The sequence below is a fragment of the Saccostrea echinata genome, unplaced genomic scaffold (assembly GCF_033153115.1).
Source record: "Saccostrea echinata isolate AGI-Se365-2 ecotype Australia unplaced genomic scaffold, CSIRO_AGI_Sech_v1 ptg000060l, whole genome shotgun sequence".
Taxonomy (NCBI): domain Eukaryota; kingdom Metazoa; phylum Mollusca; class Bivalvia; order Ostreida; family Ostreidae; genus Saccostrea; species Saccostrea echinata.
In genome coordinates, this window is record NW_026889809.1 from 4,122,430 (window position 1) to 4,364,627 (window position 242,198).

At 34.0% G+C, this 242,198-nt stretch overlaps 6 protein-coding genes across 18 annotated transcripts; 2 read left to right on the top strand and 4 right to left on the bottom strand.

Moving 5' to 3' along the window:
• The first annotated feature begins 8,903 nt into the window (after positions 1-8,903).
• On the top strand, positions 8,904-75,633 carry LOC133175039 (potassium voltage-gated channel subfamily B member 2-like). 12 transcript variants are annotated; one of them, XM_061310138.1, is made up of 8 exons: positions 8,904-9,731; positions 25,351-25,392; positions 60,815-61,625; positions 68,768-68,803; positions 69,951-71,027; positions 72,128-72,818; positions 73,354-73,415; positions 74,383-74,522. In XM_061310138.1, exons 1-7 carry the CDS (start codon positions 9,637-9,639, stop codon positions 73,374-73,376), a joined length of 2,775 nt encoding a protein of 924 aa, XP_061166122.1. In that variant the 5' UTR covers positions 8,904-9,636; the 3' UTR covers positions 73,377-73,415; positions 74,383-74,522. The 12 variants fall into 12 exon arrangements, with proteins under 12 accessions (XP_061166122.1, XP_061166112.1, XP_061166111.1 ...); XM_061310127.1 differs by lacking the exon at positions 73,354-73,415 and adding an exon at positions 75,308-75,633 and having other exon boundaries at positions 8,911-9,731; positions 74,383-75,207; XM_061310126.1 differs by lacking the exon at positions 73,354-73,415 and having other exon boundaries at positions 8,911-9,731; positions 74,383-75,633.
• Positions 75,634-86,210: 10,577 nt separating this feature from the next.
• LOC133175106 (WASH complex subunit 5-like) lies at positions 86,211-103,366 on the bottom strand. Its single transcript, XM_061310237.1, has 28 exons — positions 103,001-103,366; positions 102,638-102,744; positions 102,425-102,509; positions 101,992-102,092; positions 100,458-100,580; positions 99,556-99,781; positions 99,343-99,456; positions 99,051-99,228; positions 98,491-98,615; positions 97,781-97,910; positions 97,516-97,628; positions 97,150-97,316; positions 96,002-96,077; positions 95,690-95,809; positions 95,464-95,595; positions 93,370-93,450; positions 92,605-92,706; positions 92,232-92,411; positions 91,948-92,072; positions 91,006-91,096; positions 90,713-90,893; positions 90,550-90,629; positions 89,867-89,970; positions 89,165-89,294; positions 88,755-88,851; positions 88,186-88,342; positions 86,608-86,695; positions 86,211-86,417 (listed from the first exon to the last, which is right to left on the bottom strand). Exons 1-28 carry the CDS (start codon positions 103,223-103,225, stop codon positions 86,355-86,357), a joined length of 3,501 nt encoding a protein of 1,166 aa, XP_061166221.1. The 5' UTR covers positions 103,226-103,366; the 3' UTR covers positions 86,211-86,354.
• A 5,470-nt stretch (positions 103,367-108,836) lies between these two features.
• LOC133175016 (mitochondrial enolase superfamily member 1-like) lies at positions 108,837-120,775 on the bottom strand. Its single transcript, XM_061310111.1, has 16 exons — positions 120,581-120,775; positions 117,333-117,435; positions 116,619-116,734; positions 115,688-115,774; positions 115,444-115,470; positions 115,226-115,266; positions 114,897-114,928; positions 114,555-114,593; positions 113,432-113,514; positions 113,248-113,282; positions 112,949-113,036; positions 112,025-112,159; positions 111,137-111,308; positions 110,927-111,026; positions 110,655-110,736; positions 108,837-109,830 (listed from the first exon to the last, which is right to left on the bottom strand). The coding sequence occupies exons 1-16, from the start codon at positions 120,665-120,667 to the stop codon at positions 109,720-109,722; spliced, it is 1,338 nt and encodes a 445-aa protein (XP_061166095.1). The 5' UTR covers positions 120,668-120,775; the 3' UTR covers positions 108,837-109,719.
• Positions 120,776-120,932: 157 nt separating this feature from the next.
• Positions 120,933-183,230, top strand: LOC133175015 (nucleoprotein TPR-like). Its single transcript, XM_061310110.1, has 62 exons — positions 120,933-121,115; positions 126,537-126,641; positions 126,850-126,923; positions 127,026-127,122; positions 128,169-128,272; positions 128,392-128,505; positions 128,773-128,916; positions 129,047-129,127; positions 130,885-131,041; positions 131,266-131,337; positions 131,431-131,609; positions 131,759-131,971; positions 132,521-132,651; positions 133,552-133,653; positions 134,083-134,167; positions 134,432-134,491; positions 134,791-134,972; positions 135,122-135,200; positions 135,531-135,674; positions 136,046-136,219; positions 136,645-136,785; positions 136,979-137,089; positions 137,250-137,298; positions 137,463-137,573; positions 138,236-138,330; positions 138,589-138,729; positions 139,237-139,371; positions 139,597-139,671; positions 139,927-140,004; positions 140,117-140,227; positions 140,425-140,549; positions 141,482-141,629; positions 141,768-141,905; positions 142,039-142,223; positions 146,469-146,531; positions 146,721-146,783; positions 149,095-149,157; positions 150,460-150,501; positions 153,081-153,122; positions 153,892-153,933; positions 155,422-155,500; positions 155,746-156,015; positions 157,918-158,113; positions 160,356-160,537; positions 160,734-160,852; positions 160,942-161,180; positions 161,279-161,371; positions 161,454-161,507; positions 161,629-161,875; positions 162,015-162,063; positions 162,163-162,300; positions 162,557-162,646; positions 162,835-162,921; positions 163,033-163,128; positions 163,357-163,462; positions 168,159-168,322; positions 168,483-168,583; positions 168,869-168,963; positions 169,086-169,317; positions 172,034-172,110; positions 173,203-173,301; positions 181,735-183,230. The coding sequence occupies exons 1-62, from the start codon at positions 120,944-120,946 to the stop codon at positions 181,959-181,961; spliced, it is 7,467 nt and encodes a 2,488-aa protein (XP_061166094.1). The 5' UTR covers positions 120,933-120,943; the 3' UTR covers positions 181,962-183,230.
• A 212-nt stretch (positions 183,231-183,442) lies between these two features.
• LOC133174994 (tektin-2-like) lies at positions 183,443-186,580 on the bottom strand. Of its 2 annotated transcripts, none has more exons than XM_061310087.1 (6): positions 186,466-186,580; positions 185,448-185,865; positions 185,057-185,271; positions 184,719-184,941; positions 184,387-184,610; positions 183,443-184,147 (listed from the first exon to the last, which is right to left on the bottom strand). In XM_061310087.1, the coding sequence occupies exons 2-6, from the start codon at positions 185,859-185,861 to the stop codon at positions 183,955-183,957; spliced, it is 1,269 nt and encodes a 422-aa protein (XP_061166071.1). In that variant the 5' UTR covers positions 185,862-185,865; positions 186,466-186,580; the 3' UTR covers positions 183,443-183,954. The 2 variants fall into 2 exon arrangements, with proteins under 2 accessions (XP_061166071.1, XP_061166070.1); XM_061310086.1 differs by having other exon boundaries at positions 185,057-185,267; positions 185,444-185,865; positions 186,466-186,578.
• A 4,988-nt stretch (positions 186,581-191,568) lies between these two features.
• LOC133174979 (inactive rhomboid protein 1-like) lies at positions 191,569-220,267 on the bottom strand. The gene is made up of 16 exons (XM_061310069.1): positions 220,197-220,267; positions 218,918-218,980; positions 218,009-218,249; positions 213,085-213,183; positions 211,787-211,848; positions 211,635-211,691; positions 209,455-209,649; positions 209,199-209,310; positions 208,968-209,042; positions 208,522-208,683; positions 208,261-208,349; positions 204,316-204,382; positions 201,034-201,228; positions 195,377-195,477; positions 194,275-194,428; positions 191,569-193,946 (listed from the first exon to the last, which is right to left on the bottom strand). The coding sequence occupies exons 2-16, from the start codon at positions 218,935-218,937 to the stop codon at positions 193,470-193,472; spliced, it is 2,106 nt and encodes a 701-aa protein (XP_061166053.1). The 5' UTR covers positions 218,938-218,980; positions 220,197-220,267; the 3' UTR covers positions 191,569-193,469.
• Positions 220,268-242,198: the final 21,931 nt, after the last annotated feature.

Here is a 242,198-nt window from a genome sequence, read left to right on the forward strand (position 1 = left end):
AAAATAAACATCCTGACTGAGACTTAATTTAAAAGAGAGGGTCAACACCTACATAAAAGTGGTAAAATGACAAAAAACATTCTCCGGCAAACTGAAAAATCTTGAATGTCAGCTGTGAAAGCATGGAAAAAGTCTAGAGAACCATAACAGGCATACCATGGTGCTAAGTGACATTCTGTACTATATGTGTGATGCATGGTTGGGACTCAAAATAAGTATTCACTCTCATGCCCTGACAGTATTTATGCATTTTTGGTCATAAGCTTCTTATTTTTGAAAAATTCTTAATAAATTTTATTTGTGCATTACTTTTGTTAGACAAATTTAACTCATTTCATTATTTCTATTCCTCCACTCCAGTAATAAATGAATCACTTAAGGTGAATAAAATGAAAGTAAACCCAGTCTCTGTAAAATTTAACACTTTTTAAAATCATGTTTTACTTCTTCACATTTTATCGCAGTTGTCGCTTTTGTTGAAAACTCATTCGCAAACCCAGAATTAGTCTTTTCTTGAAAAAATCAGCCTAAAGTGCTTTTACGGCAAAGTCTGTAGACACTATAATTGACTGCGGTCAGGTGGTGCACAGAGTTTAAAGTCATATAAAATAAAAAACCAACATTTTCTAACTTCTTTCTACATGTCAGATGCATAATCCTCCTTTGAAAGTCATAATTTGGAGTTTTGAGGTTAAAACATGACATATTATTAGTATTTTACATAGAAATCTGTATAAATTAATGTCAACCCTGCTTCTAAATTTAAAAATATGTGCTTTCACACAGAAAGTTCATAAAATGACATATTTTGTTGAAATATGCCTTTATAAAATTAAAACTGCTTTTAATATGGGTGTAGATGATTTTACACAATCACCTTCAAGGTATCACACCGGTAATTGTTTTCACTATGTAATTCTATATAGAATAAAAAATCATTAAAAATCAGGTATTCGAATTCATGAAAAAATATTTAGCAGGAAGTGTTAAACGTTACCAGTCACATCAGCTGACACCAAAAAATAGGGTACCTACACGGCATTTTCTGATTTTTTCCATCCGCAAACAGGAATACCCTCAAAACCACGTGTATTCAATGTGTTTATAAACATCCTGTGTGCACCCCAGGAAGTGGCCTCCTATGCCCCGAAAGAAATAGTTCCTGTCAAAAACCTTTAATATTTTACAAAGTACATAAAATATCCTAAGCACAGATACCAAAAATGTAAAAATAGAATAAGGGAAATTAAAAAAAATTCTCACAATAAAAAAATATTTCTTTATTATGTATGGAACTACAATTGACTAAGTTCATTTTGATTGGTCAATTACCGGTGTGATACCTTGGACATTTAAATAGCAATGTTTTAAGTAAGATATATGCCTCATACAATTCTATATGTAAAATTATCAGACTGTTTTCGGCCCTAACGGGCCTCAAACAGTCTGATAATTTTACATATAGAACAGTATTCGGCATATATCCATTACATAAATTCTTTTAAAAGCTTATCCCCCCCCCCTCTGTATATTAAGCAAACTGTGTGCCTCAAATAAGGGGTGTCTGTATCAAAATTGTGAAATTCATGGCCCCAGGGTCAGGGGTTCTGGTGTTAGAGCAGGGCTCTATTCATTATATAGTGAAAATGCATTATTCATTTGAAGTCTTCTCTGCTCTTGGGCATTTAGCAGATAAACTAAGTGCATATGGTTATGATAAGCAAGGATGCATCTTTTCAAAATAGAAATTCTTGGCCCCTGAGTCAGAGGGTCTTGTGTTAGTGTGGGACTCTGTTGATATAGTGAAAATGTATTAATTCTTTGAAAAATCTTCTCCGCTTCTGGGCTTCTAGGAGGCAAACGGAGTACATAGTTGTATTGAGCAAAGGTGTTTTATATTCCTTATTTTTGTACATTAAATGTTCTTCAAAGACCAAGAGATGTGAGAGGAAATGTGATGGGTTTACTTCTCGTGTTCATTACAACACAGTGCTGGATGATGCAACCTCTATATATAGAATGTTGATAATGTTTCATTTAGTTGTACTTTTATTGCGTGTTTTCCGAAATACATATCGTAGAAACATTTATCCTTGAATTCGGTACTTATTGTTTTTTGACAGTCCGGTTACACATGTATAAATTAGAAGCTGACTGGTAACGTTTGACTAGAGGAGGAAAACCTTTGACTTTAATGGAGAATGTTGGATATATGTCAGCGTAATGAATCTTCATTTATTAAGTAAATATCAATTTTATAAATGAATGAGAAGAGAGGCTTCTTTGTTAATTATTCTTGATGAAAACCATTCAGCCACAGGCAAACAAACAGATAAAGATTGAATCTCAAAATTGGTACTATTTTTTTGGTACCTGTGAACTACGAAAAGAAAGAAAACGAAAACTAAAAGAAGGAAGAAAAGACAAGTATTTATGATTTATCATAAAATCTATTTAATGGTCAGTGTACATCTGCAGAAAATTAGAAGTTTGTGTTGGGGGCTTACTTAGTTGTTCAGTATATGTTTAAAAAAGGGGGAGGGGGGTTGTTGATCGATAAATGTACGTTTGGCAAACAGAGCAGAAAAAAACACGTCGTAGATACTCCCCCCCTCCCTCCGGTTTCGACGCAAAATTTCACATTGTTTGACAAATATATTTGACATTCGGATATAATTATACAAAGAAGAGTGGTCTAAACTATCGATTCAAAAGAATGTTTAAAAAGTCTTTTTATTTGCTTTTGACATTGACGTAAACATTATTGTAAATAAAAAGTCGCCCCGCCCCAAAAATACGTAAAATCAGAATCTAGCTTTGCCAGTTGCCACTGATTTTTTTACGCTGACACCCTACAGTTCGATCAGTAGGAGAGAATCAGTTTTGAACAGAGATATTATTATAAATAAGAATTGACAGAGACGTAGATCTAGACAAAATGATGCTTTATGACTGGAGCTCGGACAAGGGCTCTGTTAAGTATTCTTTAATTCTTATGGATTTTTTTTTTGGGGGGGGGGAGGGGATTGAGGGAGATCAATATATGCGTTAATTCGCCAATCAAAGTCCCTCGGTGGATGGCAGTTTTATTACAATTAATATTCTACATAGGCATTAGAACGGGTGTCTACTCTTTATTTGCACGACATACATTAACAATTCAGCCCCTCTTACACTTCTTTTCATAACAAAATACATTACTCAACAAACTAATCCCCCTCCCCAATCCTCTCCCTAAAACTGTTTTGAGTGTATGGCAAAAATATGGATCATTGTCTATAATACCCTCCCCCCCCCACTATATTTACATCTGCCAGTGCAAATAACTTCTACATATTCCATGAATTCTTATTAATGTCAAAAGGAAATTAATACACAATCAACCTTTTAGCCCCGACACAGCCACCCACACCACATACTTAAGTGCTTTCATATCACCCAAGAAATCGATATAATAAATTCAGTATTAATAAAATAATTTTAAACATCCTATTTGTTTCCATTTTAGTATCGTTCCTTTTTTATCGATCCTTTTTTGTTTTCTTTTTAGTATCAATCCTTTTTGTTTTCTTTTCAGTATCGATCCTTTTTGTTTTCTTTTTAGTATTAATCCATTTTGATTTCTTTTAAGTATCAATCCTTTTGCGGTTTTTTAGTATCAATCCTTTTTGTTTCGTTTTAGTATCAATCCTTTTTGTTTCGTTTTCTTTTAAGTATCGATCCTTTTTGTTTTCTTTTTTTGTATCAATCCTCTTTGTTTTTCTTTTAGTATCGAAGCTTTTTGTTTTTCTTTTAGTATCAAAGCTCTTTGTGCTCTTTGTTTTCCTTTTAGTATCGATCCTTTTTGTTTTCTTTTAGTATCAAAGCTTTTTGTTTTTCTTTTAGTATCAAAGCTTTTTGTTTTTCTTTTAGTATCAATCCTTTTTGTTTTCTTTTTAGTATCGATCCTTTTTGATTTTCTCTTAGTATCAATCCTTTTTGTTTTCCTTTTAGTATCGATCCTTTTTGTTTTCTTTTTAGTATCAATCCTTTTTGTTTTTCTTTTAGTATCGAAGCTTTTTGTTTTTCTTTTAGTATCGAAGCTTTTTGTTTTCTTTTAGTATCAAAGCTTTTTGTTTTTCTTTTAGTATCAATCCTTTTTGTTTTCTTTTTAGTATCGATCCTTTTTGTTATCTTTTACTATCGATCCTTTTTGGTTTTCGTTTTAGTATCGATCCTTTCTGTGTGCTTTTTAGTAGCAATCCTCTCTGTTTTCCTTTTAGTATCGATCCTTTTTGTTTTCTTTTTAGTATCAATCCTTTTTGTTTTTCTTTTAGTATCGAAGCTTTTTGTTTTTCTTTTAGTATCGATCCTTTTTGTTTTTCTTTTAGTAGCGAAGCTTTTTGTTTTTCTTTTAGTATCGAAGCTTTTTGTTTTTCTTTTAGTATCAATCCTTTTTGTTTTCCTTTTAGTATCAAAGCTTTTTGTTTTTCTTTTAGTATCGATCCTTTTTGTTTTCTTTTTAGTATCAAAGCTTTTTGTTTCGTTTTCTTTTAAGTATCGATCCTTTTTGTTTTCTTTTTATTATCAATCCTTTTTGTTTTTCTTTTAGTATCGAAGCTTTTTGTTTTTTTTATTAGTATCAATTCTTTTTGTTTTCCTTTTAGTATCGAAGCTTTTTGTTTTTCTCTTAGTATCAATCCTTTTTTTTCCTTTTAGTATCGATCCTTTTTGTTTTCTTTTAGTATCAAAGCTTTTTGTTTTTCTTTTAGTATCGATCCTTTTTGTTTTCCTTTTAGTATCAAAGCTTTTTGTTTTTCTTTTAGTATCGATCCTTTTTGTTTTCTTTTTAGTATCAAAGCTTTTTGTTTCGTTTTCTTTTAAGTATCGTTCCTTTTTGTTTTCTTTTTAGTATCAATCCTTTTTGTTTTTCTTTTAGTATCAAAGCTTTTTGTTTTTCTTTTAGTATCGATCCTTTTTGTTTTTCTTTTAGTATCAATCCTTTTTGTTTTTCTTTTAGTATCAATCCTTTTTGTTTTTCTTTTAGTATCGATCCTTTTTGTTTTCTTTTTTTTTTGTATCAATCTTTTTTGTTTTCCTTTTAGTATCGATCCTTTTTGTTTTCCTTTTAGTATCAATCCTTTTTGTTTTTCTTTTAGTATCGATCCTTTTTGTTTTCTTTTTGGTATCAATTCTTTTTGTTTTCTCTACGTATAAATCCTTTTTGTTTTCTTTTTTTTGTATCAATCTTTTTTGTTTTCCTTTTAGTATCGATCCCTTTTGTCTTCCTTTTAGTATCGACCTTCTTTTTAGTATCAATCCATTTCAGTATCGATCCTTTTAATATCGATCTTTTTTGCTTTCCTTATAGTAACGATACTTTTTGTTTCCTTAGTAACTATCCTTTTTGTTTTCCTTTTAGTATCTATCCTTTTTGTTTTCCTTTTAGGATCGATCCTTTTTGCTTTCCTTTTAGTATCGATGCATTTTGTTTTCGTTTTGGTATCAATCCTTTTTGTTTCCTTTTAGCATCAATCCTTTTTGTTTTAATTTTAGTATCGATCCTTTTTTTGTTTTCTTTTTAGTATTATTCCTTTTTGTTTTCTTTTTAGTATCAATCCTTTTTAGTTCACCCTAACGAAGTTTGGTGAGCATATGTAATACCCTCGGCGTCGACGTCCCAGGTTAAAGTTTTTGGAGTAGATTTCTTTTCAAGTACTTCTATGCCCTTTATCAATCAGAGGTGCATGGAGGATGCCTCTAGTGTGTTAAATTGTACCAGTCAAGGTTTCAGATGCTGCAATTTCAGCTAAAGAATGACTAGGGTAATGTATTTGAGGAGGTTAGAGTTTTTGGAGCAGGTTAAAGTTTTTGGAGCAGATCTCGATTCCAAGTAGCTGTAAGACCTATGTTGACCAAACTTGTATGGATGATAAATCTAAGGATCACACTACCAGGCTTGCTTCGAATGCTTGATCTGTCCTACATTTTCCAGATGAGTGACCAGATCAAATTTTTTGGAGCAGATCCCATTTCCGAGTAACTATAAGTCCTATGTTGACCAAACTTGTATGAATGATACATCTAAGGATGCACACTACTGAACATGCTTCTGATGCTGGATCTGACCTACATCTTCCGGATGAGTGACCAAGTTAAAGTTTTTGGAGCAGATCTCATTTCCAAGTAACTTTAAGTCCTATGTTGACCAAACTTGCATGGATGATATATCTAAGGATACATACTACTGGACTTGCTTCAGATGTTGGATCTTACCTACATTTTTCGGATGAGTGACCAGGTTAAAGTTTTTGGAGCAGGTCCATTGCCAAGAAACTATAAGGCCTATCTGAACCAAACTTGCATGGATGTTGCATCAAGGGACGAACACTCTCAAACTTGCTTCGGATGCTGGATTTGACCTACATTTTCTGGATGAGTGACTAGTTCAAAGTTTTTAGATAAGTCCATACCATAGTAAATGCAAGCCCTTTCAGACCAAAATTGCATAAATGTTGTATCTAGGGATGCACACTACTAGATTATTAGTTTAGTGTGAGACTTTGCTTTACTTAAAGACAACGTTCGTTGAGGTGAGCTCTGTAATCTCTGATAACCTGTTTGTTTTCTTTAAGTATGAATCCTTTTTGTTTTCTTTTTAGTATCGATCCTTTTTGTTTCCTTTTAGTATCGATCTTTTTTGTTTTCTTTTTAGTATAGATCCTTTTTGTTTCCCTTTTAGTATCGATCCTTTTTGTTCCCTTTTAATATCGATCCTTTTTGTTTTCTTTTTTGTATCGATCTTTTTTGTTCTCTTTGCTTTTCGTTTCCTTTCTTTTTTTCTCTCTCTCCCCCCCCCCCCCCCCCGTAATTTACAGGTACCGCTATACCGTAAGAAATCTTACAAATCATGAAAGATTTAAATGATAAAAAATCTTAACTAGGACATTTAATCAGATATGTTATGCGTTCTATTAGTTCCAGCTATTAGTATTAAAATTAAGAAAAATATATTCTACCGAAAAAAAAGTATATTTGATATTCAATTAGTGCAAAACTTGTTTTGTACTTTGGTTAATTTTTTTTTCCATCAGATGCACGTGTTTCTGTAAAAAATATTAGTAATTTCGCTTTGCATTATAAATATCCTGACACTGCTAAATCAGATTGCTTATTTATTATTCTAAAACCCTTTTCATTTTTGGTCCTGAAATCTGGGGTATTATATATCAGTATTAGTCTTTTTCTCTGCTGAAGGTAAAAGGAGCGGATTTGAACATATGGATAGCAAAAGGAGACTTAAAAAAAAGAGCTAAAATGTGAAGAGATTGCTTGAATGACGAATTTTCAAATATTCTGTATTTAATCACATTAAAATCCTTAAATAAAGACATCCTAGAGAAGCAGGGATGTGACCACAGAATATAACTTATGACATACCTTCAGGTACTGTTGTCAAGAGAAGCAGAAAGATGACATGGCCGATTGTGTGTGATAGGAACATATAACAAGTCTGATAACTGAAAAGAGCATTTGTAAATCCCATAACAAGAAGTATCCACAGATAACTTTAAACAACAGAGTCACGCATATGTAGGTTAAAATCGACCAGCTTCTTTTCATCTATGTTTGAAATTTAGAATACTGAATAAAAAGTTCAAAATGCCGTAAAAAAAATTACAGAAAACTTTAAAGCTATATATGGCGTATCTGAGCTGAAAAATAATAAAATGAGATTGGGCATAGATATATATGTACGTGATACAGGTTATTTACTTTCAAATTAAAATTTTCACCGATTTTGAACTTGAATAACCTCACGTTTCTATAGCTAAAATGACTTTAAAAGTCTATTATTTAAATGTGGAGTCGGTAAATAAATCGGTTATTGTTTAAAAGGTTTAATATCTGAAACGCGATTGATTTAAATTGTATAATTTACTGGAAAGTCCTAACTTAATATTAAGTAAAAAACAAATAGAAAGATCTTTTTAATTTTGGTTATCTGAACTTATCAAAAAATACGCCATATATGACTTTAAGATGTCATTTTCAAATTCAAATTACAATGTACTAGTAGTTTCTTGAGAGAAATTAAGCTGAAAATTCAAGATATCGTCTTTAAAATTCAAGAAACGAATTTGGAAACTTGAGATTTATCTTAAACGATCATACTCAAGTTGCTACGTTGAAAATTCAAGACAGGATCTTAAACATTCATGAAAATTTTCGTTTATCAAAACACCACCTTTGATTTTCAACATTTAGGGAGAAAATGGCTGCTATAAAGAAAATTTAACGATTTGAGTGTTTTTCACCCTGCTATCCTTGTAGTTTTCATTGTAGCAACATTACCATTTTCAGGTATTAATTAATTCCAGATAACATTCTGATCATGAGTAAATTTCTAAGATAACGGTTTACAGCGTACATTGACATTCTACAAAAGTCCAAACATATCATTGTCTGGATTTTAAACTTCGGTTCGATGGCAATAATTTTCGCCATGTTTTCATTAAGCAGTGCTTGACAAATAATTTAATAAAATATCGAAACAAACTGAGCTTTTCGAAATGACGTTGATAGTGAAATAATCCCAGAGGCCCAGCTTTGTTTTTAAAAGCTTAAGTTTTAATGATTCCCAGATATTCTCCAAATCAAAAAGCTTCCACTACCTGAGAGTATTAATATTACATAAAACCAAGAATGGAGGAAGTTTCCATGGAAACCAATCAATATATCAGCGGTAAATGAGAACAGGTAATACTTTTTTTTTTATTTTACAGAGCTTCTGCCATTGGCTCAGAGTAAAGCAGAAAGACATGCCATCAGACATGACAAGCACAGGTATATCGTCTGCCTGTGACGCATAAAGTCATTCACAGTACTAGGGGGGAGCGCGAGAAGAAAGCTTCTTTGAACGGAAGTTCAGAAGGCCACGAATCAAATGAAACCTTTCTCAGACTTAATAACCAAAGAATCAAGATAGAAAATCCCTTCATATCTCCAGTTCGATACTGTTCAAACTCTAGCATAACGCGGTTGGTTGTTGACAGTGTTTTATACGTACTATAGAGATGTGATGAAGGAGTCACTGATAGTCACAGATTAATATTATTTATTTTGTCCCTTATGTGCATTGTGTTTCAGAAAATATCATGGAAGAATCGTCACAGGGACAAGTGAGATTCAACCAAACAGTCTGCCATTTTAGAAGAGTGTCACTGTGAACACCAAATTCTGAAATGACAAGTCAGGCGCTTTTTGCAGCCATAGAGGATCGTGTGGCCAGCCAGGGAGAAATATTCCCAGCTCTTACGTTGAAAGCTAATGGCTTGAATAGCAGTGATCTTAATATCATCAACAAACTTGGAAAGATAAATTTGTCTATAAGCTATATGATCATCAGGAACTTCGTTGCTTTAGATCCAAACGACTATTAGGAAAATAAGTGGTATATAGGCATCGGGAAGTTTAGCAACTATCGGTAATTTAAAATTTAAAAGATTCCACGATATCATTTATAAGGGTGTTGAACTGTTTTCAAGTTACAATGGAGTTTTTAACACTAAGTGATTAGCTATTGGATTCTATTATTGTACTTGTGAACCATATTTCAAGAAAGTTGTTACGGAATATGTAGCCAACTTGACGGCAATGAAAAATCCGGAGAAAGCCCAGGTCATGTTGCTGGAGAATTTAAGGATTATCTCCGAACACAGGCGTCGCTCTTTGGCCGCTGACCACTACAGGTAAGTCTGACTATACTTATGATCAGTGACATACCTTCCCACATTTTGTGAATCAAACAATATTGGTCAGCGTCTTGCTAATTTTTAGCCTAAGTCACAGTCCTAATGAAAGGAAGGCTGGAGACACATGACATTGCAAAAAATGTTCCAGGCATTTACAAGAATAATTATTTAACTGATATACTAGAAAGATTTTTTTTAAAAGCCATAAAATACAATACATGAAATCTTTTTATCGTGTAAGTACATATCTTAAAATACTGAGAGAGAGAGAGAGAGAGAGAGAGAGAGAGAGAGAGAGAGAGAGAGCCAAGATAAAAAAAATGAAAAGAAAAATCGCAAAACACAGGTACACCAGGTTAGTGGTGTAAGATTCATTGTAAGAAGTAAATGTGTACGTGACGAAGGTCGATTCCAGTCACTGACACAGGACTGGTTTATTCTGAAGTTGATCCCCTCATTACGGATTGAATATTGAAGCACGCTCTTTGTCTCTACAAAATATTTTTTTTCTAATTCCCTTTTAATCTAGAGGCTGAGTTGTCTTACTCTCTGGAAGCCCATTGTCTGATTAGACTCTGATATAAAGTTAAGAATACGGAGATGTGTATGTGACAAGTACTGGTGTGTATCGTGACATCTTTGTACTTGCTTTTATCTATCTGAAAACAGAAACCATAGAATATTATCACACTGAAAAATAATAAACGCAAAGAACAATATTCTGCATTGTTAGAGTTTGTGATGGCACGCATTATCAACCTGACAAATTGCATTACGCCTAATACCAAACATTATCAATAGTGATTTGTCCCTCGACAGCAGTGGTAATATCTAGCTATATCAGCTGAAGTAGGTATTTATCTCAGGGGAAAAAGCAAAGCCTACCATTAGTAACATAGGCTTCATCAAATACTTCATTAAATACAAAAATTCCAATATTCTCTATAATACAAAAAAGTCCTTTCTGAACATTTTCTTTTGAATAGAAAAAAAGGAATGCGTTTAATAATTGAATAAGCATATGTATCATATAAACCGTCTGCGTATATTAACCATTTCACGTTAATTTGCTTGAACTTACAAATCGCATAAGGACCTCTTTTAAAAAGGTACATAATGATTTTATTGGTACACACACTGTTCACAGAGTATGCCTGGTGCTTACAAAGATGATATGAATACAATCCAAGTTATTAAAAATGCTACTACCGATAGAAACATACACATTAAAATGATAATAATATAAAACAGAAATTAAATGAGAGAGAGAGAGAGATCGATCCATTTTTTAGAAAAGAATGCCATGTTTTGTTAGGGTTCAGTATTTGGAGGTGTGAGTATGAAGGAATTCATCTGTATAGAATATGGAGAATCAAAGAATAGCTACACAATCGCTAATGTCATTAGTTCAACTTTCTTCAATTTAGAATCGCTGCGCATTAATTTGCTCTTTGATAGACAAGTTGTTTCGTAAACGGGAACAAATATCAAATAAGTTTATATTGATGATGTTCGCACCATCGCATTACAGACATCATTTATTTCATCAGGAAATTGCGAAGAGATCTCCAAAGTACGCTGTGCTATATTCTAAGCTTATGAGAAGTTTGCAAAACTCTTTCCAATACTATATTTCAAATGTTTTGGCAGTTTGATATTTTGAAAAGTAACTGCTTAAATTCATTGCACTAAGCAACATGAGATAAACTGTAAGGCAATCCTAATTAAATTGTTATATTCATTCGTTTTAGCATTTTTATGCCAGAGGCTTACAGGGTTTAATTAACCACCGTATATACTATAGGTGTTTGGCTATTTCAGCCCTAAAGCACCCTACGACTTTGTAAAACATTAGATAGCATTCCATCATAGACTTTGTTTAATTTTGTAATTTGCAAGTGTTGCCAGCCAAATATTTTGGTAAAGTATTAATTCAAAGCACCAGTTTCTTTGATGACGACCACCGTTATCAAAATGTGATTTTTCTGGGATGGGGTATTGCTCACGGTGTTGTTTTAAATATTACTAAGGACTAAATGACAAAAAATGTATCTTGGGAATATTTTATATATTTTGAGTACTAGTATCTTTATCAAGTGTTGAACTTACACATTGTTTAGTAAAGGTGTTTGTTCTATAAAAATAAATGTTATTTTGTGATATTTGCATTTTCAAATGTCTTTGTCTGATAATACTACAAATAAGAAAATAGCTTTATATCTCCATAATGTCATTTGCTCATCACGTGCCTTCTTGCTGTGCACATGTGGCATAGTATGTATTACTATGCAGGGCTTGCAGACTTCCATGTCTAATAACTGAATAAAAATAACGTAAATATTTCATTTTTTTAAATTAAATCAATGATAAAGTAGAAAATTTTAATGTAAGGAGAAATGGTCTAGATTTTTGGTTTTATGACGGTGATCAAAAACATGTAGTTTGCTCACGTGAAAAGGTAATACATAAACATCTTCGACGATTCTGCTAATACTACGGGGTGTAATTTTCCGTCTACCACTAATTCTGGACCAACCGTGAGTCTCCTCTTATTGTTGAACCAGCAGGTTCATAAAACCTCAAACAAGTCAACACGCGTTATAGTTTTTGTACTTTAATTTATATAGACTTAGCCTGTAATATACTTTTACATGAATTTGGAATATATATCAGCACCGAAAGTCTGATTCCAACTGACTATGATTTTTTAACAACAAAACATAGATAATGAACAAAGATCAAAATAAAAGGATTAACAGAAATATATAAGAAAATCAATTATTAAACAGATATTGAGCGACTGGTGACATTTTACCGGCATGTATATAAAAGAATTAAAGTAGATGAAAGATTAAGTGTCGATTAATATAAACAAAAGTCAATTAAGGGATTAAGGTTCATAAACCCTCTGCTCACTCATATAAAATGTTTCTTTAACTCTTATGATTTTCCAAAAGAAATGTATTTTTTAAGTTAAATCCAAACAGTTATAGCATAGCTTGCGGTGCAAAATTGGACAAAAAAGACACTTCAACTTGACATATTTATAAAAAAAAATAATAGACATTTATGTCATTAAGAGTTATCTCTCTTATCAGAGTATCGATGAACCTTAAGTGTCCATCAATGACTGTGCCTCGGGTAGGATTGAACAGTATAGAATTTATAAAATTTATCACATTTGCCAAAATATACGAAAAGTTTTTATAACAATTTATACAAAGTCCGAAAAGTTAATTTACACTGTAATTTATAACAAGTCATAAAAGTCGTACTTTACGTCGTAACACTTGAACAATCGTAAATCAACAAAAATGAGCAAATTTTGAGTTGATTTGCTGTTTCCAAACTGTGTTGCTGTTAATACCGTTTGAGACTAATATAATTAGGTTGTTTTTTTTATGTGTATTTTGTTGCATTTAAATTTGATTTAAATACAGACCCAATGACTGAGATTTTCTATTCATTAACTGCCTTTTTGAATGTAGAACTCTATTAAATCTGTTGCATCCTTTGTTTTAGAAAGAGTTGAATATACGTGTTATTTTTACCACATGCTTATCGTTCCAAGAAGAAAGCATACTATAATTAAGGCAGGTGAATATGGAGATAACGAACAGTAATCAAGCTCAAAAGTCCTTTGAAACAATACAAATCGGGAATAGAGCCAGCATGGACCTCTAAAAAATATCAGGATCAGGTGCCATGGAGGAGTGAGCATCCCTTGTCGATCGGTGAAACCCACCGTGTGCATGCTCCTTGTCATAATCGGGCAAACGGAAAAATCTGTAGACAATTCAGTGTTTAAATAATGACCTAAATAACATCAGTCAGCATTCGAGTAAATGATAGATTGTGTTTGCTGACAAGGCCATTGTATCGTACGGAAGCCCAGTTAGGACCTATCAAAAATATTTTTGAATTCGATATAACGAATTGTCGAATTCATTATAACGAATTTAATTCGTTATTACAATTTCTTTGAATTTGTTATAACGAATTAAATCAGTTAAAACAAATTTGTTGAATTCGTTATAACGAATCAAAAATTTGTTATAACGAATTAAATTTAATATAACGAATTCTAAAACTTGTTAGAACGAATTAAATTCGTTAAAACGAATTCTTGAATTTGTTAAAACAAATTAAATTCGTTAAAATGAATTCGACAAATCGTTATATCGAATTCATATATATTTTTCTATAGGCCCCGATTGTTGAATTTGATAAAACGCATATAATTCGTTATAACAAATTTTAGAATTTGTTTAAACGAATTTAATTCGTAATAACAAATTTTTGAATTCGTTATCACGAATTCAATAAGTTTGTTATAACAGATTAAATTCGTTATAACTAATTCAAAGAAATTGTTAGAACGAATTAAATTCGTTTAAACAAATTCTAAAAATTTGTTACAAGGAATTCAAAAATATTTTTTGATAGGTCTTAAATGGACTTTCGTAGTATCGACCATAGAACTTGCGAAATGATGCCTTTAAACGTGACTGTTAATTCTGATATGGTACAATCAAAATAAACGTTTGATAGATAGATAATATTTATATTTTACTTAATCGGTGCATAACAGAAGGTTTCCATACAAAGACATGTGACATGACTAACGCTGTATCATACTAATCAGTCAGAGGAGTGCTTTTGGGTGTGCATGTTTGTTAAGCTTTCGTTTTTGAAGAGCATTTTTCTAAAGTTTTTCAAAGTTATGGGAAAATTCATATGTAGAAGCAGTCAGTTCTTGCACATACAAATCTTTAGACATCCATTTACATAATCGACGTCCTCGGAGAATTTCTTAAGTCATCACGGCTACAATTTGTGGTCTTTGAATAATATGATTAACCTCAAGTTTATTTTGTCTGTTAATTTTGGTTTGTTGGAATTCTTGATTTGAATATTGAGTTTTATCCAAAACGCCACCGAACAAATACGTTTGATATACGCCGACTTTTGAGAGCTTTCGATTACTTCTTGGACTCGGCGTAAGATTTGTTGTCGTTTGTGTATTTGGGAAACACTCGTGCATGCAAATCCTTCCGAAAACAACCACTTCTCGTGTAGAAACGAAGTCCATCTTAAGCTATATATGGCGTATTTTTGATAAGTTCAGATAACCAAATTAAAAAGACCTTTCTATTTGTTTCATTACTTTATATAAAAAATAGGACTTTCCCGTAATTACATATTTTAAATGAATCGCGTTTCAAAAATATCAACAATTTAAAACAATAACCGATTTATTTATCGACTCTACAAAAATTAACTCCGCCTTATTTGATTGCCTGACTATTTAGACAAACAATAATGGCGAAATATGAGAACGAGGGGTAGACCATCGAACGCAAAGCAGTTTTTCAGATTCAGAGAGAAAAGCGACTTCCAGATAGGTAGATATGAAGAGAAATAAAGAGAAAATTATGTTATATTAATAATATGATTTACATTAATACCTCTACTTCCATCATGGCTTTAATGCTGCATTTTCCCGCAGTCATGCGCGTGGCGGATTTTATTAATATTCTTCAAAATTACAGCAAAGTTTTTAGTCAGTTTAACTATATAAAAGTTCAAAATAAGTGACAATTTTAAATTTAACGTACATAGCATGTTTCATGTATATTTACACTGATAATTTTTTTTAGCTCAGATACGCCATATATAGCTTTAAAATCAGCTTGGTGATTGTAAGAAATGGAAATTATGAGATTAAAAAATAATATTTTCTGGACAAAGTCTTTGCATGAGGTATAACCCTTATATCCCTTTGTCACCCTTTAGCATGGAGAGAGAGAGAGAGAGAGAGAGTTGTATTGGAACATTGATGTCTACTGAAACTTCTCTAAGAACAATATATCATCGAGTTGCAGGAACAGTGAAATGACATCATCATCATCTGCTGCAGATATATCATATAAGTATGTAATGCAAGATGACGTTAATTTGTCACATGGATGCAAAATTATTAGACATGTCAAGTGAAATCATATGCTCCCATTTTTACATTACAAGCCAGATATTTCTGTTCAGTACATTTACTTTGTTCTATAAACTAACATGCTAAATTGTACATGTATAAGTGATAATTAAGAAAGATAATTTACATAGGATCTGTTTTAAAACTTGCAATATCACTTTATATAAGTACTTTGTACTCGATGATGATGAGGATGATTTGATTTTCTGAAGGTTGATAAAGATTCAAAATAAATTATAGATAAAACAACAAAGTATACATGACTAAAATTTATAGAGACATGTATATTGTAAACACTGGAATGAAATATGAAGATAACGAACAGTATTCAATCTCGAATGTCCAATGGAACAATACAAATTTGGAGCAGAGCAAACACGGACCTCAAAATTTAGAGGTGGGATCAGGTCCCATGAAGGAGTGAGCATCCCCTGCCGACCGGTCACACCCGCCGTGTGCTCCTTGTCTTGATCGGAAAAAACCCGGAGAAATCCGTAGACAGTTCAGTGTATAAATATAGCCTAACAATTAGTATGAAAAACGCCAGTCAGCATTTGACTCAGTGATAGGTTGTATGTGCTGACAAGGTCATTGTATCGACCATAAAACTTGCGAAATGATGACTTCAAACGAGACTGTTGATATCCTTGTTTCATCAACATGTTTGTTAACAGCTTGCCTCTTTTAAGAAATTGTTCATACGTAAAGCATGCTCTTGCGTATCGAATCAACTGAGAGACATAATCCTTATGAAGGTGATAAGGGTATATTGCTACATAAGTAAGGTTAGTCGACGATTGAAAAGTTGAAGACATCAAGTTTATCATAAAGCTTTGTTGTTAGGTTACAATTAACGTCTTTTTCTAGTAAAATATCTAAAAATGAAACAGATGTGTCAGACTCTGTGGTATCTTTTATTTCAAGTTCACTGGGATATATCGAGTCGACATATGAATGGAAGTAACTATTGTTAATTGATAAAACGTCGTCGATATATCGAAATGTCGAATTGAAGGCCACAGCAAGTGTTTTCTTCTTCTCATGTAGAAGTTTTTTTGAAATAAATTCTGCTTCGTACGAATACAAAAATAGGTCTGCTAATAACGCAGTTGGTACCCATGGGAATTCCAACAGACTGTTGGAAGACCTGATCTCCAAAAACTACAAAGATATTGTCAATCAAAAACTCAAGCATCTTTCTGATTTCAACTTCAGAGTACTTGTGTGTACAGTCAGAATGTTTTTTAATTTTGCAAATGACCAATCTTTCATGTAATCACTCCTAACTGGCAAGTTTTGGTATTAAGTGATCTTTACCAATCCAAGATATCTAATTGAGTCCCAAAGAACATTACTTGTAGAGTAGGCTTTCCCCTCTAAAATTTTTCCCCCGGAAAATATGCATTTCACCCACGGAAAAATGACTCTAGAGTAGGATTTCCCCTACGGAAATCCCACATCAGATTCAATTATCCGGGGGGTCCTACTCTGCAGTAATACTTGTAGAGTGCGATTTCCCCCAAAGTCGATCCCCCTGCCCAGTAAAATATCTTGGCTGTATTTATTTAAGGGGGAGGGCAACATATTGTTACAAGTGTCCCTTCTTCAAATGGCGACAAGTTCCTTTAATGGATTTTTTTCTCCAAACTACATGTACATATTGATGTGTAAGTGTCTCTCCAAGATTCTGGTATTTAAATATCCAAAATAGCTGCCGTTGCCGTGGAGCTAAAAATGAGCCATTTACATGTATTTCAATTGAAAATTTCCAAAAACTTTAAGAGAGTATTTGCTCTCTGCTTTCAAATAACATATTAGACCACTGGAGTCGAGAGGACATACTCATGCTTCGGCTTGCAAAAGCAGTGTTTCTTGTATCATTTCGTTTTTGGTTTTTTTTTCTTTTGAAGAACTACTCGATTCAAATTCTCACAAAATGATATGTGAAGGCTATCAATAAAATAAATTTTAGAATTTTCCCAAATACTCTTTTGTAAAAAGTGTTGATCCATGGATAAAATACTGGGCCTTTAGAGGGCAGAAAAATCATCAAATCATCAAGGTTAGCCTGATATACATTTTAAAATCCGTGAACAAACGGGTTCCGCTGCGCCGAGAGAGGATGTTGAAACATCGAGTCTTATTTTTAGCTCATTTCAGCTGAAAGCTCAAGTGAGCTTTTCAGATCACATTTTGTCTGGCGTCCGTCTGTCTGTCTGTCTGTAAATTTTTCACATTTTTAGACTTCTTCTCAAGAACCACTGGGCCAATTTCGACCAAACTTGCCACAAAGTATCCTTGGGTGAAGGGAATTCAAATTGTTCAAATGAAGGGCCAGGCCCTCTTTCAAGGGGAGATAATTAAGAATTGGTGAAAATTTGGTGTCATCTTTGAAACATCTTCTCAAGAGCCATTGGGCCAGAAAAATTGAAAATTTTGTTAAACCTTCTTAACATATTGTAGATTCAAGTTTGTTCAAATCATGACCCCCGGGGGAAGGGTGGGGCCGCGATAGGGGATTAAATTTTTACATAGGAATATATAGGATAAAATTTTGAAAATCTTCTCAAGAATGTTACATTCTAAGATGGAACATCCATTGCAAGCCGGGACAATGTTGGTTTCGTCATTGCTTGGTAATAAGCCTACAAAATGAAATGCTATGAAGCTGATCCATTCAATGAAGGGAGGACCTTGGCAATAGATACATTTTCATGGGCTCAGTCTATTTATTAAAGTAGATCGTGACGTTCTTCGCCTCATGCTCGGCATAAGGAAGTATGTCTATTGATATCTTAAAACCGAGGCCCTGAATCACACCATACGTCAACAAGATAAAGAATCCATACTGCTGTCATGTTCTAAATTTTTGTATTTACTCCCACCCGATAAATTCAAAATTTAGAACATGAAACTGCATTGAGGCAAACTAAGAACAGTAAAATGATGAAGTGAAAATCTTTATTAACGAACAACCATGCCCTTTTGGACCACTGGCGACTATGGAAATCGACATCGAATTCAAAAGTCATTTTGTCATGCGTACACCTTAGGGAAAACCTCAGATGACAAGGTTGCAATAGAATCCACACCCTTTTCGGTTTTCTGCTCGATCTCTGGGGCCAAAACGTATTCCAGATTTTATGTAAATTGATGTTTTTACAATTACTGAAAACTTAGAAAAAGATTCATTATCAATTAGACTTTATTGAGTCCTTGAAACCTGGAAGTCATAACCCTTACAGCGCATCGGTGTAATGTTGATAATCGAATGCATATCTAATTTAGCTACTCTTGTGTATAATATTGGAGATCAAAGAACAACGAAAGAATGCAGGTAGCGACAAGATACCAAGCTCTCTTAGGATATTGTGGGTACTTGAAGCTTTAGATTAAAGTTCTCATCCTCAATTTACAAAGGCTTCCAACTGTTGTGTGTTTCAGTCAAATATTCCGGTAGTTCACGAGACAATAGGAAATCGGATATCTTTTCATATACTTCAATACATACTGTGTTGTTGCAGAATGTCTTGCTTAGGAAGTATCAAGTAAAAAAGTAACGCCCCACTATTTCGTAATTATCTCTCTATTAGGAAAAAGATCTCGTAATCTCGAGAAAATTATCTCGTCGTTTTTATGACAAAAGATCTCGTTATTTCCAGAAAAGGTCTTGTAATTATGAGAAAAGATCTAATTATGAGAAAATTATCTCGTAATTACAAGACAATGAATACATATTGGGCGCGTGAAATTTCTCTACACATGTGTAGTATAAACATTTTTCTTTCCGTCTTTCTTTTTAAAATGCTGATTTAGATAATGGCGGGTCGAGGATTTCAAGAAAACGTAGGAACGAAAGTTTTTCCTATTTAAATTATTCCATTTACTGTTAAACCTCCCCAATCAGGAAGGGAACCTCTACCCTCCCGATCCATTTTAGTCATGCATGTTTCAGTCTGTCCGAAGTAGTGTTGTATTTCTTATTCATGCAGCAACTGTCCATGTCCTCTGAAAACGGAGGATTGCAGTCCCACCTACCGGACTTTTCAAAACAAAGGGCAGTGAACTCTTAACCAAACAAAGAACAGTAATTCTTGAATTTAATAGTTTATGAACCGCACGCTGATATCTCAACCAAAAACAATGAAAGAAATAACTCCAGATAATGTTTGATAAATGGTTTTTTTATTAATGTTATGATATACGTGTAATTACCATCAAGAAGGACGTATACATACTAACGGGATAGGCAACTTTCGCTAGTCTCGCGATATCTCGTAAGTTGCGAGATTTCGTAAGTCAATTTTAAAAATAATTTATCTCTAATGTTATGAAATATTTCTGAACAAAACCTTTATTTATCCGTAAAAAATTATTCAAGATTTGTTGTTAGCACTCTTTTATACTCCTTATCTTAGTGTAATTACGTTGTATATTCAAAACCAATTCAATTCAATTTATTCACTCAAAAACCATGTAAATGGTACATGAGGTACATAAACTTATAAAGCATATATACATATAATACAGTGGGTCAAGCAAAAGGTGAGATTAATTCAGCTAGCTAGGGAGAACAGACCATACTATTAATCTTACTAATAAATGTACATAATTTTTTTTTCAAAGAATCAACATCATTTTGGCACATAACTTCACAAAACTTCATAGTGTTTGGCTTAGAACAAAATTTTTGGTTCAAAAAAATTTTCCTCGGTTGGTTTAAAGCATTACATTCTAAAATATAATGATATTCATCTCCTATCTGATTTCTATCACATAAGCTACAAAATCTTTCATTTCTTTGAGTACCATTCCATCTACCTATTTCAATTGGAATTAAGATGGTGGTTTGTGGTTCTAAATTTAACTAAAGTTTTTCTAAATTTACATGATAACAGTGTTAAATATTTTTCGCACTCAAAATTGGTTTTAAAAATTCTATAATTTAAACTTTTTGAAGATTCTTGAACTTCACTATTCCACTTTTGAATATACTGATCTTTTAATCTTTGTTTGACTGTAGCAGTTATCCATTCTACATTATAGAAATATTGCTCATACCATATATTTGATAAACTACATCTGTCAAAAATATTTTGTACAAATGAAATCCAGGAGTTTGTCATTTCTCCTTTATCATATTGTTTACGTAAATACATAAATACAATTCTACACAATTTGTTTCCTTTTCCATACACAAGTTTTGCCCAGTATTTTACCATTCTTGAGTAAATATTTATATATAATGGAAACCGTCCAGTTTCTCCATAAATCATATAACTTGGAGTAGTACTTTTTAAATTCAATATATGTTTCAGAAAACGTAAATGTACTCGTTCAATAATATCAATATTTTCATAACCCCATATTTCACAGCCATATAACAATACTGGTAAAACTACTTTATCAAACAGATCCAATTGACATTCGAAGGGTAGATTAAATTGTCTAATTTTACGTATCACACTATACAATCCCTTTCGTGCTTGTTCACATAGGTGTTTTCTTGCTTTACATAATGAGCCTGTACGAGAAAATACAATTCACAAATAATTAAAATCTTTGACTACTTCTATGACACTGCCATTATATGTAAAAATATTTTTTGGTTGTCTACCCTTTGAGAAAATAAGTATCTTTATTTTCTTAATATTCACACACAACTTCCATTTTTCACAATATATGTAAAATTCATTTAATGCTCTTTGAAGATCGTCAGCCGTTTCCGCAAGTATTACAGTATCTTCGGCATAAAATAAAATAAACAGTTTCATAAACAAAAACAGCTCATCCTCTATACCTTTGCTAATGCTAGACAAACCGACAATATTCTTTTCTATCAAAAAATCTTCCAAGTCATTGATATACAATGAGAATAAGAAGGGCGATAAGTTTTCACCTTGTCGTACACCAACGTTACAGTTAAAAAATTCTGAAGACACACCATTCATCTGTATTCTAGATTTGATACCATTATACATATTTCTAATAAAAGTAAAACATTTACCGTTTACCCCACTTCTGAAAAGTTTACACCAAAGACCATCTCGCCATACTGTATCGAATGCTTGTTTGAAATCTATAAATGCACAAAACAATTTTCTTCTGCTGTTAATTAGTGTCTGCGATAAGAATTGTAATAATAAAATATTGTCCAAAGTAGAGTAACCTTTTCTGAACCCAGTCTGGCTTTCTTTAATGAGTGTGACATCTTCTGCATAATTCTCTAGCCGATTACTTAAGATTACCAACAAACCAACACATACCCCTAATCGGCCGTATTTCCGAGAATTCGGTATTTGGTGGTAATTTGCTTTATATAAATTATATTATTTTACAACGTATTCTTTAATATTTCTTAAAAACCCATTCCAATAAGCAAAAAAGAACAGATTACATTAATCACTGTTTATCAGAAAATAAGATTTTTACTGGGAATAAACGTTGTGTTGTGTGTGATGTTTTGGGCGAGTGAACATGGTACTGAATTTTAAGGAGTTGCCTATCCCGTTAGTATATAGGTTCCTGTCATCAGGCATGAATTACCCTTACCTGCTGAGTTCGTTTATATGATAAGCACGCTGATTTATATAAAAACTGCAATTATGTAGTATTTAGATAACATTTTAGAAATGTTGAATTAAACAATTAAAAAAAAAAACAAGATGTGTTTGTGAAACACTGATGCTCCCGTATGGGAACTTATAGCAAAGGTTAAACTTTCTCAAATGCAAGTCACAAGGATTACATAAGTGAAGTATGAAAGCCCTAGCACCAACGGTTCAATAGTTATGGCCAAGGTTAAAGTTTTCCAAAAGTAGGTCAAACTCCAAGGTCAGTGTTAAGGGTCAAAGTTGTTGGTATCCAGAGGAAGGTCTTGTCACAGGGATTACATATGTAAAGTATGAAAGCCCTAGCACCAACGGTTCAATAGTTATGACCAAGGTTAAAGTTTTTCAAAAGTAGGTCAAACTCCAAGGTCAAAGGTCAAAGTTGTTGGTATTCAAAGGAAGGTCTTGTCACAAGGATTACATATGTGAAGAATGAAAGCCCAGCTCCAATCGTTCAAAACTTATGGCCAATGTTTAAGTTTTTTTCAAAAGTAGGTCAAACTCCAAGGTCAAGGTCAAAGGGTCAAAGTTGTTGGTATCCAAAGGAAGGTCTTGTCACAAAGAATACACATGTGAAGTATGAAAGCCCTAGCACCAATTGTTCAAAAGTTATGGCCAAGGTTAAAGTTGGGTAAAATTTTACAAAACTGGGTCAAACTCCAAGGTCAAGGTCAAAAGGTAAAATATGGTGGTACCCAAAGAAAGGTCTTGTCACAAGGAATACACATGTGAAATACAAAAGCCATAGCTCCAACCAATCAAAAGTTATGGGCAATGTTAAAATTTTTGCGGACAAACAGACAAACAGACAGGCAGACAGACAGACGGACGGAGAGGGCAAAAACTATATACCTCCGAATCTTCGATACGGGGCAGTGGCGGATTTAAGGGGGGCGCACCCGGCGCGCGCCCCCCCTAAAATTGTCAAAGTTAGCGTAATTCATAGTTTCGTCGAGAAAATGTAAAAATTTCTATTTGGTAGACCTCATTTTTACCCTACAAAATCTCTAGAATCCAGACCCCCTGCCTACTTTTGGCGCCCCCTCTAACTTCAAATCCTGGATCCGCGCCTGCGGGGGTATAAAAAAGTTTATTTATCTTTTTATTATTTCATCCGTTTAAAATCATACTTAATCATTTCATTTCTGAAATGTTTTATTCATTTATTCTTCTATGTATATTAATTTTTTTTAAAAATTATTTTGTCATTGCAATTGGAATTATAAATTCTTTTAATTCTTCATTCATGCCCCCCCCCCCCCCAGTTTCTGAGTATAATATTTTGTTAGAGTAAATTTTCCTTAAGATGCCCCCCCCCCAACTTTTTGCTCCTGCACTGGCAAATCCCAGTATTTGGATAGTTAATAAGTGTCTTTTTTTTTGCTTGTCAGATTATTTTGGGAATTTCCCCCTACTTTTTTTTGGGGGGGGGTGTCAGATTTTGGGGGGGGAGTAAGCCCCCCCCCCCACACACTTTTGAAATCGTTGTTAAGGGCCTGACTCTTATGGCCAGGTGGCATAGTCCTATTTTTTTAACAATAAATGTGTTTTTGATGAACACAGAGGAAATAGTTAAATCGTGATTCGTTGATAAAATATTCCTGTAAACAGGTTATACAGCATCAGAAGCGTCTATTAACCAGTCCTTTCTAGCTTGCTGTCAATCTAGCTTCTTATTTCTTACAGTAGTAATCCACTTCTGTGTTTGTGTTCATAATTCAACACACAATATCTGCTAGTACCTTTTAACGTATTTGAATACAAAATATGATTCACAGAAACCTTAAACTAATTTTACATAATACAAGGTATGCAAATTTAACACCGTACTGTTATGCATTTACGAAGAAGATTTTTGTTGTACAACTCCATGTAAGAAAGAAGGAAAATGATTAGTAAAATGCATGTTAATCATCAAACATCTGAAAGATGACCTTCATGTAAATTTACATGCAAAAGTAATTTTGTGTTTTGGACAATGACATTAGTACATGATATTTTGAGGATTAAAAATATCAGCCTTCTGCTCTATCACACTATAGAGCACAAATCATTGGTGGATGTTGGTATTTTTCAGGGGTGGGGAGATCCAGTTTAAAAATAAAAACTTTGCTCCATCATTTTTTGACAAGCTACAAATAGGTGAATGGCGAACCATTTAAGTCTGAATCATAATATCTCACAAGGAAGATTATCTTTTTGTAAGACTTTTACAGGGTTGTGGGAGGAAGGTTTCCAAACTTATTTTAGTGCGCTTTACTCTTTACATTTGCTTAAAATGATTTTTTCTGATTCAGTCTATAATTTTGTTCAAATTAAAGCATTCTTCTTGTTCAGGGGTTTTTGGTTTTATGTGGAAGATACAACGTACAGCGTAAATTCTTCGTGAAAAAATTGATATAATCTGCATTACAGGTACTTGTGAATCGATCTAATCAAAAAGCTTCATTTGAACTTTTCATTCATCCGAAAAAATGTTTGATGAAATATCCAAACAACGACTGAACAAAGTAATACATGTATGTAGGACTAACAGGTGTTTAAAAAAATTCAAGAAACTAACGGATTACCGGGAGTAGAAATGCTACAAAACCTGTAACCTTAGTATGAACATTTAGGAAATGCATGAATACTTCATGCTAATGTAACAACTCGAAAATCTTACCAATTAGTAAGTTTTAATTCTGAATTCTAAAACTTTGATGTAACATTTATATTTACTGCAACTCAGAATGTCTACCTTGAATATCCAAAACTTAATTCTTTACAACGATACAAATTACTTACATACATGGTGTGCCCTATAGAAGGTCAAGGGTCATCGATGATTACTGAAATATAACACTTTATTGTCATTTGGCCTGTTTCGGTTTGTACATACATGTACGAATGCTTTTAATGAGAGTAGCGACAAGGGCAATATTATCAATACATTGTGGAGTATTATATTCCTTCTTTTTCTCTCTTACTCTTAAATACAATATTTACAATATGCGATTTTTTTTCTTTCTAGACGAATGACTTCTGTTCCATTGCCCTTCAGCAGTTCACATGCGTAAGTAGCTACTGTTGATAGTTGGTGGGGTATACCAATACAGTAAGAGAGACAACTCGTGTTTATGAGAGTATTCGATATACGTGTGAGTAGTATAAAGGAGAAGTTCGTGCGGTACTCCTTCAATCGATGAGGATTCATCGGTACAGATATTTACCCTAAGTACAATACATGCAGGACGATGTCATATCAATTAGACAGCACGTGGGGGAGGGAGATGTTCAGAAATCAGACAGCACATGGTGTGGGGGAGGTATCAAAAACGTGAAAACGGCTGTAGATTTTTTAACAAAAAGAGATAAAATTACGTAATTCTTCTTGGCACTTATTTCTATTTTTAAAGTGCTTTATTAATTCTTAACATCTTTTTCCAAAAGCCATAGATCGTCGATATAAAGAAACCAAAATTTTTCATTAAAATTAGTTAAATAATTGAAAGAAAAACTCCTCTCTCTCTCTCTCTCTCTCTCTCTCTCTCTCTCTCCACTGTGGAATGTTTGATCTTTGTAACTAGACGAGATCGTAACGGCTTATAGTTGGTGAGCTGTTATCACATGACGAGGGTTACTTTTATGGCGTTTCTTTTCCTTCTCTATCTCGAAATCTGACAAATTACGTTATGGTCAGGTAAGCCCTTGTATCGACGTAAAATGCCGGTCTTCTTTCCGCCTGCAGCCAGAGATGAAAAAGAAAAAGGTTCGATTTGCGTCGAGGTGAGTGTAAACATTCCTGATAATCCTCGAGTTGATGGGATAATTTATTTTAACTATTCTTTATTAATTAGTTTACTTATACATACGAACATCGTTACGCAGTTAGATGTAATATATATTAAAGACTGTGTCTTAATCAGACGCACGTACGTAGTTAGATGTCTAATGTTTTTCTTTAACATGTCGGATTTGTTATTGTCTAAGGATTTTACAGAAGAGAGAGTCTTGACTTTTTTATGCCTATACATGATTTTGTGAATTTTTTCAAATGTCTAAATAGCCATTTGTCACTCAATGATCTCCGTTTTAAAATGCACTTTGTTTTAATGATAACGTATTCCTGGAATATATACTTGGCAACCACAACAAACGTTACTTCTCCACCGATCTGCACCAGAACTGTTGTTTAGATTTTGTAGGAGCTGTGCTAATTAAGTTTACAGAATGGGATGATATATCTTTATCATTACCCCCTCTGTGAATTCTATACGGCATATCATCTCAAACTAGGATATCGCTCTCGTTCAGTGAGCTGCATAAGTAGACGAGGAATGATATATAGTCAGACCTGTCTTCAAAAATTTTGATAAAAGTGATGAAACCAGGAATCATGAACGACTGTTGTCGGTGATTTAATTAAATTTTATTTTCTGTAACCCCCCCCCCCCCCAACACCAAAAAGTAAACCTGATTTTCAAATAGGCTTAACCTGAAGGATCTACAATTGATACGGAAGCATATTTCTATAAAGTTGAAATGAAAACAATGCCATACAAAGAACGATTTTTTTCGCCACCTCCTTTTCAATATGATGTTTATTTTGAATACTGAGATTTTGTTTGGATAGTCTTTCTTGTATCAGCATTGGCCGATAGACATCGGGGCAAGACGGAATCGATTTTATAAGTAGAATATGATAAGCAGGCATTTTCATTTCAAACTCCGAAAGATTTTTTTTTTCATTTTTTTAAAACAAGATTTCTAGGAAATGTTGTACTGTGTCATCTTTGGAAGTTAAAGTGTAGGAAAAAAGTGACTGACATCCTGAAACATTTGGGAGTTTAGTTTATCGGAATGATGCATGTGAGTTGGCAATCGTGTCGTGGATATCAAAATAGACACTAATACTGGACATCGAAATAGACACTTATACTGGACATCGAAATAGATACTTATACTGCACATCAAAATAGTTACTTATACTGGACATCAAAATAGACGATTATACTGAACACAAAAATAGACGTTCATACTGAACACCAAAATAGACACTTATTCTGGACATCAAAATAGACATTTATACTAAGCACCAAAAAAAAAAACAAACAAACAAACAAACAAACAAACATATATATTGGACACAAAAATAAACATTTATACTGGACATCAAAATAGACACTTATACTGAACACCAAAATAAACATTTATACTGGACATCAAAATAGACACTTACACTGAACACCAAAACGGACACTATACTGGACATCAAAATAGGCTTTTATAATAGAGACTTATACTGAACACCAAAATAGACACTTGTACTGAACACTAAAATAGACATGTATACTGGATATCAAAATAGACACTTATATTAAACACCAAAATAGACACTTACACTGAACACCAAAATAAATATTTATACTGGAACATCAAAGTAGACACTTATACTGAGCACCAAAATAGACATTTCTACTGGAACTCAAAATAGACATTTATACTGGACATCAAAATAGACACTTACACTAAACACCAAAATAAAAATTAAACTGGACATCAAAATACAAACTTATTCTGAACACCGAAATAAACATTTACACTGGACATCAAAATAGACATTTATACTAAGCACCAATATATATATATACTGGACACAAAAATTAAACCTTTTTACTGGACGTATACTGATACAGTGTGTCAAATAAATTGAGTATTTAGTAAGATTCTAAATTTTTATTATGACCGGGGTATATTATATTTGGGCTAATAAGTCATGCAAAATGCCTATAGCTCCAAATATGTAAAAATCAAATTCAATTTGTGAAATATGAATTTAGAGATGATTGATTGTATGTTGTTTTACTTCCCGTTCGAGAATTTTTCACTCATATAGAGACGTCACCATATACCGGTGAAGGGCTTCAAATTTAGACCTTTACTCGGCACTCAGGGCCATTGAGCAGTGAGGGTTCTTTATCGTGCCTACCGTGACACGGGGCCTCGGTTTTTAGGTCTCATCCGAAGGACCCGCATTTTTCACTTCAAAGTGCCGAACGCCTGGCGAAGGAACAGTTTCTACCTATTTTTTATCGACTTAGGTCAGTCGCGGTCGTGATTCGAACACACGACCTTTCGATCACGGAGCGAGCGCTCTACCGACTGAGCTTATCGTGACGGTTAATTTAGAGATGAAGGATGAAATTAACACTTGCGATATTGTTGCAAAGTTTGGTGATTTACATAAAGAAAACATTAAGTGAAATATCTATAAAAAAAAGTGATATGATTTAGATTTAATTTTTTCACTTCTTTATTTGATGAACCATGGGCTTTTTTCTCAGCTTGTTTGGCCATCTCCTTTCTGATTTTGACCTTCCCTATCACTCTAAGCTTCATTTTTTTTTTCAAAAATATCTTAATTAAAATTCTTACAAAAATCCATACTGGTGAGGGCAATTCAACAATGTCTCAATTTTCTGGCCTTTGACTTTCCTTAAGACTTTGACCTTCCTTTGAACGTGCACTTGTTATCACCTTGAATTTTACTTTTCAAGTTTTTTTGTTAATCAATCAAATCAGATTTGTTACACTGATAGTGGTTTATCTAATTGAATTCCACAAAGATTACTTGATACACTTCCATATACAGCTAGATAACTGTGAGACATTTCAACCATACCTTCTTTCGATATATATAAATCTGCTACATATGAGACAATGAGCTTGAAACTGTGAGACTTCATTTAGCTTTTTTAGATAGGAAGAATGAAAAACAAAAGGTGACACCTACACTGAAGGTTTTAGTACTAAAGGTTTAAGTTCTGTAAAAAAATTTGAAAATTATTTCCTCTCTCATTATATTTTACCATTTTACCAGACCGAAGAAACAAGGTACAATACTGCTCATGTTACATTCAAATGTACGGTACCAACAAGCGGAGGTATTTCTAAGGACACGTTTCTAGTCTATTATGTATAAGTTTTGGCAATACGTTCCTATTCACTCCTATATTCAACATGTTTCAAATCATATAAAATTGTTGTTGACAATAATCTTTGACTTTAGAATCATATAACCGAATTATTTAACGAATGATGTGTATTCGAATGATTTGCTCATTTTTCAGATTTCTTCTTGCTTTTTTGTTTACAAAAAAGGTTCATAGTATTAATCATAGATATCAGGGAGAATCTGGTTTAGGCCTGGTTTAAATAGGTGAACTTCAGAGTGTCAGATTTTAATTTACCGCCGTATATATTGTTTCGTCAACGTCATTGTAAGGTAGCAGTTGTTTCTATTTTCATCTCGATTTCTACAAATAACTTGTAAAGAACATATTTTTGAAACAGATAAAAAATATCTGTTTCTAAAATAGAAACAAGAAAGCTATAATTTTACGCAGTTAACTTCAAACAGTCTATCAGAGTTTCCGATATATGTTGTTATTGGTTTTTATTAATGTGGCAATGAACGGTATAATAATTTATATTGTTACGTAGAGAAATTTTTTAAATGCTACAGAAAAAGAGTGCAAGTTCAATCTTGGATCCATATAAAGGAAGGAACCGTTATTTGTTAGGCTTTCAGCAAACGCGATGGAGAAAACGCAACCTTTGGTTTAAAAAATATCAATCGAAATTTGTTTGTGAGTGCTATTACCGTTGTGACTGAGTCTTATTTCTTGGATTCTAAAGACATGAAGTGTACATCTCAGATGTTTATTGCCAGTCTAGGTATTGAACAAATGTTCGGGCGTCTCCATACTGCCAAGTCTCTTCTGCTACAGGAGATGTTTTGTAAGACGCAACGTCTAATTTATTGATTGCAGGCATAGAACCAAGAAAAAAGCGGTATGTAGATTTTCATTTGGGTTTTAATACAGAAAAATCAATTTTCCTCCGTAAATAAGCGCTACCCTGGGATTAGGATGTCAATGGGCCCTCCTATGACCTTTTCAGATTTGTCTTTTGAGCCGAATAAATTCGGTCTCTTAGGAATTTGTTCGTCGATAAGATATCCAAGACTGATTCAGTAGTGCGTTTGTGTTCTTCAGAAAAGTCCTGTTATTTAATCCATTTAAGAATTTTTTCCCTAATATTACTAATAAGAAAGAGCTTTCGTTGATCTTTGCATGCGTGTAATTAAAAACCATACTAATGGAAAGCTTTTATTGCTGGAACAGTTTTCTCGTATCAGCTACATGTACATGTAATTATTACCGTTTTCTTGTATTGCTCTTAGTAAATAGATAGAATATAAGAAATGACGAGACTTGGCTACTTGGGATAGTAATGCCAATCTCTCGTCAGATGTTCTATGGCTTTGTTCTTGTGTAAAACAACGGCTACATACTAGGATATGGAAAATTATCTACTTAATGGGAATAATCAAATCTAGGCTGCCATCGGTTCTTCCCTTTAATCTTTTCTGTCACGGAATGTATATTGAATATGTCCAGAAAAAAATAACATGTCGGGGCCTTATATCAACGCATATTAGAGACCATCAGCACGGCACAAATCAATAGCGGGTGAATTCAGCTAAGCTTCCGTTACATGTCTGAGGAGTAATTAAATATGGAAGGATACAGTCCAAGAATGAAGTCAAATCACACAATTAGAATACAGACCTTGTATTTGATTTTTCTTGATGAGCTACATACTTTTCCAATCTGAGCTTAAAGCTATATCATGCAAGGAGAAAATAAAATCGTCGGGTGTCAAACTCTCTAATATAAAAATTAATTGAAAAAGACAATTATATCTTCCTTTTAAAGAACTTCATGTTACATTCCCAATATCATGATTCTCGACACGATTGAAAGCGTGGTCTTGATTTTGTACTTATCGTGGTGATCGTATCAAATCGTATCAGATCTTGAGTCAGTCATGGCAATTGTATTGATCGTAGAATTGTTTTGACATGTAAAAATGTATATAAAAAAAAAGAATTCTACGATTTACACGATTAATGTTTAATCGTGATCCTCGCATCGGATCGTATTGTCTCATAGCAAAGCACAACATATCGCATCTAATCGTAGTATCAATTCGTGATATCAGGTTGATATAAATTGCGATGTCCAATATTAACATAGAAATCTATTTGGAAACCTTGGTTCCTTATTAAAAGGAAGTCATCTTATTCAGACTTTTAAGTGTTTACTACCCGGTATATTCAAAAATATAATACCATCTACATATGCATTAAAAGGGCACTCCCATATATCTTTGATAGACCTAACCGAAAGAAGAAGGCACCGATCACCGTTTCTTTCGTTTTAATTACTTTAGTTACTCAAGAATTTATTTTTTTCATATCAATGATCAGATTTCAATTCTCACCAATGGAAATAATGTATTACATTGTCATTCATGGTTTCATATACGTGTACATGTATATCCGTGTATACCCGTCGTGGTCCAAACATAACTCTAATCGTGATCCAGATCGTGAAAGGCATTGCAACCACAATCGTATTCTATCGCATCATCGGGCATCGATACCTAATTAACGGACTGTAACATAAACGTATCTGAACGTATCAGATCTTGCCAAAACAGGAACCCTGATCATGATAATCGTATCAGATCGAAATCCGATCGTGGTTTTGATCGGGACAACCCTATCGGGACGTATGTGAACGCATCTTAACGGTGTCAGATGGTGTCACGGGAAACCTAACAACCATGATCGTATCGCGATATATAGTATAAGAACTTATCGAATCGCATCACCTCGTGTCAAAATCTGAAGTTCCAGAGCAGTTCTACGATCAGCTACGAATTTAAAGAAACATTTGAAAATACATACATGTATTTAAGATTTTTAATGTTTTGCTTTTATTAAAACTTATGATAACATTTCCTAGACCACCAGTTGTAAAGACACTCAGCGTGTATGTCGTCTAGGTCAGTAGGTAACCGCATACTAACTACTATAAGAGTGCAGTGTTACATCACTGGATTTGCAGAAGAATCAACAAATATTTGAAGATTTTTTTTCGGCTTTTGCTAAAAACTTTTAAAAGCTTTTTAAAATTATTATATGTACATGTCCGAATGTAACACCAATGTTGGTCATAAAAGTGAGTTCTCTTCTAGATTCGAATTTTTAAATGTATGGAATTTTTTAAATCAACCTCCAGTCCTCCATATTTTTTTGTCCCCGCTTTCGCGATGGGACATTAAATCTCATTCGTCTGTCAGTCTGTCTGTCACAAAAACTTTAACCTTGGTCATAACTTTTGAATGACAAGAGATAGGGCTTTCATATTTCACATGTAGATTACTTTAGACAAGACCTTTCCAAACATACTAGGAGTTTTGACTCCGTGACCTTGACCTTTAATTTTGGCCTACTTTTCAAAAAAAAAATTAACAAACTTCAACCTTGGTCACAACTTTTAAATGAGAAAAGATAGGGCTTTCATATTTCACATGTACATTAGCTGTGACAAGACCTTTCCAAACATACTATAATTTTTAACCCCGTGACCTTGAAGTTTGATTGATTGATTGATTGTATATTGTTTTACGTCCCATTCGAGAATTTTTCACTCATATAGAGACGTCACCATATACCGGTGAAGGGCTTCAAATTTTGACCTTTACTCGGCACTCAGGGCCATTGAGCAGTGAGGGATCTTTATCGTGCCAACGCCTGCCGTGACACGGGGCCTCGGTTTTTAAGGTCTCATCCGAAAGACCCGCAACTTTCACTCCAAAGTGCCGAGCGCATGGCGAAGGAACAGTTGCTACCTATTTTTTATCGACTTAGGTCTGTCGCGGCCGAGATTCGAACTCACGACCTCCCGATCACGGAGCCTTGAAGTTTGAGATAATTTTCAAAAATTTTAACAATGGTGATGATAGGGTGTTCCTATTTTACAAGTGCATTACCTGTCTCAAAAAAGTTTTCGAATCTGATGTGATATTTGACCCTGTGACCTTGGCCTTGAAGTTTGACCTAATTTTAAAAAAATTAACATTGGTGATAAATTTTGAGAATGATAGATGATATGGTGTTCATAATTGACAAGTAAATTACCTGTGACAGAATGTTTCCGAGTATGTTATGATATTCGACCCCTTGACCTTGAAGTTTGACCAAATTTTCACATTTTTTCATTGCTACTAATTTTTGAAGGAGTGAAGATAGGACATTCATATTTGACACGTATATTACTTGTGACAAGCATTTCCAAATGTACTATGATTTTAAATCTCAAAACTTTGAAGTTTTACTTAATTTTCAAAAAATTTAAAAATTGCTGAAAACTTTTGATAGAGAGAAGATAAGGAATTACATTTAACATGTTGTTTACCTGTTTCAAGACCTTTCCGAATGTACTCTGGTTTTTGACCTAGTGACCTTGACATTGAAGTCTAATCTAGTCTTTTTCAAATTAATTTTACATTGGTAATAACTTTTGAACGAGAGGAGATAGGGCTTTCATATTTTTACCCGTACATTACCTATGACAACACCTTTCAAAAAGATATATCATATTTTACTTCATGACCTTGAGCTAGAATTTTGACCTTTTAATCAAAATTTTAATTTTGGCCATAACTTTTGCTCCAGAAGAGATAAGGCTTTCATTTTTTTTTTCACATGTGCATTACTTGTGACAAGATCTTTTGGATTGTATTATGATATTTGACCTCATGACCTTGATCTTGAAGTTTGATGTAGTTTTGAGAAGCTATAACCTTTGCCATAACTGTTAATAATGCAATAATTTATGTCTTTTTATGTATGATGCACAGACAAGAAAGGAAACACAAATAGGACAGTTACAACATGCTATAAATAATTGCATTCTAACCACTAAGACACCGAAGCGGGGGACCATAATTCTATGAATTTGCTTGTTTTTTGCAGAAATAGAATTTAGAGATAGACACCCTAAACCCCTCAAACGTGTGTAAATACTTGTAAATGTTTAAATTGTAATGTACTTGTTGGGTCCTGCCAAAATTTGTTCCCCTATCTCCCAGACCTTGTAGGGAAAACCCCAAGGAGGTGTTCAACAGAGATGATTGCCTACTTATTTTGCAGTAAATATTCAACAGAGGTACAATATTGCCTACTTATCGTGCAGTAAGTTTAGGAAGTTTATTCCTCAGTGTCTTTTTTTTTTATCTTTTATGTACTTATAAAGATCCCACAAACGATCACTTTCTATAGCATTTATGATAAAATGACTACGATATAGAATGAATCCAAGTGATAACAGACTTCTCTCTAGTTTGATTATGTTTGGAAACTAAATATGACATCTGTACCGTATGGGAAATGTGGATCTATTTTCTGCTGCACAGTGTTTCATTTCATGGACACTGACTTGTAGATTCGTCATCGTCAATATCGTTATTAAAATCGAGACCTGTGAGGACTGATTGAGTCTGGTCGTATATCATTGTCAGGACTACTTTACTTTGTCTGTTGTATCGATCTCCAGATCTCCGTTACTGTCTATGTATAGCTAGGCCATTCATTGTAGCAGTATAAATGGCTGTGATCGATTCTCTCTGGTCGTTATTAATAATCATCCGATGAATTATGATGCTTGTCATAATCTGTAATTGTTATGGATGGCTTATTCAGCTAAAATTCTCCTTTCTGCTCCACGAAGAGTAGAGAATAACTTACCATGACATTAGTAAGTAGACATATTACTCTTGTCCAGTGTCATAAATATAGTACAACGTTGTTATCTTGTTTGTTGTCATTAGACTGAGTTGGTATTTAACGCTAGCTCCCACGTGGGCATTATAAGAGTCCGAGAATAAAACAGTTTTAGCAGAATTTTACTTCCGTATTGCTAAAGATATGCTTCTATTTGTGCTTTTTATAGAGATATCGTCTTAATTTTGCATACCTTGGACTAGGTTCCTTAAGTATTATTTGTAGTAAATTATCATTAATTTCAACGCGTGTCGACATATTTATTTGTAAATTAAAATTTGAAAATATTTACCATTAATGGCCTCGAATGTTTCTCGTACGCGACCCCGTTTTAACGAAGTGAAACTTGCCTGAGGACCACGTGACATTTGCTTTAATCTTATTTATACTTTACTGTATTTCTCTATAAGCAAAGTTGCCCTCATAGTCACACAGTGTTTCAATGCCATATATATGGGGTTTTTCTACAATATTTATGAAACTACAGAATAACTATTTTTGCCTCGCCGCTAGTTACACTACGAAGGAGAGTACATATAGAGGCAAACACGGTCTCATAACATCTAGTTTCGGTTGTTTTTCATGACGATCATATAAGTACATGTAATATCAGATTTATATAAAAATTTGAAATCTTAACTGTGGACAAAGAATTTTCCAATAAATCTTTTATATGGTACTGATTGTTAGTGCTGATTACAATATCATATCCTACAATTACTCCATATATACTTTCCTCGTCACCTTCTGGTTTAGTTAGCAATGTGATGGAGACGTGCAATGGAGACTATTTTGTTGCCCACAAGGATTAATTTTTAGTTGTTTCGACTTAAAGAGACATCACTTTACAATTTTTTTTAAATCTCCGATACAGAAGAGTTACATTTCTATCCCCCGCCATGAAAATGGCCGGGGCATATAGAGTTTGTCATGTCCTTCTTCCGTCCTTCTGTCCCGCTTTGCGTTTAGCTCAGTTCAAAGCTCAGTTTCAAAAAAAACTATTCAAGATATTTTTATCAAACTTCCTATGATGATAGATACTGATGTAAGCTATTCAACTGCATCATTTTTTGACCTTGACCTCACTTTTCTTAAATAAGTGTTAAGCTCAGTTTTAAAAAATCCATTCAAGATAGTGTAATCAAACTTCATATACTGATACACACTGATGTAAGCTATTCAACTGCATCAACATTTTTTGACCTTGACCTTTCCTTTGACCTTGACCTCACTTTCCTTAAATTAGTGTTTACCTCAGTTTTAAAGAAAGTATTCAAAATATTGTTATCAAACTTCTTATGCTGATACATACTGATGAGAGCTATCAACTGCTTCAACATTTTTTTACCTTGACTTTTCTTTGACCTTGACCTCACTTTTTTTTTAAATTAGTGATTAGTTCAGTTTTAAAGAAACCATTTAGGATTGTTTAATCAAACTTCATATGCTGATACATACTGAAGTAAGCTATTTAACTGCATCAACATATTTGAAATTGACCTTTTCTTTGACCTTGGCCTCACTTTTCTTAAATTTGTGTTTAGCTCAGTTTTTAAGAAACCATGCATGATATTTTTATCAAACTTCATATGCTAATACACATTGATGTAAGCTATTCAACTTCATCAACATTTTTTCCCTTTCCTTTTACCCTGACCTCACTTTTCTTAAATTAGATTTAGTTCAGTTTTAGATATACCATTCAAGATAATTTTTATCAAACTTAATATGCTGATACGTATAAGTGAGAGCTACTCACCTGCATCAAAAACTTTTGACCTTGTACTTTCCTGTGACCTTGACCTCACTTTTCTTTAATTTGCATTTTGCTCAGTTTAAAAAAAACATTCATGATATATTTTTTTTTATCAAACTTAATATGCATACATTCTCATTTGTAAGCTACTCAACTGCATCAACATTTTTTGATCTTCACCTTTCCTTTGACGTTGACCTCACTTTTCTTTAATTGGTGTTTAGCTCAGTTTTAAAGAAACCATTCAACATATTTTTATCAAACTTAATATGCTGATACATTATTAGTGAGAACTATTCAACTATATCAAAAATTTTTGACCTTGCACTTTCCTGTGACCTTGACCTCACTTTTTTAAAAATTGTATTTTGCTTAGTTTTAAAGAAACCATCCATGATATTTTTTTTATCAAACTTAATATGCTAATACATACTCATTTGTAAGCTATTCAACTGCATCAACATTTTTTGATCTTGATGAAGGACACATGGTCACATGACTTTGTTAAACTACGTCATAGTCTCCATTTATATAAGTGCAAAACGTGTAAAGCATCAGTTCTTGTATAAATTTTTGACAATTTTTTTTTCTTTAATTACCATCTTATATTAAAAAAAAGTTTAACATTCTTGTAAACATTAACAAATTATGAAAAAAGATTTATCCACTCCTCTGTTTCTTTAAACTGCACGTCCAACAAGTCGGTGACGTCATACACGGTCTGCTAGTACAGCAAGATCATATTTGGTGAATACAAGGGCGGTATTATTATATAAAAACAGATCATAATCGGTATATGATGAAGTATTTTGAGAAACGGGGAACACAAAAATTATTTTTGCATGGCTGATGACGGAAATCTTATGTAGGTATATCTTATTTCGCCTATTTAGCTTACGTGTGACGTCATAGTTGGTTTTTCCCCAAACATGACAAGTTTTTGTCCTGCTTATGTCGTCTTTAACGATGCCCTGTGCAATATTGAGGTCAGCTTCACCATTCGAATTTTTTTTTTACAGTTAATCAATAATTTGAAGGACTTGCATTTCAACGTAAATTTAAACTTGAAATATCGAATGATAGGATTTTTTGTAAATTACGTTTTTTGTTTAAGTTGTCTTAAAAAGTTCGTAATTTTCCATATCCAGATGCAGTGTGATAGATGAAACTTATCTTTTCGAATTTTAAACCCATTTCATACTCTGAAATATTTTATAAGATACATGTTCACTTACATATTTTTTATATATGCGCTAAAAATCCAAATATGGACAGAGTAATGAGCCCGGAAACATGTAGAATTAAAACTCCACTTAGATACTGTACTGTAGGGCACAATATTTGTCAATCAATATCTCTAAAATAAGGTAAGAAACCTAATGATATAACTGCTTTAAGATATGTGGGACATACTTAATACGAAATATACAAAATATAAAAAAAATTGAATGACAAGTATTTTTTCAGCTAAAGGTCCTTCTTCCCCTTAAATTATGTGGCTTCAAACATGAATTTGTTTAACTAAACGGATATCTCTTCTTTTCTGACATAGGCACCTATTTAAAGGGACCTGGACATTGTTGCATAGTTTGTAACTTTAAATTTCTAATTTTATTAAAAATAACTTAGTTTTATGAATTGCAACTTACACGAATACTCTTAGAATTCAATGACAACGACACCTGAGTTTGTAAACAGGGCACGAGCTCTGTTATTGTTTACGTTTTACCGAGTGCGTTCAATTTGTTCACTCTGCACACATCACTGAGCACGGACTGACAATACTGGTCAATTGGTTTTGCTTTCTCTCTACTTTCTGGATTATAGTTTTAATATTTTTCATTAATACACAACGAATTTTTTCTACATTTCTTAAGTATTAACCACTGCGCCACACGGATAACTTCTTAACTTCTCAATGTAAAAAAAAAAAAAAAAACCAACAACAAAAGCAATAATATTTTTACGATGAAAACGTTTCTGATAATTAAGCGACCGAAATGCTTGCAGACCAAGTAAATTAGTTTTCTTTGTTGACCAAAAAATTGCATCAATGGCAATGATAAGTGTCCTTATTAAACTAGTTTTCTACTACATGAGCGACCATGTTCAGTGTTTAGACTGACTCCATCCCCACCTTTGTATGGCCTATGCATTTGCTCTACAGACGAAATCTTTTACATCTAACATTCTGATCAATTCTGAGACCATGTAGAGTAAAGGATTTCGAAGAGACACACAACCATAGCCTTCAATAGCACAATGTTAAGTTTAATAATTGAAAAAAAAAGCTTAATTCTAGTTGCATTTTATGATCACCATACAACGTTGTTTAGAACATTGTGCAACAGCACTTTGAAGACAACATTAATTATTGAATCTTTGGTTGTGATATGACATTTTGCAATATCAGGGAACTTCATTTTGAATATTTTTAAATCTGCATAACATAACTGTTAACTTTAACTCATAATTTTTAGCTTTAAAGTCAGTTTATTAAACAACACTTTTATATTAAGTTAGTAGGTGTTGACATGGGGTGCTATATTTAATGCTTTGGATATTATGAGAAAATGGTTATCAATGAAACATTGCAAATATTTCAAGCCATCTTTGATAAGATTGATACAGGTGAATTTATATGTTAAAATATTATCAAACATTGGACTTTTTGATCCATAATGAATTTCAGAGGCCAAAAGGTCACAATTAGAAATGACAAGAATTGATACCAAAATAGAAGTAATTACCATCCGGATAAAAAGTGCCCAATCTGGCTGAATGAGTCTTTTGGATTTTGCTTTTCGGGAACTTTTGATATCAGGTTTATTAATCCGAACGAAGCAATTTCTCAAAGAAGCTTTCTTGGTGTCTTGGTCAATAGCTTTATTCAATTACCGAGTCCATTTCTGAGTTGACTAGCCATCATCTGATATATATTCATATATATATGTATCTATAAAGATGTGCAACACAAATAATTTTGGGCTGGAATGCACGGACAATTTCATCGCGGCGGGTAAGTCTGAACTGAAGATATTTGCTAAACTAAATCGTTGAATTTGTAGAATAAAAAAATAGAAGTAAGAATATTATAGATGAGTGTTCTTGCCACACTGTCCTGTGTAAGTATATGTTTCAAATATCTCATAATCAAGGATTGATGAATACAAGTATGTAATTAATAAATATGCGTGCATGTCAAAAACTCAGCCTGTAAATTTTGAAACATTATTCTCTTCGAAAATGCGCGCTAGATGTTTAAAAAGTACAAAAAAATTGTATAGTTACTTTCCAGGTCTTCTATTACTTATCTTCAATATCAGAAATCTTGTTTCAAATCTTATCCCATCCTTGAAAGTAAATCTATTTCAATCCAACGACAAGAGCCAAACTCGTGCACATTTTACGTTTTGACTTAAAAGTCATTTAAAAATATCTTGAATAATAATTGATTTTAGACTCGCTTGACCCCGATACTATTTCTGTATGTAATGCAGATTCAAATTGAGATCAGAAGTGTCATTTCTCAACTGGTGGATACTAACTGGTCACTCATCTGTAAAATATAGGTCTGTTGCAGTAAGCAGTATGAATGATGATTTGTATCCCAAATTCCTTATTTCTGCTTCACAGATTTCACAGGCAAAAGGGAATGACAATATATCTAAACTTACTTCAGAAAATATAGGTATAATAATGAATACTAAGAGGCCACTTGAAAGTTAATTACAAAATAATGGAAACCTGTGTGTTGCTCAATACACTACTGTATACAGACGAATTTTTACCCCGTTTTATTTTACACCCTTTCGTAAATTCAAAATTCAAAACTGATCGAATTCAATAAATATACTTGTATATGTTTAAAATAATTTCTCTGGGCAAATTTAAAACGGAGGCGAAATCGTTTGCAAGTGTTATAGGGCGAAAAATAACTTTGTATACAGTATAAATTATCAAATATTAGTCACGTCACAGAGCACTTTAGGAACAGCAGGGCATAACGGCAATATTGTAACACACAGAGAAAACATTAAATTAACAATACGAGCCTCTTGTTCTTTGATATTAAGTTTGCACTTAGTAAGTTGATCAACTGTATTTCTGTTTTTTACATTGTCATCATCGTTGGCTATTTCTTTTGAAATATTGAGAGAAAGTTCTGAGTTCATGTTTGCAAGCCAATATCCGTCTAGCTGTAGATTTAATGCTGCGGCGGCTATCTTTGTTAAACCACACTTAGGGACCGCAGAGGAATGTTTCCAGTCCGTTTCATTACTTATGTGAGTTCTTCGATAGGCAGACTAAGCAAGTATTCAATCATGTAGCAGACTTTTCGAGGGGTTCTCTACAAAAAAACAAAAACAAAAACGAATCAAAACAAAACAAACAAAAAAAAAACAAAAAAAAAAACATATATACTTTGTATCGAATGTTTTTTGTTTCATAATGAGATTCAATTTACCCTTAGTTTGCAAAGAAACAAATTTTAAAATCAATTAACGTTTTTATTTGAACTTTCTTAAGTACATGTATACTCTGTACCTTTGCGTTTTGAGGGTTTTGATTGTATTTAAAATGTTCCTACTATCGTGGAATGATGACATTGAACTGTATCACTGTCCAAGACATTTCATTTAGTGCATTTCCTTTATCCCTTATAATAATTGAATAGAGATTTTTTCCTTCTTGCCATGCACACTTTTTGGTAAATATTTACATTTGCAAATGTTTTCTTTTATATAACACTATTAAAAGCAACGCGTATCTATATCCATATATTTACATTTGCAAATGTTTTCTTTTATATAACACTATTGAAAGCAATGCGTATCTATATCCGTATAAACACGGGTTCCTCGCGTCATAAACGTTCGACGTAATTTTTCAGTGACGTCATAAAGGGTCGACGCGCAATCAGAGGATCAAACACGTGCCGTTGGGTTTGAAAAATAAAACGTTTCACGCGTTAAAGATTATAATCAGGCAAATATAAAATATGAATAAGTCACAAATCTAAATATAAGTAATAAGGTATCATTTTTAAACATCTATCGGGCTATAAATACGGGTAGGTACGAGATCAAATTTACCATAAAGCCCTTCGGGCTTTATGGAATTTGATCTCGTGACCAACCCGTATTTATATCCCGATAGATGTTTAAAAATGATACCTTATTTCTTAAATAGAAACAATAATTTATCACTTTCACGTGTATTATTGCGTCATGGTTATTTTCACGTACGTCATCAATAACAAGATTCTCAATTTTGAGTTTATTCTCAAGCATGGTTTCCAAAATTCTGACCAGGACACGATTTCAATATTTCATCGCCTAACCTTGGCTTTTGAGATATTATCTTGAGCCAAGATCATGACATACCTTTTGGAAATGAGCAACACCTCACTGAAGTTTGAATTCATTTCAATCATAGGTTTAAGACTGATATTCTGGGAATATCTTCTTTATTATATCATTTCAATCAAAGTTTAAGACTGATAGTCCGGGAATGGTTTCTCTAAAACATTTTAATCAAATGTTTTAGACGATAGTTCAGGAATAAATTCTCCGTTTCATTTCACTCAAAAGTTTAAGACTGTTTGTTCGGGAATGGTTTCTCTTATCATTTCATTCAAAGGTTTTTGGATTGATAATCGGAGGATGTGATTTCTTTTCATCATTTTTAACTAATAGTCTAACATTTTTTACTGTTAGTCTGGGGATGTAATTTCTCTTTAACGTTTTTAGCTGATGGTCCGGTGATTTCTCTGGTAACCTAACAACCAAGCTTTATGATAAACGTGATGACTTCAACTTTTCAATCGCCAGCCTCCCTTACTTAAGTAGCAATATACCCTTATCAACTGCATATGGAGTTTATGTCTCAGTTGATTCGATACGCATGCTCAACAATTTCTAAAACGAGGCAAGCTTTTGACAAACAAGTTGATGAAACAAAAATATCAATAGTCTGGATTAATGTCATAATTTCGCAAGTTCCATGGTCGATACAATGGCCTTGTTAGCAAATACAATCTATCATAACTGACGTTTTTCATACTAATTGTTAGGCCATTATTTACACAGTGAATTTTCTTCGAATTTTTCTCGATCATGACAAGGAGCACTTGACAGGTGTGACCGGTCGGTAGGGGATGCTTACTCCTCCATGGTACCCGATCCCACCTCTGATGCTTTAGAGGTTCGTTTTGCTCTGCTCCTGATTTGTATTGTTTGAATGGACTTTTGAGCTTGAATACTGTTCGTTATCTCCATATTTCGTTTTAACTGCTAGTTTGAGGATGTGATTTATCTTTATCATATATAACTGACAGTCCGGGAATGATTTTTCTTTATCATTTCAGTTAAAGGCTTAAGTCTGATAGCTGGGAATATGATTTCTTTACATATCATTTTAAACTGATAATCCGGGAATATTTTCTGTCTCATTTCAATCGATAAGCCTGAAATAATTCCTCTTTTGCATTTCAATCAAAGGTTGTACATTGATAGTCCTGGGATTATTTCTCTATTTCATTCCCCAGAGAACTTCAACATTGAGATGTAACCCTTACTTAAAAGGAAAAAAAGACACACATATGCGAGGTCATGGATACAAGCTATCAAAGTCTGAATCCATTCCAGTCAATTAAGAACTATAGAGTTATGGCCAAAACATTATTTTGTGGCAAATACACATACTGGCAGCTTGACAGACGAACCAACACCATAATCAATATGTCCCAGGTAAATCTGATTGAATGTTTTCATGAAGAAAAAGTTGCAAATGCAGAAAAGGAAATGACTCGCATTAATTTCATTTTAATGAGACCAATATAGTCCGCAATTAGGATATATCGATGTGTTGTAAGTAAAAAAAAAAAAAGGTTCAAATTCGTTAAAACGTACTTTGTCATGAAAAAAAGTTTCTTTCAAAGCGTACTTTGAGAGCACTAAACGATCATGTTGGTAAACAAAGACTTCATCAATATTTATCATCGAAAGACCTCGAATGTCTACTGAGGTGACACCCTTTTGACGAATAGGTCAAAGGACACACTTTTCTGTTGCATGAATTGTATATCATTAAACAAAATTGTCCTGATTCTATCATACATTATTTTACTTTGTTATACCCTTATAAGTAAATATCTTTCTATATATTTATTACTAATAAAAAGTCCAACAAAAGAAATCTTTATTGCATCGGTCTAACAATTTCATTGTTAACCGGCCTGCCAGTACAACATTAGAATGTTAGACCTCAACGTCACGGCTACGTCACAAGTAATTAATCGTCGTTCAATATCGGCGACACGGAAATAGCCAAAATTTAGAGCTGCAAGAGTTGTCGTATGCTATTTTAAAGACAGAGACACGGGAAGAGTATGTTTTGTGATAAATAATTTTTGTGATATAATGATTTTTTTATTAATTTTTCATTAGCTGCTATTGTTTTATTTTTATTATTCGAGTCAAAATTTTACATATAAAGTAATTGATTATATATTGATTAAATCTGTTCAAATGTTTTCATTTTAGTGTTTATCTGAAGTGAAGGGTATAACAAAACAGTTATAGACTGGGATTCGGGCCTTCGACCTCGGGCTACATTTTCACCTTAAGGTCCAACAAATCATATGTTGCCCTCATGCCCAATCAATATCTGTATATTCATATATTTATATATGGGTACATCTACCGACCTCGTCAAACTGATACATATATTTCTTTTACTTCAAGATCCGAGATTTTAAATTTGGAATTTCGGAATCATCGATCATAAGATCATATTGGGAAAGAAGAAAAAACACACTTGTGTTTTTCTATTGAAATATATGCGAAATTGCGAACAATTTCACTCTTAAGTGAATGAAAGAAAGAGCTTAACTGCAAAAAAAAAAGCCCAGATATTTTGTCAAAATTTGCCTAGAGTGCTTTTAAACAACAGTTAAGGAAAACCAAGATTGGAAAAGCCAACTTTAAAGTTGGAATTACCAACGTAAATGAGTATAATGTAGCACTAATACGCTTCCGTAGTTTTCAGACAGTTATTTTGGTTAAAGTATCAAATCTTTGTCATTGGCGAATATAATCTTTTTCTTTGCTTGCTAGTAGCCGGGAGAGGAAGAGACGAAACTATTTTTCTGTTTTACAGAATAATTCTTCCTTCTTGTCAATATAACGTTGATTCTTGTTTGATACCGTGCGAGATTCCGCATCAATTATGCAACACAATAGTTCCTTAATTCTTCACTCTTGTATCAACGTGCGTAATATCAAGATATCTAAATTCAATTAGACTGTGATAGCGTGCTCAGTTCCTAGGCGTTCTGGGAGTTCTCTAGCATCAATAAGATTTAACACAATCACTAGATAGATGCCCAATGCATAATTTACACTTCCATGAGCTAGTACATCAGACATATGTTTTGTGCTGATGAAGATTGTATTGAAATTAAGAGAATAGACTTGAAGCGTAAGTACCGAGATTATTTCTAGGTTTTTTTTAAATATACTCTGTCATTATTTTTGACACACATTGTACACTTTCTATTAATGTGAAAAACTGCTTCGACTATGTTTCTTTTAAGTTAAACAGATTTTATTGGTAACTGGTTTGAATAACGCTGCCTTTGTTGATTTGGTTGATGAAGCTTTAATGGACATTCATCAAATTTTAACTAGTTCAATTAAATCAAAGAAAGCTTCCTATACATCTGCCTTTTTTATATAGAGACAGACACATGAATTTGTAGTTTTGAATTGTTTGCACAAAATGAAAAGATTAGTCTAAAAATAACTAACATTTAACCTTGAATCGTCACAAAACATTTGAGTCAAATGGCAATATTGGGATACATAATTCATGGTAATGTTTGGATTAAGAATTATGTGCCTAAAAGTGGTTTTAACTATAGTTTGATCTCGGATTGTGGACGTTGCCCGCGTGGCGCAGTGGTTAGAGCGTTTGCTCTAGGGTTGAGGAGTAAGAAGTTGGTCTTCACGTCGCGAGTTCGAATCCATTGTGAGACGGAAGACCGGTCCTGCGGATGAGACCGTATAAACCGAGGTTCCGTGTCGCAGTAAGTGCATGCTGGCACGAAAAAGATCCCTCACCACTCAAAGGCCGTAAATGCAAAAAACAGATCTAAATTTACAGCCCTCCACCGGCAAGTGGGGGCGTCTCAATATGAGTGAAAAAGTTCTCGAAAGGATATTGAACAAGCAAACAAACATATTGTTGACAAACGAGATGATGCATGTAAGCAAGCGACCGCCGGATAAGATATAATGAGTTTAAGCATAATACATGTATCAACTTACTAGAGTTCCAAACTACCGCAGAAATTGTACTAGAAGCCTGATATATGACCTAGATTTAATGTTTATAATCTGGAACAAGATTGTTGAACAAGTTGTTTGACTGTGATCAATATCAAAATGTCTGGAATCGATTCGAAAGTACGTATGAACAAGCAATACCCCATTTTTAGCAGTTAACGATATAGTGGCATAATTCTTTGACTGAAAAGTCCGAATTATTTCCATCTTTCTGATGTTATTCCTGGTGAATATGTCTTGTCGTCAAATTTTTGAAAAAATTGAATTTACACTCATGCATATATTTTTCATTAGTTTTATTGCTAATTTGGACATGGAAAAATACACATATCGTTAAACTATTTTCTGAAAATAAGAAATGATTCCATTCTTTATTGTCAATTGCATTCAGAAAAGACCCTGAAATCACCACATAATGGGCAAATTTCGTGTAACAATGTTTCGCGCAAATGTATCCAGATTAAAAATAAAAGAAAATAGGAGTTGCCAAAAAGATGAATTATTTGTGTGAGCACTGTCTACTCGTCTAGAACAAGGTTTACTAAATTTAAGCAATGTATATTCGTTCTTTGTTTTATTCCGTAAGTTATTATTTAACTCATCGGCGACTGCATATGTTTCAAAGGTTCAATGTTTTTTTGCAAACCTTTGTAAACCAAAGATATGTTTATGTAAAGGGTGTTTACAGTGATATAAACTAAATAAAGGAATTCAATAAAGCAGTTTAATTGAGTTACAAAATGGCTCACCAAATTTTCCTTCTTTCATATTTAGTTCATGTTAACGACCTCAGCTTGGAAACAATCCCAAGTCAATGCTAATTGCATTGTTTTTAAAAGTATTTTTCTCTCGTCTCATTCCTTTTATAACAACATTTTTTAATTATTAAAAGAGTTTATCACAAGTATAACAACTGATGATATTATTCCATAAGCCAGATTTAAAACCCGCTACACTTTTGGTCACTTTCAGGAGGTGAGCAAGACGGGTTTTAAATCAAAATATGCAGCAAAATGCAACATAAACGAGTGTCTGTTAACAATAGATAAAATGTTGATAAAGCTGCAAAATAGTAGTCTTCAATTTTGATGCATGTCAATCTCGCGTTCGATCCTGGAACTTAAAGTAATGCTTCTTTAGACATATCTAATTACGTGTAACATCTGTTTTATAGTTCCGGAATAGCAGCTTCGAATTTGAGATACGTATTAATATTCGATGCTTTAATACTCCTGTGTGTTTTTTTTTCAGTATTGTACAACTTAGATGATTTGAAATTGTACACCCTAAACTGTTTGTCGCCTTTCTACGATTTTTGACTCAAGCAAATCTGATTTGAGAATTACTTTCCTCTTTTTCCAATGTTTATCCTGCTTAAGTCCTCAACTGCCATTCGGGTTGAGAGTGTACATCATTAATTACAACCCAGATATTTGTACAATTCCTTTGTTACTTTAACTGTTTAGGTCTGACGTGATTTACCAAGTGCTTGATATGAATGGATATTGTAGGTTAATGAGTTAACTTACATAAATGACCTGTCTAGACTACACCTTAAAGTTAATCAGTCAGCTCATGGTTTTATCTCACATGATGTCCAGCAGAAACTGAAATACAATTCTTTGCAAAAGTATCAAACATTTTCAGATGTATTTTCTTTGAAATTTGAAATGGGTATACTAGTAATTGAATGTACAGAATGTATACTTGGAGTCATGCAGAGAAAGGATAATTATCGTCATTATTTTTATCTGACCTCATCAGAATAGTAGCATCGGAGAGACGATTTCAAGAAAAGAAACAAATTACATGTTTAAATTGTTAATAGCCTGGTAATATTCTTATTTCTACAGAATCTTTCTGGCGTGTGATTACATGTTTGGAGGGCTCTCTCGCCGATTACATTCACTCTTGACAATTATGCTTCAGTGTGCTGTGTTTCGCGTCATCATTGATTTTCCTGCATAAGCTCTAGAATATCAGCAATATTTAAATCCAATCGAATCTGAACGTAGCTACGATAATCATTCTTTATGATATATAATTATTTTGTATCTTACGTAATTCGCATCAAATCAAACCTCGAAAAAATATTAATTACATACCCTGTCATCGGATAAAGAAAACAAAAATATCTATCACATAAGTTTGTCAAATATGATTTATTGTTAATAAGTAATTGAAATGATTGCAACACAGATGCTGTAGAAATTAATGACTGTTTAATACTTGTCTATTTATACAATAAGTCACGGTGCAGTGATTTCAGCAATGACTGAATATTGATTTATTTAATTTTATGCCATTAAGTGACAGGAGATATTTTTACCCCCAGAATATGGACTGATATTGACAATCGGCGAAAATAATCGTTATGTAATCGGTTAATCTGAACCTCGATACCGATAACTTGTCAAAGCCCCACGGAAACCTGACATAAAAATTCAGTTGTCGTCTGCCAGCCACATTTCAAAGTCACATGACCCGCGTCATTATGAATACAGGAGCCATGGAGCTAGTGACGAACTAGAAATTCTTCCAAGAAAATGGTGTGATGTTAAATAATTGATACCAGCTCAATATGGAGGTTGACATAATGTGACGTGTTCTTCAGAAAGAATCAATTGTATTGAGTCTGTCTGTTCGCTTTATTGGATTAGGTCATGTCGTCTGCTTGACCGTTAACCTGTTAAAATCAAAATAATCTCTGTCACATTAAACAGATGTAATCTTCTTCAGTTATCGAAAAAGTTGGATTCTGTGACACGGTTCTATTTTCTCGACTTTAAACTGGCAGCTCAATATAGAGTAGAATTTCCAGCAGAACACGGAAGGTCGACAATTTTTTCCAACATCGTTTGGCACGAAGTCGCCGCAGAAAGTACCCTTAGTGAATTGTGTACTGTAAGTTTCAATATTTCCAACATCACAAGGATTTACGTAGAAGACAAACGTTTGAATTGCGCATTTTAGTTTTCTTTTTGTCTTTCTTTTCCGTTTGCCTAAACCTGTGAGCATGGGGAACTATGTAATGGTTTTTGCCAATTGGTCCAGGATTTAGTCTGCTGGCTTATTTAGTGTACATTTGCATGATACGACCTTAGTAAGTCTGAGTGGGGCATTTTGTTTTAGACAAACACATACACAATATATATCCATGATTCAAGTTGGAACCTGTGCTGTGGCCAATGAGGGGTATGTAGCTATTAAATTTTAAGCTTATCTTAAAAGTATCTTTTTTCTTTCTTGCTTTAGTTTATTTGGAACCCTACTCGCATGGTTGCTATGCTGCTTTCTTTATTCGCCTTTCAGATTCAGCAGTAAATATTAATATTACTGAATAATGGTCACCAAGAAAATATTTTTAGCTTTGCAATGTATTGATGCTTATTTCAAGACTTAATTTCGCCATTCTCGTATTTCGTCTTCGGATTATAACTGACTAGAAACCGGGGCATATACATTATAAACATCCTCTTCTTATCGTAAAATTCTGTATGATCTGAACAATAAAGATTTTCTGATTGTGAAGCACTTCACCGAAACAAAATCTTGTTTATAGATATGCTCCATGTACAACAATCGAAAATTAAGTGTGTCAAGAACAACTTTTGTTGCATAAGTTGATGAAAAATTGCTTTCTTATTCTGAGTTCATTTTGCAAATAAAATAACCAAGATATTTAACAAAATGTCAGAAGACTATAAATTCGAAATATTATGGACCACAAACCTTTTGTGAACATGTAAAACAAAAATGATCTTTCGATGAATATTTTTTTTGTGTATGGCTTGAATCTAATTGATGCTGTAAAGTTACTGGCAGTTGGAGATAAAATGTGGGCTACATCTTAAATTGGACCTCGTCATTGCGCTAACTATAACCGACTTGGACGGATTTGCCCCCCGTCATTTCGCTAACTATATAACCGATTTGGACGGATTTGGACCTCGTCATTTCGCTTTAACCGATTTGGACGGATTTTTCGCTTAAATGGGTACAGCTTGTAGCAAGCTTACTTACTTAAGTTGTAATCATGAGGCTGTCTTTATCATAAATATGCCAGATTTCCTTTTTGGTCTATCAAGTAAAACAAATTGCGTTGGTTATCGAAGTGAATAACACGATGTGTTTCTGAAAAAAAAACAACTCTGTCCCGTTATTTCTCCATCTGCTGAACAAAATCAGAATGCAGTCGATGCCGAGAAAATATTTTTTTGTTAAGATGGCATGTCATTGTCCAGAATTGATGTAATAAAACGATAAAGATTATAGGTTTTTATCCTCTTCAATGATTGATGAACTGTCAATTACCATCACTGCTGTGAATTTTTCAAAAATGAAAGCAGGATAGTATAAAATTTTAGTTTCATATCTTTTTTTATATGTGGGTAGTTAAAGAAGTGAATGAGGATAGCTGTAAAAGGGAGATACATGTAATTTAATTTGGAGGAGAGGTGTTCATTTGTCCAAGGTGTTACCCCTTATCATTTGCCATCAAATGAATTAGAGAAACAATCGATAGTTAGACGAGCAGTCGAGTACGAGGACTACCTGTTCAGTATGTCTTATTGATTTTATCGTTATAGTCGATGCATTATTAAAATATTCCACTTGTGGTCCATAAAATTATTTGTTGAATATCGGTTTATTAGAAAATGACAAACATATATTGTATTGTCCTCCCTGCTTCAATAGAACAAAAGAGGTGTAAAAATAGGGTGTTCTGTAAAATTAATGTTTTATCCTACAGTAATGTATTTTTCCAAATTACGCTTTCAATAATAGGTCAAACATGAACGTGTTAATAGCTTGGAAGTACAACCTAAATCAATTTTATACCCTTCCAGTCCAAATCCTGCTCCTGAAATATTCAGCAGCAAGATTGGCTGGCATAATTATCTCCCTGATAGTGTTATGTTTAGATAGAAAATATCATAAATTACATACATGTCGCATATATATATGGGTTTTCACAAGTTTTGCATCCAAAATTATTTTTGTGAATATCTTGATACGTTTTCCAATATCTTTTAATTAAATACCTACTATTTATGCTAAAGAAATGAACTTCAGTTTTGAAAGGTCTGAATATATATATGACCTGATACTTTAAATGTGTCTGGATAAACTGTATCAGGTCTTATAATAAAAAGGTGAGGATAACGAACAATGATCGATCTCAGTAAAACTACATACAATACAAATCTGTGAACGGGGCATAAACACGGAACCTTATTTAAAATTCCAAACATTCATTATTTTCTGAAAAAAAATATGAATCTGACAAATTTCAATGTTTTAGGTCAAAGTAGTGCCGTCCTACTCCAAGAGGTAATGAACTACTTTAAACTTTTTTCGATGAATCTTGAAATGAAATGCAAGTAAGATCAAATACTGTACTTAAAACCTACTCAAAATTCCTTGCAAAAAAGTTGCAAAGGGATACAGCAACTGGCCAGATGTGGAGCACTCAAAACTTGCTACAGAGATGCTATATGCCAAGTGAGTGAAACTTATTCATTTGAGGATCAGAAGGTCGAGGTCAAAGACTGTGATAAGCGTAGATTAACTCAGACATGACACAATGTAACTCTCTCTCTCTCTCTCTCTATATATATATATATATAAAATACAGATATAGCCCTTTCAAGTTCTCGGTCGATATGCTTTTCTGCGAAGTCGAAATATCTATGGATTGACTGAATGAAAGGGCTACATTTGGTACAATATTTTTTACAGAAATTTACAAAACAAAAATTTGAAAATAATGGGAACAAACCACAAGTTTTCGCTTTTGTCTTTTTTTAACAATCAGAGACTACTGATGAAAATAAATTATGCTTTTTAATGTATTTGTGTATCCTTTATACTGAAAGACTAAATAGTATTTTAGTGAAGGTACTAATTAAAAAGGCTACATTTGTTTTATTATATAAATTTATGAAAGACATATCTAACATTCACTAATCCTTATTAAAGGCATTGCCACGTCTTACCAATTATTACATAACATAAATTATAGGAGTTGAAGTGTAATAATTTTAACAACAGATTTACAGCATACTGATGACATTATAACAGATCTACAGCATACTGCTGACATTATAACAGATCTACAGCATACTGATGACATTATGACAGGTCTACAGTATACTGCTGACAACATAACAGATCTGCAGCATACTAATGACAACATAACATATCTACAGCATACTGATGACATTATAACAGATCTACAGCATACTGATGACATTATAACAGGTCTACAGTATACTGCTGACAACATAAAGATCTACAGCGTACTGATGACATTATATCAAATTTACAGCACACTGATGACATTATAACAGGTCTACAGTATACTGCTGACAACATAACAGATCTACAGCATACTGATGACATTATAACAGATTTACAGCATGCTGATGACATTATAACATATCTACAACACACTGATGACATTATAACAGGTCTGCAGTATACTGCTGACAACATAATAGATCTACAGTATACTGATCTACAGCATACTGATGACATTATAACAGATTTACAGCATACTGATGGCATTATAACATATCTACAGCATACTGGTGACATTATTACACCATACTGCTGACAATACAACAGATCTACAGCATACTAATGGCATTATAACAGTTCTACAGCACACTGATAACATTATAACAGATCTACAGCACACTGATGATATTATAACAGATTTACAGCACACTGATGATATTATAACAGATTAACAGAATACCAATGACATAATAACAGATCTTCAGCATACTGATGACATAATAACAAATCTATGGCATTATTACATATCTACAGTATACCGATGATATTAAAACAGACTTACCTCATACTGATGACATAATAACAAATCTATTGCATTATTACATATATACAGCACACTGATGACATTATAACAGATCTACAGCATACTGATGACTTAATAAAAGATCTACAGCATACTGATGACATTATAACATATCTTCAACACACTGATGACATTATAACAGATCTACAGCATACTGATGACATTATAACAGATCTACAGCATACTGATGACATTATTAAAAATCTATAGCATACTGATGACATTATAACAAATTTACAGCACATTGATGATATGATAACATATCTTCAGCACACTGATGACATTATAACAGGTCTACAGCATACTGATGATTTAATAAATGATCTACAACATACTGATGTAATTATAACAGGTCTACAGTATACTGATGACATTATAACAGATTTACAGCACACTGATGATATTATAACATATCTTCAACACACTGATGACATTTTAACAGATTTACAGCATACTGATGACATTATAACAAATGTACAGCACACTGATGATATTATAACAGTTCTACAGCACACTGATGACATTATAACAGATTTACAGCACACTGATGATATTATAACAGATTTACAGCACACAAATGACATTATAACAGATCTACAGCCTACTGATGACATAATAACAAATCTATAGCATTATTACATATCTACAATATACAGATGACATTATAACAGGTCTACAGCATACTGATGCCATTATAACAGGTCTACAGTATACTGATGACGTTATAACAGATCTACAGTATACTGCTGACAACATAACAGATCTACAGCATACTGATGACATTATAACATATCTACAGCATACTGATGACATTATAACATGTCTACAACACACTGATGACATTATAACAGGTCTACAGTATACTGCTGACATTATAACAGATCTACAGCCTACTGATGACATTATAACATATCTACAACACACTGATGACATTATAACAGATCTACAGTATACTGATGACATTATAAAAGATCTACAGTATACTGATGGCATTATAAAAGATCTACAGCATACTGATGACATTATAACAAATCTACAGCATACTGATGACATTATAACAGATCTACAGCACACTGATGACATTATAACAGGTCTACAGTATACTGCTGACAACATAACAGATCTACAGTATACTGATGAAATTATAAAAGATTTACAGCATACTGATGACATTATAACAAATCTACAGCATACTGATGACATTATAAAAGATCTACAGCATACTGATGACATTATAAAAGATCTACAGTATACTGATGGCATTATAAAAGATCTACAGCATACTGATGAGTTTGCACTTTATACAAACACCTTTTAGGACTAACGGAAATAAAGGATAAGTTGAAATCTTCAGCTTTACTGAATGGAGGCTTATGTTAATTTAATCCTCTCATATGTGTTATATGATTTGGAAATTGATATTGATTAACAAGATAAGTTCATTTATATCCTTTCCAAAGTCAGATAACAAAGTTGAGTCAAAATAAGCTTATATTTCGTTGGAATCAATTCTATAAAATAAGATTATTTTATTCTAGTTATCAGCAAATGCTGCATTTTAATTATGTCTACATTTGTTCTTTTCATTCCATTTATCATCTAACTGTTGTCCCCTGGTAAAGTCTTGTCGAACAGGTATACATGTACATACACATATATTTAACAGAGATTTATCAGCCTATTTTGGGAAATGCCATTTTTTGGGGAATTGGGAAATAATTATCGGCTTTTTGATGAAATTGGGAAAAATTTAAAATGTTGCTTAAATCATGTATTCAGGTGTAATTCATTTAATATTTCAGCATGAACTCTAATTTGGGCAACCAAACAGACAATTATATATGATCCAACTTCATACAAGATCAATTATGAATAACAGACTAATAAAAGTAAAATTGACTTCAATGAGTATAAAGTGTTTATACAACTTAGGGTAGTACATGTGTGTATGAGATTCCACTTTAGGTCATTACGTATACAGAATCTGTTTCTGGAAAATATAAACCTTCTGCAAGTATATATTTTCTCAAAGTCCTCTTTAATATGTATTAATGCATTGAAAATATTTTTTTCTATTTGAAATAATGCCTACATTCCTTACCATTCACTCGTAGATCAATTGAGTATGTAGAAATAACTTAATAAATCTATATAATTACACAATATCACCATTTTCAGAAAAACGGAGGAAATTCGGATTAAAAGTTGGCGATGTTTTTACAGTGTTTTTAAACATGTGTTATGACTGTAGCTTTGCTAAATGACTTAAATAGATGAAAATTACATACAATCTGACAATTTTCCTTGTGTTTTTCCAAGATAATTAAATATAAAAGCATTGTTCACCAATTGGGAAAAAATACTGCCAAATTGGGAAAAACTGAACTCATTTTCAATTGGGAATGGGGCCGAATTTCGGCCCCTGAGAAGGTACTGATAAATCCCTGTTTAAGTATGCAAAATTTGTGTACAATCATTACGTCACTTGACTGGTACCATATAGAAAGGAAGGTATACTGGTATCAATATATATAGAAGGTTAAAAGAGGACATGGATGTAAATGGTGTATTTACCCCCACCTCAAGAGAAATTTAAGAAATGTGTCAAAATTACACCGGAACCATAAATGGCCAACGAAACTACTCTTTTGTGCGATGAGAAGATTTCATGATTTTGTGATTCAATGATGCATTAAAACAAAGTAAAATTCTCTCAGATACTAAATGATTACCGTCTTCCTTGGAAGACTTAATACTGCAAACCTTCAAAACCCAGCTTGCTTGTCTGGCTTGAAGCTGATCAGAAGCGTACACAATTCTGTTGTAACATCGATACAAAAAGTAATCTTTTTTAATCTTATATCAATATCAGCGAATGTCTATCCAAACATTACCGAAGGACTAATATATTTACTTTATTCACATAATTACTAAACCAAAATCAATTTTTGGTGCTGTTCTCAGATAGGACAGGCCGGGATGCTTTAGTTCAACCACGCGATGTTAATCATCGCTAATGGTAGGTATTCGGGATCCCATCTCATTCATTTGATTGATATTTACAAACCACTCCCGGGAGAAATTACGATCATTTTACATATACCGGACATCATATAATTATAATTATTGCTGTAGATGTGAACGAAATGACATGAGGTCTGATTGGAAATGTGAGTTGATATTTTTCCTCCAATGTGTTGTTTGCTAGAGGAAATTTTCACTTGTGAGTACATTTCATTATGATATATTTGATTATTTCATCCATTTCAGACAAATGTTTTTAATTTGCATAATGATCCCTTTTCACTAAATAAGAGTGTATATATTTTTTTGTTGATTCTTCAGATGTCAACTCTCTTACATTACTAAAACAAGTTTATTATTACATTTTGTATAAGAGATGATAGGTAAAATTTGCAAAAAGGTGTTACTTTATTAATTTTACCTGTAGTTGAGGATAACTATATATATTTATGGACTCTTTCAGTAGCGAATATGGTTTGGTATTCACCAGGAAAATATCAATATTGACCTCGGCTTCTAAATATTGGCCTTGACTTCCGAATATATAATATACATTGTTATATAGACCGGGTTGAATAAATAAGACATTGAAGGGTGCATGGTGACACCATTTCTATTAACGAACTTCCTTCGCAGAAAAATTAAAAAAATACCCAGATTATAAGATGATACTTCTGTGTATTCCTTTCGTAGTGTGCAAGACAATGGTTTTCAAGGGTTAAAAATTTTTCAATGAAATATTCCTATAGAACCAATAAGGAAAAAATCCTTTCAAAAAATCTATGGAATATTTTTTATCGTTGTTTGAAAATGAAAATGGTAAAATTTCAATGTCCGTTAATAACTTATAAATATACAAAGATATATAAGATCCTTTAGTGACAACTTCGAGAAGTTCAAAACACCTCATACATCAACATGTATTATTCACATCTTTTTAAACCTATAAATCTTACAATAAATCCTTTATAAGGTGGCAGAGGGTATTTTTTCTTCAATCAAAACATTTGGCTCATGTTTTCCATAATATATGTATGAGCTGATTGTGAAATATGTTTTGAAATTTTTTAAAATTCTCTTTGTATGGAACAATACACTATATAGCTTGTTCTATAGTTCCTTGAGGCATTTGAAGCTTTAAAAACATGTACAACTTACATACTGGGCCCAAATGATGACAAAGGAACGTCTCAAATTTTCATGAAAATTTGACCTATTTTCACTATTTCACCAAATCCGCAACAGCTTCCAGACCTGTGTAAGTGCTCGTCGCTATCACACAAAATGCAGGCCAAGACCTGTGCATACCACTGAACAGCAAGACATAGCGCGACCATCTTCCTTTCAAGCTACACTTCATCCCATGAACCCACCCCGCTTTTACGAGGATGCCCCGGATTCATGAATGATTTTTTCACTTCGTTCTCGTATTTCCAATCCATATCCTATAAATGAGAGTACATCTATTGATACTTAAGTGTCATATATCAGTAAATTTTACAAGACCACCACTTCCTTAAAAAATGTACGCATAAATTATTCTAGTAATTAAGACATCTAAACTATGCATGAGTATGAAGATAACGAATAATATAATCAAGCTCAAATGTCCATAGGAACAATACAAAGGAGCAGAGCAAACACGGACCTCAAAAAACATCAGAGGTGGGATCAGGTGCCATAGAGGAGTAAGCACCTTAAGTTTCGTATGTTTTGAAATATTTGAGATTCTTTATTCGAAATAATCTTCTGCCACCTAAAGAGTTACTCTTCTGTTGCTCCTCTTACAGGGGAGAGAACTGCTGCTGCTTAAGTCTCACTGGTTGTTAGAGGAGTCTTATCATGGATAAGTCTACAGAGTAATCTAAGCTAAATAAAACTCAAAAATCGGTTCTTATCTCAGGAAAGTTTTATGATCCTTAATTTAAGCATCATAATAGCAATGCTACTATTTTTTATGATTCTTGTACCATTTCGAACAATTAACCCACACAGTTTTCACTAACTTTGTTATTCGTGTTTCCCGCCCCGTTGTACCTATGTTGCTATTTTTAACATTTTGTTCTGCATAATAGATTGTATTGAACGCTTTAGTCCCAGTGTATTCTTTTAAGATAGAGCATCTAAGAAATTTGTTGCTTAGGAGTTTCGCAAATAATTCATTTAAAACAAGACCTTATACCTAAATAAGGTCAAAAATATTTTGAAAAGGTTCACATGCGAAAAACTGAAACTTTTTTTGAAAATGAGTTTCTAAATTGGCGTGGGCGAGGATAACGCGTTTCCTAGATGGTCGTTATAGTAACAAGTGAGTAGAGACCGTGCGGACAGATCTTGATAAGATGAGACGGGCTTCCGACTAGCGTTTGTTGACTGGTTCTAAGAATCATTTCCCGTCAATGTCGGAATTTTTCAAATCGATAAAATACAAATCACCTTGTAAATTGAGCCAAAATCACCTCTGAAAGCGAGGCGACATAATCACCGAACGTGGTAGATATAGCAGCCACTGGCAATACGATTTGACAAGTGGGTGCAGTCTTCAAAGGAAGTTTGATGACGTCATAATAAATTATATGTAATGTTTTCTTCTTTATATAATAATTAAATTCTGAAATCACTGTATGAAGACGAATAGACTGGATTTTACTGTAGCGTTGAAGTAGAATTATTCGGGCCACGTGTAATATCTTTTTTTTGGAATACCTCTTCGATAAGTCAAAATCGCAAAATGTATCACAGAATTATTTTATATTATTGGGATTGTATATATTTTTTTGAATTCAAATGCTACCTTTACAATACATTTTTTGTAAACTTAAATAACAAGGAATTTGAAGGTGTAATAATATTAGTTTAATTAGTTTAGAACGGAATTCGTAGTGTATTACACTGTAGCTGCTATACATATAGTGTTTACTAATGTCTTTGGCATTTTTCCCCGTGTTATGCACAAATTGATATTGAAAGCTTTAGACGAGAAAATTACAGGAATGGATTACATAATAGCAAGGATCACTGTTATTCTGCAACTATAACTAAGGTTCTTTTTGCGGTCATATTAGATGTATGCTTCGTGAGAAATGCAAGCGCCAAGTTAGATCGGAATCTGGGCTGCGTTTGGTACGTATAGGCTTAGGTATACAAGTATGGTTAAGTTTTACTGTGTACCACGCGTCACGAGTGCGTTTTATTTCGCTCCGTTAATGTCTTAGTGTGAATCAAGTAGCATCGATTTCTGTTCTTGTTATGCAAGTGGTCTCGCTTTCAGTGGCTTACGTCAAGTGTTTAGGTGAAAATCTCGCACACTGTAAAATGTTGCATTCGTAATGTTTACGATGATATTTATTATCGATTTTTCTTTCTCTTTGTCATGCTGGAAATCTACAAACTGACGATAGATTTTTAGATATATGCGTGTAGATTTTTAAAGATTTAATGTAATTGTTGTGGAAGACATGCATGATCCGTAAATATGAAGTAAAACGAGGTACGGTTCTGTACCATACTACGGAGGTTCCCAAGGTACAAAGTGGGTAATTAGTTTGTTAGATTTGCAATGAAAAGGAGGGAAGTTTAGATAGGAAGGCTTTGTAGGTAAATCAACTGGCCTAAATGCGTAAAACTTGATAAATCTTAATCTGTATTTATAGTAGGAAAGCTGAATTTACGACTGATTTAGAAAGAAATATTTTTTTTAAAGGCAACGGTCAGAATATCATATCTAGTCAAATTATTGTTATCAAAGAGGAGGCCAAACCGTAACGGAGTCACACTGGACAAAACTTCATCCTAACAATGGGTCAGATTGGTGAAGACGTTAGGCCAAGCACTACAATCTAGCAGAATCTGCGCCGGCAAACCTAAAGCCTAGCCACTATTCGCCAAGACTATTTTGTAGAACACGGTTGCAAATAATAAATAAAAAAATTAAATTAAATTAAAAAAAAAACAGCAAAAAATTATGGCCCAAAGTAATAAACCGTCATATGAATATATCATCCCAGCTAATCAACACATTACTTTAAAACGTATTATTTTATCACTGCCAAGTACATGTTGTTCGTGATAGATCTGTATCTCACAAATTGCTGAGAATGAACGCGGGCATGCGTATATCAGCATAGTCGCGTTTCCCTGCTGAGACAAGTGTATTAATTAGAGTGCAACACTGATAAACAGGAAAATCTTTTGTTTCGGTGGAAGCATTTTTAGAAGTTACACCGTACCAAAGAACAATATACTTCAACAAAACATTGTATATAAAACCACTGGACTGCCGATGTATAGCGAAAAATAACTAATGACTGGAAATCGATATACCATGATGCGCGTGTTACTAACTCCCCATCACGAATGTGTAGAGGAGGCCTGTAGCCGTGTTTCTAATGTTTACACATTCAATGGGACCTGTTTCAGGTCATAAATCGAAGGAAATGCATTACTTCCTATTCTAGTGCAGCCTCGGATTTCTGCGACAAAATTATTGTTTATTCTGGGTGATTATTAACATCGATCAATCTATAACGGGAACAAACGCCTGACGTCTACCTGTTTACCTTGTGTTTTTTAAATTTACACCAGGATGTTTTGCTTTCTTTGTGAGTAGGATATGACATCATCGTCTATCTCATATTGATGTCAGCTCACTCATAGCTCTAACCTACTTTCAGTTGTTTTGAAGATGTAGATATTGCGTAAGCATGACATATGCTCTTTGCCTTTGCAGGTTTGGGTCTCAGATGTCATGCTTCTTATCTGATTTGTTAATGTACTTTGCAGGTCTGGGTCCCAGGGACACGAGGGCGAGTCGGCAGCTTCACTAGTCCATCGAGTGTCATCACGGCGCAAGCGGGAATCCAATGTCAGTGTGGACCATTTCTCTATCCGGAGACCCCGTGACAGTCTGAAACCTGAGGTAAAGATAGCTCCAAACCCTACCATCACGTCATATCCGCCGGCAAGCACTGGCACCTCAGATGCCGAGAACTCGCCGCTCATCATGGGTGTGCAAGGTGGAGAGACGGGTGATAGTCCGGGACGGTATTATCCAGATGATAAGAACGATGGTCCCCCGGACAGTGAAACCATCATGAGGAGCAAAAGAGTATCCAAACGGGTGGTATTAAATGTTGGTGGTGTAAAGCACGAGGTTATGTGGAGAACATTAGATCGCATGCCACACACACGTTTGGGGAGACTACGCTCCTGTAATACACACGAAAGTTTGCTGGAAATCTGTGATGATTATTCGCTGGAATGTAATGAATATTTCTTTGACCGACATCCAAGGTCTTTTTCTTCCATTTTAAACTTCTATCGTACGGGTAAACTACATTTAGTGGAGGAGATGTGTGTGTTGTCTTTCAGTGATGATTTGGAATACTGGAATATCGACGAATTGTACTTAGAATCATGTTGTCAACACAAATACCACCAAAGGAAGGAGCATGTGTACGAAGAAATACGTAAAGAGGCAGAAAGCCTGAGACAACGAGAATCGGACGAGGATTTCGGAAATGGCATGTGTGCTAAATGGAGGAAAAAAGTCTGGGACTTGCTTGAGAAGCCCCAATCTTCAATGGCTGCTAGGGTTGGTATTATTTATTGTAAATGGAGAACTTTATCTACTTTTTCTTGTATTTCGATGTGTTTATTATTCTGACACTGTAATTAACTATCTTTCTCGTAATGCGTTTACTGGTGATAAACACGGGAGAACAGATGCTGAGATAGGCCTCTGTTATTTGACACCTCCATACTCTCAATCTGTTAACGAGTGATAACACTCTAAGCAGGGAGCCTGTCCGTCAATGTTTTTCATGTAAACCAATTGTTCTCTAATTCCTTTCTTTATTGTAAATAGTATTATTTCTTTTTAAAGAAATCGATGAAAAATCCTCACTGTTACTTGTTCAGTCGATATAACAAAAAAATTATAAAAAAAAAAACTCTGAAAATTTAAGAAAAGTTCTGATGAATGCAACAAACTGCGCGTAGGAGGGAAGACCTATACGAATCCTATCAATTGAGATGGGAAATGTGTAATTTCACCGTATAATGATGGGAAATGGTGCAGAGCAGATTCTCTGGGGGTCAGACGGTGATGTATAGAGTTAAGAAAATTGTCATTCCTCGATGGCTCCCCGTCAGAAAAATCCAGTTGCAAATTAACCAATTAGCTGTGTATTGGAAACAAATTGTGAGCTGGAATTTACTTTTGGGATAATCTGGAACTATATGTAATGGGGGTTTATTTCCCTAGCTAGAAGAACATACTCACTGAAATTGGCCATCTTGTAAAGAAGATTGCTGAAAATGTGAATTATTGAACCCTGTTGCTCAGCTATTGTTGTTGTTCGTGATTTATTATGCTACGTTTATTAATTTGCGTTTGAAATATGTGTTGGCATAATTGAAATCAATACAACGGTAGCCCCTGCTTCTTTTTCTATGTATCAATTTTCTTAACTTTCTAGAAATGAGAGTGTTGCCTTTATTGTAGAGAAGTTAGGAATGATTATATTATTCATTTCCCGAGATAGATCTAACTCATTTCTTGGAAATATTTTCATCTTAATTTAAGTAGAACTAATAAGATCCAAACTCTGTTTCCGTCTTTTGGCAGATTTTCCATAGAAAGAACTTTGACTAAGAGATTTCAAGGGCGAAGCACAGTTGCTTCGTTCTGATAATTATTTTTGCACGTGTTTATGATTTTTCTTGCCCGAATTACCTCCACTAGACTCCCCCACTTGTTTACGTTATCGTTTCATGGTTAAACAGCAGTGGCACAAAACAGCTAAAGGCAGATGGCAGTTATTTTCATCTTCTCTCGCTCTGGGTTTTCAGCTTGGAATACCGTATAAATGCTCGTCCTGTCTAAGATGATCGATTTCTTTCTTTTGTTTTTATCCTTGAATTTATGAGAGGAAGGTTTTTTTTTTTTTATTTTTTCTAAATTTATAAATGGAACCATAAAATGCACTCATTGTCTAATTCCAGAATTGATATGAAAAGACTTATCAGGAACTAAGAGAGTTTTAAAACAAAAACTCTTTCTAAATTCGTAAATGCAAACCCCTAAAGCACTAAATACCTTTTAGTACCTGAAATGATAGATAAAATGATCTTACTATGAAGTCAGATTAAAAGTTCAGCAAGATTTTCAGTGTAAGTAAATAAAAATGTATTATTTTTTCTTGTAAACATTAAAAAAGATAAATAATATCTTGATTTAATTTTGTGTGTGTGCGTGGGTGGAAGCTTGCTGGGTTACCGTAGTCATGGTAATGGTCCGTATAGGAATATGTCTGACAGTTGTAGAGTTCCAGACGTTTTACCATGATTACGGTTCATTGTGATTTCAGAATGGGTGTCAGTCTCGGAAACAACTGTATTCTGGTACTCGCTAGTATTTCTTTACCCTGTAGTTTGAACTGTATTTCATTTAAGTAACACATCATATACAGCTGTATACAAAATAAACGATTCACACAGGATTCAGAAACAAGTTATTCCAACTTATATTTAGTCCGTTTCCTTAAAGTTTCTTCCAATAAAAAGTGCACATTTGTTCTTGTGACATTTGTAAAAATAATTGAAGACAAAAAGAAAGAAAAATATGAAGTAGTAAATGAATAAATATTTGAAGGGATATTTTAAGTATATATACACATGTAAAACAGTCGAAAGACGAACGAACAGACGAGTTTTTAAAATTGAACAATATGGCCTCAATACAAACAAATGTCTTTTAGGTGCGGAAGTAAAATGGTGTATACATTTTAAAAAATATATATTAGTATTCCAAGAAAAAATTCCCAGTTCTTAATGAGTCAATAGTTTTTTGTTGTTTTTTTTAACATCTTTGAAGAGAGGATTTCAAGTAAAAAATGTGCTGTTGTTAAAATTTTTGCACAAATAACTCAATTTTAATTATCTATTATGTGTATTTTATTAAAAAAAAAACACCAAATATACTAGAGTTAAGTCTAAGGCTTGTGTATAATTGCGTTTATCCAAATAGAAAATATTTTGGAGATTTTTAAGCGTTTAGGCACGCGTTTTTAAATTTGATATTGGAGGATTCTACTTGCACGTGTTGGAAAATCGTTCCAAAGCTTTGTAGTGGACGGAATAAATGAATGTGGCTATTAAAAGTAATCGTTGTTTAAACAGTTTGCTCCGTCCTACCTTAATCAGACCCGGAACATACTGCAACCTAATTATCTCAGACATGCTTCCTTCCTCTAAGTCATACAATGGTCCATTTTCCGTCCCTCTGAAATTAACTTCGATAGCCCATTTGAAGATTGTGTTATTTCTCTGTACCTTAATATGTATATTTGCATTTAGTACTAATATATCATAATATGTACATATATTAGTACCAAATACAAATAACTTAGGTTTGATGTTTTGCTTTCGAATTCAATTACTTCTGCCTCTAAGATCATCGAGGTTTCGATCTCTTGTGTTCACTGTTAATATTAGCATGGATAGTCATGGACAGAAAACTATTGCAAAATGTTTTACTGTGTCAACGTATACACTGTAAGTTTAGATTTACACCAGCCAGCAATTCGGATTAACATGGATTTCATTTAACAATTACAGAGATTGTAAAAATGAATTTAGACTTGTGAAGATCATACCCATAAATTCACCCCTATATCAACAAAATAAGTGGTTACTTTCGACTTGTTTCTACAATATGATATTTGTTTACAAGCTAAGAACCTTTGATATTGTAGTGGCTCTGGGTCTGTAGAACTTGAAAATGTTTTCTAGATGTATTTACCTGGGTTTTTTTTAATAGGGCTCAGATAAGATTTTATGAAGGAATTTTATGACTGTGAACATTATCTGTTGCAACTCTGGCAATACAATAATAGCTATTTTCAAAGCTTTTCTGCTCACTGTTTCGTGAAAGGAGACGTTTACAGAATCGGCTGTCGCTATTGCCCTTTCCACGATGAGTTAGAACATCATTAGGAGACTTATTATATTACGCTATGAGAGTAATAACTTTGTTACATCATTTCGCCTCAGAATTACTGACTGAACATTATCTCGTTACCGATATATAAAGTGCAGACAGATATTCTGTTTACATCATCATGATCATAGGTACATTTGTTTTGGCTCTTCTGAACGTGTTTATGACTTTGGTATTTGGAAGGAAGGCATGTTTCAGTACTTATCGTGTCTCAGACCTCAGTATTTTTATTATACACGGCTTGTGTGGTAATTCCGCAGTAGACAGTCTTCACTAACGATATATAGGGTATTGTTCCGGTTTGTTAGTCTGAGAGAGAAGCCATCTGTGGTCAATGTCATGGAATTCATTAGGATCAGTGCTGGAGAGACTGAAATTTAATTGGCAAATCTTAGATTTTATTCAGCTGTAAAATTATTGACATTATTTTGTTCCGTGGACAATTGGTTGGAATATTGCATCGTTCAGTTCGAATCATAATGTGTATCTAAATATATTTGCAAAACGTTTTAATTTCTTTGATCTGCAACTTGAATCTGAAATTTATTTGCAGTTTTTCGTTTTTAAAAATGTTCAACGATTTAAAGTTGTTTCCCTCTAAATCACCTTGTTTTCGGTCATTTATAATTCAGGGGGGAAAATGGAAATTCGATAAGATAACGGATGAGTTTGTCGTTTAAATCACTGATACTTTTTTGAATTTAGAGTAAAAATACATTTTTGTAATCAAATATTAACATCACTCTTCACAAAAATTCAGATAAAGCTAAAACAACGGAAGATCTGTCATTGGAAACTGTAAATACATCAATCTGGCATCATTGTTATCCTGCAAGCTGCATTTTGTAACTTCCATCTTTAATTATAGATTCCCATCATGAATTAATAGAATACCTTGTGTTTTCATCAGACAGGCTTTCGAAAATCAACACACATAAACCAGATTTCTGATCAATGTTCCATCATAAAACAGCATGCTTGTCAAATTAATTTGGAGCGAGCGGAGATTTTATCTAACATTAATCAATTTGTCTTTCAGTGTTGTTTCCTATTTTCTTTGAGATGTCTTAGTACAAGTCCTTTTACTTGTAATAATATGTACTGTGATTTGATTCTGTTTTCTTACTAGTAAAAAAGTGATTTTTTTTCTGGCAAAATAGAAACACTTAAATGAGCCGATTTGTACCTTTTGTGTAAAAAATACAGTAGAAAACTCGTTACTTTTACACCATATGTAACCTACAGTGTCATCAGAGTACATGTTAAGTTTTGAGAAAATCCACGTCTTGGTATTTTTTAAGGTCTGTCTCAAAATGAGGTACATTCACTGATGATAGGATTTCATATTCATTCTATAGCAAATTATACGATACTATGGATACTTTTTGCTCAACTGCCTGGTTTTCAACGAAAGCATTTCAAAATGTCAAAATTTACGAATGATTCCTATTTTTTATGGAGTACTACAAAGATTAGGGATACTAAAGATTCGTACAGAAAAAAAGATAATTGTCAAATTAGTAAATTCCTTTGTTTAAAGCTATGTATGGCGTATCTGAGCTTGAAAAATAAAAATACCAGATTGAGTGTAAATATACATGATATATTTTATTTACGTTCAAATTAAAATTTTCACCGATTTTGAGCTTGAATAACCTCAGGTTTCTATAGTTAAATTGACTTTAAATTGTCTGTTATTTAAATGTGGAGCCTGTAATTAAATCGGTTATTGTTTTAATTTTTTAATATCTTTGAAACGCGATTCATTTCAATTGTGTAATTTACAGGAAAGTTCTATCTTTATATAAAGTAATAAAACAAATAGAAAGATCTTTTTAATTTTGATTACTTGAACTTATCAAAAAATGCTCCATATATGACTTTAAATTTTCCGAAGCAGAACTTTTATACTTTCTTTCTTTTAAATCAATTTCAATGACTTATTTTAAATAGTTTCAGTTTATCATAATGTTTTAAACAAGCATTGACGATGTCCACTAATTTATAAATTAAAGATTCGGTCAAAAAGTAATTTCTGTAAAGAACTTAATTTTTAATTTCTTTGTATCTTCAACCTTTTAATTTTTTAAAATGATTTTAATTTTTTTTTTTAAAAGCGTTAATACATTGTTTTTAACTCTTCTGCTCAAAATATTGTGAAATGAAAACCCCAGTCGGCCGAAAAAAAAATCCGGCAATGAACTATCAGTAAATATTCTGGAACTTTAAAAAAAATTACATGAAAACGCTACATAAAGAAGAGCCCCGATTGATCAGATTTCATATTTGGATATTTTACCAGAAAAAGACGATAATAGATATCTAACAACAAAGGTTAATGATAAACGTGATGACTTTAACTTACTTATGCATCAATATACCCTTATCACCTGCATATAGGGTGTATATCTTTCAGTTGATTCGATGCGCAAGAGCATGCTCTACGTATGAACAATTTCTAAAACGAGGTAAGTTATTGACAAACAAGTTGATGAAACAAGAATATCAACAGTCTCGTTTAAAGTCATCATTTCGTAAGTTCTTTGGTCGATACAACGACCTTGTCAGCAAATACAATCTATCAATAAGTCCTATGCTGACTGACATTTTTACATACTAATTGTTAGGCCATTATTTACACACTGAATTGTCGACGGATTTTTCCGTTATTTCCTGATCAAGACAAGGAGCACACGGCGGATGTGACCGGTCGGCAGGGGATTCTCACTCCTCCATGGCACCTGATCCCACCTCTGATGTTTTTGGAGGTCCGTGTTTGCTCTGTTCCCTATTTGTATTGTTTTAATGGACTTTGAGCTTGAAAACTGTTCGTTATCTCCATATTTCATCTGGCCAATGTGAAAAGTTAAGTACAACATGCTGTAAAGGATATCACTAGAAACTGTTACATGTTCTGTTGTTTTAAGCGTTGTTAATTACATTTCGTCAAGGACAAAGAAGCTGTAGATGATAACTATGTGCTAAAATATTGGTGTTAAATAATATATCGTATTTTCAATACTTGTTTCAATATGTCGATACTTGTTTCAATACTCAAGAGGAATGATTTTAAACAGTTTGATCACTTTACAAGCATTACTTTGATAAAACTTAGAAAAAAAGGACGATGCTGAATATTTTTAACTCTGCATTGAAAATAATATTTTCAGGACAGTTTGACATATTTTAAGTGTTGTATATATCCCGTCCAAAGAAGAAAAATTAACATATCCGATGTGTTGAAATAGCATGTGACTACAAATCGATCAAGTATTTCATGGGTGTTATTTTTTTACTGGTAAAACTATAATGAATGAACTGAAATTCAGAAAATGTATTTAGATAAGATAATGAATTCTGTTAAAATAGTAAAGGTCACTTCGATATGACACTTCTGAGCTGGTCCTTTTTAGAATTCTTGAATTTGAACATCATGTAAAATTATCAGCTTTAGGGGGCAAAACATTCTGAACTGATATTATAATATCTAGACAATTTCAGACTATTGCAAGTGATAGAACAAGTCATTACTAGGTCATACTGTGGAACAAATGATAGACGGGAACACAAACTTTACTATGATATTATATAATGTGTTACCCGTTTCTCGATATTGGCATTTTTAATGTAGAATGAAAATTTTGTTTTTAAAATGAATTGTTCCAATAGAAAGAGTTTCCTGGGAGAAAAAGATTAACTGCAAAGAAAATGACAATTTTGGGATTTCATTTCAGACTCCATTTGAAAAATTCTGGGCCTACCTGGGCCAGGTATAGTACACAAAGCCTGTGTGTGTTACCACATCCCTAAGAGCTCCATACAATACCAAACGTATCGTACACAGATATGACAATACCAACAAATAAATGCCGTTTACTAACTGCTAAATTTCAATGGATTCTACATCCAATTTCATAAGGTTCATTATGAAGTATTCTTTAGGTCTTCTCGGTATTGTCAGATCTCTGTACATATATTTGTAGCAGCTCACCCAACATTCACCATAACTAAAAAAGAAAAGAGCGTGATTTTGATCCAACTTGAAATAATTAAGTAGTTGATTTGATAAATGTGTCTATATTCTTTTTCTTCTAACACATTCTGCCGTCACAAGCTCAGAATGTTTACCTGCATAGAATGGCATTAAACAAAGGCTCACTCTTTATTTCCTTATATCGAGTATATAATGCATGAATGTTTAGTTATTTTATAAACTGAATATATTGCGTAGTTCGAAGGCTTTTTAGAGAGAGAGAAAAAAATATTCATTCAAGTTAAATATGTTGAAGCCGCCTATAGCTTGCTGATTTAGTGTTAAGTTTTGTACCTATCCCTTGTTAATTGTTTCTGGTTGATCGCATGTGGTTATATTTCTGTCATATATAGTAGGTCACATCAGAAGCTGAGCTTAGAGAGTAGGCAGTAGAATGCATTGTTCTTCTCAAAATTGTGAAAATTGAAATCATCATTTGAAGATTCAAAAATAAATGTGCAATTAATTTCTAAAAATATCAAATGTTCTTTTCTTCATAAATACTGTAATTTGTAGCTCAGAATAAAGAATTCCCTATCATCTATATATATATCTATGTATATATAAACGTTCTCATCATACAGACACTCATGTTGTTGGTATTCCTACAAAAATCTGCCGTTGTTTACAACAAATACATGTACACTAAAAGACTATTATTTTTATGTTTGGAGGAAAGAAATTAAAAACAAATAAAGGAATTACTATATTTCAGCGTATCCCCCCTCAATCGTCGTTTTGAAGTTTTTGTTGTAAATATAGAATTTCGGAAAACATAAATCAAAATATATATAACTGCTGATAGGTCACGATTTTTTTTATATGTTTCCTCATGAAGGATTTTGCAGTATAAAATCATTAAACTGGTCTCTGTTTCTTTGTAGGTCTTAGCAATAGTGTCCGTACTGTTTATTGTGCTGTCCACCGTCGCCCTCACACTTAACACCATTCCTAGCCTTAATGAGGACAGCGAAGCATCCAACGACCTGGAGATCATAGAAGCCGTGTGTATATGCTGGTTCACTCTAGAATACTTAGGAAGGTTCTGGGCTTCTCCTAACAAGTGGAAATTCTTCAAAGGTCCCTTAAATATCATTGACTTATTAGCCATCTTGCCGTATTTTATCAGTTTGGGGTTGACGGAAACTAACAGACACACAACAGAGCAGTTCCAAAACGTTCGTAGAGTAGTACAAATTTTTAGAATTATGCGAATTTTACGAATTTTAAAACTTGCGCGCCATTCAACAGGTTTGCAGTCATTAGGATACACGCTGCAAAGGAGTTACAAGGAACTAGGTCTTTTATTAATGTTTTTAGCTATAACTGTATTACTGTTTTCAAGTTTGGCTTATTTTGCCGAGAAAGATGTAGACAAAACGAAATTCAAAAGTATTCCAGAGACCTTCTGGTGGGCTGCTATCACCATGACAACCGTAGGATACGGTGATATTTATCCAATGACTACACCGGGAAAGCTGGTGGGTGCTGTGTGTTGTATTTGTGGTGTGTTGGTCATTGCTCTCCCCATTCCTATTATTGTCAATAATTTTGCCGAGTTTTATAAGGACCAAATGCGAAGAGAGAAAGCCTTGCGAAGACGAGATGCTCTGGAAAGGGCGAAGCGTACAGGGAGCATTGTGTCAGTGCATTCCTTTAATATAAGAGATGTGTATGCTAGAAGTGTTGACCTTTTAGACGTTAATGTAGAATCAGGCGGTGGAAGGGGGTCATGTGACAACGGGCACAACTGTGATGTTGGGACTGTCAAAAATGACGGCAAATGCGCGAGTGCCCCACAATTCGTGACGAATTCGTCCGAGGCGGCCATTAAATCATCGAATGATCACTGTGATTTGAACAGTCTTCCTGACTATAAATGTGCAACAAATATAATAGAGACGGAGGAGGGTACAGGCCCGAGGACCTCCTCTAATCCAGCTTTACATTCGGAACATCAGGTATTCTTCTAGCAACTTTTTCATTTTTTTTTCTTGCTCACAATAAAAACTCTCGTTTGTAAACAATTCAATCAAATGACGATGCTAACATAAGATTCTTAATGTACATATGTCTTATAGATTGCTTGCTTGCTTTTAAAAGTTATCGGTTTTCTTCTTCTGTTATCTTCTAGTGCATTTAATCTATGGACAGAGGTCAGATTTTCACCATGCCTTATATATCCCTTACTCCAACAGATAATAAAAGGCAATATATCTATACTAAATGAGACTTTCCTGCTGTTTATAGTTTGATACAATTTATTTGTCGCAAATTTGATACAGACAACTTTTGGAACCTAATAACAGGCTCTGGTCTGGGAAACAAGATGTGTTCTTTGGCAAAAGATTCTCATACAGTGCTGCAACAAGATGCTGACGAGTTACCAAATTAATTAGAAAAGAACAGATCAATTACATTTACAGTGGGCATGGTGGAGGTTTATTTCCTCATGTTTATAAGAAGAAATTCAATAATAAAGCACAGTAGAGGAGAAAATCAATTTTCTTTCAGAGGTTATCTTTTAGATTCTTTTTAACATTTTACACGCAGAGCTTTCCACTGATACACAGCTTGAATATTGATCAGCTCTAATGAACTGATCTTTTTCTAAAGAAGTCACATGTTAATACATTTAATTATCCTGAAATGCTGGGAAAAAAATGTAGCTTAAAATAATCAGATTTCAGGAGGAAGATACCTAAAGCTTAAAATGGTTATATAGTACAGCAAACAGGCAACTAGATAAAACATATGTATATGGAATCTGCATGTTTAAGATAAATCAAGCTTATCTCTAGTAATCTGCATGACACCTCCCTCAAATCCTTTGCACAACTTTAATTAACGGTTTTTCAATCTTATTACCAAACGGGTTTTGCTTTCTCAACCTTTCACCTGAACAAGTAAATTATTAAAAGAACTTTTTTCCAGTTTTTGAAAGAAGCTTAGGCTTCAAATTTTAACAAACTGCATTTTTTTCATGGAAAAAAGGAAAAATTACAATGATACAAAATTTCCTCTCTTTTTTGTGAAATAACTTTTATCTTAATTCCTCCAGGGAAAGCTTGAATACCCACCAACTGCTGAAAATCTCATGCATGCGCGTTGTACCATTGAATTAAAACCGTTAATACGACAGAGCAGCAACACAAGCACTGATACATTTAATAGCTGCTTGACTCACCCCTCAAGCCCCGGAGGCTCGGGGGCACAGGGTCATCTACAGAATAATTGCAACAGACATAATGTTTACGTAAACCCATTGGAGAATTCCAGACTTAGTTCAGTTTTTAATTTGACAGACAGTAGTTCTTGTAGCAAGCCGTTGGATTTGAATGTAGATTATAAATGTTCCGAGAATGTATTTACAACTGACAGTGACTCTGTTCAAATTGTTCAGAAACTAGAAGATGGATATACTACAACTTGGAATCGCAGTGTTCTTCCAAACAATCAACCAAGTCCTCCACCACGGCTTGTGCATCAGAAGAGTTCCGAAGAATCACCGAGAGCACCCGAAAGGTCTCTTCTCAAACGTCACAAATCTGAGACGGGTAATCGACAAAGCAATGTTTCTGGAATCAAGGAACGGTCCTACTCGTCTTCTGATAACATACATGACGAGAGCTCAAGCAAATCAAAAACTGCTAAATTTCGTAAAGCGGTGTCGTTGGCCAGTAGACTGCATTCAAGTCCTTCAACTGGTCGGAAATTAGCTAATTACCATTTAATTGCCAATCCACAATCAGGTATAGTCTTAGAATGACGACGTTGTCTTTAAGTATGCATATTTAAGTGAAGGAGCTTACATGGAAAATGCAAATGTACAAAAGGTATATATATAAAAAAAAAAAAAACAATTAAAACATGTATAATTACATGTTGTAAAAATCCTGTGAGGAAAACCTCGATTCCTTTTCTTAAGATACTTTTCCAACAAATACAGGCCTTTTGGAAGCGTTCATGAATGATTTAAAGAGAAGTCTGGTCAAACATGTGTCTAATTTGAATTGTTAACCTGCATGATTTCTCTGCTACAGCGCTCCGGCTTTGGCATTTTTCTCTGCATTATATCTTAACTAACAGCATCTTCATAACAATATGCATATTTTTGTTATTCATGTCAAATGTGTCTGTAGTTTGCCATGTTCAAAATTTTTGAAAGTATCATGCATATATTCATAAGTTCACCAAGTTCATGACAATGATGATTTAAAACCAAAAAAAGAAAACCCACCATAGAAATGAATTTAAATGGAACACCTTTTAACTGTTTGATTCCAGACGAGAAATTCCTTCTCTACTAACAAGCAGACGACAGAAGAAAAGAGTGTGATGGGTTTCAGGTGTAGTACAGCGTTGGTGTGACCTTTGACCCCACTGTATTCTAGTTCCCTGGCTTATCCCTCTGCTTTCACTTGCTATGTCTGCACTCTATACCTGCAATTTTTAGTCCTGTTTGATCTATAACCAAACCTTAAAAGTACTTTTGAGAATAATTCGTACAATAAACTTTATAATTATAAGAAATTAAATATTCTTTGTTCTTTTAGGGTTATAGTTTTTATTTTAAGTTTCACAGAGCAGCTTTTTAACTCCCTCTCCTAGCCCTGCCCTTTGGAGGTAAACCCGCAGCATGTGTGGTGCCGTTCGACGGTTGTAAGAATAGGATGTTGTATTCGGCTTTTAGTCGTGGTCACACCAGTGTTTTGTGCTTTCCTGAAACTCTTTCATGTATGATTATATTGCGATTTTGTCTTTGCCTTATCAATGTTTCCTTGTATCACATGACTTAAATTTATATCTCAAATTTGCATCGAAATTTTAAGTTTTCACTTCTAAAATCTGCATAAAAATAAATACTCAAAATTGATTTACAAAAGTTACGCTCGATCATTTTACCATCTTTTTCCCCATAGAAAAAACTGCTTTTTCTGTCAGTTATAAATCCTTGCGAGTGATATCATATTTCGGATTACACATATGAGTTTCTATTAGATTATTCTTTTTCATAATATCTGACAATAAACGACTTTGATAAGCCCATGTAGCTTCTTGAAGCGCATGTCAAATTCGTAGAATCGCTGTAATGTTGGATATTTTGCTTCACCATCCTGTAGGTCTGCTTTATCTATTCTGAGGCAAAGATTTTTATCAATTGAGTATACCAAAATTGTTGACATTTTATTGTTTGTGTCAATTTGCTTAAAGGATATGGATGTTGTTATATGCTTTAAGTATCTAGATTCGGTAGATAGAGTGTCTTCTTCCAGTATTGTCAGTAGACATTATTATTATTTTCATTTTTTGAAGGTAAACCCAGTGAATGCGGGAAACTTCAAAATGGAATAACTACTGATTGTGAAACTTGTACTCCATTCGATCCCCCTCAACCAGTGATGAAATCTATACTTAAAAAAGATTATAACGTCACTTCCGGTGATGACACTGAAACGCTTTTACAAAATGCGTCCAATGATTGCGACGTATTTCAATGGGAAAATTCCCCAGAAAACACTTCCACAAACATTACACACTCGTTATGTTTACCGGAAAGCGATCTTCCCTCAAAACAAGATAATGGAAATAAAGAAGACACATTTCCGGTGAGAGAAAACAGTGATGCAAACACACTTCCGCTTTCTTCCTCCTTTAATTCATGTGGGACCCCTCAGACGGATAGGTTTGACGATTATAGTTTATTTGACTCTTCTGAAAATCGTGGTGAAGATGAGCTTGAATTTAGCGATAGTGTGGCGAGTCCCCAAAAGGGAAACTGCTGGAACAGAGATAGCGGGAACTCTTTGCCATGGCAGAATAACGATACAAGCCCCTCCGACAATTTGGATATCGAAGAAAGCATGATAGGATCGAACTCAATGGGACGATCCCCATCGGATGATAATAGTCTTTCATCTCATAACTTAATACATATATCCCCTATTGAAAATAATTCAAATACAGATCCAAAGATGGATTTACAACAGACTGGCTTTGAATTTTTGACTGAAAGTGATTTAAATGGTCAACGAAAAGATTATGAAGTGGACACACTGTTAAATAATATTGGACGTCTGTCCTCGGACGAAAGTACCGAAATTTATTCCCAAGAAGCGAGTGGATAAGAAGTGTGCATTTGTAAGTGATGTGAATGTGGTGTCCATATTGTTTACAATCCATTCATTAGAGTGTGTTACAGATTACGATTTGATGTTTTCGATTCTGTTCTTCTTTTCAGACTTGGAAGATAATCTTCATTCGTTCTCAAAGAGAAGAATACAACTTTGTAATTTTTGCGGTCGATAAAAGAAACATTTTCAGTATTGTTAAAATCTTTCTTACTAAATTTTATTGCACATTCGTTGTTACGAATTTATGACATTGCATTGCAGGGGAATTGTTTCTTTCGTATGTGATTGTTACATTTTAAAGTAATACATGTTATTTGCACTTTCCTGCAATGTTTGATAGTTTATTGATTATTTGTTGTATAAATTTGTACAACGCCATCTTGTTCCTTCTAGAATTCAGAGCGTGCAAAATGAAATAAAATTGTTCAATTTGTGCGTTTTAATCACTTCTTTAAATACCAACAGCTATTTGCCTGCTGTTGGATAATCATATATCGCCCTATGCCAGGCACGTTGAGCGTTATTTGATTCTTCTTAATGTCAAGATCTGCCCAATTCTAGGACATGACATTTGTAGCAGTGCTTGCTCTCAGTTCGATCTAATGAACCGATATGGAAGTTCCCTGAATTTAGATGATTAATTCTAAAACTCCTTGATTTTCAATGTACAGTTCTGAAATCTGTTATTATAGGATAAAAAAGCTATTTTATGAATTGAGAAATATGTGTAAGAATGTGAAAAATATTTCAACCTATACCCTTAGTTCCTTTGAATGTAACAAACACGGTTTTGTGTAAGGCAAATTGGTTTAAAACTTCTAAATTCATTTCCACAAGAACAGTGAAGGCTGTAGTGAGATGTATATTCTACATAAGTTACCTGAAGAATTTATTACGGATGAACTGAGCGTAGAGAAGGAGGCGGTCCGTTTCTTTGTACATGACGTTGACTGGACCAGCTTGATGACAAAGAAACTGAAAACCCAAATGGCTCATTAGAAGAGATTCGCTTTTACTGCTGGTTCATCCACTCGGAATTTATTTTATTTAGTAGTCCTTAGAGATAAATATCATTCCCGACAGGTGTCGCTGTTGAATAATATATAGAAAATATTGCTAAAGGAAATCTGGACGTATATACAGTTTTGCATCAAATGTATATTTAGCGTCTTTTCTATAGCTGAGGCCATGTTAAAGCTTTTCGAGAAAGTCCATGTCCAAATACATTCATTTCAAGTACCCTGTAAGCAGTGCGTACACTAAATTGGAATGGTAAATACGTCTAAGATGCACTTTTTCAGTCGTGCATCGGATGTTGCCTCTGGTAGTAATTAAAACCTTTTGAAGAAGTCTATCGTAAAGTACTAAAAGTCTTAATGAGACCAAACTCATAAGTTGATACATCAAAGATGCTTAATATGTCTTGTTTTGGATGTTTTCCCAGTTTCCCAGATGTCGGTATGTTGTAATCCTCGGAAAGAGAAACTAAACCCTGCGCTTCTTTACTAAATCGTTCACTACACAGAGAAACTTCTAACTGTTTTGTTTTTCTATTTTCATTTAAACACGATTATGAAGAATACCAATGTATGAGACGATTAACACTAGGAGTACGTTAGACTGAGTATTTGCAGCAGGTGACAAAAACAAAAGCAAAAAAAAAACAAAAAAAATCCTTGACAAATACATATGAGTATAGTATTTCTCTCAAATCGATCACACAGTCAGGTTTTATTCCCGAATTTATATGCAAAATTACATGATGTTCAACCACGAATGTAGTATTGATAACTAAATTTGAGTAAACATACTTGCTTTTTCGCATTAAGGTATGTCACTCGTCAGCTTTTCCCTTTCGAGAAAAATTTAGTCAGAACCTATTTATTTCAAGTCCATTTTTATGACGTATTTGAATTAAACAATACAAACTATACAATATTCAATTTAAGAACAGCTCACAAAATTGTAAAGCAGCAAGAATCATGGGGGACTATTTCTAATGGTGGAAAGATATTTAGAAGAAATTTTTTTTCAAATCTTCACATTTATTTGGTTAATATCTTGGTCCTATATATTTCTATTCGGATTTTTTTTTTCATTATTACCGTTTATCAGTTTTTTTTGTTTTTTTTTTTTGGGGTTTTTTTTTTTTTTTTTTTTTTTTTTTTTTTTTTTTTTTTTTTGCATGTTGAAAAGTTTGCGAAAAAAGGGTAGGTTTGTACAGTTTTTATTTTGCGTTTTCCAGGAATATTAAATATAGCTTTCAATTGAAATTTTTAAAACAAATTTTACACATTCACTCAACAGACTTAATTTGCCAAGAAATGAAGATATATTTAAAAAGTCAGGATAAAATTTACACAGTTTTTCGCCAGAAAATCGGATACAATATCTCAAAATGTACACAATGACCCAAATTTTTTCCCATTATTTTAAATTACACGATACATTCATACGATCAGCACTAAGGTTATAAAAGACTTGATACATATGGCATGTCAAACGTTGCAATATTCGATCTTCTCCATTTGTATTGTATAACTTTCCATTTGTATTGTATAATTTTTCATTTGTATTGTATAATTTTTCATTTTGTATTGTATAATTTTCCATTTGTATCGTATAATTTTTATTGTATTCTATAATTTTCCATTTGGATTCTATAATTTTCCAATTGGACTGTATAACGTTTATTTGTATTCTATATTTTCCATTTGTATTGTAAAAAAATTATTTGTATTGTATAATTTTTCATTTGTATTCTATATTTTCCATTTGCATTGTATAATTTCTTATTTGTATTGTATGATTTCTTATTTGTATGCGATAATTTTTCATTGGTATTGTATCCGAGGATTGTTTATTTATTTCGTTACGAAGGATGTCATTGGTCACTAGCCTGTACAAAGGTTTCAAGTGCCCAACACAAACTTAGTCTAGTACCCTTCCAACAATTCCGATCGCGCACTCTCTACAAACACAATCTCGGCTCCTCTATTTGCGTGCATGCTAAGGGACGACCAAACCCGAAAACCCAGTTTCTTGGGGGGGGGGGGTAGGTACCACCACTCAAGGTTAATTTATTTATTTTCTCAGTCAACATTTCTATTAGGACAGATTATTTATTTTCCATCTGCCAGCGCTCCCTTTTAGAATCCAATGACCGTCTAACATGCAAGCAAATACATATGAGCCGAAGGCAATTGTTTCCTATGCGGGGCACCCCCTACTTATTATTTTTACCACAGTGGTAAGAATAAGTAAGGGTGCCCCGTATACGAAACAAGTGCTTGTGATATGAGCCCAATTTGTTTGAGCACCCGGAACATCTTCAACCCTATACAGGCTGAAACTTGACCAATAAAATCCTTCGTAACGAAACAAATAAACCATCCATGGATACAAATGAAAAATTATAGAATACAAATAAAAATTATACAAAACAAATGAAAAATTATACAATACAAATAAAAATTTTACAATACAAATGAAAAATTATACAATACAAATGAAAAATTATACAATGCAAATAGAAAATTATACAATGCAAATAGAAAATTATACAATGCAAATAGAAAATTATAGAATACAAATAAAAATTATACAATACAAATGGAAAATTATACAATGCAAATGGAAAAGATCGAATATTGCAACGTTTGACTTGCCATAGATACAAGAAAATAATTTATTGCCTATCTACATTTTTAATACCACAAATATGATATTTTTAGTGCAAAATTTTCACACAATACTTTACGCGCATTAAAGCAGGATTTAAAAAAAAAAAATTAATTAAACTATTTTACGTAACATAAGATTACATTTATATTTATTGCAATGATTACATTTGGTAAAATATGATAAAGGTTAAAGTGATTAACTTAAAAATAACAATTTAAAGTGCAAAGAGGTCAAGTTAATTGTATCGTTGCTTAGTAAGATGTACACTGACCCCAATCTCTCTCTCTCTCTCTCTCTCTCTCCCCCCCCCCCCCCCGATTTTGAGTCGTGCTATATGAGTAGTTACTAAGTGTCTAAAATATATTTCTCAAAAAATCATTAATATAACTTATAACGCGAGTGACAAACCTGAAATATTCTGTTAAAGTATCCATCAACGCCATTCAATTTTGTATGATGTCATGAACCTTGAGGATCGGTCCAATTTGAAAAGAACTGATACAATTTCTAGATGAACTGAATGCAAAGAGTCCAAAACACTGCAGCTCGTTTAGTTACAAAATCATCGAAACAGGAGCACTTTACTCCTGTTCTAGCAGACCTTTATTGGCCTTCCGTTTATTTTTGGCCACAATATGAAATATTGACATATGTTTACCAATCGCTACACGGGTAAGCTCCATCTTATATAAAGGATATAAAGCAAATCCCCGATAGCCTTGTGTTATAGTGCCTATACAGCAAATCCCTGGTAGCTTTGTGTTATAGTGCTTATATAGCAAATCCCTGATAGCTTTGTGTTATGATGCTTATACAGCAAATCCCTGGTAGCTTTGTGATATAGTGCTTATACAGCAAATCCCTGATAGCTTTGTGTTATAGTGCTTATACAAGACATCCCTGATAGCTTTGTGTTATAGTGCCTATATAGCAAATCCCTGGTAGCTTTATGTTATAGTTCTTATACAGCAAATCCCTAATAGCTTTGTATTATAGTTCTTATACATCAAATCCCTGATAGCTATGTGTTATAGTGCTTATACATCAAATCCCTGATAACTATGTGTTCTATTGCTTATACAGCAAATCCCTGATAGCCTTGTGTTATAGTGCCTATACAGCAAATTCCTGATAGCTTTGTGTTATAGTGCTTATACAGCAAATCCCTGATAGCTTTGTGTTGTAGTGCTTATACAGCAAATCCCTGGTAGCTTTGTTTTAAAGTGCCTATACAGCAAATCCCTGATAGATTTGTTATAATGCTTATACAGCAAATCCCTGGTAGCTTTGTGTTATAGTGCTTATACAGCAAATCCCTGATGCTTATACAGCAAATCCCTGATAGCTTTGTGTTATAGTGCTCCCTGATAGCTTTGTGTTATAGTGCTCCCTGATAGCTTTGTGTTATAATGCTTATACAGCAAATCCCTGGTAGCTTTGTGTTATAGTGCTTATACAGCAAATTCCTGATAGATTTGTGTTATAATGCTTATACAGCAAATCCCTGATAGCCTTGTGTTATAGTGCCTATACAGCAAATTCCTGATAGCTTTGTGTTATAATGCTTATACAGCAAATTCCTGATAGATTTGTGTTATAATGCTTATACAGCAAATCCCTGGTAGCTTTGTGTTATAGTGCTAATATAGCAAATTCCTGATAGATTTGTGTTATAATGCTTATACAGCAAATCCCTGATAGCTTTGTGTTATAGTGCTTATACAGCAAATTCCTGATAGATTTGTGTTACAGTGCTTATACAGCAAATCTCTGATAGATTTGTGTTGTAGTGCATATACAGAAAATCCCTGGTAGATTTTTTTTTTTTATAATGCTTATACAGCAAATCCCTGATAGCTTTGTAGTATAGTGTTCCCTGATAGCTTTGTGTTCTATTGCTTATACAGCAAATCCCTGATAGCCTTATGTTATAATGCTTATACAGCAAATCCCTGATAGCTTTGTGTTATAATGCTTATACAGCAAATCCCTGGTAGATTTGTGTTGTAGTGCTTATACAGCAAATCCCTGGTAGCTTTGTGTTATAGTGCTTATACAGCAAATCCCTGATAGCTTTGTGTTGTAGTGCTTATACAGCAAATCCCTGGTAGCTTTGTGTTATAATGCTTATACAGCAAATCCCTAATAGCTTTGTGTTATAATGCTTATACAGCAAATCCCTGATAGCTTTGTGTTATAATGCTTATACAGCAAATCCCTGATAGCTTTGTGTTATAATGCTTATACAGCAAATCCCTCTTAGCTTTGTGTTATAATTCTTATACAGCAAATCCCTGATAGATTTGTGTTATAATGCTTATACAGCAAATCCCCGATATCTGTGTGTTATAGTGCTTATATAGCAAATCCCTGATAGCCTTGTGATATAGTGCTTATACAACAAATCCCTGATAGCCTTGTGATATAGTGCTTATACAGCAAATCCCTGATAGCTTTGTGTTAGTGCTTATACAGCAAATCCCTGATACCTTTGTGTTATAATGCTTATACAGCAAATCCCTGATAGCTTTGTGTTATAATGCTTATACAGCAAATCCCCGATATCTTTGTGTTATAGTGCTTATATAGCAAATCCCTGATAGCTTTGTGTTATAGTGCTTATATAGCAAATCCCTGATAGCTTTGTGTTATAGTGCTTATATAGCAAATCCCTGATAGCTTTGTGTTGTAGTGCTCATACAGCAACTCCCTGATGCTTATACAGCAACTCCCTGGTAGCTTTGTGTTATAGTGCTTATACAGCTGTACTCTGCATTTCTCCTTTTAAAGATCAAATTCGTTGGAAGGATGAATATAATGATTTTCCAGATTAAACTCTCTATAAGGTCTTACCATATAGCCACTCTTCCGCGGAAAGAGGGGAAGGTAGTCTCACTATTTAGCCAGGCCCCCCCTTCATAGCGAGATTTCCCCCTTTCAATTTAGTTTCTGAATAGTTCTGTTCAGTCTTGTCTAACTATACAACCAGCCATTCAGGGGGAGGGGGGAGTCTCACTTGATAGCAAGTCTTTGGAGGGGTAGGGAGGGAAGGGAATTTCACTATGTAACCAGTTTACAACGATGACTCACAATAAAGCCAATCTTCCGGGGGAAGTCACTAAAGGGGAAACTCGCTTTACAGCTACGACAGTGAAGCAGCACATTTTATGAAGCTTTGTTTTAGTATTTATTGTTATTTAGTGATTTTTACCTATTCGAATAGGTGATATCACCTATCTAAAGAAGTGATATTACTCATTCAAATTGAACTCGTGATATCACCTATTCGAAAAGGTGATATAACGTTTAAGAATTTGTGATATCACCTATTCGAATTGAATGTATGATATCACCTATTAAGCTATTTGAATAGTATATTATCACCAATGCGAACTGGTGATAACGTTTTGAATTTGTAATATCATTTATTCGAATGATATCACCTATTTGCATTTCATACAACATTAAAATAATAAATGGTCCCTTCCTCAAGACAATCTTGCTTCAAAGCAAAGTAAAGGATGAAATTTTAAAGGCTTTCGAAGAACAATTTTATTTTCTTAGCAATGATGCAAATATGATGATATTGATTTCGTTACTCTTAAACAAACTTTTTAAAAAGGATAATAAAAGATTATCTAGACGTAATTTGAGCCGCATCCTCTATTTCGGCATGGATTGAACTGAAGATTTGCCGTAAGATCTCCTTTTTGGCACAAAAGGGGGGGGGGGCACTGTTCGTATGTTATATGTACACAAAAAAGGGTTCATGGATCAGCCCGATTTACACATGAAAAATTAAATTTCGATTGATCCTCTGTGCTGTAGTCGGAGACAATGAAATATGGAGATAACGAACAGTAATCAAACTCAAAAAGTCAATTGAAAGAATATAAATCGGGAACACAATTTAAAACACCATATGTTATCGATCCCTGTGATGGTGTATATATTTTACTTGGAGTCAGTTTTGCTATATTTATTGTTTATGTTAAATATTTACAAATAAACTGAAATTTTAACTTCCTGTATAGAATAAATGTATAGTCTTGGGAGCATTTATTTCATAAATAATTTGAAAAGGCGATATTACCTATTCCAGTGACGTAGCATCGTTTTTGAAAGTGGGGGGACCAACCTGAGGAAAAAATTTCAACTTATCTGAAAAAACTTGACAAAAAAAAAAAAAAAAAAAAAAAAAAAAAAGGAAAAAAAAAAGGAAATTTGTGCAAAGTCGAAAATCCTATTTGGGGCGGGGGGGGGGGGGGGGGGAGTTTCATATCTTTTAGTACCTTTTTTTTTTACTCAAACACTGCATTCCCCTTATATTACCCTTATTTTACAATACTGCAACCAAAAGTGGGGGGCCAACCGGACTTTCAATGAACATTTCCTATAGAAAAAACTTATGTCTGGAAAAAAAGGGGGCAGGCCCCCTCTGATACTACGTGCCTGTATTCAAATAAGTGATATCACCTATTCAAAAAGATATCACCAACCCCTGGTATTTGATTTGAATAGGTGATATCACTTATTGGAAAAGGCGATACTTTATGATTTATGATACGAGTATAATAAAAGAAACATATGATTTTGACCCATTATATCACTTCAAGGGAATGTTTAGCCCTTGTCCTCTCAGCTCTGTGTAAAATCAAAAAAAATAAAAGACTCGATATTTCTCATCTATTATAATAAAAGGACCAATCCAGGGTATAACATGAAAAAATATTTTTTTGAAAAAGCCAATAAATTGAACAAAGGATATGAGTGCACTTAGAAAAAAAAAGAAGCAAGATGTGTTTGTGAAACACTGAAGTTCAAGGCCCAGGTTAAAGTTTTTTCAAATGTAGGTCAAAATCCAGGATCAAGAGTTCAAAAATGTTGATACCTTAAGAGAGGTCTTGTCACAAGGAATACACATGTGAAATGGCCCTGGTACAGCCTTTAAGAAAATATGGTGAAAGTTAAAGTTTTTCAAAAAGTAGGTCATACTCCAGGGTCAAATTCATGAGGTCAAAAAATAATGATCCCAAAGGTAAAGTCTTGTCACAGTGAATGCACAAGTGAAATCTGAAAGTTCTAATAGCAACCTAGGCCTTTCAAAAGTTATAGGCAAGGCCCAAGGTTAAAGTTTTTTTTCATATGTACGTCAAACTCCAAGGTAAAAAATGTTGGTACCTAAAGAAAGGTCTTGTCAGAAGGATACACATGTGATATATAAAAGTTTTTCAAAAGTAGGTTCAACTCAAAGGTAAAGGTCGAAAGGTAAAAAATGTTGGTACCCAAAGAAAGGTCTGGATACATGGAATAAATGTGAAACATAAAAGCCCTAGCTCCAACCGTTCAAAAGTTATGGCCAAGGTTAAAGTTTGGTAAATTTTTGCAAAAATAGGTCAAACTCCAAGGTCAAATATTTTGGTACCCAAAGAAAGGTCTTGTCACAAGGAATACACATATGAGATATGAAAGCCCTAGCACCAACCATTCGAAAGTTATCGGCAAGGTTAAAGTTTTGCGGACAAACAGACAGATTAACAGGCAGATTAACAGACAGATAGAAAGACGGACCAAAAACTATATATCCCCAAGTCGGCATAAAGAAATTAATATCAACAAATCTGGTTATCTTTAACATCATAAACCTGCGGTTATAAAGCAGTGTTACGGATGTTAATGCTTTAACGGGATTCATTTTTATTGGAATAAACCTAAAACTAACCTATTACATGTATTCGTTTTCTGGTTTTTAGTATAGAACGGTAAATATGATTTTTGAAATGTGGCATGAACTTGGTATTCAGTTAAAGTTTCGGGGGAAAATCGATACGGAAATTAGTGGTTACGAAAATAAAATTTCAGCATTTCATGTTCTAAATATTGGCAATAGATTTAATTAACGTTTGTTTTAAAGATATTACTCATAACTTTTTAGCATTACCTATCTGTAGGTAAGTTCTAGTGCATTTTCAGATCTGCATAGTTTGTGTACAATTTAAAACAAAACCGTTACGGAATTTAATCCATTTTCTACGACATTATATAATTTTCAAATGATACAGGATCCATGCATTTCTTTGCGAGATGTTTGTTTTATATAAAACTTTCTTTTCAATAACTCGGAATGCTTATGCAATTGAACGTTTGCAGTGGAGTACGTTTTTAAACATAATGTCATTACATTACATTTATCTTATCTTCACTTGGGTAATTACATGTATTCAAGTATTGCAGGATTTCAAAACATTTGCTTACTAAAGAGATATTTCTCGGAAAAGATAACAATCTCTAATAGAAGATAGAGAAACTGAAATTCAAGCTGAAATATAGAACACCGTATACGGGGTGTACTGGACTTTTGGACAAAACATTAAGATTAAAATTAGAAGAAAAAAAGACTCATCAATGTTAGAGTCATCTATCTTAGCAGAGAGTCCATACCTCCTTAATAGTTGTGATGTCAAAAAATAAACTATCAGAACTACACTGGTGGTCATTGTGATTTATATAGTAGTACACCAAATTAAAGATCTTACATTCATAAATATTAAAATAGCAGTACTTGTACTTATCTTGTACAAAGGAAAGGGTTGATGTAATGGTTTGTTTTGTTACACATTTAAAATTATAAAAAGACGCAGAGCGTTCAAAACTTTACATAGAGATTACCGTACAAATTTCCTTGTGCAAAATAAAACAGCAAAATTTGGGGTTCCGCCACTCCCCCTTAAATCCGCCTTTGTATGTGCAAAACGATAAAGTGTTTATGCCGCACAAGTTATGCATGTAATATAATTTTTTGTCAATTCATATTGGTCCTATTGGACACTTAAGTAAACTCCTTTAGTGTAAAAAGAGAACATATTGACGTAAGCAATGGTCTATCAATTTTTTTTTGAGTAATGTTAATGTACAAATTTACTTAACAGCTGCAATATGTTTCGTGTGTTTTGGGGCTTTGCCGTTTTCATTCGCCTAGAGACCATTCTATTGGACAATAAATCAGAACACTGACACACAGAAAACCCAAGTTTTCTCCAGAGGGTAATCCATTCTCTTTTTCAGTGAAAAAGAAAGCTTCTTAAAAATATATGTGAAGAACATCTGATTCCTGGCCTGACATTTAACTGTCCCAAGAGATATTTGTACATTCTCATTCTGTCATTAAATTTCTAATCCTTTGTGTGGATAGTTAAAAACATAGTCTTGACCTGAAACTACGTTTAGATGGACATGTATTCTCACCACAAAATTAAACCTTTTTAGAGAAAAAGTCAAAAATCTTTTCAGTTTTTTTCTCCATTTTCAATTAAGAATATATCAAGACAATTCTTGTATTATTTAATATCTTTCTTGCAAATATATTCATGAAATATCTATATATAACAATATAGAAAATATAAAATATAAATTGTCTGGTAACAATTGCAGTCTCTTATTGCACACACTTCTGTTTATCACACGTTTTTCTCAAGGTGCAAACTGACTCCTGTACTCGTCAAACAGATAACTTGGAACGTGGGCCTCAATCACCTGAAAAGAGTGATTAAAAAAAAAATAAGCTGTGGTTCTATAATTCAATAAGGTGCCAATATAAATTCTGTTTACCATTTAACATTTCCTACATCTGTCAATTTATATCTACAAATGATGTATGTTTTAATTAATGAATTTTTAGAATGCTAGTTGACCAACAAACAACATAGCCCCCAGTATAACTGACCTTTCTTGATAGTCCACTGAAATAAATAAAGTCTTCCAGGAAAACTAGGGCATTCAGGACATCCTGGGACCCTTCCTGTGTCTTAGACCTGAAAATCATATCAAAACTTGTTAAATCTTACTAAATTCTGGGATATCTTATTCTTTACCATCCAATTTAGCTGAAAATGCAATGAATGCATATAAGGTTTAAATGGCTACCTCATTTCTTTATTTTTAAGTCAACAGAGTCACTTAGGTGACCTATTGCGAACTGTTTTCATCCATCTTCAAACAATGTGTGTCATTCATAAACTTTTGAACATTTTCAGCTTCTTCCTTGCATCACTGAACCAAATTTAACCAATTTCAGCCTAAAGCATCTAAGGGTGAAGGGAAACCAAAACTGTGAATTTCATTTTCCCTGCCCCTGGGTATTTAGTAAACAAACTAAGTGCATGGTTATGATGAGCAAGTGTGCCTCTTCCATAATTGTTATTCATAGCCCCTGGGTCAGGGGGTTCTGGTGTTATGGCGGGACTCTATTAATTATACAGTGAAAATTTATTACTTAAAAATTTTCTTCTCTGCCCCTTGGTACTAAGTGAAATGCATTCTTTAAAAATTTTCTTCTCTGCCCCTTGGTATTCAGCAGACACACTGAATGCTTGGTTATGATCAGCAAGGATGCCTCTTCCAAAACTGTGAAATTCACAGTCCCTGGAATGGTTCTGGTGTTAGGGTGGAACTCTATTGATTATTTAATGAAAATGCATTAATTTTTTTGAAAATCTTCTTTGCTCCAGGGCATCTACGTGGCAAACAGAGTACAAATGAAGTTGTAATGAGCAAAGGTGTTTTTACCAGGTTTGTGAAATTCTGGACAACTGGGTTAAGTGTTCCGGTGCTGGGCAGGGCTCTATTGATCTTAAAGGGAAATTTTACTCTACTGAGCAAAGTTATTCCCCTTTGCTACTCATATACAATAATGAATCTCTGTAAATAAAATAATTGATAGGTCAATTGAACAAAAGAATTATACAAGATTTTTTATTGTATAATACAAAAGTACTTTTCATAGTTTTATATGGCCAGGTAGACTTGTAAATAATAGATAAAGAAAATGAGACAAAAATAATTTTGTATAATACATGTTCTTCAAAGACCAAGAGAGGCTAATGTGTCAGGGATTTTGATGGGTTAACTGTATGTTCAAGTACTAATGTGTTGCTTAGCTTGTATGGTGAAAGTGACAAATGGCAATGTACTAGAAGTGGCAAGTAAAGGCAAGTCAATAGATCTACTTTCTGTTCCTGAGTACTAGATTAACTACTAGATTAACTACTTTGTTGATTCCTGGTCATCCTATTTCTCTTGCTTTGGGGCAACATCACTTCATCTATCAGTTTATTTTGTTTTTGTTATATTTCTATATATCCTTTTCTGTGTTATATTATACTGAGATGACCCTTAAGACCCTTGGGCCTTGTTTTTTAAATGACAACACTTCCTTACTTTGAATATACCACTCCATAGCAGGTTAAGATGATAGATAAGCTTTCTATAGTAAGGTCTCTCAGTTATTTAAATTCTTCCTCACCCTGGCAAAGCATCCACTTGTGACCTGACATACTGTCCCAGAAAGGCTAAAAATATGTCTGTATTCTCCTTGTGGTACTGCTTCAACAAAGTCAGACAACCAATCACAAAGGGTGGGGCATCCAGGTGGTCAGTCGCCTTCTTACTGACCAGTCCACCTGTATCAAATTTGTTACTATAAATAGCATTCAATGTTAAATTTCTACAGAAATTCAATTTTTATGGAGTGTTGCAGCTTGAAAGAATTTTTAAGAAATAGAATTGCAGAGTATTTCTATGATCTACATTTAGCACAGACAATATTGAATAAAAGGATTAAGAAGTTTGAATGCTACATGTAAATGCTCAAAGTGGAAAATGAATCAACTTTTACATGATGATTCTTTTTTGAGATAAACTCTTTTCCCTTTTGTCTTATAACTTAATATTACAGACTCTGTTCACTTCAAAAGAGCAAACACTTCGTTTGGACAGTTTTATTATTTAAGATACAATAAAGAGATATATTTTATTCTTGAATTTGAAATGAAAACACTGTAACATAAGTTCTGTGTAGTTGTCAATACTTACTGATAGTTCTGCTGTATGTGAGCTTTGGAAGATGGGATATCACTAACAGAAAGTTGAAGAAAGAAAAAAATGGAAGCCGTTTTGTGGTAACATATATCTGAAAAAAGACAACAAAAGTGTCAGCGAAACTTGACATTCACATTTCTGTAAAAAATATTTCTCATTAAGAAATGTTCTGGAGTATATATGTATATGTAATATGTCTGTTATCTAATTAGCTTTTGTTCCTGTTTCTGATTTCTGTAAGATTTGATAAATCAATAAGAAATGTTTTTCTCCAGGACAAATAGTTAAGAATTTCTGACACTTTATGACACATATCACTGACATTTATGTCAATCCTAGATCTGGATAAATCTTCTTCTTACACTTAATGAAATTAATGAAGTGAAAACTGAGATAACACATACCTTCTGTAATGGATCATGAAAACCAGCTGATTCTAAATAAGACGTTAATTCAAACATCAGAGGGTTCTCTTCCTTGGGATAGGGTAAAGTTGGATCCTGGTAATGCCTCTCAATGTCTGCTATAAGGGCACTAAAAGTTGTGATTGTAAAAATGACTTTAAATTGCAGCCCATTGATATTGTTTCTGTTCATTATTAGATTTAAGAAATGAGTATGCATATGTAATGCCAATAATTATTTTCATTGTTTTTGCTAGCCAATAAACCAGATTTGCAAAATGTAAATGATGATTGTAATATTCTAGATTTATAAGGGAAATTTAATACTGCAAAGCGAATATTTTAGCAGTGTGCTAACTTGGCTTATTTTAGCAGTTCGGAAGTAGACCGCTAAAATTGTTATTGCTTAATTTGCACCCTTGCATAAAAGTCCTGAATGCAAGAGAGATAATTTTTTATCAGTTTGATGTGAAACCTAATGTAACTTTCATCTAGTATTGGTTTTATTTGAACTCTTGCATAATTTGATATTCAAACATATAAATAAACAAAATAAACTTCCTCCCTTTTGCAATGCCATGAATCCCTGTGTCTGCCAAAAAAAGTTCTGCCAAAATTATTGGCAAACCTTGAGGAAGCAAAATGCCAAATTTTACACCCGCTAAAGAAATCCGTTATATGGTATAAAAATCTTGTTCCTCACTCATTCATGGTTTGAAGGGCACTTGAAAATATTTTTGAGTCGAACTTGCAGGACGTGCTTAACTCATGTTGGATCTGCCTCCTCAGTAGCTGCATCTGTCCTACCTGTAAAGTATAATAAAATAATGTGGCTACAGGACTGGTAGATCACATAATACATCTGTACTACCTACAGTATTAATTATAATAAAATAATGTGACTCCAGGTTGATCACATATACATCTGTCCCACCTGTAAAGAAAATTCAAATAATGGGACTCAGGTACATGTGTATCAGATATGCATCTGGCCAACCTGTTATGTTAAATAGATCCCCTATAATCTCCACTCTAAGTGTGACTGATTGACCATTCAATGCCATATCTGGGGCCCGTTTTACAAAAGAACTTACAACTAAGACCACAAACTTCATTTGATTGTAAAATTTTGCAAAATTAATGATTCTGTTTAAAATTGCTAGCGTAAAAATGTCTTACAACATTCCTTTTAAAAAGATTAAAACCATTAATTTTCAATATAATGTAAATTTAAGTTATAAGCAGAATTAAATTTTGGTCTTAGTCATAAGTTCTTTTATAAAACGGGCCACTGATTCTTATTCATTGCAGATTTTGTGAATTACCTTGCACTCTAAAAGTCAGTAATTAAGTTGGGTAAACAAAAGAGTTTTAAAACAGAAATACCTTCAGGATAATATCAAGAAATGCTGGCCAAATTCTGGTTACTTTTGACATCATACTAGGGTAGACCTTCTGTGGATGAGCTGAAATAAAAATCATTATCATATAAATATACTACATGACAATTATCTGATGGACAGCCTATATACCAAAATAATTTCCTGACCTACGAGAGTCTTGACATTGCCCAGACTCTTGGAGAATGCATCCATTAGGTCGTGATATTGTCTGTCTTTGGCATTGTTTAGTAGTCTAGTACACATCATCTGGAAAGTCTGAAGCTCCTTCACCATCATAAAACACAGTAAACGGTCTAGTCCTGCCAGACCAAAACTCCCAACTGACTTCTATAAAGAGAGGTTTATAGAAATTTATTCCAACAGTTATTGTATCATACCATAACATCTGCATTCTTCAATGACTCAATATTTATTCTGGGAGAACAAAACTCGGGCCTACCTGTAACATCTGAAACAGTGTTCTGTTGACTTGTTCGGCTTTGGTTTTTACATCATACCAGGCTTTCATTTGATCAATATATGCAGTGATTCTTCAAAATAAAAAAAATAATAAACAAGAGGCCCAAGTGCCACAATGCTCGCCGTAGATCAAAATTTTCTTTTTGACAAATGAATATGCATGTGTAGATAAACTAGAAATAAGTCTACAGGACACTGAATTCCCCACCCAAGGTACATTTGTATAGCAATAGTAAAAAAATACCTTCCTTCTTTGGTCGGAGATTGATTCATCCCATCTATTATCTTACAGCTAAAGTCTCATTGTTTCAAGTTCATTATGTCATATTAAAATGACTTATATATTTTGAATTTGAAACGGAGGTAACAACAAAATGAAGGAATAGTTAGGTCAAGGTCATTAGAAAGGTCAAGGTAAGAAAATGATGACACAATTGAACAGCTCTCACCAATATGTATCTTAATATATGAAGTTAGGGTAAAAAAATCTTCAAAAGTGAAGTTCAAGGTCATGGAAAAGTCAATGTTAAAGTCATGATTTGTCAAGGTCTCAGGAAAGGTCATGGTCAGAAAATTATGATACAGTTGAATTGCTCTAATCAATTTGTATCTTTGCATGAACTAAAATGATTCTACATATATAAACTTCAAGATGATATCAATATGACTGCTGCCCTCCTCTTCTTGAAATTAAAGATTAAGATTTTTCCAGTATATTACAATAAAAAAATTTTGCCCTTCTATTGTGGCCCCACTCTAGCCCCATGAGTCCTCATTTAATAGAACAAACTTGATTTGACACTAAATATGGCTGCTTATATATATCAATATGACTAATAGTGGATCTGTTGTTTTTTATCATTTGCATGAAAAATAATGGGGGAAAGTACAAACTAAATAAATGTATTAGAAAGTAAATTACCTTGGATCTGTGATCCTAATAATTTCCCTGGCCAGTCTCCCAATGAAGTTTACACTTTCATCGACAGGAGAAAATCTGGGGATAGGTATGGCAGTGGACTGATAAACACTCTGCCAGTCCAATATCTACAACAAACACAAGATTTTTTATCGTCATAAAACATGCCAAAATCAAGGCACAAATGATTGTTTCTAGAGACAAAACCTTTCTTTGATCCAAGGAAACTCTTGCCAATTTTTTTTTCAAGGAACAAAATGACTGTTTTTCAGCTGACCATGACTGACCTTTGTCCTGAGGAAGCTGTTACACTCTTGCTCTACATTGTAATTGATGATTCTGGACACTTCCTCCTGCCAAATCTTCAGACCGTAAATGTTGACATAGTCCTGAATGTACTCAAATGACCTTCGGAATCCATCCATAGTTTCCCCAAGGCCTTGAAGGCGAGGCATCAGCTCACTCACCTATCAATAAGAAAGACACAGTTTTACCATACATACTCTATGAATATTTTACTTTCTGACAACATAAAGCAAGACTTAAACATGAAATAAAGGCTTTTTTCTGATAAATGAATTTTCTTTACTTATCCTACCCCCCCCCCCCCCCCCAATATGATTTAGTACATACTTCATGGGGTATACATATACTCCTCACCTTAGCCCTTGGATTAAACATTAGCCCTCTGTGTAGAGCCATAGCCACCTGTTGTACAAGCTCCTTGCGAATTCCATCTTCTAAGAGTTGCTTAGGATCTATCTGTAAGATGGAGTAAATGAAGAGTTGCTCAGCGGTTACATAAGATCTATCTATAAGGTCAAGTTTATCAACATTACTTTAGTCCAAAATATCTCAGGTTTTCCAGGCATTTTTAATGATTTACATATTTGATGTGCCAGGAAAGCATCAGAACTGGCTTTATGAAAAGTGGAAATTTTCCAGCCCCCGACTGAACTCAATTTTCGATATTTGCAAAATTGAATTTCAAAATGTCAAACTCACAGTTTATCAATAGCACAATATTACTTGTTGTCACCAATATTGCTTAAAAGAAAATATCACTCCACATTTTGATACAGGTCTCACGAGATTTCAAAATGTATGAAATCAAAACAAACCTCAACAGTTTGATAAAATGCTTTCACTAGACACTTTATATTACAGAGGAACAAAAAAAAAGCGATACTGGTAGGTACTAGAAGCATTGTACTGTTGATAAGATGTGAGTTAGACATTTAATTCGGTTGGCATGTATTGAAAATCAACCCAAGAATGCCACCTTTGGTTGGAGGCGGCAAATTTCCACTTTTCATAACGGCGCAATAAATTGATAACTATACTAAATCCTTCAAATATTACTTACAGGGAATAACAATAACAATTTTTTTTCTATTTAAAATTTCTGTCAATTTCATTACTGACCTTTATTATACCAACAAGTGTTGTTTTCATCATCAAAATTCCCTCAGTAAAAACGGATATAGCATGTGTGAGCTTGGCTACCTGGAAAAGATAAGAGATACTGAAATGATATACCATTAACAAAATGTAAAGATAAAAACTTGCAATACTGTCTAGATTTCACTTATTGTGAATGCTTCAACTCATGATAAAGCTGCATTTGAAATTATTTTCATGTGTTCAATTTTCAATCATCAATATATTCTCTTTCACATGTACATCAAACACAAGCTAAAAGATTTAGTAAAGATGTCAAAAAGTAAACAAGAGGCCCATGGGCCACAGCGCTCACCTGAGTAACTTTGGCCTTGCTGTTTTTCACCTGATTTCTCCCCCCCCCCCCCCCCCCCCCGTACTTATTGTGGTCCTGCCCTACCCCCAGGGGTCATGATTTGAACGATTTAGAATCTACACTACCCCAGGATGCTTCCACATAAGTTTCAGCTTTTCTGGCCCAGTGGTTCTTGAGAAGAAGATTTTTAAAGATTTTTCCTATATATTTCAATGTAAAACTTGGATTCCCTATTGTGGCCCCGCCCTATCTCCGGGGGTCATGATTGAAACAATTTAGAATCTACACTACCCCAGGATGCTTCCACATAAGTTTCAGTTTTTCTGGCCCAGTGTTGCCTGAGAAGAAGATTTTTAAAGATTTTTCCTATATATTTCAATGTAAAACTTGGATTTCCTATTGTGGCCCCGCCCTATCCCCGGGGGTCATGATTGAAACAATTTAGAATCTACACTACCCCAGGATGCTTCCACGTAAGTTTCAGCTTTTCTGGCCCAGTGCTTCTTGAGAAAAAGATTTTTAAAGATTTTTCCTATATATTTCAATATAAAATTGGATTTGCTATTGTGGCCCCGCCCTACCCCCGGGGGTCATGATTTAAATAATTTAGAATCTACACTACCCCAGGATGCTTCCACATAAGTTTCAGCTTTTCTGGCCCAGTGGTGCCTGAGAAGAAGATTTTTAAAGATTTTTACTACATATTTCAATGTAAAACTTGGATTTCCTATTGTGGCCCCGCCCTATCCCCGGGGGTCATGATTGAAACAATTTAGAATCTACACTACCCCAGGATGCTTCCACGTAAGTTTCAGCTTTTCTGGCCCAGTGCTTCTTGAGAAAAAGATTTTTAAAGATTTTTCCTATATATTTCAATATAAAATTGGATTTGCTATTGTGGCCCCGCCCTACCCCCGGGGGTCATGATTTGAAAGTTTTAGAATCTACACTACCCCAGGATGCTTCCACATAAGTTTCAGCTTTTCTGGCCCAGTGGTGCCTGAGAAGAAGATTTTTAAAGATTTTTACTACATATTTCAATGTAAAACTTGGATTTCCTATTGTGGCCCTGCCCTACCCCTGGGGGTCATGATTTGAACAATTTAGAATCTACACTACTCCAGGATGCTTCCACGTAAGTTTCAGCTTTTCTGGCCCAGTGGTTCTTGAGAAGAAGATTTTTTAATGACCCCACCCAATTTTTATATTTTCTTGATTATCTCTCCTTTGAAGGGGACTTGGCCCTTCATTTTAACAATTTACACTCCCCTTCACCCAAGGATGCTTTGTACCAAGTTTGGTTAAAATTGGCCCAGTGGTTCTTGAGAAGAAGGCGAAAAATGTGAAAAGTTTACAGACGGACGGACAGACGGACAGACGACGGACAACAGGTGATCAGAAAAGCTCACTTGAGCTTTCAGCTCAGGTGAGCTAAAAATGATTGTCATTAATGAAATGTAACTTTTAGATAACTGTTAACCAAATTTAATTCGTTTGCAAGAAATATCCGCAATTTTCGCTACCTTCTTTTACTCACGAATATTTCTCACTATTTATTTCATTGTGTATTTCTGTAGAAAAATTCCTTGGTCGTGAAAATTAGTCATCGTGGATAGATTTTGAACTGATAGATGGCAAATAAAAGTCATGAATAATAGTTGGTTTACAGTATACAGAGCTCCTAATTTTTCTCTGTTGACTTGACCTTTACTTGCCCTGATGACCTTTCACTAATGACCTTTAACTGATGACCTTTCACTGACCTCATATCTTTCATCCAGTTGAGCATACTCCTTCATTTTATCCTTCTCCAGTCTAGTGGGAACTTCTTTGATCTGTGTCGTCTGCAGGTTTATGATTTTAGCTAGAAGTCCAAACATGGTCTGGGGAATGATCTTTTAAAAAACACACAAAACGCAGTAATTTCACCTTGTCTATCCAATTAATCAAGCTTACAATTATTGGAATATAAATATACAAAATATTAACCTGTAACACTTTTCTGACATAAGCCACGAGTTCCCCTGAGTAGTACTGAGACACACTGAGTAGATCTGGACTGTTGGCTTGGTTAATTCTCAGAAGTGGTAGATCTAGAGCTGAAGCCATCTGATAAAAAACACAGAAATTATTAACATCAGTACAATGTCCTGTACATGAACTGGATACAAAATAAAGTTTAGATAAAGCATTCTTTAAGATCTATGTTGTATATAATTAAAATTGTATGTACTAGGAAAATTCTCATTCCCACTCTATGTTTAAACGTATTGATTATACCAGGAGTACTGTAAATCTTACCTTAAGAAATGTTGCTCTGAGTTTTATGACTAGAGAAGGATCCTTTTTGATGCCTTGCTGCATATACATTGTATAACTGTAATAAATATTATATAAATATTGCATGTAGTTGAGCGTTACATTGAAAATTTTCACCCCAAGAAAACCATTGTCAACCGAGGTGAAGCCGAGGTTGAAAATGGTTTTCGAGGGGTGAAAATTTTCAATGTTACACTGTTTTATACAAATGCATATAACAGTGAACCTTGTGCGCATAAATTTTGCGCAGTCACTATTTTTTTTAATATCATCCGTCGTCAAGCAATGTTGACTGTTGCTATGCTGGAGGGTGTGGCTTCATCATTCAGCGGGTAATAGTGTTTTTTAACAAATGTTTCTCAATGAATCAGATTCAACTAATTTACGTGAAAGTATAATATTATATAAATAGTGCACGTTTTTGAGGGTAACAGTTGAAATTGACACCCCAAGGAAAACCATTGTCAACCGACGCGTCAGCGGAGGTTGACAATGGTTTTCCTCGGGGTGTCAATTTCAACTGTTACCCTCAAAAACGTGCACTATTTATTTTATTATACTGAATGTCTTATTGATTTCGGATGTCATTAAAAAAAAATTCGGAGATCGTCGTTAATTTCACTCTTAGAAAGCTCACAAGCTCCCCGCTTCTATTTTTCTCAATAAGAAAGCTTTGGAAAAGATTTACCAACCTCTTTATTGTTTGTTTGCTACTCAAAAAGTCCTTTATCATCTAAAGTTTGCACTCGCTAGGATGTTTTGTCTGTCGTTTGTTGTTTTCAAGTAAGCTACATCGGACGCAAGCTTTTATTGATGTCGTTTATTCGACTTCTTTCAAACGCACAACTGACATTCTGAGAATTCTACAGTGAACCGTACGCGCATGATTTGAACGCATGTAACATTTTCGTAATGTTACCTGTTGCCAAGTGTGTTGCTAATGCTGAGGGTAACATTACGGATTGTTATATGCATCTAAACCAATCAGATTTTAGTATTTAACATGAAAGTATAATATTGTAAAATATAACACAGGTATTATAATCATTATGATCAAAAATAAATATTGTATAATATATCATCCATGCATTATAATCAAAGAGCTGTAAAAATCTGCCCTTGATATATACCTATCCATGATGTCCCAGGCGTAGGACAGATCTCCTACAATCTGAACCGTTATGAGGACCTCCTCTTTAATGTTGATGGTTCTAATCATCTGATGTAGATATTTTCTGGTGTCTGCTAGAAACTGCTTGACCTGCAGGTTACTCTCCAGTTGATGGAACTCCTGGACCTAAGTATCAGAGAACAAAAAGAGTTATTAAACACCTTTCTAACAGCAAAACAGAAAACAATATGATCAAGTTCCTGACTTCAATAAAAGTAGCTTTGTTGGGGCATTAAAGGAAGCATGCAAGAACAGTCAACAATCAAAAACTTTCACATATTTAAGGGGGATGTGACCTGGTGACCAGCCATTTTGAATAACTGACCTCCTCCAGAGCCTGAATCAGCTGGACAATCTTACGTCCTGCCGTTGTGGAATCATCATAATTAAGGGAGGAAATCTGCTTAGCCATTTCTGTGAACCATGCTTGTAAATTGTCTAAAATAAAGTTTGGTTTTTGGTAAAGATAAAAGTATTCTATAAATCACAAGGATTTCCTTATTTGCTTCCCTGAAATGTTTTAATTTTTTACTTTTACTATTTAAAGAACCTTAATTACAGAAAATGTGCAAAATCCTTTAATAACTGACCATTCTTTTCGACTCTGGTGAGTGGTTTAGTTCCGGAGAATACTTCACCAAGCTCAGCCATTCGTTCGCTGCCTTCTTTCTTATGGTCTTCCCACTTCTGCTGTTTGTCTACCAACATTTGCTTGAACATCTGAAACATTAACGTTTGATTAGACTTGTTTCACTAGACTACAGCTGTATTTGCAATGCCATTATTACATATATTTTTTAGGTTTGCACCTCACCTTCCATGGACTTGAACAACTGGACATATTTCTGTGGACAGTCAGTAACAAACCTAATGTGTGTTTTGTTTTTTCGAGGAGCAATAACAGTTAACAAACCTAACATTATCAATTACAATTAAACAATTTTTTCCTCTGTGCAAATTTTCTTCACTTGACAACTTGTTGTTAAATGATTATGTCACTGACAAGGGGCGCTACTCTAAATTTAATCGCAGCATTCCCAAATCATTAAGGACATAATAAATTTACTGGTTCCTTTTAAAAGCGAAAATAGCACTGGCATGATTTTTTCTTTAAATGTGGATGATGTAACATTTTATCTGCCATGTTGCTGTCCAAATTTTACTACTCGCCGTCCAGTGAAATACTGCAGGCAGGCACATGACATCTTTTACCTGTTGACACAGCATCACTCTAGTCCGAGGCCAAATAATTTAATTTTCATTTCTAGACAAACCACATATATGTTTATGAATGACAAACCTCCTTGAGTTTAAATTCAAACTGCCCAGTGTTGAGCAGAAGCTGGAACACAGCCAGAGGGTTGTACTTGGAATCCACCATGACTTGCTCTCTGAGAGCTTTACATCTCTTATTTTGCTCAGCACCTGTTACATAAATACTGAATTTTAATTTTTATTCTCAGCTGATTGTATTTTTTTTACTACTTCTTAAACCAATAAAGGAAATATAGCAGTAGAAAAGTTATTAATAGTTAGGTTTATAATTTGCACAAAATGGCAACATCCATTTTTCATCTGAGGTACCTATCAAAAGTTTATCTGTAGGAAAACAGGGTTTGGAAAATGGCAAAACTTTCTAAATTTGTTAAAAATTAGTGTTTTTGAATACATTCAACTGAGTTTCATATGTGTAAAATCCTTAAAGTAAAGCATTATTAATGTTTAATGAGCAATAGTAACAGATCTAAAATCTATGTATTAATTCAAATGTTACATGCTACAAAATACCGGGTAAAAGAACCAACATTTTCAAACAATGGGCAGCAGATTATACACAATTCTTTTTAATAAACAACTCACTTGGTGAGAGTCCTGAGCTATGTAACATCAGCCAGCGTAGAGCTACATTACTGTCCCTGAGAACATTCATCATCTTGGGAATGTTATCCAAAACAAATTCTTCTGTCAACACCCCTTCCTTGAGGTACTTGTCAAGGGGAGCCATCAACTTCTGCATTTTAGTGGCATATTTCACAGACTGTATAGAAAAATGCATGATATGTTTATCACAGTAAATCAGCTGGATCAATTGTACATGAATCATTTCAGCAGGCAAGGTCAGACCAGTCTCACTAGACAACAACATACTCACCTGTTCTCGGACATTGGAGACTTCTAACGTGTTGTTTAGGGCCGTGCAGGCTGCTCTGTATGGTGCCCAGGCATCGAGTAAATTAACAGTCATACCCATGTAAACACCTATCACCTAACAAAACAATTTTTATTGAAAATACCAACTAAGTTAAAGAAATCTGATTGATTCCATAAACTTAAGTGCATAGACCATGACATTTGGAGTATTTACCCAGTTATCTGGGAAGTGTTTATCAACAATTTCCCTCATTTTTGCCTGCTGGTTGTGAAGAATTTCGGGGTCAAAGTAGAGGATGACATAGAGCATGCTGGCCTGTGTGGCTAATGCTGTGGACCGATGCTCAGGGAGGGGGTAAGCTGAGATCTGATTGTAAATGTCATCTGAACGTAAACGACCAATCACCATGTTCACAAACTCAGGGTTTATGGGAACTCGGCTGAAAATTGATTAAAAATAATTTGACATCATATTTCAATTACTTTTCAGAGAAATATAGTAAAAGAAAAAAGTTAAGTGATTTTCAAATGGACTTAAGATATGTTTCTGCAAAAAGTCATTAAAGAAAATATATGGATACATGCCAAGTTTTGTTGGTTTCCTGCCAAATTTCTAATATTTCATAGTAAAATTTTACGGTTATAACAAACTCTGAAATAACTAATTTATTGATATAATTAACTGATTTTGTGTCACATAGAGGTTAAAAATAATGAAATTTACATCTTTATTATGGATTTTTAAGATCTCAAAATTTAAAAATATTGAATTGACATTAATTTTCATAAGTATTTATATTTGAAATTCAAATCATCAGAAAACTTAAGTACCTCGAGCTAAGTTTTGTATCTAATGCTTCCCTGAACATACACTATAGTCATGCTTGGAGGAAAGCATGTTAATTGCAAATTCACAAATACACTTTTACAAATTTCTTACATGGATATAAAGGATAATAATACAAAGTAAATTCACATGTCCTTAGGACTTCCCCATGACCAAGTTTTACTGTACTTAGGATATTACAAATTTTTTAATCTTTTCATTTTTAAAAAAAATAATAAAATTATCAGATATTGTATTTTCATGTGATTAGTTTTATGATGAATTGTTACTTGAAATAGGATTCTGGGTAATTTGGTGGCCTCCTGGCGGTGGCAGTGTTCTGGAATCCTGTACTACATAACAGCTTACAGACATCGTCTATGTTAGAGTCACCTGCTGCTGCCTTCTGAGCACTGTGTAAAAGACAACGATTACTCAGCATATGTCCACTCAATACCCTGGAGTGATTGTGCTAAATTTTGAATACATCAATTTATGTACAAGTACAATATACTGAATTTAACTTGTACAATACGCAAATATATGAAAAATGTTATGAATGGTGGCATTTATTGACTAAAATGAGCAGTTCGAGGTATCCATTTTTGGTTCCTGCATTTATAATTTCATGCTAGATTTAACCACTTTTGGACAGATGACATTATCACACAAAACATTGTTGATATATTTTTACATATGTGAATTAACCTTAACATAATAAATATGCCTGAGGAGTTTGCAGCGATTCCTTTCAGTGATATGAAGTGAATATCAATAAAAACTGTAATTAATCTAGAACAGTGGGGAGTCTGAATTCAGAAGATCTTTATTTATTATATTATATAAAACATTGTTGATATATTTATGTATGCATGAAAGTATTTCAATGTATACTATAGAATATGCACCTGGTAAGTATAAAGCAAATATGTTCAGCTGTATGAAGAAAATCAATAGAAAACTGTAATCTGAGACAGTCAGGAATGGGAGTACTAGATTTACCCCCTGCCTAAAAATTCCCATACAATACATGCAAGAGGTTACCATATTTTCAGTGTTTTGATTTCCTCAAACAATTAAATAACTAAGTTTGTTATGACACTGACAGAAAAATTTACCTATATCTGTAGTAAAAAATTAGGATCCCCTCCAACCCTTACTTTGCTATAACTCTGCTACAACACTAATAGGAAATCCTACCTATATCTGTAGTCAGAAACTAGGATCCGCTCCCTTACTTTGTTATAACACTGCTATAACACTAATAGGAAATCCTACCTATATCTGTAGTAAGAAACTAGGATCCACTCCCTTACTTTGCTATAACACTGCTATAACACTAATAGGAAATCCTACCTATATCTGTAGTAAGAAACTAGGATCCGCTCCCTTACTTTGTTATAACACTGCTATAACACTAATAGGAAATCCTACCTATATCTGTAGTAAGAAACTAGGATCCACTCCCTTACTTTGCTATAACACTGCTATAACACTAATAGGAAATCCTACCTATATCTGTAGTAAGAAACTAGGATCCACTCCCTTACTTTGCTATAACACTGCTATAACACTAATAGGAAATCCTACCTATATCTGTAGTAAGAAACTAGGATCCGCTCCCTTACTTTGCTATAACACTGCTATAACACTAATAGGAAATCCTACCTATATCTGTAGTAAGAAACTAGGATCCGCTCCCTTACTTTGCTATAACACTGCTATAACACTAATAGGAAATCCTACCTATATCTGTAGTAAGAAACTAGGATCCGCTCCCTTACTTTGCTATAACACTGCTATAACACTAATAGGAAATCTTACCTATATCTGTAGTAAGAAACTAGGATCCGCTCCCTTACTGTTCCCTCAATCTTGTTATCTATGATGATCAGCATTACGCCATAAAGAAAGAGGGATTCGCACTAATAAGAAATATAACCATGAATATTAACAGTGGTAATGGCTTCAAACAAAATCAGAAAATCAGAAAATTGTTTGTCCAAGTTGGAACTCAAATAATGATGAACAACTACAAAAATAATTTTTTGAATTCAATAAAAAGAAATCGAGAATATATCAAGTCTTAATCTTTTACACTAACTCATGCTTCAGTATATCAAAATATAAGGAAAAAAGATATCTTTAAAAAAAAAAGTTTATCAGAGGTAAAATATTTCAATAAAGTTTCATCTTCTTAAGAATCTCTCACAACAACATATTCTTGTTCATCATACATCATGCCATAAATTCTCACCATTAATTGTTTTCCATCATCATTTAAAAGAACACTTTCTAATGTCTGCTGAATGTAAACTCCTTCATCCAAATCTTCCAAAAATCTAGCAGGATATGAAATCAATTAAACAAAATGTAATTTACCTAAAATCTGAAATTCTAACAGTGAAAGAAATTCTTATCAAAGAAAACAAAATGAAATGAGCTGTTATAGCAGACCAGGGCTTGTTACCTGTTTAAATCCACAACATATTTATGAACACTGGCAAATGCTTGGTAAAATCTGGTCAATATATCAATATGATTCTCGCGAAATTCTTCATCTAAATCTTGGAGTTCCTACAATGAGAGACAATCTTCAGCATGCAGAGAGAATGATCAATTCTCTTTATATAAAAATATTTACAACCATCTTTAAAGAGATTTATTTCAACAAATATGCTTTATGATTGCTACCTTTCTTGAAAAAAAAAAAGGATCCTTATTGAAATTTGTGTACAGATAACAGTAAATATTTTTAACTAGTTCTTAAATTGTTTTTAAAGAATACTTTGTCTGGATGAAATTCATTTATGGATAAAGCAAACAGACTCACAGGCTTGCTGTCTATCTTGTTGTCGTAATACTCTTGGCTTTTAAAATATGCAAAATCAAATATGATATCTCCATATCTTAGTCTGTCTTGCTGTGTTTCTAATTTAAACACTGGGGGTATAAACTCCGCTAAACGGCGCAGCTCGGCAATAATTGCGTTTCCTCTTGAAGCTAACCGCAATATATTTTGTCCACAGGGATTGTTTTCTGCCAGATAGTCTGCCATCGCTTCACCCTAGTTGAAGAAATTCTACTTTCACTTTCACCAGGGGGCGTATTCGTAACTCTTTCTTAGATTAATCATCTAATGAAAAAGAAATAAGTAGATCAAATATTCATCCTACAAACTTTATATTTTTTGGTTCTCTATAATCAGTACACATTAGATGAATTTGTAAAGCACTGTCATAACTCATGTGACAATTTCATGATCATCGTCTACGCCACCTAACGACAGAAAAGACTTCCGGTTGAATCAAAAATGAAAATCAGTTAACTCGGTCAAAAATAACGTTTGAGCAGTAGAATAAATTGTACCTGTCTTATTCGATCATAATTTTTCTAGCTGAGATTTTTCAATGAATTTTTGAAATTTTTTTTTTTTTTTTAACAAACCATAATTTTTATTCATTTTTTTCCATTTATATTTATTTGATTGAGGTTCATGCCAAGTTTGGAAATTTTCCATCAAAATGAAAAGGATCAGTGCACTTAAGCTATGAGAGTTGGATCCCGGTGCTTTGTCAATAATAAATTTCCGAAATTTATAAACTTTTTGAATCAGAATTATTAAACAATATCTTAAGAGCAGGGTTTGATATATTATATCACATAAAAATATTAATTAATGCCGAGCGACACTGGTTTTTGCGACAGGGGTCTAGCAGTTTTTTCACATTTCTATTGTTATTCATATGCATACCAGTTTTCAACAACATTGTTTACATCGAGCCGCAACTTGTCCATTCTTCTCATTTGCACAGAATGTGTATTTTGATTTAAACTTATACATATCCAAAGGGCAATGTTGGACAATTTGCGGCTCATGTGTAATTTTTTTAAAAATTCTCCAAACTACGCTCGGGTTAGCTACTAAATTAACAGGTCACCGAGTGTCAACCTATTTTGACCTGTTTGATATTATAATCACTTTACTCACGTGACATTCCACTGTTCGATATGCTTTCATTGTGTCTATCAATGGACTTCAGGGCTGTACACACGGATATGTATTTAAGTACAAATTCTGACTATGTATAGACTTTTAATACGGTGAATCCTAAGATTTTTCGAATCTTATAAAACTGTATTAAGAATAGGGCAATGCTCTATTTCTTAATACAAGTCTTAACTTACCTTTCATTTTTAAACCAATCAAAAGTACTCACATTGTGGTCATCCTATTTTATCATAACAAAAAAAAGCACGTGGTAAATAATGGTCGACTTTAGCATGCAGTAAAGATATCGAAAAACTCGTTGTTTTATGGGAAGAAGATCAAAAGGAGTAACTACATGTGATTGTAAAAGTTGCTCAAATGCAGCGTTATCTATTCTAAAGAAGTTTTTATAACTACTGGGGTCTTCTCTTTGCACCTCATCTAGCGATGAATTGTGTGCACCAAGTACATATACGAGTGTTCCGCCGCTGTTTCCATTACGATGTGTTTTTTTTTTTTCAGTTTTAATGCAATGCATAATACGATAAAAGAAACTACTAACAGAACCTCGTTTTCCATTATTGAGAGAGAGAGAGAGAGAGAGAGAGAGAGAGAGAGAGAGAAAGAGAGAGAGAGAGAGAAATATTGCGAGGGATACACGTAGAAATCCCTAGAGTCTATTAACAATCTAATAAAACGTACAAACGTGTGTACAGGAAAGTATTATTATACAAATATAATACTTGTATTATACAGTAACTACAAATCTCACCGTTTGTACCGGCCTGAGCAACTTCAAAATAATGAAGAATTTTGCGAAAATTTTATTAGGGTCTTGTTTTGTTTTGAACATATTTTATTGAGTACATCAAAAGGATTGGAAACAAGTTCTTTACAACTTACAAAGTTCCTCTCCTTATATATAACAATTTGTCATGCAAAATAGAAGAAAATAATACAATTAATACAAGTGAAAAAGCAATTAAATAGCATATCAACTAGAAAATCTACATGTTTCGTCAATAAATTTATGAACAGCAGCAAAAATACTGTTATTTATCTGTAAAGGCAAATTAACATCACCACATAATAATAGATTTATATCAATAGTAACCAATTCAAGAGTGAACAAGCGATTAAAAAGAGTACCATGGTTTGTCACGAGGGCGAATGGTTAAAGTTTGTTCTGGTATGCATTCACGAACACAGGAAAGGAATTCTACTGTAAAATTTTCAGCTGCAAGGTCTATATAGTTTTAGCTTCGTTGATGTTTTTGATCCAATCACAATTTTCGATAAGAGAGTTTAATTTTTTGAAATCTGCATTTTTATAAGCCCACACTTTACGCTTGTACGAACGATTATAATTTATACTGGAAGAAAGCGAGATATAAGTTACTCTATGGTCACTAACGGAAGCGTCAATTGTTAGAGTGCCCGATTTGCATACTTGAATGTCAACAGATGTTAGATTTAGGTCAAGGAGCGTGCTGGACGTGTGTGAGATTCTAGTCGGTTCATGGATATTATTAATAAGATTATGTGTTGAAATAATTTCACGAATTATGTGTGTTTGTGGAGCACTAAGAAGATCAACATTCAAGTCACCTACTATTAATATTTTATCCGAAAGTTCGCCTACTTTGTCAATGCACCATGTGAGTTTTGTCCAAAAACTACTATCCGAGTTTGGAGGACGGTATATGCAACATAAAAAGTATTTACAGGTATTGTTATCTATTTCAATACATATACACTCAATGTCAGGGGGTTCAAATTCGTGGCGTCTAAAAGCACGTATTTGATTAGACAAATAAATCATAACGCCGCCCCCGAAACAGTTTCTGTCTTTTCGCAATATTGTGCTAAAGCCGTCCAAATGCAAGTCCTCGTTAACAACTGTTTGGTCCAAATGAGTTTCGGTAAAACATAATATATCAAAGTCATGAACGAAAGAATTTAAATAGCCTAGTTTGTGTCTAATGCTACGGATATTAAGATGTAGAATGTCAAGGACACTTTCCATAAAAGGACCCGGATTGACCTCAATATCCCCGCATACCAACAAAATAAAAGTAAAAAATTGTAAATAAAAATTAATAAACACAGATTTTTGATTAATGACTGACATGCCGCAAACGAGTTGTTTGAGCATATTTCTGAATAAATGAAATATGTACACACCTGGAAAAACCAAATATGAATATGTTTTATATGTGCCTCTACTTGATAAATAAAATAGACCGATTGCAGCTCGGTATTGCTCGACTGAATTACCCATTATCAATCTTGTGATACATGTAGTTTATAAGTAAATGGCTGCAATCTGTTGCTGCTATAAAAATTTTGACTAATTCAGAAATGCCAATTACTGGGTTCTCAAATACACTTGCATGACTTAGGGTCTTAAAGTTTACCTTGTCTTCTTTCACTAAATTGTGTTTTTCGTTTGGTATTTTGAGGGAAATTCTGGTACTGCCAGTGCAAATCAAGTGCACGATTAGTATGTAGCTGTGTTAGCTTATGTCGGCTCTGTATTATGGTCTGCAGGCATCTACATCCCTAAACACTAGTATCATACCTGACAATATTTGGATTGCCGAAATGAAAGAGATACTGAAGACATAAGCGAGTGATTATCGATATATTTTCGTTGACCATGTTTTTTAATCTGAAATATACTTGTTCCGTCAATAAAATGTTAATTTAAATTACAGATAGTTTGTATTTCTTGGAGTTTTCATGTTAACCTAGCGACTCAAATTTAAGTTAAAATTTTATATTTCATTTCCGAATGTTATTTATCTATACATGAATATAATAAAATATGTATCACCGTGAGTACTACATACATGTATAATTTGATTCACTACACGTTTGTATTACTCTACGTATTACATGTACAGTGAATTACGATTAAATGTAGTGTGACTTCGAAGTCATGTACATGTGAATCTTTCTTAAAACATACATTCATTCGTTGAATTGAAAAGCATTCAGCATATAAAACGAAAAATGATAAAGCTAAAGAAAAAAGAGGGGGCGTTTTTTATCATATACGAAAACTTAAGATTGATCTAATTCGGTGCTAGGCATCAAACATATGGTTACGAATCATGAAAATGATCAATATGTATGGCCATGAATCATTTATTATTTGTGTGAATCATGAAACTACACAATCTTTCTCTCCTCCATTTAAATTCATACTGTAGAATCAATCTGGAAATAATGTGCAAATGTTTACATTCCACTTCCATGCGATTTAAATATCTCCGCCCATTTGCGGGTACCTTTAATTCGAAAGTGGTCCAGTTCAGATTTCCGGAATTTAAGGCTTATACATGTTCTTTTCAATGACGTTGTGTGGAATTATAGCAATATGTTTAACAAAAAATTCGAAGTATAAATATCAAAAGCATATGTATGCACAATAATCATAGATTAATTTAGCAATATAGTCTAATTTAAGGCTTAAAAAGGGTGACCGAAAAGGCTCCAAATGACACTCTAAAGTGCACTCATTCTTTCAGTGAAAGAAAATTGTACAATTTAAAAAAATATGTTGTTGAAAAAAGGCACATGGGCCACATCACTCACATGAGTCCCCTTGGCCCTCCTGTTCTTCATCACAAGATAAAAATAAATTCCATCTTTATATATATTCACATAAAAAATTCTTACCCCCTATAGTTGCCCCACCCTAGTTCCAAAGGTTCAAGATATCACCCCATGTTAAACTTTGATCCCCTACTGTGACCAAAAACCACCCCCAGGGGCCATATCATGATCTGAACAAACTTGAATCTGCACTACTTGAGGATGCTTGCTATTAATATCAATATAATCACGTACAGTCCTACTGTTCTCAAAAAAAAAATAATAATAATAAAAATTCAAAAATATTTTCCTATGTATTTCCATGTTAAACTTTGTCAATTGATCCCCCTATATACAATGTAGCCCCATTCTTCCCCTGGGGGCAATGATTTGAACAAACTTGAATCTACACTATGTAGGGATGCTAGTCCATATGAAACTAATAATAACAACTTTGTTGTTCCCATTCTAAACTTTGATCCACTATGTATTGTGGCCCACACTACTCCCAGGGGTATGAAACTAGTGTATCTGCACTACCTGAGAATGACTGCATCTTAATATTACAAATAAGGGCCTTCCTTCCCAAAGATGAAAATTTTTAAAACATTTTCCCCATATATTTTGGTGTTAAAACTTTATTCCCCTTTTGTGCCCCCACCATTACTCATCCTGGGGCCTTAATTTCAAAAAACTTAAATTTACACTATGTCAGGAAGCTTCAGTATTTAAGTTTCATCTTTTCTGGCCCAGTGGTTCTTGAGAAGTTTTCAATGAACCCACCAAATTTTCACTATTTCTTTAAAATTATCTGTCTTTGAAAGAGGGCATGGCCTTCCCTTCATTCTCCTTAACCCGAGTATGCTTTGTAGCAAGTTTGGTTGAAATCAGTGCACTGATTATCAAGAAGATGAAATTGTGAAAAGTTTACAACGACAACAGGGCCAATGACAAGGACGACAGACAACGGACAAGCTCACTTGAGCCTTTGACTCAGGTGAGCTTAAAAACAAAATAAATAACAAACACTAGGAATCAAAGAAAACTAACATTTTATTTAGTGAATTTATTGCACAAATTCAAATTGGGATTGAGCTGATATAAACTATTTAAAATAATCGCAAAAATATAGCACCTTAGTTAAAAAATTTAGTAATTCACGTATATACAGTACACAACATAAATTTTATCACAGTTCATCAAAATAATTTGAATAATTTTCTTACAAAACCATACATTTGTTCATGTTCATGTATGCAAAAGATGGAAACATGTTTTAAAGCTTAGAGGATTGTATAGTACAAAACACCCCACATATATTCATGTACAGTGTAGATAATTAAGGAATTCAAATGCATTTGAAAGATTGGCAGAATTGAAGATATCATACTCTATAAATATGTACTGTTGAATCATTTTAATTTATGGGGGTCAATGTTTCCTGGTCATTGATGTTATTTTCTAGTAAATAACGTATCCCAAAGATTCAATGAACCGATACATTGACAAAATTAATGTTTGTGGGGAGATAAATTCATGGAATCCACGAAAAATGGTCCCCCAATGAAATATGATGATTCCACAGTATTTGTTTTCTTTTTCATTCACAACTTAAATCTACATGTCTTGAAAATAAAACAACTTATCCATTGTTCTGATACTTGGAGAGATGACTGTGACAGTAGCTTGTAAATGTACAAAAATTAATGATGCTTAAAACAAATCAAGTATTTAAAACAATTTGAGAAACAAAATGCACATTTCATAAATGCTCATACAAATGAAATGAAATTTCATTAACAAAAATCAGGCACTTAAGTTCTTACAAAAGTTATTGATACTAATTCTGATCTGGTTATGTATGTAAAAAAAACACAAAATCTGAAAATAATTTCATAATGATTGTAATTTTTTGTGCTGATTGCACCTATCATTAATTACACAGTCCAGACTGCATTCACTCATTCCTGTTGGAATAACCCTTCCTTAAACATTCGCTGCCATTCAGCCCCCTCTGGGTAGACAAAGTCAGCCAGGGATTGGTCCTTGATTCCCACCACATATCCTGGTGTCTAAACAAACAGATATTATGGACATTATCTAAACTTTACAATAAAATGCTTTTTTTTGTTTTTTAATGCAGCAATGAACAGTTGCAGCCATTGCAGATAAATACATAACACATATAAACCTTGAAAAACAGGCTCTTACTAGTTATTAAGGTATTCAATGTATAACGACCATATTTTGTACCAAATAAAAGAAAGGTCCGAAATGATTAATCATGGTAACATTTTGAAGATGTTATGAAATAAACATACCCCACCAAAGGAATTCACAAAAATTTAATTACTGTCCAATTAATTGCACCTTAAATTTTACATTGATGTTTATGGGCAGCGCATGTTTTATTAAGATATTGTAAAAAGTAATGTGAATTTCATACAAATCTCTTGGTGAAAATACCGGTATGCATAGACTCTTTTTTTATTCAAATATGAAATAAAATGAATCATTTACCACAGATATTTTGACAAAATTATAATTTTCTTCTTTTCATCAAGGGCAAATAACTCTTCAAAAACTTTTCAGGTGCAAAATGATCATCATCTATTTTGTTATCAGTCATGTGAATTTGGCTCATTTCACTTTCATCGTTATCTAGCAATGTATTTTTAACTAGTTTAAAATGATTCAAAATCCCTTCTTTATACATTGAATACCTTAAGTGTTAATGGATGGATTAAGGGAAGTGGGTTTCATAAGAAATAAAGGAAAATTATTCAGTGGATGAAAATAAATCACTTTTAGGATTTAAAAAAATCTTCATTACAAATAAAATATCATATGAAAATAATAATGAGTAGCTGAGGATATATTTGTCCTGAGAGTTTACCTTAGGTGCCATGTATCTTCCTTCTTTTATAACGACTGGTGCCAACATGTGCTCGTGGAGGTGATCAGCAAACTCTATCATTCTAAAGGGAGGTAACACAATATCTCATTATACTCATACAGTGTGTAGGGCAAGTTTGATGAACTTAATGACGGACATAGTTTATGAGAATGATTTACAGTAACCAATTTACAGTTACCAATATCAGGTTTTCTTGTTGAAGTAAACTTTTAAGTTGACAACATGAAAATTTTCATTGAAAGATGACAAACCTATTTTCCATTGTCCCTGAAACAGAGATGAAGTCAAACATGGAGAGATGTTGAACAAGTTCACACAATGCCACGCCCCCTGCATGTGGACAAACAGGCACTGAAAGGAGGAAAGTGGGAGGATTAGAAAGAATTATCAATTCACATCCCCCCAAAAAATGTTGTCAAAATTATGATTTAAGAACTGAGCTTTAATTTATGATGACAAACCACTGTATTTGGCAGCCAGTAAAATTACAGCGAGAACTTCATTGACTCCGCCCAATCGACAGGCATCAATCTGACAATACTGCATGGCCTTGGCTTTCAGAAACTGTTTAAACATAACTCTGTTTTGACACATCTCCCCAGTGGCAACCCCGATACCCAAAGGCACTAGAGCCTGAAAGTAAGATTTATATTTAGTTATATCATGATAGTCATATTTTGAAAATCTCTTGAAATGTGCTCAATTGTATATGCTGTACATGTATTGTTTAAAAAAAAAATCAAAACTTAAAATTACAAAATACATATGAATATTATGAATTGGAAAAAAAGCAATTGACATATATTTTTGTTTCTGTAATGTCACAAACTATTAGGATTTTCCCTGATTTTTTTAAAAAGAGGACAAAATGCACAAAGTTTGTTTAATTTTGACTTGCTCGGGTACTATATTCACATCTTTCACTGAGATTATTTTTTTTTTTTTACATATTATATCAAAAGATTTAGTCTGAGCAGATCTGAGCTTGATAACTTTCAATCAAAATCCACTATTTTAATTCTTTCAAAATCATTAAAAGTTTGAATTTGTCATTTTCTTGATGTCCTACCTAACTTATGACATCACGGTTGATGAAAATATTTAATATTTTAAAATCTATAAATATCCCCACTGGTTTAGAACATAATTAAATATTTCTCCATCAAAGCTTGATTTTGGGGACAGATATTGTATTGGCTATTACAGAATATATAGTTGCTTCTTTTCTACTGTGAAATAACTAGCTTATGATGATGACAAGGATAAAGATTTATCACTTTCTGATGTTAAATGAACCAAAAATAATACATATATTTCAGCCATTTATAGACAAATAAGTGACCTCTGACCTCTGCGATGGCAGCATGACCCATGACATCATCAGGATTGGTAGGCTCCTCTATCCAGAGAATCTTGTAGTCAGCCATCTGCTTCATCCAATCAATGGCTTCCTGTACCTCCCATTTCTGGTTAGCGTCTACCATCTGTCTCAAACAGTCAAATTATATCTATAGACAAGTTTGTTATTACTGGAAAATATCCAATATATCTAACACATGGTAATCAAAGGTTAAGAAGCTCATCTCTACAAATGTTACCTATAAATAAAGCAAACTCTCATGAAAAAATAAATGCAGTGGTAGTTTGATAGTCTGCTAGAAGTGTCAGTCAAGCAAGTTTGGTCACCATAGGGCTTATAGTTACTTGGGAATGAACCTGCTCCCAAAAAGCTTGAAGCTGTACACTCATCCAGAAAATGTAGGTCAGATCCAATAACCAAAGCAAGTCTGGTGGTGTGCATCACTATAGCTACACTGTATATGCATCATTAATGCAAGTTTGGTCATGGTAGTATTATAATTGCATGAGAATGGACCTGCTCCAAAAAAACTCCCACAAAACATTGAAGCCTAGTCAATCAGTCATCCAGAAAATGTAGGTCAGATCCAACAACCAAAGCAAGTTTGGCAGTGTGCATCCCCAGATGCATCATCCATCTGAGTTTGGTTCAGGTATGGCTTATACTGCCTTATACATGTAGCTACTTGGGAATGAACCTGCTCCAAAACTTTAACCTGGCCACTCCTCCACAAAATGTAGGTCAGATCCAGCATCCAAAGCAAATCTGGTAGTTTGCATCCCTAAATGCATTGTCCATGCAATTTTTAGATATTCTTATGTACTTCCAACTCTGAATGAATTGTAAAGCACTATAAAACCCCATTTTCACACCTCATAAAAAATCTCCTCTAGTCATTGTACAATGTACTTGCCAGAAGCATGTCCTCTTTGATTGTCTCCCTGAAGATTTTGGCACGTCTGACATCATCTTTAACATCTCCTCCTACTTTCATTTTAAATCTGGACAGAGAAATAAATCAATACCATTACAATCTATTTAACTGCCTAAATTCACTGATTCAAGGAGAATAAAGGAGTAGATAAACAATTCTGCAATAATCACATTAGAATGAAATAACAGGCATGCAGAGCAACATTAAAACAACAAAGATACATATATTTCATTGTATAAGCTACCAAACTTAATCCATAATAAAAACTAATTGTATACCTTGTCCATCCTGCTGCCATGGCCTCTGTTGCAAGCTATATATAAAAACCAAACAATAGAATTTCTTAATTTTAAAATGCATTGCCATATTAAATTGTCACTTCTAAAATTTTTTTTTTTTCTCATCTTGACTAAACTTATTAAAACACTTCCTAACACATTGATACCTATATTGTATATATACCTTTTTAATTTTCTCGTCCGAGTACCCCAGCCATCCACAGGAAGTGGTGTAGGCGGGGAAACCTTTGGTCAGGAGCTCCTCCTCTACAACAAAGATTATCTTCAATATGATTGGTACCGAGTTCTGTAAAATATATTGCAAAGGAGAACCATTTTCTTGCATGAAATGCGAATAATCTCAAATCATTATGCAATCTGTATATTATGCTAGGAAGTTAGGAACAATGTCTACCTGATCTTCTGCATTGCATCAATAGAATATGAAGTATCTGTGAAATCACAAAATTTCATGGGGGTTAAATTTTCTATGCTTTCATGGTATGAATAGACCAATGAATACTACAGAATTTCAAATTACAGTATCATGTTTTTCTCTTCAACCATGAAATCAAACCCCTCATGAACCAATATTTTTCCTCAAACCATGAAAATTTTATCCCATGAAAATAACTTATTTTACAGTGTAGAGCAGATCAACAGAGAATCAAAATACAGTAAAATTCATTTTATCATGATGTTTATACAAAGTCCTGGGGACCTGTGAATTCATTTTACAGTATCCATAATTCATTATACCCTTATAACAATTTTTTTTTAAGTTTATATGGCAAATTTTAATACACACTTTACTTCAAGTATGACTACCAAATATTTTTGGGGAATTATTAAATACAAAACTTACATAATTTTGATTCGTTATATCAGGGTTAAATAACCCCCAAAATTTTACAAGAAATTGTAAAGAATTTTGCCAGTGATCCAAAAAAAAATTTCACTATATTCATAAATTCACTATGTCTGTGTTCAGTCTGATTAAAATCATACCTTCCACTAGCTCCTTTATTTTGATGGTCGCATGGAAGGACCTTCCACGTAACCATCAAAATAAAGTCTGGAGCTAGTGGAAGGTTTGATTTTAATCAGACTCATCTGTGTTAGTACTAAATGAGTTTTACTATAATATTTAGTACAATTCATAAAGAATTTTTATTTACAGTGTACACCAATAATCAGATTACTGGGTGTGCACAATATTGAATTTCTTGTGATTTCTTTTTTTAAGAAATCTACTATGTTCAGTACATCTACTTAATAATAAATACAATATAAAATTGCACTGATACCTCTTGCTTTCTTTCCATCTTGCATTTTTTTCAAAATCTCTGAAGAAAAAAATAAAACATCTGATTTATAAGAATTAAACTTTCAATGAGATACAATAAAAAAATTCTTGATACAATTACTTTCCTCATTTTCTTTCAGTTGACAATAATGCTTCAGTCCTTGTTTGGAGATAACAGTAAAAAGGGATCTTAATTTGGATCAAAGAAAGTTGTCAAGGGAAAGTTTTGAGGTCGAAACACAAAAATTTACACATGCAAGGAATACCTGATACTGCTTTGATATATGGGTAGAGACAATGAATTATATTTGTTAAGTAAAGGACAATTGAAATGGTGCATTACCTATAGCCTCCTCTTTAGTCAGAGAATCAGACCTACAAAGTTTGGTATATATCAGACGATTTCATGGCAGACACCTACTTTACTCTTACCGATGAAATTCTTAATACTGTATACAGGGAAATTTTTGCCCCCATTTTATTTTCGCCCCTTTCGCCCTACTCACAGGTGGGCGAATTTAAAACGGGGCAAATTCAAAGAACACAGTATAATTTCTTAGACAGAACTGTGATTGGGCAAATTTAAAATGGAGCAAAATTGCTTGCAAGTGTGATAGGGCAAAAATAACCCTGTACAGTAGCCATGTTATGATATTAAGTCTATTAACTTACATATATCTGAAATCAATGGTAGACACAAGCTTTTCTGGCTCCTAAAAGTTAAGAAATAAAATAAGTATAAAAAGTATGATCACTAAAATACAGTTAAAATGACATGTATTTTGAGTTTCCTTTCTATACATAACTGCTTTAAGTATTTGACTGATGAGCTATGAATACATTTGTCAGTGGATTATTCTATGCTCGATTCTATTCTGAGAGAGTCTTACCATATCTACCAGCAATTTCCAAAGAGGCTGAAAAATATATAAATAAATAAATAATAAAAATTAATATATAAATACATCCTATCAGTATGAAAAGTGATGGAGTCTAATGCATAAAATTGACATCAACTTTTACCCCTACTGATTATTTAATCATTAGAAGTAGGAATAATGTGATACATTTATTATGTACTACAGACAATCTTTGTTACTATGAATTTTTGAGCATTTAATACAGATATAGAACCTTGTTTTCCATTTTGGCCCACAAATCCCACAAGGCATTTACAATGGCTGCTGTTGCAAGGTGAATCACTCCTTTCTCCGGACCAAGCTGGAAATAAATTCAATGCTTTCAGACTATATACCCAGGAATAGAGTAGAAATGTTTGGATAATAACTTATCATTTTAAATCAATTTTAACATTTTCATAAAAATATTGTTGATACACGTTTTTCTCCATATTATATTACAGAGACATATCCATCTGATTTAATCATCACTGAAAATTTACAGTGACTTGCCTATCTGATCTGGTCCTCAATGAGATATAGAAACCTACCCATCTGATTTAGTCCTAACTGAGAAATAACAGGGACTTACCCATCTGATTTAGTCCTCACTGAGATATTACAGTGACTTGCCCAAGTAATTTGGTCCCCATTGAGAAATAACATTGACTTACCCATGTGCTTTGGTCCTCATTGAGATATTATAGTAACTTACCCATGTGATTTGGTCCTCATTGAGAAATTACAGGGACTTACTCATGTGAATTGGTCCTCACTGAGAAATTACAGGGACTTATTCATCTGATTTAGTCCTCAATGAGAAATTACAGGGACTTACCCGAGTGATTTGGTCCTCATTGAGAAATTACAGTGACTTACCCAAGTGATTTGGTCCTCATTGAGAAATTACAGGGACTTACCCAAGTGATTTGGTCCTCACTGAGAAATTACAGGGACTTATTCATCTGATTCAGTCCTCATAGAGAAATAACAGTAACTTACCCATCTGACTTGGTCCTCACTGAAATATTACACACATTTACCTATCTGCTCTGGTCCTCACTAAGAAATAACACAGACTAACCAATCTGATTTATTCCTCATGGAGAAATTATATAGACTCGCCCCTCTGGTTTGGTTCTCGCAGAAAAATTACACAGACTTACCCATCTGATTTGGTCCTCACTGACCAAAGACTGCCAGAAATTTCCAAAGTCATCAAAGATCTCTGTGAGTTTTTTACCCACTAGCATCTTTTCAAAAACTTCCACTGCACAACAAACTGAAACCGTACATATTGACAAGCTAGAAAAATGGAAATTAATAAAACCTCACTTCTTTTGTGAAGAAATGCAGACAACCTTTGATTTTTTTTTAAAATTACTAATCAAATTGTGTGTGATATATCTATGAAATATGGATATTAAACAAAAATAGACTTTCTTTTATCAGAAAGTGAAATGATTACAAATACATGTACCTAAAGGCATTCTTCTAAAGTAAAGGAAGGTACAATTACACTTAAGTATTTCAAACACTGATAAATCATATACTTAGCGATATTTTGAATCTGATGTTCATTGTATACAAGTTAATGTTTTCAAATTTATCAAAATATCAAGAACCAGCTCTGATATACATGTATAAAACCCTCAGATCTCAGTCTGTTGACAGTACTGAGAGCTATCAGTCTGATTGTATATTGTGCTGCATTGAGGTGCATAAAGGTTTGTCATGGTTTATTGAAGGATTCTTACTAAAATCTAAATACATGTATTTCAATGGACATTTAATTAATTATAACCATTTTCATTTAATCATATGAAACTCTTTACAAATCTCTAGTTATTGTCCAAATTCTCACCATCAGTTAGGCCTACCTATGTGGTTCCCTCGTCCTACAGTAAATGTGGTGCCATTACCCTGTAGATCAGTGTCTGTCTGTATGGTGACATATGGACAGGAATAATCAGGGGCTTTGTGCTAAAAGCAAAAAGCAGATCAACAAATCAGTGGATGGTGTGATGCTATGCAGACATTTTGGACTGAGTTACATTACAGGTTATGGTGACATGGTCAGAGTAAACTGAGTTTTACCAATGTTTGTCCCTCTTCCATTAGCAAATGTTGTTCCATAAGCTGTGACATCTGAGTCAGTTCTCAGTGTCACATATGCTGCAGAATAATCCGGAGACTTATGCTACAAAGCAATATGCTGTAATTGACTTGTGAAGTCTATATATATTTCTAGTAGAATCCGTCATCCTGATTTGAGTTTTCTACTTTACATTACATGTGTACCAGTATATCTATTTCCTCCCACTAAGCATTCAAGCCCCAACCAAAATCCCTTCTTTTATTGAATAAGCCCCCCCCCCCCCCCTTCTGACTTAAAAATTTAAAAATATCAATAAAATTATTTTTAAAATTAGATTCCGTAATCCTTACACTTTGAAGATTGTACACACTAGTCCAGGGATATGTCAACTACCCTCCAAAATGATACACGTCATAATAGTTACATGTGTTGCATATGAGAATTATGATGTGTAGTGTGAAATCATCCTTGTTCAGGGGGAGAGGGGAACCAATGTTTGTGGGTCACCCTTACCTGCTTATTTTCTTTCCAATGAAGAACAACTTTGTCAATGTATTAGTTCATTAAATCTTCTGTACAAATGAGTTAACCACAAATTACATCCCCACAAATAATAACTGTCAATGTATGAGTTTGTAACAGGAAAGGAGAAAATGTGTGACTGGACCGGGAATCGAAGCCGGGACCCCTGCATCACTAGTCAGGTGCTCTACCAACTGAGCTACCCAGGCCAATATCCATGGCCCAAACCATTACAAGTTCATGGAATCTTCCATATATATATCCCTGATTTACACACAAAATTAGCATCACAACAACCAGTAAAATTGTGATTGCCCACTCACATTGACCCCCGCAAATTAAAAAGACTCCACTGTATATGTTTTATAATAGAATTATTCCACTGTATTGGCTGATCTATCTGTAATTATTACTATTATAGCTACATTAAAAAAAACCCAAAAGACCCATGGGCCACAACGCTCACCTGAGTAACTTTGACCCTGCTGTTCTTCACCAGACTTCCCCCCATGTAATACATGTACCTATTGTGGCCCCATCCTATCCTAAGGGGTCATGATTTTAACAATATGTAATCTATTCTACTCCAGGATGCTTCCACACAAATTTCAGTATTTCTGGCCCAGTGGTTCTTGAAAAGGAGATCTTTAAAGATTTTTCGTATATATATTTCAATGTAAAACTTGGATTCCCTATTGTGACCCCACCCTACCCCAGGGTTCATGATCTTAACAATTTAGAATCTACACTACCCCAGGATGCTTCCACATAAGTTTCAGCTTTTCTGGCACAGTGGTTCTTGAGAAGGGAGATTTTGAATTTTTTTTCTATATATTTCAATGTAAAACATGGATTCCCTATTGTGGCCACACCCTACCCCCGGGGGTCATCATTTTAACAATTTAGAATCTACACTATCCCAGGATGCTTCCAAGTAAGTTTCAGCTTTTCTGGCACAGTAGTTCTTGAGAAGGAGATTTTGAATTTTTTTTCTATATATTTCAGTGTAAAACATGAATTCCCTATTATGGCCTGCCCTACCCCCCAGGGGTCATGATTTTAACAATTTAGAATCTACACTACCCCAGGATGCTTCCACATAAGTTTCAGCTTTTCTGGCACAGTGGTTCATGAGAAGAAGATTTTTTAATAACCCCACCCTATTTTTGCCTTTTCTTGATTATCTCCCCTTGTAAGGGGGCTTGACCCTTCATTTTAAGAATTTAGCTTCCCCTTCATCCAAGGATGCTTTGTACCAACTTTGGTTAAAATTGGACCAGTGGTTCTTGAGAAGAAGTTGAATATGTGAAAAGTTTACAGAAGGACGGACGACAGACAACGGGTGATAAGAAAAGCTCACTTGAGCTTTCAGCTCAGGTGAGCTAAAAAGACTTGCAATTTTGATATTAGCTTCAGGGCTACCTAACCAATATGTTCATAAGAGTGTGTAGTTCAGTCTACAAAACATCAGATTGGAGGTTGTGCTCTAGTTATTTCCAATATTGAAAAACAGCCCAGAATATTAGCTATTTGGAAGACTAAATTTTCTAGAAATGAGAAGAGTGATGCAATTCATGATGTAATACATATACTAGAAATTTTTTAAACAAAATTATTCTGTAGTGGTTATTGGTCTGGGTATAGCTTAGTATGAGCAGCATCTGAATAAATGCAGGGGGCCCAGATTTTATTCCCAGTCAAGCCCCATATTTTCTTCTTGTCTTTGGTGCCATGACCAGGATTAGAGAATGTACATGTACTGATTTGGGTTGTGTGAACCAGGGGTGTCAACCTGAGTGGTTTAGTAATCCAGGTTCCAGTCATAAATGCTCACCTTTTCCAGTAACATTTGGTGTTGTTACATTCCCTGGATTTGTAGTTGAGAAATCCTGCTAGGGGCTAAAGAATCTGGGTTGTGTGTCTTTGGGATTGAAAACAACTTAAGGAGGTAGGAATGTGGTGGTTTGGGGATCAGGATTGGTCTAGATAGCTCATGGATATCCACCTGGATAGCTCATTGGTTAGAGCACAGACTAGCAAAGCAAGGGTTCCGGGTTCAAACCCAGTCCACATGGTCCAGCCACAGATTTTCTTTTCCTCTTATAACATGTTATAATACCCTGGTGTAACCTACATTGACTTAAGCGCAGAAGAAAAATTTCAGGAAAATCCACCATCTAAGTATTTTTAGGAACTGTTTTAAAACACATGTACGTAAATTTACTGTAGGATATTATACATGTTATACAGAAATGATTTTTTTTTTATCTGCATGCATACATCATGCACATCAAAGCAAATCATCAAATGTTACTACAATATCATAAATAATAGAAAATTTTATCCAAGTTCTATACCCATAATACAAAATAAGAAGTTAATATTCTTCTTTCTTTATCAAAAGTCATTAAGCTCAGCTAAGCATTAAACAGTTAAATGTTACAATGATGACAGAGCAGGTATTTCCACATTATTTTCAAAAAAGAATTATTTCCCATACTAATTTACCATTGCATCTGATCCATCCTTTTCTAAAGACGTTGGGAATCTTATATCTTTCACTGTCACTGCTGTGATTTTTGTTGGACGTGACATATTTTGGCTTTGGGACAAAGTCTTGATCCTTATTCAAAAGGGGGTGGGCACTCGAGTAACATGTAAACTAGTTTGTAAAATGTTTCCATCGAAAATTTAAAGTTTGGGGATAATATCAAAGCTTTGCCATAGGTTATTCATATCATTTCCATATGGTAAAATTTTCTACATCAAATAAGAAAAAAACTAATTTCACGATACACAAAATATCGAGTGTACACATCTAGTTTTACCCAATTCTGCTTTCACGCGTGTAACTCTACTTCCGTCGCAATCATGGCGGGCATTGAAAATTTTAGACCACCTGATTTGAACAATATTTTGGAAGAACATGAATTAAATCAGTTGTCTGGTGGTGTGAAAGAGAAAATCCAACGTGCATTTACATCTAGAACGGCACAGTACGAGGAATTGAAGGTTAAATACGAACGTCTTTCAGTTACTTCAGGTATTGGACGTACGAGACGCCGGTGTATGCATTTCTTTAATAACAGAAAATGTGCACATAATTTCATATAGGGGCGGAACGATACGATAAAGTGTTATGTTGTATACGATTTTCTATATAAATTGTGTGTGACAGTGTCTCTGTTGGGATGAAATGAGAAATTCTCTATCAGAATGTGAGAGAATAAACAGGTTGGGAACAATTCCCCTGTAGAGAGATCATCTCGCTAGAGCGCGATTATCCCTTTCTAGCGGGAGAAAATACATCTCGGAAACCCGAGATTTATATTCCGATTCCATCTGTAAATGTGTTAACTACCGGAAAAAGGAAAACCGGAAGCATGTCGACCCATTTGTTAAAAAATTATTGTCTCATCTCAATATAATTGCTTTAAAATATTGCCTCTACTGCTGCATACCTTGGAAATTTGAATAAGATCATGCACAATTGTATAGACTTTCTTCGGAGGACCACAAGTGATAAATATCAGTACGAGTAAACTTGTTTATTGCAGATGTACGTGTATCTTTCGCCTTATTTTTTTTAATAACCCCGTTTGAAAAGCTGGGGTATAGAATAGAATAGAATAGAATAGAATAGGATTTATTACCAAATCAGGGCCCAATGGGCATAAACATATAACATGTATAATTACAGATAAGATAACAGACAGAATACAACATATAATGAAGAGCAATTCTTCCCATTTAGTACATTGGTGGTGTTTTGAGTTTCACATGTAGACATAGGTTGTCTTTATTTAAGATATATTTGTACTCTTAATTGATACAACTTAATGTGCAATGATGTGCATTACTATTACTAATATTATACATATAACTGAACACATAAAAAATGTCTGATACATCAACAAGAGGCAGCAAGAGACGGTGCTAAAGGATATACAGAAATCCACTTCTGCCTCATGTAGAATAAACAGATACATAATCTATGGAAATGAGTATTAAAAAATAATAATAATAATAATAACAATAATAATAGTATAATAATAATAATAATAATAATTAAGAAAAAAAAAATTGTATGTTGAATGGCATGTGTAAATTACATTAAACTGCAATGGACAGCAAGAGTCAGTGCTGAAGGATAGTATTATTATTTTAATTAATCCACTTCTGCTCAATGCAGAGTATACAACAACACACGCATATTAACAACATAACATACTGTAGTATAAGTATTAAATCAAAGTACATGTAAGTAAAGTATAGTGATGAGGTGTCCGTCAGTTAGTGTGTCTATAAAGTTGTCTGTCCGTCCATTTCCGTACCCATCTCTTATCAGCAACTCCTCTAATACCACTAAATAAAATGTAATGCTACTTTTACAGATTCTTTTTTAAATTGTGACCTCCTAATTTATATTTTTTCGGACAGATATTTGGACTTTCCCATAGCAACAAATGAACTTACTCATTATACATGTACACATGTGGGAGCAGGAGTAACATTTCGTGAGCTCATTGCTACACTCGTCAATGTTTGCAGGATCTTCTATATATTTGTTCTTTTGTATATTTTACCCTTGAATTAAAAAACCATCAGTGTAAATTTCGGTTTTTCGTCTTACATGAATAACTCAATTTAAAAAAAAAAAACAAACATTAGATCGTACTATTGTATTGCTCTCAGGACATGACTGTACATGTTGTTTTGGAAAAATCACAAATTTTCGGCGGCGAGAGACGGTAGATGGGGGGGGGGGTGACAATTGCAAAAAATACAGTAGGTAGGTTATGTGACTATAATTCTTTAGATTTATACCGAAGTTCAAAAACAGATGCATGGTAAAAGTTATCAACATTAACCATAATTATTCAATTCACAGCCAGTTTAATTTAAATAGTCTTATGGGTGACCTTCAAGTATGACTCGACTTACAGGAAGCCATTTATAACCTGCAAATCATCGCTTGTACGTGACGGCCCCCCTTGTTAATTCAATAAAAAATATAATTATAATTTTGATTGTAGGAATAATAAAATGTTAATTAAGAAGTATCTCACATAGTGTTAGTAAATCTTCTTTCTAAATAAATACGTATCTTTAAAAGTTTTTATTCTCTTGGGCAATTTTTATTTATTATTTTGCGCAAATTGTTTTGAAGCCCTCCCCCCTCCTTTTTGAAAAAAAAAAAATATTGTACGGGCCTGGGTTCTCCTATGCAACATCTGTATTGTAAAGTATCCAATCCACTTAAAAAATCTACACTTGTTATGCAGGATCCCAACATGATTCCAACGCATGTGTCCTCAAACGTGGAACTGTTCATTGCCACCAGGAAAAAAACGTTAAGAATTTATGTCATTGAAATACGAACACAGAGCCTACTTCTTCAAACTAACACAGCACGTGGAAAGCAATGATCACTCAACAATTTCGCATTTTTGTTCTCTCTGTGTTATAAAAGAATAATTCATACTGAACTGTTTTGTGCTCTTTATCAGTTATGCTTGACTATGTTCCTATGAATATTGATGAGCTAAGACAACCAATGAAAATTTAGATCACCATTTGACAGACGGTTATTATCCATTGAGAATATCACGCCTTAATGCAAGTCCAAGGTTACCATATATCAACATTTTGTACTACGTGTATGTCAATATCGGCTAGACTTAATTTAAACTTTTTTAAATTGATTTGTTTTCAATAAAATTTAATTATTAAATGGGGAATCCAGCTTATATATACGTAGTTGTTTTTTTAATCATGACTTATAAACAAATGTTACAACCCTGTTGCGTTTCCATACTTCTTGTAGTCCACCAAAGATCAAATATTTAAGCTATGGTCATGGGTTTCTGGAGAACGTAATTATTACCTTATGTGCACGAAGGGAAAGCTAAAACCTTAACGAATATAATTTGGATACCTATTCATATTTTATATTGCTTCATAAACATATATAACTGTAAATTTTAAAACCTTTGCAAAAAAATGCACGATTTACACTTGATTTTCGCTCCTATTCTCACATGCAGCAGTGATTGTCTTAAATTTCTAGCCCTGGTTGTCAGTTTTATGTAGGAAATTCAAGCTTCAATGCAGCCTTCTCCCGGATTTTTAAAAAGCACAAGATTTTTGATTATTTTGTAATCAAAACAACAAAACACCTGTTTATGGTAATGTTTATTATACCGCTGTAGAGGGATAATCGCGCTCTAGCGAGATGATCTCTCTACAGGGGAATTGTTCCCAACCTGATAAAAGGTGAAGATTATTTATTGAGTTCACAAATACATTTATGTAGCATTTAATAAGCGCACAATATAATAAGCAGGTTGGGACCAATTGCCTGCATGGGATATAATCACCCGTTTGGGATATATAATTTCCAAAATGTGTTGATATGTTGTCGGTGCGACCATTGGGGTGAGTGCATTATTCACTTAATTTTAAGATCCGCCTCTTCAAACCACATGAGACATTTGGAATGTCTAAACTGTGACGTCACATGACGTATGTTAGCTGCATTTCCATAAATGAAGTTTGAAAAGTGCAAAAATTTTAACAAAGAATGTTTAAACTACTGTTTGTGTGAAATATCCATTAAATAAAATTAAGCAAGTTTATTTTTTTGTGAATTTTTAATTGTTGTTACCTCGCGAACGAATTTAACAGCGAGAACAACAAGTCTTGCATTGTGGGTCCAGAGTTACTGCGTCAAAAAAAATCTATTGAATGAATGTGCAGTAGTCTGAATTTTGATCTTTTGTATGTTTTGTAATACTATCGCATGGAATCCTGGTAGCGAAGGAATTCTGGGAATGTTGCACAAGAAAATTAAAGTGATAAATGTATAGATTTCATTCCAAATTTCCTCTGTTCTTACACGTAAGTCTGTTGAGCTTGCTGCACTCGCTATAATCCTTCAGACTGTGAGATTGATCCCCAAGAAGTTTAGGATCTCCCAAGGGATCAATTTCCTAAATGATGGGAATAGAGAAATCTTGTTAACCAAAAGTTATTGCTTTCTAAAATTATTTTTATGCAGATTTACTTATTTGCACTCTAAATTTATATCCCATTTGGGTGATTGGTCCCAACCTGATAAAAGCAGCATAAGATAATAACGAGAATCACTTTTATTAGGTTAAATTAAAAAGAAATAGCATAAATTTCGTAAAATGTTATATACTGTGATGAACAGGTATGCTGTGTTGTGCCCCAATAATATTTTTTTGTGTACTGCAGTAGACCAATATATCCTTACAGCCCTAATATTTGCATCGACTTATCTGTAAGTTATGTACTAAGGCTGTGTATATACTGTATCAGGGAATGCATTTTAGCATTAATGTTTCAGATACTACATGTTACTCGTGAATTCCAGATCAGAGATCAGATTTAAATTTCAGAAAGAGGGTTATTCTGAAGTGCTTATTTATTAGAGATTTGCAAGTTTGAAGCCTTAAATTGAATACAATTTAAATGAGACTATTTTTTTGTGTAACTGTTTGTTGAAACATGTTCAGTAAGCATTTCAATCTTAATCCCAAGCAGCTTCAATGGGTAAAGTCAAATAGAAATATACTGTCTTATCCTTAATCTTACATTGGAAGGTTAAAAGTCACACACTCAGTCAAGATAAAAGACGTCACATTATGGCATCGTTCATTAAAGTTTGGAAGTCTGTGTTCATGTACTGAGGTTGTTAGTTGTTAGCAATATCAAACAATTTTATAAGGATGGCCTAATTTTATTTATTAAACATACAAGAGAATAAATCAGTCAAATATAGGATTTCGTTATCCCACTTCTGACACCAATGTAGTGTTAATATATATAATATAATATTGTATAATACGTCTGGACTCTGCAAGGTCTAGGGGGTAACTAATTAAAACTATTTACATTATTTATAAACACTATCAGGATCTCGATCCCGATCGTAAATACATCGAACATCACTACATTCCTCCCCTTCATATTTGGAAGTTTATATACATATGATCATAAAAATATTTGTCTTTTAAAATATAAAAACAGCTTACATTGTTTTAAAAATTGCAATGTTGAAATAAAAACACTTACTTATTTATTAAACACAACAAAAATTGACAACAATCAGACGATCCGACTGTTTATCAGCATCATTGATGTGCAACAAATAATTATAAAAAATGTCATCAAACTTTAAATGATAATTTGATTAATTTTAAAACCTTTTAATAAAATATCATATATTTTTTTAAATGTTGGACCTTTCTTCCCCCTTTTTCTTATTTTAAAATTCTTCAGGAATTAAAGGAAGCAGGGACACAAACACAACATTACTAATGTATTAAATCAACAGTATGCAAACTATACTTTCTATAATGTGTAAAACTTTGGGCAGAGCTTAAATTTGATAACAATTAGCAGCAGTTATAACTTTAATCTCTGAATTTCGTCCTAGAACAAAGACAGTTAGAAGTGGAGAGCCAGTTGGCAGAGATCCAGGGAAATTTAGAAAAGCTTGCAGCAGAAAATGCTCAGTTAAAGACAGAGTTAGCTGACACAGGTACTAATTAATTTGTTTTTTGAAATAGAAAACAATCATTTTTTGTCAGGAGTTTTTGTACAAATGAAAAATTCTTGGAACCCTCTGGAATGAAATATGACACTCTAGATCTGAAGCTGGGTACAGTCTAGCAATATTCCAAGTAGACAAAGTTCATTAGCACTATTTTTGTATGGTATAGTTATATAATTACATATTAAATTTTTAGTTGAAAAGTTAACAACAGCAACAGAAAAGTTAAAGTCAATCCAGGAGGAGGAAAACTCTTCTCTCTCTACACAGGTATCTGTATTGAAACTATTGTTAGAGTTTGTGTTTACTTTAATTCTCTGTGTGGAAGCTGAGGCTAGAAACTATCTTAATTTCTTGTTCTCTTTCTTTCAGCTCCGTTTGACAAAAGCAAATGAAACTCTTGAATCAGAGAAAAGGGATTTGACTGTTTTACTGGAAAAGAGGAGTAAAGAGATAGAGAGACTAAATGGTAGGGATTCCTTAATTGTGATCTTTAAGGAAAGTTACCTGTACCCGTAAATTAACTCTTGATTATCATTAATTCTTGTAATCTCTGCCTTCTTGGAGTCCTCTTTGCTTTTGTCCACACAGCTACTTTTGTGTATCCCTGGAACTCTTCACAGTACATGCTTTTGACATCTCCAGTCTTTTTAAAATAACTTTTCCAAACTTTCTGTTCATTATGTTAATGATTTTCATACACCAAGATCCTCTGTCTTTTGCCAAGAAAAGTCATGCAGTGGCATAAACACACAAATATTGTAGCTTCTTGACTACAGTCTTTGGTAATCAGATCATTATTTTCTTTACCTTTTTATCTGGTTTAGCTCCTACTAATAATTTTTGTAACAATTAAAATCCCCTTTGAATGCAGTTTCACAAACTTCAGTGATATTGTTACTAAAAGTATCTGAATCAGAATCTCCATTTTGAAATTCTGTCATTTTCCAAGTACCAGTTCTGGAAATTCTACTTTTAATTTTACTTTCACTCAGCTAATTCTTCAAATTTGATGAAAATTCTGTGAAAGCCTTCAAGGTATCTTATTTAGCAGCAAAATTCCAAATCAGTATCTCTGGAAGGGGGTGTTTGTGGAAAATATTCCCCATTTTTAGGTGGGAATTATTTGTTGAACTCTTAATTCACAAAGTCTTTTGCCCATCAAAATCTAAAGGTAAATCCTTATCTCTCAAACATCTCAAAATCTAACATAATAAAGGATTTCATTGAAGTAAAACCCACCCAATCATAAATAAAACCATAAAGAAGGAGTTTAACTAACAGTAAAAACAGTTCATAAAAACTGTCACAAAGCAAGGATCTGTGCCAACCAGTACTCATGAGATGCTCTTTTAAAGTCCTCAGTCCACTAGTGCACAACCACAATCAGCTTCAAAATAAACAAATACATGTACATGTTTATAAAAAAAAAAAAATGGGGAAAAAGGTAATAAAAACCTAAACATCCTATTTTACATAGAATCTGAATGAGTTACACATGATTTATGATTACAGAGGAATGGAGTAGTTTGTCTGACAAGTTAGCTCAGGCCAACAGAGAGAAAACTGAGGCCCAGGCTCAAGCCGCCGAGTTCCAGAGCCAGGTGGTGACATCACAGGTAAGGTCATCAGATAAAATCATACAGATCATCCCTGACTGGGGATTATGTATCCTGATTTTTGTGTACACCATTACTCTGAGAGTTGATTCTTTAGATTTATACACATGATGTTGTAGTTTACACAGAAGAGGTTAGAGGATGAGAAGGAAGCTCTCCAGAGGCAGATTGATCTGTTAAACAAGGACTTGTCAGAAAAAACTCAGCAGCTGTTTAATGTCAGGAAGGAACAGGTATGGGTTGTACATCTTTTTTGTGATGAAGAATCTTTCTTCTAACACGTTTTAAGATGTTATAGTAAACAGAACTAAGAAATATTTTTAACAATAAACATTAAACTATTTTAAATTACAGATACTAAATATTCTATCTCAAGGTGATAAAAGAAGCGAGAAAGCACAAATTTACTGATTATCTACTAAATTATTCATCTATGTGACTTACTTATAAGTGTTAAATTTGTATATACATGTATCTATTATGTTTGTTTTTATACAAAGTCTGCCAGGAATTTGGACCTACAAAGTCGCTTAGAAGAACAGACAGATGAAAATCAACATCTCCAAAACACGATAGATGCACTGAGAAAGACTAATGCAGAACAAGTCAAAAAGATTGAACAGTACATAGAAAAACTGCAAGATGTAAGGATTCTTAATTTGTTACAGATATACATGTACATGTACAATGTTGTTTGTACAACAATTAGGATAAAAAATTCTGATTTTCAGTATGCATGTATATTTAATACTGTTATTTTTTGTTCCATTTCAGGCCCATAACAATCAGGTCCAGGCAGATGAACAATTCAGACAGGAACTGGAGGCCAATCAGAAGTTATCTGATCTCTACAAGGTAAAAAATAACACCTGTTACTTATAAATCACAGATCTCTACAAGGTAAATAATAATGCCTGTGACTTATAAATCACAGATCTCTACAAAGTAAAAATAACACCTGTTACTTATAAATCACAGATCTCTACAAACTAAACAACACTTGGTACAAGTATTTATAAAGGCAGATCTTTTCATGGTTAACAACATATTACTTATAAATAAATCTCTTCAAAGTTTACAATGCCTGCTTATTTACAAATATTTATTGGAAGGTACAGTGCATGTGCATTAACACGTATTTCACAATTTAAATGCACCGTACCAAAGAATAATCTTTGTTTAACTATACTAGTATATGTACATGTACATAATATCAAGCTTGATTCATACATGTACATGTAGCAGAAAGGTATGTAAATGATTTTCCAGTCTTTAGCACTCAAAAGAAACTGTAAATATACATGTAGTCATTTCAAGGTACATGTATATATACCTGAATAGTGTTAAATCCAGACCCTAAAAAGGGCATGGTAATCCAATGATCAAAAGGGCACTTTATGCCACGACAAGTTTTCATGAGGGCACTTTTTAACGTCTTTGAAATTACAAATATTTTCTTTATCATGTTTATGTACTTAAATTATTATTTAATGCTGAAATCTTTCGTTATACAAGTATCTATAAGAAAAATGTATAAATCTGTCAGCTTAATTAATTTAATACACACTGACAGGGCAATTATTGCCAAAATTTAAATTCAAATTTTTTAATCAAGAAATTAGTATGGTTGTCAAGGTTATGCTTAAAAAGTAATAGGTGGGAATCTTTTTGTCACTTGCTCAAGAATTATTTTAGTTTGGAGTATGAATTTTTTTCCCTTGCTTTAATATTGTTATTTGTGTATGAGGTAAGTAACAGAACAAAATTGCAAGGGGGGGGGGGGGGCTACTTGAATAATAAATGTAGAAGGCATTCTCTTTATTTTGAAAATAATCTACCAACAAAATCAAGTGAACACTGATCATACCAAAAAATTAAACTTGAAATAATATATAAATTGGTTAAAACTTTTTTCTGGCTTAGAAACATTAAGCCTCTGGGTGTCAATTCAAAAAGTTAGAACACAGAATCATTGAACATGAAAGAAACTAACTTCATACTTTGTTGTTTCCTACCCCATTTCACACATAATATTCAGTTTGTTTGTTTGTTTGTTTTTTTCTTGGTACTGTACATTGTAAGTTGACTTCATTCATCAGCAGTTTTATTTTTCACATTTCTTCATCTACTCTGTTTTTTCTACTTTCAAGTTAAAAAAAAACGATCCTAATTTAAAATGTGTAACATTTTAATTTACAAATTAATCTATCTTTGACATTGGGCTAATTCTTGCATAATCAATGCAATCAAATGATATTTTCTCCTGTTATCTCTTATACCCTGACAGCCTGAGGCATGTTACCTGGCCAGGTGGCTGTGTGCGTTCAAGCGAGAAGTGATTTCCTGTCCTGAATTCACACTTTGCATGCATTAAATAAACAAAGGGGCTAATCAGCATGCACTGAATAAACAAAGCCGCTAGTCCATCTTGCCTCTGCTGGGCATATTTATTTATTTTTGCAAGGAAAAAAGGGCATGGCGCTGGAAAAAAGGGCATGGCGCCGCGCCCTGCTAGTTTGCTTTAGATTTAACACTAACTGAACATGTGTAATTGCCCCACACATTCTGTGCTACATGCATTCATGAGGGAGGTTTTTGTCTGTGTTGATCAGGGCCAGGCCTCAGACCTTGAAGAGAAGTGTAAGGAGTTGATGGGGGCAGTGGATGAGCTGAGGAAGTTACTGAAGGAGGCCTCGGTCTCTTACACAGAGCTCCAGAACCAGCATCAGTCAGACGTAGAACAACTCAACGTAGAACTCACAGACAGAGGTACAGTAAGGGTGGTGATTAAAAGTGTAGGTACATGTACTTAGTAAAAGTTAAATAATTATGTAACATTAAATGTACAAATATACCTGTACATGCATGAGGAGAATTTCTCAAACTGAAATTTTCAAGACATTGTGGCATAGTAACTAGTTACATGTAGTTGCAGAGTCATGAACACCAGTTGTTTAGTTTCATTGTTCAATGTATGGTTTCCTCTTTTACAGAAAACCAAATACAGAATTTGAGAAAGGAGTTGGAGAATGCTAATGAACTTATTGAGGAAATAAAAAAGAAAGGTAACACAAAATGTAGAGAAGATTCAATATTTATAATTTTAAAACAAGAAACTCTGACACGTATGTGACCTTTCTCATGTCATTATTGTGTAGCTGCCACCAGTGAACATGTGGAGACTCTCTTCCCTAACGCAGCAGCCACAAGTAAATTAGTAAATTCTGGAATGTCTCTAACACAGATCTATAATGAATATATGCAAGCCTCCGAAAATCTCTACTTGGAGAAGGAGGAAACCAAACGACTCAACAGCTACATTGACACAATACTCCAGGTATTATGCTGTTTTTCTCTGAAATATTTGTCAAAACTAAGCTTTTTAATTAACCAAAGATCAACATGGAAAACAAAGCAAGGTTTCAATAGAAAGTATCTACCGGTAAAGAGTTATTAAATTTATAGCACTGTGAATTTTTTTTATAGGAGATAGAAGAGAAGGCTCCTTTGATCCGTAAACAGCGGGAGGATTACGAGCAGTCCCTGGAGACGATAGAACAGATGAACAAACAACTGGATGCTGCGTTACTGGAGAGTCAGAACATGAGGATTGAAGCGGATGAGGCCAACAGAAAATATAATTACATGAAACGGGAAAATCAAAAACTACAACAGCAGACTGAAGACTTGTCAAAACAGGTTAATAGGAATATTTACCTCTCCAAACAGTTGAGGAATATTTTCATGCCCCTGTAATCGGAGATTTGGGTCACATATAGTTTTTGGTCTTTCTGTAACAAAAACATTATAAATCTTGGCCATAACTTCTGAACGGTTGATGCTAGGCCTTTCATATTTCACATGTATATTTCTTGTGACAAGACCTTTCTTTGGGTACCAACGTTTTTGACCTTATGACCTTTGAGTTTAACCAGCTATTGAAAAACTTGAACCTTGGTCATGAGCTGCCATAGGAAGCATCAGTGTTTCATGAGCATACCTTATTTTTATTGTAGGAATTTCATAGAAATTTCATGAACAGACCTTAAATATTGTTTAATTGTAGGAATTTTATAGAAAATTTAAATTTATCGTAATGTATTATTACATTTATAACATAAATCATTTTGATTTAAGTGATATGTTTTTTCAGGGAATAAAACGTCTATACAATCAGTCATGCAGTTAATATATAGTGTTAGTATTTTATCTGGTTTGGAACATTTACTAGCTGTTGTTTATTTATAGGTGCAGTTTCTAGTGAAGGAGATTGAGGAAGTGAAGGGGAGGAGAATCATACAAGAGGATGACATTTCTTGTGTTGACATCTCAAGCACCACCTCATCAGAAGTCATCTCAGGTCACCTGGTTACATTCAGGTAATCTAATGTCAGGTCACCTGGTTACATTCAGGTAATATAATGTCAGGTCACCTGGTAACATTTAGGTAATCTAATGTCAGGTCACCTGGTTACATTCAGGAAATGTAATGTCAGGTCACCTGGTTATATTCAGGTTATCTAATGTCAGGTCACCTGGTCACATTCAGGTAATCTTATGTCAGGTCACCTGCTTACATTCAGGAAATGTAATGTCAGGTCCCCTGGTTACATTCAGGTAATCTAATGTCAGGTCACCTGGTTACATTCAGGAAATGTAATGTCAAGTTACTTGGGTTACATTCAGAAAATAAAATGTCAGGTCACCTGGTTACAATCAAGTAATCTAATGTCAGGTCACCTGGTTACATTCAGGAAATGTAATGTCAGGTCACCTGGTTACATTCAGGAAATGTAATGCCATGTCACCTAGTTACATTCAGGTAAAGTAGTGTCACCTGGTTTCATTCATGGTTAATAGTGTCAGATCACCTAGTTACATTCAGGTAAATAGTGCCAAGTAATATACATGTACTGTAAATTCAGGTCATTTGGATACATTCAAGTAATACAAGGACATATCAGGTCATTTGGTTGCATTCAGAATTTGTAGTTTCATGTTAGATCTCCTTGCCTGATGTAAAATAGGAACTCAGCTTGCTGGTGCATATTGACATAAACAAAAAAGGCCTTATTTTACCACAAAGAACTTGTTATGCATGTAGACATACAGTACATATCTATTAAAATTTTTCATATTGGACCCCCCCCCCCCAATAAAAAAAATTGTGTACTTAATTGTGTAACAGATTTATCAAGAATTGAAACAGGGAATTTTTTTACAATGCATACTTGAACATTTTCATTGGTTTTAATACACATACATTTATTTGTTGACAGAAACATTGAGGACCTACAGCGACAGAACCAGAGATTATTAGGGGTTGTCCGAGATCTCAGTGAGAAGAGAGATGAGGAGGAGAGCCTGGCCGCAGAGGAAAAGTAAGGTTAAATGTGGATAGGAGGGGACACAGAAGAAAAGTAAAATTAAATATGGATAGGAGGGGGCACAGAGGAAAAGTAAGATTAAATGTGGATAGGAGGGGAACAGAAGAAAAGTAAAATTAAAATGGATAGGAGGGGGCACAGGGGAAAAGTAAGGTTAAATGTGGATAGGAGGGGGCACAGGGGAAAAGTAAGAGTATTGTGGATAGGAATGGGTGTCAAAATAATCAATTGCAGATAAAATGAATACACTTCATGGACATGGATATTAAGCTAGAATATAACTTTTTTACATCAAACAATCTCTTGAATTATTTGAAGAAGGTTTATTGGTAAAATTCAGCTACTTGGTCATTAATATCAAATAGAACTGATCAGCGCAGAGTTTAAATGATGTTTTATGTGCCTGTATTATGTATTTTACAGAACTAAAGATCTGAAGGAGCAGCTAGAGAGAGCCCTCAGTGAGATGCAGGAACTTAAGTCAGCCAGGGACAGACAGGCTACCATGGTTTGACTTTAAAATTCAGTTTAAACGACAGCTACATATACTGATAACTGCTTTTAAAATACATGAAGTCTTTACATAAAAATCCAAGAATAATGATAGGAGAGCTTGGCATTGATAATGTAAGTTTGCTTAATTTTGCAAAAAAACAAAAAACAAAAAATCAAAACAAAACAAAAAAAGAACAACAATAAAATAAAATATTTATAATAGCCTGACTTGTGATAGTGATAATTTGTGTATGAGATATTAATTTATTTACTACAGGTGGAGTCCATTGTGAGACAGAGAGATTATTACCGAGTTCTGTTACAACAAAAAGAAGATGTAAGGAACAAAATATAAACTCTTTAGTTTGACATGAATTATTAACCTCATAGTTCATGTGATTTAAGAATTGGTTTCAAGATTTCATTATGAGTTGCATGATCATTATTCATAGTCCCCAATTAAGAAAATCTTCTGGTGTTTATAATATTGTGGTATTTTGAAGTGAAATATCCTGCAGAAATGAAATGCTGTACATGTACTCTGCATGTTCAATATGTACTCATTTTACATATATTTTGTTGTAATCAGCCTAACAAGTGAACCTTTATCATGGATAAGATTTCATGTTTGTGTAGGGTCAGGTGCTAGAAATGACATCAACAACAGCTGTTACCCCATTGAAGAGCCCCATTTTGAGAAGTCCCCTAAAGAGCCCCGCTCATGTTCCCGACAAGGCCCTGGAGGAAGTCAAATCTGCCTTCAAACAATGTCAGGAGGAGTTTGATCGCCACAAAACAGAAATGAAGGAACAAGTCAGGTACTAGAGTATATAGATAAGCCAGTAAATTATAAATATTATTGTATCTCAGTATTTCCCTAAAACTGTTATTAAATGCTTTTGTTTTATTAGGTTACTTTAGTCACACCTAAGTAATTTGCAGCATGTAATGAATTTGTAATTTTCAGAATGCTGAATGAAGAATTGAGGGAAAAAGAGTCTAAACTTTCAGAAATGTTGAGGCAAAACATGAAGTTATCATCTCAGGTACATGCACTCTGACAAAAGTAACATTAGCTTTTCTTAGTTGTTTCTGGAAGTTTCAATGATCCTAGCAATTACAATGATTTTGAGCATGAAAGTCTTTAATAAAAAACACAACTAACTGACCAAAATGAAAAACATCTCGCAAATTTACAAGTAATTCATCTGTGAAGATATCTGTAACAGAAACTTTTTCACTCCTCAAATATGCATGTAACTGGGTCAGGTGAACTTTTGAAAATGTAACAGACAGATGTATGATTCTTTAGATTTCTTTATTGTGACTTTAATGTTGAGTATAATATCTTTATGTCTTTTTAAAATATTTCCCAGCTGGAGTATGGAGCTGAGAGAAATAAAATTCTACAGGGGAATGCTGAGGGATACAAGAAAGAGCTGGCCTCTCTTAGTGAAAAAGAGAAAAAGTTATTTTCTTCTGTAGCCAAACATGAACAGACTATCAATACACTGAGACAGGTCAGATTTTGTCTATCTGTGTCCACTTAAATTTACATGTGACATGTTGACATAAGTAGGACAAGAAATGTCTCAATATGCTTCAATGAACCATACATACCATAGCAGCAGGTAATTAATGCAGTTGCTTAAATTTTGCGGAAATTCATGGTTCTGTAAAAAAGAAAATAAAAAATAGAATTGCAAAATTTTCAAATCCTATCGCAAATGGAATAGAAATTTCAAAACTTGTAAAGGCAGAAAAAGAATGCTTCCTTTGAAGGATACACATACTTGTAGATGGAGCTGCAGAGAGTAGAATCGAATTAGTCAATTAAATTAGAATTTAGATTTAGATTCGCATATAAAACAAAAGCTTACTCTTTAAACAGGACTTGTTGTCAACCCAAGAGAAGCTGTCTAGAGCAGAAGCCCAATGTCATCATCTTAGAACAGAGAAGGAATTATTAAGGAGTGCAGAACAGAGGCTTCTACTAGACATTGACAATTTAAGGAGAGAGAAAACTTCACAGAGCATGTTGATGGCCAATTTACAGTCTATACAGGTATATTTCTATCTGTGTGGCAAGTATCTTTTTAGGAAATCGATGCAAATGACTTCTATGGAAAGAGTGATTTTGTTGTTCACTAAAGACATCCTTCCCCCCCCCCCCCCCCCCCCCCCCCCATTATGATTATCATTATTTAAAAGCAAAAAGATGCTTGTTCATATTTCAGTACTTGAGAATCATAAATGTAGGTAGATTGAAGATTTAATGTATATGTAAAAGTGGGTTGACAGTTCATGGATTGCTATACATGTAGATAAATTGACAATATTGGGTGTAAGCTTCATTAGGGTGGCGTGGCATGAGTTACTGTTTATGACAAGCTCGAGTGGGGTTTGGATTAGGGGTGTAAAGAAGACTGTGAATTCCAGAAAACTTTTTCCCAACATTTAGCATGTATTGTTTCTTGGCTCATGTTTCAGAATACATTAGAACACTCTGAGAGGGAAGTGAGAAGTAGATATACAAATAAGATAGAAAAGTTAGAGATGGAACTGAACACAGCCAGGAGAAATCTGAAGGCAACTCAAGACGAACACAAGGCAGTGGTGGAACTCTGGGAGGTAATGGTGATACAACAGATTTACCACAAATAAATAACACTGAGCTGCATAATATAACTTAGTCATAAAAATATCTTTAAAATTGATTGTACTGATGTTCCATTTCCAATTCTTCAGATGAATGAAAGTAAAGTTTAAGTGTGATGCTTGTTTATAAGCAATTAATTTTTCAACTTGTTCTGATTTTGTGCAGAATCAAACAAAACAACTTCGTCAACAACTAGAAGGGGAGATAAAAAATCATGAAAATGTCAAAAAAATTCTACAGGACACTCGTCGGCAGCTGGAAGAAGCCAAAGCGCAGGTAGGGGTTACAGCATTTCGTAACTTTATCACTCAAAGATAAGAAATACACTTAAAAATATACATAAATACACATTTTGTGTCAGGAGGATTTACTTTGTATGCATATCCTGTGTAAAATAACTAGAGAGGTAATAAAATGAAAACCTGTACCTTTACAGTTAAAGACTACTGAAGCTAATCTAGTGGAGGCTCAAAGAAGATCAGAAAGTCACACAGTCAGAACAGGTGACTTTTATATTTTTTTAAATGGATCTGTCTCTGTACTCACATAATGTATACACATAAATATATACATGTACATATATACATTTTATTTCCTTTAAAATCAAGATTTTTGGCTTAATACCATGTGTCTATGTGTGTTTTGACAGATGGTCTGAGGACTGCACCAGTAACTGCCCCTGACAGAGCCCCACCAGCTAACACAGAGGAAGTAAAGACATTGAAGTATCAAGTAACGGAAACCAAGAGGGAAGTTCAAAGTAGGTCAATGTTAGCTGGGTTCACAAGTTCAAAGTAGGTCAATGTTAGCTGAGTTCACAAGTTCTAAGTAGATCAATGTTAGCTGGGTTCACAGGTTCAAAGTAGGTCAATGTTAGCTGGGTTCACAAGTTCAAAGTAGGTCAATGTTAACTGGGTTCACAAGTTCTAAGTAGGTCAATGTTAGCTGGGTTCACAAGTTCAAAGTAGGTCAATGTTAGCTGAGTTCACAAGTTCAAAGTAGGTCAATGTTAGCTGGGTTCACAAGTTCAAAGTAGGTCAATGTTAGCTGGGTGCACAGGTTCAAAGTAGGTCAATGTTAGCTGGGTTCACAAGTTCAAAGTAGGTCAATGTTAGCTGGGTTCACAAGTTCAAAGTAAGTCAATGTTAGCTGGGTTCACAAGTTCAAAGTAGGTCAATGTTAGCTGGTTACACATGCAGAGTATCAGGATCACTATCAATTTAATGATAAACTCATTTACAGTACATTAGTCATTTTCAGAAGGAAATTTTTCCAAAAAATATATTTTATCTAAAAAATTCTTTTGCACGTTATTTGCAGGTAGAAAATGAAACTTTTGAGTTTGTTTTAAATCTAATTTGTTATTTCCTTTACAATCAAGTTCTGCTTTTAAAAATATTTTCCATAAAACTTTTTTCCTAGATCTGAAGGAACAACTAGAGAGGGGTAAACAGCATGTGACTGAGTACAAAAGCATTGCAGACAACCTGCAGAAGGCCCTCACAGAACAAACTGAGGTATCTCAGGTCTCCTGCAATTTATAGAATTTTGTAATAGAAGTCTCGCCCTTAGGGAGTATACATATGTTTATATCTGAGAATTAAAGGTTTGAATTTGATTGCTAGCAGGATTTAGTTGATACATGTACATGTAAATAGAACTGAATAAACATTGAAAGAGCTATCAGCCAAATTCATAGTCTAAACGTAGTGTGACAATAAACTCAGACAAATTCCAGGTGTTCAACATGTTGATCAGCTGATGTGTCTTTGCAGTGTACCAATCAGATGGAGGAACAACTGAGGAGGGAGAAGGAAGAGAAGCAGTCTGTGTTAGAGAGACTGAAGGCAATAGAGGGAGAGTCTCAAAAGCAGACAGAGGAAATGATGAAGGGACTTGATGAGCAGCATAAACTGGTAAGTCAGTAGAGGGAGAATCTCAAAAGCAGATAGGGGAAATGATGAAGGGACTAGACGAGCAGCATAAACTGGTAAGTCAGTAGAGGGAGAGTCTCAAAACAGATAGAGGAAATGATGAAGGGACTAGATGAGCAGCATAAACTGGTAAGTCAGTAGAGGGAGAATCTCAAAAGCAGATAGAGGAAATGATGAAGGGACTAGACGAGCATCATAAACTGGTAAGTCAGTAGAGGGAGAGTCTCAAAACAGATAGAGGAAATGATGAAGGGACTAGATGAGCAGCATAAACTGGTAAATGATAGCTGTATAAACATGGACATCACAGCACCATAAACCTCCTCTTAATGTCTTAGATGTATAAATGTACAGTGTCTGTCATCTAGAGATCCCATAATTAGAGTTCTTTTGATATCAGAAATTTTTAGCATTCTCTTTTACTGCAATATGTGATTAGTTGAATTTCTCTATGGGAAATTAGCCTTTACCTCTTATTGTCTTACACAGAATGGTGATCTGAAAAAGCAGTTAACAAAACTACAGATGGAACTAGAAGAAGCAGTGTCAACCCGAGACTCAGCCCTGGCCAGGGAGGCAGCCAGCCGGGAGGAGTGTAATCAGCAGGTCCAGATGGCTAGTGAGGTATACAGTGTACTCTGTATTTTGTTTTTTTATCATAGGTATTGGTACAGGGTGTATTCTGTTTGTAGTTTATTTTATAGTACAGAGTGTAGGTATAGGTGTACATTGAATATTAGTAATATATTAGTAATGTGTATGTAAAGAGATAAATGATTTAAATGTAAGCAGAATTACCCAGTATGAAATATGGCAACAGTTCTAGTAATTCTGATACTTCTTCTGTAGGCCAAGGACAAATACCAAAGAGAGCTGATGCTTCATGCTGCAGATGTAGAGGCACTGGCAGCTGTCAAGAAACAGGTCAGAATTCTTAGTATAGCTCTCTCTCTCTCTCTCTCGAGATCTTGACTATAGCTTATGTTTTATATCAGCTTACAATGACAATCAACACCTAGCAATGATACTTGTAGTTTACAATGACTGCTTTCAGAATCATGACTGTAGGTTGGTTTTTTTTTGGTCAGTAATTTTATGATTGTGATTATATCTGTGATCTATGTAATGCATGTAGTACAGTACATGGATGGAGTTGTATTTTAATATTATGCTTTCCAGCTTGAAGATTTCCATTCTAAATTGGCAATTGAACAAGAAATCAGAATAAAAGCAGAAAAAGACTTGGAGGAAGGAAGGGTAGGTTTAATGGTATACTGTAGATTTGTATTGCAATATAGAATTGAATAGTGTGCAGAATAGTTTACAAGTGGACAACAGAAATTTTGTACAATAATTTGTTTGTGTTTAGAACTCATGGTTAGAACAGGAGAAGATTCTGAAGGAGGAGTGTCTGAGGTTGGAGAAGAGAAGTGAGGAACTCTCCAGTCAGAATGACATTCTTCACCAACAGATGGAGAAGGTGGACATTTACATCATTTTATTGTCCTTGTCTGGCTGTGTTATACTAGATCATGGTCACATAGAAAATTATGAATTAAAAAAATAGAATTTTTGAGTTAGTTTAGTGATTACAATGAAGCACTAGTTACCACCTGGTATTAATAAAACTCTAAAACAATTGTACAATATATAGCCATGATTTCATTCTGACTGCAGATGAGCAATGATGTATTGTCCATACAAAGAGCGGTCACTCGATCCGGGTCACCTCAGAAACTGGCCGACCTATCATTTGATGAAGATACAGCTCGGTCCACAGAACAACTACAGGAAGTCATCAGGTAGACATGATAATTATTCCTTCAGGAAGTCATCAGGTAGAGGATAATTATTTCTACAGGAAGGCATCAGGTAGAGGATAATTATTCCTACAGGAAGGCATCAGGTAGACATGATATTTATTCCTACAGGAAGTCATCAGGTAGACATGATAATTATTCCTACAGGAAGTCATCAGGTAGAGGATAATTATTCCTACAGGAAGGCATTAGGTAGACATGATAATTATTCCTACAGGAAGTCGTCAGGTAGACATGATAATTATTCCTACAGGAAGTCGTCAGGTAGACATAATTATTCCTACAGAAAGTCGTTAGGTAGACATGATAATTATTCCTACAGGAAGTCATCAGGTAGACATGATAATTATTCCTACTGGAAGGCATCAGGTAGAGGATAATTATTCCTACAGGAAGTCATCAGGTAGACATGATAATTACCCCTCTGTTGATGATTTAAGGACATAGGCAACATACCTTTCCTACTGATAATTTTTCAAGATATTCTTAATTTAAGATTATAGTGCCATCAGATGTTCGTAGACAAAAAATCAGTGTGTTTTGAAAAGGTATCAATTGATGAATATTCTTGTATAATTCAAAGAAAAGTATACAAAAATTACAAAACATATTCTAGTTGTTTTGTTTATCCAAACTTGTCTTAGAAAAAGTGTACAAGAGCATAATTATATAGACATCAAAAATGTAGCACACAGTTCCTTCAAGTATTGGAACTCTTCAACTCCAGGGAAAAAGACAATAGAGTTCAAACTACGTTGCATGTGTCCTTAACTCATTCATAAATTTGGAACCTCTGCAGTTGTATGTGTTCCATGTCTACATGTATGTTAAACTTTCTAACATACATGTATGAAGGATTAAAAATCCAAATATGCACAGTATTCACTTCAACAAGAAGATGGACTATTTTGCAGATTTTTACGAAAAGAGAAAGAAATTGCCCAGTCCAAGTTAGAGATAGTGCAGACAGAGTGTAATAATGTCAAGTATAGATACGAGACACAAAAGAAGGAATTAGAGGACATGAGAAAGGCGCTGACAGAGCAGCAGATTAAAGCACAGGTACGTGTACAGTTACGTAAGATAAAAGCACATGTACATGTAAAATTACGTAAGTTAAATCTACTATTATGTTCCCAACTACTGAGCTAATTTTCTGCACTTCATACATTTTGACATTTGTCTATTGGTGTTTGACAGGCCAATGTCCAGACCGCCTCACAACATGCTGATCTGATGAGAAAAGTGGAGAACTTGAACATTCTGACCGACAGTAACAAACTTCTGAGGGAGGACAAAAATCGCCTGGAGCAGCTAGTACAGGAGCTTGAGGCTAAGGTATCATAAAGGATCTCCTCCTTACTATACGGAAATAAATTTTTTTACAAGGTATCTTACGGGAGGTTTTATTTGCCACATGTAGTGTTTTTTTATGTGGTCACAGAAATTGAGTGGAGATTTTCTGTTGTAGGTGTCCAACCTTGAGGCTAGTGTAAACCCACTACAAGCCTCCATACGGGACCTGACAGCAGAAAAAGAGGCATTATTAATTGAAAGGAATACTCTGAAGAACGAGGTAGACCGCTGGAAGAGTCGAGCTAATCATCTTATAGAGCAGGCAAACAGAACAGATCCTGATGAACACAGAAAAATTCTGTAAGGCTTCTTTGGGCTCATATTTGTTCTAGCTTTGTTAAGGCTCATATTTTTTTCATGGTCATTTCAAATATTTATGTCTCCCCTTCTACGGGGAGAGATACATGTCAGTGTATAGACCGTTTCACGGTAACTGCGATACTGCTCTTTTGCAGGGCAAAATGGTATAGTTTGGTGAAATATGACGTAAAAGAAATTGATAAATATACGTCATTTAATTATCTCTCAACAAAAACTTTGCCAAGCGTCATTATTTTGCCCTGCAAAAGAGTAGTACCGCAGTTATCATGAAGGGGCTAATTGTTTTTGTCAAATTTCTTCTCCTTATTTTTCTTTAACCAAATTTTGTTCTGGCTTGAGACCCTTTGACATTAAATTTCAAACTGAGTGTATATTATGTAGATGATGTTAAGGAGAGATGCAGGTCAACAATTTTTTTTTGCCTTTGCTCATTGACAAGGTCAGGTTCGATCTTTTCCCTAAAATATTGTCCAGGCCATAACCTGAGAACCGTTTGACATAAGGCAAGATGTACTGCACCAAAATTTTTTACCTTGACCTCTTTCTTCCTTCAAGGTCAAATTAAGAAAAATATGTCCAGACCATAACTTTAAAACCTTTTGACATGAAGACTTGAAACTTGGAAAACAAATCAATGAGATTTAAGGGAGATGCTCTGCATTTAATATTTTGACATTGACCCCTTTCTTTGAGGTCAAGTTTGGAAAAAAAGTCAGCCCATTGACATAAGCCTATTAAGGACTTCAGACTTCGAACATGGAGAGATGAGATTAAGATAAGGATGTACTGCACCAACATTTTTTTTTTACCTTGACCCATTTATTAAATCAAGGTCAAAGTAAAGGGAAAAATGTCTAGGCCATAGCGGTAGAACCCTTTGACTTTGTGACTTCAAGCTTGGAACAGGAGATTAAGATGAGATGCAATGCATTTAGACTTCAAACTCATAACATTAAATGGTGATTAAGACAGGATTCACTCTACTGAAAGATAATTTAAAACTTGTGACTGTGTAAGACTTGATAATAATGAGTTATTTTGAGCAGTATGCAGTAAGTAAGACATTTAGACTTGCCTTTGATGTTGCCCACTTGATACTCATGCACTTGTGTTGCTTATTATAAGAAAATAAAACCTTGAAGGGGAGATGCGTTTTTTGTTATACCCCCCACAAACGAAGTTTAGGGGGGGTATATTGGAGTCAGCTTGTCCGTCTGTCTGTCCGTCTGTCTGTAGACGAGATTTTGTCCAGACCATTTCTTGGAAACTGTTGCAAGGATTTGTCTGAAAATTTGTACACTTATTCTTCGCCATATGAAGGTGTGCACCTGGTATTTTCATCATGATTGGATAATTTTTTTGCATTTTACAGGTGTTTTTTAGCTCACCTGAGCCGAAGGCTCAAGTGAGCTTTTCTGATCAAAATTTGTCCGTTGTCTGTCGTCGGCGTCGTTGTTGTCGTAAACTTTTCACATTTTCATCTTCTTCTCCAGAACTACTGGGCCAATTTCAATCAAACTTGGCACAAAGTATCCTTGGATGAAGGGGTTTCAAGTTTGTTCAAATAAAGGGCCACGCCCTCCTCCAAGGGGAGATAATTACGAAATAGCAAAAAATTAATGGCATTATTGAAAAATCTTCTTCTCAAGCACCAGTGGGCCAGGAAAGATGAAACTCATGTGGAATTACTGTCAGGTAGTGTAGATTCAAGTTTGTTCAAATCATGACCCCAGGGGAAAGGGTGGGGCCACAATGGACGATCAAAGTTTACATAGGAATATATAGGAAAAATCTTCAAAAATATCATGACCCCCTGGGATAGGGTGGGGCCATATTGGACGATCAAAGTTTTACATAGGAATATATAGGAAAAATCTTCAAAAATCTTCTTCTCAAGAACAGCAAAGCTATGATTGGTCATATTTATATGGAAGCATCTTCAGGTGGTGTAGATTCAAGTTTGTTCAAATCATGACCCCCAGGGGTAGGGTGGGGCCAAAATGGACGATCAATGTTTAACACAGGTGTACATAGGAAAAATCTTCAAAAATCTTCTTCTCAAGAACAGCAAAGCTATGATTGGTCATATTTATTTGGAAACATCCTCAGGTGGTGTAGATTCAAGTTTGTACAAATCATGACCCCCGGGAGTAGGGTGGGGCCACAATGGACGATCAAAGTTTTACATAGGAATATATAGGAAAAATCTTCAAAAATCTTCTTCTCAAGAACAGCAAAGCTATGATTGGTCATATTTATATGGAAGCATCCTCAAGTGGTGTAGATTCAAGTTTGTTCAAATCATGACCCCCAGGGGTAGAGTGGGGCCAAAATGGACGATCAATGTTTAACATAGGTGTACATAGGAAAAATCTTCAAAAATCTTCTCAAGAACAGCAAAGCTATGATTGGTCATATTTATGTGGAAGCATCCTCAGGTGATATAGATTCAAGTTTGTTCAAATTATGACCCCCGGGGGGAGGGTGGGGCCACAATAGACGATCAAAGTTTTACATAGGAATATATAGGAAAAATCTTCAAAAATCTTCTTCTCAAGAACAGCAAAGCTATGATTGGTCATATTTATATGGAAGCATCCTCAGGTGGTGTAGATTCAAGTTTGTTCAAATCATGACCCCCAGGGGTAGGGTGGGGCCACAATGAACAATCAAAGTTTTACATAGGTGTACATAGGAAAAATCTTTAAAAAACTCAAGAACAGCAAAGCCACGGTTTGTCATATTTATATGGAAGCATCCTCAGATAGTGTAGATTCAAGTTTGTTCAAATCATGACCCCCCCCCCACTCCCTTTTTAGGGGTAGGTTGGGACCACTTATGCATTTAAGCTTTTCAATACTTAACTGATTTTTCCTTTTTTTTTCATAGCCACAGTGCTCAGGTGAGCGATATGGCCCTTGGGCCTCTTGTTTTCATTTTTATTATGTGGTTTTGTCCGGATCTGTTCCCAGAGACTATTGCATAGATTTGTATGAAAATTTGTACACTTATTATTTACCATATGAAGATGTCCACCTGGTATTTTCAACATTATTTGATAATTTTTCTGCATTTTACAGGTGTGTTTTTTTTTCATTTTTATTGACTTAGTCATTTCGGATTCATGTCTAAGGTTTGAGACATAGAATCTAGAACATCTGTACAAAAATGTGAACTACAGCTTAAAACTACTCATTAGAACTAAAAAAAAATCACAAAGTATTAAAAACAGTTTTTAAATGACACAGTGCTCAGATAGTGTAAATCCATTTGTCCCTTTGGAGTAATGAGTGGACATGCATCCAGTTAAAGATTAATTAATGAGTTCAGTGTGGGAAGCTCTTAGGGCATCTCTGATCAAGCAAGTCTTATCTATATCTCCTGGGAATTGGGCAGAAAGAAATAAAGATCTCTGTTGTCTAAGTCTCTTAATTGTAATTTATGTCTGTCAAAATACATAGTTACTGGAACCAGCCTTTTATTTCTAAAATGAGTTTGATATAAAGGTATTAAGATCAATTTGATTTTGTATAATTAATTATGATATTTTTTTTCAACAATCAATTTGCAGAGTGTTATGTCTCACAAAGATGACAGATACTTGCAACCTATTTTTTCAATGTAATTAAAAAATACTGTAATTACTAGCATTGATGTTTTATTAGGCTGCACCTTAGTTTCATTCATTAAAAAAATATAATGAGTAATTAAATTTTCACTCTAAATGTTTAAGCAAATTGTGAACACCTCTCACATCTAGAAAACATGAGTGATTTGGTACCTTCTCTGAAAAACCCAGCGGGGGGTATTTGTCCCTTTTGGACAGTTCTAGTTTTTTTTTGTTTTTTGTAAAAAAAAAATACCCACTATAGTTATCTAAGGTATCACACACGGTACATGTGTAGTATATGGGTGATCAATAATGCTTAAAACAGTAATGTTTTAAATGTGTAAATACTCTAAAGCAATTATTATTTGCAACAGCTTTTATCTGAGGTACATTTTTTTTGAAATCCATCTGCAACTATCAATTTTGTGACTGGGAATACACTTTAAATTTATAAACAATTAAATCAATGGTTCATGACAATAAATATTCCGAGTAAAAGAAGATTACAAAAAGTTGTAGATATTTCTTAGATGCAAATAAAAGTTGGTTTACAATATTTCATATATTAAACTGTATAACCTAAGTGTTAAACTCTGTAATGATCTTTTTAACAGTCTAGAAAGAGATGCTTTGAAGTTGAGAGTGAAACAACTTTTTGATGAATCTAGTAAAAACAGGTGAGTAAAGCATGATCTGTAGACATTTTTGTTTATTTTTTCATCTTTACCTAAGTGGGACAAGTTGTTTACTCTTAATTGGTCTTGTTTCTGTTTGTTTAATGATTTGTGGTTTAAATTATACATTTTTGTTCAGGTATTTAAACTTTTGCTGTTTATGCATGTCAATTATTTAACTTTTCTGAATAGCCAAGAGAAAGAGAAACTGACACGGGATCTTAAAACAGCCAACGAAGAGCAGTTACGTGTCAAGTATGTAAATATATGAAAGATAGTCACAGTTAAAAATCAAATATGAAAATATATATAAGCTAGGCACAGTTACGAGTCAAGTATGTAAATATATAAAAGATAGTCATAGTTACGAGTATGTAAACATATATAAGCTAGGCACAGTTACAAGTCAAGTATGTCAAATATATAAGATAGTCACAGTTACAAGTCAAGTATTAGATATATATAAGTCACAGTTACGAGTCAAGTAATTAAACATATATAAGAAAGTCACAGTTAAGAAGCAAGTATGTAGACATATATAAGATATTATTATGCTTCCTGTCAGTTTGTCTCTATATAATCAATACCCAACTATTTTCGCATAGTGTTCTAAGGATTTATATAGCGTAAGCATACTATGCCGAAATAGTGCATGGCTGTCTTTTCTAGAGAAAATGTATTTAGCACCCACGCTGGGGATCGAACTCACGATCTCGAGAACGTCAGTCCAACGTGTTACCGATTACGCCACAAACACCGCTACTTTACGGAATGTATTTTCAAGTATATAAACGTAGTTTTTATACATTTGTCACAAAACAAGAAATAAATGAATATAATTTCTAAAAGACTGATATTATTGATAAGGATCTTAAAGAAAAATTCTCTAACAAATAATCGAATTTATCAGTAACCAAAATTGCAACGTAACGTGAACTGGTTCTTCGGAGTCAATAAAACGCTTTTTGGTATAACGCTGGATTAAAGAATGTTCAAGAAAATTTTCATTTAGATTTAACGTCTGCAAACAGGTTTGGGATTGAGAATTTAATTAAATTGTCGTATACAAACAACAGTCAGCATAATAATTATAATAGTGTTATTATTTGGATGTACTATGCCGAAATAGTAGTCAGGGTTTGACACATAGTGCACTCGCCTCCGGCTCGTGCACCATGTGTCAAACCCTGACTACTATTTCGGCATAGTACATCCAAATAATAACACTATTATATAAGTCACAGTTCTGAGTCAAGTATGTAAAGATAAATACAAAAGTTCCACTGAAATTTAGACACAGTTCATGTTAATGACAAGGGATTTTGGACTTCATTTTATGAACATGTGCAATTGTACGTGTATATTGCAAGGATCATCACTTTGGAAAATCTCTTATGAAATGTAAAATTGAGAAAGATTGTGTTATTAAACATTCTCGCTGATCCAATGTTTTATCTTGACTTTCATGCTGGATTTTGTCTCCAAGGTCAGCAACAACTGCTGTTAAATCTGGAGTAGTATATTAATTTCAATTGATCTCCACTTTAGGGACTTTTTAGGACAAAGTGTTTCACATAATTTCTCTCATTTACTTAACATTTGTTATTATTATATTACTAGAATACTGCTTCCACACAAGTTAAAATCTTGAGATTTTTATGACGTCGAGCTCTTGGAGCTCGAACGTCATCTAGCAAGCGCCCAGTTGAAATCATGACCGGATATGTACGCGACCGAATGTGTCAGTCGATGCATCCGCAATAGAAAGTAGCAATAGCTATAAACCAATTTCTTTGAAAACGCTCGAAATGAATAATAGCTTGAAAATAAAATTGCATCAATTATATCTGCAATTAATTCTATTGCAAAACAACAATATTATGTTTTATTCTCACACAAGAAAAACGTGATGGTTGTTGCGGATGAATTTCTACAGAAAGGGTGCATTGAATGACATGAATAACATTTCGGAACGATAACCGTGTAACATAAACAACACAACAGGAGGTAAAATAATTACATAAACTTGAATACTACAAGACTAAAAAGATTGAATTTCTAAATCTTAGCTTTACTTATACAATTTTCTAACCAACTCTATCCTAGAAACCGATGATATTGACCAGTATTGCTGTATTTCTCCATTTCCTCAATTTCCCAGTATACCGTATACCACGCCCGATCGTAACTCGATCGTAATTGTAACAGAACAGAGTCTTGGTTGTAGTTTAGATGCAATCACTAATACAATGCTTTGACATTGGCAATTAGAAAAAAATATTATATAAATTCATGAAATCCTTCATAGTTCTTCAACTGACTGAAAAGAATTTAGCATGAACATGTTCGACGGTGTCTGGTCAATTCGAACCCTGCTCCATTCGGACCATGACATAAGGCCCCAGACTGTAATTGTGATATTTTGTTTAAACTATTTTTTTAATTATGTTTCCTGAGTCACTCACTTGACTTATTGCTATCTTCAAATTCAAAATGATCTTTTGAAATTGTTTTTCTTCTTCGACGTCATTGAAGCCTTTCAGGCTTTTGATTTTCCTTTGTACAGGAAAGCACTACAAGACATGACAAACACTAGACAAGAACTACTCAACAGGATTACCAATCTACAGTTAGTATCTCATACTCTTATATAAAGACTTATTTTTTTAAATACATGTATGGTACAGGATTAACAATCAATAGTTAATTTACTGTAAATCACTTTTTATTCGAGAGAACTTTATTTTCGCGTAATTATGTGAGACCGTCTGCTTGCAAAAATTTTGTTCTCGCATATTATTTTATTAGCACAGCTAATATAGAGCAAAAACCAGAATTCATGAAAATTTTGTCCCGCTTAAAAATATCAAATACCTATCTCACAAAAATAATCTTAAGTTTAAAAAATTTTGTGATCTACAATGTAGTATCTCATTACTAGGGATGTCAAAATATTTATTTTCCTTAGTCGATCATTCGATTGCATTATTCGAACGATAGTCGAATATTCGGAACATTTTCAGAAAATAAAATTTTATTTCAAACTTCATTGGTACACATTCAAAAATCTTTTTACTTAAATCTATTTAAAAGTGACATCAAAATTAATGCAACGTAACGCGTGGATAGCATGATTCTATGAAATAAATTTAGAAACCTAATTCTCCAAAATGTACTATTTCCTCGTCAATAGAATTCATAAATCGGCCTGTACATGCAGTCATTTTTTATTTAGTAAGCATAAAAAAATTGCCATCGGATATTTTTTAAAGCTTATTATGAAATAAAATGGAGGGGGGGAGGGGTCTCAAAATGTCCTCAAACAGTCTAAAATGCAAGCGCATTGTTTTAATAATTACCGAAGTATCAAACAGGTTTATTCCTTGCATTTGAGCAAACTTAAAATAGCAAAAGATAACTGGTTCATGGTATAAGATCAAGTCCAATTAATAATTTTACAAACAAAGCCCAATATTTTGGTTGGTAATTTATTAGAAAAAGAACACAGGCAGTTACTGACAATTAATTCTCGCTGTAGTGAAGCACTTATAATTGCTGTACTTTCTATACGTACATGGAAAATCTACGGGTTTTTTTTTTTTTGAAAATTATCGACTGTCTATGAGGAAAGACTGTTTCTCAAATTTTTTATGAGAATTCCATCTCACCTATCACTCATTTATTGCATTTATTTAGTTAGAATAATATTCGAATGTCATTTCATTATTCGATCGTCGGTCCATTCGACTGATAGTCGAATAGTCGACTATTCGTTGACATCCCTACTCATTACTCTTAAGATTTATTTTATATATGGTTCATGTATGTATTAAACTCTTAATAGGAGCTTTACATGCTGATTAATGTGATTTAATAATCATTTCTGTATTATTCATACATGTATATAACTCCTGACAATGTTACCTTGTAGAAAAGAACTCAGTCAATCACAAACTATTGCCAGCTCAAAAGAGTAAGTATTACATAGTTAAGTTCTCTATGGTATTTTCCCAGATAGAAAAGGTACCTCAATGAATAGTAGATTGTTGAAATGGTTTTATTTTTCTAGTAAAGTAGTGAATTATTTTGAATAAATTTGTATATTCCTAATTATACCCCACTCCAAAAGAGGGGAGGTATACTGTTTTATTATACCCCTTCCAAAGGAGAGGTGGGGTATACAGTTTTACCCTTGTATCATCATTGGATACCCACAGATGATCACGTCTTTTACTCATCACCCGTGGGCAAACTTTCCGAAAAATTGTCGTAAAATATGCTAATTTGTTGATTATAGACAACCAATCAGAAAATTGGAACTGTTCAATTTTGAAAATATGTTTCTTAGTTTGCTAATTATGCTTAATATCCTGAGGCCCGTTAAAAGGTGCAAATTTTGTTTTAAAATGATTAAAGACAAATCATACAGGTCACTTACATCAAATACCGGTAGAAAATTATATGAGAGTACCTTTCTCAAACTGCAAAATGCACAGGTGAGTGGATTTATTTGCAATCCGTGTGTTAACTACAGAAAAGTTTTTGTCATTGCCGAACATATATACTTAACATAAACTTTAATTTGTTGACTTGCCATCGCGACTCTGTGGAGCAACCAATCAAATGACCCGCACATATTAATTACATATGACTTTTTTTCGGTGAGTTTGCCCACAGGTGATGAGTAAAAGACAAGATCACCCGTGTGTATTCGACGATGCCCTTATAAGTTTGTCTTTCTGTCTATCTGTCTGCTTGTCTGTCTGGCTGTCCGTAACAAATTTTTGTTGCAGTATTCTCAGCAATTAATTATTGGAGATGCTTGAAATTTTAGCACAGTCTTTGTTTAAGCATGACATATGGTGGGATTCATTTTTGTACAAATATGATGTCAACTTCCTGTTTCTCCATGCATCTGTCTGTACCAAATTTCCATTGCAGTTCTCTCAGCAATTACTCATCACAGATGCTTGAAATTTTAGCACACTCTGTTTAGGCATGCCATAGGGTGGGAGTCATGAGATCATATATTCACATCGGGGTGGGGGGGGGGGGGGGTGTATTACTAGTGTGCATTGGCTCACAGACTTCTTGTTTTTACTGACTAAGAAAATTATTTGTCAATTTTGCACAAACAGCTCTAATTACCATACATCTGGTATCTGGTAACTTCTGTAGGAGTGCAAGCCCCATCATACGAGTACATGAAATATACCTTAAAATCACTAGACTTGTAAATTGTTATGTAACTATAGCTATTGCTAGAATACATGTATCTTTAAAATCAAAGTCATTTAGACAAGGTTGAGGTCATAAGGCTCAGAAGTGTAAAATCTTAGAGATATAGCTAGTATTGGTGGAGCATTAGGAGGTCGAACCGATTGATTGGGATCAAGAGGTTTGTAATGATTCTACAGACATTTGGGCAGGGTCAAGGTCACAGGGCTCAGAAGTTTAAATGTTTTCTGCAAAAAGAGCTTTTAGTACTCAGGATCAGATGTTACGAACCTTAACTAGTTTTATTTTGAACAAAAAAATGAAGGTTTTCACAAAAGCGAGGGGACATTAAAACATTCATCTGTTACAGGCCTCTACATGACTTCTAAAATTTAGGCGCCAACTGGCTTCTAATAAAAAAAATTTAGTTGCCAATGCATATTTTTAGTCGGCAGGTAAATTTTTTTAGGCACCAATTTTAAAACTGATATTAGTCAATATAAAGAGACATGGCCATTTCTAACTTTTAAACTTTTTTTCTGCTCTTTATAAAGAAAATATTGAAAATGTTTATAGTTCAGTAATTTGACGAACGCCAAGTAAATTTAAAATGATCGCCAATTTGGCGACTTATAGAAAAATTTAGGCGCCATGGCGACTAAATTAGTCACCAGTTAGAGCCCCGTGTTAGTCTGTCACAAAAACTTTAATCTTAGTCATAACATTGAATGAGAAGAGGTAGGGCTTTTATATTTCAGATGTCAATTACCTCTGACAAGACGTTTCCGAATATACTATGACTTTTGACCCCGTGACCTTAACCTTGAAGTTTGACCTACTTTTCAAAAATTTTAACATTACATTTACCTTGATCATAACTTTTGAATGAGAAAGGTAGGGCCTTCGTATTTCACATGTACATTACCCTTGACAAGACCTTTTCAAATATTCTATGATTTTTGACCCCTTGACATTGACCTTGAGGTTTGACCTACTTTTCAAAAAAAAAAAAATAATATTGGATATAATTTCTGAATGAAAGAAAATATGGCATTTATATTTGACATGCACAGACAAGACAGGACACACAAACAATGAAGACAGTTACAACATGCATTAATTATTGAATCCCATCCACTAAAACACCAAAAGCTGGGGACCATAATTCTTTGAATTTGCTTGTCAGCATATTTTTTTGGTAACTTGATGAAGTCATGGCAATTGAAATGATAGCATTTAATAATATACATTGATTGGTCCATGTATTTATACTCCTAGCAAGAGAGAGTGTTTTGTTAATGTGCCCAATAAATGTTCATTACCTTTATCTTACAGAAAGGAAATTTTCCAGTTGAGAAATAATTTAGCTGAGAAAGAGTAAGTCAATTCTACAGTAATAATCTCAATAAAAGTAAGAAAGATTAGGTCAATTTACAGTAATAATGTCAATAACAGTGAGAAAGATTAGATCAATTTACAGTAATAATGTCAATAATAGTAAGAAAGATTAGGTCAATTTACAGTAATAATGTCAATAACAGTAAGAAAGATTAGATCAATTTACAGTAATAATGTCAATAACAGTAAGAAAGATTAGATCAATTTACAGTAATAATGTCAATAATAGTAAGAAAGATTAGGTCAATTTACAGTAATAATGTCAATAGCAGTAAGAAAGATTAGGTCAATTTACAGTAATAATGTTAATGTCAATAACAGTAAGAAAGATTAGGTCAATTTACAGTAATAATGTCAATAACAGTAAGAAAGATTAGATCAATTTACAGTAATAATGTCAATAACAGTGAGAGAGATTAGGTCAATTTACAGTAATAATGTCAATAACAGTAAGAAAGATTAGATCAATTTACAGTATTAATGTCAATACACATGTAACAGTAAGAAAGATCGGGTCAAGTTACAGTAATAATGTCAATAACAGTAAGAAAGATCAGGTCAATTTACAGTAATAATGTCAATAACAGCAAGAAAGGTTAGGTCAATTTACAGTAATAATCTCAATAACAGTAAGAAAGATTAGGTCATTTACAGTAAAAATGTCAGTAAAAGTAAGAAATTGTGCATTCCTTTAGAGAAATGTTTATTTCTTTAGAGAAACCTACTTGTAATTATTTTTTACTTTTAGAAATGACTTCACCCAGACCAAAAACAAAGTATCTGAACTTGAGTGAGTATAATGTACCTTCAGTCATTGTTTAGTCATTGTCAATGTAATGCACTGCTGCTATCAAAAGGTGAAAACACATGTATCTTTAAGGAAATTTTCAGTAATATCTCAACTTTACCCAAACATTATAGTAAAACACACTCATAGCCAAGTAACAGGTATGAACAATCCTAATCCATTATAAATATAATTTGTCTCATCGGATAAGTTCATAATCCATTTTAAAAAAAACTGCAAAGAATGAAAAATCACATCATGTAAGTATGAATTCATCATAAGCTCTATAATGATATTTTTAAGAAATGAATTTAATTTTTGAAGATTCATGAGGACATGAACTACGAAGCTTCACGCCGGCATATTTCATGAAGCGCGTTAGCATTATATTTACATTATTTTTCTGATGAGTTTCCACCAGTTACGCCATTCAACTCTCATTTTTGAAGCAAAACAGTTTGCACTATAGTTTTGACGTCAAGTACGATATTATGTCGTCACAATGGAGATATTCTTGCTCATCTCATGGTAGTTCATGAGAAAATGAACAATCATCTAATTTTCAAAGAATCTTAAGGAAAAATACTTGGAAATGTAAATATTACTGTATAAATCATTTTTACCAATTTTAAGTTTGCAGAAAGGCGTTTTCCTACTCTCACCTGTTGAAACTTGCCGAATTAAAAAATTTTTGTGTTTGCCTGTTGGTGATGATGAAAAGGGAAAAACAGGCAGAATTTTTCTTCTAAGCAGTACACAAGCATTTGTATTTTGTTAAAGGAATATTTATAAGTGTACAAAATAAAGAGATGCAGATAGATTTATTTACAAAATAATCATACATTAAAAATATATATTAATGCATATATATGAATGTTTATGATATATGATAAGAAATGCATTTTATCAGTCACTAGTTATAACTTTATGTTTTGTGTGCAGTTCTATTTTCCTTATTTTAATGGATGCTAGACTGAATTCAGCATGGGAAAAAATTAACTGTCACTGAATAGTTAAATTGATTAATGGTTTGTTATAATGTTTTACATCCCTTGCGAGAATTTTTCTCTCATATGAGGCATTACCAAATACTGGTGAAGGTCATCAAATTTAGATATATACTCAACAGTCAGGGCCATTGAGCAGAGAGTGTTCTTTATCATGCCAATGCGTACTGTAACATGGGACCTATATATTTATAGATATATCACAAAGACCTGAACGTTCACTTTTAATGTTGGGCTTTTGGAGAAGGAACAGACACTGGCTATGTTAGCGTCTTAGGTTTGACGCGGTGCTTGAAACAAGAATTGAACCCGAACTTCTGATCATAAAGCAAATCCCCTACTACTAGGCTAATGTGACCGCTCACTATTTGAAAATCGAAAAGTCAAAATTGGTGCTTATACAAAAATGTGAGAATTTCCTTGAGTGAAATGAAAGCTGCATACAGTATACATAATTTTGTCTTTCTCTCCTCCTGTTGTGTAGAGCTGAGATTCAAGGTTTCAAGGCACAAATTGATGAGAAGGTCAAGGATGTAGAGGAAAAAGCTAAGACCATTAACCAGGTGAAATAAGAATTCTTACTCTGACTACAGAAACACTGACATCTGTACAATGTAGATGCAATTTCTTGTCTCTTTTGTTCATTAGAGCAGTATTTTCTTAGCCAGCATACTGCTTATGCTGTCAAGTTTGAAATAAAATTTGCTTTTACAGTAGATAAAATAAAGACAACAATATTTGTACATGTAGTTGTTAAATATACATGTAATATTAAAGCATACACATGCAAGTTTGTTCTTTTTTTTAGCTCAGAAAAATTGGGCGAAAATACAAAGAGCAGGCAGAGTCACTAAACAAAGAGATAGAAGAACTTAAAACTAAGTCTACAACGGAACAGGCCAGCCAACCAGCTGAGGAGGAAACCACCCCAAGTCAGGAAGAGGTGGATCAACAGGTGGTGGCCATCAGGGAACAGCTGACGCAAGCCGAACAGGAGAGGGATGATTTAAAACAGAAGCTAGAGGTTCAGAGTGGGGAGTATGGGGGAACAAAGATGCAGCTGGCTCAGGCACAACAGGTTTGTTGACAAGCATGTACAGCAGAGATGTTGACAGGTCAATAATTACAACAGAGATTTGACAGGTACACAAACACATACAACAGGTTTGTTGAAAGGTTAACAAACACATACAACACAAATGTTGACAGGTAAACAAGCACATATATGTACAACAGAGATGTTGACAGGTAGTCAAGCACATGTTATGAGGTACATACAGGTAAACTTCGTTATCTCGACATCGACGGGACCATCGGAAAATGTCGAGATATCCGAGGTGTCGAGATATCAGAGTTGAGAATTGACGTCCAAGATTTCACTGCATAGCAAAACAGTCAAGCTTTTTATTAGTTAGAATAATCTAACTGTGTCTCGGGACAAGCCCTCACCACGGTTAGAATACGTCCCATATACTTGCAATGTAGCAAATCGGAGTGGATCCACTCTGAAATGATTTTGAAGAATACAAAAGGAGTTGCAATGAAAATAACTACCAAATTAATCATAACAAACCTTTTTGAGATTGTATATGCCTTTTAGCCTAAAAATTAATCCATATATATACGAAAATTCAACTCATTTTCTCAACATTTTTCCTCGCTTCAAATTTAACGCCATGTTGACATTTGGAACTCTCTGGATTCTTCATACAAAATGCACAGAGTTTGAGTTATCGCCCGTGTTTATTTTGCTACATTGCGAATACACGGAACGAATTCTATCGTTAAACCGGGTCCGTAGGACAATATCATTTTAACAATAGAACGTTCTATCTAGCTTATTATATGTACATGATATCAATATAGACTGTAGCTCAACATATTTCAGAATTCCCTCTATTTTTATTTAAAATCTAAAAAGTTATTTTAAAAATCTTGTTTATAAAACGTGTTCTTTATTGAAATCTTTCTAAATTCACAAAGTTACAGCATTCGCGTACGTGTAACTTGCCTTTTTTTCAAAACAGGATAAGAAATGCGCTCTATAAACTTCGAACCGTATATAGTTGACATCCAATATACGGAAAAAAATTAAATGCGGATTATTTTTTTCTTATTTCATTCAGGAAGAATGTACATTAAAATTAATTTTCTTTAAAGAGATTTGTGTATCTAAACTAACGTAGTGTTGTTACAGATGCATGAGTAATGGCTGATTCGGTCAATCGTGTCGTTAATTTGATTGTTTCCTGTTGAATACATTTTAACTACAAAATATCCTTAAAACATCTTTTAATTCCTTAGTTTGAATTATTCAGTGTGTTTGCTATTCATTGTAATTTAGCTACCTTTTTCAAATTTCAAAGTTATGTTAGGTTTCGATATAAATAACCGTCTGTACATTTACGAAGAATCGTATAAATTTAGCAATGATATTACCCAAGCTGAACATTAAGCAATTAACTTCTCAAACACGCCAAGGGGGCTTTGGATTCACCTACAAACACAGTCTATAGAATTAATTAAGCAGCCTGCAGTCAAAACTTAGGTGTGAAAGGTGTGAAATTTTGACGACTTCGAGATACCCGGAGTCGTCCATGCGTGACGAGCGACCCTGACAAACAATTAGGTTCAGTAGAGCAGAAAATTGCCAATGTTGACATATACCAGGTAAATTTTGCTCTTGGGACTGTGAATATACGTCGAGATAACCCGGGTTATCGACACTACCGAGGTCGACATATCAGAGTTTTTGCAAATCATTTATATAGCAAATACTGCCGGGACCGCGGAAGGACGTCGACATATCCCAGATTGTCGACATATGCGATGTCGAGATACCGAAGTTTACCTGTATGTGCATATGTACATATACTAAGGTAATGAGTATTGATAAGTGTTGGTCTTTCTTCTTTGTATTGATAATTAATTGTATGTGTATAGTATACAGCTCTCAAATGAAATTTTGAAACATTTTTAGGAGATTTCCCAATCAAAGGCAGAGATTGACCAATTAAAGAAGAAGAATGAAGAATATGAACAGAAACAAAACCAGTCCAAAAATGTTCTTCAAGCCGTAAAGAAGAAACTAAGTTCTCAGAACGAGGAGATCGGGAAACTCACGGCAGAGAATACCGAACTTAAACAGAAGGTCTCCGCAGAACCACCTAGTGGTGGTAAGGCAAAGATAGACACTGAAAATAATGTGGTTTTGCCACTTAAACATGTTTCTAATTTATGCATACTTTTTCAAAAATATTGGATATCATCTATAAATTTTCCTGAAGAACAAATACAAATTAAATGCATTTTTAATGGCTCTAGATACAGACCTGCCTACCCTTCCGCTTTTGGCGTAATTCTTCCGCTTTTTACCACAAAATTACGCCGTTACGCCATGAAATTTAATTTTACGCTTTTAAAAAAATGTCCCAGAAAACTTATTTATAAAAGGCTTTCTTTGGAGTTAAAGTAAAAAGCGTTCCTAAATGAAACAAGAAGATAATTAATACTAATTAATAGAGGGTTTCGATTCTTCACGTTATGATTATTTATGATACAATCAACATACGTACATGTGTAATATACCTTGTAGTTATAATACGCCTTTTAAACAGGTGGCATGCCAAAGATTATAAAACTATTGAATAATACGTGCAATAAGTAAAGTCAGTTCAATTTTCAATTCAGTATATTCTTACATTGCTTAGAACAACATATAAGTTTGATATGACCGTATTTAGGATACCAGTTTTACAACATTTGGATGTTTAGTCAATAAACGATTTGAAAAAGAAATATTCATGCTTGCTTTACTTCAGTGATGTACAATTACAGGTTATTGTCCTGCTCCATAATTTGTATTGCTAAATGGGCTTTTGAGCTTGAATACTGTTCTTTATCACCATATGTTCCATTAGACAATATAGTATTGCAAAACATCAAACTATGGAAACATAAAGGATTACACCTTTACCTCTGAAATTCCACAAAAATGAGTATTGAAATTACACCCTCGCAATAAAAAGGGTAGGCAGGTCTATAGATATGGTGTAGATTCAAGCTTGTTCAACTAATGACCATCAGTTAAAGTTAGGGGTTCAAATATTTTTTTTTGGAATGTAAATGTAACAAGAGGCCCATGGGCCACATCGCTCACCTGAGTAGCTTTGGCCATGCTGTTCTTTACCAGATTTCCCCCTTTTAATATACCTATTGTGGCCCTACCCCCGGGGGTCATGATTTGAACAATTTAGAATCTACACTACCTCAGGATGCTTCCAAATAAGTTTCAGCTTTATTGGTCCAGTGGTTCTTGAAAAGAAGATTTTTAAAGATTTTTCTTATGTATTTCAATGTAAAACTTAGATTCCCTATTGTGGCCCCGCCCTACCCCCGGGGGTCATGATTTTAACAATTTAGAATCTACACTATCCCAGGATGCTTCCACATAAGTTTTAGCTTTTCTGGCCCAGTGGTTCTTGAGAAGAAGATTTTTTAATGACCCCACCCTATTTTTGTCTTTTCTTGATTATCTCCCCTTGTAAGGGGACTTGGCCCTTTATTTTAATAATTTACACTCCCCTTCACCCAAGGATACTTTGTATCAAGTTTGGTTAAAATTGGCCTAGTGGTTCTTGAGAAGATGTTGAAAATGTGAAAAGTTTACAGACGGACGGACAGACGGACGGACGACGGACAACGGGTGATCAGAAAAGCTCACTTGAGCTTTCAGCTCAGGTGAGCTAAAAACTTTAGAGATTTTCTTCATATGAATAGCAAAATAATGAGTCAAATAGATATATAAGCATCTTCAAGAAATATAGATATAAGATTATTCAACCCAATGCCCCGAGTGGGACACAATTATGGGAGGGGGCCAAAGTTTTACATGGAAATCTTCTGGGAAAATCTTTTATTTTAAATTCAGAACAAGGCCACATTTACTTAAATTAATTATCAAACATCTTTGTCTAAGTAAAGGCCCCACAGACATGGATAGGTCAACAATTTTGCATAGGATGTTGTGTGGGAACATTACAAGTTCTCTTCTTAAAATTAGCAGGTCTAGAGTGAGTGAAATAGATGTGTAAGCTTTGCCATGTTGTGAAGAAATAATGACCTTGCTTGATTGGGAGTAGAGAAGGGGGTCAAAGTTATGCCTTGAATTTTTTAAAAAAAAACCCTTTTAAGGAACAACATAATAATGTACAATCTTCCTTAGGAATAAGAAGACCTTAATTTCTAAACTTGAATTATCAGTTATCAACATCCTGTAGCTTAAGATGATGGAAGCTTTGAAATTTAAGTTATGGTCACTCTAAAGATAAAAGGTTTCACTGAGCAACATATTTCTTTCTCGGTAAATAATTCTTTTGTGAACATTTCATTCCATGAGCCCTTTGTCATGTTTTACAGCTACAGAGGAGGCAGAGTCCAGAATGGCTGCCATGAAATCGACATACGAAAACAGAATCAGCACCTTAACAAAGGAAGTCACTGACAACGCCCAGCAGGTCAGGACATCAGTAGCCGAGATAGCGGACAAAAACAAACAGCTGGAACAGTTAATGACCGAGAAGGCCGAGCTCCAAGATAAGGTAGTGGGCCATAGTTTTTATAGGGAAGCCCCTCTGGATGATTGAGCAAAGAAAATTAGTAGGATTGAATGCTCTTTTACTTGGTTGTATATATTATGTACAGGATATAAGAAAAAATGGCAAGGAGACAAGCCATAAACCATCATTAATCATAGAATATTAAAGCTATTTGTACACTGTATTATATGTATTACAGATTGCAGCCATGCAGAAACAGATTGATGCCCAACCAAAGCCAGTGGCCCCACAACCCCAGGCAGCTCGTCCGGCAGCCACGGTCACAGTGGAGAGGGCAAGGCCTGTAGATAGGTCAAGGTAAAAATCATCAATATTGTTGATACACAGTTGTGTTAAAATTTAATTTTTTTCGAAGCAAGAATAAAGGAACTTGTCTTTTCTTTCAGTGTATCAGTGGCAGAGTCACCTAAAACAGCCAACATCAAACCCATGTCTACATCTCCAGCTGCAGTACGGCCTCAAGTCCCTACCTCCCAATCACAGACGGCAGGGTCAAGGGTGATCGCTAACATTCGTCCAATGGCTATTGCTCCCACCAGTATATCACCTTTAGCAGTCAGTGTGCCTACACCCACAGCCACAGTAATGCCTACAACAGTGTCTCAACATGATGTCACCGATAGTAGTAAGCCGTCCACTCTCTTGTTTAAAAAAAAAAAAAAAGAAATATTAAAAAAAAATAAGAAGACTTCATTGATGAAAAAACTTTCTTACTAACAATAGATGAGGTGACTCAGGCCCAGTTGTCTCCGGTGATGACATCTCGCCCGACCCAGCAGGTCCAGAGAGTCACACCTCAAGTGGAGGCCTCCGCAGGTCAGTGAATGTCCAGAACAAATTTCTATACAAAATATTAAAATCAATTCAATCATTAACTCTTGACATTATTTGGTTTTAGATTCTTCCACATCCTCTAGTGGACAAATCATTCAAGAAGTTCCAAGCATTCAAGGTAATTAGGTCCAAATGAGATTGTTCTCAGAAAAAAAGAAAATGGCTTGATGATCACTGACATCTTTATTGCCATTATGATATTCTATAAGTACATGTACATGTGTATGTTAACTTTCCAGAACAAACAGTGACACAGTCTGAGGTAGAAGTTTCCTCGGCAGCATCCTCAGCTACAAGTGATAATAGTGAGAGTCAATCAACATCAACTGCAAGGGAAATAACGCCATCTACTTCCTCCTCCGCTGTGACAAGGGAGGTCACTCCTACAACATCAGTGGCACCAGGAGCAAGGGATACCACCAGTGTTTCTTCTGTCAGCAGGGAGGGTCAATCTCTGGGGAAGAGATCAAGAGAAGAGACTGAAGGGTATAAACCTTAACAGTTTGAGAGTTATTTTATCCTCTATAAGTTTAAGACTATTTAATATCAAAAATTGGAGATACACGTATATATTTAAATTATATATTACATGTGCATGTACATGAATTTTTTCCCCTTTTAGCAGCCAAGGAGAAGAAACAGAACCAAAGAGAACTAAGGTGTCAACAGCTCAGGTCAGTTAAAGAATGTAATAAACATGGTACTCAGATAGTATTATATGATATTTTGTTTTATTGAATTATTGTAATGACATGCATTGTAATGCTGTTTAGGGCTCACCGATTCCAGCCATAACAGTTACAGATGAACATGCTAATACACTGACAGTAACAGAGGAAGAACCAGTTCAGGAACCAGGACAGGAAGTCACTGAGGTTCAAACTCCACAACTGTCAACCCAGGAGTCAGAGGTAAGTAACGATGGAATACTCAGCTTAAAAGGAAGGAGGGAGGTGTCTCCACTACTCAGAGGTAAGTACTAAAAAAACAGTCAGTTTGGGAGGCAGAAAAGAAACATTAAGGACCCCCCCCCCCCCCCCCCCCAACCAAACATACAAATCAGGTTTTAGTGGGAGAGAAAATATCACTCCATGAGGCAGATTGAGGCATCACTTAAGTCCCATCACTAAGACTAAGCTTTCTTGAGATGTTGGTTTAATATTTCAGATATCCCTGGGACCAGCAGAGTCTACAGATGACTTGGTGGAGGATTTGTCCTCAGAACCTGCAGCACTCTCAGACTCGCAAGGACAACAGGTGAGTTAAATCATTATACTGAATATTTTTCAATGCTTTACCCATGAAATGGTGTCTCAAATCAATTCAAGAGTGTTCTCTGCTTTGGAGAAGCATAGCAATTACATGTTTGTATTACATGTGTGATAAGTTACAAAATGTAATGTTGAAGGTAATGTTATGTATAGAGATTTTATGACTATATTTAGAATGTTGAGGAAATTCAGGAAGAAGAAGCACCAGAGGAAGAAGAAGATGGAGATGATGCTATCATTATTTTGGAGAGTGATGATGAGGTAAGTGAAGTCTTCCTCAAATGTACTGCTACAATGTGTATTTATAAAACAAGAATTTATGTCCCAATATCATGAATCAGTAAGTTCACAGTGTCTCCCATATTCTGGTAGGAAGATGAAAATGAGGGCATTGAAGAAGAGGAGGAAGATGAAGATATAGAAGAGGAAGAAGAAGAGGAAGATATTGAAGAGGTTGAGGAAGATTATGTGAGTAATGCAGGGGCTTCTTGACTAAGTTGTATCAGTGCTATTTAATTATACTCTACAAATTAAGTTTACTAAGATATCAATATGACAGTGTCAATTGATTTTGGCAATTTGTTTGCAAGCATTTTGGAACATCCAAATTTTGCAAACTGAAGAAAAAATGTTGTTCTACTTGGTCAGTAATTTCTGTAAATGTAATTTGATACATGTATACATGGTATGTTGTAGAATGAAGATGATGAGATGGAGGGGGAATACACAGCCTCTCAGCTGGAGGAAATCCAGGAACAGACTCAGACAGAGGGGGAGGAGGAGGATGTCATCCAACTGGATGGTGAGCTCTTCAGCTGAATCCAATATGTGGATATTTCTTCTCCGTAAAACAAAAAAAAAAATCAGTCCTCTGTTTATAAAAATGGAACGATGCCAAACTTCATGTACAATTGGAAATATTTCCTGCTTTTTATTTTTACTGATACATTTATATAGTGTCATTGGACATTTTTACATACAGAAGCCTTTTTGGGAGTTGAACTATGTTCAATCTCCCTTGGTCATCACGGGCTTTCTAAGCGTAGTAATTTGTATTGATTATATAGTGGACGTCCGTGGGGCTTCTGTGTTGACCAATTTACTCCTGTGATATTCAATGTAAACTTGCATAAACGTCCGCCATAAAATAGTCCATTTCAATTTTCTGAATTTATCAAATTTTGATAAATGATATGAAACTAAATGCAATTGAATTTCATTTAACTTAATTTGAATACTATATTTTGATTAAATTAAAATTGATTAATACAGAACTAAAAAAAATATTGAAAATTGTCGTCACGAACCTCCTTTGCAGCACATACAGCGGCATCTATAAACAATGAGAGGGAAATTAACGACAACTCTGCACATGTGACTAACCTCTTTGCATTGACTGACGCGTGGTAAAATTATTTTACAATCAATGTTATACCTTTTTTTAGCCATAAATATTCGAAGTTTTCAACAATATTTATTTGGTAATACAATAAACATCAAATTAAAGAATAAACAAATTACATTGATTTGGATATAAATGAAAAATTGTTCGTTTAATTTTGAATCCTAATACGTTTAACATCGAAGAGGAAGAAAATCGAAGAGAAGGTGATTAACGTACGCAGAAAGGCGAAACTTTAAGATAAATTACTAGATTAAGCTTTTTGAGTTTTCAAGTTGTTTTCATGTGGCATAAAATTTATAAGCATTTCACATATGAAATTCTTGATAAAATAAGTCGGAACAGCCAGGTCTGACATTCGAACTACATGTACGTATGTAAATTTTAAGTGGGAAAAACAACAAATTATAACCGTTTACGTTAGATCATATAACAAGCTGAAACTTTTTTTTATTGTTATTTTTCAAACTTCCAAACAATTAATAGTCATGTGATGAAGGAAATAAACCATGGCAAAATCTTGCAAATATTTCACCTATGCTTCTAAGTATATTAGGACAGATACAAATGTAAAGTCTATACAACTGTAAATGAATTTACTGTGCAGTGATTTTCGGAGCAGAGTTGTCAAAATTTTTGATTCACTGTCAGACATTTGGTCTGACAAAGTCAAATGATCTGTTAGACTGGACAAAGTTTTGTCAGACCAGATACATGCATCTTATTTTGTACGCTGAATCCGCTGATAAAGGGAAAAAATAATAGCACAAAAATAAGATGCCTTTTAAGTTTTATGATATTAGATCTCACAAAAAATCCTATCTTATGATACAGAGTCTCTAATCAGAGACATGCTTTAACAATTTTGATCGACAATCGTCACCATACGGATGATTTCAGTGTTTTGTGGTCCTTACCTAGGCACAGCGTTTTAGAAATTTGCATTACGTTCAATGTTTTAAACGGTCGTTTGGACCACTGTTTTCTTGTATGTTATCGATCCAGAAAATTCCTTACCCACCTTGCCGACAAGACTGGGTGTTTTTGATAACTCTGCAGATAAAAATTACTTATAAAGAAAGAACTAAATGTGTGACAATTTCAGATGACATTAATTTTTAATCCTTAATTTCATGAATTTATCAGCATTTAATGGGTCACGTGTACAACACTAGTACTGAACTTGAAAAATGTGTGTTACATTAATTAATGCATTTCAACATGTCTGCATATAAAAGTGTATTGCAGTAGTACGTTATCATAAAAAAATGTTTCATTTGATTTTATTAATAAAAACAATTAAAATGAATGAATGCATGCATGTGCGGACACAATGGCTTATTAAGACCAGTGATCGATATGTGAGAAAGATCGATCCTCATAATTACAACAGTTTTATTTCTTGCAGTAGCTCGTTAAACTACATCTGATTTTTAAAAAAAATCAAAACAGATTCAAGTCGATCGTTTTAATTCATTGAAAGTTTGAAAAACTTGTCAAGCTCAGCTACATGTATATAGTTTACCTGAAATTCAATTACACTGAAATTTGTATCAAATTAAAATCATAAATAGTAAATGTCACTCGCGTCGCACAGTTGTTCAAAATCGTTTGCTCTAGAGATTCAAAGTAAGGTGTTAATCATTACGTCGTGGGTTCGAATCCCACTGCGGTATGCATTTAGAAACGGACCCTTCGGATGAGACCGTATAAACCGAGATCCCATTTTGCAGTAGGTGCTGGCACCTCCAAAAAAAATCCCTCACTGCTCAATGGTTCTGAGTGTCCTGTATAGGTAAAAAATTGCAGCCCTAGCCTCCATTGGCAAATGGTAGTGTCTCTTTATGAGTAAAGTTCTCGAAGAGATGTAAAACAAACAAACAAAAGGCAAAGTATTCAGAGATACTTACTTCTATATAGAAATTTCTTGACATGAAATTAAAAATTATGGGATTTAAAAAAAATACATAATGATTGAGTTATAAAGATGAAAAAATTTTGATAGAAAATTTAAATACAGAAATTCTATAAAAATTAATTATTGTGTCCGAAAAGAACCAGTTATACCCAAAAGATAATATCAACTGCTTGTTCCAATCGGAGGAAGAAAAAAATGACAATTTAGTATCTGGTGATGGTAACATTGAAAATAAAAAGTGCCAGTTGGTTGTTGGCACCAAGGATCTTGTACATATTCAGAAGAGAGTAGGGAGGGCGTTGTGCTTCAAATGCTTTCATAGGTATTTTAAATAAATTATCAATGTTCGAAAAATTAAAGAAAGGAGCCCAGAAGATAAAGATTTTATTTTCAGAAATTGGGATGAGCTGTATCAGCATGTCCATTAATATTTTACTGATTCATATATTACATCCAAATGACTTAAAAAGTTACGTTTGTTTTGAGAAAACTTTGCTGCAATAGAACCATTAGAATGCAAACCATTCAAAGTTGTGTTGATTCAGTTTGCTTAACAAATTAAGACCGCGGAACATTAACTGGCCAAATTGGAAATATGCAACTTACGTCATCTCCATCTGTTACCGTCAAAATGTTAAACGATAAACAATGAAATGGGTGGGTACAATTTGACACGGACGTCCGAGAAAACATTGGATTGAAATTCATTTTCAATCCACCTTAGCTACGCAAGAATGTACGGTGTTACTGATTGACCAAGAAGACAAATAATTTCAATTTTGGAATAGTTTGAAATTTATATAAATCAGAATTTTCTGTCCAGTGTATTTAAAGAAATATAAAGGGACAATTATTTGATTTCTGTTTGGTATGTGAATGTGTGTGCTGGGAGGGAGGGGGCTGAACGATCTTGGAATAAATATGAAAATTTTCTTTTAAATTGACAACCCCTCCCCGCTTTTGTTTGTCAAACAGTTTTCAGTGAAGAAAAACTAAAAAAAAAAAAGCTTTTGTCATCCTAGAAATAAATACATTCTATCATGTGGAGGCATGATCTGACTCGACAATTTTTGACCCCCTCCCCTTTTAGAATCAAATGGCCGTCCCGTGAAAAAGTAATCTCTGTCTTCTTTTACTTTTACGTATCCTTAAAATTATATGCTAAGTACTCATATAAATATGAATGTCAAACAACATGTATTTGGGAATTGAAATTATTTGTCTTTTGGATCATACATTCACACTTTAGGTTTGAAAACAGCTCAGGTGGATTGAAAATGAATTTCAATCCAATGTTTTCTCGGACGTCCGTGTTGAATTGTACCCGCCCATTTCATTGTCTCTCATTAAACATTCTGATTGTAACAGATGGATAAATGACGTAAGCTGCATATTTCTAATTTCGCCAGTTAATGTTCTGCACTCTTATATTATATGGATCCTATGTGAGAATTGGCTAAAAATTAATTTGGGATATTTAATGAATTAAATAAATTGGGGTTTAAGATGAATGTATGTGTACAGGAAAAAAATCTTCATAATTGCAAGACATTGTTATTAATATTGTGTAGATTTAGAGACCCCTCAGAGTTTGATATCGCCATATTAATTTATGCTGACATTTTTTTTCATGACAGGCACGTAGCATAGGGGAGGGGGAGGGGTCTGCCCCCTTTTTTTTCCAAACATGAAATTTATAAAAATTTAATATTGTGAATGTTCACTGAAAGTCCGTCCCCCTACTATTTGTTGCAGAATATTCAAATAGGGGTGATGTAGTAGTGTATGAGTAAAATTTGATACTGAAAGAAGTTTGAAACCTATCCCCACACCCAAAAAATAGAATTTTTTCGAGGTCCCCTCTTTCAAAAACGATGCTACGTCCCTGCATGGGAATATTAAGTGGTAAAAGTTTTTGAAAATCTGAATAAGAACAACACGGTTAAAGTCATTAAAGTTACTCAGGTGAGTATTGTGCCCCATGATCTTCGTTATTCAAATGTTTTTGAAATTATTTCTTATGTTTGATGTTGTATCTCTATCAAATCTGCAATAGTTGACATGTATCTAAAGCATGAAAAAATGTTTCGACATTATAGCTCCTTTACTTCCTGTTAAATCTTTCACATTACAATGTTCAACTCCCATGAGTACTTTCAGTACTTTGATTCTTTTAAGATGATTCCAACGATAGAGCAATGGAAGCACAGGAAGAGGAAGTCCCCCAGACTACCCAGTCTGCCTCCATCTCCACCCCCACTGTTCTGTTTGGACAGAGAGGGCCCTTTACCATGGAGAGACAAACATCCATGAACAGACAACTGGCACCTTTTATTCTGGGTGTAGGTTTACTTCTCATTTTTATTTTTTTAAAACAAATATTGTTTTTAGATTATTGATAAAAAAAAACCCAGATTTTTTTACAATGAGATTTTGTAATTTTTTCATACACTCTATGTAGTTTCTGTCAAAACTTTGGTAAATTTTGTTGATCTGGTGCAGGGGCAAACTGGCACATTTGAGGAAGGGGAAGATGGAATTGTCCCCAGTACCCCTACACTGTTTGTCCCAAACAGAGGAGATGGCTATGCAGAAGTTGTCAGGTATAGTTTGTTATCCTGTGTGACTGTATAGTATAAGTCCTACAGCCTTTAAAAAAAAAATAAAGAAAATAATGAAATCTCTTTATTAGATCACATGGCAGGAAATACATGTAAATGACAGGTACAAGTATGTTTTTGAAGCCTTTCTTTTACAAAAAGATGACGTTTTAGATGTATTTCACTTCCTCACTTTCCACCTTCTGTATGTAATTGTATATAATAATGTATTTCTTCAGTTGTATGTGTGCACAGTGTATGTACATGTCTATATATGTAATGTTTCAGCTCCCCCAGAATTTCTAATCAGAGGTTTACATTTGGAGCACTCAGTGAGTCTACTTTAGCTCAGCCAGAGCTGGGAGAACTGGCTTCTCAAGGAGGTAGGGCTTTTTCAAATTTTAATGATTTTTGTCATGAACCATAAAGATTGTTTATACCTATACTTAATACATGTATTTATATCTGCATGCAATTGTGTGTAACTGATAACGTGTGTGTATAGCTCTTGGAGGTATGGAGAGTACCAGCATGGACCTGTCTGAGTTAGATGAGGGGACAGGACGCAGTGTCCCCAGCACCCCCCTGAGGACAACAGCACCAGTCCCAGTCATCAGTGAAGCAGCCATAGCATCAGCCCTCAACCCCCAGGCTACAGCCACAAGCTCAGCAGGGGAGACAACAACAGCTCAACCTGACATGGAAGAAACTCAGGAGGAAGTCAGTGTGGAGGAAGGGTATGTCTGATGAGTTTCTGTTGGGATGGGATGGGGAAGTGTGGAGTAGGGGTACATCTTAATGTCTGTTGGAGGGGATTTGGTGGGATGGGAAAGTGTGGAGTAGGGGGTACATCTTAATGAATATCTGTTGGGATGGGATTTGATGGGATGGGGAAGTGTGGAGTAGGGGTACATCTTAATGAGTATCTGTTGGGATGGGATTTGGTGGGATGGGGAAGTGTGGAGTAGGGGTACATCTTAATGAGTATCTGTTGGGATGGGATTTGGTGGGATGGGAAAGTGTGGAGTAGGGGTACATCTTAATGAGTATCTGTTGGGATGGGATTTAATGGGATGGGGAAGTGTGGAGTAGGGGTACATCTTAATGAGTATCTGTTGGGATGGGATTTGGTGGGATGGGGAAGTGTGGAGTAGGGGTACATCTTAATGAGTATCTGTTGGGATGGGATTTGGTGGGATCGGGAAGTGTGGATAGGGGTACATCTTAATGAGTATCTGTTGGGATGGGGAAGTGTGGAGTAGGGGTACATTTTAATGAGTATCTGTTGGGATGGGATTTGGTGGGATGGGGAAGTGTGGAGTAGGGGTACATCTTAATGAGTATCTGTTTGGATGGGATTTGGTGGAATGGGGAAGTGTGGATAGGGGTACATCTAGGGTTGGATACCGTGGGATGGGGAAGTGTGGAGTAGGGGTACATCTTAATGAGTATCTGTTGGGATGGGATTTGGTGGGATCGGGAAGTGTGGATAGGGGTACATCTTAATGAGTATCTGTTGGGATGGGGAAGTGTGGAGTAGGGGTACATTTTAATGAGTATCTGTTGGGATGGGATTTGGTGGGATGGGGAAGTGTGGAGTAGGGGTACATCTTAATGAGTATCTGTTTGGATGGGATTTGGTGGAATGGGGAAGTGTGGATAGGGGTACATCTAGGGTTGGATACCGTTAAGGATGAAACGGTACGATACCAAACCGGTATTTTTGAAATGATACGGTATTTTTAACGATACGGTACTATGCATTGATGAATGAGAATGAGGGTTCATTTTATAACAAATGTGCTTTCACCATTCACTAACCTTTCAATGATATAATCTAAAATGAGCTTATAAACTGTGTTCCATGCTTTTAGGAGATAACAAAAGATATTCCTAATATTCAAATTACAAACATTTCAGTCGCCCGCGTGGCGCAGTGGTTGGAGCGTCTGCTCTAGAGTCGCGAAGTAAGGAGTTGATCCTTACTTCGCGGGTTCGAATCCCACTATGGGACGTGGAGACCGGTCCTTCGGACGAGACCGTACAAACCGAGGTCCCGTGTCGCAGTAGGTGTTGGCACGAAAAAGATCCCTCACTGCTCAGTGGCCGTAAGTGCCGAGCATAGGACAAAATTTGCAGCTCTCCACCGGCAAGTGGTGGCGTCTCCATATGAGTGAAAAATTCTCGAGAGGGACGTTAAACAACATACAAACAAACAAACATTTCATTTCAACCTTTTAATAATGATCAACAAAACAAATCAATTGAATCACAAACAAATTAATTTGCACAAATCGGCTGACTGCTTCACACGGTTGTCAGGACCCCTTTCGTTTGGTCTCACTAAATGATGAAACATTAGATAATGGATAGATCACATTTTTTGCGACATTTTGCCTTTTTAATTTACATTTATTATCAGTTTTTATTTGTAAAATTAAAATAAGATTCATGTGAATGTATTTTGATTTAAAAAAAAAAATTGATTGATTTACCTCGAATATCGGCAGTCAAAAGTAGGTATCGTTCTAAGAATCCATTTCGTTACATGTAATTAGCCTACCCTTTCAATGAGTGGAGAATTCGATTTTTGCAAGTTTGGAATCGTTTTTTTTAAAATCAAATTGAATGTATTAAAATGTTTTAAGATTAGGAAGTACCGTTATTAGTACTGGTATTAAATGAAACGGTATTTTACCAGTATTTTTGAAGTAACTATTCGGTACGATATTGGTACTGAGTACCGGTATCCAACCCTATGTACATCTTAATGAGTATCTGTTGGGATAGGATTTGGTGGGATGGGGAAGTGTGGAGTAGGGGTACATTTTATGAGTATGAGTATCTGTTGGGATGGGATTTGATGGGATGGGGATGTGTGAATTACGGGTACATCTTAATGAGTATCTGTTGGGATGGGATTTGGTGGGATGGGGAAGTGTGAAGTAGGGGTACATCTTAATGAGTATCTGTTGGGATCAGATTTGATGGGATGGGGAAGTGTGGAGTAGGGGTACATTTTAATGAATATCTGTTGGGATGGGATTTGATGGGATGGGGAAGTGTGGAGGAGGGGTACATCTTAATGAGTATCTGTTGGGATGGGATTTGATGGGATGGGAAAGTGTGAAGTAGGGGTACATCTTAATGAGTATCAGTTGGGATCGGATTTGATGGGGTGGGGAAGTGTGGAATAGGGGTACATCTTAATGAGTATCAGTTGGGATCGGATTTGATGGGATAGGGAAGTAAAAGTCATATAGAAAGGAATTAGGTTTGATTTATCAGATCTCAGGATGGTTATGGATGTAATAGTCCTGTATTCCCAGAATTTTGTTACCTACAAAAAAAGACAGAAAATCAACAAGTTCCTATAATCTAATTTAAAAAATAAATAAAATAAAGATTATACTTCATAAAGGTTGATTATTGCGTGGTATTTTTTATGTTTAGGTCAGGAGAGCAAGCAGAACCTGAATTATCAACAGAAGTAACTGAGACAACAGAAGGAGAAGTCACAACCTCCGCTGGTGAGTTGTCCAAATCCCAACAAAAAGTCACAACCTCCGCTGGTGATTTGTCCAAATCCTAACAAAAAGTCACAACCTCCGCTGGTGAGTTGTCTAAATCCTAACATATAGTCACAACCTCCGCTGGTGAGTTGTCCAAATCCTAACATATAGTCACAACCTCTGCTGGTGAGTTGTCCAAATCCTAACAAAAAGTCACAACCTCCGCTGGTGAGTTGTCCAAATCCTAATAGTCACAACCTCCCCTGGTGAGTTGTCCAAATCCTAACAAAAAATCACAACGTCCGCTGGTGAGTTGTCTAAATCCTAACATATAGTCACAACCTCCGCTGGTGAGTTGTCTAAATCCTAACATATAGTCACAACCTCCGCTGGTGAGTTGTCCAAATCCTAACAAATAGTCAGAACCTCTGCTGGTGAGTTGTCCAAATCCTAACAAAAAATCACAACCTCCGCTGGTGAGTTGTCCAAATCCTAATAGTCACAACCTCTGCTGGTGAGTTGTCCAAATCCTAACAAAAAGTCACAACCTCCGCTGGTGAGTTGTCCAAATCCTAACAAAAAGTCACAACCTCCGCTGGTGAGTTGTCTAAATCCTAACATATAGTCACAACCTCCGCTGGTGAGTTGTCCAAATCCTAACAAAAAGTCACAACCTCCCCTGGTGAGTTGTCCAAATCCTAATAGTAACAACCTCCCCTGGTGAGTTGTCCAAATCCTAATAGTCACAACCTCTGCTGGTGAGTTGTCCAAATCCTAACAAATAGCCACAACCTCCGCTGGTGAGTTGTCCAGATCCTAACAAAAAGTTTCATAGGTCAGTGAATGTTCTAGTGAATATATGAAGAAGTCATATATTCTAAATCTGCTGAATGAAATTTATCTAGGTAACAGTTTAGTAGTCAAAGTTAGCATCAGACATATAAATACAAGGTAAGGCAGAATCATTGACAGTGGTTATTGATACATATAAGTATGTACCTGACCAGAATTAGTTAAAAAGAATACGATTCAACAAGATTACATAAGATATACATGTAGTAGGGTGATTTATTTACAGTTGGTACAGTTAAGTGTCTGACTGAATTTTAGGTGAAACAGCTGGGGACACAACAGAACAAGAAAAAGAAGGTGCAGGTGCACTAAGAGAAGAGGAACCGAGCACTTCACAAGAAAAGACAGAAGTTATAGGTAGGTATTCCATTCCAACACTACAGTAATAGGTAAGTATTACATTCTAACACTTCACAAGAAGATAGAAGTTATAGGTAAGTATTACATTCCAACACTTCACAAGAAGATAGAAGTTATAGGTAGGTATAACAGTCTAACACTTCACAAGAAGATAGAAGTTATAGGTAGGTATTACATTCTAACACTTTACAAGAAGATAGAAGTTATAGGTAGGTATAACATTCCAACACTTCACAAGAAGATAGAAGTTATAGGTAGGTATTACATTCTAACACTTCACAAGAAGATAGAAGTAATAGGTAGGTATAACAGTCTAACACTACACAAGAAGATAGAAGTTATAGGTAGGTATAACAGTCTAACACTTCACAAGAAGATAGAAGTTATAGGTAGGTATAACATTCTAACACTTCACAAGAAGATAGAAGTTATAGGTAGGTATTACATTCTAACACTTTACAAGAAGATAGAAGTAATAGGTAGGTATTACATTCTAACACTTCACAAGAAGATAGAAGTTATAGGTAGGTATTACATTCTAACACTTCACAAGAAGATAGAAGTAATAGGTAGGTATTACATTCTAACACTACACAAGAAGATAGAAGTAATAGGTAAGTATTACATTCTAACACTACACAAGAAGATAGAAGTAATAGGTAGGTATTACATTCTAACACTTCACAAGAAGATAGAAGTAATAGGTAAGTATTACATTCCAACACTTCACAAGAAGATAGAAGTAATAGGTAGGTATAACATTCCAACACTTCACAAGAAGATAGAAGTTACAGGTAGGTATAACATTCTAACACTTCACAAGAAGATAGAAGTTATAGGTAGGTATAACATTCTAACACTTTACAAGAAGATAGAAGTTATAGGTAGGTATTACATTCTAACACTTCACAAGAAGATAGAAGTTATAGGTAGGTATTACATTCTAACACTACACAAGAAGATAGAAGTAATAGGTAAGTATTACATTCTAACACTACACAAGAAGATAGAAGTAATAGGTAGGTATTACATTCTAACACTTCACAAGAAGATAGAAGTAATAGGTAAGTATTACATTCCAACACTTCACAAGAAGATAGAAGTAATAGGTAGGTATAACATTCCAACACTTCACAAGAAGATAGAAGTTACAGGTAGGTATAACATTCTAACACTTCACAAGAAGATAGAAGTTATAGGTAGGTATAACATTCTAACACTTTACAAGAAGATAGAAGTTATAGGTAGGTATTACATTCTAACACTTCACAAGAAGATAGAAGTTATAGGTAGGTATTACATTCTAACACTACACAAGAAGATAGAAGTTATAGGTAAGTATTACATTCTAACACTACACAAGAAGATAGAAGTTATAGGTAGGTATAACAGTCTAACACTTCACAAGAAGATAGAAGTTATAGGTAAGTATTACATTCTAACACTATACAAGAAGATAGAAGTAATAGGTAGGTATTACATTCCAACACTTCACAAGAAGATAGAAGTAATAGGTAGGTATTACATTCTAACACTACACAAGGAGATAGAAGTAATAGGTAGGTATTACATTCTAACACTTCACAAGAAGATAGAAGTGATAGGTAGGTATTACATTCTAACACTACACAAGAAGATAGAAGTAATAGGTAGGTATTACATTCTAACACTACACAAGAAGATAGAAGTAATAGGTAGGTATTACATTCTAACACTACACAAGAAGATAGAAGTTATAGGTAGGTATAACATTCTAACACTTCACAAGAAGATAGAAGTTATAGGTAGGTATTACATTCCAACACTACACAAGAAGATAGAAGTAATAGGTAGGTATTACATTCCAACACTACACAAGAAGATAGAAGTAATAGGTAGGTATAACAGTCTAACACTACACAAGAAGATAGAAGTAATAGGTAGGTATTACATTCTAACACTTCACAAGAAGATAGAAGTAATAGGTAAGTATTACATTCCAACACTTCACAAGAAGATAGAAGTAATAGGTAGGTATAACATTCCAACACTTCACAAGAAGATAGAAGTTACAGGTAGGTATAACATTCTAACACTTCACAAGAAGATAGAAGTTATAGGTAGGTATAACATTCTAACACTTTACAAGAAGATAGAAGTTATAGGTAGGTATTACATTCTAACACTTCACAAGAAGATAGAAGTTATAGGTAGGTATTACATTCTAACACTACACAAGAAGATAGAAGTTATAGGTAGGTATTACATTCTAACACTACACAAGAAGATAGAAGTTATAGGTAGGTATAACAGTCTAACACTTCACAAGAAGATAGAAGTTATAGGTAAGTATTACATTCTAACACTATACAAGAAGATAGAAGTAATAGGTAGGTATTACATTCCAACACTTCACAAGAAGATAGAAGTAATAGGTAGGTATTACATTCTAACACTACACAAGAAGATAGAAGTAATAGGTAGGTATTACATTCTAACACTTCACAAGAAGATAGAAGTGATAGGTAGGTATTATATTCTAACACTACACAAGAAGATAGAAGTAATAGGTAGGTATTACATTCTAACACTACACAAGAAGATAGAAGTAATAGGTAGGTATTACATTCTAACACTACACAAGAAGATAGAAGTTATAGGTAGGTATAACATTCTAACACTTCACAAGAAGATAGAAGTTATAGGTAGGTATTACATTCCAACACTACACAAGAAGATAGAAGTTATAGGTAGGTATTACATTCCAACACTACACAAGAAGATAGAAGTAATAGGTAGGTATAACAGTCTAACACTACACAAGAAGATAGAAGTAATAGGTAGGTATTACATTCTAACACTACACAAGAAGATAGAAGTAATAGGTAGGTATTACATTCTAACACTACACAAGAAGATAGAAGTAATAGGTAGGTATTACATTCTAACACTACACAAGAAGATAGAAGTATAACATTCTAACACTACACAAGAAGATAGAAGTAATAGGTAGGTATTACATTCTAACACTTCACAAGAAGATAGAAGTAATAGGTAGGTATTACATTCTAACACTACACAAGAAGATAGAAGTAATAGGTAGGTATTACATTCTAACACTACACAAGAAGATAGAAGTAATAGGTAAGTATTACATTCTAACACTACACAAGAAGATAGAAGTAATAGGTAGGTATTACATTCTAACACTACACAAGAAGATAGAGGTAAAGGTTAGGTATTCCATTATAACACTTCATTTCAGGAATCACAGCATTCCCAAAAGTGAAAGTTATAAAATTGATCGATATTTAATATTAAAAAGTTTAGAAATGTTTTTACAATGGCCAGATCCTTTGTTTTTCAGTTTGTTACACTTATAATTTTCAGTGAAAATTTATAGATCAAGAGCAAGTAAGAAATTGTATGCATGACAATTAATATGTATTTTTAAGTCACCTGAGTCACTCAGGTGGCCTATTGCTATCTTTTTTCGTCTGTCGTAGTCTGTCATGCGTTTACTTTTTAACATTTTCAACTTCTTCTCCAAAACTGCTAAACCAATTCAATTAGCATCTATGGGTGAAGGGGATTAAAAGTTGTGAATTTCATGGTCCCTGTCCCCCTTGGGCCTGAGGGGTGGGGCTAAAACCACCAAAATTGATGCAATCTTTAAAAATCTTCTTCTTTACTCCTTTACTCCTGGACACCAAGCAGTCAAACTGTTGGCATGATTGTAATAAGCATTGGGCCCTCTACCAAAATTGTGAAATTCATGGCCCCAGGGTCCGAGGTTCTGGTGCTCGGGTGGGGCTATATTATATATATGTAGATCATATAGTGAAAGTGCCTTATTTTTTTTTAAATATTCTTCTCTTCTCCAGGGTATAATTTAAACAAACTAAGTGCATGGTTATGATAAGCAATGATGCCTTTTCTAAAATTGTGAATTTCATGGCCCCTGGGTCAGGGGTTCTGATGTTAGGGTGGGGCTCTATTGATTATATAGTAAAAATGCATTAATTCTTTGAAAATCTTCTTCTCTGCTCCTGGGTATTATTTAAACAAACTAAATGCATGATTATAATCAGCTGTGATGCCTTTTCAAAAATTGAAATTCATGGCCCCAGGTTTTTATGACGTCGAGCTCTTGGAGCTCGAACGTCATCTAGCGATCGGCCAAGTGAAATCGCCAAGGGATGTACGCGACCGAATGTGTCAGTGGATGCATCCGCAATAGAAAATAGCAATAGCTATAAACCAATTTCTTTTAAAACGCTCACAATGAATAATTATAGCTTGAAAATGAAATTGCATCAATTGTATCTACAATTAATTCTTTTACAAAACAACGATATTATGTTTTATTTTCACACAATAAAAACATGATGGTTGTTGCGGATGAATTTCTACAGAAAGGTGCGTCGAATGACATGAATAACATTTTGGAACGATAACCGTGGAACACAAACAACCCAACAGGCGGTAAAATAATTTACAAAATTACATAAACACGAATACTATAAGACTGAAAAGATTGAATTTGTAAATCTTAGCTTTACTTTTACAATCTTCTGACCAACTTTATCCTAAAAACCGATGATGTTGACCAGTATTACTGTATTTCTCAATTTCCTCCAATATACCACCCCCTATCGTAACTCGATCGTACTTGTAACAGAGCAGAGTCATGGTTGTAGTTTAGATGCAATCACCAAAACAACGCTTTGACATTGGCAATTAGAAAGAATAATATATAAATTCATGAAGTCCTTCATAGTTCTTCAATTGACTGAAAAGATAGTAGTTTGATATTTAGCATGAACATGTTCGACGGTGTCTGGTCAATTCGAACCCTGCTCCATTCGGACCATGACATAAGGCCCCCGACTGTAATTGTGACATTTTGTTTAAAACTATTTTTTTATTATTATTATTATGTCACCTGAGTCACTCACTCGACCTATTGCTATCTTCAGATTCTTTTGAAATTATTTTTCTTGTTCGACGTCATTGAAGCCTTTCAGGCTTTTGATTTTTTTTTGGGGGGGGGGGGGGGGGGCTCTATTGATAACATAGTGAAAAAGCATAATTTCTTTGATAATATAGTGAAAATGCATTATTTCGGTCAAATAATCCTGTCTGTCCCTTATTGTTGAGCAAATAAATAAAGTGCATAGTTATGTTGAACAAATGTGCTTCTTACAATTTTTTTAAAAACTTGTGACCCCAGGTTTTGGTGTTTCGCAAGGTGGGGGGGGGGGGGGACTATATTGATGATATAGTGAAAATGTGTTAATTCTTTGAAAATCTTCAACTGAGTGCATAGTTTTGATAATGACGATACCTCTACCAAATTTGTGAATATCATGACCCTGGGACATGGGTTTTAGTGTTAGAATAGGGCTGTGTTGAATCTGTAGTGAAAATGCATTATTTCTTTGAAAATCTTCTCTGCTCCTTGGCAAATCGAAGGCAAACAGAATAAATGTTTTAATAAGCAAGGATGTTTTTACCAGATTTTTGAACATCAGGACCATTTGGTCAAGTGTTCTGGTCCTGGCCAGCGCTCTATTAATTTGCATTCTACTGAGAGAAGTTATTCCCCTTTGCCATTCACTTTTGATAATTAATCACTGTAAATAATGTATTTGAAAGTCCATTGACTAAGATAATTATGCAAAAAATGATATTGTATAATGCAAAAATTACTTTCACCGTTTTAATGATCAGGTAGACTTGTAAATAATAAATAAATCAAAATGAGACAAAAATAACTTATATCGTTAATTGTTCTTCAAAGACCAAGAGTGGCCAATGTTAGAGGTCACAACATGGAATTAAAAGTGGTATAGAAGATTGAACTACATGTAATACATGTAGTTAATTGTCTGCATTGCAATAGTGATAAATGGGGGATAGATTAGAACTTAATTCATGTGTTGTTACTGAATACTTGACTAATTATTTCATTGATCCTGATCATCCTATTTCTCTTGCTTTTGGGCAATAAAGCTTCATCTATAAGTTTATTTTATACTTTATGGATCCTCTAAATTGTTGTATTATACTAAGGTGACCATTAGGGCCCTTGGGCCTCTTGTTTGTTTTCTGTTTTTAGCTCACCTGAGCCGAAGGCTCAAGTGAGCTTTTCTGATCGAAATTTGTCCGTTGTCTGTCGTCGTTGTTGTTGGCGTTGTTGTAGTAAACTTTTCACATTTTCATCTTCTTCTCCAGAACTACTGGGCCAATTTCAACCAAACTTGCCACAAAGCATCCATGGGTAAAGGGGATTCAAATTTGTTCAAATGAAGGGCCACGCTCTCTTTCAAGGGGAGATAATAGAGAATTTGTGAAAAATTAATAGCATCTTTTAAAAATCTTCTTCTCAAGAACCACAGGGCCAGGAAAGATGAAACTCATGTGGAAGCATCCTCAGGTAGTGTAGATTCAAGTTTGTTCAAATCATGACCCCCGGGGGTAGGGTGGGGCCACAATGGAGGATCAAAGTTTTACATAGAAATATATAGGAAAAACCTTTAAAAATCTTCTTCTCAAGAACAGCAAAGCCATGATGAGTCATATTTTTATGGAAGCATCCTCAGGTAGTGTAGATTCAAATTTGTTCAAATTATGACCCCCGGGGATAGGGTGGGGCCACAATGGAGGATCAAAGTTTTACTTAGAAATATAAAGGAAAAATCTTTAAAAGTCTTCTTCTCAAGAACAGCAAAGCCATGATGAGTTAAATTTTATATGGAAGCATCCTCAGGTAGTGTAGATTCAAATTTGTTCAAATTATGACCCCCGGGGGTAGGGCGGGGCCACAATGGACTATCAAAATTTAACATTGATATATTTAGGAAAAATCTTTAAAAAATCTTCTTCTCAGGAACAGGAAAGCCCTGATTGGTCATATTTAATTTTATATGGAAGCATCCTCAGGTAGTGTAGATTCAAATTTATTCAAATTATGACCCCTGGGGGTAGGGTGGGGCAACAATGGAGGATCAAATTTTTACATAGAAATATATAGGAAAAACCTTTAAAAATCTTCCTCTCAAGAACAGCAAAGCCCTGATTGATCATATTTATGTGGAAGCATCCTCAGGTAGTGTAGATTGTATTGTTCAAATCATGACCCCTGGGGGGTAGGATGGGGCAACAATGGAGGATCAAAGTCTTAAATAGAAATATCTAGGAAAATATCTTCTTCTGAAGAACTACAAAGCCATGATCATAAGTCATTTTGATAAGGAAGCATCCTTAGGTATAGTGTAAATTCAATTTTGTTCAAATGATGACCCCCGGGGGGTAGGGTGGGGCCCAATGGGGGATTGAAAATTTTACATAGGAACATTTAGGAAAATATCTTCTTATCAAGAACTGAAAATCATGTTAAGTCATTTTGATATGGAAGCATCCTCAGGTAGTGTAAATTCAATTTTGTTCAAATGATGACCCCCGGGGCAGTGGTGTATCCAGGAATTTCATAAAAGGGGGGGGGGGCAGTAGAGGCATTGGGTCTGGGGGCTGCATTGAAGCCTCCAGTGGGTCTAGAGCAAGGCCCTGGTGGGGGTCCGGGAAGCTGATGAATTCTTACAAAGAAGAGATGTTTTTTCCTTGATTTTAGGATAATGGACATATAAGTTCTATATAAAAAAATTAAAACGGGGGGCGCACGCCCGGCTTGCCGGCCCTGGATCCGCCTTTGCAGGGGTAGGGTGGAGCCCAATGGGGGATCGAAAGTTTTACATAAGAACATATAGAAGAAATATTTCTTCTCAAGAACAGAAAAACTATGTTTAGTCATATTGATATGGAAGCATCCTCAGGTAGTGTAGATTCAAGTTTGTTCAAATGATGACCCCTGGGATAGGGAGGAGCCACAATGGGGGATCAAATTTTTACAAAGGAATATATGGGAATTTTTAAAAAAAATCTTTTCAAGTACAACAAAGCCATTTGTTAAATTGACATGGAAGGTTCCGGTTGTTTAAAATTCAAGCCCCCCCCCGCCCCCCCCAAGGTAATCTTTTCAATACTGAACTGATTTGTACTTTTGCCTAACCAATGTGCTCAGGTGAGCGATGTGGCCCATGGGCCTCTTGTTTGGTTGTTTTTTGTTTTTTTTTGGACATTTCTTCATTTTCTTTGTTAACTTCAGTTCTGCACAAGAAATGTGCATGCATTGATAAATTGGTTTAGTAAGGTTACATACATTATGAGTGGCATTACTTGCAAGGGCTCCCTGCTTTATTTTTCTCTCAGTTTCAGTTCATTAGAGTAGTGGTACATGTACTACTTTTTTTTCTATAAAAATCTGTAATTTTAGATTGTTATACAGCATATTTTTTTAAATTGTTTATCTCTTAAGATTATAAAGTTTTTTAACTTTCATCAATTAAGACCATAGATAATTCTTTGAATCTGTGTTTGTTTCTTTTTTAGAAAAGCCAAAGATCCAGCCTATTGTATGGGAGGGATCTCCTACATCCTCTGGCCAGCAGACAAGGGGTCGCCCCATCAGTACTCGTGGGACCCCACAGAGGGGCCAGCTACAGAATAGGGGGAATCGTGGGGGCATGTTCCAGAGGGGACGGGGTGCAATACAGAGAGCAAGGGGGACTGGCAGAGGTAACCGAGGAGGGGCCTACAGATCACCAAACATGTTCTGATCAGGAGGTCAAGGCAAGGGGAAATCTGATGATTGGAGACAATTTCTGTAAACTGAGACAGGCTGTTAATGTAATCATGTGTATGACATGTTCTTTGTTTTTGGAAAAAGTAAATGTCATTTACGAACATCAAACAGAATCTGATCATGAGGAAAATGTGTTCATGTTTCTCAAGGTACACTGATCACCAACTGTAATTCCATAGCAGTAATCATGTCGTTTGTTATTCTGTTGTACATGTGACTTAAGCTTTAATAAATGGCCTGAGCTGACTTGATAGAAGATTGAAGAAGAAAAAGTTTTTGTTAAAGACTGTATGAGATCCATATACATGTATGCATGTGTGGATCGGAAAGGGGGGGGGGGGGGGGTCATACCCACTAATAAAAAGTTTCTTTCCTTCATATATATATATCATTGACTCTCCTTACTATTTAACTGGGGTCAAGCAATGTTTTCTAGGAGTGGAGGGTCCAAGGTAATCTTTTCCTTACTTTATTACACAAAGAAGAAGGTATGGTTTTGGCTTTATTGTGCCCTAAAAATTTAATGTTTTCAAAAAGTTTTGAGAGTATATGAGTGTGATAATTCATGAAAGAATATGGCATTAAAGAGGACCATTCTACAAATATGAAGTCATTACTTTTGTACATTGTATTTTTCTAATTTTTAAGCAGAAAAAGCCTCAAAATGACTTTTTTCAGGGGGTATATTCCTTGAAAAAAATAGTGTCCACAGCCATCACCCACTTCAATATTCAGATATGTTGTGTAAAATTCTTTGAAAAATCAAAATTCTCAAAATCTTTAGGGGCGATGCATGTGGTCTTTATTATCTAAAAGAAAATTTCATTGAAAATTGATGTCTTCTGCAACTTTTTAAGAAAATACAGGAAAATGTCCAAGTTTATGATGTCACTTAACAATTTAGGAAGTCAAATAAGAAAAATGATTTGTTTGATCATAGTGCATGGGGTTTTAACATTTCAGAAAGCATGAATTTTAATTTCTTTCATATTTTAGATAAATACAGGGCCAGATTTGTATTGAAACTGTACCTTGTTCTGTGAAAATCTGGACTGGGTGGGTGTCAAGACCTGACCCCCCCCCCCCCCCCCCTTCTGGATCTGTGCATGTGTATGGATTGAAATTATTTAAAGTGCTACAAAAAATAAAAAATTATCATCCAGATGAAAATTTTGTTGTGTTCAGTGATGTGTGCAGTCTAAGACCGTGAGTATGTTGTTAAAAAATAAATATCAAAAACCAGCTCCTGATTTGTTTCCATTTCATACAATGACAGAGGCACCTGTACTATTTATAGGATAAGAATGACATCTTGCATTATTACAATTGTGGACAATTTTTCCCCACCCATTTCTAAAAGGCATGATACCCGTAAAAGGGATTGGGCCAGACTGGGGGAGCTTTTTAGGGCAAAGTTTTTGTCACTGAATTGGAGATAAAGTACAAATTTAAAACTGATGATTTACACTTTTATTTTCTGTTATGTACAACATCACCTATAAAGCACTACCAAAGATAAACCACTGAAACACTGTAATACAGGTATTTGCTTTCTATGCAAAATGACTTGTAAATATTTCACATGCACACTTTTCCAGCCTCGTCAGACACAAGTAACTAAACACACAGTAGATTGGGCAGAAAATGTATTATATGAGCTTTACCAAAGATTTGCTTAATTTTTGGTAATGCAGTAATAACAATAATGAAAGACGTGTCAAATGTATATAAAGAGAGTGCACCCAGTAAAAGTGAAGATCAGGACAAACACAGAAAAGTTGTTCAACTTTATATCTTCAATACTTGTATCCCATAAATCATTTTAATATATAAATAATTCAATGCAATAAACTGTCCAATAGTTTAAATTCCATGATCACATGATATTTGTCTTAAAATACTGATAGCGTAAAACATGCTTGACCTAGATTCATATTGTAAAAAATGCACTTGGATTTTCCCGAAAATTATGCCAAGACGTGTGACTTTTCCCTCTGAATTCCAGTTAGGGTTAAATTCCTCTCTAGAGCAGTCTGGGGGCGGATCTGAAGCTTTTTACGAACATCCATGCATTTATTGTCCAAATTGAGTGAATTAATTTTCTGAGCAAGATCATCATTTATCCTGTGTAGGTTTTGTTCTAGTCCATCCAAGGCATGTCTGTGAAAAGGAAGGAACTTGAATGAGAATCTGTTTTACCACTTACCAAAATGATACAAAATACGTCTATATCCCTTAAATCCTGTACATACTTTATTGAAAAAAAAAAAATGCTAAATTTTGAAAGTTTTATTCGTACAGTCAAGGGAACATTAAATATAAGCTGACGGGGGCTAATAATGTATGAGATGTAGCAGACTCTACCATAATTTGATGGTCAACTTGGATGCTTTACTTACTTGGCCTGTTTACATTTCTCCTCTAAAGCCCTCTTTGTGGCTTCAAGCTGCTTAACTTCATCTGTAAGACCATACTGAGAGGCATCCCTACAAAGCTCAACATTAGGCCTGTATGTACGATTTTCCAAGCGAGTCTGAGCAAGCTTCATAGGGGCAATCTTTGCTCGGATTTTCTCCTCAATTCCTCTGATGTCATTCTCCAGCTCTGCAATTTCTTCCTCGGTCTATAAAAAGTGTGTGAAAATTGCATATATTAATGTACATGGGTATTCATTATATTATTGTTCTGTTCAAAGAAATTACTGGTAGTTTTAAATTTTTGAACTTCTTACATTTTTCTTTTGCCATTCCAACTCGCCCTTGGCTCTCTCAAATTCGTGGATCCTTTTTCTGTATGCATACTCTGTGGCGATTCTCTGAGCCTCCAGATCATTGGCACACTGCTGAAGGGTGTGATGGATAGCCTCCCTGAGGCGGGTGGATGCCTTCATTTCTGCCTCCGCCCTCTCTTTGTTGTATCGACTGAAGTCTTCCCACTGCTGAGGAGTGGTGCTTCTGTCAAAACAAAATTAATACACATGCATGAAAATCATGCACAGGCTTTGTTGTATTGCATTATCAACTTTTTTAAAAACAATCAAGTAGGAATGACGGAGAGTAATATCCATACCCTTTGGGTACCCTTAAGGAATCGGGTTTGAAGCTGATGTTGGGTGACCTGTCAGTGAGATTGTACTGATCTACATCTATTCCTAGGGCTAAATTCTTATCCTGTAAGTCAGCCTGGAGCTGCTGTCTGGCCTCTTGAAGAAGGCAGAGCTGCTCAAATGAATCTCCAATTTTCTGCTGAAGAGCCTTTTTGATTCCTTCAATAACCTCTACTTCCTGGTAACAAAATTTCAAGTAGAAAATTTTCAGAATGATAGTCACTTTAGTACAAGTTTTTATGGTACATGACCTACATTTGTGTTGAATTGTAAATAATTGGGCCAATGTAAGAATTCAGCATTTGCATATAAAGAATGTAATTATATTAATCACAGAACTGAACTTTAACTTGCCTTGTGTAGCTGGTTCTCTGCCTCATCCTGTACAACGTCAATACCTTGACGTCCCTCTCTGAGTGTCAGGCATTCAATGGCAACATCAAGTGGAAGGTTCTTGGCTTCCAGAGCTTGTTCTGTGAGCTCCTTGGCATCAGACAAATCAGCAATCTCCTTGTCAATATCGGCTAGTGTTTTTTCTAGGATTTCCTTCCACTGTCTGATATTGTCTACTCTGTCTGCCAGACGGACATTGTTGGAGTGCTGGTCCCACTTTGTTTGGTTGTCTGTCTCGTTTCTGAGAAATCGACTCTCCTGGCGAACTTGATGAGAGGCATCTCTCTGCCTCTCGGCATTTGTGGAGATGGTGTAGTTACTTGTGAACCAGTCAGGTGGCTGGTGTCTCGTGGTTGGACGAAGTGCTGTAGCCATTTTTCTATTAAATAAATTAAGAATAAAGATTTGAATTCATCACGACAGACATAAGCACTGGAAGTTGACGTAAATATTTAAGATGTGCATGTATACATACACATATACAATATTTACATTAACTTCAGTGTCTGTGATGTCATGTCAGTTCCTTTGTAGAAAGAAGTCAGTACTGTACATGTATTGGGGCCTGTATCATATATAACATTTTAATTATATACATTTTGTGAAACAAATCCATTGTTAACAATTGAGTAACCATACAGTGTTGTCCAAGCTAGGACACTGAATATTTACACGAATGCTTTAAACTATGCTCCAAAAGTAGAATACACAATGTACCCATGATATAAATAATGATTGTATGCCATGTTTGGTAAAATCATTAAATAAATGAATATCATTTGATTTGGCCAACATGGCCAATTATGATTTAAGTATACAATCATTCAGAATGGGGATTCGTCAACATATGCGATCATGAAATATAAAACGTGTATGCGACTTAATTGATAACTATAGAATATATATGCTAAATCAAATGTTTATGAACTACTGGAGGCTTCTATTATCTCATACTCAGTGCAAAATCACACTTTCCTACCTTATTACACGTCCAACGGTTAGAAAGTCTCCTTGTTGATACGGCCCTAATTTCCCTTAGTACTTCAGATGGTTGCTATCTAAACACCTACCAATGACAAATGGTACGCCCAAAACAATTGGTTGACCCTTTCGCCAAGACCCAATCGCAGCAGTTTTAACTTTACCACTGAATGTCGTCATAACAACAGTAGTATCGCTCACTAGATGGCAGTCTAATCATAATATAGGGCGGATCTATGGCCTATCAATCTGTTATTAATGAAAGGGGTTTAAATTCAAATATTGGGGTATATGTTGTTTACATTAACACATTTAAACTGATGCTTTCATCTCTGTATAATGTAATACTTTATGGGATATTTATAAATAGAAAGAATATTCACCCCCCCCCCCCCCACTCGGAAAAGAAACAGATGGGCCTAGCACAAAAGAGACTTTACCATTGATACTTAATTTTTTATATCATGTTAAACTATCTAAATCATTCGTTTTGTGTAAAATGAAACACAAAACACAGGGCACGTGTTAAAGTGAAATTACACCATCAGCGTTTTAATTTACAAGTAAATTTCATATATTTATTTTGCAAAAAGTATTTTTTATAAACTCCTTAAAATAAAAATTATAGTATGATATATAATGTAATTAACATGCGCCATCGCCTGAAGACTTTTCATATGCCTGATCAGAGAGATGACCAATAACATGCACCGTCTCTCTGATATTTTATCAGTATATATACTTGTCTATATGCACAAATCCAAGATTAATCGGAACATGGACCAGTGCCCGACAGTCTGAAAGACATAGAAAGGTAAAATTGTGTCACTTTGAGGGGGAAAACCATACATTTTAAGTTGGGGGGGGGCTATCAACTACCAAAATTCCTTGACGCACCAAAAACAAAGGTCATCACACGTTATTATTGAGGGGGCACAAGCATATAGTAGCTATGTTTTTCTATAGTATTTTATATATCGGCAAAATTATTGGGGGCACGCCCCCGTGCCCCCCCCCCCGGTTCCTACGGCCATGTGTGCATTAATTTTATTAAGCAGAAATTTTTAAATTCTACCACCGAAATTCGTTAATTGGTTAAAAGCAGGAGAAAAGAGAGAGAGAAAAAATAAGATTAATAATATTTAACCAAAACCAATTTTTCTGTAGTTTATCACATATTAAACATATATTTGTTGTAAAATCTATGCAATATGCTAAATAATTTCCTGCTTTATTTATCGATAAAATAGCATGCCGCTCCAAAATATATTAGCAAAGTTGACCATATCCACGCTCTCTAAACACATTATCTTTCCATTCATGCCAAGAAATCCCGTCCATTTTTCCACAGCGATGGAGTCAATAAAAGTGTAATTGATGCAAATCACCCATATTCCCCTAACGCTGGCGAGACAATTAACGGCAGCAGATTTGAGGGGGTGGATCCTAAGTTTTCCGTTTTCTTAGTCAAAGAAAAAATAAACTTCTACCCCAGGAAGTAGCCTCCTATGCCCTGAAAAAAAAATAGTTCCTGTCAAAAACCTTAATTTATTTACAAAATATGTAAAATGCACTAGACACAGGCACCAAAATTGTAAAAATAGACTGGAAGGAAATTTAAAAAAAAAAATCAAAAGGAAAAAATAATTTTATATGTATGGAACTACAATTGACTAAGTTCATTTTCATTGGTCAATTACCGGTATGATACCTTAATAAGGCGCGAGACTTCCACAACAACCAAGTTCATCGTGCCCGATGTTAATTTATACTAGGAAAAAAATATTTTGATATATAAACACTGAAAAATTTGAAAGGCGTCTAATTTTTACTGAACAATTAATTAGTTCACTACAATTTATTTCACTTTCTTTTTCTTCTTTTTTTTTCTTTTTTAACTGCATATGATTTGCATGGAAAATCGCCCCCCCCCCTTTAAAAAAAAAAACAACAGGAAAAAAGTGCAAAGGCTTCTAAATAGTAAGTATTCTAGCTTTAATTTCAAACCAGTAAAACTTAAGATCCTTCCCTCAAAACTGCTGACATTAATTGCCTCGCACACATCTCCCTGGGGAAAAATCACAGATTAACGCTAATTCCGCTTTTATTGAGTTCGCTCTAAAACTAGAATGCGTACCTTTTCTTGGCATGGATGATGGGTCCTCGCTCCATTTTATAGGAAGTAATTGTATCCTCTACCTATTCATAGATAGATGCATACACCTGGGTTAACAAAAACATTGAATTACACATGTCCAGTAACAGTCTTTCCTGAAAACGTAGTCCATCCATTGGAATGTCATACACAAAATACTAGTTTAAAAATGCAAATACAATGCATTTCTATATTAAGTGAGATGTATAAGTAAGTGTAATTCTGACTGATGAAAAGTGATCGTCCAGATTCATTCGTTTGGATTCAATACTTGCACAGAATTTTCCTTTCTTTTACATAATTTTTCATTGAAAAATATTACTTGATGTGAGATTTACACCTTATTAATTGCTGAAAAGAAACTACGTAAAGCATTAAAAAACCGAAATCGTTATACATGCAATAAAGACTATCAGCATTCCGTATAAGCCTCAATATGGTACTGATAGTTTGTAATATGCCGTTAGTAATGGTTGTGGTTCATCATTATCAGCATTCCGTATAAGCCTCAATATGGTACTGATAGTTTGTAATATGCTGTTAGTAATGGTTGTGGTTCATCATTATCAGCATTCCGTATAAGCCTCAATATGGTACCGATAGTTTGTAATATGCCATTAGTAATGGTTGTGGTTCATCATTATCAGCATTCCGTATAAGCCTCAATATGGTACCGATAGTTTGTAATATGCCGTTAGTAATGGTTGTGGTTCATCATTATCAGCATTCCGTATAAGCCTCAATATGGTACTGATAGTTTGTAATATGCCGTTAGTAATGGTTGTGGTTCATCATTATCAGCATTCCGTATAAGCCTCAATATGGTACCGATAGTTTGTAATATGCCGTTAGTAATGGTTGTGGTTCATCATTATCAGCATTCCGTATAAGCCTCAATATGGTACCGATAGTTTGTAATATGCCGTTAGTAATGGTTGTGGTTCATCATTATCAGCATTCCGTATAAGCCTCAATATGGTACTGATAGTTTGTAATATGCTGTTAGTAATGGTTGTGGTTCATCATTATCAGCATTCCGTATAAGCCTCAATATGGTACTGATAGTTTGTAATATGCCGTTAGTAAAGGTTGTGGTTCATCATTATCAGCATTCCGTATAAGCCTCAATATGGTACCGATAGTTTGTAATATGTCGTTAGTAATGGTTGTGGTTCATCATTATCAGCATTCCGTATAAGCCTCAATATGGTACCGATAGTTTGTAATGGTAGACAGACACCTCGGCCCAACGACACCTCGGCCCGTCGCGCTTGACACCTCGGTCCTGACAGGTCGGCCCAAAATTATTGACACCTCGGCCCATACTAAAGACACCTCGGCCCAAGGAATTTTTTTTTTAGAATAATTATCTGTATTCACTATGGTAATATAAATGTATGTATGTTTATAATGACGATATGTATACGATAAACGGGCAAATAATTTCAGAATTTTTGAACGAACGACAGCATAGATGTCAGCTGCTGTATTTATTGAGTGGGAGATAGGAGATCTATTTATTTATTTATTTTGTTGCTTATGAAAATGCAACTTTATTCATTTCATAATATTTAGAATTCTTTTACTTAAAAATCACTTTGTAGTAGGGGCGTATTGTACACTTAACTATATATAATAATTATATTTATAAACCAGTGCACAGTAGCATATGTCCTTAGGTATTCTGTCCTGATCAATAAGATGTCTTAATTGATTCTTTTTTTTTTTTAATTTATAAACTCAACTTAACCATACACAGATATAGAAGTTACGTTAACCTGATAGATCTTTGCGTAATATTAGAGCATAATGGATATATTTCCCTAAATCAACCAAGGAAGATATGTGGTTTGTACCCAACAATTGGATTAATTAGCCTGCTCGTAATTAACTCCTCATTGTCACCACCCCATATGACACACGCTTGAGACTTCGAAGGATGCGCTGCGTCTTCTTGTTTGTTTAACGATTAGCACAATGTGATAGACAATTTTTTTTTTTTTAATTACCGTCAACTTACTCTCGGAAGATTATTCAATTATTTTCTTTTTTATTTCATGGATATATATAATAATATAATCCGTCGCATATAGTCCCTATAATAATAAAATACTTAAGAAAATATCAAATAAATATGTTTAAAATAATACATTTTTGTTTGTGCCGAAGTGTCTTTTACGTGAGCCGAGGTGTCTCAAATCTTGGGCCGACCCGTTGGGGCCGAGGTGTCAATGGGCCGAGATGTCGTTGGGCCGAGGTGTCGTTGGGCCGAAGTGTCTGACATTCGTTTGTAATATGCCGTTAGTAATGGTTGTGGTTCATCATTATCAGCATTCCGTATAAGCCTCAATATGGTACTGATAGTTTGTAATACGCCGTTAGTAATGGTTGTGGTTCATCATTATCAGCATTCCGTATAAGCCTCAATATGGTACTGATAGTTTGTAATACGCCGTTAGTAATGGTTGTGGTTCATCATTATCAGCATTCCGTATAAGCCTCAATATGGTACTGATAGTTTGTAATATGCCGTTGGTAAAGGTTGTGGTTCATCATTATCAGCATTCCGTATAAGCCTCAATATGGTACTGATAGTTTGTAATATGCCGTTGGTAAAGGTTGTGGTTCATCATCACATACATAGTACATGCATTATAGGGTTATTGAACTTATAGTGGTGAATATTGGCACGAGTTGGCTGGAAAAATTCACGAGCTTGTGACATGTCATGAATGATTAAAGCAGACTGTGCAAAATCAGGGTAAAGAATTGAGAATAAAACACATATCATTGATTGTAATTCTGCCAGGGTTCAACCTTACCAGCCCTTCAATTTTTTGTTCATTTTACTTGAAACAGTGCATTATTTTGAATGATTTCCTCAGTATTAATTCATATCTGGTGTCCAGATACAACATAAAATACAATGTACAAGGAGTATAATGTTGTTTTTGTGTTTTTTATTTCTAAGAAAACTAAAAACTCATTCATTTCATTTTCCGAATTGCAAGAATAGACATTACATGTACTAGATTTATTATCTTGGTACTAGTATAATAATAAAAAAAAAAAAAAAGCTGACCTGGCCCCAAGACCATAAACGGAGAATAGACTTAAGTCAAAATTTCAAATCAATATAACTTTTGAAATAATTTTGATAAGAAAATAAAATTTTCATCATATGTTAAAATTAGAATATTATGCAAAACTGCAAATTTTTAAGCACACATATTAAATAAAACTCAAGATTTTCAAAATCAAAATTTTGACTTAAGCCTGTTCTCAGTTAATGGTCTCGAGGCCAGTTTCATTTCCAGCGTGTTAATGGAAGCGCCTACTGTCTTTCTAACTACTGATATGATGTACATTTTACTAACTACATACATGTATCAATAGTATTCATGTATTAATTAAATACACATGCTCTGAATAGAATCCAGTGCCACTAACCTTGAAGTAAAATATATGTGTCAAAATGACTTACAACACTATTTGTAACAATAAACAAAGAAAAGGTAAAATACCTCACTAAATAAAATGTAAATGCAACCCATTAACATGCAAACCTGACCAAATTTTTCTGTTCTTCACCATGATGACATGTATTTAGAAATACTGTATGTACATCAACGTACGTAAACATTAGGGAAAAAATGACTATGTGTGGTTCGTAGGAAGAAAAACAGAACATTGAGCAAATATCAGGGGTTTAATAGACATGAAATTAGAGAGGATGTATGAGTAAGTAAAAAATTAATGAAATCACACTGTAAATTTGATAAAATACATTAAAAAAGTAAACTCAATATAAAGAATTCTTAAACTACACTATATACAGTTGTAGGTATAAAATGGGTATGGGACATGATCAAGAAAAATTGCAAGTGCTCTGTAATATTCAAACCAAAGGAAAATCTTGGTAAACATGAGGTATTTCAGAGTACAGTGAATTTAATCAATCAAAATTAAAGCTGAGGAAAAAAATCTTCACAATGTTCATGTAATGCTAATCACAGTTTTTTTTTATTGCTATCTTCAATGATTATCAATCAAGGTTGGCCTTAAACAAAGGTTAACAAGAATTTATTTAATTTACATGTATTAACATATACATACAATGCACCAATCTAACTGTTCAACATAAAATAAGGTATCAATTACCGCAATAGCAAGCAAAATCTACATGCAAGTGATAAATATACACACACAATGGATAAGAATTCCTATTGTAAGGTGTATGGATATCATAACTTTTATTCATAAAAGCAAAATGAACTCCAATGGAGAGGTTTTGTTAAAAAAAAACCTTTGCAATTTTTCTGTGTTTATAGAAGTTAAAAGCAGTGTCCTTTTTATCTACTCAGCTAAAGGTTAATCTATCTTTCTACAATATCAAAAGTGTATCAGTGGAGCTTCCTTAATTCAGATGCCAAAGATCCATGATGTTTCTGTCAAACAGAATTTATAATTATATATACTTATTATTGTTTCAGTAAACCAGATGCTTTATTAATCTGGATGATTTTCTTGGGAACACGAGTGCCAGGATTAACAAGGATTGACAGTAATAACACTCTATACATTCTGCACCAGTATCATGAGGAAAACCTCTTTGTTTTGCTGTCTATTTAATTTCTGGGCACCAAAACCACCTGAGTTCATGAAATTCATACATACATGTAATATGTTTGCTATTATGCTTTAAATACTTTAAATAAAGAAAATTCTGATAAAAAGGCTTAATACAATCCTATCTCATGCTGCTCTCCTCGACAATATAAACATTCATTTTCTTTAAGAAAACAATAATTCATTGCTGCATTAAAAATCAAAAAATACAACCAGATTTACTTAACATATTTTGAATATGTTGATCCCCTATTAATAGTGACATCCATGTTTTTACAGAAGGTGTCTGAGAAGGGAATACAATTGATGTATTGTAACCAGGTGCTCTCTGTCAGAGGGGCAGCATAGAACATAATGATGAGGAATAGAAACAAGGCCAGGGACAAAATCCCAAACGTAATGACTACGTGGACGCGCGTTATTCCCTTCTCTTTAACATCCGTCTCCTTCATCACAACCAGGGAGATAAACAGTCCAAAGATAAAGCCGAAAATGTGGGACCAGTTGTCCATCCACGGGAAGACTCCCAAGAAGAAGAGGACGAGTAGTATTGCACTAAAAGCAACTAAGTTAAAGCAAAGGCTTCGATTTTCTGATGATTTGTCTTCATTTGAAAACTTGTTGACAAGTATTTGGTTGACGATATCTACATACATACAGGCCAAGATACCAAACTGAGCTCCAGAGGGACCCACCTGCAGAAAAATTCCACAGTATCTTTGATCACTGAGGTTCTCATAATGGAAAAATATAAATGTACAAACATATACCATTGTCATATTTCAAAATAATTTCACACCTAAACAAATATATATTGTTTAACCCTATATTTCCTATTGTCATGTTAAATGTATAAAAAAGGTAAATGTAATCAAAGCATTTCTCAATATTAAAGATTATTGCAGATCTATCTGAATGCTGTCGTGTAATTAGATAAGATTAACAATTAGATATGCAAGGAAAGAAGCATGAAAAGAAATAATGTACCTAAAAACTGATAATCCTGAGCACTTATTTACCTACCTCTACCTGGTACGGTGTGAGTATGGCACTGGCTAATGTTCCCGCACAGCCACTACTGACGTAGATAATCATCATTCTGATCCAGCCAATCATCTGCTCAATACGCCTCATAATCCATAACTGGAAAATCCAGGTCACTAACAGATGAAACAGACTGAAACAAAATTAACAACGTATTAGTAAAATACTCATGCCCCCCATACAGCAGCTCATGCCTATGGTTAAAGTTTTTCAAATGTAGGTAAAATTCCAAGGTCAAGGTCGAAAGGTAAAAGATGTTGGTACCTAAAATAAGGCCTAGTCAGAAGAAATATACATGTGAAATATGAAAGTCCTAGTACCAACTGTTAAAAAGGTATGGGCAATGTTAAAGGTTTTGCTGACAAACAGACAGACAAAATTCCAAGGTCAAGGTCGAAAGTTAAAAGATATTGGTACCTAAAAAAAGGCCTAGTCAGAAGGAATATACATGTGAAATCTGAAAGTCCTAGCACAAACTTTTAAAAAGGTATGGGCAATGTTAAAGGTTTCGCTGACAAACAGACAGACAGACCAGAAACTACTGTTTTGTGCCTCCGAATCTTGATTATAGGGGCATAAAAATTACATCTAGGTCACCTACAGGTGAAACAAAATATAACAAACTAATGTCAAGATCATCAACAAGTAAAACAAACTGGAACAAAATTAAAAATCACATCTAGGTCACTTACAGGTGAAGTAAACTGAAACAGAATTACATTCTTAGGGGTTTTAGACCTTGAGCAAAAAGCCCTTCTGTTTTTTTTCTTTGCTTTTTTAAAGTACTGTTATTTTTTTTATCAAGAATTTAAGATATATGTTGGGTTAAAGGTCAGAGAAATAAATGTAGACTAATGCTAATTTTTGGTGGGAGATGGTTTATAAGTGATTCAGAATCTGTTCTTTTCCTTTAAACTTATCTTCTGAAAAAATTTGAGCAAATGCCCATCTATGGATAAATAATCAATTCTTAGATAATTTATCGTTTTAAAACATATACAGTATAAAATACATGTACATGATATTTTATGAACAAACAGCTTTATTTTCATGTTTTAACTATTGGTAAGATGTATCTTACCCAGCATGCAGTAGATTGGCTGACAGAATTCTGCCAAACTGGTCAGGCCGATCATCATACACAAATGGGATCATACCACAAATCTCTTCAAAGCAGTTTACCTATAATACAAGATAAACTAATCAAAGAAATATACAACAACGTATTTTTTAAAAAATCAAATCCTTACAGGAAAAAACATCTTAAAACTGTCACGAACAAATGCAGTAAAAAATGTTTGGCATCCAGTCTTCATTGTAAAATAAATGAGTAAGGTAACTCTTGATGGCTCAAACTTTGGTCTCGAGAAGTTCTTCATCTCTGGAAGTGAGTCTCTCTTCCCAATTTTTTTCTCCTATATAACAAAGCAAATTTACTTTGGACTTCTCAAATCTCAGTCTCTCGAAACCCTTGATCTCTTAAATTCAAAATGCTCTCGATTAACGCATATTCTGTTGTTATTTACCCTGGTATCTCAAAGTGGCTATGTGTACCCAAGCTTGACGAATTAGTACCTTTATCTGGACAAAATGTACTTAAATTTTCTCAATTGATGACAAAACAAGATGCTAAGACACTGAAAAAACTCTGTACTATATGATTTAGTCTGTCCTCCATGATTTTTTCCCCATTTATACTATTACAATGTATTATCTGTATTACATGTGTATGTATTTATGGGTTTTTTTTTCTTTTTTGTCCTGTTTCACTTTCATTTTCTGAATAAGTATATCATATACTTGTACCTCTGACCTGAATTTATATGCTGTACTCATGTACCATATATTTTAGATAAATGAACTTGAACTTGACAATGAAACGGCTCCAGGTTTACACAAGTGTCACTGCACGAGGACCACAAGGTGACAATACTTACCAACTAATTATCACCTGCACTTAAACAATAATTAACATCAAACAAACAAAGATAATCTGGAAAAGCAATGAATGTTGAAAATAATTACTATAAGACCAGACATTAATTTTGTTTCGAGTTGTGGATGCTAGTGACAGAAGCTCAGTTATGTGTAATACAACAAACTCAAATGAAAATAATAAATGCCTCAGTTTTTGTAAATATTTATATATGAATATTAAATCTAATTTATCTTTCAAATGTCCATGAATATTATTATTCTACAGTCTTGACAGCAAAAAATAGGTTAACACATGGTAATGTCAAATATCAACACTAACTCACTTTCATCAATTTCTTGGGAGTAAATACTGTAATACCATGTCCCCTTACCAGGGTTCAATGTACAGAGTAAAAATACACATCCATTTTAATTTACCCATAGCTAGTAAACTTGAAAAACTTGAAAAAATACTAAGTGTCTGGAGAAGACGAAATCTAACAATATTCGGAAAATGTACCATCATAAACACATTAGCTATTTCTAAGATATTGTATAATGCCTTCATACTACAAAATCCAAATGCCGATTTTTTCAAAAATGTTTCAAAGCTCATATATAACTTTATATGGAAAAAAAGAGATAGGATTAAAAGAAATACTCTTATTGGTAATGTTGAAAACGGTGGAATCGGAATCGTCGATGTTGAAAGCAAATTTCATGCTGCAAAGGCATCATGGATTAGCAGAATAGTTAATGTAGAAAGTGTTACACACCGAGTTCTCAATAATATTCTGCAACAGTACAATATTTCAGTATTTGATATTTTCAAAACTAGCGAGTGTAATTTGATCAAATCCGAGTTTTTCAAAATGTTGAATCTGCAAAAATTTTACGACAATGTGTTTACAGCATTTAACAGATGCAAAATGCAAAGAAATGCCAATAATTTAAAGAGAGACAAATTTTTAAGTGAATTTTTATGGAATAATAATCTTTTTCAATTTAATTCAAAACCCCTGTGTTTTAGAAATTGGATACAAAGTGGTGTTTTGTATATTAAAGATATATCTGACGAATCAGGGGAAATGTATGATATCAATTATTTTTTTAACAAATTGAAACGAAAAAAATAATATATTACGTGAATATTATATGCTTAAAAAAGCTGTTAAAGAGTATAAACAAAATTTTGACTGTTCCTATGCTAAATACGTGAAAGTAAAACCAAACATATATTTTTTATTTAAAAAACAGTTTGTAAAATCAATACGAGAGATAAGAAGCAATTTTTTTTACTCTATAGGTATGAAATTTCCAAAACCTTTATTTGAAAACAGATGGAAAAAAATATTCAATGTTCAGGATGGTTGTATATGGAAAAATATTTATAAAAACAAGATTTCGAATATGTACATGAAGAGAATATCAGAATTTAATTATAAATTATTACATGGTATCTTGAACAACAATGTTTCTGTAAGCAAGTGGAACAAAGATATTTCTCCTTTGTGTGAAAATTGTGAAATTGAAGATGATACAAAACATCTCCTGTTTGATTGTAAAATTATTAAATTCATATGGGAACAAGATGCCCAAGGGCCAGATCGCTCACCTGAGCACTGTGGCTAGGAAAAAAGGAAAAATCAGTTTAGTATTGAAAAGCATAAATGCATAAGTGGTCCCAACCTACCCCTAAAAAGGGAGTGGGGGGGGGGGTCATGATTTGAACAAACTTGAATCTACACTTCTATCTGAGGATGCTTCCGTATAAATATGACAAACCGTGGCTTTGCTGTTCTTGAGATTTTTAAAGATTTTTCCTATATATTCCTATGTAAAACTTTGATCATACATTGTTGCCTCACCCTACCCTCGCGGGTCATGATTTGAACAAACTTGAATCTACACCACCTGAGGATGCTTCCACATAAATATGACCAATCATAGCTTTGCTGTTCTTGAGAAGAAGATTTTTGAAGATTTTTCCTATATATTCCTATGTAAAACTTTGATCGTCCATTGTCCCCACCCTACCCCTGGGGGTCATAATTTGAACAAACTTGAATCTACACCACCTGAGGATGCTTCCAAATAAATATGACCAATCATAGCTTTGCTGTTCTTGAGAAGAAGATTTTTGAAGATTTTTCCTATGTACACCTATGTTAAACATTGATCGTCCATTTTGGCCCCACCCTACCCCTGGGGGTCACGATTTGAACAAACTTGAATCTACACCACCTGAGGATGCTTCCACATAAATATGACCAATCATAGCTTTGCTGTTCTTGAGAAGAAGATTTTTGAAGATTTTTCCTACATATTCTAATGTAAAACTTTCATTGTCCAATGTGGCCCCACCCTACCCCCAGGGGTCATGATTTGTACAAACTTGAATCTACACCACCTGAGGATGCTTCCAAATAAATATGACCAATCATAGCTTTGCTGTTCTTGAGAAGAAGATTTTTGAAGATTTTTCCTATGTACACCTATGTTAAACATTGATCGTCCATTTTGGCCCCACCCTACCCCTGGGGGTCATGATTTGAACAAACTTGAATCTACACCACCTGAGGATGCTTCCATATAAATATGACCAATCATAGCTTTGCTGTTCTTGAGAAGAAGATTTTTGAAGATTTTTCCTATATATTCCTATGTAAAACTTTGATCGTCCAATGTGGCCCCACCCTACCCCCAGGGGTCATGATTTGTACAAACTTGAATCTACACCACCTGAGGATGCTTCCACATAAATATGACCAATCTTAGCTTTGCTGTTCTTGAGAAGAAGATTTTTGAAGATTTTTCCTATGTACACCTATGTTAAACATTGATCGTCCATTTTGGCCCCACCCTACCCCTGGGGGTCATGATTTGAACAAACTTGAATCTACACCACCTGAGGATGCTTCCAAATAAATATGACCAATCATAGCTTTGCTGTTCTTGAGAAGAAGATTTTTGAAGATTTTTCCTATATATTCCTATGTAAAACTTTGATTGTCCACTGTGGCCCCACCCTATCCCCGGGGGTCATGATTTGAACAAGCTTGAATCTACACTACCTGACAATAATTCCACATGAGTTTCATCTTTCCTGGCCCACTGGTTCTTGAGAAGAAGATTTTTCAATAATGCCATTAATTTGTTGCTATTTTGTAATTATCTCCCCTTGGAGGAGGGCGTGGCCCTTCATTTGAACAAACTTGAAACCCCTTCACCCAAGGATACTTTGTGCCAAGTTTGATTGAAATTGGCCCAGTAGTTCTGGAGAAGAAGATGAAAATGTGAAAAGTTTACGACAACAACGACGCAGACGACGATGACAGAAAACGGACAAATTTTGATCAGAAAAGCTCACTTGAGCCTTCGGCTCAGGTGAGCTAAAAAGTGAGCCTTTTTCTAAAATTTGATATTACTTGGAAATTAATTGTACTTGGATTTTATAATGAAAGTAGTGAAAAAACTTTGCTTTTTAATAATTTGTTAGCATTTATTAGCTTCACTATGTATAAATATAAGATGAAATGTAGATTACAAAATGAGAAATTGTCTGAGGAAAATCTCCTACATAGATTGAAATATATGCTTTATATTCAAAATGATGTTCTTAGGAAGACTGGTCAGATTAGAAGTGATATTTATCATGATTTAGCTGATTTTTTGTAAATGTATGTGTATGTATATGTATGTATGTATATATATGTATATATGTATGTATGTATGTATGTATGTGTGTGTACATATATATATATATATATATATATATATATATATATATATATATATATATATATATATATATATATATATATATATAAAGCACTAAAAACCAACAACACTGTATATCCTAAGTGTTGGATCTACTAAGTAGATGGATGGAAATTTATATAAAGCACTAAAAATGACCAACGACACGAACAATAATAATAATAATTATTATTGTTCGTGTCGTTGGTCATTTTTAGTGCTTTATATATATATATATATATATATATATATATATATATATATATATATATATATATATATATATATATATATATATATATATATATATATATATATTCATAAAAATGCAAAGGAATATCATTGTTAAGTACATGCACACACATATAATTTTTTTAACACTGTTGTGAATTAGAATAAATCACTCCCTGTTGGACTTATTTCAAAACCAATCAAATGACCTGGAAATTTCCACACTCAACTTCAAATTATTGATCGCACAGAGTTTTTCCATTCCCCCAGATTTCCAGGTATCTTGAGTCACCTGTACCTTGTATACAGTCTTGTCAACTTGAGGGATGTTTTACTGTCCAAAACAAAGCAAGCTGTAAAGCATACATACAAGTGTGATCCCGGAGATTTGTTTGATTGTTGTTTTTATGTCCCTAGCAAGACTTTAACAGTACTGAGCCCTTGGAAAAGGAACTCTTCCTACCTATTTTTTAACTGAATTAGGATTAATTATTGCAGCCAAGGGGGGGGGGGGGGGATGACAACCAACGACCTTCCAACTTCCAGCACTCCAATGCCAGAGATAAGTCAAAATTTTTAGCCACTTAGAAGATAGATTGAAATATCATTTTCATTAAATTCTATTCATCAAAATAGAAAAAGTGATTCAAACATGTCTGTATAAAGTTCTTACAGAAGATTTATGGTTTTGAGTAAGGCAAAAATATTGATAACCCTCAAACCTAATTTTGTCCCCAAAAAGATTGTACTATACTCTTTTATACAGTGGTTTGAATAATTTGAATTGCATGTGCTTTATTTTAATAGATTTTATAATTAAATTAAGCCAACCTGAGAACACAAAAATTTGTCATCATGGAAGTATCCCTGTCTAAATTCACAATGCTCCCTGGTGGTGATCATGCATTCTCCTTGGATACCAAAACAACATGGCCGCCCTAGTAAATCACATGTCATGTGACAGTCTGACCCAGGCTGGGAGCAACCTTTAAAACTACGACTGACATTCTTCGTTTCTTTACAAACCTACAGATAAAACTTATAATACAAACTGATACTTTCCTTCAGAATATAAATACATGTACATGTAATACAAATATCATGAATCTTGTGTAATTTGAGTGAATAAGTATACAATTATGGATTCTTTCGATGGGGAATATGGTTTGTTATTCACCAGAAAAATATCAATATTGACCTTGGCTTCGCCTCGGTCAATATTGATATTTTTCTGGTGAATAACAAACCATATTCACCATCGAAAGAGTCCATAATTGTTTTATTATATAGTCAGGATTTAATGAATAAGACATTGAAGGCCGCCTGACGATTCCATTTTCATTAACGAACTTCTGTCGTAGAAAAATAAAAAATGTCCAGATTACAACCTATAACCTCCGTGTTTTCCTTTTGATGTGCGTAAGACATCGAAATGGTAAGAAAATAATCCTGCGATAGACTTGCGAAACAATTTTTCCTGCTCATATATTCAGCTAGCTCCGACCGTTGCAACCACTGTTTTCAACGTTGTTTTGGGTATTGATTGTGACGTCACAATGCCACTGCACGCGCACTGACCCTCCAGTGAATACGGCTTCAATTTCGGTGAATATGTAGTGTTATGAACTGTTTGCGTTTGTATAGATTATATAGGGGCTATTTATAGACTATATAATAAAGATTAATCTACTTGAACATACATTAGATGTTTTCCTTATGAACTTGCCAAAGGGTCTAAAATAAATTGTGTGCTAAATACCAGTAATCTCATTATATTAAGTTGAAAACAAGAGGCCCACGGGTCACAACGCTCACCTGAGTCAATATGGCCCTGCTGTTCTTCGTCAGCAGATTTCTTCTCCTATACATTCATATGTAAAGCTTTGATCGCCTGTTCTAGGCATACCCTACCCCCAGTTGCCATGTTTTGTATGAAAATGAATCTAAACTTTCTGATATGATGCTTCTATATTCATATAACTAATCATGGTTTTGCTGTTCTTGAAAACGGAACTTTAAAGATGTCTGCCACCCTACCCTGGGAGGGGGGGGGGGGGGGAGGGGGGGTTCATGATTTGAACAAACTTGAATCTACACTACCTGAGGATGCTTCCATATCAATATGACTAATCATGGCTTTGTTGTTCTTGAGAAGAAGATTTTTAAAGATATTTCCTATATATGTTCTTTTGTTAAACTTTGATCCCCATTATGGCCCCACCCAACTACTGGAGGTTATCTTGAACAAACTTGATTTTTTAAAGAATTTTCTTATGTATTCCTATGTAAAACTTTGATCCCCCATTGTGGTCCCACCCTACCCCTAGCAGTCATGATTTGAACAAACTTGAATCTACACTACCTGAGGATGATTCCATATCAATATGACTAATTGTGGTTGTGTTGTTCTTGAGAAGAAGATTTTTAAAGAATGTTCCTATATATTCCTATGTAAAACTTTGATCCCTCATTGTGGCCCCACCCTACTCTGCAGGGTCATGATTTCAACAAATTTGAATCTTCACTACCTGAAGATGATTCTATATCAATATGACTAATTGTGGCTTTGTTGTTCTTGAGAAGAAGATTTTTAAAGAATTTTTCTATATATTCCTACGTAAAACTTTGATCCCTCATTGTGGCCCCACCCTACCCCTGGGGGTCATGATTTGAACAAATTTGAATCTACACTATGTAATGAAGGTATCATATAAGTTTCAACTTTTCTGGCCCAATTGTTCTTGAGAAGAAGATTTTTAATAGATGACACCAAATTTTCACCAATTCTTAATTATCTCCCCATGGAAGAGGGCAGGGCCCTTCATTTGAACAAACTTAAACCCCCTTCACCTAAGGATGCTTTGTGGCAAGTTTGGTTGAAATTGGCCCAGTGGTTCTGGAGAAGAAAGCGAAAATGTGAAAAGTTTACAGACAGACAGACGGACTACGGACAAAATATGATCAGAAAAGCTCACTTGAGCTTTCAGCTCAGGTGAGCTAAAAAACTGTAAAAATACACATACACCTTAAGTGTCCAAAAAGAAATTTTGCACTTTATGCGCTAACGAGAAATTATTTATTTTATGCCTGCACACCTGTGATTAGTATAATCAACAAGAGACCCAAAGGCCACAATGCTCACCTGGGTAACTTTAGCCCTGCTGTTCTTCATCAGATTTCTAAATAGATTTTTATATTTTTGTGAAAAATTGTGACCCATAATATTGCTCCACTCTAACTTTATGGGTCTCTGAATCAACAAAACATGGGGATGCTTAAATATCATTATAACTAACATGGTTTTGATGTCTTGGAGAAGGAATTTTTTATTGTATACATGCATTATAATGGAAAATTTGTTCCCTATTTTGGCTAACTCTAATCCAGGGGTATAATCTGAAAAATATGAATCCACTTGGGAATGGTTTGATTGTGGTTCTTGAGAAGATTTTCACTTTTCCCCCCTCTATAGTACCATGTAAAACTATGAACCCCTATTGTGGCCCTACCCTACCCCTGGTCTTTTTTTAATTATTCAGAATATGCATTAGGAAGCACATATTAGGAAACTTTCACATACATGTGAGTCTCATCTTTTCTGGTCTTCTTGAGAAGAAGATTGTTCATATATATATCAATGTAAAACTTTGATCCCCTATTTTGGCCACACCCTACCCTCCAGGTCCATGATTTGAACAATTTAAAATCTACACTTCCTCAGAAAGCTTTCACTTAAGTTTCATCTCTAATGATCCAGTGGTTCTTGAAAAGAAGACTTTTTAATGACCCCGCCATATTTTTGCCTTTTCTTGATTATTTCCCCTTGGAAGGGGACTGGTTCTTCATTTGAAGAATGTATATTCATCTTGACCAAAGGATGCTTTGTGCCAACTTTGGTTGAAATTGGCCCAGTGGTTTTTGAGAAAAAGTTGAAAATGTAAAAAGTTTACAGAATGATGGACAAAGAGACAGCTAAACAGACAGACAGATGGACTCCAGACAATTTGTGATCAGAATGGGTCCTTGAGCTTTCAGCTCAGGTGAGCTAAAAAGTGCAAAATATCATATAATGCTTATCATGTAACTAATAATTAAGACTTAAACATAACATACAGGCCAGTTTGTGAAGTCTTTCTTGTCCCATTCAAAGGGTGGGGTAGAGGAGGGACTCTTGCAGTGACTAAAAGTATCAAGACAGTCATAATTTTTTTTTGTTGCATTATATGTACTTATAATTCTCTACACATATTAATATCTTCCTTTTTCAATTAAATTCATGTATATGACTGCTGTCATGAGAAAAAGACCCTTATCTTTTGACGTCACAATGCGCAGAAAATGACGTCAAAGTCGCGGTATTGTAAACACAGAAGTAAATTTTATCGACTGAGTTTCGTGTACAAGAAATAATATTGGATTTCCAGGTGTAACAAAAAATTATCAAATTATATGAAATTTGATGCAGAAATTTTTAATAAATAATATTATTACTAAATAAAAAATATTATTACTATTTAGTACATGCATTTATTCATAATTTTGTTAAAGTATTTAACTTGTCAATTTGATAATATCAAGTTGATATCACATAATTAATCTAAACACGACAGTGAACACATTGTTAGGTACAGCGATTTATAGCGATCTGTATATATTATGCATGGCTAAAGATACTGTGTATATTTGTTTTCTGAGCAATTTACCACATTAACACCAATCTTAAGAAAACAAAGACAATCAAGAAATCTAAATACATGTAATGGGAAAGATGAAAAATAAAAGCACCTGTAATATTTCGAGCGGCAAAAGGGAGGTTCATTAAAAAATTTGATGACCATGAAATATGTAAGGAAGCAATTTTTTTTTTACTGACTATTGAATTCATGTATGTAATAATTTAGTCAAGTCTTGCATTTAAATCTTGGACGTCAAGTCTCAGCTTTGATATCTTGATACCCCAGATATCTCGACAAGTTCTGTTGATGCTGGGATACTGAAGTTTATACATGTACAGGCTTTTAGGAATATGATTAGACAAACATGCACACACACACACACACACACACATTTCTGCTTTAAAAGAAAGATTCTATTCCAGTCGTGTTGTAGTAGGCAAAAATACCAGTCATGTTCTTTAATTTCGAAATTCCAAGAAAGTGATATTTTTAAAATAATAACTAGGAAAAATGGCTTACCTGTTTAGCTTCCAAGACAAAAACAGATACTTAGTCGCATATGAAGAGAATCAAGTTAGAGTGGTCAAGTTTCAAACATTCAAGGGGATTTTGTTTACCTGCATCGCCTCACACAAAAAAGTATAAACATGTATGTTGGACGTATCATTTAATTACTGCTTAAGACATATATGTACATTATCAGACCTGCCTACACTTTTCATTACGAGGGTGTAATTTCAATATTCATTTTGGAGGAAATTCAGAGGCAAAGGCGTAATCCTTTATGTTTCCCTAGTTTGATGTTTTGCAATGCTACTATATTGTCTAAATAAACCTGTAATTGTACATCACTGAACAAAGCAAGCATGAACGTTTTTTCAAATTATTTATTGACAAAAAGTCCATGTGTTGTAAAACTGGAATCCTAAATGCAGTTACATCAAACTTATTTAACTTACATGCCTAATGAACTTTTGGAAAATTTCTAGCAAATCACATAATTCAGAGTTTCATTTCCATGTTAATACCAATTCTACCTTGCATTAACTTGTCTCTATTTGTCCCTAGCAATGTAAGAATAAACTGAATTTAAAATTAAACTGACTTTACTTTTTGCACATACCATTCAATAGTTTTTTTTTAATTTTTGGCATGCCATACGTTTAAAAGGCATAACTACAAGATATATTACGTATGTTGTTTGTATAGTAAAAAATCATATCGTGAAGACCCGAAACCCTCTAATAATTAGTATTATTTACCTTCTTCTCGTTTTTATTTAGGAAAGCCTTTACTTCAACTCCCAAGTTAGCCTTTCATTAAGTTGTCTAGGAAAAATATTTAAAAGTGTAAAATTAAATTATATGGCATAACAGCGTAATTTCGTGGACAAAAGCGGAAGAATTTCGCCAAAAACGGAAGGGTAGGCAGGTCTGCATTATATGAGAATCTTAGATGTCAGGTGAGCAGATGTCACGGAGGAAGAGGATGACCTTTATTGCGTAAAAATATATTCAAGTCTCGGCAGAAATTCAGCTTCAATTTCAAATAGATTTCGTTAAAATTGTAATGCAACTGTATTTCATTTTGCTCAGAAAAGTCCAGCTCCGTAAAGTGTGCATATATAAAAAGATCCTAAGAGCGGTACATCCATCTCTAGATCTTTTTTTAAGAACTTTCCATAAATCTGAGTTGGAAGCCAGACAATCGTCGTAAACATTAACATGAAATAACATGATTGATTAATATCTAATGAGATTTTATCAATTCCAGAAATCCACAGAGAATATTTCAGATCGAGCGCAATTCTACAAGGGATTTTATTTTTCCAAGGACTGAAATTTCGAGCTTTAATAAGCTTATATTTGACACATGACTGCAGGCTATATTTCTATGTCCAGCAGGTGAGAATAAGTATCTGGCAATATGATCGCAAATTGCCAATTCATTCCAACAATAGGAAGTATTTTTACAGAAACCAATTCCCATAATGTTTTCTTTTTGAGATTACAGTAGCGGCCTTTTTAAGAAATGATGTACGATTGTTGTGTCCAAGTAATACAGCAGTACTTAGCGTAGTGAGCACAGGTTCCCCCCCCCCCCCCCCCCCCAATATAAATAAATGAATAAATCAAAAGAAAAAATCAAAGTACAAAAGCAATTATAATCACTTTTGATAAATTGTGATTTTCTGGAAAAAATGTTAAGATGTTGACAAAAAGATTCAATTTTTATGTACCGAATAAAATTTCATAAGACAAGTCCTTTGGCTTTGACATTATTATGTGCCTCTTTTTTTATGTTTCTACTCCATAACTAAGACAGGCAAAGAAATTGAATAGTATGAACAATGGAAACTGATTTAAACTTTTTTTAAGTACATGTATTAAGAAAGTTTAAAAAAAATCAAAATCCGCTTGGACATAAAAAAACAGATTTTTTTTTTCTCTTTATGATTTTTATGTACGGAATAAACTTTTATTAAAAACAATTTCACACATCATGACGCTTCTGAATTTAATTCCCATTACCATCCATCGGTGAAACGGAAAATATATGGGGTGATATTATCCCCTCATGACAAAGGATATAGTAACACGTGTGTGTGTATGTGTGTGTTGGGAGGGGGGTGAATGGCGCATATGTCTTTTTTTTTTGTTGTTGTTGTTGTTGATGTTTTAATGTTACATGTGCTTTATATATTTTATAAATTGAGCTGGAGTATTCAATGTAAAAAGAAAAATTTGAGTGGAATTGTACAGGTATTATTTTTTCGACTGAATATAAACCATTCCTGTATCCGGTTTAGAAACCCTTCCCCGTCCCCTTACGAAATTACTGGATCTGCCTCTAAATAGAATGAACTAAGGTGACTTTCCCTAGGAATAATTGTATACTTGTAGATTGGAAGAAGAAATCAAATAATTCTCAAGTTTTTATGTGTCAACACGATTAAGGTTATTTAAATAATTTTCAGAATGTTTGGAAACTGAATTTGACGCACATGACTTCATTAAATTTTCAATGAGTAACATCAACGTTGTTTTGAAGCACCTTACTAAAATGCTGAGCCTCATAAAATACTGAAAAATTGAGATATTTTCAAATGTTCCATATATTTGCATTCAGAACAAGTCTGGCTATCAAAATTTACCAAAAAGTCAATTTGTGAAATTTTGACCTTAAGGGCCCTTTTCTCATGATGGCAGTCATATGTACATGTATTAATGAATTATGCAAGTTTGCTGCATAAATATGCTGATGAAGATTGTTTCCTTTACATGATAATAACGTCATAACTTTATACCAAAGAATATTTTTTTTAACTGGAAATGGAGAAATTATACAGAGATGTACAATGTCCTTCTGTTATGACACTTACTTGGGATCTAGACCACACACTGCCCCCGACTTGTAGCCATTGTCTATCTTACTGGTGTCATTCCACTTAACAAAGGTGGAGATTAGTTTCTACAAAAATCAAGCATGCCACTTAACAAAGGTGGAGATTAGTTTCTACAAAAATCTAATAATGGATATAACCATACAGCATGTGCTGCACATGTATAATACTTTGCTCTTTTATATTACAATTTTAACTAAGTACACTATACTTAAGTAAGTGTACACTTCTGTGACTTACACTACACTTGTGGATGGTGGTCTGTACACACCCTGACCCGTCGTCACGGACACAACACCCTGTATTTCTCTCCTCCTTCCTTTGCTCTGCCAATGCTGCTTCTAAATTTGGATCTTTTCTCATACAAGGGGAATACTTTGCTCCAAGATGAATCAAATCTTTCTGTTTGTGAAGTGATACAAGTTCAGCACAAAGAATACTGTACATACATGTATGTATATATAAGAAGTACAAATGCTAGAAATTTGAAAATCATAGCGCATATTTGTGAATATTACACATAAATACATACATGTATATATCAAAGAACAAATAATATACTGAGACTCAACACTTGCATATGTGAAGTTTACCAGTTTATACATGTATAAAAATTGAAAAATAATTGTAACTACATGTATCATATTTTTAAATAAAAAAAAGAGTAAATTGTAAAACATTCTTGCCTGACTAGGACCTAACCACATGTTTCCAAACTCCCGCCTTGCCTCTGCTTCCAAAGCCAGATTTGGTTTCAATACCTGTAGGAATTTTTCCACAAGTTTTAAATTTGTATTTTGTAGGAAAACTTAAGCAATCCTTCATATGAGTAATGTGCAGGTAATTTATAGATGGCTAATTTTTAAATCCAACATCCATGTATACATAACTAGATGGATATCCTATATAATACTCACCACATCTTGAACTACAACCTCATCAACCCCAAATGGACCAATTCCATAAATAGCCAAAGCACAGATAAGTATAACAGTTTGTACAAAGGTGATAAAGTATGTAAAGTAAGGTCTACAAAAGAAAACAGACAATTATCAACAAACACGTATAATACAGAGAACAAGCACCTGCTGGGACACAGATGTCTTTTCTGTATCCTAGACAATCTTTACCTACTGAATTTTTCTTTGGTCTGCAGAGAATTTCTGGATTTACCTGTTCATGTAATCATCTTCATCATCTCCTATAACCGAGTTCTTCTCTGAACATCTACAGCTGATCAGGCTACAGAAGTCTTCTTCTAAGACCTTTAACACCGGTGCAGCATCCACCACGTCCTGTGACATTCGGGACATCCCAAAAGTCGTCACCTCTGTCAGCTCAATGTCACCAGAATCAGCACCCATAACCCTAGACATAACCAGGAAATAGTAAAAACTACAAAACAGCTGGCTCCAAACTCATAACCCTAGACACGATCAGAAACAGTTAAACTACAGAAAAGCAGGCTCAGCACCCATAACCCTAGACATAACCAGGAAATAGTAAAAACTACAAAACAGCTGGCTCCAAACTCATAACCCTAGACACGATCAGAAACAGTTAAACTACAGAAAAACAGGCTCAGCACCCATAACCCTAGACATAACCAGGAAATAGTAAAAACTACAAAACAGCTGGCTCCAAACTCATAACCCTAGACACGATCAGAAACAGTTAAACTACAGAAAAGCAGGCTCAGCACCCATAACCCTAGACATAACCAGGAAATAGTAAAAACAACAAAACAGCTGGCTCCAAATCCATAACCAGGAACAGTTAAACTACAAAACAGTTAGCTCAGCACCCACAATCCTAGGCATAACCAGAAAACAACGCAGCTATGTTAAGGCTTCCCGAAGCTTTAAAATGCGCTCAAAACATAATATGTCATTGCGAGGTCGGTTTTGGTTTTAATTTGTAAGTATTGAACTTTAGTACTTCCAATTTATATAAAGGATTTCCTCGGCTATATATTAGCATATTTGTTATGATATCACATGACTTTGTTGATCACGTGACGGTCATTTATAATTTTTTGAAGTGTTTCATATAAATCGCTTCGGCGCAGCTGATTAACACAATAATTATTAACATTTTGTTATATAAATAAACTCATCGTATCCTTGTGTATCCGAAATGTGCTTGGGAAAAGTCATAGTATTACTCGGGTACAAAATATTTCCTGAGAAATTCAACTTACCTACAAATTTGAGGGTATTTTCCACACAATATCGTAATCTGTATTAAAACAAAGCCAACACACATTTTTCCCAAGCAAGATTCAGTTAGAGAACAACCTCTTCTTACAGATTTCCACAAAAATTCTCAGATTAATCCTCATTAATCACCTGCGCCAGACTCTTTTATACACACAAAATAAATTCTACCTCCAACCACGGGTATAAAACAGAGTACATTTCAAAAGTATATTTTTCATAAGCATTTTGAACATGGTGAATTTCAATCAAGGGTAGGTAAGCGGTGTATTTCTAAAATATTCGGACATATAAGACTTAAAAAACCTTTAACAACCCGTGAATTTTGCAATAGCTATCTATCATTTTACATGCAGTTTGAAATTAAGTGTAAAGTTCATGACACTCTCCCCGTCATAACACCTCAAGTTTGCAGTGACCTGACGTCATTTTCGATTATGACGTCATATTTTGGTAGTTCAGAGATGTGAAGGCACAGAGTGCACTGTCATATTCTACGGGAAGCCTTAACCTACCTGCGAACTAAACTACAAAACAGCTGGCTCCAAACCCATAACCCTGGACATAAACAGAAAATTGTAAAATTACAAAACAGCTAGCTCTAAATACAAAGCCTTCAACATAAACAGAAAATAGTAAAATTATAAAACAGCCAGTTCAGCACCAAAACCCTAAACATAGCCAGGGAATACATGAAGAAAAATTATAGAACATCTTTAATGTAGAGAGATGAAGCTTGAAGGTTGTAGAGATTTTAGAAAATATGTCAGCTATTTTTGGGTACAATAAATTTAGGTTATTCAGAGTATATGTAGTAGAGAGAATAGCTGGATTTTTTGTATGTTAATGTAAAGTTCTGATCAGTTAACAACCAGTAACAGTTATAATTTAATATCAGCTAGACAAATGTAAGAGAATCATACCACTTTCATAAATCCTTTGGTTGTTTTTATAAGAACAGATACAAACAATCATCCCTCAGAATGCCAACAAAATAAATGGATTTCATAGATATATTAACAATTGTCCGTAGAAAAGTTTTTTTTCCCAAAATTTTCTGTAATGTTTATCTTTCCAAACATCTCTATATCAGATGTTCACATACAGTTATGAATTCTTAGAGTAAAACTTTCCTACCCTTTCTCTCTTTTCCCCATTCCTGAATCTACTTCTTCATCATTAGACTCAGCCATGCTGAAACAGAAATGAGTAAAATCAGAAACAATGCATGAAGTAACTCTGGTACAGTAAGTTCTGTACAACATTTCACTCGGGATATTGATACTTACACTTCTGGTCTGGAGGGCAGTGGTTCCTCTTTGTCATCAAAAAATTTCTCATCCCTCCACCTCTATAGCGAGTCAAAAATACATGTAGCATATATAAATATCTGTGTATGTGTATAACATTTGTTCATATCATACTAATTATCAAGATATGCACAGTATGAACTGCATCAAAATATATCATTTGACTATAATGGACAGGCATCAGTGCTTAAGTCTGAAATAAAATGGAATGGCTGTTAATAATGAGGGAAAACTGCAATAATTTTAACTGCCATTTTTTTAAAATTCAACAAGCTTTAAGATGTAGCATTTGGGAATGTGCATCAATCTGGGTTAAGGCTGACATAAAAGTGTTTGATGTTGACTAAATGTAGGATCTCGCATGGTTTGTGCTTGGATACAATTTTTTATCCAACAAGCTGTGTGTTTTTAACTCTGGGCTTTGGTGAGGGGATAAAAATACACAATGATTTGGATAAACAATCATATCTAACCACACACCATGGGAGATTCTTTTTATTACATTTTACACATACATGTAGCTATTTCATGAATTTGTTTTATGTAAATCCACAATATCTGACTAAATCAAATTCACGCAAAAACCATTGTGACATCACAACTGAGGATATGAAAACAATATCTTATGAGCTATATTGACTGGGCCATCCCTAAAAAATTGTTTGTTTGGAATTGCCGCCTGGGAGGTTTCAGACCCAGGAGGGAGGGAGGGAAATTATTTTTTTTTCAAAATTAAATTTAAATTAAAAATTTATGATAAAAATCTCAACAAGCAGGAAACACGTTATTTTCTGCCTTTTTGTAAAGGGTAACTCCAATCAACAAGGAACCCAATTTTGCTTAGATCCGACACTTATTTTAAGTGATTGGGTAGCACATGTGATGACAGGCCAAGAATTGATTGAATAAAAAAAATCTTCTTATTTTTGGTCAGTAAAATTTTTCTAGGAGGGGTCATTTCAATGAGATGGGAGGCAATTGCAAACAAACAATAATTTTATTTTGGCCCTGTATAAAGGAGTAAACATGTGACAAATATGATTTCTAATCCTCTACTAAGATGGCTCAATTCTCACTATTTGTATTTTGTTTTTATCCTCAAATGAATGTATTCTTAGGATTAGTGATATTATTACATATGTATGTTAACCATTTCTTGGTAAGAAAAATCAATGAAATTCAAGTGATGTTTTAATAATTCCTAGTGCTAATTTTTCTGAAAGTTTATAAATATATAAGTGCTACAAAAAACTTCTGTCATTACAACCTTGACCAACCTCATCAAAAACAGGTTTAAAGAACTTGTCCAAAGCTGCCGGTGCAAAGCTTCTAGGTGGTTCCCCTTCTGTTAGTGTTCTCCTTTCTTTGGATAATCCCTACAATGTGGGAGTTATCTATAAATAGATACTGTCCCGCAATAAATTTTAAGACAATACTAAATCTCATATGGGCCACTAAAATTGGTAATAGCACAATTAACTTTCAGAATATTTATTCTGCAAGACAAACACAAAGGTAGGACACTTTGTAGCACTTTTCTACAGTTTTCTTGCCATATTGGCTTTGAGAAAGCTTATACAAAATAGCTGTAAATGTGGTAGAAATTTACTTGTGGGTGTAATATACACTAAATACTCAAAAAGACCTTTAAGGTCAATATTCCCCCATGAACCAACACCTTTAACCATATTTTATTCAGTTTTAGCAATACAAAATCCATGTATTGTAGAAATAACTCCCACACATAATGTTCTTGAATCTAATTCATGTAATTAACAACACATGTAAATATCCACATTTACAAATTACAATACTATCATTCAACCTAAACAAGAGGCCCATGGCCCACATCGCTCACCAGAGCACTCTGGCTAGGCATATCAGAAATCACTTCAGTATTGAAGTGGTTTCAACATTTGATCTTCTATTGAGGCCTTGCCTTACTCCCAGAGACATGATTTAAACACACTTGTACGATGTATCTACACCACCTGAGGATGCTTCTGAATTAATTTGACTAATCATGGCTTGGCTGTTCATGAGAAAAAAATTGTATAACTTTGATCCCCTGTTGTGGCCACAGACTAGCCTCTCAAGGTCATGAATTGAACAAACTTTAATCTACACTACCTGAGGATATTTCCATATTACTATGACTAAACACAGCTGAGCAGTTCTTGGAAAGATTTTTAAAACTTTTTTCCCTATATATTCCTATGTAAAACTTTGATCCCACATTGTGGCCCCACCCTACCCCCCAGGGGTCATGTTTTGAACAAACTTGAATCTACACTACCTGAAGATGCTTTCATATTACTATGACTAAACATGGCTTTGCTGTTCTTGAGAAGAAGATTTTTAAAGATTTTTTTCCAATACATTCCTATGTAAAACTTTGATCCCTAATTGTTGCCCCACCCTACTCCCTGGGGTCAAAATTTAAAGAAACTTGAATCTACACTACCTTAGGATGATTCCATAAAAATATGACCAATTAAGCTTTGTTGTTCTAAAAAAGAATTTTTCCTATGTATTCCTATGTAAAACTTTGATCCCCCATTGTGGCCCCACCTAACCCAAGGGGATCATGATCAGAAAAAATTTTTAATCTACACTACCTGAGGATGCTTCCATATCAATATGACTAAACATATGGCTTTCCTGTTCTTGAGAAGAAGATTTTTTAAAGTTTTATTTGTGTGTAAAACTTTGATCAGCCATTGTGGCCACACCCTACCCCTGGGGATCAGGATTTGAACAAACTTGAATCTACATTAGCTGAGCATGCTCCCATATCATTATGAAAACATGGCTTTCCTGTTCTTGAGAAGAAGATTTTTAAAGATTTTTTCTCTATATATCCCTATGTTAAACTTTGATCCCCATAGTGGTATAACACAATTACTCAATGTGTTTGGATTAAGAAGACTTTTGCAAGTTTATAGTTTTATTATAAAGTCACAGCAAAGGCAAAAACAATGGTACAAAAAAAAAAGTTCAATGGCTGCAGGTCTTGGAGCCAAGATGGTGAAAGCTCACATATTCAGTCTAGGAGCTAAGATGGTAAAAAGCTCTCATAGTCAGTCTTAGAGCTAAGATGTTAAAAGCTATTGATACTCAGTGCGCACATCTTTTGCACAAGAAGCTGCATCATAGGGATCACATATTTGGTAACAACAATTAGTTAGTTAGAGTGTCACTTCATTAATATTGATATAGTCCGCTCCTCACTGCATCTACTTATAGGATACAGTCTGTTTATATTAACATTGTGTATCTTGCACATTCTTCAGTTAATTATATGGTTGCAGATTTGCACAAAGTCTGATTGGAAGTGTCAATGTTAGAAAACAACACATCGTAAAAACTAATTGTCCGTCAAATGAAGACACTCACTTATTGTATCCAATCTCCCAGAGTTTGTAAACAAATTCATAATTAAGATGTTATTGTCCATCGCTATACACACTGATAGTATCAATTATAATTTAAAACACAATATTTAAAATATTAATAAACTCAATGTACAAAATTAATATATCAATTAAAATTATAATTTGTACACTCATTGTGTTACAGTGGCCCCATCCAACCCCCAGGGGTCATGAATTGAACAAACTTGAATCTACACTTTGTGAGCAGGGATAGACATTAACTTTCAGATTCACTTGCCCTTCGGGCAAGTGAACTCAAACTTTGACTTGTTCGAATGCAAAACTTGGTTGCCCAAAATTTAGAAAGAAGGGAAACCGAAAACTTAATTTATTATTGTAAATAAAGTGAGATATTTTTTATGTTTGCCAAGTTAAGTACCAGAAAAATATCTTGATGTGCCGGTGATGCTACATTTTAAATACTTGTAAACTCACACTGCCATGCAGCAATACTTCCTTTTAAATAAAATTCATATTTTTGAAAACTATTTTCTTTATGATCTTTTTGTGAATTTTGATTTTTCCCCCTGAAAAACTGAAGCCACACTAAAGGAAAACATTGGCCATGTTTGGAAACATACATATCCTGATCAGAATACATCGTGCACCAAGAATAACATAAGGGTTCGATCGCCAAATAGCTCACTTGGTAGAGCACTTGACTGGAGATTCAGGGGGCCCAAGAATAACTTTTTTTCTTTATATTCTGTGAGTAAATAAATGAGCTATTTTTAAATATCATATTTCATAATAAGAATGTTAAGATGTCAGTTTTGTCAGCTACACCGAAAGAAAAACGGAATAACGAACCCGATTTTTGAATAAACGGCGCTACCGAGGAATTTCCGACTACAAAAAGAATGTCATATTCCTGGTAGAAATCAAGTGTTCAAATTATTGTTTGTTTATAAACTAATATAAGATTTAAAAAAATATATCAGAAGTATTCACTTGCCCGATCGGACAAGTTCAACAGCAGTTTCACTTGCCCTAACTGAGAATTTACTTGCCCCAGGCAATCAGACAACCGTTAATGTCGATCCCTGGTAAGTTTCAACTCTTCTGGCCAAGTGGTTCTTGAGAAGAAGATTTTCAAAAGATACCACCAAATATTCACTATTTCCTAATTATCTCCCTTGAAAGAGGAAATGGCACTTCATCTGAACAATCTTGAATCCCCTTCACCCAAGAATGCATTGTGGCAAGTTTGGTTGAAATTGGCCCAGTGGCTCTGGAGAAGAAGTCAAAAATGTGAAAAAATTACAGAGGGATGGATGGACGAGCAGACAGCTAGACAGATGTCGGACAAAATGTGATCAAAAAAGCTCACTTGAGCTTTCAGCTCAGGTGAGCTAAAAAGGCTACTGACATCGACTGAAGATTTTAAATTTTGGTACGTTCAATATTCCCTCATTTAAGGAGGGATTCTTCTCATATTTCTTGTATTTAAAATTTAATGAAATTTTCATAGATTCATGAAGACATTATCACTAAGTGATGATACACATTTATCAGATTAAATTTGACTGTTTTGTTTAAGAAGGAAGGTCAGGTCAAGGTCATTATCTTTTTCCTTGACATTTAGAGTGAAAAAATACTGTCCCTAATCATGTGATGCATACTTCTGTTTTAAAAGATAAAATATTTTTCTTCTTGCACAAAAATTACCATATCAGGTCTATCAGATGATTCTAACAAATTAATTGACATTATTTAACTTAAATAGATATTGACTGATCCAAATTTCCTCTGTTTATCTTAATTTTTTAGGATAATATTAGTTATTTTTATATACTTCTTATATTTAAATATTTCTTACTTTCGTATATGGTAAATACTCATATAAATATACAAAATGATACAAAAACAAAAAGGTTTGACCATTTAGTAAGAGAGAAAAACAGTTTTTACTGATTTTCTTGCTCAGATCTTTTTTCAGATTGGAAGCTTTCAAAAGCTAACAAGATTGTAATTTGTTTAGAAAATCATTATTATTTGCTATATTTTAAAACGTTAGGGCATTATTATTAATTTTAGTTACATTTCAAAATTTCTTTAAGTCTTTAATTGTTTAAAAAATTTGACTGAATGTATTGTTCTGTAAGTGATTTTGATAGGCAGAAAAGGAGATATTTTCATACACCGTAGTTGTGCCAAAAATATTGTCCATGCTGAATTTCAAACTCAGTTTACCATTTCTATTTAAAATTGTACAATTATGATAAGTAAAGAAAAACATGATCTTTTAAATACAAGCAATTAAACTTGGAATATTTCGTCTAGTCAGAAACCAGACAAGAATCCCTCCTTAAGATGTTAAAATTATTTTATGTTATATTATACTCAAGTGAACCACTAAATAAGAAATCACCCTATACGGACTAACTAATCAGGAAAAAAAATTACTTTTACAAAAAAGTTCTAGTTGATTTCACTACAGTTTGGCAACGAAATGCACAACAGAAATTTTTACGTTTGGTACTGTTTGGCATGATTGAAAACGTTTCTCTCATCTTAAATTTCATATTTTACTTCATAAATCTAAAGCCCAATCATTAAGCCGGTATATCAATACTGGAAAAATGTATCGCAATATGATATTTTTTGTAAACGAATCGCAATATATTTGAATATCAATATTATTGCGCAGCCCTATTAATAACATATCCTTCTTCTATAAATCTGTATTTATTTTACTTATGAACTTGTATTATATAAATAACAGTAAGGTAGGGCATGTATTATGACACTAAATACAAATTCTGACCATTGCGGAAGCTGAGAAATCCAATAACAGTCTTGCCACAGGTTTTTTAGGTTTTTTATGTGGTTTCCTCCGAGTGGTGCTCCAAGTAGCGCTCGAATAGTCCAGCTCGTCCACCTGCCTCATTCCTGGGGAGATCAGAAGGGTCTTCTTCCTTCTTGCCTGCCATCGCTGTTTCAGTTCCTCTTTGTCTTCCACAGGTAACTCTGCTTCTGTTGGTAACCCCAGAAATTCAAACAGTGACCTACAATTTAGGTAAGATAAAAGTCATTTTAGTGTATATGTATTTCAAAGATATATTAAGTGAATGTATTTATACATGTATTTACACATAAATGTTAATGTATATTTCTGATGACACGAATTACAAGGTGTGAAAAATCACTCTTGAAGAAATTAGTTACCAGCAACTCATAAAAATATCTAATTGCCACCACTATCAGTGGCGGATCCAGGAATTTCGTAACGGGAGGGGGGGGCACTAGAAGGCAGGGGGTCATTGAAGCCCCCAGTAGGTCTAGGGCAAGCCCTGGTGGAGGTTCTGGGGGCAAAGCCCCCGGAAGCTGACAAATTCTTACAAATAAGAGATGTTTTTTCCTTGATTTTAGGATAATGAACATATAAGTTCTACACACAAAATGTTAAAACTGGGGGGGGGGGGGGGGGGGCACGCCCGGTGCATTGGCCCTGGATCCCCCTTTGACTATTGATGAAACAATTAGTAATGACATCAAAATAAAACAAAAATGCTTTGAAAAAATTGATTTGAATTTGTATTAAAAATGACAATAAAAAGTTACATCAAATTCATCCAGTCTAAGTAGCTCTCAAACAGAACTCTTAACATTAGACAAATTACAGACTTGTTAAATAATATACAGTAATGTGCCAAAATTGATGATAATATCCTACCTTTTTGCATTGTTAAACATGTTGTAATGTTCCAAAAAATTTCTCTCTAGTCCCTTGGAGGTTCTGAAAAAAAAAATCAAAATTTTATTTCAATGATTTGGACTCTTGATATAGAAGCATAAAATGAAATGTGCCCATGGCCACATGAATAGGTTGGGGTGAATCTTGCCTCCCAACATTTTTGCCAACAACAGTACTGTAAAATAAAACGTTTATTTCATCCAACTTTTAGCAGCAAATCCAGCAATGTACAGAACTTATGGTGAAAATTATTGAAGCATGACAGAATGCACAGCATAAACACGACTTTACTTATCAACAGCTTTTTTCAAAAATATGTTTATATTAAAAATCGTTATTAAAAATCATTACGTGTACAATTATCCTTGCTCCAAAGGCATAAAATAAATATGCACCATTATTCTTCTTCACAATATAATTCATGGTACATTTAAAGAATATTGAAAGCCTCTGTAAAATGCATTAAAAATGGTACACAAGCATATATATACCAGAAACACTTGACAAGTGAAAGGGACTGTACTTGTTAGGAGAATTGTATAAAGGATCCTCCCTTACTCCCCTCCCAACCACTCATTCAAACATAAGCAATTTTGGAAGAATGTTTTATACACATACATGTACAACTGTGATGGGAGAGGAGAAAAATGAGACAGACCAGACAGGGATTCGAATCTGGGCCCCCTGAATCTCCAGTCAAGTGCTCTACCAAGTGAGCTATCTGGCCACCGGTGATCGAACCCGTCTGACCGCCACAGGCAAACAAAATTTAGGCCTCAGGGTCATCGCCATGCAGGGAAGGGAGGGGTGCACAGAGGGTCAGGGATGGGTACCTCTTACTAGACTGAGCCAGAAATTGTATTATACATGGGTACCAGGCATATTCTCTGTACTTTGGTTGATTCTGGTGCATTCCTAAACAATCATCTTATTCCCATATTATACATGTATAAAACTGAATCTACCTAATTATCATCTATTTTTAAAATATTTTTGAGTGTTTTTTAATTTAAGATATTTTTGAGTGTTTATTTTTAATTAAGGGTGCGATGACCTGCGTTTCATGGGCTTTTCATTTAAAGAATTAAAAAAAAAAATTATGTACTAACCTTCTACCACAGGAGTTCGCAATTTTATCAATAAAATTGCGAACTCCTGTGAGTCTACTTTCACTTTGGTAATTGTTGTTATACGAATAATACTTATATGTATGTTAAATATAATCATTTTCTGCATCTGATTTCAAATTGTAACTTACCACAAGATGCCACGGTCAGGTATCCAAGTCACACTTCCACGAAAAGCTATACACCCTTGCCTGCTAACATTTGAGACGGCGGGTAACTCTCTTGCTTATTATGCGATTTCAAATCTCGGTGCCAGAAACGCTTGAATGTTATTTTTAGGATGGGTTACTGATTGCGAGAAAGTAGTCACTGGCGAAAGTAAATTGGAATATGTTGTTAAAGATGTTAATATAATAATAATAATAAAAGAATAATAGGCAATGATATATCAATATAAGCAAAAAGGGGAACTTTTCATTTATTTTGCAAGCAAAAAATATGGCAACCTACCCACATGGTAAGGCCGTGTTAGAGCGTCAGAAATACTTATGAGTTCCCCCAACTTCCCTAATTTTGTAAATTTCAGAAGCCAGGTCGTACATTTATACCCACGGCCCTGTGAAGGACCAATTTAGAGAGGTGCTCAACCGTGCGTCTCGGCAGCGGGAGCTCCACGAACCAGAATGTGTGCATAATAGGGACAAACACTGGACAGATCAGCCGAATTTCCAGCGATCAATGTTCAGAGTGTCACCAGGACACACGCTCCGATAAGAAACGTAAAAATCACAGTTTTATATGCAATTTATTTTTGTTCTAAAATTTTACCATTTTTATATATTTACATTTTCTTCAAATATATCATTGATGAAATCCTTAAATTTAAACTAAATGAAATCAATAAGTTAAAATAAAATAAAGCATGACACTATTTTAATTATGGTCTTTTCTTTAAATCATTTAAATGTTTGCAAATGCGTTATTTTATTCAAAATTATAGGAAATTAAATTCTTGTAGTATATAAACAAGAAAGAGTTATCTTTCTTGTTCTTAAGTCATGTAATCTGTATATCCACAATTAGGCTGTGGGTTTTGATTATGATTTCATTGCATATATTTCAGAATATCCACCAACCCCCGAATTTTACATTCCAAATATTAAACGATTAAAATGGTATACAATAATTTCCCCTTGTTCGATTACTTCATCGATGGTTCTCAGTAAATAATAAAAATTGTATGTACTACATATCAAAAATATTTTGATGTGATTTTGTTTTTAAATCAGATGAAATACTCACTTTCGTATCTTCTGAAAATAGTCAATATGATCGAATCTATCAAGTTCATCGTACATGTGTACCATCAAAGAAATGTGCACTGTAAACTTATTCATGTGCACAGTAACGAATCCAGGATTTGGAGTTAAGGGGGCGAGGGTATCTGAGGGCCCGCCTTAGGTCCCTGGTAGGTCCAGGGCGAAGATCTGGTGAGGGCCGGGGGAGGGGGGGCAAAGCTCATGGATTCTAGAAATTTAATAGGGCAAAATGAAATCTTCTAAGTAGACATTTTGATTTTGCCTTTGTCTTGTTATTGTTCAGATTTTTTAAAATAATAAAACTACGAATATTTAAAGGTCTGTGGAATCAAAGCCCAGGAATCAAGCCCTGAGAAGCATCCGCCTTGCAAGAATATTGAAATGCAGTATATCCCTTTATCCGATAATTAATTTCTTTCAAAGATGGAACCATGATTATCTTCGCCCCCTCCCTAATTCTTTATGTCTCTGATTTGCCACTGCATATGCCTAGAATTTTCAAATATTTCAATTCAACAAATTCTTAGTTTACAATGAATTTACATGCATTTAATCTTTAAAAAAGATATGGTAACATAAACAGTCATTATACAAGTACTACAGTAATGTACCAACATATTCCTTTTGCAGGCCCGTAGAACGCAGAGGGGGGAGGGGGCTGCCCCCCTTTTTTTCGAGTATAGTATTTTGTTTATAATCTACGAGGGTTGTCCCAGAAAAACGCGAACATTTTCAATATCTTTTGTTTCACTAACACTATAAATTTAAAAATTGGCATACACCATAATCAACATTTTTTGAATAATGCATAAAAATTTCAGTAAAAATCTGTATAATTTAAAACATTTTTCTCTCAGGTAAACGAACCTTACAAAATAGCTGTCGGCGCAACACTGACGACGTCAAAACGTAACTCGTGGCGTTTGTGAATTTATCATGGAATCATGCGTCTGATAAAATTCGTTTGAAGCATAAATTCGACATGCACTGTATTTAATTTTCTTTTAGTTATCAAGTTATCCATCTCAGGTATTAATTTGTGTTTCCAAAAGATCGCGGAATTAATTCTTTTAATAAACTTTAACAATTTCCCAACCCAGATCTTCATGACTTTTCAGTTTGTTGGTCTACCAAACGCTTCTTCCATCGAATAACCAGTCAAACCATCCTCGTACCTCTTGAACTAGGTATAAATCTGTGTCCGAGATATATGTTTGTGTCGTTCCCTCGTTTATACATATCTTTTTCCCGTGTGGAGAGTCATATCCCGCTCAACAGTACTCCTTGATAATCTGGTGCTCCACATTCCCGCCCGACGTCACTATTTTTGACAATATCTAAGTAAAGGTGTTTTTGCATCTAACGTCATATTTTTGCCATTTATGATGCTAAATTAATGAATTTTTACACATGATTACTTCAGATCATAGAGATTTTATGGAGGTAATTTTTTTCACATTATATTTCCGTATAGCCTGGTACTAAAAAAATTCTCTGACAATGGTATTTCTAAAACTCGAAAAATTGCCCCGAGCACCGATATTTGACACACTTTAAAAGCTATTTTTACATGCAGAAGACATTAAAACTTTATAATAGTTTGTAAAAATAGCAAAAATTTCATTTTCCAACAAGGTGCAAAAAATTATTTATTTTGGTCGAATAGTTCTTGAAATTATCGTTTAGATACTGCCCCCCACTTTTTGTAACTGTAAGATTTTAAACAGGATTTAAACAGATAATGGACAGCTAAATAGTGTTGTTGGGTTTTTTTTGGGAGTTTGCCATCCCCCTTTTGAAACCGTTGCTACGGGCCTGTTTTGTAAAGAATAGGAACAGATATATCACTGTGAAGATTTTAGATAATGTGATAAAGCTGGGGCACGTTGCCTCTGAGGAATACCTCCCACCAACGAAGAATTTCCCTTGTGTCTCGTAACGAAAACAAATTCCGTTTTTGCTCGTATTTTCGATTAATCAACATTTGATTGGATTCGCAATTCAATGTCTTAGCATCTTTGTATTCATGTTCTGTACTAGTATATAAACAAAAATAGGATAATCGTATTATTTTTGGACTTTCATTTTGTTGGATTTTTTTTATCACCGTTGATGAATTCAATTGATGGCAGATAAATAAAAAAATAAATAAATAAATATCAAAATAAAACACCAATCTTCGACCTCAGGGGAATATATACGAGAAATTCAATATTATTATTATTATTATCAATAAACAAAAATACAAAACAATCCCGAGTTTCCATTTGAATTCCGTAATTTTCCATTTGTATTGTTTTTTTTTCTATCTGAAAAATTATACAATGCAAATGGAAAATTATAAAATAGAAATGCAAAATTATACAATACAAATATATAGAATTTTATACAAAACATATGGAAATTATACATTACAAACGAGAAAATTATATAATACCAAAGGAAAGTTATACAATGAAAACGAAAAATTAAACACTACAAATGAAAAATTATATTATACAAATGTAAAATTGTAGAAAACACATTAAAAATTTAACAATTTACAATTGCATGAAAAAATCGAAATTGCAACGTTTGACATGCCACAGATCTCCAAGTACACACAAACTTACTGTTCAGTTTTAAAACATCGGTGTATTGGTTGGATTAAGCAACGTAACAATTTTGGGGTCAGAGATCTCACAGGGAAGTAAGTCAGGTAAATTTCATTTATAGTCGGTATATATATACAGTATAACAGAATAACATGAGCTGTGATAGCTCGATCTTTCACCGACTTTAACAAATTTACACAAAGATAAAAGTTAGTAAAAATATACATAGTTAGTAAAAAGCATAATTTAATTGAACCATAGGAAATAAGCACATATACTAGCAATTACAAAAAAGGGACTGAAATTAAAAAAAACAGCATAAATTTCTGACGGACATGTATGACTATCACAGGTAAGAAGAATCACAAAGCACAATACAGAAACAAACATTTACTATCACTGATCTTGCTTATGAAAAAAAAAATAAAAACTAAAATACTTGGCATATATGACTACATGTATCACAAGTAAGTACAATCACAAAGCACATTTACTAGCACTGATAGAAGAGAAAAACTGAAGAAAAAAAAAACAAGGAAAGCAACATATATAGTAATTATACATATGACTAGCATGCATATGGACAATCACAGAACAGGAAAATAAAGCAAAACATAAAACTAAAAACAAATTCATATTAGAAATAAAAGATACACCACGGAAGAACACTTAGAAAGGTTTCTCAGAAATAGGTACCATTGACTGGTGTTTACATATACTACATGTCTGATTTCCACACCAAGCAGATATATAGTTTTTAAATAAATTAAAGGATGTTGTGTTTCGAATATCATTAGGAAGAGTATTCCATATCCTTGCTGCCTCATATCTGAAAGAACCTTTTCCATACCTTGTAGTTTTGGGTCTAGGGGTTTCTGCAGCTTTAGAATACCTAAAATTATATGAATTTTTATCTAATTTTAACCAGATCTTGGAGAAAGACTGGACTCTTTTTATTAATAATTTTAAATGTTTCTAATGCCAGCAATCTCATTCTTCTAGTCTTTAGAGAGGGCAATTTGGATCTTTCCAATAGTTGTTCATATGAAGTTTTATAGTCACTAAAAAAAAACGCAACGCTCTTAACTGAATTTTCTCAATTTTTTCTCACTACAGAAATGTCAAGTCAGGGGGCAAAAACTAAAATTCGACATAATAAAACTATGATACATGGTAAGCTTTCCCAATCTATTCAAGTATTTCCCAATCCGTTTCAAAACGTTTAGTTGTCTTGCTGCCTTCTTACACATCTCTGAGATATGAGTATTAAAATTTAGTTTAAAATCGATTGTAATTCCTAAAAGATTAACTTCATCTTCACATTTGATGATAAAATTTTCCAAGTTAAATGATATTTGTTGTTTTTGTGCTTTGGACCCAATTGCAACTGCTTGAAATTTTTCAGGATTTTCCTTCATTTTATTAATTGAAAACCATTTAATAAGAGATAAACTGTCATCCCGTAAGGAATTTATAACATTTTGTAGTGTTTTGTGCATGAGATTTTGCTAGAGTATTGTCATCTGCATAATTATAGAGGGAACATTTTTTAATTAAAAAAAAAAGAACAGGTCATTAATGAAGAAATTGAAAAATACAGATCCAAGAATGGATCCCTGAGGTACACCTTTCAGAATATATCTAGCATTTCACTTGAATGAGACCCAATCTTAACACATTGTTTCCTATTTGATAACTGTTTAACAAATCTAATGCTGGATTAGACAGGCCATATGCTTTAATTTTTAGAAGGAGCAGATCATGAGGAAGGCAATCAAAAGCCTTTGATAAATCCATCAATATCGCAACTATGTACACTAGACAAAATTGCTAACGCACCACCTAAATAAATTAACATTTTTCTTTTCAAAACTTGTTTATGATGTTTTTGATATATAATTATGTTACTTTAATAAAAAATGAGACATTTAAATGTTTTAACTGATAGATAATAACAATGTTTAATGAAGCGTAACCATTTCATATAGAAAAAATTAAAATCATATCCATACTTTTTGGTGGAATAAATTTCTATTTTTTTCTTTATTGTTGTGTTCTTTATGTTTGCACTAATTAAAAACTCAGAAAAAAAGTTACACCGTATGCGGCGTTTGACTCTAGAAGAGCGTGATAAGGCACCCAGTATGGTGTCTGCAGGGGGTTCCTTTGAAAAAAAAATTGTGAAAAATTAAAACAATTAAAAGATTATGCATTTCTCTTGTGAAAAATTGTTGAAAATGAATGAACGATCATAAAAATGTTTACAATAGATATCGACGGCATTAAGTAAGCACTACGCAATAACTTAAGATTGTTCCACAAAATTGGGGCAACCGGAATTTGGGTGGATTTGGTAGGGACACCAAGGCACTGGATGACTACTAAGCGATATGGTAGTCAATCATGGTATATCATTTGATTTTTAAGTGGGAGACTGCTGCCGTCACAACGTCACGGACCACCATCGGTAATCACCAACTTCATATCTTGGCAAAAACGGTGCGCAGTGCACGTCGGGAAATTGGTTTTCGGACAAGAAGGGTTTTGACATGACACCAAGACATTTGTCAATCCAACTGTTCTGGAAAAGATGGCATATTTCATATACTAGTACCAATCAGGAAAATGATCAATTCACAAATAAGAATAATAAGTGGTGTGTTAGCAATTTTGTCTAGTGTATTCGTTATTATCAAGGGCGTTAAGGCTGGTTTACACTATGCATCTTGACACCTATATTTTATTATTTAGACTGCGTCTTGACAGTAATTTCTTAATACTTTACAAAAAAGGTAATTTTCCAAAAAACACCCCCTTCTTATGATAAAAATAAATTAATTTTTTTCTTATTGTGGCTTTAATTAGTTAATTGCCTCTTCGATTGGGTTCTTTTGATAAGTAATTTTGAAACCTGTGGAGGGGAATTTGGCTTATGATCTAAATACCTCAACTCTGACCTGTCTTTTAATTGGCCATTTCCATAATCTTGACATACAGAATAGATCAAGTTCTATTCCATGTGCCAAGATACAACACCTGTTACATCTACTGCAAGGTACTTTTTATACTCTTAGATGCTTGCAAGCATTCCAGATGCATGTGTCAAGATGTATAGTATAAACCAGCCTAGTCTCTCTGCTGATTTATTGTCACAGTATTGTAACTGTTTGTTTGTCAAGGAAAAATTTGGAAAACTGATTTTCAAAGTCAGGGTTTCATTTTAATTTTTTCTCGCTTTATTGTCCCCCGTTTTCGCTGAAAGTGGGGATATTTGGGTCTGTCTTTCCGACCATTCATCTGTCTGTATTTCTGTCTCTGTGTAACACTTTCGTTTCCGGGCGGTATCTCGAGAAGCCCTTGAGATTTTGGAATCAAATTTCGTATCACAACTCCCTATGACCTAAAAAAGACCCCTATTGATTTTAAGGTCAAAAATTCAAAGGTCAAGGTCAAAAATTCATACATTCTGTCTGTGTGTAACACTTTCGTTTCCAGGCGATATCTCAAGAAGCTTTTGAACTTTTGCAATGAAATTTTATACCGTACCTTCCTATGGTCCCGCCCGCCCCTCTCAAAATGTCCCGCCCCATTGCTTTCTTTTTAAATTTTGGTCAAGTTCTTTTTTTAAATCAAACTCAATTGGAAATTTGTTGGCATCGATCAAGGTCAAAGTTTTAGAGTTATTCCCCGTTTGTATTAAAATTCGCGAGGCACTATTTTTAGCACAGGAACCATGTGGAGAGTTACATACAATACAGGATGTCGGCGGACTTAATGTATCAGAACTGTTTATAGTAAAGGCTAAATTAGACACCATGTGTTGTGTGCATTTTTGACAATATCGAACGTGTCTAGAACGAAAAATTGGACGTTGTAAAGACAGTGGAAATCTGTGATATTCTCAGACAAAGCACGAGCATTTGTTGGTCAAACAAAAAATATATACATGTATTTAGAAAAAGGCTAATGAGAAGTGGTAAATAATACGTAAAAGTCATACAAGCATTTATGTGTGGCGTGTACAAACGTTCTCACATCTTTCCAAGTCAAGGGTTTTTGATCCGCTCCGCTCCATGTGGAGCGGAGCGGATCAAAAACGCTTGACTTGGGAAGATGTGGAGCGGAGCGGATCAAAAAACCCTTGACTTGGGAAGATGACGTTCTCATAAAATCAATATTACAGTGTGATGATACTTCATATAAAAAGAATCTTCTATACACATTTTGAAGAATAAGCAATCAAATCTGTATATCCATATTGGCATTTAACTTTTAAAAATTTTTATAAGAAGATCGTTATGTAGATGTTTACATTAATAGAATATAAAAAATAAAATCCGTCCACCCGCCCCATCAAAACTATCTACAAATACGTGGCTTTGAAGAGGCACAACCCACAGTTTAAAACTGTGATGGATGGGAAGTATAGATTTAAATATTAAAAATGTATGATTGAAATAGATATTGCACTTTTAATTAAAAAAATAACCAAAGTTATAATAATAAAACCTGCTGGAATCGATTTTTTGCTTTTAGATTTACAATATATTAGACTTGTGCTTTAAACTACCAGTATTTTGCTATCCTGGTAAAACAGGTTTCGTTGAGGGAAAGCACTAAAAGATTAATTCCTACATCCACCCCAACCCATAGTTGAAAGCACAGGCCTTGCAGTAATTGTCCAATGCCTGGCTTACTTGACATGAAGTTCTTGAAACACGAAATAAGGGTGAATTAAAAAATAATGACCACCAAATTGATTTTTAAAAAATTCAACTACCCATAACATGTTTTTCACTTATATCATCATACTGTACATGCATTCTAGTTAAAATAAAAAAAAAGTTTTCAGAATTTTTATCAGTAAAACTTTAATTAAAAAAGGAAATATTACTACATCCTAAAAGTTTTTCTAAAATACATGATAGAAAGAAATTAAAGTTTTTTATGCTTCAAAATGGCGTCAGGGATATAAATGATTAGATTTGAAGTTTGATTGAGTTTCTTCTCCTGTGTATGTGAAAGAAATGGGATTTTTGATTGTTATTTTACATTATTCTTTTAATTTCGGTTTGAAAAGTTTTAATATGAAAGAAATAGGAAAGAATAAATTCCCCCAAAATTACTTTTTTGTCCATTTAAGTCAATCTTTTAAATCTAAGCCAAAAAAGAAATTTCGATATACAAGCTTTTTTTTGAAAAACACTAAATTTTGAAGTGTCAGATCCTAATTTCCCTATTTTGTTGCACTCCTGACATCTGATATGTATTTTTCTAAACTTGTAACACACAACTCATTCAAAGTTTGTAAATCAGTTCGTCATTTTGATATTTTTTACCATTCATGGGAAGTTTTTCATATTTTCTAGACTTGAACATATGATTATTTGCTTGTATAATATATATTAAAAAATAAATGTTTATTGACGTATTTAAACTGGACTTTCTTTCTTCAATTATTGCTAATTTATCTAAAAAAGAAACTAACAAACAAAAAAGCTAGCTAAAATATATTCAGAAGATAAAAAGTATATGTTAGAGTATATTTTCCTTCACTGGACAAACACAGTAAGCAATTGAGGTCCACCAGAAACATTCTACTGATGGATGTTTTCTTTATATTTATCCCTATCTGATCAGCAATAATTCTAACATTTTTGTTGCACTGCTGGCGAAGAGCATGCGGGTCTTAACAGTAGAATTTTGAAGCATATTACATCAGAACATATTCTGTTGTTTCAGTGAAGTTAAGGTGGAATTACTTGAATTTTTTATAACAATTTTTCAGTGTGTTCTTTTTCATTTTCATATAAAAATTAAAAGAAAAGATAAAAACACATCTGGATTGATGAAATTGAAAAAGAGACAGATTTTAATAGTAAAACTGTCAATAATTCAGTACTAAATTATTCCATTTTATCATTATTGATTAAAGAATATTTATTAGTATGAATAGAAGTATTTTCATCATATAACTTGGATCTTGGATAAAACAAAAAGCGTTGTACTCCTGACCATAGAAATATAGATCTGAAACACAGACATGCAGACCCTGTAATTGATAGATCTGTTTAGTAAAATGTTCTTTGTGTCTTTATTTTCCAAAATAGAAATCAGAGAATCATATACTGATAAAAATTTCTTCATGCTGGAAAGCAAAACATTAAATGTTGCACTCCTGACTCTCATTAATGCTGCTTGTGATTTATATAACATTTTAAAGTTTTAAATGGTATATCAGTTATTGTTTTAAACTTTGAAAATTCTTTTTTGACTTAATTGTCATACTTTTTTTAAATCATTGTTTTGTGGGGGTTTTTTTTTTTTGTTCGTTTGTTTGTTTGTTTTTTTTTTGGCAACACTACATTTTTACTTTTGCACTTCGGACCTGATATAACATTTTTTAGCATCAGCCTGACAAATCCAATACTAGTATTACACCACTGCGGTCGAGGGGACTTACTTATTCTTCGGCTTGCAAAAGCAGTTTTCTTGTATTGATTTGCTTTTGGCTTTTTTTTCTTCTTTTTTTCTTGAAGAACAATTAGATTCAAATACTCACAAAATGGTATATGTGGAACCTTTAAATAACACGAAGTTTAGAATTTTCTCACACACTCTTTGTATAAATGATCGACTCATAACACTGGGCCTTTTTAAAAGAGCGAACAAATTATTAAATCACTAGCCTAAAGATGACCTGATATAAATTTTAAAATTCATGAATAAACATGTACCATTGCGCCGACAGATGATGTTGAGATACCGTATCTTACAATTTTTTGAATGACTAGTTTTGAAATTTTACACTTTCCTGTAAGTTAAAATTTTGTGTCAAGACTCAATGATTTGAATTATATATTCTAAGATTTCATTCTAAATTTGAGAATTCTTGAGTCGAAAGCACTCATATTTCTATTTCAAAAAATCAATTGATTTTCATATAAACGTTCAGCCAAATATTGTCGATATAACTTAAGCATTGATAAAAGAGGGAAAATCCTACTCTGAGAAAGATATAGGGGGAAATTTGGCTCTGGTGTGAGATTTCCCTTGGGGGAACAGCAAAGTCATGATTAGTCATACATTGTATTATCACAGAAGCATCCTCAGGTAGTGTAGATTCAAAGGGGGAGTTTCGATAAGGCCGCTCAGCGGCCCACTTTTTTTCATAAAAATAAATTTCAATTTCTTTTTTCAAAACTAGTTTAGAATTCAAGATAAATATGTTAACTTTTGTTATTTTTATTTCAAAAGTTAATATGAGATGAATTTACACCGTAGCTGATACGTACTTAGATGTACCCTCAAATCCGTTAACATTACGCTTATGGGAAAATGTAAGAGGGTGGCATTTATAAATCGATGTTTAGAATATGAAGTGCATGAGGGACACTCACCTAAATTTGTTCAGTAATGAGATATACTCTGCACACTAAATTCTTGAAATATGATGAGTGTCGCTTGTGCACTTCATATCCAAAAATTGAAAACTGCATAAAATTTGCATATCTAAAATTAGAACCTCTTGGTTTCTTGATCTGACTCTATATTAAAATACCAAGCCAGAAGTAGCATATTTGTTTAAATCAAAGAAGATTCTCGATTATTTTAACAGTAGAAGACATTATCGTATCCTATCTTCATTTTGATACTCTTTTGTCGCCAACGTATAACGTTAACGTCACATTTTTAGCGCACCTCCTCGAAGTTGGGGGAGCTTTCGTAATACCGTCGGCATCCGTGTTCCAGGTTAAAGTTTTTGAAGAAGATTTTTTTTCAAATATATGTATGCCCTAATAGATATTAATCAGTCACCTGATCCAGCGTGTTTCCTTGTCACCAGTCAGGTTTCAGATGCTGGATTTTCAGCCAAAGAATGTCCAGGTAAATGTTTTAAAAGCAGGTTTAAATTTTCGGAGAGAGCAGCTGTAAGCACTTGTTGACCAGACTTGCTTCATGATGCATCTTCAGATGCACAGTACGAGATTGCTTCAGATGCTGGATATGACCTACATTTCCTTAATGAGTGAGCAGGTTAAAGATTTTGAAGCGGGTATCGGTCTTACATAACTATAAGCCCTATCGTGACCAAACTTGCACTGATGATGCATCTAGGATTGCTCACTACCAGGCATGGTTCAGATGCTGGATTTTTCTTACATTTTCCGACTAACTGAACAAATATGTATTTCCTTGTAAATAGAAATCCATGCTCCAACATGCTAGAGAAGTGCACATATATTTCCGTGTGGTTGATACAGGGAACGTGGGTTGTTTTAAGTCTGGGTGTCTAGGCGCATATGTCTGCCTGATTAAGGATTAAACACATATCGTTGGCGTTTACACATGTATTTTGAACTGCGTTCTGGTATAGCAAATCATAAATAACGAATTCTAAAACTCCCTAAATCAATGTGAAGCAACTTAAGTATCTATGGAGAGTTTGGAAGCGAGAGGAAATTAATTAGTCCTGGCTGGGATTCTCTCAGTTATGCTGAAAACATATAATGCTGATCTATGTGGGCAAATACTTCTAAGTTTCATAATCATTATATAATCATTTCATAATTATCAAATACATTGCAATATACTGAAGCCGGTAGGTGCTAGGTAAAAAATGTATTATCTGACGGTCGCCAGATAAGTTTCTAGCGCCTGCCATTGAAATATCTAGCGACCGCCAGATAAAATTGTAGTGTTTTTGCCAATCAAGTTGTAGCACCCAGTGATATACCTTAATGCTCTTGATTGACAGAGGTACACAGACCAAGTATTTTTGAAGGCGGTGCTTAAAATCTCTGCCTTTAACGACATCAACAACTTAGTCAAATCTGGGAGTTTCAAGCCTTATTAGCAAAGATCAAATCTACACTTTATACAAAAATTCACTTCATAAGGTCTTCACCTCATAACTTTAAATTTTTTTTTTTTTATTAGATTACATGTCTACACCATAAGAAACTTATTTGTCGGCTTCTAGTTATTTATGTGGCGGTCGCCAGATAAGTTTCTGGTCGCCGCCAGTTATTTATGTTGCGGCCGCAAGAAAACTATTTGGCAGCCGCCAGATATATTTTTCTAGCGGCTGCCATATAATTATGTGGCGGCCGCCAGATAAAATATTTTCTTACCTTTCACCTACAATGTACCAGCTTACGTAGCAATGTGATGCTTTTAAAAAAACTAAAATTTATTTGTGTATATATTTAAAGTTGCATTCATTGTTTAATCTTTTTATTTCAAAAGGTTTTATTTAATTTCAATTTTATGATATTAAGGTATATTTTCATAAAACATGTAGTTGTATAACCTCATTGATGAAAATGTATCGCATATACCTGTATATGACGTTTTTACATTTACCTATCTCATGTCTACATATCTTTTATTTGCATTTTTCGTATGGGAAAATGTTAAATATTGATTATAAAGTTTATGTATAAACTGTCGATTAATTATGATGTTAAAACTTTCTATATATGTTTACGTTTTATATGTTAAATTCATCCTCCTTTAAAGAAAATTAAAGTAACATTTAACACATCAGAAAATATCGCACCTTAAAAAACATTCGCATAAGAGAATTACCATTTTCCGTATAAAAAAAATGTTGAAATTGGTTAATTTATGTCTTTATTCATATTAATCCTATTTCATTTACGATTTTGACGGTTAAACAAATCCACTTTCCCCCTATAAAAATGTCTACTCCAAAAATATACGAAAGGGGGTATACTCGAATTTTCAATTATCACGTGACCGGAAAATGCGTAACATAAATTATTGTCATATTTTTAGGAAGATAAGGAGTTTTTCTACAAAATATCAAAATTTCATAAAATTTCGTGAGGGGCCGAAAAACGGCCTTATCGAAACTCCCCCTTTGTTCAAGATTAGGGTGGGTAGGAAGGGCCACAATGAGCGATCAGAATTTTACATAGGAATACATAGGGGGTGGGGGGAATCTTTAAAATTCTTCTGCTCAAGAACAGCAAAGCCATGATTAGTAATATTCATGAGGAAGCATCCTGAGGTAATGTAAATTTAAGTTATCCCCCTTCCCGGAAAGTTTTCAATACTGAACTTAAATTCTGCTTTTTTCCTACCCAATGTGTTCAGGAGAGCGATGTGGCCCATGGGCCTCTTGTTTTGTTTTGTTTTTTGTTTTTTTTGTTTTGTTTTGTTTTTATGCCCCTGGATCGAAAGATCCCAGGGGTATATTGTTTTTGTCCTGTCTGACTGTTTGTCTGTTTATCTGTTTGTTTGTCTGTCTGTCTGTTGTCAACGTTATCCTTGCCCATAACTTTTGATTGATTGGAGCTATTACTTTCATATTTCACATTTGTATTCCTTGTGACAAGACCTTTCTTTGAGTTCATCATATTTGACCTTTTGACGTTGGAGTTTGACCCACTTTTGCAAAATTCTATGAGACTTTAACCTTGGCTATAACTTCTGAACAGTTGGTGCTTGGTATTTCTTGTGACAAGACCTTCCTCTGGATATCAACTTCTTAGACCCTTTGACCTTGACCTAGGAGTTTGACCTACTTTTGAAAAACTTTAACCTTGGCCATAACTTTTGAATGGTTGCTGCTAGGGCTTTCATACTTCACATATGTAATTCTTGTGACATCACCTTCCTTTGGATACCAACCACTTTGACCCTTTGACCTTGACATAGGAGTTGACCTACTTTTGAAAAACTTTAACCTTGGCCATAACTTTTGAATGGTTGATGCTAGGGCTTTCATACTTCACATATGTAATCCTTGTGACAAGACCTTCCCTTGGATACCAACAACTTTGACCTTGACCTTGACGTTTTACTTACTTTTAAAAAACTTTAACCTTCGCCATAACTTTTGAACAGGTGCAGCTAGGGCTTTCAAATTTCACATGAATATTCCTCGAGACAAGACCTTTCTTTGGGTACCAACATTTTTTTATCTTTTGGCCTGGATTTTGACTTGCATTTGAGAAACTTTAACCTTCGCCATAAGCTGCCATACGTGGGCATCAGTGTTTCACAAACACATCTTGTTTGTTTGTTAGTTTTGTTTTTGTTTTTTCTTTTATTAAAAGGTAAAGAATTCTGATTATCGTAGTTTAGCACTTTATTATTTATTTTTTTTTATAAATTGCTTGGTAAGAATATAAATTGAATAATTCATTATACAACTACAAACAATTTTTATCTATTCAATTAAACGGTTACTTTGTCGCAAAAAATTGCAACTAACCGGTTACAAAAATTTATCGGATTGCCATCCTTAATATATACTTAATTTTGATTCCTCTTCAAAACCCCAGTACATTTCGGTGCCAAAATTTGAATTCAAATGTCTCGGAGCAATCAGTAGAGAAAAAAAACCTGACAGTTGAGGGTATAAGGTATCTAATAAACAATTTTGTCTATTGACACTAATAGACACATGTGAAACAGGGATCAATCTCATAAATCCGGAATAGAAAACGAATCGTGAACAGGGCAAAACTACGGACCACTAGAAACAACAAAGGTGGGATCAGGTGCCTAGGAGGAGTAAGCATCCTAAATCGACCTGTCACACCCACAGTGAGCTGGACTGATCAGATAAACGGAGTAATCTTATTAAAATGATATAAAACAATGGCTCAATAATTGATAGCAAACATGTCACAAAGACTGGTTGTTTTTGCAAAAAAGGTTATCATAACGACCATAGGATTTGCAAAATGCTGATTTTTTTCAACTATTCCCAACGATAAATTAAAGTCCAGGTTTTTTGATATCATTGACAGCTGCTTCTTCAATAAAAATGGAACTCGTAAATTTTCTTACCTTGTCTTTGGTCATTTGCAAAATTATTTTGTTTAAAAACATTCTGATTGTACACACAGGTACTCTGAAGTTGATATCAAAAAGATGCTTGAGTTTCTGATTGACAATATCTATGTGGTTTTTGGAGACCAGGTCTTCCAACAATCTATTGGAATTCCCATGGGTACCAATTGCACCCCGCTATTAGCAGACCTATTTTTGTATTCGTATGAAGCAGAATTTGTTCAAAATCTTGTACGTGGAAAGAAGAAAACACTTTCTGTGGCCTTCAACTCGACATTTAGATATATCGACGACGTACTGTCAATTAACAATGGTCATTTCCATTCGTATGTCGATACGATATATCCCAGTGAGTTTGAAATAAAAGATGCCACAGAGTCTGACACATCTGTTTCATATTTAGATATTTTACTAAAAAAAGACATTAATGGTAATCTAACAACCGAGCTTTATGATAAACGTGATGACTTTAACTTTTCAATCTGCAACCTACATTACTTATGCAGCAATATACCTTCATCGCCTGCATATGGGGTTTAAATCTCTCAGTTGATTCGATACGCAAGAACATGCTCTACGTATGAACAATTTCTAAAACGAGGTAAGTTATTGACAAACAAGTTGATGAAACAAGAATATCAGCAGTCTCGTTTAAAGTCGTCATTTCGTAAGTTCTACGATCGATACGGTGACCTTGTTGGCAAATATAATTTATCACAAAGTCAAATGCTGACTGACGTTTTTCATACTAATTGGTAGGTCATTATTAACACCTGAATTGTGGACGGATTTTTTCCGTTATTGCCCGATCATGACAAGGAGCACACGGCGGGTGTGACCGGTCGGCAGGGGATGCTCACTCCATGGCACCTGATCCCACCTCTGATGTTTTAGAGGTCCGTGTTTGCTCTGCTCCAAAATTTGTATTGTTTAATGGACTTCTGAGCTTGAATACTGTTCGTTATCTCCATACATTTCCTTTTAAACGATGTAGTTGAAAACCTTGTTACATCAACTTATTTGTAACTAGCCTGCCTATTTTTGCTGAAGTCATTTCATTTGTCATATTTTTTAGTTGTTAGTTAAGGTCTACAGTCTGTAGAATATCCAAGTATGAAGCAGATGTGACAGACTCTGTGGTGTCTTTTATTTTGAGATAACTGGAATATATCGAGCTGACATAGAATGAAAACTATAAATGTTGAATTGAAAGTCACAGCAAGAGTTTTCTTCTCTCAAATAGAAGTCTTTGAATGAATTCTACTTCATAAAATATAAAAAGGTCGGCTAATAAAGGAGAACAATAAATGATCATCGGAGTTCCAACAGCTTGTCTCCAAAGACTTCAAATATACTAACAACGAGGAACTCCAGCATCTTTTAAATATCCACTTCAGAGTATTTGTCTGTAGAAAAAGAAATTTTAACAAAGTAATTTTGTAGATGATACAAAACACAAGATAAAAAATCCTCCTTATTGAGGTTGTCTATGATTACAAAAAGTCTACTCTTTAAGGTATTGTGAGGAATTGTTGAATAAAGCGTTGAAAAGTCATGTTTTTGATGCTATTGATATGTGAAAAGTTTTGCGATTTTCAAAAGTTCTTTAGAGTTCTTAGGAATCCACATTTGATCAAGACCACTTCATGTATACGCTGTAGGACAGTACGCCTGGAGTTTCTCCCTCAGTGCAGTTACTATTTTGGAGAGAAGTAAAAATAGGGACTTCGTTGAACATTTAGTAAACCCTGCAGTGGCGGATCCAGGAATCTTGAAAAAAAAGGGGGGGGCAGTTTGGAGTCGGGGTAGGGGCCCATGGCCACATAAAGAAAATTTGATTTATTAAATCTTATGTATATTTTGGACACAAAAGGGGGGCCCTGCCCCCCCCCCCCCCCTGAGATTTATAAAGTACATTTTTTATTTATGATCTCATTTAAAGTTGGTAATAAAATGACTATTTTCCTGTTTTTAATCTTTACCCCCCCCCCCCCCCCCCCGTGAGACAACAAAACCTTTGGAATGAATAAAAACTGAAAAAAAGGATCTGTTGTTTCGCGGGGGAAGATGTTTTGAAAATAAATTTCCATTTTCCGTTAATTTCTGTAGTGAAATATTTTTTCAAATTAAAGATTTATATCCCTTTATTTTCCCAAATAAGTTATGTTTTACATACATGGATCTAGAGGGGGGGGGGGGGGGTCCCGGACCATTTTTGTTTTTTTTTTTGGTCAAGAAATTTCTGGGTTGGATTTTTTTTTACTGGGGTGGGCCCCTCCTGTAAAAAAAAATCCTGGATCCGCGCCTGTTTTTATGAAAATTCACATAAAAATCGATATAAATATGAAAATTTATTCAAATATGTGTGGCAGTTGGCAGTAAGCAGTGAGCAGTTGGCAGAAAGCAGTGAGCAGTTAGCAGTAAGCAGTTGGCTGTCGTATATGGAATTCCATAGTTTTCAGAATTTTCTATTAGTGAAATTTTGCATTTACCAAAAATAAGTATATTATGCAAAATGCAAAATTAGTAAATTTAAAATTTATAACATGATAACTGTGTGTTTCACCAGAAGTATAGAATTACAGCTAACCAGAAATAAAGAATTATAGCTAATCAGAGGTAAATAATTTAGCTTACCAGAAATTTAATTAAAGCTAACAAGAAATTTACAATTATAGCTAACCAGAAATATATAATTATAGTAGGAAAATATTGCATGCCACTTGAAAGCTTAAAAAGTAGGGTACTAATAATTTAAAATTCCAGACCTCCCATCTCTACTTTATTGAAAAATTAGTACATTGTATTTTGTATATACTAGACTTACCAGACATTCTTCTTCCTCTCAAGATCCATATTTTGAAGAAAAAAAGAAGTCAGAAATATAGTTCTAAATGGAGACTTGAATAAGGTAAATATTTAAAAATTAGAGAAGGATTCGTGTAAAACGACTTTGTTAACAGTCAGAGAAAGAATTCTGTTCAGGAAGGTAGATAAAATGAACGTGAAAACGTGAGACACGTAAGAAAAAGTACTATGTTATTAATTATATGAAATGTCAGAAAATTGTTATATTCCTGAAAAGAAACAAAAGGCAAATTATCATACTGAGTAAAGAAGCTGAAAAACTTTGAAATACAAAGGGAAAAAAAGGAAAACGAGCAACAGAAAGAAAAGAAATGGATCCTGTATACCACAAGGATATACATGGTTATATTCCGCGGTGCGACAGAACAAAAGAAATAAATCCTGTGTACAAAACAAGGAAAATCTCTACATGGATATTACTGGCGCAACAGAATAAATGGATTTAGCATACCAAACATTGAAACTCGCAACTTGGATTTATATACTGGTGCGACAGAACAAAAGAAATGAATCCTGCGTACAGAACACGGAAACTCGCTATATGGATATATTTACTGGTGCTACAGAGCAACCTGATCCCACCTCTGATATTTTAGAGGTCCGTGTTTGCTGTGCTATTTTGTTATTTTCATATATTTTATGGATATATTTACTGGTGCGACAGAACGAACGAAATGAATCCTGTATACCAAAACACGGAAACTCCTCACATGAGAGGATAACTCACTTTTTCTTAGGATGTCCTGCCTATAATATTCAGAGAATGATACTTTTTGAAAGTCCTCAAAGAATGATAGATTTAGAAACCCTCTCTTATGATCAAATTTTGCATATTTTCCTGTTTGGTGATAGGCAATTACCTTATGAAACCAATTGTTCGATTTTTGAAGCAGTCCAACTGTATATCAAGTCTTCAAAGAGATTTTATTATCATTTCATTTGAAGTCTTATTAAATTTCTTAATATTTTGATATTATACTTGCAAGTACTTCATATCTCAGCATTTCCATGTATCTGTTTTAATTACTTGCATATTTCTCTTTTGCACATTTTAAAATACCTGTTCAGTTTTGTTGTTTGTTTAGCTCTTTCATTTTTTTTTGTATCTTTCCATGCATATTTGTCTTTTGCACTTTTTTTTATTTACCTATTCAGTTTTGTTGTTTGTTACACTCTTTCATTTTCTTTTCTATAATGTATAAAGTGGATATATACTTAGCTATAACTCCTGTATATAATTTAATTATCTTTTTTATTTCTTTCTTTTCTAGTTTACATTAGAAATTTATATACTTAATTATGAACTACTTGTCATTGTCAACTATTATACATTTTTGTTAATTCTAAACATTTCTAACCTTGAGCTTCTTGGAGAGGACTTATATAGGTCATGCCTGATGTCCAATACAATTATGTAATTTGACTTTACATAATAAAACATTGATTAAATGAAATGAATATATTTTTCTATTCCAATAATTAAAATTCCAGACTTTCCATCTGTTAGTCTATTGAATACTAGAGTATGTTTATGAATTTTTGGTAACTGGCAATGCGATACCAAAAGAACTCTACAATTAAAGAAAACATAATATTTTTCCAGAAATGCATTATACTTTAATTTTTCAGCAGACATCTAAAAATCGAAATAAAAAATGCATCCTTCTCTGTGTACAGTTTATTGTTAAAGCCAAAGCTGATAGAGGATAAAAGCAAGCTCAATGAAGAAAAAAACTAACAATCATCCCTGTCAAAAACACTGATTTAGTTAGCATTATCTCCTAGTACAGCTATAGAAAATTCCCTGTGAAAGGAAGAAATCAGATAGATGGAAAGCGTTCAAAATGATATGTCTATTTTCATTTAACAAGTGTTATTGCTTGGCCTCAAATTGAAAGGCAATAGCTCTCTGCATTCTAAAAACGAATATCACAGAGACGAATTAACTTCGCTAATGTTGCGACTTTTGCACTGATTATCTATGGTTTTTAACCTCTTGTGATCGGTCCTAAACAAGAACTTGTTACGGGTCCACATCCATAGGCCAATAACAGTCTAAGAGCCGCATGCACAGCTTGGCTTTGATGGGATGAACAGTCATCAAAATGGAGATCACTTGATTAAACCAGATCCGCGCCAGAAGATAAGCGTCCAATCATTCTAACATATTTTCGATTGCCTTAATTGACAAGTGACTGTCTAGCACACAAAAGGATGCCAAATCGTTCTCTCCATATCTTGTTGAATATTACTTCATAAGGCTCTATGCCGACCCCCATTATCAGATGGAACGTTCCTTTTTTGCAGGCCTAATTGTTTATCATCCGCGTGAACGGTGAACTGTATAAATATCGTGCGCCTTTTTACGACCTCAATGAGACAGTGCTCAAGATATTGATGCAACCGATAGCATATGGATGTGATCTATCGTATGGAAATATTTCTGATCCAAACATAGCTGATGATAAATATCAAATAATGAAAATTGAATCCAAAATGATCCTGCATGTAATATTGCGCGTGTCTCTCGTTGATCATGCGTCTGTAAAGGAAGTCGTCAGCACCATCGTCTTATCTTTTTATTTTGCCCAATTTTAAAATCATTTTCATTGTTTCGTTTTTGTTACTTTACTGGATTCATTTGCATGCATACCATGGGTGGCTCTAAACTTAACAATGCTAAATTCAAATTAGCAAAGCTAAAATTCTCTTTAAGAGATGGTTTTCTATTTGCATTTTAATCGCAATAATTTATTCGTTCATAGAAAGTATGTAGAAAAAAGCCCCAGTGACACTGTAATAACCTAATCTACATTCAACAGTTTTTATAATGAATATCTTATTTGATTTTTAAATGGAAGGCTTTAATAAACAGAGCAGACAGTGATTCAAATAATACACAAAACATCCTAGAATGTATTAATTGATATTCTCTAAGGGAGAGTACTAGTCCTTTAAAAAAGAAAAAAAGCCATTCCAATAGAAATTGAAGCTTATTAAGGAAAACGTTTAAAAATTATAGAATGGGTTAAATAAAATGACGTTGTTAACAATCAGGGGAGAAAATTCCTTTCTGATTATGCTACCGCACCTTCAGGAAAGTGGCTCAAATGAACATGGAAAAATCAAACACGTAAAATGTGATACTTAGTTTTATATATTATCAGGAAAATATTTTGTCAGTATATTGGCTCTCCTGAGATTTATCAGTAGTGTATTATCCAAACATATAATTTAAACAAATCTATTTTATTTATAAATACCCAGTACCCCGGTAAAACATTTTAATCAAAGAAGTGAATTGGATTGAGCATGCAGAAGGGATTTCCAATGAATGCCATCTTCCTACAAAAGTTACAAAAGTCATACGGATACAAATTATCATACTGAATATATAATTTAATTAAAAAAAAAAAGCTTTAAATACAAAGGAAAAAGAAAAAAAACCCAGAAAACTAGCGACAGAACATAAGATCAATATACCTGTATATTGATTCCAGTCATAAACTTTCTCAATGTACCGGTATATTGAATCCAGTCATAAATTTTCTTAATATACCGGTATATTAAATCTAGTCAATAT

Excerpts from the sequence above, each read along its gene's own strand:
- LOC133175039 (XM_061310126.1), top strand. The coding sequence starts at position 9,637 with ATGAAAAATCCGGAGAAAGCCCAGGTCATGTTGCTGGAGAATTTAAGG. Across the intron at positions 9,732-25,350 it reads TTGGCCGCTGACCACTACAG|ACGAATGACTTCTGTTCCAT; the intron begins GTAAGTCTGACT and ends TTTTCTTTCTAG. Across the intron at positions 61,626-68,767 it reads AATCTTCAATGGCTGCTAGG|ACTCCATTTGAAAAATTCTG; the intron begins GTTGGTATTATT and ends ATTTCATTTCAG.
- LOC133175106 (XM_061310237.1), bottom strand. The coding sequence starts at position 103,225 with ATGGCAGACTATCTGGCAGAAAACAATCCCTGTGGACAAAATATATTG. Across the intron at positions 97,317-97,515 it reads TGATTCAGGCTCTGGAGGAG|GTCCAGGAGTTCCATCAACT; the intron begins GTCAGTTATTCA and ends TCTGATACTTAG. Across the intron at positions 90,894-91,005 it reads CACTGTTTCAGATGTTACAG|AAGTCAGTTGGGAGTTTTGG; the intron begins GTAGGCCCGAGT and ends CTCTCTTTATAG.
- LOC133175016 (XM_061310111.1), bottom strand. The coding sequence starts at position 120,667 with ATGTCACGTCCAACAAAAATCACAGCAGTGACAGTGAAAGATATAAGA. Across the intron at positions 116,735-117,332 it reads AGGACGAGGGAACCACATAG|TTTGTTGTGCAGTGGAAGTT; the intron begins GTAGGCCTAACT and ends GTACGGTTTCAG. Across the intron at positions 113,283-113,431 it reads CGGACGAGAAAATTAAAAAG|CTTGCAACAGAGGCCATGGC; the intron begins GTATATATACAA and ends TTTTATATATAG.
- LOC133175015 (XM_061310110.1), top strand. The coding sequence starts at position 120,944 with ATGGCGGGCATTGAAAATTTTAGACCACCTGATTTGAACAATATTTTG. Across the intron at positions 162,301-162,556 it reads TGTCAACCCAGGAGTCAGAG|ATATCCCTGGGACCAGCAGA; the intron begins GTAAGTAACGAT and ends TTAATATTTCAG. Across the intron at positions 168,964-169,085 it reads AGAACTGGCTTCTCAAGGAG|CTCTTGGAGGTATGGAGAGT; the intron begins GTAGGGCTTTTT and ends GTGTGTGTATAG.
- LOC133174994 (XM_061310087.1), bottom strand. The coding sequence starts at position 185,861 with ATGGCTACAGCACTTCGTCCAACCACGAGACACCAGCCACCTGACTGG. Across the intron at positions 185,272-185,447 it reads CAGAGAACCAGCTACACAAG|GAAGTAGAGGTTATTGAAGG; the intron begins GCAAGTTAAAGT and ends TTTTGTTACCAG. Across the intron at positions 184,148-184,386 it reads GAGAAATGTAAACAGGCCAA|ACATGCCTTGGATGGACTAG; the intron begins GTAAGTAAAGCA and ends TCCTTTTCACAG.
- LOC133174979 (XM_061310069.1), bottom strand. The coding sequence starts at position 218,937 with ATGTTTAACAATGCAAAAAG. Across the intron at positions 218,250-218,917 it reads ATGTTTAACAATGCAAAAAG|GTCACTGTTTGAATTTCTGG; the intron begins GTAGGATATTAT and ends CCTAAATTGTAG. Across the intron at positions 209,311-209,454 it reads GAAGATGATTACATGAACAG|ACCTTACTTTACATACTTTA; the intron begins GTAAATCCAGAA and ends TTTCTTTTGTAG.